This window comes from Vidua chalybeata, chromosome 1 (genome assembly GCF_026979565.1).
Source record: "Vidua chalybeata isolate OUT-0048 chromosome 1, bVidCha1 merged haplotype, whole genome shotgun sequence".
Classification (NCBI taxonomy): domain Eukaryota; kingdom Metazoa; phylum Chordata; class Aves; order Passeriformes; family Viduidae; genus Vidua; species Vidua chalybeata.
Window position 1 is genome coordinate 124084431 of NC_071530.1, and position 288358 is coordinate 124372788.

The following is a 288358-nucleotide window of genomic DNA, read 5'->3' on the forward strand; positions in this document are numbered from 1 at the left end:
GGCAGGGCCTCTCAGGAGGGTGGATTGGCCTTGCATCCCGATACACCTGTTCTCATCCCCTCTGCCTGCACCTCGGCAGGGAGCCATCACGGCGGCTGCCCCACCTCAGCTCACATGCTGATGTCTGGGCATGGGGATGTTTCTCTCCCCAGACTCACTCACCTCATTACTGTCTCAAAAGAGAAAGCTAGCCTTATGCCCATGCTCCAGGTGATGCTTCACTCAAAGATGCTCTTCACTGACTTCAAGGAAGCTTGAGAAGCATAATTGTGAGTTACCTGTTCCAGGGAAGCACACACAGAGTGAGAGCATCACAGTTAGTGATGGCACACAGTGTGTGCTCTGCAGCTGCAAATAGCCCCACACAAGGAAGAACAACGGTGACAATGCCCTGCTTTTCCCACCCACCCATACACACACCATGAAACACATCTACAAGTAGTGTCCTCCAAATTGCAAGTTGAAAATTTGCCCAGTGCCCTGTCTGTCTGGAAGCAGTGTGGGAGTCTGGTATCTCTGAAAGCTCTTAACAGTAAAGCTGGTGATTCCCTGGGAGAGGCAAATGAGCTTCCAGCTGGACAGTGAGATGAGAAGGTAAAGGTGGAGCATCCCTCTCTTTGTGCCAAGGTCTTGGATACTGGCTCCTCTAGCCCAGCAACTGCTTCCAGGCCTAGGAGGTGTACAAGCAGGTCCCATCACTGCCCTGTTTCTAGCGATGTTTCAATTAACCTCTACCACATTTGTTTAGTGGCTGCCAGTTATGTCACTGGCTTTCCTCTTGCCAGGGATAGAGAATTCTTAAAATTAGTGTAGGGAATTCTTAGAATGTGTCCATCCATTTTCATGTAATGACCATATCAGATCCCATCCTGCACACTTTATCAAGGCAATCAAGCTCACATCTTCCCAGTGACTCTTACCATAGTGCATCAGGGAAGTAGTTACTGACTTCTGTACACATTTATCCTGTTCTGGGATTTCCAGAGCCCTTTGAGAGTGTAAGCAGGTCCAGCTGCCATTTCCCAAGGTTAAGAAAAGTTTGAGATGACCAAGGTTAGGTTTGGAGACAGTAAACAGTAAAAAAGGTACTAAAATGCAGAAACAATCAGAATAAAACTATTGTATAGGATATCTGTGTACCCTTGCAGGAGGCAAAAATAATCTGAGCAGCTGTTTTACTGAAATGGTCTAGGAAATCCCTTGCAATGGTCTCTCTTCTTGTTATATCTTTGGAATGAAATATGTTAAAATGAATTTGTGCATGTTTTACAGGTAGCAACAGCAGAGCCCTCAACACCAATAGGCTTTTTTCATGCAAGACATAAAACATTTGACATGGAATGTACTATTAACACCAGACCGAGGGGGGGAGAAGCATCCAAGGACTGATTTCCATTTCAAACTGCATTCTGGCACTTTGTACTCCAGCACCATTGGTGGATCAATATTTAATGCCCAGAGATTCTGGCTCTGCAGGAGTCATGTCAGGGGACCTCTCGAGCCAATCTGCTTGGGTAGAGGAGTGATAATTATTCATGGGCTCCTGCCTCTTGCTCCTTCTCTTGCACAGCCCCACTCTGCTGACTCAGTGCCTTATTCAGTCTTCTCTCCCTCTCTCCACTGCTGTAGCTGGACCCTTTGCCTTCACCGCCTCTGAGAGCTGCACATCCCAGCATGGCTAAAACAGCAATGGGTAAGAAAACGCCTCTCTTTTCCTTCAGCCAGTACTACAGCCACTGTCTCCTAGGTCTGCTACCTACACTGGGTGTTCTTCTCGCTCTCCCAAAAGTTTAGGGGGAAAAAAAATCAGGAGAACACTGAACATATTTTTAATTTCATTGATCAGAGAAAAAAGGAGAGGGTGGGTGGGACATGGGGTGTTTTAGTATCCTAACCAGAGATCGGATTAATTATATACCGATGGGCGAGGTCGGCACAAGAGCACAGCACAATTTTTAAACGGTTTTCATTATTTTAAAGGTGAATAGATATTTTATATATATACATATATATACACACACATATATATTATACAGATATAGATAGATATTACATATGTATATGTGTGTATATGTATATATATATATATAAAAGAAAGAAAGAAAATAAAAACAAAAACGAACGGTAAAGTTATCCCTGTCGTCAGTATGCCTCCACCCATCCCCGCCGGCCGGAGTCAGCGCTCCCCTCTGCTTCTGAAACCGCGTGGGGAGAAGAAAAGAGGAATCGGGGAGAGGCACCGCCGCCCGAAAGGGGCTCGGCGCGGGTCGGGGGCTGCGGGCGGGGCCGGGCCGGGCCCGCGGTGCCGGGCCGGGGGGGCTGCGGCGGGGCGGACCCTGCCGGGCGCGCACTGCGGCCGGCCGCGCCCAGCCCAGCCCGGCACGGCGCGGGGCTGCGGGAGGGGGCGAGAAGGAGCCGCCGCTCGGCGTTGCCCCGGCGCTGGCCGCACCTGCAGTCTGCCGGGGGGGGGCGGGGGCTGGCTGAAGTAGGTCACCGCATCACGGAGAGCTGGTCTGCGCTAGCAGTGCCCGCCCTGCTCTCTCTCCCGGGGGGCAGCTGCCGGGGCTGTTGTTACCTCGCGTTTTCCAGCGGCAGGGAGAGCATCCCCCCTCCCCCGCAGGAGCCGCGCCCTGCCGCCGCGGCGCGCCGCCGGCGCCGCCCCAGCCCACCCCGCCGGGCCCGGGAGCGGCCGGGCGGGGCGCGGCTCCTCCGCCAGCCCCGGCCCCGGGGGGCTCCCGGGTCTTGGGGAGCGCATTGCCCTCGGGGTCCTGCTGGTCCTGCTGGTCCCGGCAGGAGCGAAGGGCGGTAGCCCCGCACTGGCCCCTTTGTTCGAGGGAGGCTGCTGGGTAGGGTGGGCGAAAAAAAATCCCAGTGAGGGTGTGGAAGAAGGAGAGGGAGAACAGTCTTGGGGTCGGGCTGCTGGAAGCGTCCAGTCCCTAACGCTCCTTAGGGATGGTTTTTGTTGGTTTGGGGGTTTTGGGGATTTTTTCCTTTCTTTCTTTTTGAAGAGGAAAGAGGCTGGACCTGCATTTGACGCATTCAAATTCAAGTTTTCACAATCATTCACCATTAATGTCATGCACCCGCAAATCCCACAAAATAAGGATGAAGTGCTCCTAACACAATTAGTGTCCTCCCCAAGAAGCAAATCCTGTTCACATTTTTATTTGTGCAGATTCTTGTTATCACTCTTCATCGCACTGCACGAAGTTACACCAAACCCTCCTGGCACCGGCTAAAACCGATGCATTACACCAAAGCATTTATCTGAATGCTGATGTTCCGCTCCCAAGGAACAATTGGTGTGGATTGAAAGCATTCTAACCCGGCTGTGGCACCCTGGGGAACAAGGCATGAGACAGCTGTAGATGCAAACAGAGGAGGGAAGTGAGGGGTATGGGAGCCTGGCCAGCCCTGCAGTGCCGAGCACGCCGTCCTCTCGCCACTGCAGCAATCCGGTAATCAGTATTGATAATTTGTAGTCGGTCGGGGACTTAGCGCTGCAGAAGGCCTGTTAGGAATTCTCTCACAAGGGAAGGAAGGGCTCCTCAGCCTGGTGTTAATGATCTCTCATCGCACAAGCACAAAGATTTCTGCGGCAAGAGTGATGCCAGGAATCATTAGGTTTACCCAGAGACAGAGGGACTGTGTGGCGCCAGTTTGTCCCTCGTTAACGAGCCACCTATACCAGCTATAAAAAGCCCTGCAGCCACCCAGCTCCAGTTCCCAAGAATACTAATTACAACAATATTCAATTAGAAAATTAAAGTTATTTTATTAAAAGCATCTTCCATCTTTAAACTCACAAAGCTTAAAGGATTCTCCTCACCATTTCTTTGAACTATATTCTTCCTTGTTATAGTTACAAAGAGACAAAATTTGTATCTAGACAGCCTATTAGAATAAACCACTTTGTTTCAAGAATTACAACAAAGCAACAAATTTTATTTTCATGCGGAAAAATAGATGGATTCTCAGTAATGCACATTTCCAGTTAGGGCTAAATGAGCTACATTTGTTCTGTACTCAAACTTTACCCAGTAGAACACTGAAAGAACTACAGAGTACCTGATTTTTTTCCTGTTGAGCACCAGATTTTGCAAACTGGCAATAAAGGCTAGGTCCTCCTACCATTGGAGCCAGCAAAACATTTCTAATCAGCTTAACCCAGCCCACTGTTATGTTTCTGGCACTGGTCCAGCAAGGCACTTAATCAGATGTCTGAGCATGTGAATAGTCCTACTGGCTTTGGACAGAACTCTTCACATAACTTAGATTAGGCAGATGCTAAATACCTTGAACAAGCCTGTGTTTATATATTCTGCCATAGAAAGCAAAATTAAGCCTAATTTTATATTAAGCTATGTAAAATAAAAGGTTTTCAGGGAAAGTTCCTTTTATTTATGTAGGAGTTTCAACAGCTGCAAGAACTTCTGAAGATCATTACACTCCGAATGCCCACAACATTCTTCTTTCTGGTTAGTTTACATGGTATATGAATGATGCATGCCACACAAGCATCGTTCTTTGAGGGGTTTTTTTAAGTGTGTCTTTTATTGAATTTCCATGTAACATGACTGTACAGAAATTCTGGGGGCTTTTAAACTTCATCCTCCCCCTGACACCATCTTCCACATGAATTATGTATTGGGTAGAGGGACTCCTTCATGCCTTAAGCTCACAAGCAAACAGGATGTGTGTTACTTTGCCCTGATTTATGACCCTAAATCAGAGTCACTACAGACAATTAGGCCACATATCTGGTTTGATAAACTTACTTAGTTTAAGGTACATAGATGGCAGTGTGAAGGTGAAGCAGTTTGTGATGCCACTGGAACTAAAAATGTGTTTGAAACCATTATTTCATTTTTTCCTTGTGGGGTTTTATTTAAAGAACATTTATTGTCTATCTTCAGACAGCCATCATACAGAAAATCTCAGTCCTGATTATGGTTCTGGTTTGTTTTATAGGAAGCTGTTTAACAGAAATACATGGGGTATGTGGTAATAGTGTGTTACAGAAGTGTTTTCATGTCAACTCCTTTTGAGATAGCCAGGAACACTGTAAGGTGATAAATGGGTGGGATTATGAGGATACAAGAATTGAGGCAGCCCCATGCTCCCTCTTTGTCAGATAAAACATATCTGAGTGAGACTGATTAAACCATTGTAGAAGTGCTTCAGAGTTGCTCTTCTACTTTGTCATTCGCATTTTAGTTATAAACTCACACCTCTATTCTTAGCTTGATGGATGCAAGGCCACTGCTAAGTTTTTCTGTTAGCTGAGTACTACATTGTTGTTTTATCTGGTATGTAACATACATATGAAGTCATAAATAAGTGTATGGTTGTTGAGTGTAACTGATTCTATTATTTTAATAAGTAGCCTTTTTTTACTGCAAAGAGACAAGAGTTCTGCCTCTGATCTGCCCCTACACTTAAAACAATGGCTTGATTGTCAACAATTGCACATGAGTAGTCATCTGAATATCAATGGCAATGGCAAGCTTCAAGTTAAACTATATATGGCTAAGTGCCAGGCTGAATTTGGACTGAACACACTTCTTTCCATATTATTTAGTTTTTAGCTGAAGGTTTTAAACTTCCCCTTTAAAAATAAATAAACACACATCAGCTCTGAATTATTTCCAACTGTCACAAAATTACATGCCTGTAAATAGGAAGTTACTTTAAGAGAAGAATGAACATAGGCAAGAATCAGAAAGTTATTTATTGTATCATAATGTTGGCAGAAATGTGATTTGTCTGATACCACTATTCCAAATTTTTTTAAGAACTAGGAGAAGAAATCACAGAATATGCTGAGTTGGAAGAGACCCATCAGGGTCACTGAGTCCAACTCCTGGCCCTGCACAGCACCATCCCCAAGAGTCACACCATGTGCCTGAGAGCATTGTCCAAACATTTCTTGAACTCTTGTCAGGCTGGTGCTGTGACCACTTCCCTGTGGAGCCTGTTCCAGTGCCCAACAACCCTCTAGGTGAAAAAAACTTTTCCTAATATAATTTTGATGTGATAACGAAACTAAAGTGATAACATTTCAGTTAGTTTATTTGTTCTGTGAACTTCTATTACTGAGCTAATATAAAAATGTTGGTAAGTAAAATTCACTAAAGAACTGAAGTTAACACCTATTCACATTCTTTTCTTGGTTTTTAAAGATTTGATTACTCTTCCTGCTATTGAGAATTAAGACAGGAATATTTTTAAAAACAGTCCATATGGCTAAGGATTTATATTGCCTCATAGCAGTTCTTTACTTACCCTGAGATGTACAGGAAGGAGAGATGGAATGTCATCTATTCCAATTTCTTATAGAAGATATCCCATAACACACTGAGGAAATAAAAATAAACTTCAGCAGCTTGAACACTTCCAAAATGTTCTCTCAACTCCACCTCCATTAGCATCACCTCTTTGTCCCAGGTATAAGCTCTAGTTAGGCTAAAAACTTCCCTGTTTACTAATGTAATCCTGTAATTCATTCACATAGATTTTGTGAATTTGAATTTTCTTTATTATTTAAGACTGGAATTTTTTTACTATTGGTATTTGTTCAGCAATAGTACATTTCTCTAGATCACACTTGGCACACCTATTTTTGACTATATATAGTGTGTAATCTTATGGTTAGATTTATCTCAGGTGACATTTATATTATTTTCTTTAGAAAAGAACTCTCCATTTTCAAATTAATAGCATTAATTTGGGAAAAAAAAAAAAAAAAACAACCTCATTACAAAAGAGAGATGAGGCACTCACATCCAGCAATGTATTTAGATAGTGTTTTAGCCTTCAAAGACTATACAGTATTAACTAATTAATTCTCCTAATTGCTTGCAGTGAGAAGCCAGCATTATTTTGTAGTCTAAAACACAGAGAGCAGAAGGCTTCCATGACAGATCAGTCTGGGCAATACTTGACTCTTGCAGCATTTTCATGTAGGTCTAATTTAACTACCTGACTATTTCACAGACAAAAGAGGCAAAGAGATGCTCAGCTCTCCTGAAAAATAACAAACCTTAGGAGTCCTAAAGTAGGCATCCAAAAATGGTGTCACACCACATAATTGATAGTATAGTTGGAAAATAGTTCGAAAATTGACTCACTAAAAACTTTGCTGAAGCTGGTACAGCAAAAAAAGCTGAACATAAGGGACTGAGGGCGGCATCTGGCCCTGTGGCCAGTGGGCAAAGAGAGGGAGTGTAAATTTGCTTTTCAGCTTAGGGTATCAGGCTTCAAAACCCTTACTCTTGGCACTCTCAGTAGTTCCGCCCAAGAGGACGAGTAAATGGTACGTCATGAAGCAGCAGTGCTTGCTTACCTCTGCAGTAACTACCTTCAAAAAATCCGCTGTCAGTTCTCCATATGAGTCACCTTTATAAACAAAAAAACTATTGCCATCCTCGGGTGGCATGTAGAGAACATGCCTTCTTCAGCATTTATCCATAAAATGGATGGTAGATGAACCAACTTTGCAAATGAGTCTTGCTTCACTGGAGCCAATATAGTACAGTACAGCCACTGGCCTCAGCACAACCAGCTGGTCTATAGCCTATGGGGATGCAGAAACTGGCAGCTGTTTTGAAGGAATGGCTGCTATTCACAATTCTTTCTAGGCTACACACAACCCTCATACTATTCTATGGATACAGTCTGAGGTGGTGTTGGTTTTCATTCAGTCTAAAAGTACTATTGATCCCACTTGGAAGGGTGGGTCCCCACGGGGAGTCTCAGCCAGCACTTCTACCATGGACAGGTATCTCAGTCCTGCAAGGTGCTGGGTACTCATGACTGCAGTGCAGACAGTACCCATTCCTCTGGTTGCTCAGAACTTTTCAAAAATGGACAAAAATACCTTTGGAGACCTCAATCCACGTGTACCTGCATTCTGAGTCAAAAAAAAAAAAAAAAAAAGACAGATGTGTAAATGCTGGCTTCCTGGGAACTAAATACTTATGACATCATGTGTCTGACAAATACCAGCATACAAAGCTGATCTTAAATGATTTCATTTTCTCTTCCACTTATGTTTTTATTTTTCTTGTCTTCTAATACATAATTTAACCAGTGAAGTAAATTTAAGCTATTTCTGCCAGGATATGCAGTTAAATTGGTGCACAGCATCTGCACAAAACATTAGGCTTTGCTGAATATATTCAGAAATGTTATTTTTCCAAGTTATAGCTTCAAATCCAAGCAGTTCATAAATAAATTATGATTTATGCATTCATTCTAATGCACAAAACCTATCACTGTTGTAGCAGTTATTGTGTGAAGTTGTGATCCTTCACAGACACAACCACAAAACAGGATTGTTAGGAGTTTTTCATCAATTTTGCCTCAAGCAGTAGTTTAGTTTGGAGAGGTGACTGAGGATAGGGGCAGTAAATCACTTGTGGTGAGATACAGGCATGGCTGTACCTCCCCAGCACACAGGGAGAGGTCAGCACCTCTGGCTATGGTTAAGGTCTGCCCAGAGCAAATGTACTCATAATTCAGGGACCCAGAGGAAAATGCCAGGAGGAATGGTGAGACTTCAGCTCTCCCTTGGACTCTTCACACACAGCCTTAGAGAAGCCCTGGCTCAGTCTCTCCCATTGTGTTGGGTGGAGAAAAAGATGTGGCAATGGGTGCACTCCTGCCCCTGAGCCAAACAGCTGGTGGTTGGCCTCCAGGTGTGGTGCTGGGATGTGGTGGCTCTTGTCCCTGTGTGTCCTCCTTCCTCACAGAATGCCAGAGCCACCGAGCTGTGTATTCTTTCCACTCCCATGGGAAAGAGTGGAAAGAGCATGTCCATCATGCTAGAGAGAGGACAGGAGAGCACACAGGAGGGCAGATGACTTACACCTAGGAGATGGGGATCCCAGGAGCATGGCTGGATTTTGCATGATATGGCAAAATAGAAACAGTTGCAGAAGCAGCAAATAGGACCTGAGCTCCTTTGGGTGACAGGATGCTTTGTCTTGAATGGAAATTTTGAAAGTTTGACCTCAGCACTGGCGTTTCCCAGTCAAAGATGTCACTGTAGGCAGTTGCTCCAATGGGCAGGAGTAAGACAGCCACAGCTACATTTTAAAACTGTGGCTTGCTCCTCTGTTTATGAAGAACCTTGTGCTAGCTATGTGTGCCACATGCTCCCAGAAAACAGGCTACACAGATTTCTTCAGAGGACTGGCTGTGAGCTGGAGGAACATGCAATTCCCAATGTTAGTGGCTTAAACATTTCAAGTCTGAGCTATTCTTGCTTATCCAAAGTTTAGCACCCTACAATGCACACCAATTTAAAGAGCACAAATTATGGCTTTCTGTATTCTCATGACCTCTCCTCAGCTGTGTAGGAATTTCTAGGATCCAGATTCTTGATTTAGAAACCTGAGTTTTCTTCAGCATAATTTTAGGCACCTAGTTCCTTTATTGGATTTGTAGGCTAATCATTTTATGACCTGACTTCCTCCTCTTTAAGATGGGGATAATTGGGTACTTACCTCAGAGCTGGGATGTGAGCTTATGTTCCGTACTGCGCAAAAATGTGTAACCATGCTCTGATGTTATAGAAGTGCCAAAATCCATACTGATCAGATTAAGAAGCAGAGCAACTTACCTGCTAAAGCTGTTATTAGCATTCTGTGCTATTGAGGTACTTTTTTATAATCCTTAGGGAATTTCTTAGGTAAAGAAAAAATAATGATGCGTGTATTTCATGCTACTGAAGGCACAGAGTTCTACAAATTTAGAATTTACCCTAAGCTAAGGTACACTCTACCTGAAGGTAAATAAAGTATCTTCTAATGCTTAAGGCTTTTACATTTAAGTATATTCACTAATCTCTAAGTAGCTATACCTTTTGATCTTGATGCTATTTTTGATGCTTTCAAAATTGCTGAAAATACTAATTGTCCTTTTGGACTAAGATTTCTGATATATACATGTTCAAATTCATCCTCTGGTTTCCAGTAGGATGACTCTGGATGTCATTTCATTGGTAGAGCTCCCTGAAGTGACTAATATCACCATGGTTATTATTTTTGCTTTTTCAAAAGGTTGTGGAGACCACAGACACGTCAAAGATGCACAAAAATTTTAGCAACATTGCTATATGAAGGTGTAGAAAAAATTACCTTTTTTTGGTTTACTAGTATTTTTTGTACTGCAAATCCTCCAGTTACCTGAATGGAGTGGTAAGAAAAGTTGCATGTACCTAGGAAATCTTAAAACAAATGCATGAATCAATATCCATAATTTTTCAAAGACATTTTTGGAAGTGAAATTCACTTCTGTAACTCATTTTATTAGTCTGTTAACTATTTTGATATATTTGTTGCTTACTTTATTAATGTGAAAAGAAAGGGTAGGTTATGTCACTCAAGTCATATTTATATCACTTAATAGACCTTCTTTGTCTCCAGGTGCTGGTGTTTATTACATAGATGTAATACAAAAAGCTGTTTCTAAGCTGATATTTTTTCTATGTGCTCAGATATTTTTTGATGCTGTCGGGACTGCAGTTAGGGGGCTTTCAATATTATATGCTGTAAGAAGGAATGAAGCCCTGATTCCTGATTTAGAAACCTAAATGTTTAATGTTTGTCAACAAACCACTTGTTCTCAAGGCAAATAACTTCTTGCTGGGAAATGGTGTTTTAAATCTAAATACCATAATTTTCCAAGTAAAATTTCAATAATGACTTCTTAAGAAAAGTAATAGTACAGTATTTATTTTAAGCTGCATTGACAATTCAAGTTACTCTTTTTTTTTTTTTTTTTTTTTGCAGTGAAATCTTAAGAAGGGAAATATCTTACTTAGGGAACCATACTGCATTTAATTAACAGTGTAAAGTATTTCATCTTCTTGTTGTGAGGCCTGAAAAACAGGAATAAACATGACAGAAGTACTTTGAAGTCCTCTGCAAAATTATCAGTTTGCATCATTTGCCAGTGCTGTTCTAGAGGTCTCATCTCTGTTGGCATCCTGGTTTCTGCACAAAGATGCAACGGGTCTGTCAAGGGTAAAAATTGCAATAAGAACAAATACTGAACCCATGCAGCAAAATGAAGGCATTTAGATAAGCAAACTGGTAATCTACAATATGAAGGTTGTAAAATAATATTTAGTACACTTCTACGTAGTTATACAAACAAAATTTTAAAATTTTAAAAGATTAAAAAAAAAAAAAGGATCGTGGAAACAGAATATTGTATCAGATGGACCCCAGTCTGTCCCTGAACTGTGACTATTATTTTTATAGCTTTTTAATGTAATTTGTATATAGGGGAAAGTCTGAGATAGCAGTTAGGAAAATTTCTATTTGATAAAACTCTGAATGTTCTTGTGAACAATCTACCATCCTAATCAATTTCCCATCTACTCCATCCCCATGACCTACTGATTTCCCGTCTGATCCATTTCCTTGGCACCCTTTCCCTGTTTTTCTCAACCTAGTTTCATTATCCAGTCAGTCAAGTTTTTCCCTCATTCTTGATCCAGTTTCAGTCATCCTATTCCCTGACTGACTTTTCCTGCTTGGTTTTCCTTCTTTTTGTTTTTGTTTTTTTTTTTTTTAATTTGTCTGCTCTTGGCAATTACTTCCATGATGCAGATTCAGCTCTCGTCTCTTCACACAGCCGCTTCATTCTTGTAGTCCTTCACACTCCTGTGAGGTCGGAAGGGGAGGAATTGAGACCACAGGATAGTTGTTTCCTCTTTTATGTTCCAGTTTCCAGTGCTTCTCTGGTCCATAACATCACTCTCAGCCCATGTGGAATCAGAATCCAGCACAGAGTGGCTTGAGAAACTGGCTGTAAAGCTTGGATTTGTGTCTCTCAGACAAGGCTGAAGGCTGAAATCTGATGTTTCACTGACTTTTTCCATGGCCAGGCCTGGACAAATTTTTCATATGAAGAATGATTCACTGGCACAAAGCACTAGAACCTTTCAAACAAGTGCAGTAACCACTTGCTTAGCTTACCCACACACATCTATTTTTCCCTAGTCATCATCACAGAAATAGTGAAATGTTTTTAGATAAAACCTTCTCCAAAATTCAGGAAGAAGCAGCCTTCCAGCCAAGAAAACTGTAGACCAAGTTGTAGTTTAACAATGTGATGTTCAGTGGAAGGACATATTTTCTAATGCAGTGGGAGGAACAAAGTGGCACAAGGTGGGAAATAGCAATGGCTGACAGTGTTGCACATTTAAGTGGCTAAGATGTGCAAAGGCCAGGAACATCAACCTTGACAGAATTAGATACTAAACCAGTAAAAGTCTGTGGGTGAAGTAGACTCATGTTGATTTACATCTGATGAACCTATTTTCCCCCTTTAAAACTCCCACAACATTAACTTAGGAGGAAATATCTCCTTTGTTATTTTTAAAAAATCATGTAAGAGCCAGCTACACTAAAAAAAACAGGAGAATTTTATTATTCAGAAAGAGAAACTTCTTTTTATACTGGAAAAAGAACTTGATCTTATAATGAAAAAGACAGAATAGGCTGTTACAAATTGACATTTGGGGATATCTAACTCCTGCTACTTTTAGAACATATTAAAAATTCTGTGGACAATCCAGTTCTGGAAGTTTGATAAGTCTGTTGTAAAGGACAAGCTGAACAACAAAGAAGTTCTGATTTGCCATTAATGGCAGATTGTTGATGCTGGTGCACAGTGCCCTGAAAATCTCTCTATTGCAGGATCCTTTTTTTTTATTCTAAATGAGACAAACCCCTTACACCAACAATCAGTGGAGCATCTCTGCAGGGATCAGCTCCACATGTGATTAATTTAATAGCAGAGCAGTGTCTCTGAATTCATCAAGATTTTCTTTTAAGTGGAGGCTGGTATTGCAGAAAAAATAGAGACAGAGACAGCTGCAGAGAGAGAGATAGACTGAGAGAACAAAGGTACTCTAGAAATTTTCGGTAATATTTTGGCATGAGAAAAATATCACTAAATTGAAAAACAGTAAAAAAGAAGGAAGGAGAAGAGAAAGTTGAAAAAGACAGGTGGGTCATGAAAGATTTAATTGGGAGCAGTCACATTCCCGAAAGTTCATATAAATTGCTATAGCATAGACATTTATGCAATAATTTTACATCTTCAAAAATCAAAGTGCTTATATTATACAAATCTGAGCAAAGCTACTTAAAACACAGGTCACTTCACTTCAAGCAGTAGTTTTTGTTCTAGTTTTATTGTAGCATCAATTGTAATAAAAATATCCCACCAACAAATGTTCCCTTTCAGCCAATTTAATCAATTCTGAATAATATACTAATTTCTTTGCACCATCGGTATGGTTTCCAAGAAGAGGCATCATTCTTTATCTTTCTTTTTTTTTTTTTTTCTTGTTGATTTTATACATCTTTTGGTTAGCATACTCAATAATATTTATAATCTATGCCCACCCATGATAGAGTTTATATGCTGTTGAGAGGTATCATTTTTTTCATTATGGAAGCAATCAGATGTTTGCATGTATGCATAAAGTCATGGCAGGATACAATAGTAGAAGTATAAATCTGGTAATTAGTAGTAATAACTGCATAGATTGTTTAGGCAAAGGTCACATAGAAAACTCTGAAAGCCACAGAGTGACAGATGTATGTCATATGGAATGGTTTGTTTCTGTCATTTCATGAATTTGAGCACCTCATATAGTGTGCTCACTACCTTAAGCCACCTATTTGCCCAGTTATCCCCCACCTTCCTGATATCCCACCCCTGGACTTTCACATGTTCCTCCATGCCACTCTTAAATTGGGGGATCCCAGACTGGATGTAGAACCTCAGGTGCAGTTCCACAGCACCAAACACCTTCAATCAAAGGTGAACCCAACCCCTCCTGCTGATTCATGTACACCTCTGCTTCTTCTCTCTGTCTTCCAAACCTGGACATTTAAAAGAAAGATTGAAGAAAAAAAGAAAAAAAAAAAAAAAAAAAAAAAAAAAAAAAAAAAAAAAAAAAAAAAAACCACCCCAAACTCTCCCTTGTGAGACTTTTGGAGCCAACATACACATGATGAATTTACTTCTGCAAACTTATTTTTTTAAAAAAGTCACTTCCACAGTATCCATTCCTATTTTGGTTCTTGCACTTCATCCTTCAACATTGACAGTTATGGGTTTAGGAACCCATCATCTGAAACCTCACTTGGTCATTTGTACTTTTTTTGGACTGTGGAGAAGACTAACAGAAAATTATCTTAGCCCTTTCAATGTTGTAAAAATAGATTTCCACACTAGCCCCATCTTCTAGATTTGGTGACCTGCCAAAAGATACTTCTCCTAGTCATTCTGCTGCCCACTTGTTAGCAGAAAACACCAAGTGAAAAGATGAATTTTACAGAATCTGCTTTCTATTAACATGGTTGGTGAGGGAATTGCTGTCATTTTTGCTTACTCTGTGCAGTGCTTTCAAAGTCCTTCAAAACCTGAAGACATTATTTTTTGAATCAAAGGATTTCTCCAAAGATAAACATGCCTTTGATAGGCTTCCTACATAGGGAGACTGTTTTAAATTAGGTATGACATTTCTCTAAACCCAGAAATTTCATCCTTTGTAATATCTCATAATTAAATACAGCCTCTTATGCCCAAATATACTCCACTGAGTAGACTTAAAATTGTATAAAAACATTTACATTCTGATAGGGTTTCCATTATCACACCTCCTTGGGGTGGATTTAAAGCAAAATCTTCCAGTTACGTGTTATGTCAACAGGCAAAATCTAATATCAAACAGTTTTATATGCAAACTCAGAAATTATTTACTAGGAGCTTATTTTGTTCTGGCATTCAAATTTAAAATACTACTGTTAATTAACACAATTATAATGTGTGTCCCATTGTATAATTGCAAGGATTGGGATTCTTCCTTTGTAAGGAATCTACTTTCATATGTCATTTGCAATTGTGTGCAGAAAGCCAACTGTATAAAGAAAATGCCTTTGCTCAAACTGATGAGACATTCTTATTTTAAAATGTCCCACAAAATTAAAATTCCATTCAAAACCCAGAAGTAAATTGGATTTTCCAGACTGCTTCCTTTCATTGTCTTTTGCATTTTGACATTTCGTCGGTAGTCATGGCAGCCAGTAAGAATGATTGTGTAGCATAAAGATGCAGTTACACATATTTGGTTTTGGGTTAAGTACATTAAATACATAGGAATTGCTCAAAATCTACCAATAAACTTAAACAAATCAAGTTTTATATATATATACTTACATATACACACATATATACTTTTTTATGTATAGACATATATAAGCTAACTAATTAATGATTCTATATGTTTTGTTTTCTGACCCTATAAAATGTGTTTTCTAGCCTATATGGAATTATTAGTTTTTAAAGATACTATCCACAGCACTCACAGTAGTATATTTTCTCTTAAATAGATTCTTCTGATATTTGTGGTGTGAAAATAACTGCAATAGGTTTTGCACTCAGTGCAATGACTCAACAAGTAAGGAACACATTTAATTACTGGAATGCAAAGACTGAGAGTTCAACCCTACAAGAAATCGTAATTGCACTTATATCATATCATATCATATAAACAAAAATTTCTACTTAGCAGATTGCCCTGATTCTTTTTTTTTTCTTTTTTTCTAGAGAAAAAAAAAATTTAAAAAAGTACATTGCAATTTATTTGACTTATTGTTCTGAGCCTCAAGACACAACTAAATAATATTTTGGCCTTCATCAGTTCAAAACAAAATTTTGAAAATACTGGAAGACATTAAAGTTATCTGCACTTTGGAATGGCACAGGTTAATGATGTGTTTAAAAAATGTATATGAGTTATAAAAAATATCACATTTTATATCAGAGCTACAGTTCTGTTAAAACCATGTGCATGTCTGAGCCAGAAAAATGGCAAGAACCAGCCTGTCTGATAATGGAAACTGTCACTGTAGTAATCTATCTCTGGTCCCTTGATTGAGGTACTCCACAACAGCTGAATGATGAAAACAGAAAAAGTTGCATTCCTTACCCATTCTTTCCTAATTGCTTGCTTTTCCTGAACCATTTTGAGCGATTCCTTTCCTTGATGGTGTGTCAATGGCTTGCTTTCAAAACATGGGGGTATTTCTGCTAAAATTTGCTTTCTGGAGAAGCTCAGTATGAACAATTGTCTGTAATCTCAGCACGGAGGTGAGGAGAGGGAATTCATCATGTAATACCAGGTACAAGTCCAGAGAGGATCTGTGTCCGGATGAGAAGAAACAGTAGCAGAACTCTGATTTCCATCGCGAAGATCGGCAATATGCAAGGTTATGTCATTAGTCTCCAAGCATGATAAAAAAATAGACAGCTTGGAGTAAAATGACAGTGTCAAGTGTCAGTGGGTGGTGCACGGCCAGGTGATGCATGACCAGGAAGTATTTGTCGAGCTGACATAAAGGGATAAGGGTGATGCAAATTTAAGTCAGCAGAAGCCTCTGAAAACATCACAAGGAAAAACTAAATAAATGCCTCTGTTCCAAATACACATGGATGACAGTGAGATTCAGATAAATAAAATACTGGCAGCCAGCTCTCTCACACCCTGTTCTAGTAACCCAGTCTTACTGTGCTGGAACAGAACCCGTAGCGTGATTCATACCTTGGGAAGATGCTGTTTTATCATAGTAGGTTGCGTGACTAAACCACTGCCATTCTATTTCATTATATTTGATTTGCATCCTCCCTCAAGAGGCTGTTTCACCAGACAGCACCTGTATTGCCTGCAGCACTTGCAAAGAGGTGTCACTTATACAGAATTCAGGAGAGGTCTGTTCCCCAAGAAGTTTTCCTACAGAGTAGGTCTGTGACTCAAGGCATTTCTTTTTTCATATCTGTGACATTTTATCCCCCAACATCCGTTGCCTCTCCTTCTCACACCATAAGCTCTTTGGCAAAGGGTGTTTTCATCTGACAAATTTTTACAGAAAGTAGCACAGATCTCAGCAGGGCCCCCACATACTCCCACAAAGCAATGAAAAGATGACCTTAAGAGCATACTGGGAGGCAGCTGCCATCTCTGATAGCCTAGTCCTGGGTGTTCTGCTGGTTTCTCTGCTTGAGACGCCAGAGGAAACTGGAGTGCTTAACACAAGGACTCGAAATTTCACTTCCCACCAGTGCTCGGTTCTGCACCAAGCTGCAGACACGCTGCTGCTGTGGTGGCGAAGCCTGCATGCTGCTGAGGGAAAGTGGGCTGCTTGCAGGCTTGGCAGCTTCCAATCTGTACCTCACTCCCCCCCACCCCATACTTTAGAAAGACACTGAAGAAGTTCCAGCTCCTTTGCACGTCCTTCCCTGGTGCTTCAGCCAGCGTGGCCCCAGAACCAAGCCAAGCACCAGAGGAAACAGCTGGGCTCAGGGAGCTCCTGAGCACTACCTGTCCACTTCTGAGGGAAGGATCAGCAATCTGGGGTTGTCCTATTGCAGGGAGGTCCTGAAGTAAACTCAACTATGCTGATGTTAGGGAAGGCAAGTACAGTTGGTAGCCCCCATCACAGGAATGCTGGGACAAAATAACTTGCATACAGCAAGACTGGCATGTTGAGAAGAGTCTTGGAAATCCTTCTACTTCCCTGGCCTTCAGATATGTGCATTAGGACTCCTGAAAACACTGCTTTTTAGCCTGCATGTAGATGGACGTCCTGGTTCAGTGGTGCCTACCAGGAGGGATCTTCAAATCCATGTTAATGGAAACTTTGGAGTGAAATATCTGGCTTTTTAAGCCATTTTATATGTAACCTGTCTCAGAAGTGTAAAAGAGATTAATGTCTCTGTCTTGGTGAAAGGGTTTGTCACAACCCTTCAGGCATATAATACAAAAGAAATACATTACACACCATGAGTACTAAATAATGGCAGGCAAATCCACGCATTCAAAAACTCCAGAGATAGAGGTTTTGTTTCTTAAATCATTCATGTAAGACTCTAAGTGATAGATCAGAAGAGAGGGATTTTTCTTGAGAACAGGAAAATTAGTGATAGAATCAAGCCCAGAACAATGCATGGAGAATCCTTGCTACTTCTCTAGCAGGAATCCTCAGCTAAAAGTAAAACAGATTTTTCTGTAAGGCATGACAGAGCCAAACTTGCTACAATGCCAATCAAAAGAAGCTGTTTGCCCCAGGTGTAGGTATGTAACAAAACCAACAACAGTTCTTGAGCAGGTGAGGTGACCTTTTTGCTTCCAATGAATACAGGAGACAGTGGATAGCAGAGTGGTTCCTGGCTGGGGCTGCCTTAAAAATGTTCAGATTTTGATGTTTGCATGACTTTCACACTTACATGATAATCAGAAATTATCTGTGTCTCTGGCAGCCTCTTAAGAAGGTAGGTGTAAGATCAGCATCTTAAACATCAGTATCCTGCCAAATCATCTGAATAACAGGGTTTGAACTTCTGACTGCACAGAAATTAAACAGTCATGTTCAGTTAACCAGCAGGAAATAAAGCTGTCTTAGGACTACTGTGGCCTTTAAATTCATTCTTCACTCTTCATCCTCCCCATTGTTTTCAGAGTCTGTTTTAGTAACTTATATCCTTTCCTACACAGAAAGCTCTGTGGGAAGAAAAGAGAAAACTGAGGGAAGACAGATGGGATGTAGAGGTACAGAGGGAAATATGGTGAAGAGATGCCTTATAAAGGCAAAGCAGACTTTAAAGAAGGCTGTGTTTTCCCCTTGTGGAAAAAAAAGAAAAATCTCTGGACTTTTTGTTTTGAAGTTATCTTAAGTTCAAAGAAATTTCAAGAGGGCCACAGTCCTCTATATTACTGCAGGCTCCTTGGCCTTCCCCTCAGTCCCAGAGGACTTTCGGAACTGAACTGCCAAGGGCTTCTTCATGCCAGCATGATGCATGGGCTCTGCAAAGGGGTGGCTCAGAAGAGAGTGCAGCATCTGGCTCTGCCACTGCCATGGACCAGTTTCTGCAGAGTTGAAGAAGGAGGAGCTAGGCCATGGCTTTCTTGTCTTGTCTTCCCATGTTTCTGCCAGCACACAGTGTGATGAGGCTGTGGGGCCCTGAGTGCACAAACAGGCTCTGAACAGGCACATGTCTGCTGTATTCCTTCCACATTAGAAGGAAATATGTGTGTTTTCATTTCAGTGACTAGAAAGCACAATGTGACTGCAACAAAGCATCTGCATCAGTGTTTGTTTTGAGTAATCATGTTAAAGTTGTTTTTTTAAAATTCAAAAAACCCCCTTCCATCAAAATCTCATTTTGGAAATGGGTGTGCATTAGCTCAACAAAGTCCCATTAACTCATGTCACAGATTACTGTAGTAGTTAGGGTTCAGTGAATGGGTTTTGTCATTGTTTCAGCAGTGAAAATTACATAAATTGAAATAATACAAAATAGTAACTTTACATCTTAACATTCTGACATCATAAAGCGAGCAAAGACGTTTGACTCTACCCACGCACAGTAAGTAACAACCAAGGACATGGTACCTGAAGTAGTCCAAAAAGCCAGTCATGAGCAGTGATAGATTAGGTTGTAAAATTAGGAGCAATTTTTAATGAGACTTGTGCCACTCTCCAACCTGCATGTTTGCATACATTTGTATCCCTGCACTAGAGGTTCAAGAAAACCATTACTGGACAGTCTTTCCATAAGCAAACAGCTTCTTGTGTATCCACAGGATGGGTTTTCCAGCCAGATCCTGTGCTGTAACCTAAATTATGCTGTGGAAATGCTATGCCAGGCCTTGCACTCGATGACAGGGCTCATTGGTACAATCTGACACAGTCTTAATAAGAAGCTGAAGGTCAGATCTGTTGCTTGCATTAGGTTTTTTTTGTGTATTTGAAGAACTGATGCTACAGTGATCCCTGCCTTCACAGCCACTCTGTGCTTTGATTCCCTCCCAAACCATTATAAAGACTTTTGTTAAAAGGATCTCATGTTGGAGAGAATAAAATGTATTATATTTATGTCAAAACCCAGGAACATTAATGAGAGTTACAGAAATCAATGCCTAAAACTATTTTATTCAAACTCCCAGTTGCCACAAAGGCAGATTAGAGCTGTCCCAAGTTCTCCCTATCTTGTTTTCTGGGCATATTGTAGGAAATTCTAGAGTCACAGTTGACAGAGAAACTCACTGGTTAGTTCTTTTTTTTCCTTGTTTTCTGTTTCTTGTTACTTTTTCATAGTACCTGCTTATTCTATTTCCTAGATATAGAAATATCAAAAAAATCAGGGACAGGGGAGATAACCAAAACTCTATTCTTATCTCTATCTTAAGCTGCATTGCAGTATATTAAGAGTGCAATTTTAAGGACTTGGTCCCCAAAGAATGGCCCCAGGTGAGTGGGAGTCCTGTGCCACCTTTCTCTGTAGTGAAGCAGGTGAGCACTGTAGGGCATTAAAGCTGTAAAGCAACTTTATTTTTGTTGGGGAAACTGGAAAAGCACACATATACATAAGGTTGTGAGATGGACCTAATATTCTAATGGGCAGTGTTTTGCATTCAGAGACTAACAAAATGAGCCCCACCTATGTGAACCACCAAAATGAGATGTCACTCATGGCTGAGCATAAGAGATGGATAGATACATTTAGTGCAGCAGCTTTTGTTTTCATTCTCTCCATCACTGGTGACTCCATAAGCTTATAAACATCCTTAGGCTTCCTGACAGTGAAGATTTGCTGGTCTTAAGACAACCTAATTTGTTTAACTTAAGACATCTGAATGGGACCATCGTTCTCTGGTGGTGCTAATCTTTCACTTGACTAATTAATAAGCTTTAATGATTTCTGCAAGGTAGCTCTCTTAAATAATGGCCAGCATTAATTAAAGTGAATTCCAGGCTAATAGATCTCAGACATGCTAAAAACTAAATGATACCTAGAATCTGTACTGCTCGTGCTCCATCTTGAGTTTTAATTCTCCCAGTCCTATCTGCTTGTCCCAGTACTAGCCACCATTTTAGCAGCACTCATCATGTAACTTTCTTCAAATACCCCACCAGCTATGGGGAAACAACACAGCTGGGATTGTATAATGTCATCTTGTTTGGCAGAAAAGGACGCAGCACATTACTAAAATGGATTTGTAAAACTAAAATTGTAAATTACTGTCAACAGAGTGTGGCTGTTGGTGTTCACAAAATTATATGACTTCAAGCATTGCCTTGACAAACCAAAAGCTCTAGGACCCCAGAGGGAGCATTACCAAAACGACATTTGTAACAAACCACATTGTCAATAAGATCCATCTGAAATCCCTATGAAGGATGGGTATGATAGGTCTTCCCTATCTGTGTTTCATGCTTAATCTTACATCTTAATGCTTCAATGTCTGCCAGAGCAGAAAACTAAGCAGAATTTCAGTTCAGTCTCAGAAATGCAACTGTCACATAGGTTCCTGCAAAGGGAGCACAGGACTGAGATGTGTTATGGGTTGCACACTCTGACCATGGGCAATGTGCCAGTTTCCTTTTCCTTCCAGGTATGCAGAACTTCAAGAACTAGTTGGCAAGTGGTACTTGAAATGTCAAAATACAATAACGTTACAAATCAATGTACGTGATGGATACATATTAATGTATGTGATTAATATTTATACATATCAATGTGTGCATAAAATACATTTCTTATATGCAGACCAGACTCAGTAAGGCAAAAATAATCAACACATTTGCCTACATCAGATGTTAATTATAAGTAACATTAACACTTTTCTCTCTCCCTTCATGTGTTAAAAATAGTCTTGCTTATGAATAATGGTCTCTGCTGTGACACAGCAATCTGTCTGAGCTGTGCTTTGCCAAGGAATAAAATGTGACCCAAATTGCCCATGGCCTGTCAGTCAGGACAGATTTTCATTTTACAGTGTAAACTGTAAAAAATTCCTTATAGCTATTGGATAACAGATGAGAACAGACAGGAAGGGTTTAGTAGTGCTTTCCTTAACCTTCCTATTTCTCCCAGCAGTAAATGTAAATAAGTGGTTGCTGACTTCTAATGGCAGCCATAGCACTCCACCTTAGCAGCTTCATTCATTGGGCAAGTGAGCTGCAGCACTGGCAATGGATGCGGCACTTTTCTGTCATTAGCAGAACCATATAGGAGAGATCTGAATAAACATATTATTGGAGATCAGTATAGCATTCTGAAAGAGGATTATCAAAACACCCCAGCTGACCACACTTTGGTTCACACATCAAAGCAATCTTGGAGCACAGACAAGTTTAGTTGATAGGTATAGAAACTGGAAGGTGTGTGTTAGCAGTACGTCTACTGTGCCCCAGGCTCTAATAGTTGTTCAGACCATGGGGCCAGACTAGCCTCAAAAAAAGATCTCCAAAATTATACAACATGGGCATGAAATCCTTAGAATTGTTTCCCTCTGGAGGTCCAGTCCTGCTGTCCTTCCCTTCTTGCTCATGCAATTGTAGAACTGAAGCCCTTAAAGGGCTCCTGAAGATCTTACCCAGATGAGCAAGTAGAGCCTGAAAAGAAAAAGCATGGATGTTCACCCAACAGAGGGAGAAGTTTCACAGTTTCTAAATACAGCTGCTGAAAATAACTCCAGAAGTTTGAGAAAAGGGTGAGGTTGGCTTAAAACAATAATATTAAGGTACCTTTGGGACCTTTTCAGAAAAAAAACCCATGCATTCTTGATTTTTGAAGCCATCTGACTTAATTCTTTTCTGAAGCTATCAAACATTTAGGGGCATTTGATAGTATTTCTAAGGTTTTCTCTGCAGCTCTGAATATGAGGAGGTTCTGGAACAATACTTCTTAAAAAGTAGATGAGGTTCTGGAACAATCACACAGTTTCAGAATTTAAGACCTATGAATACTAGTATATTCACAGCAAAACTATAAGAAATGCTAATGCTGAATTGTCTTCTGGTTTTAGCAAAAATCAGTGTTCTTAATGCATATAAACATTTAGATCTTGCTGCATATAACTAAAAGATTCTGTTGCCGTCTTTTATCAACATTGTTCTTGCCTAGCAATTTCCCTATCAAAGCTTTTGTAGTATTATGATCACCATTATTTACTCCCCTTCATTTAACTTGCATTAATGGGAGGATATGTAGCCTACATGACTGCACAAGGAGGGATATAATTAGCAAGCCAGTGGAAACACATTTGGAAAATAAACTTTGTTGCAATCGCTGCTGGTCTTCAGGGGTTTTGAAAAGCTCCACTATGAGGCAGGTAATTTTTGTGCCTCTTTCAGGTTACACAAGAGGTCCTGTGCAGATTGCACAAATGCTCTGCCCTTGGTTGTGTGGTCTATGTGTGCTGCTTTCTTAACAGAAAACCTTCTTGAGATAACAGGCTTCCATTGCTAAAACACTAACCCTTGGGATTTAGGAAAGTGCAGTTACCTCCCTGTCTAATCTGTGTGACATGGGCCAGCCACTTTAATCAGACTACCAACTGGGCTAACATTACTGCTTTAAGCTTTTTCAATATGTTTTAAGGAAATATTTAAGCGAAGGAGAGCTGAACAAAGCAGGGCTTCTGCTCAGAGCTGAGCCTGATCAAGGGGGACAGATCATCACAATGTTGATGCTGGACACCAGAGGAGGTGTGTGTCTCTTCAGGTCCTTTGGCACCCTCAGCCCTTAAGTCTGCAACAGGAAGAGCAGTGTTTGCCACCATGGAAGGTTGTTTGGTTCCCAGGGCTGCAAAAGCCTCCAGAACCTCTGTGACTATTCAAGCCAAGATCTAGCTATGGTTGAAGAAATCTCTAGGGCAAGTGCAGACTAAATCAATACCACAAAAAAACAAAAAGTAATTCTTGTGAAGGATGAAAAGTCATCCTAATTCTGCCAGTGGCCAGAATTAACTAAGACAATTATTTTGCCTGCATATTTTCAGTACAGCTATTGCACTGAAGGAAAGAGAGCAGGGTATGTTCTTATATTTCTCCTGCTGTGTTTTGCAGATGGCAAGATGGGGGAAAAAAAAAATTAAAAAAACACCTTTCTCTAATCATTTAAAATGCTGTTAGGAAGCAAAATATGTTCAATATCAAGCAAAGATAAAAAGTATTAACAAAGGCCCCAAAAGGCAAGATTCCTAGGATGCTGCTTTGCATGCCTTTTTCTACAAAGATAGAAAGGTATACATTTTAGCAGTGATTCAGCAGATCTTGTACAAGATTCTGCTTGTATCATCAATGGCCACGTCTTTAACACACTTTAGCCCAGTGTCTGTTTTCTCTATGTTTAGCAACCTGCCAGGGTTTGATGTGCAGCCACTCCAGAACCTTGCTGCTGCTGGGAAGAATGCAATTCCAGTGGTAGGGGTAGCTGGCTAGGCAAGCCGTCCTCAGGGGAAGGTCTGGAAAAGCACACCTGTGTGCTTGTTGGATGGAGGTCTAAGTGAACAATTTGTTATGTTTATCATTATTCATAATTCAACATATATCAGATGGACAAGATTTTTCTCTTCAGAAGATTTTTGAGGTATTCCTCGCAAGTTTTCAAACCAAAATCGTGTCAAGACCAAGCTTCTGTGACAGCCTAAGTTCACTGAAAGCTAAGTCTTCAGTACCCTTTACCAATGGTTTCTGAATAGCTATATCTCCTTTAGGTGAGTTATTCAAGGTACATGATTAGAGACCCTTGTGCAAAGCTTAATTAAATTAACTAATCCTCTACTGGCAGCTGGAAATTTTTTCTTGAACTGTGGATTATTCAAATACCACCATACTGAGAAGCACCCAAAGGCTCTCAAGCCCTCATCAATCTCAGGTTTCTTTCTGAGTAGGAAAAGCAAAATCAAAAGCCAAAAGAGAATCCGTGAGAAAGGCTGATTGAGAATTTCATTTGTATCCACAGTTTGAAGATCAAAGGACCATCAACAACAAGGGCTAATTTGGTCTAATCTGTTAAATCTTTGAGTCCCACATATTTTAAGCCATGTTTTCACATGCTGGCAGCAAATGAGTGTCTGCCTCTGTAGATATGATTTTGATAATAGCAGGGATTTGTGTGTGCCAAGATGAATTTTGAAGCACCCTGCCTTAACATCCATGTGTTATGGGCTGTGGGCAGTGGGAAGGGTATTGCCCCAGGACCCAGGAGAGCCAGCTCTAGTCTGGGCTCTGTCAATGGCTTGCCAAGTGACCATGTACAAGACTGTTTTCTTACTTACAAACAATTAGGAAGGGTGAGCAGAGCACACTGCATCATGATTATGTATTACTTTGATCATTTTTAGACCAGTGCTTCCTCAGTTCATGACTGGATCCTACAGGCATTATAAAGTCAGCAAAGATAGCACCATAAAGGTAAATTACAAGGGCATTAATGGCATCAGATAATATAGACTAGACCTGAATATGAAAGCCACATATTTTAGCCAGTTAGTGGGGAAGGAGAAGCTTTGTTTCAGGTAGTTAAGCATATTAAGGACATTATGGAAATGATTTGATAAATGTATCCTCATTTCTGGTTTTATTTTTAATTTTCTGGATGACATTTTCACTTGTAAAGTAATGTCTTTAGCCTATGGCGATATATGGCCAGCTTTTCATAGCTGTTCTCAATTGCACTTGGATACGTCAGAGAAACTTTAAGAGCTTCATGTCTCTCCACCTGCCAGGGGAGAGTGGAGTCATGGCACTCTTCCAATGCTAAATGCATTTCCTGGTAGCCAGATTCACTTTCTATAAACCAGAGAGGACTGCCTGCATTATGCCCAAGGCTGAGGTCATGTAGAAGACCAGAAGCCAGTTCTGAGGATCTCATTTGTGATTTGATAAAGGTTCAATGTTTAGAAGAAATAGCTGAAAGTAAATATTCTGGAGAAATCTGCCAGGGAGTAGACTTTCTGGTCCCCAGCCACTCATCTCAGCTCAAGATTCACAGAGGAAGGAACTGGGGAAGTGAAGCATGCTAACAAGATCTCTCCTTTTAGCTTACAAGGAAAAGATGAAGGAGCTGTCCATGCTCTCGCTGATCTGCTCCTGTTTTTACCCGGAACCTCGCAACATGAACATCTATAAATATGATGGTGAGTGATGTTTACTGGAAATCATCCTGCATGTCATAAAATGTGCTAGTGCTGGGAAACAACTCAGTTCTCCTTGTCCATAGTGTTAGTTAATGAATATTTTGCTGATTTAATAATTTAATTGCTGGTTTGGGCTGTTACTTTCTATGGAGTGCACAGTACCCATGATGCTGGATATTGTTCTGGATAGGAGCTATCTAAACTTTTTCTCATACTGAGCTGTTCTTTGCGTACTCCCCATTTGAGAATTACAGCTCTTCATAGCTGGCATAATTCCCAAGAAAATAAAGAAAATATGAAAGCATGCCTAAAAAATTAACCAGCTTGGGCATTGCTTGCAGGGGGTGTGAAATGGCACAGAACCCAAATAAGCTTCCAAAATTGCTGTAAATTTTTATCTTTATGAGATTAAGGTATCATTAAGCAATTACAGATAAAATGAAATGTACTCCTGAGAACAGTTTTCAGCCCGTAATCTGCCATTGCATTTAAAATGCCCAAGGCAAAGATGCTAAATCATTTGTTTGTGCTTCTGATCCTACTCTGGTATCAGTGCTGCTTCTCTCCTCAATACTGCTGGTGTATTGAAGGACTTACAATTTCCCACCTTATTGTGCAGATATGGAAGTGAAACAAATCAACAAACGTGCCTCAGGCCAGGCCTTTGAACTGATCCTAAAGCCACCATCTCCAGTCTCAGAAGCACCACGAACTTTAGCTTCTCCAAAGAAGAAAGAACTCTCTCTTGAGGAGATCCAGAAAAAGCTGGAGGCTGCAGAGGAGAGGAGAAAGGTATCTTTCCTTAAAAAAAATTAATTAAAAAATTAAAAAAGTAATTAGGCATGATTTAGTGTACAGTACAGCAGTCAAGTTTCTTGTCTGTGTGCTTTCCATTGCCATCACTGACTCATGGTGTCTGCATAGACAAAAATCATCAATATGTTTAAAGAAATGAATGAGTTCATTGTCTTTCAACAGCTTGCAAACAAGCCTCACTGGTTTCAATGCTGGGGAGGCGTGCATCACAAAATAGACATAGCTTCAGACAGGGGCCAAGTGGGCTCAAATGCATTTGTTTACAGTGTGAACATAATGAATGGTTCATTCAGGGCATCTGTAGCAGTTGCTCAAAACAGTGAAGTTATTGTGTCTGAGTTTAAGAGATAGGTGCACGTGCTTTCTGCACTACCAGATCTTGACTCCTCATAGTGTCCATGGAAATTATTCACAGGATCTGCATAAGGCAGCTAAGATGTCTTATTTATGCAATATAGAGGAACACCCTGAAGAGAGTGAGTTTGGGATCAGTCACACATGCTTGAATGAAGACAGTAGCATAGCACAGATGCTAAGTGGCATTTCTAGCAGTTTCAGTAGTGATGGAAATTGGCTTTCTAGGGTTTTCCACAGACTAAGTCTTCCCCTCTTTATGATCCCACTCATAATGGTAAAGCTCTGTTTCATAATCACGAAGTTTGTCACATAGCATTTGGAAGAGTTGTTACAACTTTTCACAAAGGTTGGCACAAAGACTGGCACAAAGGCAGCTGGAAGCATCCTTTCTTTTTACTTTTTACGAAGAGAAAAAGACAAACTCCAGATCAGATAAGTCAGAGGATGACAATGAGACACTCACCATAACCAGCTTGAATTGCCAGTCTGGAAATCATCAGTGTTCTATATATGCCCAGCATTTGTGCTGTGTTGCACAATTTCAGAAGAATCATGACTGGCTGCAATGACCACAGAAAAATTAAAATTGGTAATATATTGTCCTGGTTAATTCATGTTTCTTTTTGATGGCACACAAAAGGAGAGCCACTGAAGCTTTAGGATCTTAGGGCTTTCTGTGTCCTTCACCCAGGAGATCAATGTTATTTTGTGGCAAATCAGCTTGCACAGTTGCTATTGCACAGGCATTAGAAACCCCTTCTACCTGCCCATGGAGTCCCTGGTAGAGGGTTTCTGAAAATGAAACAAGCTTATATGTCTCTTAAGTCTTTATCTTTTAAACAGTGTGATTTCTTGCTAAAACTGTGATTTCTTGCTGTTAACAGAACTTTTGCTGAGGTCGTCAAAAATGTATACAGAAGTTCAGGTACAGCATCTTTGCCACAGATAGCATGTGGATCAGATCCAGGAAAAATAATTCCATTCTCTTTCATTCCTGTCAGGCCAGATCAGGGTCACTGCCAAGAACCTCAAGGGAATGGTTACTCTGGTGTGTGGTTTGTTATGTGTCTGCTGAAGTCAGTAGATCTGGATTACTGACAGGTCTCTAAAACCTGGCATTTAGTTTGAATTTGCAGTGAAAACTGACTATTCTGGACCTCAATAATTTGAACAATTAATCTAGATAACTGCAGTGTTGCTACTTTTGTCATTTTTGCTGGCTTGCTAACAATGACGCTGTGGTTCTAGCACACACTCATTAGCACTATCGCTTCTTTCAAACAAATATTTCTGCCAGAGCATTCATTTCAGTAAGAGGACATGACTGTATATCAAAGGAATTTCCATTTGCACTAGCACCTGCTGAGAGGGGTGAGCTCTCACTCAGCCAAGTTACAATAATCCCCAAAAACTCAGTCTGTGAAGTTCCTCTGTGCTGAGTACAAATGCTTGAGTAAAGATACAGACACAGAATGAAATAAAAGCAATAAAAGGACTGATATTATGCATATACTTGGTGGAAAATACAAATTGAATGTTTCAGAGATTTCATTCCATTGATTTCATTACTGTTCATTTCTTCCTAAAGAAAAACTCATCATGCAATAGATTGGTAATCAGTGATAGCAGCACAGACACCTGCCCTTCCTTCCCCTTGATACTATATTCATTTTGAATGAACATATAACTGAGTTATTTTAATAGACAAGATCCTCCACATTAGCATTGCAGCAGAAATTGCCGGGAAAGGAACAAAGAACAGAGCAAAATGTTTCTTTACATCACTGTTAAAATCCCTGGTGTTCTCACATCTTAACTATTGACTTCATTTTTGCCCCAAAAAAAGCATAGTGCAGAGAAGAATAAAAAAGCAATTAGAGGAACAGAAAGTCTTCCATAAGAAGATAAATTAAACAGTCCACTTTTGAGCTTGGAAAGAGACTACAGATGAGAGATAAAATCGAAATCTACAAAGTCATGAATGGTAATGAGAAGATGAATAGGAACAATTATATTCTGTTTCACACAATCCACAGGGAACAAAACATTCAAGGGAATTATCAGACAGCAATTTCGAAAAGGAATCATGTTTTCATGTATTGTTTATTCAAGGTATATTTGTTATCACAGACTGTTTAGAAGTTATTAAAATATTATTTAGTTAAAAAATATAATAGCAAAATTGATAGAGCACTACCTTGTAGGAAATTATTATGTGAATGGAACTTGTGACTCAGAAAATATGGAACTTGCTGACTGATGAAAGCTAGAGAGATTTGCCCAACTTCATCTAGAGTTTCCCTCATCATCTTCTTCCACTTTCTGCTGCTAGACAAACCAGGCAGACTTTTTCTAAAAGCCGGCATGGCTGTTATTACCATATTTTTCAATCTATGTACAAAGCTGTCAGGCATGGCCATTCTAGATCCTGTCCTTCCAGCACAATTCTAACTCAAATCAAGTATAACTAATGGATGAGAAGTGCCTTCTTGGAAAACAAGTTGCTAATGAATTTTATGCTGCTTAGGAGTTAGGTTCTGCTCTGTTAATTAGGCAGTGTTCATTAATAAATTTTCAAACTCATGAGACCATCTAGAGCAATACATGCACTTCAGCAGTCTCCTGCTTAGGCTTTTTCCAGTTTGTCATTCTTGTTTTTTTCCTTGTAAGCTTTTACAGGACTCCTTTCCGTTTCTTCCCTTTTTTCTCTATCTCACCTGACAGTCATGACCATTTGGGCTAGTTACAGATTTGTCCTTTCCACTTACAGAATCCTCTTTACAGCATGTCACTATTATATTTTTCTTTTTGGCATATGTGTGCTATATTTTCCTACCTTGGTGGATAATCAGCAAAACCTTTTCATCCTTCTCAGTTAAGAAATTAGTGCACTGTGACCTTGTATGCAGCAGAAGTTTTTCTTACAGAATATTTCACATTTATCAGTTTTTACCCATTGGCCTTGAATGTTCAGCTGTTATTATTAGTGGTGTACAGACTTCAAAATGCATATGTCAAATTATTTATTTTTATTGCCTATATTCAACTTACTTAGTAGCATTAAAAAAAAGAAACACTAAAGGGATGTGCAGTTCTTCTAGACTTTGGATTATAGAAGAGAAAATTGTATGTAATTAAATCCTTTTAACGGCTTTGTATTGGGATGAAACTGAATCAAGCTTATCCCTAGAGCTTAGTGTAGCAAAGAATGCAGGAAAACAGTCTTTTTTTTTTTTTTTTTTTCATGCTGTTGGATATAGACTTACAGCTTCCTGGGTTTTTAATGCTGTTGGAATGAAATGCCACAAGACAAGCCTGCTGTGCAGACTGGTCTGGGCCAGGCTCACTGTGCTCCCCACAGCAGCAGCCAGCCCAGGGCACCTCTGCCAGCATCAGGACCACACTCAGTGCTGGGCTTCAGCATCCAACACACTGCCCCTTTGAGCCAGCCCCACAGCCTGCCCAGAGGCAGCTCTTGATACTCTTAATCCATCTCTGCTCTGGCCATCCATGCTTTACTGCTCTGTACAGGAGGCTGATGGGGGAAAGGCTTTGCTAGGGCAGGGAAGGCGGCAGAGCTAGGGGACAGATATTCCTCCCTGGATATTGCATGGCACCTACAGAACTGCTGCTCCAGATGACAGACAGAGAAGGGAGCACTCCTTCCCTGTCAGAAGTTGAGCTTTCTTCTTCTACCTCATTTCTGTTACCCTTTCCCACCAAATTGTAAGGTGAGAAGGATGGGCATGAGGATAGGCAGTGCCCAAGACATAAGTCTCCTGCCTTGCCCATCCATTGATCTCCCTTTCTAGTGCTGCTGGCCCTCAGCTGTGCTTCTGTGGAGAAGTAACACAGCATGGAGCATTTTTCCATGTAAAGGTTCCAGTAATAGGTGTAATCAGCACCAGAAACAGATGTTTCTGTCACCATAGTGTGTCTATACACAGTGGTTACTGTAAGTAACCACTGGCCAAGTAACCACTGTCCTAAGTAACCAAAACTCCAAGAAACTTCACAGTTCCTCATCCAAAACCACATGTTAGCCTATGGAATATGGGCCTGTAGGAAGATGTTTCCTACCAACAAGGAGAGAATTTGGTGTTAGGCACCATGGTCTGTCTCAGAGCAAATAGAGCCGTGAGCATACATCCCAATGCTGGCAAACATTCTCTCCCCACTCTGCCATGGGCTCTGCCACTAATGAACAACCATAAGACAATTTGACATTGATCTTCATTAACTTCATAATGCCAGGCCTCCAACTGCAGCAGACCATGAGGGCAGAGGCTGAGGTGGTACTTCTTACATGCCCCCAACACACCTTGTTCACCCCCACAGGTCATAACCATGAGAGCAGCAGTTTTGTGCCAGTTGAGGAAGAGAAAGTGAGTTTTCTTGAATCACAACATGGATGAGCTCTTTTTTTTATACTTCACATCCCAAAGGTTGTACAAAAATAAATTTTAAAAAGAAAAATTTCACCAAAATTTAAGCAAAATTTTTCATCATCTAGCCTCACTAGAAGCAGAGCTTCACCCATAGTTACAGATCACATGTCTCTGACTCTCCTGCCAAGTAGGCATTTCTGAAAGAAGTCTAATTTGAGACCATTCCCATGTTTTTACATGGAAAAATTCCAGCCTCGGTTCCTTCCCCTGAAAACATCAGTACTTCAAGTCACCATACCAAGGCATCACCTTGGCATTTACATTGCAGTAGAAGCCTTTCCTCCTGTCTTCATAATCTGCTCCATTAATACTATCTCTTAGATACACAGTGTATTGAAGAACACCAACATTATTGCAGCTTCTTCTGAACAACTGCATTGTAAAAAAAAAAAAAAGTCAGTGAACAAACGTGTTTTGAAAGAGGAGCACTCATGACTGGTGGTGTGTCTCAGACACCCTAGTAACTAAGGGTACTAGTATCTGAGGTTGAATGCATTCAAGCTGAAATTTCCAGCTTAAAAGCAGTTGTGTGAACTCATTTCTTGTTTAAGAGCAATGAAGGATTAATTTTATGTCCATGTCAATTACTTTGATATTTGGATATATCTGTCAAACAAAGATAGATAGATGTGAGAAAATAAAGCAGCTCTTACTCAGATAAGGAGAATTTTCTTCATGTGAGTAATAATTAAACAATGTATTTCCAAAGCCAATTTCCATAACTAATTTTGCTCATGAAGTGAGTGTTTAGTAGTCTGCATCTATTTCCAGACATCTAGGTACCAGATGTAGATTTCCTTTTGAACCACTCATCTCTGAAAACTGAAGATGCACATGATCCCTTAAAAATATGACATGAACATCATAGGAGTTTGCCTGCATTTTTAGCACATCAGTATGTTTCTTGAAGCAAAGGTATCTGTACCAGGACTATTTTCCAATATTTTTATTCCTCCGTATTTAATTATTAACAAATAAATATTTTTGTTTCTCCACATTATTTTGTGGCCTTTTAGTACCTTAAGGGGGCTTGTAAAATGGAGGGAAAGTGATTTTTTCCAAGCACAGATAGTGATAGAACAAGGAAGAATGGTTTTAAAGTAAAAGAGGGGCGATTTAGATTAGATGGTAGGAGAAAGTTTTTTAATATGTGGGCGGTGAGGCAGTGACACAGGGTTGCTCAGAGAAGCTGTGGGTGCCCCATCCCTCAAAGTGCCCCAGATCAGGTTGGATGGGGCAGTGCACAACTTGGTCTAGTGGAAGATGTACCTCCCTATGGCAGGGGGGTAGAACTGGATGATCTTTAAAGTCCATTCCAGTCCAAGACAGTCTATGATGCTTTGATTCTATGATGTAACATTAGATGCTGCAGCTGGAGCTGCATTGGTTATGCCTTGTTATATTTAAGAAGTCTTCTGACTATTCCCCCTTGAATATTGCTTTTTGTTTTCTCCACAGTTTCATATTTTTCTCTCCTTATTAATCTTCTTTATCTTTCATCCTGTTTACAGCCTTTTTTTTTCATTTTCTCACCACATCTGTTTAAGAAACACCATAAGCAGTATACAACTGTGTTAGAACTATTGAAAATTTGAAAACATCCTTTCCAGCACTTCAAACAGTGTTGAAAATAAACTTGAAATAAAAACCTCCTATGTATGTTGGAATCCTGCATCACTGTGGAACTGTGTGAGTCCAAACACAGCCATTTAAAAGCCAAGACAAACAACAAAGGGAGTCTATTAATCCCAGCTCCCCTGGGTATCCGTGGTCATTCATTTACCCATTTCTGGATGTGTAGTAGACTTTGAACAGACAGGGTGGCCAAGTTCTTTTGCCAAATGGGTTGGAAACAGAAAATCATTTGACAATCCAGTACAAATACATAGCAGGCGCCTTCCAGAATTGTCGTAAGGGGATTTCAGAATGGTCTGAGCACCAGGGAAACAGGCAGACTGACAGCTGGGGTACAATGCCATTAGAGAAGAGACATCAGTCTAAATGAGATTCTACCCTGTGGATGTTTTGTGGCAGGGAGGGGAGTTCCTTTATTTTTAGCCAGTCCTGGGTACCAGTGATTTTCCTGTCTCAAAATTCATCACAATATGCCATTAAAGACATATTGTAAAGGGAAATCACATTAGGGGTATGCAGTCAGTTCCTGAGGCCTGGTTCAGCTTTCAAGCAGTCTTTTTCTGGTGCCAACGCAATTTGCATCCAGTAAATACTGAATTAGAGTATAAGGATTTTCTTCATCATCCTGAATTATAGGACAAATTACTTTTGAATGTACTGTCTGCCAGCACAGCATTCAGAAATGTGTGTACTTTGACATGGAGCTCTAATTTTTCACTGTTCTCCAGGATTTATGATAAAATGTCTTTCCAGAAGGCAAAGAATTTGAATGGAAGAAAACAAATCTTGAAAAATGGGCAAGTGCCTCAAAATCTCAAAGGCATTTTGCTACCTCCATTGAAAGCAAATGCTCTTTTAAAAAATGCTTCTTATATGCATAGTCCAAGTCTTACTTTTTATTAGTGCATGGCTATGTTCTTGAAAATTGTTTTCCAAATCTGAAAAGGTCTGATTTTATAACACATTATATATGCATATATAAACACCATGAAATGTTAGCCTTTCAGATGAACAAGTCAATTCTGAAATGTTTCGTGGGAAAGGACATTACAATTAGTCTGATGGTGTCTTTTCTATTCAAACTCACAACAGAAATAGAAATGTATTCTCAGATTATCTATTATTTTTAGATCATTTAAGCAAAGTGTTTGCAAAATTCATATCAGCAAACAAAATTTAATGATCATAATTTTTCCAAAAATAGATGACAGATTGATGTTGAGTAGTAAGTTAAACAGAAAATGCAGAATAACTTCACAAGCAATAATCAAACTGGGCCACTTAGGTTTGTCCACAAGTGGGAAAGAGAGATGAAAATATTTAATTATTTCAGTTTTACATTGTATCAGATCTCTTAAAATAACTTCGTTACATAGTAAAATAACCTACAGTTAAGAACTGTTAAATGCTAAGTATCTAAAATCAAACATTTTGTTTCAAAATAAACTACTTTTATTATATTATTATTTAAAATTTTGATATTTTTACTAAATTTTTGGGGCTTTTATGATTTTTAATTGCTCTACAAATTTCCTTCTTCGCCCAGCTGTACTTATCTTTGGCTCATCCTTCTTCCATATTCCACCAGTGAAATTCCCTCTACTTTTGGCTGCATCTAACTGAGGGGCTTTGTTCCCACTTGCAACATCTTTCATCTGGCACAACAGAGTCAAAGACATGAAAAATGCTTGTTCTATTACTCTGTTCAGCATATGCTGTAAATGAGAGAAGAGCAAGGAAGAGTCTCAGGGAGGTACTGGCCTTTCCAGGACTCCTAACAGCTCCAGAGATCAGTTTGAGAAATGAGCCTGTACCTACAACCAGGCCAGAGGTGAAACTCATTAAATTATAAGGATGCTTGGAAGTGGCTCTCTCCTATGATCCCAAGCAGGCCATTACAGCCTTTCAAAGCCAGATGTGTTTTACTCCAACGTCTTGCTGCAAGATGTTCTGGCCTTAGCAGCCTTTTCTAGTATCTGCTTTATTTGCCCTGTCAGTGCATTTGGTTTTATGCATATCTTACTTCCATTAAAATATTTGTTTTCTCCTAGTTGAGTCTTGCTCATATAAAAGAATTGCAGCCTTTTTCAGTCCCTTTAAAGCCACATGATTGAATTTAAAAGATTTCATTACCACTAATTGTAATTAATGGTTAAAACCCTTAATTTAGACCATAAACTAACTCATTTTTATGGATCACAATGGGAACAGTGCCTTGGGATCAGCACTGAAATACGCATTTAGCCTCCCAGTGCCCTATTTCATTCTCTATTTTTCTGTTTCTTCTCATGCTGCCTCTCATTTATTTTATCCAGAAGTGTATGATGTTGTTCATTGTTTCCAGCTAACTGTCTCTTCAACTAGACTTGCCTGAAGAATGGGCCCAATGCTGCAAGTTTTTTGGCTTCTTTCCTAGGATTAGTGGTTTCCTGTTAGAAATTTGATTTAATATGAATAACAAAGCTTATGCTTCTGAGAAGTGAGTTTACAAGGAAAAACACAATATTAAGCATAGACTGCATCTGTTTCATTCCTACTCGCAGTTTTCATCTTCCTTGAAAAACTTTTAACTAAAAATTTTTGCTATTGTCTATGCAGTAAAACACTTCTTTCCCCTTCCGAATCAGTTAGATTAATCCAAATATGAATGTAATGGGAAAAAATATTGTCTGAATTGGTGCTGCCTGTCTTTCATGTCAATAAACAGTTATTAACTATTCAAGCACATTAAAGAAGAGTAGAGCCTGGGTGAAAATTGCACTTGTCCTGCATCAGCAATCTCCCTTTAACTCTGTACATTTCTTCAACCCCAGGTCCCTATCTCTAAAGATAAAAGGCCTATGGCTAAGAGACTGCAGCTGTCAGAGGTTGAGCAACCACTGCAGTAATCCAGGCGAGCCAGGGCAGCAGCACATCAGCATTTCTTGTTAACAGAAGTGCTTTGGACATTTCTGTGCTGCTGTCTCAGGCATGTACCCCACATTTAGCCAGTGTTTCTAAACCTGTGGTTTCGAGGCTAATCCGGTTCAGTCACAAAGTGACCTTTCTAAAAAAAGGCAGCAAGCTTTACACAGGTTCCACACTCAGGGAACTGTTGCCCTGTGGCAAGGCACTGTGCTCCCTGGCAACATGGCAACATGCTTTACTCCTCACAAATATTTGTTCTCAGCCTGTGTCTCTGTTTCCAGTCCCAGGAGGCCCAGGTGCTGAAACATCTGGCAGAGAAGAGAGAACATGAGCGAGAAGTGCTTCAAAAAGCTTTGGAGGAGAACAATAACTTCAGCAAAATGGCAGAGGAAAAGCTGATACTGAAAATGGAACAGATCAAAGAAAACCGTGAAGCTAATCTAGCTGCTCTTATTGAACGCCTCCAAGAGAAGGTAACCACACCATCACTCCTCACCTTAGACTAGAGAGGAAAAGCTAGTCAATATTTTGCAGAGATGTTGTGCATAGTCCTTATCTCAGTTGCTACACTTGAGCTACTGAGAGACTGAGAGATGCTCCTTAGTCTTCGTGGCCCTTTGCTGGACTGTCTCTAGAGAAAGGTTGGTTTTCTAGCTTTTAAGAAGTTCTGTGAACAAATGAAAGGTCACTTGTGTTTAGATTTCAGCTTCTAAGAAAAGTCCCTGATCAAATCAAACAACTGTCCTATGTCTGTAATTCTTGGTTTCTCAAAGGAGAAAGATGAAAAATTATGAGGAAAAAATCTTTCATATACAGCAAAAGAGGTCTGTCTTTCCACAAGTCTTCAAGGAAGAGAGTAAATTTTCCTATGGAGATCTTCAGTATAGCCAGGGACTCACAAACCCTAGATGCAGGATGAAGTATGCCCTTCTCCAACAAAAACCTTCACACAAGGGAGAGAAACATGTAAATAAAGTTTTAGAAGCATTAAGAAAAAAATTAATTAGTTCTGCTTGAGTGATCACTTGTTTCCCTCAATAATGAACTTCCTAATATATTAGTAATTTGGCTAAAGAAAATAGCTCTCAGAGGTTTTCAAGGAGATCTTCATAAGCACCTCTACATCTTTGATGGAGACAAAAGTATTTGAAAGTAGGAAAGAAACAACAGAATCCAAAGGATGATGTTACAAGGAACTACACAAACAGGATAATTCTTGAGTTTAAGAACCATATCCAGATTGCTTGACATTTTTGCATTAGCTTCATTTGCAGGCACATACGCAGACCTTATGAAAATGAAGGGAAAAGCAAATTAGTTATCCTTGAGGTCCAAGAGGAAGTGGGAAGGACAGCTGATGCATCTCTGTCCTAGGTTAATGTTAACAGACTGTTAAAACCTGTTTCCACCGAAATGTGGTGGTATATATGCATGAAACCCAAGAAAGACTTCTGAGGAAAGATGACAGTAACTTACTGGAAACATTTGCGCTGACCAGTAATGAAAAAATACAATTTTGACAACACTAAAACATCAAAAACAAACATAAGTGAATCCTTAATATACAGAAAAAGAAGTGAGATATCTGGTCCCAAGTCTTCTAAAGTTACACAGATCTGTGGGTGCCCCAAGGTATTGGTGTCTAGAAGCTACTGCAGAAATAACTTCTGTATACTGCAGTTAATAGGAGCACCAAGCAACAAATCCCTTATAAAATCTAGCATTCAGTATTACAGATCTTTCAAGGACTGATTTACAGGTTAAGTTAGTGCAATAGATGGTATTTTTCATCATAGCCAGAGAAAGAATCAAGAGGACAGGTAGCTTCAGTGTTCAAACCAAGGAGATGTTTGAGATGTTCAGATTGACTTGTTGAGACTAAATTTTTGGATCTTTATTACAGTTCCTAAATGCTACAGATAACAGAGTAACTAACAAACAATGTGCAGGCAATTAATTGCTGACTCATCCTTCCCTATATTTAGTTTAATATCCAGGAATTCAAAGGGCAAATGTGAGCATGTGGCACATTTTATGCTGCAAGCAGCACCTCTCTATGTGGCGCTTTTAAATGAAACTCTGTGAGGTGCTGAGGATTATAAGGCCATATCAGATAAAAGACTGAGCCTCCAGAACAGGAATAGAAAGTAAATACAAAACGTGCCTCAGGCTGGTCTGGTGGATGACACCTCTCCTGTGTTGCTTCTTTTAAAGATGGTTGTGCTGTGAAACAAGTTTTGCACAAGCATCAGATGCATGACCTGAACAGGTTGTCAGCATGAAGCTCCCTGGGCAGGTGGAATGAGAAAAAGATTTAATTTTTCCCTTCTTGATGTTTTCCAGGAGAGGCATGCTGCAGAGGTCCGTAGAAACAAGGAGCTCCAGGTGGAACTGTCTGGCTGAAAACAGCAATGGTGGATGTGACCCATCCCCACCATTAGTAAACTCCCCCTGCCTATATTATTATGGATCATGCGATATAAGTATGGGAAATGTATGACGTGGTTTAAAAAAAAAGATAAAAATCAAGAACTCAATAAAAAACTTTAAAAAGAAACAAAAAAAAATAAAAACAAAAACAATGCGGTCTCTTTGCAGAATGATTTGCTTGATGTTTAAAAAACTTGGATCTTATTTTGTAAATACTTACATTTTTGTTAAAAAATACAATTATTGCATTATGCAAGTTATTTCATAATCTTACATGTCCTGTAACAGGCTTCTGATGTTGTCTATTTCCACTCAGTTGAATTTGCTGGGTCTGTTCATTTGAAGCACCTCATGTCTAATTCCATTCCCTGCGACTTCTCGTTCCAACCCACCATGAGGTCAGTAGTAGTTCTATGGTGCTAGAGGCCAGTCATTGCCTAATAACCTAGACTGCTTTGCCATCTATAAGCTTTCTTGAAACAGTGACTAGATCACAGGTATTGTGACTTCACGTTCAGCTGTCCAAGACAAAAGGCTCTTAAAATGGTTTTTCAAATGCAACTTATGCTGCAGGACTCTGTACTGTGCTGTACAACTGAGGTTGAATTGCCACGTAGAGTGTTTGTTGCTTCTGCTTTTTGAGATGAGAGGCAACAGAATGAAATCAAACAAGAACAGTTTGAGACAAATTTAAGAGGCACGTTGTAACTGTCAAGCTATGACAAGTTTTGGATGATGCCAAACAGCCATACAAATGCTAATTGTAAAGTGAGCTTAATTCACCACTTGAAAATTTATTGATGGAGCGACTAATAAATAGCATCAAGTGGCTTTATCTGTAGGTGCCATGATCTGTGATACTTATCTGATGCTACCACATCAGTACATTACGTAATAGTACAAGAGGCTACCGAATATTTCACCTGGAACCCATGAGCCAGTTGTTACTGTTTTTTTATGACACTGCTGACTTCCATTCATCATGACCTTTACTCTTCAGTGTTAGCCAACCCTACCTAGTGTCAGACATCTAGGACTAAGAGGGCTGAAGCAGGAGGAATGACTAGACAGGGTGCTTGTGCCAAGTACAATACCACCAAACCTAACACATCATCCCCAAAATAGCTGCAGTTTTGAAGTTGTCCCTACCCCCCTGGAGGTTGCTGCCTGCATATTCTACTCTTCATTAGTGCTATTTTCCTGTATGTCATTGTGAGCAAGCTGTGATTAATAAAGAATTGGGGTTCTGTGAACTGAAAAAGGGCTTGTTTCTTCTCTCGCTCCATTACGCCTCTGGCAGATGCCCATGTAAGGGGAAAACCTAATGTAGTCATAAAAGCATGAAAATGAGACTTAAACAATTATTAATAAACCAAGCCTACTTCTCTGCTAATATGGGACTAATCCCTGCTATGCATTTTCCAGTGCTTAGGCTGTCTGTTTTTAAAGATTACCATATAAACTAAGCCTGTAAATGTGACCTCTAGCACTGAGTTTATTATATTATACACGTACACATGCACTCCTTAATCCTGACTCAACACTGGGGGAAAAATGGAATTTCGAAAAGTAAATAATCTATCTCTGGGTACATACATCAATAACTACAACAAGATTGTGGATGCTAACACACTGGTTTTCAGGGTAGAAAACATTAATTTATAGGATTTATTGAAGAACAAAATCTTTTTGGTTTCTGCTGAGCTCCAGAGCTGAGATGTAAAATTAAATCAGACCCCATTTGGAATTGGACAATGATAAAGAATTACCTCTAGGATTAGTAGAAAATTAAACTAATTATTTGAAGTCATCAAAGTCACATCATTTACTTGCTCTTTCAGAGAGTTGGACTTTATGCTCCAGGTCTGCAACAGTCAGCTTTTTTATTTTAGCAGACTATTTTGTTTGGGAGCCAAAAAATGGCCTGTAGTCAAAAGGCAGCAGAAGTTGAACATGGAGAAAGGCTGTAAGCTCAACTCTGTGTGCAGTGAACTCAGTACCACAGAATGAAATGAGTATTCCAACTTGTTACAGCAGCTGAGTCTTCTTGCCTAAATTACTTATCTTTCTCATTACCAGAAGTAAGCCTGGCATGGAAGCCAGATAGCAGACATTGAGTCTGGAAGGCATGAACTTCAATGGTGCCAAGCTCGTAAAGTTTGTATCTTGCTTTAAGCCCCAGTAAAAAAAAGGACATTATTGTAATGAAACTTAAGGTCCAGGATCTTAGCTTGAGGGCTCATGGATTCTGTTTTCATTTCCCAATGGCAAGCCACTTACAGTTTTCCCTGTCCATTGATTTAACAAATTCTGGAAGTACTTCAAGCCCTTTTCCTGTTTGTCTTCCTGGCTATGGTTGCTCAGAGAACAAGCCAAGAACAAATCTGGTGCTGAGCCAAGGAGGGCAACCTGCATCACTTCCATGGGGTTCAACTCTCTTCCTCCATGAAAAAGGGTGTCCATACCCAGAGTGCCAACTGGGATGGTCTCCAGCACGCTCTCACCCACTGCAGAACTGGACTTTGCCTGGTAAGTGCTTCTCAACAGGTACCAAGGCTGCACCAGGGAAAGGAGTGAAGAACCAGGCAGTGGGAGCACTGCTGCCCCACGTCACAAACCATGCTCTGCTCCTGCTCACTTGGCTCTTTGAACAGTGGAGGGTCTGCAGTTCAATTTATTAATGCATAGCTATGCTTTGAAAGCCTGTTTGTAAATATACTGCTGATTTAATCTCTAATAGCAAAAAGAAATATCTGGAGACCTGCAGCATAGCCATTTCCTTCTTTTCTCCTGTTTCCTTACATTTCCTTACATTTTGCATCAGTTCAGCCTTTCTAGCTCCTCCCTGCTTGTGCTAGCAAAAGTGTATTGTTGCCATGGGTCTCTCTTCATGTGTAGCTACAGATAAAGGATCTTCTTGAAAAGTAATAAAATATAAGTATAAAGGACCTGGTTTTTAAAGTATTGCCATTTTGGTAAGACAGAGATTTTTTAATTCAATGGCAACCAGATGGTTCAGGGCTTTTAGATCAAAAAAATTAGGCAGCTTCTTTGATTAACTGTAGATGCCCAAGTCCATGCCATGAGCTGTGAGTAGCTGCTGCTGAACTGCAGAACATTTTCCATAGGCTGCCTGAAACCCCCCACCGGACGGGAGGGAGGCTGGAGCACTGGCACTGCACCACACAGATGTTTCCTCCTTTCACTGGGCTGTATGATGGCTCAGAAGCAGGGCAGCACATCCAGAGAGGCACTTCTGGCCTCTGACCTCTGCAGGTCCAAGGACTGCCACTCCAGGCATGGGTAGGGTTCGATTTCCTCTTGGTTAACTCATCGGTTGTGTCAAAGCTGGCACAAGGCAACAGCCTGAGTAATCAAACAGCAATGGCTCAAACCTGTCACACTTCTCGTGGTCCTACTCAAGCCACAAAATTTATGCACAAACCAATTCATAGAATCCTAGAATCATTTAGGTTGGAAGAGACATTTAAGATCATTGGGTCCTGGCATCATTAACCTGGCACTGCCAACTCCACCACTAAACCACGTCCCTAAGTGTTGTGTCTACACATCTCTTAAATACCTTCAGAGATGGCAACTCAGCCACTTCTGTTCCAGTGCTTGATAACCCTGTTGGTGAAGAATTTTTTCCTAATATCAGAATCACAGAATCACAGAATCATTTATGTAGGAAAAGACCATTTAATCTAACCTATGACCAAACATCACCATGTCAACTAGACCATGGCACTAAGTCCATGTCCAGTCTTTCCTTAAACACATCCAGGGATGGTGACTCCATCACATCCCTGGGTAGTCCATTCCAATATCTAATTACCCTTTCTGTGAAGAATTCCTTTCTAATGTCCAATCTGAACCTCCCTTGGCACAACTTTAGGCCATTTCCTCTTGTGCAGTCACTTTTTACCTGGAAGAAGAGACCAACCCTGCTACAACCTCCCAGTATTCCCAGAGTCAGGAGGCTTGGATGTATAGTTTAAATCCACCACCAGTTCAGAACTTGAAAACAATGCCTTTTCTTTCCCCTTTGTTAACATGCCTCTTGTCACATGGAGGGTTTTTTGTTGCTTTGTTTTTGAATGACTGGAAGAAAATCCTAACCCTTCTATAGCCAAATAGCAATGTCTGCCCATTCCCTCTCTCCAGAATCCCCAAACATGTGACTGATGTACAGCAGCATTGTACACACACTCAGAGCTGCCTGCCTGACTGCTATCCAGCAGCCCTGTCAGGGAGATGGGCTCTGTGATCAGCACAGGAAAGAGTTTTAGTCCCAGCACCTAAATTATGCAGAGAAGAGAAGTACTTCTCTCCCCTCTCCCAGAAGGAGCGAGACATTAGGGCAGCATGAACATCTTTCTCATCCCACTGTTGCCAGATCCCATCATGTCAAATCAAACCCTCCCATCAGGTTTTGATGGAGAGAAGCAAGGACTGCACAGGAACAGGCAGGCCCCACATCCATTTTGCACCACATGCCCTACTCTGAGCATGTTCCAATGGGGGGAAGAGGAGACATGCACTCAGCAGAAGGGATATTACCAGAGTGATATTGGGATAATTTTAGGCAACTTTACCAGTGCCTCAGGGCTGGTAACACAGTGATGTTGGTGCAATACTGCCATGCAGTGGTCAGAGTTTACAAGGGGGAGTATCTCTAAACACACCAGGGATTGATTGCAAGGATTTCCTCTGAAGAATATCCATTCCATCTGCTGTGCAGTTTACACTTTACATAAGGGTCTTTATGTAAGGTAGATGGTGGTTTTGAAATCTGAAGCCTGAGTCCAGACATTTTCAGGTTTAACTCCTCTGTAACAGGAGTGACATGACCATCAGTAACCATAAGTCCAAAGAAAGGACTGATATTTTTGTGTGGAACATGGAGCAGCCAGAATTACAATTATTGCAACACCACCATCAGAAGCACTCCTGACAATGATAATTCCTGCATTACTGAAACTTCAACTATGTCTAGAAAGCAACATAGTGCACAGCAGCCAGCTCAGAAGACTGAGAAAATGATAAAAGTAATGTCTGGAGTACAGGGAATGGCAAAAGAAGCTACATCAGAAACCATCAGCAGATTAGGGGCTAAATGAACTGTGAAACAAATGTGACATTTGAAAAGTAGTTTCCATCTCCCAGTGAAGGAGACAGCATAGTCATCCTTGAAGCTGTGTCCCTTGAAAAACACTGAACTCTTTCTCCATCCCCACACCACTTCTTGGAAATAGGGCACAAGACAGAGGAATCTAAAATCCAGCCTACATTATATATGTGTGTGTGTGTTATCCATAGCTCGGTGAGCAATAGGAACCAGAATATACTTGGATTATGCCATGGATTGGGGGGTTCTCCAATGTACAGTAAAATGCCTGTGCTCTAGCCATTCATAATTCCAGTGCTATGCTGAAGCTCTGATGCCATCTGATCTTTTAGTTTTCCTTCAGGAAAATTCCTGAAGATTCCTTTTACTATTCAAAGACCATGGAATGCATATAATTGATCATTTATTTACTTAGAGAAACATTTGCCTGCTTCAAGTCTACAATATAATGTCATGCTGCCCTTCTTTTGGATGGCAGTAAATAGCTGCTGGAAAATGTCTTCCTGATGTAACACTTTGGCTTCGGTGAAATGGGTCACAGAAAAGGGAGCTCCTGGGCAACTCTTGAAGAAGGAGACATGAAAGGCATTATCCCAGATACAGCCCAGACAAGTGTGATATAAGGAAACAGCCAAGCTACAACTTAAATTTCTTTTAGCTATTGTAGTTGCAATGGATTTTTAAATAAACTTTGAAAAATAGGTTCATCCTATCAAAATACATTTTTGAAACATTAGCTCTTAAAAGACACAGGTTTCCAAGAAGTCGTTTAGCTAATAATTTCTACATATTCAAAAAAGTTGGCAAATATCCCCATGTACAACTGCTTCTAGCCAGAAGATGGCAATCTCTTAATATTTAATAGACAACTACAGATGGTAAATTTTATTTTGAAGAGCCTTTCAACCTCTGCAGAATCCTGAAATCCTGCTATGTGAAGTCTGATGTTCTATATTTACCCTAAAATATGGGCTTGGATTTATATAAAACATAAAAGATAACACTTTTCTCTTGGGCAAATTTCATTGCTTTTGCTACATTTCCTTAGAAATACAGCATTGGGCAGACATTTAAAAGAAACTGAAGGATAAGGTAGCCATATGAATAAACAGGTAAATATTATGTGTTCCTTAGTCTGGAGCTTAGAGGCTGATTCCTGCTCCTAGCAAGTCTGAACCAGCTCTCCCAAGTGCTGGACGGAAGCAGGAAAACCTCACTGCTCTTCAGATGGATTTCATGTAGGCCAGAAAAGGGTGATGCTCAAGGCATAAGAAACTGGAACATCCCTTCCTGCACTGTGTTTTACACTTAGATGTTTGCAAATGATGGAGTGCAGTGGTATATGAAGAGCTGTCCATGAACTGGTTGCACAGATTGCATGTTTTCCTGACACAGGTATTAGCCTGGGAGCAGCACTGGATGAGCACACATCTTCTGTCTCCAGGGACGAGTTTGGAGGCAGCACAGCTGATTGCAAAACACAGGCTGTGCTCAGATTAACAGTTTCTGTCAGACCTTGGATGTCCCCTTGAAGGGCCAGCTCAGTCTGCCTTGTGCCATGCTCCTAGGACACCCTACCAATGCTGGAGGGAGCCTGACTCACCCAGCATCTCCTTGGGTGCTTGTCCATGCAGGCACAGCCTGCAGCAGAGCTGTAGGGAAAGATGTCATCTGGGAAATACAGAGGAGGAGGCTGATGGCTGCCACTGAGAGACAGCAGCAAACTGGCAGCAGCAGCCAAGCTGGGAGAGAACAAGGGTGAAGCTGGGGGATGCAGCTTCTGCTCTGAATTTCCCCAATCCCTGGCACCTCAGGAGGGGTCCTGTGGAAAGGTCATCCATACATGGATGTCATTGTTTAATTCAGCAGGCAACTAAACACAACACAGCTGCTGGCTCGCTCCCTCCCATCAGGGTTATGTAGGAGAAAACTGGGGGGGAAAAAGTAAAATTAATGAGCTGACAGTTTTATAGGACAGAAATTGAAAGGTGATAATAATAATAATAATAAATAGTAATGCTATACCAAAAAAGGGATGCACAATGCAATTGCTCACCACCCACTGACCAATGCCCAGACAGCTCCCAATGATGTCATAAGGCATGGAATATCCCTTTAGGTGGTTGGGTCAGCTGATCCAGCTGTGTCCCCTCCCATCTCCTTGTGCCCCCCAGCCTTCTCAGTGGTGTGGTGTGAGAAGCTGAAAAGTCCTTGACTCAGAGTAAGCACTGCTCAGCAAAACATCAGTGTATTATCAACATTGTTCTCACCCTAAATCCAAAACACAGCATGGTACCAGCTACTAGGAAGAAAATTAACCCTATCCCAACTAAAATCAGGACAGCAGGGTCCCAGAGCATCCTGGGAACTGCACTCTGAACCCATCCAAGATGCTGTCCAGCACTAACACCACTGCAGGGGTGTGTGCTCTGTGCTCCTCAACTCACAGCAGGTCATCAGCACTGGGCATTATCTGCTTGTCCTCTGGCCAGCTGTTGGCTCCATATTAGAGCTGACTGTAGAAATGATGCTACTTCTGCATTTTGCAGTGCATTTTTACCCTTCTGTTTTACACAATAATCAGGTGCTTGAACTGGTTTTAATTTTTTTTTTCCCCCTATGGAAGGATTCATGATGAGTTTTTGAAAGCACGCACGCATCTCTGTTCTCTAGGGAGAGCACCTCCGCAGCTTTGATACAGCTCATCATCAAACCAAGCTGGAATTGACACCATTGAAGTTCAAGAGAATCTTCCTTATTGTTTCCCAATAGTTTTATGGTTATCAAAGGTGCATAATTTCTTATAATATTCTTCCAGAGCTCTGGAACATGCAGAGTTTACAGTCTTGGCAGGGTGTCTTTTGGCCTTTGCAAGATGCTGCTGTGCCTGGCACATCCCAGGCAGGGCTGGGGAGTCCCACATTCCTACCAGGCAGCCTGTGGTTGGGCACTGGGGTCGTTCCTGGGACACAGGGTGCTCACACCAGCTGACCTTGGTGCCATCACATGTTTAACGCTCCCAGATGCTCCAAGAGGTCCTGGCTACACAGAGTCCCTTGCACTGCCCAAGGCACCTAGCAGCACATGTGTGAGGGTGTATTCAGACAGCTCCACGCTCCTGGCCTGGGCTCAGAGCCGGCTGAGCTCAGCCAGCTTGAAAACAGGATCTTCCCCAGCCAGGCTGGGAGTCCCAGGATGCTGGGAGCAAGCACTTGGCTGCTGAAGCACAGCTACAACAGGCTCCAGCTCACCCAGAGATGCTACTGCTTACTGCTGTAAGCATGGAACCCTGTCACAGATTTTATGGAAAACTTGGATATTTTCTGTGTATTAATACTGGGAAAAAAATCCCCTCTTTTTATTTGGACCAATAAAATATAGGAACTGCTTTTTCATCACCCCATTTTTCTCCTTTCTGAGAGAAATTAGATATTTCTTAGTTTAGAGGAGAAAAATTTCCTGCACTGAAAGAGAATTGCTCCTTTCTTATGTACTGTAGCACAGGGGGACTACTATGCAGTCAGATACTGTTTGACCTACAGTCTTCCATGGATTCTCCAAGCAAAGAAAGAAAGGGAAGAGGTTTCTAAACTGAAGATATTTTCTTCCCAAGGATGTAGATCACATAGGTGTAACCTGTATATCTCCTTTTCTTTCTATCACATTTCAATAGGCTTAAAAGCAGGACAAAAGCAAGAAGTCAGCCAAGTTTATTCCAGTTTCCTGAATAACTCTGCATTTTGGAGCTCTAAAGTCCTGTGCCCAGCATAGGATGATGTGCACGTCTGAGATGTAAACAAAAATGAATGATTAAAACAGAAACATGCCATTTTCTAAGCAGCATCCTGATTTCTGTGGAAAGGGGTATTGCACTTTCTCTCCCAGCAGTGGAAATCAACCACAAATTCTTCAATATTGAATCCTGGCATGACTATACCCATAAACTTTGTCTTTCTTGGTTTGTCTAACATGGGAAAAATTATCTTTCTCCTTATTCTGCTCAGTGATTTCTTCATTATTTTAGTGTTAACAATGATTTATTTTCCTCTTGCTAGCCTTGTAGTAGAAGATATACTTGGCTGAAACCACAGAAAAGCTTTTCACAATGCATATTATCTCACTAAGAGAAAGGTTCAAAATAGGACTTTGCATCTTTGCATCACTATTAAGGCAGTATTATTCTCCAAATGACCACTATGTTCACAGTGGTCTTACAAGAAAGGAAATAGAAATACAAAATTATCTCCATTATGCTTAGGCAGACAAGAACTGACTGAAAATAGTGGTGCAATTAGATAGAGTTGCAGTTTTATTCAGCAACTAGTCTTAAAGAAAGACTATATAAAGAAAGACTATAAAATGCCTAAAGAAGTGTCAGAACAACTTCAGTTTTTCTCAGAATTAGGTAAGACTCGTGAATGTTACCATCCTGATGGGTATTTCTGAGAAAAAGCCTAGAGATGGTCATAAATAAAGCAAGAGGCTTTAAGAAGACAAAATCAAGTGGATATGTGGGTGAAAATACAAATATTCATGGTAGTCTTGGCATTGCATGGGGTAGCTGCTCACATCAACAGAGGTAACCCTGTCAGTAACTGTACATATTTTATTAAATGTAAATATGGGGAGTCCACAATGGCATTACAAATATGGCACTTTCCATAGGAAAGGTACTGGAGAAATCATTATCTACATCTCTTCATACATGTTGGCTATGATATGCCCCTAAAATCATACAATCTACAAAGCATCAACAGCTCCATATGGAATCATAAATTATTTTCACATACTTATTAAAAGCCAGCCAGATGGGTACTGGTGGTTCTGGTGAAAATGTCCTGCATACAGGCAGCTGCAAATACTCAACCACCAGTAACAGATTTTAAACTGTCTCTGGAAAGTTGCTGGAAGCAACAGATAATGTTCCTATAAATGTTATTAAATCCAAAGCCACTCAAAGCACAAATTAAAGCTTTTCTAATTTTGCCTTCTCCCTCACAGTTCAGATGACTCACATGCCACCTACCTTAGTTAAGTGGGCTTCTCTCATGACCCAAGTCTCCAGACAACTGCCCTGGGTACCCTTATGAGCTACTCATCCTCTGAGTATGGCACTGGGCTTCATTTGGTACAGCAATCACATGAGAATGAGAGAATGGGAATCCAGGAAATTCTCAAGTGCTATTGAATATTTCGGGAAAGACACTTGCCCCTTACTACAAACTGCTTAATATTTTCTGGCAAACGAGCTCTCAGAGGCCATGGTAGAGAAAAATACATAAAGGAGAAAGCAGAGAGTTTCTAAAGTACATTTTACCCCATGTTATATATTTTGTCCATCATGACATAAGATATCACAAATGCTGGTAGAAGTGTTTCATGGCAAATGCAGGTCATGCTTTGGGATTTGGAAGAGGGAATAAAGTAACAAATAACAAGGTAACACATCATTTTTGGTGTTTGGACCTCATCAATTTATGTGCACTTCTTGAAACAGTGCCCTTTGGAAACTTGTTTAAGTCACACACAAGGAATTGCACAGAATCCAGTACTTGTCAAACTGAAGTGTTCTACTTTGGGAAGAATTAACTTTGCCTCTCAAAACCAGCTGTGGATCTGCAAAATTACTTATGGATAAGTTTTTTTTCCCCTCTCTTTCTAATTAATCACAATCTGATTTACTTGGTTTACTGAAGCCAGGACCTCTTTTATGGATTCTTAAAAGGGAATGGATAACAGGGCAGACTTAGACTGGGCACTGGGAAGCATTTCGTTACCAAGAGGGTGGTCAACCATTGAAACAGACTTCACAGGGAGGTGGTCAAAACTCCAGGCTTATCAGTGTATAAGAGGCATTTGGAAAATGCCCTTAAAAACATCCCTTAACTTTTGGTGAGCCCTGAGTGATCAGGATGAGATGATCACTGTAGGTCCCTTCCAACTGAAATTGTCTATTCTATTTTATTCTGTGCTATGCCATTTAATTGGTTTGCTCGTTCATGTTTTCATCCCTGAGAGAATATTGAGTGAATTTTTGGTGGTGAAACAATATCTTGGTTTTTCTTACTCTGAAGAAAAATGGATGGTGATATAACAGCCACTATAAATACATCCTCAAAGTAAAATCTTTCAGTTATAAGTTTAAGCTTTAGTATTTTGATCACACTTCAAAAACCACAAAGTTTAAAATTAACTGTAAACTTCATTAAAAAAAAAAAAGTAGCACTTAAGAGGTATGGCTGTTCATTTATCTTTGCACGGCTAATAAAGGATCTGATGTGAATATTCCTTTATACAAACAGAAATTTGTTCCACTGTGTTAGTTAATGTTGAATCAGGCACTAAACAGGTCATTCAGAATCCCATAGCTGAGAAGTTGAGTCATTGCAAAAAGGAAATATGTAGAGTCACTTGAGTAAATAAGAAAATTCACACACCATGACCCTTCAGGCAATATCCTTTTTTAAGATACCACATCATAATTGTGCTTAAAATGGGAGGTACATTGTTGTTGATCTGTAACTGTGGCAATCATTCTTTCATTTATCACAGGTATCCAAGCAGTACCTGTATCTGATTGCAAACAGAAATAGAAGCAGTATCAGCAAATTAAATACTGTCCTTGGCTGCCTAGGAAAGAAAAAAAGAAAAAAGAAAAAAGAAAAAAGAAAAAAGAAAAAAGAAAAAAGAAAAAAAGAAAAAAGAAAAAAGAAAAAGAAAAAAAAAAAAAAAAAAAGAAAAAAAAAAAAAAAAAAAAAGAAAAAAGAAGAAAAAGTGATCTGGTTAAATACTTGTGACTTCAGGTGTGGCTCAGCTCAGGCACTGCATCTGTCCATTCTCTGACATGGATGAACTTTCTGAGTGAGCCACTTTCCTCCTACCTTCCTGTTTGCCAGGAAAAGCTCTCATGAGTTTATCAGTCCTTGTTGTGCTATTAATGAAGCCATCAGAATAGAAGGGTTGGTTCAAGGCATAAAACCAGTAGCAGACTCTACATTTCAACCAAGTACCTAAGCAGTGGCATGTGTTAAGACCATGCCTCATATAATGGATACAGGCAACACTGGGCTCATGTTGGCAGCAAAAAAAAAAAAAAAAAAAACCCAAAACAAAACAAAACAAAACAAAACAATACAAAACAAAACAAAACGAACCTGCATGGAGAAGTTTGCCTGCTTTACCATCACTCTCAGACACAAACCAACCTATCCCCAAAGCAGGAAGGCAGGCCACAGCCCCGTGCAGCCTACATAATTCTCCCTTCATGCTTAATGCTAAACATAAAGTCAAGGACAAGCTGTATATGTTATAGTCAGGCATCTGCAAAGATAATTGCAAAGATTACCTGTATCTATTTTCACCCATCCCAAAGAGGAGTTTCTTTATCAGTCCTTTTGGAGAAAGATGTAAATAATATAATGCTTATGCTCACTTGTTTTAACTCTACATGCTCCCAGTGTTCCATCACCCAGAACATTTAAGGGAACCACAAGAAACTGCTAGGAGTAGGGGAGCTCAGTAGTGATCCCACATAATTTAAGATTATTTAAGGTTCTGGCAGGATACTCCAAGTGAGCAAAGCACCATGTAGGAGCCAAATGAGAAAAGAATCTGGTTCATCCTGGTGTTGAAAGATGGCTGACCTTTGAGCAAATCCACTCATAGTTGTTATGTACCAGAGCAGATCTGAAGTAAAGACAACAACAAATGATGCCTAGTTATGACAGCTAAAACCAGAGTCCTAAAACATCTATCTGCTGAGTAGAGCCAAGCAAAGCATCAGCTCGTGCCTCTGATCACAGGCCACCAAGAAAGAGCAGCAGCATTCCTTGGCACATTCAATAGCCAGGCAACTTTCCATGGCTATTTTTGACAACTCACAGGTGGTGGCCAGCCAGTACATTCTGCAGATGGGCAGATGATCACATCTTGTTTCCAAAAAGCTTTAAGTGATTTACTCCCTTAGAGAAGTCCACAGTATTTCTAAGTTCAGACCCAAGCAGCAGCATCTCAGTACAGGGTGAGCTGATAAAAAGTGTCCAGCAGGTGATTTGTCACTTCAGCTTACTTCTCAGAAGAGAAAGCAGAGCTTACAGTGTTCTTCCCAGCTCACAGAGCCCTCAAAGTTACCTGTACACCCGGAGGAGGGTTGTGTCAAGCCCATGAAGGTGCCTTTGCCACAGGTGAAGTTTGTTTCTGAGCACAAACATGCTGTTGTGCAGTGCATTTCAGGCAAACAGTGCAAACATAAATCTATCCAAATTTGGGGGATGCTTTATGGAGAGCTGAAGTCCCTTTGAGTGGCATGCTTCTGCCAGCAGAAAATCAATTGTATGAATCTTATGCCAACTGAGAGCATCCCTTTTTAGCATTTTTAAACACGATGTCACGTAGGAAGATGCCAGAGAAGTAGTCAGAAGACAAAAGAAACTGCAAGCCAGGGTCTTGCAAGCCTCCAGTGGAAACGGTATTCATGTCAAATGACATAAGTGTCAAACATGAGTCACTGCTGCCATTTCTCCCTTCCCAGATGAGGGAAATCTATATTCTGTGGCCAAGGCAGAGCAGGACAGGATGATAGATATTAGGCAGTTTGACTCCAGTGCAAATGAGCTGTTAGGGTTTAATAGAAGTGTCTCTCTATAATGCACACTACATTTCCATAGCACCCAATGAAGGACTGGAAACTGTCTTACAGCCAGTGTGAGTTTACCAACATTTCAGTGGCAGAAAGCAATACTCTTGGAAAGCTCTCCTGAACCGCTGCCCGCATTTGGTAGCTGTGGTGACTAATACAAAGCCGTTGTTTTAAAAACAGCATTAGAACAAGAAAGCTACTTCATTTTCCTTCCTGATTGTAGGCCAAGTGCCAACAGTGACTGACAGCTTGATCTGTCAAACAAGAAAGACAGCTTGATCTGCCAAACAAGAAAAGTTTAGGTTGGGGGGGTTATTATTTAGACATGAGAAAGGTGATGCACCTTTGAAAGTGTGTACACATAAAGCATGTCTTTTCATTTTGAGAGCATGGTCTTAGATAAAGGGGCTGCTTAAACTAAGAGCAAAGTGGGCCAATCCTCAGCCACTGCAATACTGGGAGCAAAGCTCCAGCAGCTCACGAATGCCAGGAATCTGGCCTATTGTCTGCCTTTCTACCCCACTTTATTGTCTGTGAAGTTTGCCTTCAGTGTACCCAAGTTTGGTGTACTTCAGTAACTCAGTCAACAGAGGGAAGCAGATGGCAAACATTTCCTCCCAGAAGCCTGGGGTTTCTTTCTGGCATTTTAGCAAAATGAGAGGTATCACAGATGCAAACCCTCTGGCCAGCACCATTGTGCTTTACCATCAGGTTTCCTCTCTTGTCAAGGCATCACTGACTCTTAAAAGTCCAAGTGACCTGGTTTGGTTTTGGGACTAACACTGTACATGGTTTGAACCTTATCTCACTTCTTCAACAGTTTGTCCAAAAAAAAAAAAAAAATCTGTTGGGGAAAAAAACTGCTAACCCTGATCCTCCCTGCTCATCTGGACACCATAAAGGCATGCATGTTGTTAAGGTGACACCGTGTCATCCCTTGCACGTGATGTGCAGGCTGGGTTTTTGCCAAGAATATAGGAAGAAGTTCAGGGGCCAGGAGGGAGGATTTGCTGTGGTGCCTGAAAATGCTGTTATTTTTTTAGGTGTGCTTGTCTGTGAGCCTGCAGGACCCTTGGCAGTTCAGTGTGCCCGATGCTTTCCACTATTTTCTCATTTTTTAATAACACTTAATTCAAACTTATGAATAGTGACTATTTCACCAGAGCATAACTATAACCTGTCATCTGGAATAGGCATTTGCAGTAATGAAATGCTTTTGCTCAATAGAGATACTAGTACAGCTCCAGAGCAGAAAGAGATTTTCTGACACTAGATTACTTACTGTAAGAGATATCTCAGTGTTCAGTGGCACTGAATCATTATTTGTCCATTTTGACCATGTCAGGCTTTATCCCACAGGTTCCAGAGAGAAACAGCAATCTCCGACTGCAACTGTGATCTCATCCCCCTGAAGACAGCAGGGTGAAACTTCTAATTATTACCCATGGTACCAAGTCTCTGCACAGGTTTTTTGGTTGGTTTTGGTTTTTTAAAGAAATCTTCTTTCCCTTATGCCATAAATGTTAGAACTGAGCCCTGACACAGTTGCTGGCCTCAGAGGGAGAAGAAGGAAAACCCAGGAGAATCAGCCCATCGCACCCCAACATGCAGAAAGCCACAGAGATGTCAGGGCACAATACACACTATAAAGTTCTTTGCTGGAACAAAAGCACCCTCATTGCACTCTCATTCTCTTTTGAATCAACAGAGTTGTAAAACTTATTTCTATAGGCATCTATTTTCTCTCTCTCATAAAATTGTATGAAAGCGTTTCCCCAACAGCCCTGTCGCTATTGTGCAGCCCACACCCCCGCCCCAACGGCGCTCCTTCGCTCCCATGGGCCTGCCACTGAATACAGCAATCACTCTGCTGCCTCACAGCCTTCCTCCTCATGTGAAAGCCCGAGCATAAACAAAAATTGTTCCAGAGACACTAATCTGTGTTTTCTGTACACTCCCTAAGAAGAGACACAACTGACCTATTTTCCTATGTCCTCCAGAAAAATTTTCCTACCCACTCTAAGAAGATTTCGTCTTTCTCTCCTTGCAAAGTATTGCAAAACAAGTCCTAACAAGTCCTAATTGCCTTTTGTTTTTCCTCTGACATCATCATGTGAAGACCACTTGCCCAAGGATAGAAGGGCTCCTTGTTCATTCCTTGAATACATCCCTGCCATCACTCCAAGTTAGAGGTTGGCCATTTTAAGCAACTGAGCCATGTGTAGGCACAAATGCCTTGCTGAAGCATCTGGTCGTTTATTAGTGCTGCACATTTGTCACTGCTTCTGGTATCAGGCAGTAGAACTAGAGAGGCAACAGAGGGAAGCAAGCAACTAGTTAGGGGGAAAATAATCTGTGGCATTGTTTGTGCCCAGGGAAGACTGTAAGAGCACAGCTGTGTCTGCAGAAATTCAGAATATGGGGCACCTTGTGAAAAAGGAGTGATGTTTAATTGTCAGCTTCTCATCCAGGTAATTACATCCATTTCATGAACAGAGGCAATTTCAGTGAGAATAAAGGTTCAGCCTTATCTGATGGTGATCCTATCTCTTGTGCCCAAGCAACTGATACATCACACAGAGTAGGAAAGTGTCATGATGTTTCTGGCAAGTGAGGAGAATTGAGGGGAATATCCCCTCCTTTCACACATCAGACCCTAATCTCAGCCCTCACCTTTTTCCCCAGTCCCAACAAGTTTCCTTTCATGCCTTTAACTCCGCCCAAAGCTGCACTCTAAATGCCAATTTTCACATCCTAGACATTTTTATTACCGCACATTTTCCACCGAGATCCCAGCTGGCACCTCACCTTGTCCCCACCATGATCCAGTGCCACAATGTCAATCTGTGCCATCTCAACAGAGTCTTCAGCTGTGCATGCCCCATGATCACACAGAGCCCTCAAATGGGTATTTTTTCCCCCTTAAACCCATTCTTATCTAATCTGGTCCACATGGAGATCAGCTATATGTGTAACCACTCATCCCTCCCTGTTGAAGGGGTCTGAGTATCAAAGACCTGCAGCCCTACTGATAAGCCATACACATGATCATTTGAGACATCGTAAGCAAAACCACGCCTTCAAATAATTTATTCAAGACCTAGTACATTACACACAAAAGACTGTGTTAGAAATACAATGTTGAGGTTTGAAGTTAAACACCAAAAAAACACATCTAAGGGAAGTATTACTGTTGCCTACAAAACCTGTTTCATTCCAAACACTGGCTGGATTTCCTTTCTTCAGGGTGTAGTGAAGGGATCTGGTTGCTGAAATAGCTGAATGTGTTGGAGACTTCGGAGTGGAAAATACAGTCTTAGAGTTAAGGGTAAAGTGGGAACTGGATTTTTTTTTTTCTTCCATTTGTTTAAGTGCCGTAGGAAATTAGAAAAAGGCTTCCTAAATGTTCCCTGTGCTGAAACTGTGACATGGGAGGTAACTCAGACTTATGTGAAGAACTATTCACCCTCTGGGGCTTCCAGAAAATCAAGAGCAGCTGTGCTTTGAATCCAGAGCTCCTGCAGAAGTCCTGAAGAAAAAATGAACCCAGTTTGAAACAACTCTGCCAAGAAGCTCAACTATTTGATTTTCAACTTTCTGAGTCCCAGCTTCTTACCCAAAATATAGTGCTACACCTCCACAGTACAAATATCACCTAACTTTGGGGATGGGCAGATGCAGTAGTGTTGAGACTGAAAAAGCCCTGGGTTTAGGGAGTTTATTAATAAAACCCTACTCTTAAGATTTAGATGTCAAAATAAAAGGGGTCTCAACTTTTCCCTGGTGGCCCTACCCACTCACCTGGACTATGCTTCATTCTACAACTTCTGTGATTTTGAAGCAAAATCAGGCTAGGTGCTGCACAGAAGCTCAGTGTACAAAATTATCTTCATCCTCTCTCCCTGTCCCACAGGATTAGCAGCAGTGTTGCAACCATACAAATGAGTGAGGAGCAGACACTGTCGCCAAAAATTAAATCTGAGGTGGCACTAGCCCCTGGCAAAGTCTTCTCTAGCCTTTTCAGTCAGTCAGACATAGTTGTTAAGGGAACATTTTTGGGGATGTGTCAAATGCAATCTCATAAAAATCTCCTTTCTGATGGGAGTTTTAGGTTATAAAAGTTAATGCAATGCAGATAGCTCAGTTGAACAGGCTGTTTCCCAATAGACTCTGGTATAAAAAGTATTGCATTATATAAAGCTTGAATCACAGCTTTCTCAGAAACTGCTTAGTACAGACTGGGTATCTATCTCATGAAAGGCAATGAAAATAGTATGGAGAGAAGGCTGCAGTTCCTAGGAGAAGACATGGCAATAAGATGGGGATTTTGAACCTTTTTTTTTTTTTTTCCCATTAAAAAGTATACAGCCAAAATGAAAGCTAAAGAATAATTTCATTATTGCTCCCTCTTTATTTAAAAGAAGCATAAAGTCAGACTGTCTCACTAGCACATTATGAGGATATTGTTAAAAACAGTTAAAAACAAACAAACAAACAAGCAAACAAAAAACCACAGGGACTTTTCTACCCGGAAACCTGTTGTGTCACTCCTTCAGTTTTGTCCCCGGTGGCAGACCATGGGAATTCCCAGTCTTGGGCCCCTGTGGCTCTCAGCCAGCCCTGCCATTGAGGCTGTGCTTTCAGCCTGGGATGTTGCTGTGCTGCAGGGGCAGAAAATAAGCCTCCAGTCTGTTTCCTGGCAGGATGAGGTCGGGTCTGAGGGGTCCTGCAAACCTCTGTCAGCACCATGAAGAAGCAGGGAGTCTTTTTACCTCCCAGGGAGAAGAGAAAAAATTAGACAAACTTTGTCTAAACCAGCAACAACCCAAAGACTTCAAGAGTCCCATAACATATTTTGCTTTCGTTTCTTTCATGGAGTATCTTACTTATTCAGAGCTCTCACAGCTTGAAGGCTGGCTGAGGAGAGTATGTGGGATTTCAACTGTCTCCTTTGAAGCAGGCACAGATTTAACAGGTGAGGGAATGACAACCATTTAGCTTTACATCTGCAGTCACACCTCTTGGTGTGCTTGGTTAATTTGGTGCCCCAAATCCCAGAATATATTTGTAGCCACATGGTTCAAGCCCCTGGCTTCATGTGGGAACTGCACCTGCCCCCTGCTCAGCCCATACTGGTTTCTGTGGTGGGAAAGGTCTGTGCAGCTGGAACTGAAATACAGAGGGCCAGATCTTGGAAGTCTGTTGGAAGGGTTTGGCTTCAAAAGAGCTTCTCTTTCTTCTTGCTTGCAATTTACAGCACAACACTGACTAATGCACCTTCCCCTGCCCACACCAACCTAGTGGATATTTGGGTTTGGCTCACACGTATGTGCACCATTAGCATCTTTACCTATTCCAATTCTTAACAGGATAAAGTTTAATCATTCTTATTCCTGCTGCTATTTTGGGGAAGAAAAAGAGTCATTCTGTCATTGCGTGCTCCAGAAAACATGAAAGTCTCTAAGGAGCCCAGGCTTCCTGTTACCAATGCCTTAAACTTTGCCCCACCTTTGGGAAGCACAGGCAGCTAGTGGAAGAATGTCATCCACACTAACAATTGATTTTCTTATGTACAATAACGTCAGACCTTTTAAATAAAAGGCTGACCTGCCTCCTTCTAAAATAATTCATCTGTTTTATGGAGTGTTGTTCTGATTATATACAATTCCCACAAGAAGGGAAGTACCTTTAAAATAAGGACTATTCAGTACTAGTACAGGATTTCCTCTTGTTGTTGATAATTTCCTCCTAACAGAAGACGCAATGAATCCCAGAGAAATTCAAAGGGGCAATCTACAGACAGTTAGGCATCTACATTACACAGGGAACATTGTTCAATCACATTGATGTTTTCCTGATGAAGTAAAAAACAGATATACCTGCTGTGCAGCATATAAAAGAGTTCCTACAGCACACACTTCAGTTCCCTTTGCTACATTTTTAATCACTATCCAATCCCACAAACTTTCACATAACCGTCCCTGAACAGCAACAAATGACATTTTTTTCTCTTTTCTTCTTTTGCTATTGAAATTCAGACTCTGAAATTGCCTCTGCTGTTAAAGAAGGCGGGCTCGGTGACAATGAGAAGATTACCCAGTCATTATCAGCACTATCTACAGCAGATATATAACATGAAAGAAGTCCTGTGCTCTCTCTACCAGATGTCCCTTGACTCAGAAAGAGGCTCCATACTCACCTTCACTAGAAGGGCTCATTTCCCACTACTGGTCAGAACATCCACCTGCCCTACTCATGTAATTGTGAAGGAGACCTCATAAATGGCAAATCCATGCTGAGAAACACCATATCAAAACCCAGGAGCTAAGTGGCAGCGCTAACAGCTAGGTGGTAACTGCTTATGAAGGCTGAGTGGCTTGTAGAAGAGGCTGCCAGTCACTAGATGATGCTCTTATCAGTTATTCTGATGTCTCAAATTCTCTGTCAACTTGGGTCAAGCCCTATCTCATGCTTTAGTTCCCTGAGCTCCTTACACTTACTTGATGGTATTGTACAAGTGCAATCAGTAAACCACGCTATGATGCACTCTTACAGCCACTGATTGTCTGGTTTCTCCTTAGCCAGTGGGATGACCCATCAAATTCAATGAAGACTTTCACATGCATTGTTTCAGTACCTTATTGGTTTTAAATAACATGCCTCACTGTTTGTATGGTGTTCATACTGAGAAAAATTATGAATACTGAGTACTACCTTCCCCTCTCTAAATTCTCTACATACTGGCAAGCAGCTTATTTTTTCATCTGATGTCAGATATTTCCGTATCTTTGCCACAGGCAATGCAAACAATGCATCTCTTCATTCATCTGTTCACAGCTTCAATTTTCCTCTGATCCTGCAGATCAGCCTTCCTTCCTTCTCCTGCCATTCTCTTGCAGAGCTGCTTCACCAACTTTCCTACTCACAACATCCTTTTGTCTGTGAAAGCAGAGCAAAACAGAGAAATGCACGTACCTGTTTAAGCTGTTACTAATGTTTGTGCCTAGACCTTGCAGCTTACCTTGGAGAAGCCACCCGGAAAGCTCCAAGAAGTCTCTTAAGTGTAGAGAGAAAAGCGTGGTCTGCAAAGTTCTCCCTGTGCTGGGGCTGCCCCAGTGAGCAGGAGGTGTGCAGAACTGGTTCCAGCTATTCCTCATCTTCCTTACCAGCAGGTTTCACCTGAAATGAGCAGCCTTGTAAAAGACTGAAAAGGTCCAAACAATGTAATGTGGTTGGGGGGTCTACAAGAAGAGCAGAATGCCCCCCCTGCTCAGCTGTCCTGAGCACTTAGATAAGCCCCTCCTGCATTATACAGCTGTGTTACATGAATTGTTGAGATATAAAATAAAAAACAGCTGGAAGGGAACCTATGCCTAAGAACTTTGCTGGGAAGGCTTGGGCAGACTGCACACTGCACAGGTCAGAGCAAGGCAGTTTGGTCCTCCTCAGCCTTCAAGCTGCATGAATAATCAGCAGAATTTGCTAGACAAAAAATTTCACAGGAGTAGGTGGAATAAGAGAGAACAACATATAATACCCAAGCACTTCCTTAATAAAAGCCTTCACCAAATGAACATTTCAGACTCCCAAAAGACACCTTCGAGGATCTGTATCTTACAAGGCACCGGCATTTCGACTTTTATGACTGCAGACACGCTACTATATTGCAAGCATGAGTCAATGCCCACATCTTCTGGCTCCAGAAGAAAGGGACTGTTCTAATTTTTATTTATAAACTGGGCAAGAGGAGAGAGAGTAATGCGGTTACAGGCAAAGTACACAGAGACCCTGCAAGGTCAGGTAGGCTGGGTAACACATGAACATATTCATGCCTTAGTGTACTGAGTCACAATTACCACAATCCATCTCTGCATCCTTTCATGTAAAGCCTCAGAAAAGGGCTTTGTACATAATTTTTGTTGCCTTCCAGCACAAAGCCCATGGCCTCTACATTATTCACTAGAGAATTCCAGCGCTGTGTAGAGCATGTTGCAATCCAAACTGGGAGTTTCTGGCAATAAACATTTGTAAGTATGCACACAATATAAAACAGGAAGAAGGATTTCAGTTTGTCTGTGTTCACTTGGGCTTATTTGTTGCTTGGGAAAAAAAAAAAAAAAAAAAAAAAAGCCTGGCAGACTTCCCACCACTATGCAATAGTCTAGGAAGGCTCCTGTCACCTGGGGACTCACATGGTGATGTGTGAGTGAAGAGAGCAATAGGCAGGATTCATGGGGTTTTCAGCATGATCCTAATAAACTCTGTCATGCTACTAGTGTGAAGAAAGGAGCACAGAACAGAAAGTGTCTTAAGAACTACTGACAGCTTCTTTCCAAAAGCTAAAAAATGTCACTTTCATCAGCTATTCCTTTACGCCAAAGCACAGAATGGATATCCAGAGGTTTGTACCTGGTTTTGTGCAGCATTTACCAGCCTTTTAAATTTATTCTGCACTCCAAGCCAGCTTCCTTAATAAAGAAGGATAGTATTAGCTTATATGAAGTACCACATCATCTTACATCCTACACAAAGCTTTAGCCTGAGGATTTCCAGATGAACACATTTCATCCAAAGCAATTGAAGATCGTTGGGGAGTCACGGGATCAAGATACGTATGCATTTCCTTTCTTTTCCAGCATCCCTCTGGTTAAGCTTGTGCTCCTGAATTGCTCTATTGCAATAGGGTAAACAAGTAAACATTTTGGACTCTGGAGATATCTATTGCCTAGAGAAGCAAGCTTATTTTGCCTTTCTCGGTTTCTCTTTAGAAACCTAGCATCCTGCAGGAAAGAAAAGATAGCAGAATGTCTCTGAATTGTAGTTTTTAAGAAATAACAGCATTTATCATTCTTATAGAAAATTTCCAACTACAACTGCCTCTTGAGGAAAGGAGACCAAACACTGCCATACCTGTTTCACTGCTGACAGAACAGATATGCATTAAGTGATTGCTAAGACAGATTTACAAAGTTGGCAGTAGCCCTAGACTTACAATCCTGGTGTTTCAGCTTCTTGGCTATGCATTTCCTATTTGAATTACTAGTTTTTGTGAGTTGCTAGAATCCATTCATTTCTTTCTATAATAACAATCAGTAGATTTTTGAATCCCTAAAAATTAATATAGAATTACTGCAAAAGTTGAATTAGTACTTTTCATTTATACCTTTGTCATTGGTAATAGAAAGAGAAGACAGTGGATATGGAGACAAACACCAGCAGCGAAACTTTTATTGCAGTCTGCTTCTGAAGTCCATTCAAGGGTAGGACAGTGGGACAAAAATAATTATAGGGGTCTTTCTACACAAAAGAGCCAGCTATTTAGAGGGAGGCAAAGTCATTTGAATGTCAATGAAATAACCATTAAAAGGCTGAGAAGCATTGCCATTTATTAAAAGATCTAAAGAATAGTTGCATGCACTATAGCAATCTTCTAGGTAGGAGTTGTTAATTTGCTATAAAAACCTGTTAGGGACAGGGCAGAGCATAATTAAACAGGAGACAATACACACTGTGAAAGGAAACTGGATTTGGAATTTTACAGCCTCTTATTTCAGGTTTCTACATGAAATACTATGCTCTATAATCTCTCCTTAATAACACCTATGTATTTCTAGCTCCCACAGTGTTTTGCATTTAATTTCTAGCAGTGGTCTCCTACAGCCTCAGAAGGAAGGTAAAACAAGGTTATGCACTTGAATGCTCTCCCGCTCTTTCCAGCCTCACAGCAATCCTTCTTCCGAGAAAGTCTCTCATCAATGCCACTCCTTAATTGGCCTGAGAGCCCCTCTTTAAACAAAGCTCTCGTCTCCCACAGGGCCGAGTTCTTTTTGCTATTCTGGCAGAGCTAAATCCAGACAAGGATGTGCCATTTACCAAAACAAGTGCACTATAAATTCAAATGTGCAGGGAAGAAGTAAAGTACTTCCAGAAGCTCTGCACATACAGATTTGCAGGTAGGATGGACTGCATCAGGAGAAAACCTAACTGCCTGTAATCCTGTCAGGTTTTTACTTAAAGCAAAGGTGTTAGACACTGGTGGTACCACTCAGAAACAAATACAGGATCAGTCAGAGACCTGGGGTAGATTCTGCACTAATGGACTGAATGTGATCTGAACCTTATTGTAACGCACAAAACTTCGTTCCAGAGCTATAGGACAGATAACTTCATGAGTTAGACAGAAAAGGACTTCATATTTGTAAAGATGATCACTTTTTGATGTTAATACAAGTCACTAAAAATATTCAAGTGCAGTGCAGCTTTAACCTCTTCTTTAGCAGAAACCCTGCTATCTTCACTACCTGCCCACGCACTGCCAGGCACATTGATGTGCAAAAGAAATCCTACATTTTCCTTCCCTTGACTGTTACTCCAAGGCACTGTGGCTCTTCACGTATTCAGCTAGCATAGCTACACATGCCGTAATATCTGAGAAAAGAGCAAATACAAATGCCCACAGCAGGACTAAGTAGCCATTATTCGACATCTCCTGTGACACCCACAGGCACAGAATTCTCCAGTGATATATATCAGATAAGCATGTCATTTAAAAGACTTTGTTCTTTCTCCTTTATTTAGCCACAACACAGATACAAGAGCAGGCAAACCCCTTCCAGTGGAACTCGCTTGATAAACCTGTTAAGATTAAGATTCTCATGAAATCAAGCAAAATATATGTACATGCACACACTCTCACGCACACAAGAACACAGCAGAACCCTTGAAAAATGAGGAGTGGCACTGAACTGCACCTAAAATGCAATAGAAACATCACCTAGTTAGGATGCATCTGCTAAGCAACAAGGCTGTGCACTGAACAGGTTCCCTCTGTATCATTCCACTGGCTATTTAAATACCAGCATCAACCGTTTCAGCTGAAAATTTGAAGCTGACAGAGAAGAGTCTGACCTCAGATACCCAAGAATTCAGGCTAGCAGAACAGTTATTCCACTGTAACTCAAAGCAGGATCTGGCCCTATGGAATGAAGATGCATGTGACCAGCTCTGGCTGGGAGATTACTGCAGGTGACAACTCCAATTCCCATAACTTCCCCAGCAACTGAACCCAGCACCAATACAGCGTGCAATTTGACTTTTGCACCCTCCCCACTTATATTGCTCCTTTTGATAGAAGAAATAGTGTAGTGGTTCTAAGAAGTGAGTAAATATCTACTAGGGACTAGAATAAGATTGCCAAATATATTAAACGGCTTCAGAAGAAAGAGGAATTGGGCTCTTAGATAAAGCTGGTCAAGGAGGTCCATCTGATTTGTCAACGCTTTGCTTAGAAATATAAGACTCAAATATAGTTTACAAAAAGAGTAATTCTTTATAGAACATCTCAGTGTCAAAATACTAACAAAAACACAGCTTGTAAATGCTGAGAAGAATGGTCTTGGAAAAATTAGTAACAAAACTAGGCCATGGCTAACAATAACAGGTGGTATCTCTTCATATAAAGCCAGTCTGATGTACTCAGGAAAAATGAAACATTTGAAACAAACTGTTTACAAAAGTGACTTAAATGCTCAGCAGAGATCTAACATAAGTGTTAACAAACCACTATTGTAATTTTATTTTTGGACAACTTCAGCAACTATCAAAAAAAACCCAAACAACCTGTTAATACAAAAATGTAGAAAACAAAGAAAAATCCAATGAGACAGTTTTTAGACAAACTCAGTTAAAGTGAAGCTGTACCTTTGTCCCAGTTACTAAGAACTTCAAGGGTGGCATAACCCAGCTCAGCTAGGTTTATAGGCTTTCCCACCCTTGCTAAAGAGTCAGTTCTTAGAAGGCGCCAATCTCAGTCCCCCAGGGTCTGTACGGTTTGCTGAGCGTTGCTGACTGCGTTGGTGTAGATGGGCTCAGCACGTTGGGGGACAGCAGATGAAAGGAGCCAAACGAGAAGGGGAACGCAGACAAAGATGCCATGGAGGAGAGAAGAGGAGGAGACAGTTTGGTAGTAGATGTGACCACAGGGAGCACTGGTCCGACGCTGCCATTTGGGGGCACTCTGAGTGAGGAAGTTTCAGCATGTGGGGCAGCAATTCTGGTCTGGTGATGTGGTTCTGTGGAAGATGCTGTAGTGCTGGTATTACCATGCCCATTTTGAGCCAGCAGCAACGGGTGAGGTATGTGAGGGTGATGTCCAAAGGCACTGCCCCAAGGAATGTGTCCAATGCCAGTGTGCGCACTACTCGCTGCTTCCCGTTGAGAGGCGTAGTTGTTGAGATGAGACACGAGTCGAACTCGCAGAGGATCAGAGGCATCCAGCCCCTCTATGATACTCAGGTATCGAGCAACTTCAGCCAGGCACTCTCGAAACCCTAGACTCCGATAGTCCATAGCCAAAGCATGAGCATCAAAATAACCTAAGAGAAAAGAACAGAGAGTGAAGTCTTAAGATGTTGTTTTCTAGTTATTGTCTACAAGTAGCCTCCCCACTCCACCCTCCCCTATAACCATATTTCACTTGGATGTGGTTAGTATTCCCAACCATAGACTAGCTGCCAAGCTCTTTTATTTCTTCCTTTTTTGTTTAACAAGCTTTTCTTTTATATCTGTGCTGTGATGCTGCAAGTCCCAAGACCAGTCACAAACTGCCATTTTAAACTGGAATTATTCACTGACACTGGAGGAAAGTATTTTTGTTCTTTCCATTTGCCTTCCTTGTGCAAGTTAAACCACAGCACACTGAAATTCATTAGAAACACAAGTCCTAACTTATCAGGGGAGACTTAAGCAGGCAAAGTACTTCTTTCTTAGAAGTGCCTTTCAGCATTTTTGCTAAACCTTTTCACCACTTATTTCATCCTGTATTTTTCCTAGTTCTGTTCTGACTTTCAGAAAATTGGAGAAACAAGCATTAGACATCAATAATAACTGTTTTCCAAACTGCCAAAAGCTGATTCACTTCACAGTGCTGACACGCTGCTAGAGAGACGTAGTCACTCTCCGCTAGAACAACTCTCTCCTCAGAGCTAGCACTGCAAAACCTTTCAGTGCTAGTGATGCCACAAATCTTGTGAAGTAGAGAAAGTCCCTAATTCCTGATGAAACGTAAGAGAGCTGCCGTTCAGTTTCTGCAGGCATTGCCAATGCTCGGGAATGTGCTGCTCTCGCAGCAGCCTCCCTGCAGGGATGCTGACTCTGTCACCCACAAAACTTTACCTTTCCCTCCTGCTGTATGCAGCATTTTCAGGTGATCGACAGTCATCTGCAGAATCTCTGCCTTTTCCAGCTTGGCTGATCCCTAGGAGAGAAGGGAAGGCACGAAACACTTCAGGCAGAACCAGAGACATTACCGAGGGATGACGCTCCCTCCCGGGAAGGGATGGGGGAGCACTGCGGAGGGTCAGCGGAGCTACCTGCTTCTCAAAGGCGCTGGGCACCAGCCTCCTCAGCTCGGACAGGCTGTTGTTGATGCGGTCGCGGCGGCGCTTCTCGATGATCTAGGGCAGAGAGCGGGGGTCAGCGGAGCCGTGCCGGGCTGCGGGGAGCCGCGGCCGGCCGGCGGGCACTCACCCCTCGGCGCCTCTTCCTGGCCAAGATCTGCGAGGTGGTGGAAGGAGACATGGAGCCCGCGGCCGAGCTCAGGTTCCTGCGGGGAGCAGCGGGGCACCGGTCAGCGCGGGGGGCTCGGCGGTGCCGGGGCTCCGCGGGGCGGAGGGGAGGTAGGGGGAGCGGCGCAGCCCGCCTGAGCTCACCCATTCTCGTCTGCGCTCTCCTTCTCCACCTCGACGGCCTCATCCAGCTCCTCGCTGTCCGACGAGCTGTACTCGGGGTGCGCCCGCTTCATGGCACCGACGGCGGGGCCGTGGGCGGCGGGGCGCGGGCGGCCGTCGGGGAGGCGGCGGGCGGCGGGGCGCGGCAGGAGCGCGCCCAGAGCGCGTCCCGCGCCTCGCCCGGCGCCCGTCTCTCCCATGGAGTTCCCACGCCTGGCGAGCGGGCAGGAGGCAGCGGGCAGAGGCAGGGAGGGACGGAGGGAGTGAGGGAGGGATAGATGGATGCAGGGATAGATGGATGCAGGGATGGATGGATGCAGGGATGGACGGAGGGAGGGATGCGGAGGCGGCGGGCACGGACGCAGCCGGGCAGAGCACGCCCGCCACCGCCCGCCGCCCAGCACCGCCGCGCGCGGCCCCCGCCCGCCCCCATTGGCCGCCGCCGCCGCCGCCCCAGCCAATCGCCGCCAGCCGCTGCCGGGGCCACGCCCCCGCCGCGGGGGAGGTGCGGCCGTGGGAACGCGGCGGGGGGCCCGGGGGGGGGAGGGATGGACGGACGGATGGACGGATGGATGGATGGATGGATGGATGGACGGACGGACGGACGGACGGACGGACGGACGGACGGACGGATGGATGGATGGACGGACGGACGGACGGACGGATGGATGGATGGATGGATGGATGGATGGATGGACGGATGGATGGATGGATGGATGGATGGATGGATGGATGGATGAATGGACGGACGGATGGATGGATGGATGGATGGATGGATGGATGGATGGATGGACGGACGGACGGACGGACGGACGGATGGATGGATGGATGGATGGATGGATGGATGGATGGATGGATGGAGGCACGGACGGATGGACGGATGGAGGCATGGATGGACGGATGGACGGACAGACGGACGGACGGATGGATGGATGGATGGATGGATGGATGGATGGATGGATGGATGGATGGATGGATGGATGGAGGGAGGGACGGATGGACAGATGGTGTTGCGCAGGGGTGGGAATGGGCACGTCTCCAGCTGGGGAGCCGATGTGGGTGCTGTGGGTGCTGTGCGGATGGACAGCGCAGGGCAGCACCCTCGGCGCTCACACCAGTCCTTCAGCCAGCCCCTCCTGCTGGGGTCTCCGGCAGCCTGAGCCCAGCAGAATCGTTGCACCCTGCACAGGCTGATGAAGCTTCTGAGGGCTTCCCTAAGGCAATGAGGCCCTGGGAGAGCTGAGTGAGGAGAATCACAGAATAAATGAGTTTAGAAGAGAACTCTTGTCAACTAGACAGTGGCTAGTGCCACACTAAGTGCCACATTAAGTGCCACATCCACTCTTTTCCTAAGCACCTCCAGGTATGGTTACTCCACCACCTCCCTGGCAGCCCATTCCAGGTATTACCTTTGCTGTGAAGAAATACCTCCTCACGTCCAACCTGAACTTCACCTGGCACAGCTTAAAACTGTGTCCTAATGTCCTGCCACTGGTTGCCTGGGAGGAGAGGCTGACCCCCACCTGGCTTTAAAAAAAAAAAAAAAAAAAAAAAAAAAAAAAAGTGAAAATGGTGGCTAAAGCCTGAAAGTTGGCAGTTTGTTGGCAATGCAAGGGAAATCAAGGCATCCCTCTTCCCTGTACCCTTCCAAACTGCAAATCTGCTAGCCACATCCTTTTCTTGTTTACTCCCCCCACCATGTCTTGTGGCAGTGGGCAGAAGCAGGAACAGTTTTTGAGAAGCTGAAAGCACATGGTTTTTGCTGGCAAGGAGGGAGGAATGACAGGAAAGGTCAGCACTGGATTCAGGATGTGTAGAGGTCTGGCTGGCACGCTTACTGTGAGTACATGCTGCCTTGCACTCAGCAGGGCCCTAAGCCTGAATGCTGTATTCCCCAACAAGTCCTCTTCATTCTGCCAGCTTTCTCAGGCTGAGGTACAGGCAAAATAGGACAGGTGAAATGAGGATGTACTCTTTGAGGTGGTTTCATAATAATTAAATTTTCATTTACATGGAGCCTTTCAACTCAGGCTCCCTTCTAAGTTGATTCTTCCACATTTCACAATCGGATAGACTGGAGGATGACCAAGGTGAGCATCGTGTGAGAGCAAAGAGTTGATGAACCCAGATTTTCCCATTCTATGGCTCTGGAATAATTACCTTCAGCTTCCCATTGGTTTGGGTTGCCAGCACAGGGTTGCCTCAGATTTCATGGAGTTGCCCATATATTTGCAAAGCATCTCAAGTAGGAGGGAAATGGAAGCAGGGACCAAGCTAAAAGTAGTAAAAGACCTGCAGTTAAGAAGATAGAAACAGTCCTGCAGCCACCTGTAAGCAGCTAACAGAAGATGACAGCAATCTTCTATTCCCACATTATTTTTTTTCACAAAGCTATCCTTTCTGCAGTGATTTAATTAAGTTTGTGTCAGCACTTCTATTACATCCACTTTCCCAGCCTCTATATTTTTGTTGTGAAACTTGTCTGCCTGCACCACTTGCTTTTACAGGTCAGTGAAAGGTACAGTGACATTTATGTCTTTCTGGCCTGCAGACTACACATCTGAGTTCTCCCATCCAGGCACATATATATCTTCTCCTACTGTGGAGAAAACAAACGTGGTAGAAGAAGTTCCTTGGGATTAAGAATTGATTGCTTGGGAGTAGAGGTGTGGCCACCCAGGTTCCCAGCAGCTGGATCCTGGAGCTGCCCCCATCCTCAGCTTTGTAAACCACTGGGGCCAGGCAGCCTCCAAAGAAGCTTTCTGAGCTTGTGTAGACACTGACTTCTGCAAATGACTTACAAGAATGGGCAGGTAGAGTATAGCTGTGCCTCTACACAGTGTGAGCAATTGTAGCTGGCTATCAGCAGCTGTGGGAAGATAGGAAATGTTTGCCTGTGTGTGGTTTCAATCTTCCCATCCAGCACCAGGAGAAGCAGACAGCAAAACCAGCTTTAAATTGCTCTTGTGCTTTTCTGGTGCTGGGCATGGATCCATAGCGTTGGTCTAATTGTTAACCATAGCTCAAAGGGAAATTTTATTAGCCCAAAATTACCAACACACCAAGGCAGCACTGTCATACATCTCTCTCACCAGAAGGGCAGACAGGAGAGCAGCCCATTGCTCACCAAAGCCCAAGGAAATTAAAGCAGTGCATAAGGACATGCTTTTAAATAGAATTGAATTTCAGCCCCCACTGATAGCTTTGCACCAATGAGGCTATGAACCTTAGGAGATGACAGCCTTCTCTCTTGTCCCCTACACTGTCGCTGTGCCTCCCTTTTCCCTGTTTCACACTGCAGTGCCCTCTTGCCTTCTACATGCCCACCTCCTACTGCAGCCATGCCCTGCCTCAGTCACCCCACCATCCAAATATTTAATCTCACACCCCTTCCTATCACACACACCACCACACTTGACTTGCCCCCTCTTGCCACTCCCCCCCAGTTTCCCCATTGCTTCCAAGTCTGGCAAAACTCAGTATTTCCAAATCCAGGGTCTACAGCCACATCTGGCACCCAGTGCTGGAAGCAGGAATGGCAGGACAGGGTAAAGCCCTCACACCAAAGCAGAGACTCGGGTTTGAGACATGCAGGAGCTCTTGTGGCAACTGTCCTTTGGCAGGGAGTGGTGCTAGTTTTTGTGTGCACCCCACATTTTTCTTTGTTGGATGCCCCCCTACAGTGATTTTGGTGCTACTCAAAGTGCTTGAAATGGTGTTATTTATTGCTGCTGCAGGCTTCCCTCCAGCAGAGACCTGCCACTGCTGACCCTTGCTCCAGTGTGTGTGTGCTAAATTAACTCCCATCCCCTTCCTTTAGGTTTTCTCTCCCCAGAGAGCAAGTGCTTTGAAGAGTAATCCCGTCAAGCTGTCACCCCAAGTCCCGGAAACTCGTTGTTGCTATGGTTACTGTGCCCAGTTCAACTGGTGGCTCTGGCACTCACATTGCAGCCAGGCAAAAACATCAGTGCTCCCCCCTGACCTCCCCTCCCTGCATATATCCAGCTGCGGCATCAACTCTGCAAGCAAGAGGTTGTTGCTCCAAATCTTGTTATTTTCTTTATGGAGTTTAGGCTGAGTGTTGGTTGTTGGTGCCACTGACACAGGGCAAAACTAGTTATCACAGGTCAAATGGAAGTGCTGGAGAAGTGAATGGGAGTGACAGAGGAGGGTTTTAGACTCCTTGCATGATCTGTTAGCAGTACTGGGACTATAAATGTGTTTCCTCAGGAGCTGAACTCTGACACTCCTGTCTGCACATGCCAGAGGTCCAAATAGCCAGCTCAGAAGTTAGGCTGGGGTGCTCTCTAAGCACACTGGCCCCAGCTTCTGCCATGCAGGTGCTGAGTGTCTTTGTGCTGGAGCCATTGCTGCAGCAGAAGGGCATAGACCTCACACATTCACATGCCTCTGTAGTGATAGCCAGATCATCAAGACATTCCTCTCTTCAAGCTGGCCAAGGACAGGGATAAATAATATTTACATCCGTCTTTACTGTAAGCAGAATGCTCCAGCTGCACTGCTTCTGCTGCAGGATGAGTTTCAAGTGTCATCTTTTGGAAGCAGTGTATAGCTATGAATAAGCAAGACTAGCACTGTCAGCACAGTAAGAGCAGCAGTGCAAACAGATATCTGTTCTGGAGGGCTCCAGCAGGTACTCTTTGCATTTACCTGCTCAGGCTTCAGCTCATCTCCAAAACCAGACCTGGGTTATAACTGTGCAAAAGGCTAATCTGTGAATGCATATTCAAGCTGCTGACAGGCAAAGCTACCTCATATTTCATTGGCCCTGTGATTGAGGAGGGAAGAGGCAGATTGGCTATTTTATTATCTGGCTTCCTTTCACAATAAATTTTGCCTCTCTTCTCTTTTTATGTAAGGTTCCATCTGACCTAAGGCTCTTACAGATGTCAGCTTCTTCCATAAATATCCCTTCTTCCATTTCCACAACACAGGCTGTCCTGTGGAAAGACACTACAAGACACAGGAAGACCCTACAAGAAGAATGACACCAGGTCATGTTAATTAATGGCTGTCTCATAATAGATGCAAAAGGAGGTAAACTTGACGTGGCATAGTGTAGAAAATTCTGTTTTGACTTGCAAACACCTTTGATCTTAATCATGGGAAAGTGATACCCTGTCCATACATATAACAGTGCACCTCGTGTAAAATCACACACAAAAAAAAGTCAGCAACATGTTATTGGCAGGACAGCCTCTGACAGGATTGCTAAATCCAGAGGGGACAATGGCCCCAAAATTGTGTCAACTACTGACACCATCCCACCATGGTGACAATTTCACTGTAAATGGGTAGCTTGCCTATACCAGTGATCACTCCTCGCTATCACAGTATAGTTGGCACCAAAAATCACAGAGTAAAACCAGGTTTTCCTTTTGCCAACTTTTTATAACCAAGTTCTCTGTAGTTTTCCAAAATAGTTTTGTTCTGTTCCTACAGTGCTTCTCATAAATGGACTGAGGAATAATAATGCAGAAACTTGCTCTGGTTTCACGCTGTTGAAATCTTCACAGTCCATCAAGGAACAGCCTGACTTGCTGTTTTCCTGTGCAATTTTACAACTTCAGTGTTTTAAAAGCAGTGTTCAAACCATGTTTGTGTTATACAGTGATATATGGAAGTCCCTGCTTCAAAGAGTTTACAGTCTGAGACCTACTTTGAGTTTTCTTTGCCAGTAAGACGCAGCTTTGTGAAAAATATGTGTGTACTACTCATTATTGAGAGGAGGTGGGGGATAGAGAACAACTCCCAGACCTTCTGTTTTACCATGAAAACCAAATTTTTTATAGTATGCTCTTTCAAGGGGAAAACCTGGCTTTTTGGCTAATAAAAATATTTTTTTTTCCTAGAAAAGTTTATTTGAACTGAATTTCATTGTGAAAAAATAAAAATGAAACTGGAGCATGCTCTGTAGCTGTTGGTAAGGGCAGTTTGGAATAAAGCAAATCAAAGTATTAATCCCTGACTTTTGAAGGTACCAGCTATTAAGATCAATGCACAAGTGAGTTAAATGAAAATGGTGAATACTACGTATCTGAAGTGGTGAGCACTGACTCCCAGAAGAGCATCTGCGCTCTCTCAGATGATAACTCGTATTCACCTCACACCTTTCTGCCCTAGGCTTTACTAGACAGCTGCTGACCCACGGTGATCAGCCACCTGAGCAAAAGTTAGACCTGGGGAAGCAGCCACCACAGGAGACACTCCCCAGCCACAGAGAGATGAACTGTGAGGCGATGTTTAGCATGTGTGACAAGAGTGAGAAAGTGCCAGGGATTTTCAATTGCCATAAAGTTGGTCAGGGCTTTGGCTGAGGTTTCATCATGGAGATCCTGGCAAAGTAGCTTGATTTGTCTGCTTTAGGTAATGACTAAGCTTTACTGGTTTGAATGTGAAACCTTATTCCAGACAGTCAGAGTATTTGGATATTGCAGGACACCAAAATCAAATCCTATCATCAGTTGTCTCTTCCACTACATTATGGAATACTAGGGAAAAAATAAACCACAGAAAAGAAGTGTCACTGTGATTTTGCCAGAACATAGTTAGATACTGTACCTACGATTTGACTTGAGCATTTTGACTCCAAGTTGAGGGGCCATAATTTTGAGATTCAAGCCAATTTTGAAGTGCCACGAAAGCTTTGCAACATCCTGCACTGAAATTGAGGGTATTTTCCTGTGACTTACTTTACTTCAGCCTTGTTCACGGTTCTTAAAAACAGCAGCATTCCCGAGAGTTTCAGAAAAGTCAAGACTTGTGGACCCTGCAGAGCTGACCAGTAGAGTAGTGCAAAAGCTGTACCCTGTATAGATTCACTGTTCTCTGAGTAACCTTCATTTCAGCTGCTTCTAATAATGAAAACCTATTCCAGGGGAAATGGTTTTCTTCCAAAACAGCCCCCATCTGAAAGATTTATTCCAGAAAATCTCAGTTATATGGGAAAAGACACTATCAAAGCAACATGCCAGGTCAGCTACAGCAGTTACTTTCCAGGCGTACCCAGGCCTCTCTTGATTCATACTGCTCTAGCCATGATAAAAATCCCTTGTGTTTACTTGTCAGCAAACCAAACGTCTGGGGCATGGCTCTCAATACATAACTGTGCAAGCGCTGAGATGCCAGGATGATGATGAGCTCTCTAGGAGCACCTCCACAGTCACATTAATGACGGTGCTCTAAAGCAAGTGCAAACAGTCACACGCTCTTAATGCTTAAACCACAGCAAATGTGTTTAATCCCACACAATAGCTCCGTTATACTGTGTCTTAAAGCTGTGGTCGGCCAGGGAAGTGGTGACCACTTCTCACATATATAACGTATACCAAACATATTCAGTTTGGCAGGAGGACAAGAAGCTGGAAGTGTCACACTGGAGCCTAGCCCCCTGACAGCATGAGACATGTGCTTGTAAGCTGTCTCAAGGAGGATATTTGATTGCCCTCTTTCTTCTTCTGCCTCTCTCCCAACAAAAGTAGAGTGACCTCCCCCATGACCTGGCAAGTGCTGAAATTCCCCAAACAGATTTTTCTGTTGTGCCCCAACGCTGAACAAAAGGAAACGAAGCAGCCTCGATATACTTGAAGTATGGAATGAAAATAATAGCTGGCTCTTGCTCGCCCTGCAAACGCCGATCTTTACCTCCTCCCCAGCACGGTTTGCACTGCCTCCCACGCTTATCTGCTGTACTGTCGGCAGCTATTTCAGATTTATACACTTATTTATTTATTTATGCCTTTATTTATTTATTTGGAAAAGGGCAGAGTGGGGGGCGGGCGGGGGAGGAGGGGGGGTCTATGTAATTGCAGTTTACACTGCGTTCCCACGCTACTATTGTTTGTGGCTTTGTTTCCTATTCCCATCACGTGTGCTAATTAGCTGGAGCCGCTGGCTAGCTGGGAGGCGTGTGTCTGGAGTAAAAGCAGAAAGATCACTTCCTGGAGGGATCTAGGCAATCTGAACAATTCTTTGCTTTACTTTCAGCCCTCTCCCTCCCCCCGGCTTTACTACTCAGGGAAGAGAGAAGAAGTGCTGATTGTCAAGCACTAGACACCGGAGAGGCACAGATTCTCTTCTGAAAAGGAGCGACTCAGAGATGCAGACAAAATTGGGCTGGAAAGAATATCTCATCTGTGTTTAACAAACCTGATTTTTTAATTTTATTTTTTTTTTAATCTTCAGAAATCCCCAATGTCTTTCTGTTGTGGCTAAGAAGGTAAAAGCACCATTTAAAAAAAATCCTCAGGTTATTTTAGCCTGCCCTTAGGAAGTGAGTCAGTTTTTATGGCAAGGCTAAGCTAGTTCATGCCATGGCTTGCAAAATGAAATGAGACCCAGAGAGAGAGAGGGAAGATTACCTGAGTCATGGCATTTGCTTATTAGAGCAGGCGTCAGACAGCAAGGCCAAGTCACACAGCAGCACCAAGTACCTGTGCATGGATCAGGTTTTAGACTCAACACTGGATTTGGTTTAGGGTTTTTTTTGTTTTTTTTTGTTTTGTTGTTGTTTTTTTTGTTTGTTTGTTTGTTTTTGTTTTGTTTTGTTTTGTTTTTTTAACTTCTAGATCTCTAGTTAAATCCTTCTGCCCATAGCCCTGGGGCTCTGGTGCTTTTCAAATGTTGACCACACTAGACCCCTCTCAGATCATTCAGGTAACATGAAGGTTGAAGGCACAGGGTGCTCAGGAAGAGGCAGGCCCTAACTTCTTACGAGGGAGTGCTGCCAAGCACTCACCCAGAAGCACATCACAGTCTAAATCTGTGTTTGATTCTGTTTCACCAGGCACAAGCTTGTGAAAGCAGAGGTGTGCTGCTAATGACCACAGTCAGGCTTAGTGCAAGTATGGCCTGGGCTTTCCTGTACAACTCTGGTACATTTAAAGGAAAGGCACAAAGTGCTATCAGTCTGCCTTAACATTGTGGGATTGCAGCTAGGCAAAAATTTCCATCCTCTGGGAAATTCCAATATTTCTACGCTTTTATTTTGCTTTCACCTGGGTTACAGAGAACTGAAATATCTCAAGTCTGTTTGGTTTGGGGTTTTCCTGTCCTTTCAGTGGGGAAAACAAGTCCTATGTTTCAGAAACAGTGAAATGCTTCCCTGTGAGTCAGCTCAGCTTTAAAAGGCATCTCTGTGAGAGTCCTTGGATTAATCCTTGGATGTTGTCATTTATGTTATCCCCCAACCCTGTTTGTTTTAGAAACTGAACCCTCTTTGTGGGTTACCTGTCTATGGTAGCCTCTTCAGCTCAGGGTACAGGACAATATTTTGCATTGTTGAAGGTACAGAATGAATGGCTGACCCAAAGAAATGCAGGTAATTTTTCCTGCCATGGAAAGAAAGAAGCATTTTACAGAGTTATTGTGCAAGGCTTCAGAGGTGGTGTCCTCATACCATCATGCACATCTGGCTTTCTGCTCATAATTGCTTTTGTCATTTACAAACACTTCGCATCTATGCAGTAGCTCCAATTGCTTTGGTAAGTAAATTGCAGTCTAGCCTTCAATGAGATAAAGAGCTAGAATTTAGGGAGAGGTGAGCAAGTAGCTGGTGACCCAGCCCTCTGCAGATGAGCAGGCATTTCTGGTGCTCTAGCAGGTTGGAAAGCACAGTCTGCCTTGAAGTCAGACTCACCCACTGTGAATGTGGAGAAGCTTAGAGAGGGAAAGACCTGCAGAATCCACCCTGCATCATGGCCTGCTTTACTCAGGAAACTGGTGACAAGTGAAGAAGGTGCCATATAGAAATATGGAAGGCATTCACATGTGCATCATTAACTTCATTATTTCCATTAAATAATCCCTGACTTGGCCCCAGGTTTATATCTTTGCAAATAGTCCTGAGCGATGTCCTGTCAGATCTCCCTCTTCCTGGTGGACAGCATCCCTCTCCTTTGGGATGGCTACAGTATTATTGAGGGGAACACTAGGCTTTACCTAGTTGATAGAATCTGCTGCTTTTTGCACCTGTGGTCTTCCACTGACTGTAAACATAATTTCTTATTATTTTTTCTTTTATAATGCAACTCACAAACTGCTCCAGACACTGACCTCCCAGAGAGATTGCTAATCAGACAGAATTGCACTGCAGGGAGTGTGAGTGCTCTGTTCAGATATCTTTTAAGGATATGTGAGGACCACCAACATCTTTGCACAAGTAACCTGAACCAAAGGAAAAATAATCTAGCAAAGCAACTCTGTGCACTGTAACAATTACAAGGCTTCTTCAGAACTAAATCTAGTTAATTATTTTTTAGTCCTTGCAACTCATTATTTATATTTAGAAAATAAAAAGCTCTAACTAGAACAAAAAAAAAAAAAAAAAGCCAGCCCATCAGTGAGTCATTTGAAAGTTCTCTGTTCTTTTTCCTGTTTTCTCACTGAATATGGAAAGTGTTTCATGATTTGTGTCCTGATATGCAAAGCCTATACAAGCCTGAGGGAGCTTCACTCAGACTTCATAGCCACAGTAGCCTACAACAGTCAGTTTAATGGAACAGAGCTCCAGCTAAAGGAGAGACTTCTGGGTGCACTGGTCACAGTAATTGCAAAATGTTCTGTGAGGATGCCACCCCTTCTGGAACTACAAATTCAATGACCTCATTTCAACTTTCTTTTGGTGTGTGTACTGGTACAATATACTTGGTTACACACAAAAAAAAATTAAATGGTTCTTTTCCTCAGTCAGCAGAATTAATCAAATCTTGTTTTCTCTGGAATAATTCTCTACATCCTGATTCTGGCCCAGAATCTGTACCTGCCAGTTTGCTCCATGGTGCTGCTGCCTGCACCGGGATGCTGGCATGTGGGCAGGAAGCAGAAGATGCTGCAGTGGGCAGAGGGCTTGGGCATGCTGACTATCCAGATCAAATCCTGTGGCATGGCCAACAGAGGACAACCAATCTAGGGCCCTTTTCTTCACCAGGTTTGCATAAAACCCATAGGATATCCATTAGTTTGAATCTGACATTCATCAAACGTGGTGGGATGGTAGCCAACACGCTTCAACATTATTGAGCTTGGAGTGTCTGATCAATAAATACATAAACAGCACAGGAGATAAATGAGATGGTTGGTGAAACTTGGTTGCCAAAGGAACTGCATTTAAAAAGTACCTATTCTGAGTACTAAAATGTTTCCCACTGGATTAGGAGGAAGATATTATTTCAATCCTTAGAGGTAGTAGCAGCAATGATATTGCTGTAGACATAATGGTATAAATAAACAAAATGCAGGGTTTTCTGGAAGAGTCCATATCTTTAGATCTAAGGTTTGTATATCTAGTTTACCCACTTTCTCAGTTATATTGCCTGCTCTAGTAAAAGGTACCCCCTTTTTTAACTTTGCCTCTCTAAAGGATTTGGAAGACTCTTAGACACTGAAGTATTGGGCCTCAGAGTAAGTACACAGATGAGATAGTTAATCAGTCACTCACAGATTGTTTCTGTGATAGGAGAGCTTTCATACTCTCTCTCTTGGAGAGTTCTCAGGTTTGTGATGACTGAAAATGGGAGGATGGTTTCAGTACTGCATTCACAACTACAGGAATGTAGAGTCCACCTTTAACTTGAAAATATTTGCATAAAGCATCCAGGTATTATAAAGGAAACTGATTACTTTATACCAGCTGGATTACAGCAAGCCAATATTGACTTCAGGTTTTGGTTGTCAGCAAGATTTATTTTACTCAAAGTAAATATTGACTGTGGCACCACCAAGGCCAGTATTTACTTTGGAGGAATATCAATCTTGTGGCTCAAAACTCGAAGTCGATATCATCATTGTTACACTTTCTCATAAGTAATAGGAAGGAGGGGCTTTGGCTAATGGGAAGCATATATATATATATAATTTAAGATGCAGTGAAGAAAAGAAAATATGGAAAGATGGTAAATACCTTGGACCAGTAAAAGACAGAAGCTGCTGGAAGGAACCACACAGTCAGAATATTATAACTCCCAAGGACATCGTTCCTGCAGACACTGGCTTTTGACCTCTTGAAAAGTAAACAGCAACAAATGTAAGTGGTAGCTGCCACCAGAAATAGTATAATAAATGGAACAAGAATTTCTGTTCCCAGCCTCCTTTGAACTGTCAGTTGATTTTGTCTTAATACCCTGTAAGCCCTAGAAAATACAACATGCCTGCTCTGTCATGGGATAAGTTTAGAAAGCCATTGAAATTGTGCTTATTGGAGTCTTTGTCACTTGGGTCTTTGTAAAGGAAAACAGCATCTAAACTTCAACCAAGAGGAAGACAAGGAGTCTGTTTGGATTTGAGGTCACTAACATGGAAAATGCTCTGTTTGCTTTTCACTCTTTTGGTGAAACTGTGGAGGAGGGCATTAAATCCATAATGGTTATGTTATCCATGAAATCTCTTGGCACATGCACACGCACTGTGTTCCTTGATACAACAGTGCTTTCTTAGTTTAAGTGCTACAAGAATATAAAAATAGCCATTTTCCTGCTAATGATAGAGATAGTCCTGTTAATTACAGAGACAGACAAACAGTCCTCAGGATTCCATGGGGCTGGAAGAGGTGGAGTGCTCCCCATAACAGAGCCTAGGTGTAGCAGTGTGCGGGAAGTACTAACAGGTGACCTCTGCTGTGAAGAAACAGGACAAGTCTACCAAGGACTGTGGCTGGTTTCCCAGAGGCCTCGTTCATGCCACCACATTGCTGCTGGTAGAGGATGAGTTTGATGCAGGCCAGCTAAAGTAAACTTTCTCAGCTAAGAAACCCATGGACTGACCCCTAGCCAGGGAGAGTTTGCAGCTGCTGGAGCTGAGACCTTCCTGACCTAGAGCTCAGCACCCTCCAGATGTTAATAGAGACAGAATTGGGTCTGTGGAAATCCAGCCTTGACACAGACACCTCTGCCAAGTGGTGCCAAAGACTGCCTGTCATGAGTATGTACCAGTAAAGGAAAGCCGCTTCTCTGCTTTCTACTGAACTGCTTCTCACTTGCCAGCTGCACTGGGAGGCACAAGTGGCAGGAGCTTCACTTCCCAAGCTAGAAAACGTGACAGGAGTCAGGTCTCTGCAGCAGGCCATTCACTCTCTCAGGAAAATCCTCAGCTGGTAGTTTACAGCTGGATTTGCCATCATACAAACACACAGCTATAATGTGCTTTTCAAAAGATCTACGGACTTAACAGCTGCTGTGGCAATTGCTGCAAAGATCTGAGCTGAGCTTGTTAGAAACACCAAACTCCTTGCTTCATGTGTTAGCTGTATTTGTATGTTGTAGCCCTCCAAAGTGTGGGTATCAGAGCTAAGAACACTCATACTGACTTTCCTGCGCCTGTCCACTCCCTCTGCTTAGCTGTGCTTGTGGCAATGCCAAGCATCCAATGTTGGTGAATTCCTATCTAGAAGCTTTGCTGGGGCCAGTGCTGTGCATGAGCAATGACAGCTCTTCAGAGAGCTTTCAGGACATTCAGCATAGAGGAGTTGCCCAAGTCATCCAACAGCAATGGTAGCTTAGGTCACTTGCAGTAACTGACTCTATATATTTGACATCAATAAATGTCAGCCTGCTGAGAAATGACTTAAAGACGTTAAGTTAGTGGATGTTCACAAGATGATAGTGGGGTAACGTGATCATCTATTGCCTTTGACCAGGTAGCAAATTGCTATTTTATTAATTTTTCTTCTTCCTGTATGTTTGTGGTTTGGTTTAGGAGATTGAAGAAACTTTGGCTTTGGAATTTTACATTTTTGAAATGAATAGATGTGAATTTTGTCCCTCAATTCACATGAAAATAATTCAGTCCTGACCCGTGCAAATGCTAAGAGAAATACAATGGGCTTGGAATAAGATACTTCCCCTGCATGACTGCCTCAGAATATTGTAGGAGGGAACTCCAGAAAGTAATGAACAGCAGTCATTGCGTATGGCATCCACAAGACATAGGGTTGTGCAGTTGCTACACAGAGGCATGTGGTCCCCAGGATGAAAAACTGTCACACACTAAAGTTCATCTGAAAGCAGCTCGTTTTGTGAAAGCATTTGCTCTCATAATGGTAAGAGGCTGAGTTTCGGCTCAGATAGTTCCTTGTATGTGTGTGTGTGTTTGTCTTGATTTGCTATAACTTTGATACATTTCACTTTTTTTTATGTGAACTTCTTTCTTTCATAGTAAGTTACTGTTTCCAAGGGTGGGGCACAGCCAACCCCTTCCCGAATGTCAGGCCTTCAGCTTCAGTCATAAAATAAACGTGGGCTCTTCCAGTGGGCTGACGTGAGCGGCAACCAGGCCATAATTAGGTCCCTCAGGAAGGTTTAACATGAAGAGGAGATGAGGTTTGTGGTTTGACCAAGGCAAGAAGCCGAGGGAGGAAATGAAGGAGGACCCAGGAGGTGCTCTCCTTCACTCTTACCTCCCATGTGAAGAAGGTCATAATGATGCATTTTTGAAAAGATATTTATTTCTGTTCCTGCTACTCAAAATTATTGCATTCCCTGCATTTGTGCAGTTTCTTTGGTTTCTTTGGCTTCAGTGAAATTCCTTCCCTTGCTAAGATTCATAATATTTTTTATAACTGGCCATGCAAGAGGTCTGGAACACTGTTGGACTTTTTGGAAAATAACTACTGTTTGTGTGGTCTAATAAATGGTCCCAGAGGGTTCAACATGAAATAGCCAGGGTCTACAGGAAAGAAAACTATGTGGAAAACTCATGCAGCCTCACTAATCTGCAAGGAACAAAACAAAGTTGTACCCTGGGGTAAGAACCAGTAGCAACTCACTTAATTGCTACCATGTCAGCGTGTGAAACTACTACCTCTGCACAAGCTAATGCAAACCTGATGAGGTCAGATTTCTGATTGAGACCAACTAAATATCACTTCAAACGAGCAGATAATCCCTGCGACAGATCTGCAGGGCAGCCAGGGCTGTTTGTTATCTGAGCCTGGTGAGGCGGCCAGTGAGGAGGACATGGACAGCCCAGAGAGGTCACCTTTAATGTGCAATGGGTATAAATAGTGGCTGCTGCCTCTGAATCCATGTCCCTCCCTCATCCACCTCACTTATCCTTCCCATGGAGAGGCAATTCAGCCAGAGGGTGATGAGAGCAGAAGGAGAAGCTCCTTTGATTAGACCACAAATGACAGCCTGCATTTCAGTCCCATTTCTTTCCTTCCCCTAAGGTGTGCTTGAATGAGGGCTCTTGGTTTCCCAAGTCCAGTAATCTCCACTGTGACCACATGAGGTGAAAATGTAAATGCCAGGGAGGAGGCCACATGCTGATCTGCTGCCCTGGATTTGGGATCAGAAAGTTGTAACTCAAAATCCTGCTTTGTCCTAGCTGCACGGCAGTGATGCCGTGGTTGACTTGATGCCTGTGTCCCCTTCATCATGAGACAACATTCCCATGGTGGCCCTCCCACAGATCTCTGCCCCAGACCAGGCCGTGTGATGGCCTCACACCCCTTAGCTTGGATTATGAGAGCAGCTCATGAGCTGCTCCAAGAGCTAAGTCCTGCTCCCAGTGCTCTGGCTGCTCAGAGCTTTGCTCACAGTATGTCCCCAGACATGCTTACGCTGTCCAGCCCTGCGGCTCCTGGCCAGGCACACAGGAACGCTGCAGTAAAGCCAGGAATAAAACCACTGCCAGAAAGACATCCTGTCAGTCCTGCACCTGCCCTAACCACTAGATTGCACTTCTGTTGCTTCACCCCTTACACAAGATTTCTTCTTTTTTGGTATTTTCAGTGGGACAGTCTCCAGTTTCCAGTGGATTTTGGACATGGTAAACAGACAGGGCTGCTGTTTGCTTCTTTTAGGTGTACATGAACACTTTCATATACAAATTCCTGTTGTCTTTTCTTTGAAAGGAATCAAAATTCAGAAGCATTGAAAGTTTTCTTCTAATGCTTTCAATGCTCCTGTAAATCTTTCCTCCTTTATTTAAAGCTACACGAAATTGAACATAGCAGTGATGCGGTATCTGCCATGTCATGCACTGCAGTCACTGAAGGACAGCTCCCATGGATGCCTGGTGGTGCACCAGGCACCTTTTGGCACGTGGCAGAGGTGTCCTCATTCATCACCAGCAGACATGCTATGGAGACACTGGGTAGGTTCACCAAGGAGAGGCAGTGCCATGGCATTGCCCAAGCATGCATTCTGCATGCACCATTATGTTTTAAAGAGAACTGTTACTGTTTTATCTGAAAATACTGATATATTTCACTACTAGCTTTCATACAATGAAACTGTTTTTGAAAGAAGTACCAGGCAAATTGTTAGGAGGAAAGGGGCAATGAAAGAGGAGTGAGCATCTGTCTGAGACTGATCAGAGGAGCTTTAAGTAGGTTAGTGCAACAGTACCCAGCTTCTTTTTCAGGTCCCTCAGGGTCCTGACTCCACATCCAAAACATGACCCCTTGTTTGGGTGGCATGTGCAGATGGAAGAAGAGGGACATTTATCTTCTGTGACTAGACAACACCCTGAACAATTTATAGGCAAATAGGTAATGAGGACCACAGGCCATTGTGCTGTTGCCAGCAGCAGAAGAGCTGGCTCACACCTACAGCTACTCTGTAAATAGCCTTTGGAGGTCAAGGGGGGATCAACAGCTCATGGAGTGTGCAATTGCAGATGTCATGGAATCACAGAATCATGGAATCACAGAATGATTTGGGTAGGAAGAGACCTTAAAGACCATTTAGTTTCATCCTCACTGCCATGGATAGGGACCTTTTCACTAGACCAAGTTTCTCAAATCTCCATCCAATATGGCCATGAACACTTCTGGGGATGGGCCATCCACAACTTCTCTGGACAACCTGTTCTGGTGCCTCACCATCCTAAATAAGCTGTTTCATTGGTAACCTCCTCCCCACCAAACACTTTCCTCCATCAGCAGCCCACCAGCTCTGACAGATTCACCATCCCATTTCTGCCCATCCAGGAAACAACATCCTGCCCTGAAACCTTATAATGCACACTCACTAATCTCACTCACCCAGCGAGCTGGTGCCGATAACAGAGTTGACATCAAAGGGCAGAATCCCCTGATTTGCACTGCCTGGCCATAAATTAACTGAACTCTACCCCCAGCACCCCATCCCTATGACCTCTGAGGTGCTATATTTACCAGGGCACTCTGTGTGCTAAGTCAATGTGGAAATCGGGTTAGTCATACTTTCCTGGAAGTGTGATCTTGCCCTGCTTGGCTGCAACCTGTGAGCTTCCCCAGCACCACAAGCACTTTCAAAACTGAATGCTTTTCCAGTGGAAAGCCTTCCTGCTCTATTGTGAAGCAGGACTGAAATGATTTGCATTGGGAGCCAGCAGGAATTCAGGTTGAAAAAAAAAAAAAGAAAAGAAAGGGGTGTGCTGAGGTGGCCGTATCAATGTGTTTCACACGGAGGTTTGCTTTCAGCTCAGAAAGGGATCAGTGGTTATGTGAGATAGCAGAGTCCTGCAGAGAAGTCAAAGTTGTGGATTGTTCCCTAGCTGAACTGCTACATCTCTCATGAAAACTGGAGCAGCCTCAGCACAAAATGCAATTGTCGATACTTAACATGTCGTGAGAATGCAAAGAGAAATTATATTGGAAGCAGGCAGTAAAAAAGGAGAAAATTTATCTCTTCCAGGTAAATGAACAGACAGGATCTCATGCAGACACAATAAATTCAACTTATCTGAAGGACAGCATATGCTATTTTTTGATATTCCAGTTAGGTGGGTCTTCTCTGAAGTTAAAAGGGTTGGGGGACTCCTGATACTAAGAAGACTCCAAACTGAATTCACAGAAAAGTTGGCAACTTCATAATCTAGGAAAAGTTCACAACTATTTATCTAACAGCAATTTTATTATAATTATGTTTTAGAGTACATTTATTAAAACATCAAAATAAACTGAAGCACTTCTCTCTCCAAAATCCCATTTGGGAAAGAGTTCTGCTTTGAGGAATAGCTGTTACTCAAAGGCTCCACAGAAAGCTGCTGATGGCCAGAGTTTCTGGATTTACACTGATTCAGTCCTGATAGCACTGGAATTTCAAAGGTGATATATTTGTGCTGTAAGCCTTGATCATCCTCTGCAGAACTGCAAATGGACCCTGTGTTGCCTCCTGCCCTGCCATGCTGCATCAGCACCTTCTCACCCAAAGGCCAAGACCTGTCAAGATGGCTGAGGCTCAAATGCATCTGTAGCTCTGATTTCCCACCTCATTTAATGGTTACCTCTCATAAAATCCATAAAAAAGGCTCATAAAGCCATGGAGACTTTTCAGACTATAAAACTTGCACAGAGTAAAAGCCTCTGTTTTTTATAGTCTCTGTTGTTTTGTGCATTTTGTACAACAAAATGTCTTCTGCAATAATCTGCTGCCAAGTAGCAGATCCTTCTACAGAAATAATCAAGGAGGTTTTTGAGTAACTGAACACGATTTTCTAGTCCTATAGGGTCTTCTTGAAGTAGTAATGTCTTCACTCCTGAGAGTCCAAGGCTCAGCTGGGAGACTGCAACAAGAAACTGTCTATGTGCAAGAAGAAAGATCTTCACACGGTTAGTGCTAGCTGGATGAGAGGCCTGGCTGTGGGCCAAAGAGTGGGGCACCTGCTCCCCAGGGCTCTCCCACATGTTGTGTCAGCTTCACCAGAAAGTTGGGTCAATCTCCTCCAGCAAGGTTAGCCCTGGAAAAATGACAAGATCAAGCAGTGATTTGGTCAGCGAGAGCACAGCTGCACCCATGGCAGCTACTGCAGATTAAAGATAGAGAGGTGGGGGACACTGCCCCACACATCTTTCCAAGTCTCATAAGTGTAATAGAGTATGAATATCAAAGCGACATGAATCTGGGCTCCACTATCTTCAAACAACTTCTGGAAAAATCCTTACACTCTTTACAAAATTGAACAAACTATAAACAACCACAACATTGAGTGTGTGTATTGTATATTTACTTTAAAAATACCGTAGCAGTCAGTGCTGTAAGGAACTCTGGATAGGTAGTAAGAAACCCTGTGGGGATGAGGCTTGCAAGCAGTCAGGGCTCAAAGATCCCCTCACACTGAGTAACGCAGACATCTCTTACAGAAGGAGACATAAAGATATGTCCATCTTCATGTGTCTTCCCCTGACCTTGGCTGGCCTGTGAGCAAGGGGACTGAGAAAAAGATGCACTGGAGAGGATATTTTCCTCGTGGAGTCAGCCAGGCTCTGCCTTGAGATTAAATATCCTGTGAACCAAAGCAGTGTCAGAGCCTGTCAGGTAGCAGGTTGTCTGTGAACTGGGAGTAGCAAACCCCTGTTGTAAAACTCTGAGCTTACTCTACCTGAACTATGTCTATACTCTTAAATAAACAGACCAGGGCTCATGAGGCTAAGTGCCACAACACAGCTTTTGTACACACAGCTGAACTTTCTTTCCCCTCAAAAGAGAGTGGCCTTATCTCTTCTGCAATTTGGAGACTGGACTAAAACCATGCTGGAGAGCAACCAGACAACCTGGCTAATAATGGAAGACTGGCCAAGCCTGGCCAGCCACCCTGGAATGCTGGTGCCAAAGGACACATGCTGTGAACCAGATTCCCAAGGCTGGTCTGGCTGCAGCTGATACAGCTGAAGCAGTTGCCTTTCAAGGTGTTCATCATCCCTCCATCCCACACACCTCAGCAATTCTGCCACCATAGCTGAGGGAATTAATTACTCAGGCCAGGTCAGCCAACCTGGAGGAGTTTGAATGGTTTTGGTAGTAGGTTCTTTGAGGACCTGGGTCTATCAGAGAGATGGAAATTAAGGACTGGTTTTGCTCTCAGCTATGATGTCAGTAAATGTGAAATGACCTGAAGCCAGGGACGTTTCCCTCCCGTTGATATGCAGGCAGAGGATGTGTAGGGGCCTTTTTGTACCCTTCATGCTGAGCACAAGCCATTCATTGCTTGTTTCAGTCTGCAGCTCACTGTGACAAAATGTGACAGTGCCAGGGGTCTGCCCTTACTGGGAAAATTTTACTAGTGGAGAGGGTAGGCCTCTGGTCTGGTCTACAAACACCTGGGAAAAGCAGGAGAAAAATATCTCTGTTTTTTATACAGCAGGGACCTCATTACAACTCATAGCACACCTGTACATTTTTCCCAGTTCTAGACAACTTCATGGGCTTGGCCAAAGCCTCTCCCTGCTCTCTGCCAGTTGCTCTGGTTCTCAGCCAAGCTGCACTGATCAGCCTCACAGCAAGTCTCTGAGACTTCAAGTGCAGTAAAATGTAGGTCAGATCCTGCCCTGTAGCTGGAGGCAAGCTGCCCTCTGGATCTTTGGAGTCTGTGGAGCCCCAGCTCCTATATCAGGCATTGTCTCACCCTTTGACTTGAGTTTTATTTGTGAGAATTAGCCTGGAGGCTGAGAAATTAGAAATGGACTGGCCAGTGTTTGTGAGTAGAGCTGGGCAGAGAAGGGATTATGCAAAGGAGGAGACACTGGAAAATAAAATTAAAATACTGTACTGAAAAGTTGGTTTCATAATAAAAATAACAATTTTTTTTTTTTTTAATGTGGTCTGTGGATAGGAGCCGTTATGGTCATTTTTTGACCTCTGCTCATCCAGCCCTCGGGGAGACGTGCAAACACAGGCGATTAAAGGGAGAGCAAGGAGGCTGTTCCTCAGCAGAGCAGTCTCGGCAGAGGGTTCCTCTTGCGGGCGATGGAAGAGTGGCTGGCTGGGGAGGAGGGGCGGGGGGCAGAGGGGCGGCTGTCGATGCCGAGGTGCGATGGCCCCGCCGAAGACCACGCATTGTGCGCGGCAGGGCGAGCCGGCGCTTTGGTGCCAGCCAAGAAAACAAATGCCTTCCCGCTGTCTCCTGGAAATGCTTCCACCGCTCCTGCTGAGCGCGTTCATTTCAAAGCCCGCTGACTTTTTGCCCTTTCTAATAGGGCTTAAAATGTTTCAGTTTTCCAGGCTCCCCCCCGCCCCGGCCCTCGGCTCGGAGGCTCTAATGCCGCAGGTTCGTGGGATGCCAGGGGAGTGTATGGCCAATCAAAAGGATTAGGGGGCGGTTGGTATCTGAGGGGGACGGTGGTCTTAAGATTCTTCCCCACAGTGGCAGTGAAACGCTATAAACCTGCAAATCTTCAAAAGTATCGCTTAAAGCCAGCAAAATCCCCTCTGGAGCCTGGTCGCTCCAGCTGCGGGGCTGCCATCCCGCCTTTCCCATCCCGGCCTCTCCCCTTTTTCCAGGAGTTTCTCGGCTCCCCCGCCGGCGCTGCCCGGGGCCCGGCCCGCAGCTGCCCGCCCTCCCCGGCCGCCCTCCCGCCGCCGGCCGTGTGTGTGTTTAGGAGGTGCCGTTTCCCACAGCTCTGATCTAATGCAGCTGTAATTCAATCTCCGTGTGACCGGCACTCTGCCGGCGCTCTCCCACCCGCCGGCAGGCTCCTCTCTCCCAGGCTGTGTGTGTGTGTTACACATTTACACTGTCAATCTGACGGGCTCCCCTCAAACAACCCCTCTGTATAGATTTACAATGTCAATCAGGCGGGCTGCGGGGGCTGTCGGCGGCAACCGCTCCCCCCCGCCGCCTCCGCTGCCCCCGCAGCACGGTCACCCTATACCTGCCACTCAGCCCCGGCAAAAGGACTTTTGTTTAATGGCATTTGTGTGCGGCCACAAAGAGCAAAGGCAGCTGAGGCAGATAAGGCTGAGAACCTGAAACAGATGTAAAAGAGATCAGATCGAGTTTTCTGCGGATCCTCAGCTCCTGTAGAGATTTATGACCCCTTTTAACCCCATTTTAAATAGGTTAAACCAGGCTTGTTTTATATGGACGAAATGAGACCGGCACTTGTATAGAAATTTACCCAGAGGCATGGATCAGCCCCCCAGTTTTGCTCCAGTCCTTATCACTAGGCCACTGCATTGCTCATCGTTTGAAAACTTTTCTGTGATCTCATTTTAACTCACATCCTCAGAAAGATCACAAAGCTGCCAGTTGACCTTTAGCCCCTGAAGAGTCCTAATTTTGGGTTGGCAACTTCCAGCTCAACAAGCGAGGCAAGGCAGGCGGACAATAGTGGCGGCTGAGGACGGGGAGCACGGCACAACAATAAGCTGTCCTTGGAAGTGCTGGGCTGCGATTGTCATCCCAGACACAATCATGGGAGACTCGGTTGGGATCGCTTTCTTTTGGCAGACAGCTTTGAACTCTGCTCTTCCCTTCCTGTTTCTCTGTTAATTATAAGTTTCTGCTTCTTCCCAATGACAGATGAATCCACCAGAGGTGAGAAAAACCAAAGGGACAAATTCTGCTCAGCTGGAGCTGCTGAGCCTCCACTGGCTCACACCCGCTTACTCCAGATTTACACTACAGGGCCTGACTTGAGAGGAGAACATAGCTTAGTAGGTCAGCCAGTGGTTTGTACAAAATGCATAAACCAGTCTTCCTTGGAGAAAGGCTGGCAAAGCACCGTGGCACTCACTACAGATAACAGTGAAGCTTTAAAGCTCATTTGCTGCTGCAGAACTGCCCTCTTCCTCTCCTCACAGGCACCAACAGCACCAGTTTCTAGAACATCCTGGGAGTCATTTCTTGAGGGCTCCTGCACCACCCAATGGAAGTGGTGGCAGCTCTACAGCCCCTTTACAGCTCCAATGTCATTGCCTTTACCTGTGAGGTGACTTCATGATTTATTTTTTTTTTTAAACAAGAGTGTCACTGATACCAGGAAGGCTTTTTTGCAGAAGTTTTTTTTGCAACAAAGACTTTCCCACTGTTCTCCTAAAATGGAGACTCACAACAAAGCAGCCCTAGAAACACTACCATAAGAAGAACCATGTCAATTATTTCCATTTCATGGGCATTTCTGACTCATCACAATTTTCTATTGCGCTGAGCTTTTGAAGCCAGCTGTAAGAGGTGGAACATATTTCATTTTTGTCATGCAGGGGTTCTTCTGAAATCCTGCATTTTCTATGGTTGGGGATGGAGGTGAAAGGGGGAAGTTCCCTAACAGTGACACAGAGAGTGTTCCAACTTGTGGCTGTGCCTCCACTCTCCCACGCATGCACCTGTGTCCCCAAACCTCTAACAACAGCGTCAGAACTAAAAACAGCTTTGCTGTGCTCAAAGGAAAATAAGAAATGCGACCATCCAGTCTGGGGGGGAATGAGAGAAAGCTTCTAACTAGAGGTCTCAAATCAGTATTCATCAGGCACAAGCTTACAGAAAAGGGCTCCTGACAAGAAGAAAAAAACACACAGATAAAAACCAGACATGTCATAAAACAGAAAGAAGGCCTCTAAATTTTCCAGCTTTTAGGGCGGGTATTTTCTGCTGAACTCCTACCCAGCCCCCAACTCACACCCATGCAAATGACCACAGATGTCAGGTTTTTTTCCCCCACAATTTACACATACATGAGAACATTCAACTTGCACCAAGGGGTGCAAGAAAACCAAGTGTTTGCCACAGCTGCTGGTGTTGAGGGTTCATGTCCATCAGCAAACACCCAGGGCTGCGGAGAGGATGCTCCACACGTGGGCAGCTGCCCCTGCACCTCAAAGCCCAGAGTCTGGCAGATGCTGTGGGGCTGGGGCTCAGACCAAATCCTGGCCTCTCCTATCCCCGTGTTGCTGGAGGAGTTGAAGTTCCTCTGCCTTTGGGCAGACAACATCTCAGGGCCAAGGGCAAGAGGGTACAAGGCTTCTTGCTTCTTCAGCAGGAGGCCAGGTAGAGTTTAGCCTAACTTCCAACCTTTTCCTCAGCCTGCAAATTAACTCCATCACCTTAAATCCACAAACTGAGCAAAGAGAGTTGGTTTTATTTAAAGGTAACATTAAAAGCCTATGAAAATGTTAAAACCCCATATAATTATCCTATTTTATTTTATTTTATTTTCAGTCCCATGGAATTAATTAAAAAAACTGCCCAGCCTGAGAATTCGATTCCTTCTACCTGATATGGGGACGCAAAGGAATCTCTCTTGAGAAAGGTCTCCAGAGTCCTTAATCACCATTTAGGGGCCCTGCTCTTTGAAGGGCCATAGAGGAACAAAGTGGTTTGGGGATTAGTGAATGGCTTTTATTTCTTCCCTAATGATGAGCAAAGTGCAACGAATGCCTAGGGCAGATGATAAATTGAGGCAGAAAACGTTGCACGAGTGCCTTTTGCTAAGCTAGAGGATCAGTGTCAACAATATAAAAAAATGCCTCTGTTTGCTCATAAGAAATAATGTTTGAATCGTTAAACAGTCGAGACGGCATTGGCCATATTTAACCGCCTGGTACCTGCAGCCCCTTTGCAAACAGCCCCTTTGAAGTGACTTCAAAGGGTCTGTGCACATAAGGAGAGGCTGCAGTATCAGTCACTCCATTGGTACTCACGGGACTGAGGAGCAGAGCACAACAGAGAAGAGCTGACGCTGCCCAACAGCCTCATTCAGGACTGGGAGTCAAAAGGAAGGCCATCCAAGAGCCCCTGAGAATATTTTACTCCAAAGAAGAGAAAGAAAAAAAATCAGCATGTTCCCTTTGACACTGTCCTGCAAGCCACTTTGAGCTGGGGTTTCCTTCAGTCATGAGGAAAAAAAAAGGCCAAACAACAAAAACTTAATTCTAGGGGGACAAAAATTAAATATAGTTATAAACGTGCTCTGCAGCACGTTTCTGTGGTGAGGGTCAGGAATCCAGGATGGAACCAATGTCCCCAGAAGTCACTGGAGACACTCCCTGGTTTTGAGAAGTGCCAAGTCAGGCCTGAGTCAAAGTTAGAAGGCAGCACAAGTCAGAAGGCTCTGCTGGCAAAAGGGGTACAGAAGCTGACTTAACAGAAAACAACCAAATCTGCAAAACAGACTGTATTTTTTTTCCTTTTGTAAGGCTGAGACACAGCTCTATCTCAGAGTGCAGACAGGAATTAACTGACCCAATGAGACATATGGCAGGATTTGTGGAAGCACCTTTTCTTCTTTTTATAGATAATTTTCCTTTCCTTGCACAAACATCACATGAGTTGTAGAACTCACTCTGTGCTGTCCAGATAGACAAAGATGGCATCACAATGTTACAGCTCCTTGTTTTTTAACCTGGGGGAATGATACAAGATCCTTGGGTACATTTGGAGCTCAGATCACCTTCTTTGGAAACTAGTGAGATATTGACAGCAGGGTAATTTTGTGTGTTCATTTTACCTCTCTGTTCATTAAAGAGGAAGCCTATGAGGATCAGATGTTGAGAAGTGCCTTGTTTTTATGTCTGGGGTTATATGTTCCCGTGATATATGAGGCCCTTCTCCTATTTGTTATGGCCGTTATAAGATTCAAAAGCACTTTCTGAGGAAAGACAGAATATAAATACATGCTACATGGTTTCATTTTGCAAGATAATCTTAGTAAGTGACCCTCACCAGGGATGTGTAAATGTTCTTCCTTTTTTAAATGTCTAAAATCAGTTTTTACATTTAGAGGATTTCATAAGGAACTTGGGGATGCTAAGGAATCAGGCAAAACCCTTGGAATTTCTGAGATAATTAGTATTTTTAAACGATGAAACAGCATGAAGAAGAGTGCTATGTGTTTATCTCCATTGAGAAAAATTAATTACCTGCTACTACAGAAAAGCAACTTGGTTAGCAACTTAGATACTTGCAAGGAATGAAAATAGTAGTGCCAGGGCAAGTGCTACCCAATTAGCAATTGGCACAGAATGAAAATATGTTGTACTGGAGAATGCAGACTAGCAACATGCTTTACTGCACATTACCTGAATATATAAAATAAATGCTGAGTTAGCATTAGTGTCTTCATTAAAATACCTATAATGTGTAGGTGAGCTAAATGGATAAGGTGGGAAAATTACTGAGGAATTGTAAATATAAGGAGCTGGAGAACTTGTGCTTGCCTCTCATATATGAAACTAAAAAAATCTGGGAGCAGTAGCTCATTGTTAAGATTGGAATCAGAAGCAAATACTTCAAGTAAGCCAAGAAAGCATAGAGATTAGGAAAATACTGTGGTCAAGCAAGTTATGTAAGGATGGATGGTATATAGACTTCCTGAGCAGAGAAATTCAGGAGCTGGTTTTTGCACATGCCAAGAATGTGACACTGCCAGCCTTTACATCAGTGTGAAGGAAAAGTGGAAACATGTATCAGTGGTTCAAAAGGGCTTCTAGGAAAAAAATACAAATGGGTTCAAGAAACTATTCAGGCAAACTGCCATGGCTGGAGGCAGAGAAGGGAGGAAGTGAAAAGGAAGGGTTCATGGTGAAAAGCAGTGCCACAGCTCATGATGCCCTTAGGTCACAGGCAGGCCAGGCATGGAGGCTTGATTCCCAGGAACCAATGCCACCATGGACACCTCACAGGCCAAAATCAGTGGATGTTTGCCTTAGTCAGGAGCAAACTGAGGTCATCTGCCCCTGCTGCACAGGTAAAGATTGATGGTGAGCTAGAGACAGCTTCGGCTGTCTTAGGAAAAGAGATCCTTCTGCAAGGTAAGAGTTAATCCTGGAAGCATGTCTGTGATCCTGGTAACTGCAAACATGTTGTGAACAGAAAGAAAGCTAAACACATAAAAAGATCCATAAAGAAAACACAATCAGTAGTAGGAAGTGGAGACAGGGGTGAGGGCAGGAGGTTCAGTGTGGCCAAGTAAAGATGCAAGAGATTAGGATGAGCAATAAGCAAAGGCCTTCCAACTATAAACAAGCTGGAGAAAGAGGACTCTGAGAAAGCTGTACAAATAAGCAGCAGTGATTTTAAGAAGATATTTAGAGGAGGAAAAATAAATCTTGAATAGAGTCCTTCAGAGAGTGCTTGACAGGAGCACTGTCATGTGGCATCAGCATTCAGAGAAGGGCACGCTGTCCCCAGCACACCTCCTCTGCCAACACTGTCTGATGAGCGAGGACATACACTGCCATCCCTAGAGAGCAGACTGAGGCTTGGATCTCATCTGTGCAGGTGCTGGAGGTTGTGGGAGTTCTAAGGAATTTTTTATATTTTATTAATATTTTGAAATTCTTTTACACTGGATTGATGAACAAGTAAAGAGACCATTATCTAGGATATGAAGCATTAATCTGTCAGCTACCAGGGTTTCATAGACATTTTTTCAGCCCTCCCAGTCATCATATTTTATATATTTACATTAGAAAACATGAAGAGAAAATCCTGATAATTTGAATCGTCTCATAGCCTAAATTGCTGCAGAGAGGAAAAAAAAAAAAACAAACCCAAAAGAAAATAAAAAAGGAGAAAGATACTTTTCCATTATTTCCTTTCAGAAGAAAATTAAATACCACATGGTCATAAAGCCCTGAATTGAGAGCAACAAGAAGTCCCTTTTCCCAAAGATTTTACAATCCTTTGGAAAGGATAAAAAAAATGGGTTTGTGTGTAGAGGGGATAAATGGTCTTTTCATATCCATAAACGCTTTCTTTTTGCATGAGTCACAGTGGGTTTGAGTAAGTCCTTTAAAATGCCTCACATTTTAGCTCTGGGAATGGACATCCTCTGTCAAAAATCAAGTTTCTTAAGGCCACTTGAAGGATCTGTATGGGCTAGGGAAACTCAGAGCTGCTTCCACCACTGCAGACACCATGCCAGTCACTGATTGTGGCTGTGCTGGTGACCCTGCAGCCAACACCATCTCGGGAGCTCCAACATGTGCACCTAAGCCTGCTTGGACCACTGCACAGTGGTGTGAGCAGGGATGCACGAGCACATCTATGGAGGGGGAGACTAACTGGTACTAGCAACCAGTTTTGGGGTCTTTAAGTGGGTTTTTTCTTTGTGTTTTTGTCTAGAAAACATCCCTAAGGAGGGTGACGGTGGTTCCTGTCAGGGAGATCTGTTGTGCCAGCACTTAAACAGGACCTCTTCAGGATGCTCGCACTTAAGCCCTGCCGTTCCACATTTTTGGAGCCTTTTCCAGTCCTTTTACCTAAGCCTGAATGCTTGCAATTGTTTCCTCAGTGTTCCAGGATTGGAATCAGTTCAGGTGCCTGGGTGGAGATCTCCTCTGGGCCATGGCATTGTTGCACGAGCAGCTGTGTTTGCTGGGACACCCAGCAGAGCTGCCCAGAGCTGTGCCAATGCTGCTGTCAGGGCTCTGTGTGGACAAATCCAGACTAAAGGGCTTGGGAACAGGAAGGAAAACAAAAGTGATGTCAGGTTTTGTAACCCTCCTGGATGACTTTTCACAGACAAAAAATTCAGACAAAATTATTTCTCCATCTGTCTTTCTGGAAGAGGCAGGGGAAAGGTGTGGGAAGAGCCCCCAGGAACATGGATATCTGCTACAGCTCGTGTTGCAGGGCTTCTGGACCACATGTTTACCTTTTATCACTACAAGCCATGCCTGAGACATGGATAAGGCCTCACAGGAAACCTGCTCTGAGTGCCTTTCCTCCTATGAATGGAGTTGCTCAGAATTGTTCTGGGAAGAGGGAGGGATGTTCAAGCAGAAACTTTGGAAGATGGCACTTTGAACGATGAAGGTAATTCCCTTACCCGGTGGAAGAGCTTTCCACCTCCCTTTTGGCCTCTTCCATTGCTGAATAAGAATCACTACAGCTTCTGACAGTTTGCAAATGGCAAACCAGGCCTCAAAGCTGAAAAAGACTATCCCTGGGGATTTTATTGAACTACATATTAAAATAAATTATACAATCAGTACAGTAGTGCTGCATTGCCTGTTTGATATAAAAATCAGCTTTGTCCCATCTATTTGCCTCCCAGTGCACTTTGAATACTTCTAATGGGAGATTTCCAGCATGGAAATGACTGGGAGAGGCTGTCCTGTCACTCAGCTTTTCTTTCTTTGCAGCCACCAGGCTATGTCTGGATTTGTGCCTGACACCTTAGTGCCATGCCTGCCACATATTCACATCCATTAATGAGCCTCTCTCCTACTCTGAATGCTACTTGTCACACGGGGAAGGTGAATCTGTTAAAAGGTGAGCCACGAAGCAGTCAAGACCAAGCAGAAGAAGCCACAGAGGCTCCCTTAACAAGCAATGGCCACATGAGGCAGCCAATAGAAGGGAGTTTTCAGCAATTATAATGAAAAATCATAGCCACGACACCAGTCAGATCTGAATTTCTCTTTTTATCTCACTACAGTGCTCTGAAGCCAAGACATCACCTAATTTAGCTAAATCCATCGTTACCCTGCCATTGGGTCCTGGCGAGGAGCTGCAGGTACCCTGCAGGATTCAGTGCAGCCAAGAGAAACCTCTGAGGGTGCATTTTTGCTCCATTCAATCAGACTGATTTGCTGCCAGGCCAACATGCATGTGACACACTTAAAACGCCTTCAACCTGCATGCCCTTAGAGGACAGTTCCTGAGTTTATGAAGATATGGCACAGCTCAATCCTGCTGGCATTTAATTGCCAGCACTCTCTGTAGCAGGTACCAGAGTCATCATTCCCACCTGCCTGGCTAACCCCAAAACAAGCACTGGGGCTGCTCATCCCACAGGGCATCCCACCAGGAAACGTCTGCCCCAAGGAAGCAAATTGCAGTTCAAAATAGTGGCTCGTGGCCATGACTGATAAGGAGCACTGCCCCATTTTCCTCTCCTGGAAAAGAAACTGTTCATCCTCCAGACCTGTCAGCAGGGTCAGATAAGACAAATTACTTTAGAAAAATAAGTGTCAGATAAATTATTTCAGAAACTGAATATGAGTAATACCATTTTGAGAACAGACTTGGCAAAAATGTGAGAAGAGGAAAAGTAGTAGTGAGGCCAGAACACCATCAGGTTTAGGAGTAACTCAGCATGCCTTGGGCGTCTGATGGATCCTCAGCAGCACATGGCCAAACACACTTAATAATTTTTAGGGAACGCATTTAAAGCAGGACCACATTTAAAGAGGCACAGGACACTGTGCCTCTTTTTTAACCTCAGTCACCAGATGCAGATTTCCTTCCACAAGGGCTCAAGGATATCTGTCACCCTTCACAAAGAAAACAACAGTAGATGCTATATGACCTTTCTTCTGGGAGCAGCATGTACTTCCCACATACACCCTTACATCTGCTCCAGCCTGTATGTCAGAGCAGCTGATGGGAGAGCACGGGAAGGAAACAGAGAGCCAGGAGAGACCATGGAAGGCAGGTCAGGACCAAGAGGAACCTTCACCTTCTTTGACACTAGCATCAGCTCTCTCTTATCTGCCTTAGCAGCAGCCCCTCATTGTTCATGCTTATAAACCTCCTTCAAATGAGCCAAAGCTGAAGCTTGAGGTAAAAAGCAGCAGGCAGACTTCAGCTTATGTTAGACTATTGCAATCCACAGTGGTGGTGGTGAGGGTGGCAGGGGCTGTGGTGCAGGGCTGCCTGAGTCTGGGTGCAGTGAGATCCTGCCAGAGCAGAGCTGATGCAAATGCCACAGCTGAAGCCAAGAAGGGTGACAGGAGCTGGTGAAGCAGCTGAAAAATCTCTTGGGGTAGCTGTCTCCACTGTTGTAGTCTAGAGGCAGCAGTGAGAGTTGTTCTGGTGTCTGTAGAGGGGAAAAGAGAAAGACAGGAAGATGAGAAGAGGATCAGCCACATTGAGGAGTGGGAAGGAGAAAGGAGCTCTGCATGAGCCATATGACTGCTGAATTTTTTTCACTTTCTCCCAGCTCTTGGCATAGATAAGAGAAATCCTTTTCCAGACCCTGCCAAGTTGACATGCCAATCAAGCTCTTTTCCATCCACATGCTGATATGTGCAATTAAAAGTTTCAGAAAGATCCAGTTAAACTTGATGTAAACCACAGACTCATATTTTCTACCAGCCTCCCACAAAGCCTTTCAAACCTAACCTAAGCTCAACATTGCCAACTCTCCTGCAATGTTTCTTGATAATGTCTTGTGATAACAGATATTTTTCCTAAAGCCCCAGCTCCCAAATGGAAATCATTACACGAGAATCTCAGCTTTCATTAAAAAGTAGGTTTCTATCCCTCGGGGCCATGAAAGAAAGCTCAAAGCTGTGAATCAAGAAAATCATGCTGGCTTAGAAAACAGAAGGCAAACCAAAAGAAGCCAAGGATAACTACTGGGACCATAGGTCAACTCAGCTCCTGGACCAAGACAGCTGGGGCAGTCTCTGCAGGGCCATGACCCCACTCTCAGGTAAACTGCCCTATAGCACCATGCACTGCAAAATAAAGCTGCATAAACTTGTCTTTAGTAGTTGCTGGGTGATAGGACACCTTCATTATGCCTTACTTTGGAGTGCACAGATGTAAAAAGAGATTCAGCAACTGACTTCCGTACACAGGCAAAGACCCACGTCATATATCTGGCCTGCTGGTGTAGACACAGTCACACCAACATAAAACCCAGATGAATCCATCATCCTCACCAGCATCCCACTACAGAGATTGGTCAATTAAAATGAAGCTACAAAAATAGCCCAAAGATTCTTAATTTTCTGATCACACTATTCAGAATACAAAAACAACAAAAAAAAAGTGCTCACATTTTGCCTCCTGGCTTTTCTAACTAAACTCCTCCCCAAGTACAAAAAAGGAGACAAAAAGAAGCTATTTACTCCTCACTCTAATATGAAAATACTTTCAAAAGGAGAAGAAAGAACAGAATCTGAACCTTTTGCTTGGCATTTCTATCACTCTTATATATAAAGATTTCACTTAGGTGCATGCCTAAACAGTTGTATTTTAATTTTTATAGCATAAGGATCTGATTCTCCACACAGAAAGAGCTGGTTGTTCCCAGCTCTTTCTGCCAGTGAAGGACAGTGTTTCTTAGAGCAAGCAGATCACTGGCTTTTCTGCCAAGATGCAGCAAAACACAGAGGTAGGTGCTACACTCCTGCCTGCTCCAGTCTTCTTCAGGGCTGAAGTGAACTGCTGTAGAAAAGGAGCAGCAAAAGAAGTTTCGGATTCCTCAGAAAGGCAAAATGTTTTGTGACCTTTGTAACAGCACTGCAGAAATCCAGCTGTCTCATGAGCAAGCAGCAGACACAGCAGCATTAGTAAGCTGTGCACTCAGGGGCTCAGCCCAATGGTTTGCTTAGAGAGGAAATTGCTCGCGTAAAGGTTTTTAAAGCTCAGCTCACACGTGCGCACCCTGCCCAGAAAAAAATACTCTGAGCTTTTTCTCTTAACACTTCTCATTTTCTAACTAAGATAATTGAATGACTCAGTGAGCATGCCTGGCATTAAAATCTTGGGGGAGGGAAAAGCAGAGGTAGCAAGCTCTAAATCCTCTGCCAAATCCCCTTTTCATAATTTATAGTCTGTCACCAGTTTATCACTGAAAACTGTCCCTCTTTTTCTCATTCTCCAGGCTCCTTTCCCAGTGGACAGTCCATGCCAGCTGTCTCGGCAGCAGGAACGTCCTTTTTTTCCCAAGCCTCGACCTGTGGGAAAATCTTCATTGGCCAGTAATTGATTCCACCCTGCCAGCTCCATTACTTTAGTCTACAGTCAAACTGCCAGCAAGCTGGAGACAGGCAGCCTCAGCCCTCCCCTGCTCCCGCTATTGAACCCGCTCCTGCCCGGCCCGTTGGCTACCGGGCTCTGAGCTGATGTGTCAGCCCGCCCTGCAATTAGCACTAATCTGAAAATTGGCCTTTGCTAGCAAAGCCAAGCACCTGACAGCTAATTGTTGATGTCAGATTGATGTGCATTTAATATGGAAAGGTTATTTATCAAAGAGTACTTTTTTTTTTTTTTCTGTTGGTCTTATTTTGTCCCTGTATTGCCACAGGCGCTTACAGCCCACAGACCAATAAAGATCTTATACTTCATTTAACTTAAGGAGCCTTCTAAATACCCTTTTCAAACTCTCGGCGTAGGGCAGTGCAGTACTCATCTATTTATAATGTTTATAAAGAAATCACTGCTAAGCAAGCAATTATTGTTTTTAGTCTCTTTTTTTGGAATCAAAATATTGGGGGGTGAAGAAAGGTTGATAACAGAATAGCAACTGCCAGCCAGCCCTGGGATTAAAAATGAAGTTTTGACTCATCCCCAGAGTCTTGCCAGGCTTTTCTTACACCAGGCTACTTCAATGTTTACAGTATTATTTCTGATTTCCATGGCTGCATGTGTTATAGGAAACACACAGGGGAAAATACAGGTCCTGTTGATTTTAACAGAGGTCTTGCCACTCATGAGAACAGAGCAGGGACTTCCCTGGTGCTTTTGTGGAGACAAAAGGACCTGATCCTTCATGTCCTCATCCTGGCATCAGATGGCAGAAGGTGAAGCTGCAGGTACATGGAAACCCCCTCACACTGCAGTGAAGTTGGCTGACATCTATCTATCTATCTATCTATCTATCTATCCATCCAAGTATTGCAAAATGGGCTCTCTTGATGATGAAAGCTGTAGTTAAGTGTTTTCCACAAGTGTCAAGCAATGGCTAGACTAAAAACAGGCTGCAATACAAGCATTACTATTGGGAGCATCTCTCTGATGCTGCACAGGTTGCCATCCAGCACCTCCATAAATAGCCTAAAAAAGCAAATACACCAGATATTCGAACAAAATCACATTTTTTCACAGTGGACACACACATTTTAGGTCCTGATAAAGGCCTGCTAAAAACCAATAATGTTCTGCAGATGCTTAGAGGAAACTAATATATCCTGTGGAGCTTTGGATGTCAGCAAAGATACAAGCAGTGCATGTAAGGCTCTGTCATAGAATGTACAGTAGAGAAAAAAAGCTGATGGTTTTAAATGGAGCAAGAGAGAAGACAGTCTCCAGCAGGAAAAACTATGAAAAGTGGTAAATCAGAGGGGACACAAACACAACAACAGTTTGATATAAATCATATTCTGATTAAATTAAAAGTAAAAGTGAAATTAAAAGTACCAGTGTGAGGTGTGTGAATCAATTGCTCATATTCATTCCACAGGTGGAGGAAAACATTGCTCATATATATTGAACATATCTCCTTTTGAATGAAGGTGGTCAAGTACGTTACAGAATCTTCTGACCTCTAACTCTCTATCTCTAAACTGACTGTCTTTTAAAATATAAAAGTATATAAATTATATTCTTCCACTAACTTCACACAGAAAAACTTAAGTGGAAAGTACCCTACCATGCAGGATCCAGGATCTGGAGAAGGACCTTCTACCACAAAACCAAAAAACTTTCAAAAGAAAAAATTTAATTAATTAACACTTCATCGTTCATTAGGCATTGTCTGCATAACAACATCAGTGCTAAGGTAATGAACGGAGCAATGTGAACAGATGAAGTGGAGGCAACCAACTTAACTGGGGCTGGGTGCTGGGGCAGGCAGAAGCTGCTCCCAGTACCCAGCATCCAGCAGAGCTGGCCAAGTCCTGCACGTCCTGGTGGTCCTCAGACAGATGGACATTGCACCAAACTCTCGTCACCATCAGGCTGCCACTTCACCAGGCCTGCTGCGCTCTGCTGAGACCAGAGACCACCCCCCTTGCTCTGAGGAGCCCTGGGCACGGTGATCCTGCCGGGCAGAAACCCCAGGCCAGTGCGGAAGGGAAGGAAAAGCGGCCCGTGGGCAGGGCTGTGTGTGCCAGCGGCAGAGCTGCGTGCAGGGCAAGGGGCTGCTGGCAAAGGATGGGTGCATCCTGCACACACCCACCATGGCACGTCCTCCTGCTGGAAAAACACTGACTCCAGACACGAAACCCCCCTCCTGGCCCTTGCAGCCACTATGGGAACTAAGCAAATGCTTCATTTCAAATACATGCTTCAACCCCCTGGGCTGGTCCTTGGTCAGGCTTTAAAGATGTGTTGGGAAGTTTTGGCAGCGTTGCTTTCAACTTGGCCAGCAAGGAGATGTTGAAAGTTACACGACTGCATCCACACTGGAGTTCTGAAATGTGTTAATTAAGACATTCTGTTACCAACCCTTTCCTTCCTACGCAAGACAAAACCCACTGGGTGCTAAACGTGCCTGAAATGATTCGTATGTTTTAATGCTTTCCTGAATACGGATCAATTTTAACACTTTTTGTAACGCCTGTATCCTAGCCAAGAGAAAGCCGATGACTCCAGTCTGAGTCAAGCACACGTTTAACACCCTCTGCTGAATAGGTCCAAGAAGAGGAAAGAGTTCAAGAAGCCAGGGCAGGATAGCAGCTGGGTGGATGCTTGTCTGAGCTGTTCGTAAAGACTTCCAGTAACAAAAGCTGCACAAGTTCCCTCTGGCAATTTATCCTGCTGCTTCAGTTTCCTTATTGATAGAAATTATTTTATGAAGTCTAATGCAATGCTCTCCTACTGCAATTTAAACCATCACTTTTCATTCCTGTCTTCCATGGACACAGCAAACACTGCTCTTCACAGCTGATGTGTACTTACTTGAAGCCCTCCGTATTTTCATTAGTCCAAACAATGCTGATTTGTCAGTGTTTCCTCAGAAATATATCCCAGGTCCCTGAGTACTGCTTCCCTCTGTATTCTCAAGAACTAACCTTTTTGCAGTGCTAAAACTGAAACTGGAACTGTTGCCCCAGTGGAGGCCACACAAGTGGGAGCAGAGGGGAAGGATGAGGTTGTAGGTCCTACCAAGCCATTCTCCTATTACATGTCCCAGTGGGACACTTGCCTTCCCCACCACAACATGACAAGGCTGAACTGTTCCCCTCTGCAATGCCATTTTGCACAACTATCGCCTCTCACTTCATCACTTCACAAGTCAGAAAAGCCACTGGGACCAGATGCTTCCCCACCACTCCTTTGTGCACCAAGGGTTTGGGCAGGATTCCTTCAAATCTTGCTATTCCCCAGGGGCAGGCTCTTCTCACTTATCCTTCCTCAATTCAGACATCTCTCCACACATCATCTCCCATCACAGAGTCCTCCATCTCCCCTGAGAAAATTAAATTCCCACCCAGAAGTCCCCCTGGCACCCTCCAGACTGCTCTGTGCTTTCCCTCCTGGCAAGGCAGGATGGAGCTGACACAGAAATTACATGTGTGCAGTGTGACAGACCCACTAAAATGTCCTGTGTGGGGACAAGCATCCCTGATGCTATGGAGGGGTCCTTGGGAAGGGCCAGTTTCGAGAGGACATCGATCCCTCTGTTGAACCAGAGCAGAAGCTCCCACTGTATTGGAGAACCTCCTCCTCCTGCAGAGCTGAGGGACAGCCAGCAGCCTCAGGATCTGAGGTGCACATGCCAAGAACTGATCATGGAGTCTGATTCCATTCCCCTCACCTTTGAATAGAAGGAAGCCAAGAGCCCTGCTCCCTGCTCTCCCGCTGCTTGGTTGGCAAACTTGGGCACCTCTGGGGTACCTGCAGGTGAGTTTCCTTCTAAGTCCTCCATGACGAATCCCAAAGGATGGCTCTGGTGGGAGACTGCCCAAGTACCATTCTTGTATGCAATTTACATAATATAAATATTATTTGGACACCCATCAGCACATGTTCTCATATGGAGTACAAGAGCTGCTAGTTAAGCAAGAGTTTCAGGGAAAAAAAAGGGGTAAAATTTCATTACATTGTTTTCTCTTACTTAAGTATTAATATCACTAGAAAATACATATCCCTGTTATCTGGAACAAGGGTTTACTTCTTAGGATATAAAAGCGTCTTTCTATCAGATTGGAACATGTGTGTCTTGATCAGCTTGTATCTTGAGATACTTAAAAAAAGGAAAAAAATGCAATTTTAGCATTAGCTAAAATAAGGAAAAGATCTCAGCCTGTCCAACCAAAACAATGACCTGATGCAGAAGTCAAGTCTATCAGGTAATGCTCAAGGGAACATTTTAAATAAGGAAAAAAGAGTGGAAGTGGGAAAAAAATATCATCATTGTATTCTTATGCAGTAATGTTCCTCCACTAGCATTAACAGCTTATCTCCCCATCTAAGCACTTCTCGATAACAGACTGGGTTTTATGTTGAGTACAGGCTGTACCAAGTCACTAAAACCATTCTATTGTTAAAGATTATATAAAATGGTCAATCAAAGTGTCACTTCTTCCTGCCCGTCCCCCAGGCTGCTGCTGCAATAATGCCATGTAAAAGCCAAGCGTGAAGGGGGAGCAAAGCACCAGGAGAGGGAGAAAATGGCACATTGCAGAGCCAGCAGGCACATGGGACACCCCACCACCACAGAGGGTTGCACTGCAGTGTCACCTAAGCAAAAACGTCCAAATAAAACTTGTTTAGCGAATTTGTCCTAGCAAAAAACTATTTGTGTTTAGCAGTCTGTGCACCTGCAGGGCTGCTGAGCATCCTTCCATGCTTTGTCTGGTACAACTGGTCCCAGCACACAGAGGCATGGGAGATGAAGCCAGAATAAGCTCAGGGGAAGTCCACTTTTCTAGCATTTTAAATGAGATTTCTAGATATCTAGAGATTTTATGCTGTATCCGTGGCACAGAAATAAGCTGTGTCAGATTAAACCAATAGAAAACCATGACATTTGGTAACTGAATTAAAAAAGCTGCTTGTTTTGGTGGTGATGGTGGTGGTTATGGTTTGTGGTTTTTTCCTGCTAGTAGGTTTTCATACCTATTACAGTGGGAATTTGAAAGGGCTTTCTGAGAAGGCCTAAACTGGTAAAAGGTGGAAGTTTAGAGCCCAATGACCAGTGTTCATGTGGGATGGGAAACAGCTCCTCTAAGCTTCAACAATCCCACCAGGCATGATGAGCAGCAGGGCTTTGGGGACAAAGTCCTTCTATGCATGAGGGCAAAGTTATCCCTTACACTGAAAGAACAATCAATCTCTAGCATAAAACAGTATGATAGACCTCCATCACACCTGCCCTCAGTCATCTCTGTTTCTCAGCACCAGCATGACACAAAGCAGTTCCATCTCACCCTCAATGCTCATATTCCTGGGAAAACTGAGTAGGCAGGAGAGCTGCATTCATTTGTACAGGCTTGAAATAAGCCTTTGTTAAGTATTTGCTTAACATACAAATGCCTTTCACATTTCAAGATAGACAAATCAAGCTTACATTCTAATTAAGGAAGGGATCAGATGAAGTCTTCCCTCCAGCAGAGATTTTCCAAAATTTTTGCCTGGATTCAGCTGTATATTCTAAGCACATGGATTGACAGGGATGGGAGATGGGTAACAGAGGGCTTGTGCTATTTGTGATTTTGCTAGATAGTACATAAGGAAAGGGAACCAAAAAATATTTCCCACTTCTCAAATGCCCAAGAGCTAATTGAGACTAAATAGAGTTTGTATCAACAAGAGCAGCAAACCACCAGCATATCTCATTTTCATCTGCTATCCATGGGGGTCCGTCATGAGAGCTTTAAAGGAAATCTGCTTCTCACTGCACCAGGGCATACATTCTCTCATACACAGCTTGCAGGCACACAAAGGCATGGCCGTATCATGTGCTGGCAAGTAATGGAGAAGTTGAGCAAACATACCTGAAATAGCTCACATACTTAGAGATGCCAAATAGGCTCCTTACACCATTCCCAGAAGGGCTTTTTTTGCCCAGCTCTGCATCCCCCAGCCACTCAAACAACAGTTGCTCCCGTAGGTATGCTCTCTCACACAGTCATCAATTACAAGGTGACAACTTGAAGAACAATCATTTGTCACTGCAAGCTAAAACAAGCAGCCCTGTTCCTTTGTGCCCAGTTCTGATGAGGAGTTTCCCCAGGTCCAGGCTTGCTCCAGGGCCATGTGAGCTCTTGCCCCACTGTCAGGTCCTCTTGCCTCTCCTGTTTCTTTCCTTCCAGCCTGCTCTCCCAGACTATGGCACAGAGTAAAGCTTTCTGTCCTCTTTTCTGCCTCTTCCCCTGATCCAGCTGTGCCACCCATCCTCCCAGGTGCTCAGGACTCTGAAATAGGTGAAACAGAACTGCAGACACCCCAATCAACATGATTGCTGTGTGTTGTGAGCTTAATCCTGCTACTGCCCCATGGCAAAAGCACCCAAAACTGAAAGCTAGTGCGTTCACAAGGAGCTGGTTGATCAATAAAGGAGACTGAGGACCAAACCTGCTTTGCAGAAGAACCAGGATGGTTTAGGAAGCAGAGAAACTACCTGAGCAATGCAGAGAGGGTATCTGAGAAATGGTAGGGATGGCTCAGCTAAGGGTGGGGAAGGTAGTCTGGAAATGCCAAATGAAAAAGAGAAGCTGGGCTGCCATGAAGAAGCTTACTGGCAAAGAAATCTAAGCGATGAGACAGGGAGCAGATGCTCCTTTGCTTTAGGTGTTTAAACGGCACGACTGCAGCGGGATTTGTGCCAGGGAACCTCTTCTCCATACCCAGCGTCCTGCCCGCCACTGGGGCGACCATCACAGCCCCCTCTGGAGACAATAAGACTCCATTCCCCTGGGACGGGGGCTTCCCTGCATGGCCTGGGGGCCACAGCATATGGGAGTCACCGGGTTTGGCTTTGCAGTTCAATTAAATAAAGAGAAAAGCATGAAAAAATGCCAGGTTCCCTCGCTGGGGAGGCCATGGAGGGGGACGGTGTTCCCGGTAGCTGCCGAATCGCTCACGGGGTGAAGGCCCCGCTGCTGTCAGCACAACCCAGCAATTACGATTAATGGGCTGTGGCAATCGGATCCCAGCACTAAGGGAGACAGCAGGTCCCACCATTTGCATGCAGTAAATTATTCAGGCTGTCAGCTGTTCGGATGTGGCTCGTAAGGCTGCGGTTAAACGCTGGCCACATGGCTAATCTGAGGTGTGCCGGCCAGCCCCGCTCTGGGCCGGGGCAGGCAGGACAGCTGTGCCACCGGCACAGCCCTGCAAGCCCCAGCCACACCCGGCTGTCGCAGCCTGCACATGGCTAGCAGCGTGTCCTTCCGGCAGCAAAAAGCACCAGGACAAGCTCAACAGTGTCTCACTTAGCTTAAATTTCAAGGGATTGTGAACCTGGGAGTATGGGGAAAGTTGGATGCCAGAGAGCCAGCTTCAGTGACCAAGCCTACATGAGCCTCCAGACATGGACGTGTTTTTCAGGAATTAAATGAATGGCTGGACTCAGAATTGGAGTATTCCTATACTGAAAACACAGCATCATAAACCCAGGGCTTGCCAGTTAAACCTGATTTTTACAGAGCCAAAGGTAGTGCTCTAGAAGGACCTTGATTCAGATGAGTACCCAGTGAGTACCCACAGGCCATGCTGGATGTCCACTGCCAACATCCCCTTCTGCCTACCTGGCTGTGAGAAGTGTGTTTTAATGTACACACCCTCATGCAAAAAAATAATTAATTCAGAATAACCTTTTAGTTGGAAAGCCTGAACTCTCCTAAACTCGAGTACTTTTTTCCTGGAGCACAGGATGAAGAATAGTAAACATGAGACAGAAGGGAAAGGGCTATTTGTAAAGTAATGTGAAAAGAAAAAAACATCCCAGGCAGTTGTCTACCCATGCATAGATGCAGTTCTTCATCCCTGTTTTCCCACGAAGAGAAGGGATGCCAAGGGACCTGACACAAACACAACACCAAACTCAGAAGGATGAAGTTGTTTCTTCATTAGCACCTCAGTGTGGACAACTGCAGCAAATTCCTGTCATTTACATTCAAATGAGACCTGCTTCACGCAGGGGCCTGCCCACACTCACAGCCTGAGAGGGGCTGTGTTCCGTCTCAGGAGCTTGAAGTGGCTCAGAGCTGTCCCATGTGGCTCAGTACCCCAGGAGCACCTGTACCCTTGCTAAGCACCATCCCCCACAGCAGACAAACTGGGCTGCAGTTCTGGCAGCTCTCTTGGGAGTACTTGGCTTTCTCAAACATGCAGGCCTTTTAGTGGAAAGGAAACATTTGATTAAGAAATATAAATAGTGAGAGTTTTCTAAGGAAAACTAAAAAAAAACCCAAACCATCATAGATCATTCCTCAGATTTTGAGAGTCTGAAATTTAAAACTGAAGAGAAACAGAAAAGAGATGGCAAATAGTAATATTCTGTGTGAGCACAGTAGCATAAATTGGTAGGAGGGGCATGATAATGACAGCAAAACTGAATCTTAGGGGCATGAGGTCACTTTGCTAAATAACTACCTACTTCAGAATGTTGGGGCACATCAAGGTGCCCAAGTCAGCCTGATCTCTTGAGTTCACATGTATTTGAAAATATCTAGGTATATCCCATTCAGTTTGACTGTATTTAGGACAAGTAATTAAGAGTGTGATTGTCAGACAGTCAGGCTATTTCAGATCTACAAAGACTTAAAATTCATTCAAGTGCTCAAAAGTATGCACTGATTAGTCCTATCACAACCAAAGGACCGTGTAGCAGCATAGAAATTTAGGCAGCAGTATGGGTTTTCACACATCAGAGCCATATTTTTATCCTCATTGAGATCCAAAGTACTTATGCATCTATACACTAGCAGTAAAACAACAGAGTGATCCTTTATGACAGTATGACCATAATCTGACTTGACAAATGCAGTTGTCAGCATCCCTTAAAGTAAATTATAACTACACCCCCTTGACTAAATCCTGAGCCCTTTCAAATAACAAAACAAAGAGCTCTCTCCCAAGAGTTGTGTTCTCTGCATTGTATTTTCTGACATGCTTTCCCACCATCAACTTTTCATCCTGTCGAACTGATTCCATTGTAAGCGGCAGAGGGCAGGGAGGATAACTCCCATTTACTTCACACTGGTGAAGTGTGGGCTTGCCTAGAGGAAAGGCAGTAGAGAGGGCACATCCCTGGCAGGGCTGACCACCAAGTCCCCTGTCCTGCCAAACTGGGCAATATGTTTGTACAACTGTGCTTTTCTATAAGGAGCAGGTAAGCTGGGACTAAGGACTGGGCAAAGGGCCTCCCTAGCTGCCCACCTTCAGGGCTCACAAGGTGCTACGGTGGTTTGCACCAAGGTGCCTGCTGCCCTTCCAGCCTGCTGCCCTCACTGCTACCAGCAAACAAGGCACCCAAAATAATGTTAGAGACACTGAAATCAAACCTTTCACAGGAGGGGCTCAGCTGAGCTCTGGGTCTTCCCAATGCAGACAAGAGATGCAGTAAGGTCCTGCCAGAGGCACTGTTGCAGAGGGTCAGCAGCAGGCTTTTGTCTTTCTGTGTAAATGGAAGAAAGAAGCCTTTTATGGCCTATTTTCTCCCCTCAGTACACATGTACATTTGTACTCTTTACTGTGCACTATACACCTCTCAGGCTTGCACAAGCTCCTACTCTGCCCAGTTTCACTCATATGAGACTTAATCCTGCTCCAGGAAGACCTCCTGCCCTTTCAAAACCTCTCAATAAATGTGGAACAGTAAGAGCACTTCTTTGTCATGAATACAGGGCCTCTTGGTCTGTGGGTCCCATCTTGGCCCGGTTTTGCCCTCCAGCAAGAGGGAAATGGTAATGATGCTCTCAGGGAAGCTTGGCTGCTTTATCACCAGAAGACTTCCCATGCAATGCTATATGCCTGCAGGGAGGGTGGATAGACCCCAAGATGAGCAGGAATTTTGTTTGCTTTTTTTTTTTCACATTGTTCTCTGTAATTTCTTTATCCTGATGCTTTGGGTTTCACCCATAGGAATTCTTTAGGTGAACCCTGCTTTCTGCATCAACATTAGATCTCAGCCCAGCCTGTGTGGTTACAGTTTTAAGGGGAGATGAAACTGGGGTCCTGTTCACATGCATGGCCTGCTGCACCAAGGGAATGGCTGAACCTCACAAACCCTAACCCTGATTCTGGGGGTGCATCCTGCCCGTAACCTGTGCCTGGTAGTCTCACTCATGGACATCCTCTTGCCCCAGTGTCCAGTAGTGCTCTTCTCCTGGAGATGGAAAGGCAATGGCCCCAGCTTGTACCAGATGCCCTCTCTCCCTCCATCTCCTCACCCCTGTCCCCTATAAGCACATCTTCCAAAACAAGCCACCATAATGATGAACAAGACTTAAACTGAACAAACAGCAGGGTCAAAATTGTTTGGGAACTTGCCTGGGAGTGAATTTCTTGGGTGGGAAGTAGCAGAGTAGCTGTGCAAGAGCAGCAACTTCTCCAAATGGCTTAGCAGGACCCAGGAAAGATGTGTCCATGGCCTTAGCACACTGCATCTGTGTCAAGGTACCCAATATTGACCTTGGAAATCATCTTAGGTATGGGCCTCTCCTGCTCCCATGCTTCCAGTGTGCAGCTTTCAGCAAAAGGACAAAAAAATCTGGAGGACTATCAGATTTATCGAGTGATGCTTTAGCCCTTGCTGTACACATCAGCCACTCTTATTGCTGCCAGGAGACACAGTGAGAGGTTTTGTCAGACCATCCATTTTCCAACACGGCCAACTGATTGTGCGAACAGCAGGAGCAACAAAAGCACTGGGCCATCCTGCCTGCATGAGCCCTTGCCCAGCTGGCAGAGGAGCACAGCTCCTGTCCACAGGGTACAAGCAGGAGTCAGCAGAAATCCTTCCTCCTGGTCCCAGCAGCTGAGGACAAACAAGACAGCCTGGTGTGCCTAGTCACTGCTGCCTCTCTCCCATCCAGGATCTCAGATGGGCAGTATCCATACTCAGAGAGGAAATCTTCACCACATCACCTAAACACAGTTCAGAGCAGAGATCTCAAAGGCATAGAGTGCAGCCACCTGGATGTGCCTAACTGCAAGGCTGAGCCCTGATCAAAGGCAGGAAGTATTCAAGCAGCTGGCTTGATCCCACACACCATCTCAGGCCTCCTTAGATGACTGGGGATCAATGGTGCCCACAGACGTGTGACCCTGGGGGGCAAATGTTTACAGCTGCAAGGCAGCTTCTGCTCACTGCTGCTTCCAGAGCCTCACCAGATAGAAAATAGCAGGTGTATTAAGTTCCAAAATAAGATTATAACATGCTGTAAATTAAGGTACGATGAGCTCTTTGTGTTCAGTCAAATAAGGAACGATGCATGGAAAACACCAGGGGCTCACACTCATCTCCGAGTGATCATTCACAGGATGCACAACAATACAATTTCACACACAGAAATCAGAGAATGTCTCTGAAATGTAAGATCTGCTCTTCCCGGGTGTATTTTTTTTCTTTTTCAGTAAAGATTTCCAATGTGCTGAAACCACTTATAATAATCATTGGGAAAAAAAGAGTCTCTGGGAAATTATTGGCGTGAACTTTTAGATCTCTAAATTAAGGCCAGCCTAATTTTCCAATTAGGCAGCTTGATAGGCAAGATGACATGTGCAGAGTAGAAGGGCAGGCTCTAAACGGCATTTTTATGAACATTTCTCATGCCTGCAGGAGCTTTTCTATACCCAACAGCTGAGGAGTGCACTTTCCCATGCCGTCAGGGGTGAGGAGGTTACGACTCCAGCATTGTGCCCCTTGTTTTTCACACAAGAACCCGGCGCGCCGCAGCGCTTGAAAGGGTCCGGCGCCCGGAGCCCCCCCAGCGCGCTGCCGGCTCCGCGCTGCCCCAGCCCCGCGCCCACCGCCCGGGCAGGCGGCTCGCTTTAACCCGCCGCTGGGGCGGGCGGCTGGCAGCGCTAATTGGGACGGGGAGGACCTTTTTCAGAGTCGTTCAGTCGGTAAATGAAACTTCAGCTCCCCGGCGATGCAGCGTGTGCAAAGATGCCACAGCCCGAGGTGCAAAGGGCACGGCAAAGATTTTGAGCTGACGCTGCTCTTTCACAGCTCGAGCTGCCTGTCTGTGCTGGCTCCCGGCCGCGCTTTCCACTGCCTGCCCGGCCGAGGGAAGCCCCCGCTCCGGGGCTGCACATCCTCCCTAAGCATGCTGAAGAACCAAACAGCACTGTGAATTTAGCACTGATCTTCTAAAGGTGAATTTAGCAGTGATCTTCTAGGGCAAACTAGACCAGTGCATGAGACCCTCAGGCACTTAGGGCAAAGCCTGGCCCCCAAGAGGTAATGAAATCACACATCAGCACCTGCTCTTAGGTGAACCTGAGCAAACCATGCCTAGCCTATTCAAACTTCCTTCTCTGGGTCAAGTAATTCAACAGCTAGACCTATGCTAGCCTGCCACAGGCCAGCGTGGCTCATGCAAGGGCTTTGGCAGACAGGCCAGGCAGGGGGTAGCCAGTGACTACCAGGAGAGGACATTTACATACAGGAGTCCAGCACCATCACCCCTCCTTGAAGGACAGCTGCTTGTGCCAGCCACACTGACAGCACTGCCCGTTACCTTGGCGTGGCTGGCACCAAACTTTGAGCTGGGATGGACATCCTTTCCACACTGTACAAGAGGCTGGACCAATGGAAATGTGTTTCACTGAGCTTATTCTCAGTTTGCCCATGCATACAGTAGGAATAAAGAAGGAGGAACAATACCTTTGTTGGAAGTGGGAGAGGGCAGTAGCCACAGTCTCCCTTAGACTGCAGGGAAGGCCATGACAACCAAAGAGCAAACCAGCCTCAAGGATACACAGAAGGTACTGATTTCCACCTTCCCTACTTCTGGAAAACCTCAATGCCCTGTTGTCTTTTGACAACTGCATCCCAAAGAGAAGACTGTACCCTCCTAGCTCAGCAGAAAACCATCTCTAGGTCAGGCCATTCAGGATCTCCAAGCTTTCAAAAAGTTAGAGAAACGTAAAGAAGCGGTTCAACCAGAGTGGCCAAGTAAGATGATAACAGAATCAGATGAAAACAGAATGGCACAGGTTGAAAGGGACTTGTGGAGGTAATCTGGTCCATTCCTCCCTGCTCAAACAGGGCCCCGCCGTCCTTGTTGCCCAGGACCATGTCCAGACTTTTTTTTCACTATTTCCACAGACGGAGACTCCACAACCTCTCTGGACAACCTGTGCCAGTGCTAAGTCACTGTCACAGTGTAAAACTGTTTCCTGATGTTCAGAGGGAACGTCCTGCGTTTCAGTGTGTATCCATGACCTCTGGTTTTGGGATTGGGCACCACTGGTGTCCTCTTTTGGACCTTTTTTGAAGATAGGAGGGATATTTTCATTCCTCTAATGCTCAGGCACCTCTCCCAGTTACCTTGACCATCCAAAGATGTCCAACATGGTGCTCAGATTCTCATTTGTGAGGCAGGTCAGGACATATATGAACTCTCTTCTCTGAGGTGTTTGTATGTTTTGGTAATTGGCATATCAGACTGTGGCCTTCAATTAGTTTTGGGGTTTATTTGTATTCAGTGGAGTGAATCTTCATTTTGAGAAGAATTGAACAACTCCTCTCCCTGGGAAAGAAGTCCTTAAATTTCTTCCCCATGCTACTGGACTGAGACAGTGAAATAATACTTCAGTTCCCATTATGTGTCATGTCTTAAATACAAACCAGGTTGAGAAGTTGTTCAAAGATTCAACCAGAGGAGCTGCTGTTGTGTGAAAGACATTAACAGAGCTGGTATTTCAGTACTCCTTTGACTTCTCATTAGACAGGAGAAAAAAGATCCAGTATACTACTTTGAAAATCAACATCTTAAAGCAATTTATATATGCCATCACTTTCAGAAGTTAACCCAAAGCTACAGAGTAACTACAGAATCGATTCCAAGGATGCCTTGGATCCCTTAACCCAGTTGGGAAGTGTAACTTTTGGCTGCTCCTGACACACAGCCTGCTGCAGACAGAAGTTAACAAATGGCAGATTTCCTCGTTAGAGCCACCATGCAGTGAGTGCATCAGGGTGCTTAACTCTAATTGAATGAGGCATAACCGAGAAGGCAACAAGAACGCTTAGAGGTGTTTAAGATCTTACTCACGTTATTCTAATGCAGTCATACCAGGGATAATATTTATTTTGGGTTATGGCCAGATGACAATGTAATAGCCCCATTTGGGCAGTCTAGACCTTTCATATGCGATAAACGCTTCCCCAGAATGTATAATGTACTAAAAAATGCATATAGAGTGCATGCTTGTATCTAGCAGAAATGCTCTCTAGCCAAAACAGAAGACTGGAATAGCTTTCCCAGCACATGGGATTAACACTGCCAGAAAAAGAATAAAAAGCTTGAACAATAATTTGCCTGATTTATAAATGTGAGAGTATCAAGAAATGAGGAGGAACCCAAACTTTCCAGAATGCCCTAAAGGAAAGTAAAATGTGAAGTACTCTTTTCTTTAGAAACAAGCTCACTGCCAAAGCTTTGGTGGCAAGATGGTAATTTATTTTCAATAGGCAGGGCTGATTTCTTCAGTTTCCCTTTTTCCCCATCTCATCACTTAAAGGCTTGGAATATGAAAGGGCAGACAAGCCTGGGAGGATTTACCAGGTCTTCTTATAGCACATCAGTCATCAAAGGAACATTGAACATTGATCATTTTTCTTCCAACTCCACATCATGATATTTTGCTTTCCAAGTATGTATAAAGTGTTTAGTGTTCTGTTCATAAAATAAAAGGCAGGATTCTAGGACAACTTCTTAAAGCCTTCAAAACAGGATCATAATAAACACGAAGGAGAAACTATTGGTTCAGCTCAAACCCAAGCTAGCTTTGATTCAGTTTTTATCAAAGTTAACTTTGCTTTTAACCACATCTGTAAACTCAGAAAACACTACAGACATTCAGGCACATGAGTGGAGTGAGAAGTGGAAGTGGGTTAGGGTGAAGCTAGGGTCTAGAAAAGGTAAGTGTCCTCCTAGCAGAATGTGTGGAAATACTCCTTGCTTGTGGAGAAGGGAAGATTTGGGCCTGCCCACCACAATCACCCATAGAGTTCCCAACCAAGTGAGGAGGCAAGGCCAGGATGGCAGCAGCCTCCTCCTCCCTCTGCTGAAGATGCATTTCATGCTGCTCTCTGAGCATTCAGCGTTACAATTCCAAGTGCAAATTTTACATGAAGCATGAATTACAACTACTTGATGTGAATCTGTCATGCTCATCCAAACCTAAATGACACATTTGTCAACTAAGAGATGTGGGCAGCATGCAAAGCAGAATATGATAGAGGAAAACAAAAACTCAGTATCTGCTAATGAAGTGGGGTTTGTGTTGTTACCTGAAAATTTTCAGAGAAAAGAAAACCATTCAACACTTTCAAAACTCAAGACTATTACAGGAAAAATAACCCAAATGTCTGAAAAGCAGATGATGAAACAAATGTCTTCTCAGCTGCATAATCAAAAAAAGGTGAGAGAAGAAATCTGTACAATTTTAGTAATGAACTTTGCTCATCTGGTCTGTGCTTCAGAGTAGGACAAAATTACAAAATATAGAAGAAAACGCAGCATGGCACGTAGAGAAGTTCCTGATTTTGGCAGTCAGACGAACACAGTTGTAGAACTTGGTTTATACTGCCCTTGGGATTTTCAACAAAATGATGCATTTCCATTTACAGCTGGAATCTTGATATGTGTAAGTAGCATTCATTTGGTTCACATTAGTCGTACATGTAGTATATATCGTGATAAGAGTATTCCAGGAGGTGGTTGGGCTGGGCACAGGGCCACAGGAGCTTCTGTAGTGGCTTTAACATGTTCTTCATGTTATTCTCTTACCTGAAGTAAGAATGACCTCCAAACAAAAATTCAGACTAATACCACTGCCCAAACCAAGACACATGCAAGGCCACTCAGGGATCTGCAGCATGTGGACAAGGAGATTTCACTGTGCATGGCTCTTGTACATACATTTGTGCACATTTGACAGCAGAAAATGCAGACAGGAACAAAAAGGAATGTGGCCATGAAGAAAAAAGGGAACTCCTGGGAATAGGAAGCAACCAGCAGTGAAGAGTCCACATTTATTTTTCTTTATGGATAGCCCTAGAAATACCTGCTTGCATTATCAATTTCTACTCTGATAAAAGATCAGAGTAAAAAATAAGAATAGTCTTATTGACACAGGTCATGCAACTGTGCCATTGAGGCTGTTCAGTAATGAATGCTGGTGGCTTCTTACTCTGTGTTAAGGACATGTAGTCTCCACATATTCCTGGTATAAGCAGGTATTACAGCTATGAAATGCAAATTGCAGCAGCCCACCACAAAGACATTTCAGAATTCACTGCTCTGTCTTTGCAACTCTGCCTTTGTGAGTTGTGCAGAACTGAGGCAATGTGCAATGGGCACAGGCTACCCCAAACAGGGACTCCTCCAACGAACTGGGACAACAACTGCTTCACCAAAGGCCACAAAGACTAGCAGCAGCCTAAAACCATTGGAGGTTCAATCCTGCAATTTGTGTGACTGGGTCAGTTTATGTCAGCCCTTGGGTTTCCAAATAGAACACTAAGCTGGACTTGAAGCAGTGACCACTACAGCCTCCAAAAGCTATTTCTCTAAAGGTAATCCAGAAGGTTTGATAAAATCATTGTTACCCTACTGTGAAATAACTCTTATTCTGCCCCAAAACATCAACACATTTCCTCCCAAATTACTTTTATTGAAGGTTGATCAAGTATGTAGGATGAGTTACATTCAACAGACAGGATTTCTTTGACATTTTAAATCCCTCCTGGCTTCTTAAAAGGCCTTCTTTTCCTAACTCTAGTGATAGCATAACTCTTTACCTGGAGGCTAACACTCAATAAAATTCATGTTCAAAATCCCCTAATTAAGATCACTGAGATGAATGAGCAAATTAAAGAAACAAAATAAGCTCACATTGCTTGTTTCCTCTCTCTTGCTTGGATCCATATTGATTTCAGAAACGAAATTTTCAGTTTGCAAAACAATAAAAGGATCTGCTGAAACATGCCCATTCCTTCAGAATGGTTATACATTTACTGTGTAATTCCTCCTAGTATTTTGGTAAATAAATACCTTATATTAAAAATACTCTTCTTGACAGATCATGCATGAGATGTATCTTGGAAACTTCCCATATCAGTTGACGTCAGGCATTGGAACAGACTGTCCAGACAAGTGGTGAAATCATTACCTCCGGAAGTGTTCAAAAAATTTGTAGATGTGGCACTTAAGAACATGGTTTAGTGGTGAAGATGGCACTGTTGGGTTAACAGTTGGATGCAATGATCATGGAGATCTTTTTCAACCTTAATAATTCTGTGATTCTGCCTGCATTGTACCTCTTGTTTCAGTATTATGAGAGGGCAAAGGTAGGAAATTAGTTTTCTTCTATTTATTTGGTCAAAGATTTTCTTTTAACCTGAGGTATGAGAAGCAATCAAACCACTGTGCACATGGCTGTAGTTCCAGGTAAAAAGGCACTTCAGCTTTCCTTTTGCTTTTCTTTTTATATATTAAAAAAATTTCAAAAACCTTTAAAAAAGAAATTACAATGGTTAACCTATAAACAGGTTAAAGCTTTTGTATACTGTTATAAACAAATTTTGTTGGACCATATGAAGACTTGCAGAGCTTGGGTGGCAACCTGACCCCCCAGCCAGCTGTGATCTAACAGAATTGCTCCCCATTTCTGCACTGATGCCATCTTATTTAAGCACCTCTCAGATGAAGGCAAAGAAAGGGATGTGTGAGCTGTGGCAACCTGGAACTGTCTCTCTGGTACCCTGCTTCTTTAGGGATCCCTTACCTCCTCTTCCCTCATGGGACTGAGACATCAGTTATGAGAGGCAGAAGGAGCTACACCATCCTTCAGTGGCTCCATCACTGCTCACGTGGCCTGCTCCAGCAGAAAGATGAGGTGTCTGTGGATTTGGGTAATACATGCTTAAGCCAGTGTATGTTTTGCTGAATTTTGTGCAATCTGCTGAATAACATATATACAAAAGAAACGCATTGTCACTGGACAGTCACTGCAGACAAACAAGCTATACCATCTTAACAAATCTAATTTCATTCCAACATTTGGGAAAAATATTTTAAGATTAAACAGGCTTTCTTTTGCAATTCAGTGGTAGGAATGGCAAATTTCACTTTCACTCAGCACACCTGCTAGGCACTATCAAGATCACAAATGACTGCGCAGAATTCAGGCTTGGTAATATCGGAAATCAAAAGAAGAGCTCTTTGTTAACAAAATCACCAAAAATATATAGGAAATACCATAGCATAATTCTTTGGTTGTGTGTTCAAACACCCACTATATTTATCTCAAATATATTTACAGAAAACTAAGACCTACACTTGGCCAACTTCATTGAAACAGCTTCTTTCCATTTTTATGAACCACCAGTGAAAATTTACTCACATGCATTGGAAATGGGAGCTCTGATTAAAGCAAAGAATAATCTCTAGTTCCTCATGCAGATGGAGATAAAAGCTTGATGTACTGTAACAGATAGTAAACCCAGTATCAGAAGCAAAAGAGCCTGCACTGCAACTTGGAAATCAGAAACCCTTGATGTTGTTCTGTATGAAACACCATCCTAAAAGCAGCACCATGACAGCAAGCTTTGGACTTCCTCCATAGAAAATCACCATTCCTTTGGGATACTATGATGGACTCTGAAATTCTTTATACAAGAATATGAACACATTCAGTTAACCTTCAGAAACTCAGTTAACCTTCACCTTTAAATCTAAAGGCAAAGAGCTAAATAGATGAGTGAATACAAATGGAGCAAGAATTAGGTACAATGTGCCTACTGCATTTTATTGATCTCATTTTTTTCACGTGACTAAGTGGACAGAAAATTTTCATTTATTTCCTGAGGAAGCATTTAATTTATGTAATAAGTTTTAGAGCACAAAGTGCATCTCTTTGCAGTAAGTTTACTCCTTTTGCTTTGCTTGCTTGCTCTCTGCAAGTCCCAAAAGCACTGCATCAGCTTCCAGCAATGTTGTGTCACTGGCTGCCCCCAAAAACCTGGACGTCAGTTCAAGATCCAGCAGTCTCAGGCGTACCCGGGTTCCTCTCTGATATTTTCTGTGAAGAAAAGGGGAGAGGGGGAAGAAGGTAAGTTTTGTTAAACACTGGTCTTGCATTTCCTAAGGCTCTCTCCTCTCTGCAGATCTAAGCAGCAGTCCCACAGAAAACCAAGCACTGCAATGAAGTCCAATCCTGTTGTAATGTCATCAGCTCTAAACCTGCTGGGACACACTCCGTACCACCACAGAGCCAGTCTCTGCTGATACAACCCTGCCCATCAAAGAACAGACGCCACCAGATCCCACTGTGGGAATGCAGACTCTACAAAAAAGCAGTTTATTATATGGGAAACTGCTTGTATCTTCCATCATAATATTTTACTGTATCATCTGCTATCATGCCAATAATTATCTGCAGGACAACGTATCATCAAAGGGGAGGAAAAGTCGTCATTACATCACTGGTGACATTGCTATTATCAAGAAGTACAATGCCAGCTAACTATGGTTTATATTTCCAACTCTAGGCCTCAGGCAAGGAACCCTTCTTGTCTTATCCTCTCATCCAAAGAGTGGGCATCATCTGCAAGGTTTTTATTACATACAATTAAAAAGAAACCCCACAACTATTGTAATGAAACATTCTGCCTACAGGCTTGGGTTTTATTACTTTATGCTCTCTTTTTTTCTTTCCTTTTCCTTTTAAGTCAGAAGATGTGAGTGTTCAATGTGTTTTTAAAACAGACCCTCTGTTAAGATGGCAATGCTAAATTAGTGAAGATTTTTAAAATACAAGCAGGTTTTATAATGCACCTGGAGAGCTATTGATGGAAGTCCAGGAATTGAGAGAATTGAGAACTATTTTTCTTTTGAAAGTTCAAGTTGCACGTTCTTTTTCCCTAGTCAAAGCATAAAGAGCTGAAGATGCAGCAAGCTTGACTACCTTGAGCAAAAGCAAGAGATAGTTTGAAACATTCTCCAGTTATCAATGGAAAAAACATGTAATAGGGATGTCTGGTTGTACCATTTCCATCTCTGCATCCACGGCTGCAGTGAAGAGTATGGCACAGCTACCAAAGATAGAACACAGCTTTTGTTTGGTTGTTACCTAAATAGCTGGAAGGGATCAATTCTGTCTTTTTCTCTGTGAAATATATGCATTTCAAAACAGAACAGTTTCACAACTGATGAGAATTATTTACAAAACCTAACATGCAGCATTTCAGTGTTGCTGAAATCAAGACAATGCATAAGACCTTAAAGTGGATGGTATCTTCCAGGATTCGTTAGGCTCATTAAGAAGAGAGGTCCCCAAAAAAGTTTTGGGATAAGAAGAAGAATGAAGAGGAAAGGTCCTCATTGAAGCATCTTAAATGAAGATCAGCTGACTAATAGTTTTAGCCATTTGGGTATATGGGAGAAATTTCCAGAAAATTCTGTAGCATGAACCAAACCTTCACCTTACTGACAGCTGCTGGCTAGATGGGTTGCCTTTGCCTCTAACCATGAAGTTATCCTGATCTCTAACAATATCTTCAGCATAAAATATCAGACTATACTGCCTTTATCAGGGGGGGGGGCAGGATTAGGTTTTGAGAAAGGGCAAAATAAGAGGGAGAGAAGGAAATCTGAGAGGGAGAAATGGTCTCTGGAAACAGAAAAGAAGGAGCAGATATCTTTTAATGAGAAAATAGGAGGCTTGGAAAACCAGAAAAGAATAGATAAATGTGACAAAAATGTGACAAAAAAAGCACTGAAAACATAGGCAAATTGCATAGAAATCTAGGAAACTATACTATATACAGTAGAGCCAAGAAAAGGAAAACATCGCTGATAAGACTGCATAAAACTATTAAAACCTGACACTAAACTCAGATCTTTGAACTACAGCACTCTGTGCTGCTTTAAAAGAATCTTAATGTATTTTAAATCTAAAAAAACTTAAGACTAACACTAGTGGTGCTGTAACAAATTTTTCAAGACCAGTCATCCCTCTGCCTTTTTCTTCTCTCTTTCCTCCTACAGGAAAAGCAGCTCACTGGTAACCTACAGCAGGAAGCTGTTGAGAACACTACCTTCAGGGTCCAACACATTCCTACAGAGATTGAACTGAATGAGGTTTAAATTGAATTAGAAGTCCTTTCTCTATCTGACAGCCCACAGTGGGAGAGATAATGAGCTCCATCTTTGTAACTGAAATACAAAATATTACTTTCATCACGCATCAGTTCCTTTTGGGCAGGTTGCTTGACTACCGTGATGTTCTACAAGTGAATACATGAAATTATTTTTTTTCTAATCAAGCCTTTAAAAGTACTATTTATAACCAGGGAAGTCCATATGGAAAATCTGTGAAGAAACTGTACTTCTCATCATTGATGCATCTAATTTTATAGAAAACAAACAAATAAATAAATAATCTTAAGCACAACTGCCCCAATTTTAGTTCTGCTCACTGTACAGTCTGCAGAGAACTTTGCTCTGATTTCCGGACATGACTTTAGCATATATTTGTAATGCAAATTCCAAGCAATTGTATTTTTGTAAGAAGAATCACAATCTTCAATGCTGCTTCAGTAACTGGAAGAGATTCCAGATACTTTAATCATACTTAATTATTAAAGAATCTTTTCCAGTTACAGCACATCTGCTTACAAAAAGATCACAATGAACATTTCTTTGAGGAGCTGACACAACTGCCAATTTATATGAATATAAACATTTGGGTTTGCGACAGATGTTCCCTACAGCTAAAACACTTCAAGAGTATGTGGATGACGTAGAAAAAACAGCAACATGAACACAACATGCAGTGATGGTCTATCCGACACATTTTAGAGCAAGAGGAAATGATAAGCTGCTCTATGTATAGCAATCATATTCTATCCACAAAGGTATTTATCCTTGAAACAGATAAAACTATCCTATGGTTAAAGCAGAAGCCTGAAGCAGGACCCAGAAACAAAGCAAGCATTTTATTATTTTCAGGAATAGTGGCCTAGGAGACACAGGACACCAGTGTAAAAGGAAAGAAACCATCTACTTACTCCACTTTGCAAAAGGACTCACTTTATTTTTAAGTAACAATGCTGGTTTTCAAGATCATCTTATCCAATGACCATCAGCAGGCACCACTGACCTTCACCCAACCCCCAAGCACTATGTTTCTCAAATATTCATGTGTTTTCCTCATACCACTTCCTATTACCAGGTAAAAGTATTAAATTCACTGAGAAGTAGACAAAGGTGTTTAGTTACATTCATAAATGAAGGTATAAGAATTTCTTTAGAACTTAAAAAAATTATTTTGCAAGTAGACTCAGAGCTTGATCCACTTCCACAGAATTTATTTATGATAGCTATGAATTTTAACCCTTTGGGAACCCCAATTTTGAATGGAAGGACCCCACCTAACACCCACATTCAGAGATGGGAATCCAGCGGCTGCTGTTGCTGAGCCATGACCCCTTCTCAAGCCAGTGTCCAGAGCACCCACTAAGGCACCATCAGAAACCTTTGCCTGAACTTCAGCCAAGGAACAAGGTGTCCCAAAAAGCTTTCTTGGTTTTAGATGTGTACCTGTAGGCTTCTTTCCAACTCTTCTGGAGTGGGCAAAGCACTAGGTACAAGGTGCACCTTCCCTCAAACATCCACTTCCAGAAGATGACATTTAGTTAGGTTAGAGACAACCCAAATAACTGCTTCAGTGCTCTTTGTTATTTATGAACTGTCATGAAGAAGAACTAGAAAAGATTCAAAATTAAAATCCTTTTTCTTATTTGAACCATAAGTCTGTGCAACCACATATCACCAATATAACACAAAATATAAGAGCACAGAGAAAGCATACAGCACGGCCTTGCTAATGGTGTTGAAGAAATTTCAAAAACTAATATAAAAATTAAAGTTTATGTGCTATTACTACATTAAAAATAGGGCCTATTATCTTTGCATGCAAATATCAAGCTACTGTGTCTTAACTTACAAAAAGTAGGTCTTCTCTTAGCTAATCATATGAGTAGAACAGTGAGCACTTTCAGAGTCAAGCAACTTGGAAGCTTCCTTCTGACTGTCTATATCACTTTTATTGCAATTTGCTCTCTATGCTGATCCTTTCACTTTTGCACCGAAGCTTTAAATCTCTTAAAATCCTAATGGTAAATTAAAGGGTTTAGCCAAAACTCCCCAAACTCTTCAGTCAAGATTTTAAACTTGTAATTTTAAAGTAATTTTACTATGTGAAATATATATGAAGAAACAAAAACCCCCAATATTTTTACATAATAAAACTGGAGGGAGAGGATATGGAATGACATATTTCAGCTCCTGCTAATTAAGAATGCTGCAGGGAGAAATATTTTTTTAACTTAAAAGTCATTCCAGGTTACAGCAAAAAGGTATACAAATGGAGCTGCCTTGGAAAGCGATGAGCATGTTAAAACAAGGAGGCTATAACTAAAAGTTATATTATATTTATACCTAATTATACCAATTTCAGCCAAGAAAATGGGACAGTTGTTTTGCAGGTGTACAATTTCACATGCAAAGGAAGCATCCTTATTACTAAATGGCATTAAGAACTTTATTCAAACTCTAAATTATAGTTGTAGACATTAAAACACTTTGTTAAACTATCCAGTATTTAAAACTGCATATGATCACAAATTAGCAAGCAGTCCTATTTCTATTAAAACTACTCAAGTTATTAGTTTAAAATTGAGGGCAACAAAGCTTCTATTCTTGGAAACACTGCTATGAAAATAACAATGCAATTACAGAAATGGTTGAGTCTCACTGGGTCTTGGCTGGTATTTCCCACTCATTTCAAAAGTGCATTCACAGATACCTTCTATTTCATACTATAAAAATACAGGACTGATATTTTGAGACAATTAGAATATTTTGCCTCATATATCCTCTATTTTGTTAAGGATTTTCAGTCTCCATTGCCTTCTTTTGGAACCATAACCTGTGCAACACAAAGATGAATGAACTTGCTAGGGCTGCATATGACCATTCTCATCCACTGTCCATTCTTCCATGCCCTCTGTCCCACCCCTCCGGAATGTACATTTCTGATAGGAGCAGGAAGGCAACTCTTAAACCTGGGGTTTAATTCCTACACTGAGGGTGTAACTTAGAGAATTCAACTTGATTTTTTTACACTTTTTGCATCATTGTTTTTTAATATCCCCCAGCACAGTCTAGTGATGGCTTTCTGCAATGAAAGGAATCCCTGGATTATCTTCCATACAAAATCAATTAATATAAATCACTCCAAAGACATGGTTAGAGTTGAGCCACAGTACTCTCAGTGAATGCCATCAGAAGTCTTGATGCCTTTCATTTTCGCACTGAGAATTTCGAAGTGTGTTTTTCAGATCCATTATTCAAGAGGTTTTGTTTCAGTGCCTTAATACAGTACAGAACAGTTTACAAAATTCAAAACCTTGTCACTTTCTCTTTTCTTTTTTGTTATGTGAAAGACACCACATTATCAACCTCAGAAAAAATACAAGAGCAGTGAAGGTAGTGAAATAAATTGACCATCACTTTCTCTCCAGAGTTTGTGTTCACGATTCTTACCACCTTTCAAATCCACTCAAAATCATCCTGTAGCTCCTCATTAGTAATTCTGAAATGATAAAGCATCCCCAGAAGCAAACCCACCTCTAACTAACTGCAGCCAGCAGCAAAGCAGTGCAGCTGGTGTGGAACAAAGCTGTGTGTGGAACAATCCATTTTGTTTCTAGAAAGTGTTTCGAAGCATTCCCAGATGCTGCCTGAGCCCACTCTGGTCTCAACTTTATCAACAAAGGGATGCCCTACAGCTGGCTTAAGGAGCACAATTCTTGTGAACTGTGTACAAGAGTTTTGTACAGGTCACCACCCTCTGATGCCCCACAGTGAAGGAGCTCTGTGAAAGCACACTTCCCAGAAACTTCTCCCTCATTGCCAGTATACACACAATTCTTGTTCAGAGAAAATATGGATGAAAAAAGCAGACTGCTGTCAAGCTGAAGGCAGCGCATTTCTCCATAAAAATCTACATCTCATAAAGTGGCTTTGCAGCAAGGCACACATTGCACATGTAGTGATAGGGATGGCAATCCTGCATCCAGCAGGTCCAGACAGCAGTCATAACACACCCTTCCCCTCTGAATGAGCTCCGAAGCAATGCTGGGGCAAAAAGGCCAAACCCCAGTTTTGTACATAGCAGTGATGGAAGAAGTGGCAGCAGAAAGGTACCGTGAATTTTGCACAGAATAAAACATGGACGGTGGAAGAGATACCGGGAGAGCAGTGTCGTGGGGTAGTATCCTGCTGACTGCCTTTCTTTAAAGGCTGTTAAAGAGAGGACAAAGAACATGCATAAAAATGAATAACCATGTAAAGATCTTGATCTGTTATTAAAAAGATTGAGGTGTCTATACTGGTATTAAAAGATGCTTACATCTGTCTGGGAAAAGCATACAATAATTAGGAAAGTGAAGTCCAACTAATGCAGAAGAGAATGACAATTTCCTATGAATTAATAGGAAAAAACTCCAAGCCCTGAGACTTTTCAGCCATTGATGGCTTCAGCTGAAGAGATGTCAAAACAGACGTGCTAGTTCAGTTCAGGATAACCTGCTGAAATGTCATGTCTCATGATACAGTGAAGTCCTAAGAGATGACCTGACGGTCCCTTTTGGCTTAAATTTTATTCATCCATTATTTATTACCACAGCATCCAGTAATTCAAATAAGGGATGGATGCTCAAAATAGGATTTTCAAAGCATCTCTGTTCTCTGCAATCAAACAATCCACAAAATGCTCCAAGGTTGCTGGCTAAATTCTGTCAGAAAATGCAATCTCACTTCTTGTGACTCATCAGCCCATTACCACTTCAGCTGTATTTGTTTCCTACTCCATTTGTTTTCCTCTTTACTTGAACAAAGAAGGCAAACACGCTGTCATTTCTTCTGCTATTCCTGTTTGTGACACCTGCTTAATAATTTTTCAGAGTATTTTTGCTCCTTCTGCCAAATCCATGCTTCTACAAGGAAACAGGCTATACTCTGCTAGACAGAAGCAGAGATCTAGATTACTCTGCCTTTCATATTCTTGGAAGCATTTAGCAGAATGCTTTAAGAGTGTGTGAAATGATCAACTTAAGCAACAGTCATTGTTACCTACTCTTTTGGAACAACAGTGCATTAGCAGATCCTATGGCAAACATCCTTAAAACAAGGAGGTTTTATGCACCTGAGGAAGTCCAAAGCTAAACCCTACTTTACACTGACCACCGTCTAAAGCAGAAACTGGAAATGAATACACAATGAGTTTGGGCATAATAACTAGATGCTGATGTGAAAAACATCCTGAAGCACTTCAATATTCCCCCTGGATAACTGGAGCTTACAAAAGTGCTAATGTCACTGCATGTATGGACACTTGGGGGGAAAAAACTACTAAACAGGTTGGTACGAGCAGCAGAGTTTGAGAGTCCACTCCATTGTTAGGGGGTAAAATAATATCTCTAGTTATGCTTATGGGACTGTTCAAAGCCATTGGTCAAGCCTTGGCAGCTTCATTCAAGTGCAGGGATGTTGTCACCCTAGTCAACTGTGCCTTCACAGTTGGCTATTGAGATGCCAGATAGCTGAGTCAAATTGGCACAGACATGGGTGAATGAAACATGTACATTTTCATTCCTATTGCTAAAAGAAGGCAAACACGTTGGTGCTAAAAGAAGGTAAATGCAAAGGCTGACAAGAATTGTTTTTTTGTCACAGAAAAGCATCAAACGAGCCACTGTGAAGACACTGTCAAGCTCTGCTATTACCATGATATCAACAATCAATGGCATTTGTGTCTGTGACAGCAAAAGAATACAGCCAAAGGTGTCAAATATTTCAATCTAATTCTGTTCTGGTCTGGACATTCAGAGTCTCGGTAGAGTTTCTTACTTGTAAATCACTTCTTAAAAGTAACACGCTTGTCCTCAATTCAAACAAAACTCAAAGTAGCCAATATTTAATTACTAGAACAAGCAAAAAAAAATCTTGCTGTAACTTTTTCTACAGTATCTGCAAGAATCAATTTGTATTCACTAAAACTTCTGGTACAGGATCGTTCCCTTTTTTAGGGAAGTAATCCACAGAATAATCTGTATTTTCAAATGTACTTCATATCACATCAAAGATGAATGCTGTAACCTTTTCTCCATGGCACAGAGAGGTAGGGTTTGACAAATGAAACTTGCAAGAGGTGGCTCCTGTCATCTAAGAACTTGTATCAGATATAGTCATGTCATCACACAGTAATTTATGTCAGTTGCTTTCTCAGTCTATAATGTAAAGCATTTCCTTTAACTTAAGAGGAAAATGAAAGAAAAAAGAAATGAGTCTTTACCAAATTTTTGTATTTTTTCCACTGTTTAAACACTCAAATTAACTATTTTGATTAAAATATTGCTTTGTAACTTACAAAATGTTAAAAAAAAAAGACTATATACTTAAATATATATACAAAATCAGCCAATGATTTTAAAAAACACTAAAAAACCCCATAGCCCTTTATGCTTGCAGAGACCAGAAGCCAAACAAACTGCTTAAAAGATGAAAGATAAAGGTACCCAAGTGGAAAAAAAATCCCAAGAAACCAAACTCATGTGAAGTATGCTCTAGCTCACATTCTTCTATCCATCTTTCCACAAGTAATCACTACTGTAATTCCTACGCCTTCTCTTTCCCATGCTGAGATCTTGGCTCAGTCAGATACTTCTCATGCACGTAGTCCTAAACCTTCAGCCCTCCACAGTTCAAATTCACTTTCCACATACTGTCTTCATTTCCTTCATAGATGTGGTCTCAATCTTACTCCCTTTCTACACATACTCCATTTCCTACATCATAACTTCTCTGGCCTTCCACTGTCTCCCTGAGATCTCAGACCAGGCATTTCCAGGCTTCTTTTTCTATTCCACAAAAATCTATTAGACATATTTTTTTGCCCCCTCTTACTTACTGCCTCCTCACTCATCCTAGTCCCAGCCCATTTATCCAGCCAGCCTCACTTTCTTTGCAGTTTCTTACACCATCAGAACTTTCTCTCTCACCAGTACCAACTAAGTTCAGTTGTCTTCCTTTTCTGGCAGTGCTTCTCAGTTTTCTCACTCAGCTGATTCCAATCCCCTCGCACAAGCCACCCTGGCAATTCTCTTATAAGGGATTAAAAATAGTACATTTTGATAATTCAGACATGGTTCTTATCAAAATACAAATCAGACTCCCCCTTACTACCTGGGTAATGATACTAACTAGGGAACAATGACAATTAATTTAAAAACCTGCCCAGCTTTGGTGCTCAACCCTCAAGCTTTTTACAGTTTGGAGTGGCTGTCATACAGGAGAATCCTCAGTAAACCAGGATAATTCACATACTGTCAGCAGGTTTTTGCAGACACATCATCTAAGCCTGCTCTGATGCTCCCAGCTGCACTGATGGAAAGTACTGTACAGGGCCTTTCTTTGCATTTAAACCTCATCATAGCCATAAATTGGATTTGTTTCTTTCTTGGGAGAGCTGGATGCTGAAGACATGTAGGGACAGCTAAAATGGCTGTTCCAGGGCAGTGAGTGCTGGTAACCATGTTAATGTCAGGGCTGGCATACAAAGACAGACACAAAATTGAGCTGCTGAAAGCTGAAGCAGATGCCAGAATTCTCAGTTGCAAGTGAATGCAACAGGAGAGATGCAAAAGGTGCTAAAGATGAAGGAAGGGCACTAATGGAAGTTGGGCACTAATGGTTTGGGGTCTCAGAGGAAGAATGGGCAGGGAGAGAGGGGTCAGGAGGATACAGAGGTTGAGGAGTACAACTTTGGAGAATGTGGGTGAGGTCTGTAGAGAGAGTTGATGGGCTTGAGAGAAAAGGATGAAGAACTGGATGGGACTCTAAGACAAGAGGAGCAGGAGGTACCACATGGCTCCTCTTTATCAATCAGCTAAGGCCAAGGGAGGACTGCTCCTTCCCAAAGGACTGCTGAAAAGTACCAGCCTCTTCCCTGAACCTCCTTGTTCCCTAGTTTTTCCCCAACTCTCCTTGTGGCTGTTGGTGCCTGCAGAAAGCACTGTCTATTACATCTGCCCTCTGGATTGCTCAGTCATTCTTACTGCTCACTGTGGCAAAAATCTGGTCATATTTATGTAACAGTTGGTCTGTAAGATGCAGCATATGCAGATTGCTCAGACAACTGCAAGACACACAACTAAAGATTTTAGCTAAAATGTCTGACAGTATGGTTGAAAAAGCTAAAAGAGGATAAAATGGGATCTGGCAGAGAAAAAGTCCCACTGTAACAACAGATTATAAACCTAACTATTTCCAGTGCTCTTAAAGCATCTTGAAGCATCACCGGATGTGCACATCTGGAACAAATGCCTGCATTTCTACACCAGAGAACATTACCCAACATTTTAAGGTATATCAAATAATATTCCTTGACATTTCAATTTCTTGTTAGCATCCACTTATTTGAATGCCTCAAGAACAATCTCAGCTACTTACATTAAAAGTGAGCAATACGGACTAACACTGAACAGACTTTTTGATGAAAAAGAGTTCATGGTGCTCCTGTAAAAGGAACATTTTCAGATTTGGTCAGGAACATTTCTTTGTAAGCTAACACTTGCGTTATTCATTCCACTGGCTTTCACAGTTAATAAAAGTCTATTCAGAGACAACATGAAAATCCTGTTGGGGAATGGTGCCTTAAAAATGCTACCAGTTTGACACTGTCAGTTTGATTTTCCAGATTTGGCAAGTAGGAGTGCAAAGCATGGGGAAGGTTCACTTCTCTGCAGAATGCCATGCACTTACCTTTGAGAGGAGCAAATATTTCATGGTCCACTTTCTGCCAAAAAACCCTAACATATTAATAGATCTTAATCAGAGTTTGGAGAGGGACAGTGTTCAAATGTGTTTTGGATTTTTAAAATATGTCCTTAATGAAATCGTGAAATGGATGAGGAAAACATATAAAGAATATCCATGAAGAACCTCATGGGTATAGGCAAGGCATTACCAGTGAGAAAGGTCACCTAGGAGGCCACTCACCTGCTGCACACAACAATGTCAGGAGTGAGCTCAGATTGCCAAGGGCAGCTTTTAGAAATGCTAAATGGAGGGGAAAACAATCCAAAAGAGCATGAAACAAGGTATTACCAGACTATTAAGATACTAGAAATTACAAAGGTTCACCTAGTGCTATAATGCTTGAGGTTAAGGAAATATGGACTATCACTGAACATAACTACCATAAGGAAATTTTCAGAAAATTTAGTTTTGGAGGCAATAAAGAAGAAATGAACAGCTGGATAAATCAAAAGAAACATGTAGGCAAAAATGGCAGTTGCAAGTTGGACGTACACAAGGAGGAGCCTCCAGGAAAAGCCGCTGGGTACCACATCCGAACATGTCCTGGCCTCCTAACACCAAAGATACCAAAATAGCAAAAAAGTAGGTGAGATCATGATAGCAGATCTGCATTCAGTATGGAGAATACACCTAGAAATGAACTAGCAACAACTGTTGTGACACTGTACAAGGACAAGAGTCATCTTCCCAATCTACTCCTTTGCCTTATGCCTTCCTCTATAACCACTTTATTGTCTTCTGCTCAATAGAGAACCAATGCTAAGTTCTTATTAAACACAACACACACACATGGACTGAGAAAAAATACCAAATAAGGCTGTGGGTTTTTTTCCCTAGATGTGGAAAGATGAAAGAACTACAGAAACATAAATTATTACAACTTTCTCCACAATGAGAAAATTAGAGCTAGATAAAGGTACTTAGGGGAAAAAAGAAAAAAATATAGATTCTGTCAGTAGAGGAAACAACTGAGAAATAAAAGAATTAGTGATTATTATACAGACTTAGGTAACTTTCCCCTCTACAGTCCCACTTCCAAATTAGTCCTAGAAGCAGCTTCTTCGAGGAATTTTTCACCTATAAGCTCTTTTTGGACCCCATTTGATCCAACTTAAAACTGTGCAATCTTTCAACTGCATCTACATACGTAGACCTATCACATCAGAGATTTATTATGGGAGTACAAAACTGTCAACCAAAAGAGTCAAAGTCATGACAAAATGTGTGCATATTTGAAGGAGATAAAAATAACATTATATGAACAAAAGGAACTTAATCTAGTCCCCCAGGTCTGTGTTCCTCATGCTTGGTACTATCAACAACAGAAGAGAAGGATTCAGAGCTTTAGGTAGACAATGTCACCAACTGTGCCCAAAGAAGCACCATTATCTCTGCCAGACTTTAGCACAAGAAACAATTTGAATCCTCTTTTATATACAAACTTAATGCACACAAAGACAAACAGTTAATGCTATTAGTTTCCAATGTTACTTAGAAATTAATTTAAACATTCTAAGCTGTTTTCTTAGACCCTTTATTCAGAAACTCCAGAACAGATGTCCTAAAAATAATTTAGCAGAAACCCTGTATCATATCAGATCTTCATAACACTAAGAAATGAAGAGCTGAAAGTACAACTGCTCTCTCTCCATGGTCAGAGTACTCTCATTAGCTCACCACATGCGGCTGCTAAGACTTGTACTCAAGGCAGCAGAGCTACTGCAGATGCCTGGGACAAATCCTGTGACCATCCAAACTATGCTGACCATACCTTGTGTGACTGCTTGCCAAGGAGAGGGTGTTATTAGCCAGGCTTGGCTCAAACAATTCACTGCCCACAAAGCTACTTTAATGTACTGTCTCTACTGGGGTAAAAAACACAGTAATCCAACAATACATTACGATACTTTCCCATCACTGCAGCAGTTCCCACCACAGGCAACACTTTGTCTCCAACAAAGAAGCCTCACATTCTGTGCCTGCAAAAAACCCCTATCCATACTGTAGGGATGCCAAGAGGAACATCTGTGTGCTCAGAAGGACACAAAATTGGCTTTTTGTGTGTGTGTGTGTGTGTGTGCCTGGGTGAAAGAGATGGGGGCAGGGAGAAGTCAGACAATAGCTTGTGTGACTGCATGGTAAGGAAATGTTCTTTCATTCCCTTCCTCCTTCTTTTAATTTATTTTTTAATCTGAACAAGGGTGTCAACAGCCCCAACAGTTATCAGCTACTTCCCCAAGCCCAGTGAAAAGGGTTAAGTTTCTCCCACATGACTAGTTTTAGCCTGAATTTATTTCTACCAGAAATAATTTCTTTAGGCATTAAACACCTACATTCACATTTCATCAAATAATATGAGGATTCTGGGTCCTTTTATCATAAATTATTATGACTGTAATAATGAAATCGATGAAATGCTGAACTACAGATAGTAAAATGTCTCCTACATGAGGGATGCATTTGTGGGCTTTGATTATTAACAAACTGAAGCTTAAAAAGGAGGAAAAAATAATTGTACAAAAAAAGTACAAATACTACTGGCTTTCTGAATACTGGGTCAGTCACCTGGAGAGCAGCACAAGAGAATCTAAACCACAAACTTGCACTACCATGAAATTAATGCTGTAAAGCAATGAAAACCAGTCCAGTGGAGCAAATTATTATAAAAAGCCCCTCTTCAGAGGGCAAAGACCATCACTTACCAGTAAGCATTTTTATTCTGTTTTTATAAGACCTACTTAATCTAAAATTTAAACAATCCAACAATTCTTTGCTAATGGATTGTCCTGACCCAGTCTCATTTAAATATGTTCAAGTTCCTGGCTACATTCAAAAGTCAGAAGAAACTGTAAGGTTTTTTTCCTGGAGCTGTGCCGGCTAATGTCACATTCTCATTTTCTTCCTGCCCATTCTCCAGCTACTCTGTTCCAACATGAGTGGTACCATCTAATCATCTGACAGAGACCATTAACTCAAATTGCTTCAAGCCTCAGCTTTAATGCCAGTACCTCCAAAACTGTGAGCATGAGGCCAGGGAATCAATTAGCAGCGACTTATCTATTTCCCCAAATATTTGTAACTCTTTAACCAAGGGTCTGAAATTACATCTCCATCCTTCTGAAGGGGAAAATGGAGCCAGGAGATGCAAATCTGAAATAAAACTCAGCCTTTCAGTCTTCCTCTCAAACACTCACCTTGCTAAGAACATGCTTCAGCAAAATAGGCAGGTTTCTACATACCTGTTGCACATCAGAAAAAGAATTTTCAGGTAACAGTATGCACTGTTATCTTAGTGTGCCTTCTCCAGAGGGAAAACTGAGTTACAGGAGCTCCTAGACTCCTGTCCACAAAGCAAGGGAATAAAACAGTTCTGTCATCTGGAGAGGTGTCCACAGCATTTTACTCTGGATTTGGAAACACCAGTCTAGAACTTTAGGAAGCTCAATGAAGAGAGGAATGACTCAGCTGTGCAGAGTTCAGGTCTGGCAGGGCTCCCTGGGTGTGGAATTAGTCCAAACACCTCTGACAGACTCTTGACTACCCAACCACACAGATCTGAACTGCTTCTCTATGATGCCAGACCTGATACAGCTGCACTAGACTCCCATGGTCAGGGGCTCCAAAGGGCACAGTGAAAGTGGCTTTTCAGAGAGTCAGCTCAGGACAAGGAGAACTTTTCAGCTCTTGTTTAACCCCGATCCTGCAAAATCAAGAATGATTACACATTTTTGCACTGAGCTCCACTGTCCAGAAGGTTCTAGTCACCCAGGTCTAATAACACCTGAATGGGAAGAGTCAGCTCTACGTCAGCCAGTATGTCCTGCTGGAGCTTGGGATGCGAACGGCTACAGCACAGCACTGCAAAAAACCAGCCCACACCTGGAAGGGCTTGAGGTGAGTGAGTTCCAGCATCTGTATGGAACCACTTGGGTGTCCTTCCTAAAACATCCTGTGACAGCCATGAGATCCTGGCAAATGGAATGAACTGGATATCTCCATCTCTATCACCTTGGAAAAGAGGTGACTGCAAAGAATGATGTTCAAACTAGGACTCATTTATATAAAACACAACTAAATATTTGACTAAAATTGGAGCATTTACTTGAGCTTACGATGCATGAAAGAAAAATGTTTCACCTGTTCTATGCATGAATAAAATTTATCAGAAAATAAAAACAATTGCTTAATACAGAATCTGTGTATGAACAGACAATATTTTTAATTCTTATTTTGCATTTTTCAGTGGAAGTAATAAGTGCTCATAAAAACAAGATGAAAATGTAAGTCAATTGCAAGAAACGAATTCAATTTCTAGAGAATTTTCCTTTCCCCCCTCATAGTTATTGCTAAATCCTCCCAGTTCCAGAGCATGATTGTGTTAGGTATTGTACAAATGTGTACAGACAGCAAATCTTGAAATATGTGCAAACTAGTGCTTGAATTCTGTAAGAGCTGTGGTCCATGTCACTGACATGGATAAACTTACTGATTTCTGTGGGATTACACGTACAGCTCTGCAATGTGCCTGCACAAGTGGCTGCTGAACTGGGGCTAAAAAACCAAAACAAAACTAATCCCCCAAACCCAAATAAAATAATGATGAACAAATGAACAAAATAAGGAGGCAACATCTCTCACTGGCTGGACTTTTTTTCAGAGCAGTAAGTCTTTTCAATGAATGTAATACATTTCCATTCTACTCTTTGTATTTTCCTCCAAACTTTAGACACTTTAACTGAAACTCCCCATATAACTTCCTTTGCCACCTCCCTTCTCCTTATCAGCATTTATTTGATTTTAAAAATGGCAGCAAAAGTTTCTCTAGTTGGCATTGTGGGATATAAGCACTCAGTGAGAATTTTTTTCCTAGCCAATGCTCATACCAGCTCCTAGAAGACCAAGCACCTTGGTCGATATCCCACATCCCTGAACTGGAAAATGGAAGCTGTTAAGATACTCTCTCAATTTCTCTCTGTTACCTGCAACTGCTGTACATTCTCTATGTTCTACACACAGCCCTTGATAATGCAAGCACTATTCAAGTCTCCTCCCCGTTTTTCTCTGCAAAAGATTCCAATGAACATTTATGTTTATATTCTTAAAAATTAATGAAAATATATTTCAATAATCCAAAGATTTCAAAAATTTATAAAATTCACTATGCCTTTTTATAGATGCAGGAAACTGTTTTACAGCAAACTAATCATGTCTGGTACATTCACCTTTAGTTTCTGACAAGTAAGAATGAGTTTTGTATTTTAATAGGTTTTGATGATGTTCTGGAATAGTAAACTACATACATTCTGCCAGTGAATTACTGCAGACTTAAGAGTGAACATGAACCAGAGTGGAAATAATTGTAAAGAAGCCCAGAACATCCACCCATCACCCTTCCATCTACTTCTCCAGGTCACACGCCCTTTTTAATTTCCATTTTAAACCTTTTACTCTGATTTTCTTTCCCAAACTGACTTGAGAATCTCGCTGTCTAACCCTACCTCAAAAGACAACAAGTTTTGCCAGTGTTTCATATTGGAGGGATCTTATTAAAGCAAATGAAAACCAATGGAATATTCAAAGTTTATAAGCCTGGAATAAAATGGGAACCCAAAATGTTAGAAACTGATCTTGTACTAAAGGCAGTCCTTCTTTCAAATGCCAACTTTATACTAAAGATTCAGTAACACTAATAAAACAAAGAACAGGCTTGTCCCAACCCATTTTCAAATAAGCTCTGTCACTGAAAAGGGACTTGCTTAACATTTCCATCTATCTCAGAAGCTGGACACTGTGGTTATATTTGCTAGGGAAAGCAAGGGAGATCTCAAGACTGCTTCCGTACCTTTCACTTTGTTAATCTTTTCTTTCTCACTATCGTCCAGGAATTCCAGCCCCTGTTATTGCTTATCTACTGGTGGAACATGGTAAGACACAATTAATCATGATAACAAAATCCTATTCTTGTTTGTGAGTAAAACTAATTGTGGTACAGTATTTCTTTTCCATCACCTTAGAAGGCGCCTTGCAGCTTTCCCACAGTATCAAGTTCCCAATACATGCACACACAGAGAGCAGCCTGCTGATGACTCATTCCAGCTTAACCTACCTTTTCAAACAAACTTCTCCAAACAATGTATTATCTGCATTTTAAATGGCAGGTGAAATTCTACCACTCTCCCTATAAAAAGGACAGGGAGGTTTATTGTACTCCACAAAAGATTTAAGGAAAGTATTGACAGTCCAAGCAATTCGTAATACTCTTGGGGGTGGAAACAATCATTCTGAAAGTTTTCTCACAGAGGGAAAAGTAAAAACTACACATAAACGATTTTGCCTATTAATGTGTCAATTCCATTAAAATGTTATCAACTCTAAAAGGATTTACTTGTGCATTTTAAAATACCCTGCCTGTAGTAAATCATGTTTGAAGCCAGTGGTGTTAGTTATAACATTAATGACCACACAAAGCAGGAACAGACATTCAGTCACCCAGGTCAAATTCAGTTTCTCTTATACTTGGGAACAAGTTCATATTATGTGGGTGATGGAATGCCCGCAGAGCCCAAGCAGAGATGAGCACCAGGAGGCAGGTACAGGTTTAGGCTGCTCCAGGGCTGATCATCAGTACCTGCTCAGCCATTTATCACCTGCAGAAATTTTACCTGCAGCCAGGACACAGTGCATCAGTACCAGACATCACTCACCTCCAGAGCTGTCACCATCACTGCACCACTATGCTGATGGACCCAAACATTAAACTGAACTCCAGTGAGGCTGACACTATTTCAGCACCTCCTTTATGTAACAAGGACACTGCAGTTAAAGTGCACCCTTTCAGACCCTGTCCTGGCCACATCTCACTCTGTCCCATTTCAGCATTAACCACACTTAGGAAGTTACATGAATCCCCAGAAGAAACTTAGAAGAAAGCATGCTGGTTAAGGTGAGGTTATTCAACCCCAGTACTGATGGATGCACACAAATAACACTAAGAAAAATATGACAGTTAAAAGGCCACTATTTATTCCACACTGTAAATAAGAAGTCTTAAATGGAAATTTTTAAATACTTGATTTGACTTCCTTTTTACAAAACCTAAGCTATTTCTTTTGCCTTTCATAGGCAGAACAAATTCGATCAAAACTTGCCAGTAATATGACAATACAGGAGTAACTACTGAACCTTAAAGTGCCACTTCTTGAATAGGAATAATTTTAATTTATGAAATGTACTTTTTATAATATATAAATAAAACTTAAGGTATAAATACACAAAAAATGTAATATCTAAAAAGTCAGCTTTATTTAACATAGGATAGCTTTATTTAACATAGCAACTTGCCACACTTAACACCCAATAAAACAGCAAATAAATTCAAGATTGATGGTTTTGCTTCACTAACTGCAGTAAAAATTAGTAAAAGAAGACACAGAAGTTTTAGAGTTCAGTTAGCTTTGCAATTACTGTTGGCGGGGAACTCAAAGTCCCTGGCAGGGGACTTAGTTTTGTCTGCACATTGGATTCTCTGTCCCAAGAGCAATTTTTGTGGGCAAGAGACACAGTAGCATCATTTCTGAATGGCAGTGGGGGACCAGCCACTGCAGAGCTGGGGAAATGGTAAGACAGCAGCTGCCATAACCTTGGTGCAACAGAGACAGCAAAGTGGCTCTGGGAAGTCCAAGGGCTCCCTTTTGCCACCTGAACAGTTAATGCCTCACACTCATGTTGTGTAATGATACAGAGAACAGATTTAGCTCCAAATAATTATTTCAGTGTGTTTTTTTCTAGCTTTATCAGGCATAATTTGAATGTTGCAGCCTCACTTAGAAAACCAAATTAGTTTTGCTGGAAGGACTGGGGAAGAGACCAAGGAAGGATATACTGAATGTGTCTGGAATACTGTCATCATAGCCTGGATGTCAAATACATGCTTATCCATCTTTGCGATGTAAAAAGAACAATTCATAACGCTTCTATCATTTGACAGTGCAGTACAAGCACCACTCTGATTACAGCTACATTTAAAGTTCATACATAACATAATTATCAAGGTAACAATGGATTACAAATGTTGTACAGAACTAATATTTTGTAGAAATTTGTACAAAGTAAAGTTAAAAAAAAACAACATAAAAATGAGGACTAGTGAAATTAAAGAACTTAATATTTTAACAGCTGGGATTTATCCTTAGATGATTCTGTGGATGTTACAAAATAAAAAGTTTCACAGCAAACTGCTTTGCATGATAATTGCACAGGTTGTGCAGTAATATACAGGTTAGCTGTTTGATATCAAACACACGTAACGAAACTGTATCCTCAAAAATAATTTTCAGAGTAGCAGTGTATTAGCCTGGAAAATGCCATCCTCCAACACATGGGAGTGAGACTGCTCTAACTCAAGCTGCTAGAGTGTGTCATACTAAGTAATGGGGGAAAAAATAAGTTAGTAACTCTTCAGCATTTTCAAGACTTATTTTCTGATTTTGATATCTAAAGAGCTTCTATGCAATGACTAACCAACACTTTCAATGATAACAATATACCTTCTTAAAAGAGTTTCCCTTTCAGCAGTCAACTGGTTTGTGCATGTGTGCACACACAAGTATTAAAGGAGTGATAGATTTTAATTAAACTACAATGTGTGTGTAGGCTCATACCAGATACTGCTATTTGTGATATTGGATGCTCACATCTTTTTGGGTTTTTTTCCCCTAACATTTTCAAACTTTAACAGAAAACAACCCAGGTACAAAACTGTGAATAGTGTTCATACTCCAGTAAGAAGCATAGATGAAAAAAAAGGAAACTAGAGGGCCAGAAGTTGAGAAACCACAAGAAAAGTTTATTTCTTGTTAAATAACACAAACCTTTGGTGAGCCAGAAGATATTTACTCAAGTTGCAGTTTAGCAAAGCCTGACAGCAAATTGTTTTAGAGATAAGGTCATATGATTGACCACCTCAGCTTTTTCCAACAACTATCGAGCAAATGGAAAGGAATGAGAGCTGACTGAAACGCAAAAATCAAAGTGAGGTGGCAGAATCAATCCCAGGTAACAGTCATATCAATAATTCAGCCAAATGCTCCCCCATCTCACTCCTACTTATTTCATGGTCATTTACAAAAGAAGTTGAGCAAATTACTTTGAGATTGTATTTAGGAGCATTTCTCATTCATCTGGATCACTTGCAAGGTAACACAAACTCTTAGAAAAAAGACAGTATTTTACAAACAGCACAAAGAAATATTTATTTCAGGAATTTTGAAATGCTTGCTGCACTTACTATATTGAAATGCTGGATTTTCTATTGTACTTGCCTCAAAGTGTCTCAAAAGCAAGTCTTCTTTAATTACCAGCTACTTTCTAAATACTTGACCAAAATCAGAGAAATTAAAGGTGGGATGAGACATCAAGCCTTATCTTTTACATCAAAGGAAGTAGCACAATGAAAAATCATCTAACTTGCTTTTAATAATCTTCTCTGAAGGAAAGGTTTCTTACAACTGGCCCTGGGTAAACCCTCTGAAAGTTTCACCATCCTAACAGCTGAACTTGTTTACTAAATATCTAAGCTAATTGTCTAAACCAAGCCAATTTTTTTTGTTCTTCCTCCAGCCAAGATCAAAAGATATGACTGAATCATCTTCTATACTAGAAATAGGATTTGAATCCATGCACTAATTATCTTCATATTGAAATGATTAAAAAAGAAATCTTGAAATAAACTCCATTTAATACTTTGTTAATTCTGGTATTTATGACACGAAGGAAAGCTGAAAGAAAGTTAAGATGGCAAAAAAAATTTTCAAAAGCTAAAGACAAAAGTAAAAAAAGTTTCTCCAACATTCACAATTCAGCCCCTTAGGTAAACATTCAAGTTTAATTCAACACCAGTGGTTTTACGGCTATAGAAGTATAGCATAGAGCAGAAAGAAGAGCCTACCTCTTCTAAATCCCAGTTCACTTTTCTCTTCTTCCCCTGGGAAGATCAGCACTACTACTAGCTGTTACTATTGGCACCCCATGCAAACTACCATCTGACACTAAAAATGGTACTTGATTCTCTAATCATATGACTGACAACTGGCACAGTGATCAAAGGACTGTGAAATGCAAATCATTCTCTTTCTGACCAGGAGAAATAAAACAAGTCTAGATATCACTGTTCCTTCCTGGCTACTGTCAATCCTTCCTCACTGGGCTGTAGGACATGAGTTTCTGCTGTCAATGCTCCAGTTGCCTTTGGTCTGAGAGAAGAAGCAGTAGACACTGAAGACACCCATGTATGTGTCCAAATGTCTGCTAGCTCAGTCTGCATGGACTATCAAGCAAGTAGCATGAGGTACCTCCCTGATGAAGGTCACCCCTGTCAAATGTCAAGGTATTGTCCAGAAGCTGGACAGGATAACACTACATTAAAAAGTCAGTATAGATTCAGAAATGCTTGACACTTTCTCCAGCACAGAAAGAAAAATAAACAACTAGGAAGGGAAAATGACAGTGGATGATTTTATTCCAAGTATTCAAAATCTCACAGAATCCAGCAGGATAAGTAACAGGAGATATAGACCACGGGGTATGAGACAAGCTTACTTAGGGAGCACCACAATCACTTCTGCCTGTATGGTACAAACAGATGAATATATTTAACAATTGCTTGCTAATAATGAACTGCCCTTAAGAGTTGCTTTGCTATGGGAACAACCACCCCACATCAAAAGAATCTCATTTGTAAATCAAAGGAGAAATTACACTCAATAATAATGTTTCTTTGAATTGGCACCTAAAAATAGTATTGGACAAACTTAACTTTTGGTCTGAAGACTTTTGAAGGGAGAAGTGATTTTCATTATAACCAAAAAACAAAAAGAAAACACTTTCACTCAACATACTGCAAATACCATAGGAAAGAACAGAAACTAAATTTAACTATGTGGTGTGAGGAGGTGGGTGTGAAAAAGAGGAAGACTACTTCTTACGCATACTTCAAAACCTCTCAGCAACATCAAAGGAAAAGCATGCCACACTCTTCCAAAAGGTGTTTGTTTACACTCCAAGAACAGCTTATGGTGCGTAGGACTCCCAGTCCCATAGAGGAACGTGCTCCCGTCAACACTGAGGTCCTCTCACGCTTTCCTATTTACTCCTCAAAGACCTCTTTTATTTCACCAGCCCCATATGAAAGCTTGCTTGCTAGATACTCAAGAGGTGCACAGTGCTGCACCATTGATGCCTGCTTTGCCCACTCAACAGAATATTAAACATCGCCTTGCTTGCTCTCTCTCCACTGCTTTCCTTTTTCCAGAAGCACTTTGGTGCTCTCTGCAGAATTTTGCTACTCCATTCATTGTCCACGAAGTCTGAAGTAGCTTAGTCGTGGGCTTTATGTCACTTACCAATGATGGCATGGCTTTATGTCACACACAGCACTTTCAGGCTTTTCACTAATCCCCATTCTTCTTTTCATCTAAGCCTTATGTTACTTGAGAATTTGACAGGAGGAAGTTTCATATGGACAAGGCCTTCTAAAATGAAGCTGCCACTGGCTGTTGATACCCAGATGAAATACAGCAGAGTAGAGCTTTCATCTGTCAAAGGCTGCACCAACAGTAATCCAAGCCTCAGTCTTTTTCTCTAAGTGCAGAAGTAAGAGCTCAAGGTTCAAACTCATTTGAGTCTTTAAACCCCACAGAAGTACCCTCAACAAATAGCCAAGTGCTACAAGCCAGTATAGACATGCATGAACTCCCATTTTACCTGTTTATGAAAATCACAAAAATATTTTTAAACTTTTTTGAACAGACACTAATTCTACTAATTAATTAAAGGAGGTAGAGCTACCAGGTTTTAAATTCAGTATAAAACTTCAACTCAGTCAGTTAAATTTAAGCTATATAAACATTTCTGCTTTAGAAGAAATCAAGTCACATGGTGACTTCTGTCACCAGTCTAAACCCATAAAATGCAGAAGAAAAAAAATGGTAGGTAGTAACTTCAATGTATTAAATTACTTCCATTAATTGTACACACTTCCTAATGAAATCACATGGTTTCGCAGCCCTAAGCGATATAGCTTAGAGATGAAAAGCCAGGCCATACCCTTCTTGTTTTGAAGTCTCTCCACTCCTATGAGCTGTTCCTAGTAGGAAACACCCTTCCTCCAGCTGTAAGGGCAGCCGAGCAGCTGCCTGAATAACCAATGCCAACTCCACATATTAATACATAAAAGCAGCTGCCTGCCTATGCAGCTGAAGAAAAAGTGCTGGAGGCACAGGCCAGTATCTAATACTGGCTCTGATTGCAAAGGCAGCTGCTTGGTTCATACAGCTGCAGGAAGAGTGCTAGGTATAAAAGTAAGAGGAGAAATGGAAGATGAAATGGCTCAAGCTGTGTAATCATAATTCCCAGAATTTATAATAGATACTTGCATCCTCAATCTCTGATCCTTAGCTGCCCATTTGTGAACTGAGGTAAATATGGGATAAATACGCCTCTCTGTTCATAGGATCCTGAAAAATTACATCCATTTGTGAATGTGAAGCATATTAATATAGTGATACCCTACCAATGCCAAGAAGAAATAGGGAATTCCATCTTTTCTGTGAACTATTCAAAGCATGGCATAGCTGTTCATTACACAAATACCATTCCTTCTATGCATTAAACAAGATAAAGGACTTAGAAAAATTTAAGATGAAAATGAAGCACTCCTCCGTTCCTGGTGGCTGGTCAGATTTTGAAAACAGCTATAAGGATCTCTTTGACTGCTTTTTGAGCATGCTTGTGCATGAGAAAAAGTGCATAACACATACAAATTTGAGAACTGTGCCCTGTTTCTCTGCTCTGACTCGGTACGCAGATGTAGCAGTCTGTATTTACTGCATAACATAAATACTGTATGCAGCTTTTACTGCTTTAGGAAAAAGCAATCTCCATCAATATCCTGCAGCTGATGACAAACAGTGGACAAGTTATATCTTCAACCTAGTAGAGAAATTGCATGCAATTACTAGCACAAGGGGCTTTCCAATCCCTTTCGTTGTTGAAAGTACAACTACAGGGCTAACAGAACTGACCAGACTCTGAGCTGGAAAGGAAGAGAGGGCACAGAACTGGAAAATAGATGGAGGCATCTCAGAATCACAGGATCTATGCTGGACTTCAGTATATGAGGCACAAGAATCAGAAATGGAGGGGAATCTGAGAGCAGAAGACAGGATAAGAAACTTAGCCCAGCACAGTTTTCTTCTCTTGTGCCACTTCTTAACTTTGGGTCTCATCTCCAGAGTGAGACCAGGGGGATGCTCCTGGGTTAGAAAACTCTGACTCAGGCACAAAGGACCTCTGTGAGAACCAGCCCAGGGCTGGCACAACTGCTAAGTTTCCATGCAGTCAGGTACCTCTGACTCAGGCTCACAGTGTAATTCACAGTACCAATACCATGTCCCCCACAGCTCTCCAGAACACCTCAAAACTTCATTTAGCTTAAGCTGAGATGGCCCACCTTTCTATGATTCTGGCTTAGTTTCTGAACAAATGTCCAGGAATCCATTTGGAAATTGACATCTCTTCTCAACCAATCATATACAATTACTGGCTGGGCAATGGCATAAATGCAACTTAACAGCTTCCAGGGCTGCTGGCAGAATACAGCAACTGACTTACTAGAAACTGGGCCTTTCAAATGTTTCCATAAGAGTACTGATACACAGTGGAAACTGTCTATCTTCAAATCATCAGAAATATTCCATGTCTTCTTGGATTATTCCACACAGCACTATTAAGAAAATAAATAAAGACGTTTTTTAGATAAAGAAGTCCTACACTTTTCTTCACATTATTAAAGAAGACAAAGAGAAAAAAACATAAAGAAAATGAAATCTTGTAATATTACTAACTACCTCTCAATTTTTCTAGGCTTTTGGAGAAGTTTAAAGATCATATACCGAAAATTACACACCAAGAATATGAACAAAACTTCTTTAGAGATACTTTGTATCCCAGCCTTGGTCACCTGTAACACATTCATCCTCAACTTTACTGCCAAGTCACTATGAACAACTGAGCATTGTAGGCTGCTGCTGCAGCAACCCATGGCTGTGTGATGACTGATCACATAAAGTACGTCAGGTCCTGCTGTTCATCTGCTCAAAGGAGTCTCCTCAGGTCAAGTCCCACAAGGTGATGGGTTTTTCCCAATGTTGACAGCCCAGTGTAATACCTCAGAGATAAGCCCTTGCTGAAAGATGCCATATTTCATAGGAAACATTTATATTCATACTTGCCTACCTCCTGCTCAGTAATACTGCTACTGCAGATAAACCAGCAGTAACATAAACAGCTGTAGAAAACATCAGCCAGCAGATAACACATCATGCTCATGAGTAATGACTGCCCAAATACAATCCATTCCACTGAGAAGCCCTCCCCATCACAATCTCACAGGAGATTGAGACCACGAAGAACTATCGCATGGCATAACCAGCACATGGCGTAACCAAAGAAGCTCAGGTGGCCTTTGTGGTTTCAATCTCCTCCATCCTTCTTTTGGCTCTCCCTCAAACTGAGGATAAACTCTATATATTGCATAAAATGTGCATTTAAATAATTGGTACCACATGCATACCTGCAATGCACTGCTTTAATACCAAATCAATTTTTCGTATCAACTCTGGTATCAGATTGAGTGAATTTATGAGGACAGCCAGTGCTGCTGGCTGTGTTTTTGTGTTTCAGAACTGAAGCACACAGTAAACAAACCACTCTCACTTCTCATTATAGGCCAAATTATACATAAAATTTGGGTTGATAATTAGTGCTTCCTACTCAATTCCCTGTCATTCACACAACACACTTAATGAAAGGGAACACATCAGTGTGTGACATGCCACATTTTTATCAATACTCTATATAAAAAGGTAAAATTAATTCCCTTATTATCTTCCACTACTCTATTAGACAAAAACTCCCTTGACTTCTCTCTTGTAAATGAAAGATTTTTGTAATTTCTTCCCAAAAGGGGAATGGCATTTTCTTCTTTCTGGAATACATCTGTTGCATTGAATGCTAAAATACACTGAAATAAAAACTGAGGAGATCAAATAAACACTTCCAAAATATTTCCAGAGCCAAAGATTTAGAGCAGAAAATGAACGGCAAACTACACAAGCTGAAAGACAACATCAATAGGGGCAGCAGGTCGAGGAAGGGGATTCTGCCTCTCTATTCTGCTTCCTTGAGACCCCAGCTGGAGTATGGCATCTAGCTCTGGGGTTTCCAGCACAAGAGATATGGACCTGCCAGACCAGGACCAGGGGAGGAGCATGGAAATACCAGAGGGCTGTAACACTCCTACAAAGAAAGGCTCTGAGAGTTGGGGCTGTTAGCCTGGAGAAGAGAAGGCTCCAGGGGAGACCTCATTACAGCTTTCAACATATAAAGGGGGCTTATTGGAAACATGGGGACAGACTTTGTAGCTATAGGAAAAGAGCCAAAGGTTTTAAACTGAAAGAGAGGAGGTTTAGGATGAACATAAGGAAGACATACTTATGATGACAGTGGTGGAACACTGGAACAGGTTGTCCAGAGTTGTGGATCCAAGACAGTGCTTTGAGCAGCAACCTGGTCTAGTGGAACCTGTCCCTGCCCACAGGAAGGGGGTGCGAACTACATAGTCTTTAAGGTCCCTTCAAACCCAAACCATTCTGTGATTCTATGATTCTTCTAACTGAACACCAGTCTCCTAATGTGAGTCAAAACACACCAGTTCTATGAAAAGGATGACTTCTCCCATTCACCCAGAACACTGGTGAATGATACAGGGATTTTTAGCACATTTTAGGGTTTTCTCTAGTTTAGTTAGATTTAGAGAAATAATGGCTAGAATATCCTGCTGATGGGTACTCTCCTGCTCTCCCAAAGACTCTCCATTTGATTACCATCAGACAGGTAGTGAAGTATTGTCTCTATGGTAACATGGACAACATGAAGGCTGATGGGGAACTGGAAGATGTACAGGATAAGGAAGAAATAAGAACAACACTCTTCTGCCTATCTCTGAAACAACAGCTGTCAGCAAATTACACAATCCTAGGTAGCAAAATCTCATGTAACAAACACTCCCAGGCTCACTGCAGAGGGGCCAATCCCCAACAGCCCAGTACACAGCAATATGCACTCTGTGGAGAACAGTCTTAAGCTGCTGCTCCTCCATTCATAGCATAATTACTGCGCTGCTTCATACAGGTTGTTTTCATTATAGTCTACAAGTGGCAACTCTAGCTTGTACACAGGCAGGGAGAATAATCTTTCTCCATTTTCTTTTCCTTGGTACTGTGTGTTTCTACAGATCTCAGGAGGAGTTGAATACTCAACTAAGCTTTTTTCTTTTCTGAAAGAAGTTTTAATAGGAACCTTTCCCTACAAACAAGTCTAAAATAGAAAAAACCCACTAACAATTACAATACACAATGGACAATATCTACTGGGTTTATAGCAAAATCTGTATTTTTAAAGAAAGGCATGGTATTCTGTATAAATTTGTATCCAAAATATAAGAAAACACCTGTTTACAGGACCATATACAGGATACATAACACCAATATCTTGGTATTAAGAAATATTTGTTGTATTTGTTAAAACACCAGTCAATGTTTAGCAACTGACTGAGGGATGATGAAATAACTGCATACTGTTATGCACAATGTTACACATATTAAAGTATTAACCCTTCTAGCTTATTCTTAAAAACCTTAAGTAAGCCAAAAAAGAATGTAAACACTAATGAAGAAGGCAGTGTTGAGTTCTTCTTCTTGCTGACATCCTCCATTACATCACAGTTCTGCAAATTGGCACAATCAGAGGTAGATGCTTCACTTAACTCCAAGCTGCTCCACAGTCTGACCGTGTCTGACTGCCAGAAAACAGATGCTGCAAAGCCATAGCAACATTTATGCCATTTATCAGAAGAGTCCTTTGCAATTATGATGTGAATCAATGAATTTCAGCCAGGAAGAATAATGTCTCCTGGTTAAAACACAGACATTATAAATTCAGTTACTTCCTACTCCTGCCAAAAATGTCCATATTTGTGAGCATCTTACAGTTTCCACACTGTAATTTTTTTTCCCCATAAAATGGGAATAATAGTTTACTATAGCACTGGGAGATTGAAAAACATGTTTCATTAATATTTACAACATTCCTCTTGAGAACTGCAGAGTTAGCGACAGAAATTAGTAATTTGACATGACGAGTTGTACAGAGATACATCTTACTGACAGCTATTTGTACAGCCTAGGATATGCAACAGGCTGTTTCTCCTACAATGTTATCAACCCCTCATATGAGCCTAAGATCACAAATATGAAAAGCTACTTTATTCCATCAAGGAATCAAACAGGCAAGGTGATATGATTCCTATACCATAAAGCCTACAAACTTTTAATGAAAAGTTAATTGAGCTTTAAATAGCAGGAAGGAGGACAAGTAAAAATGAAAAACAGGCCACAAAGTTCCACAGGATGTACTTTAAAAAGTACACATCATGTTAATTCAGAACAATCTAAAAAAAAATTAATACAGACTGAGGTTCATTGGGATTATCTATACCACAAGGTAGTTGCAAATAATATGGTAGAAAAAAAAAAAAACTATTTCTAAGACCAGTCAATAAAAAGTAAGAAAAAAGTATAAGAAAATTTGTTCTGCAGTCAGCATAGCTGGGCATATGTCTTTAGGATTCCTATAAATGTGTATTCATGTATTTCTGTACCACAGTCTCTGCTGGTCTAATGCAACCTAAATATTCAGCAACTCACCCCATAAACCAGTGAGCTCCTCTTAGGCCCTGGCTCCTTAGCTTTTCTCCTGGTGGGAAAAAGCCCTTACAGAAGCACCACTCTCAGGAGGTTCAGCCCAGTGGAAGCAGTGGCTGCAGGCTGTGTCTCATACCAGGCTGGGAAACCCAGTGGCTGCTGCCATGTTTCGTCTCCTGTGTCGCTGCTCCCACCACAGGCCACACAGTTACACATTTCAGTGAAAAGGCTTTTAACCTTTAAATGCAGTTTGTTTTCTTACAGAAAGCTTACAAAGGAGGGAATGCTGATCCATTTCATGCATTAAAAGCTATTTGGAAAAGAGCTGCGTTTTCAGGAAGTATTTCTGGGTGCGATGGAGTCACAATTTACAGCGAGACACTGCCAGTCCCTAGGGAAAGCAGGAGAGATCCAAGGCTTTTATCTATAACAAACTTGCTCAGCTTGGCTTGTGCTCACAGTGCACTGGTGAGGAGGGCTGGCTCTCCTAGCACAACGGCACTTGTGTCTTCCCAAGGCTCCTCAAGTTCCCACCAAGCTCTTACTCCACGGGAGAGAACAGCAGCGTACTTGTTTGCTTCAACATATTTTTTTATTAGAGAAGAAACGTTGTTTTCAGGGGATATCTCAAAAATAATTACGTAGAACAAAAGCATCTCTTCACTTTAGGATTACTACCTAAGAAAACTTTAAATTTTAGCAGTGTAATAGCCTATATAAAAAAATTGTTCATAATATTTTGGACGTCATCCTTCACCAGCCCCCCTGCCATGTCTTCTCCAATTCCAACACATGTTCGTGTCTCTGCTTGAGATAATTTTTGATAGCAGGCAAACTAATTAAACATTCTTTAGAAGCCACAGGGCTGAAGTCACTATGTGGTGACTAAACATTGCAGCTGTCAGGAGAGGCAAAGTGGGTTCCCATCCTAATCCCACGCTGACCTCGGAGCCGAGCCTGAGAACCTGTCAGAAAGGTGCTCTCACAGCACAAGACAGCAAGCAGCAGCTGCTTATGCTCAGCAGGCTGCAGCCAGTCTTTTTTTAACCCTTCTTTTTTTTCACTTTTTTCTCCCTTTTACTTTTTCACTGTCACTCTGGATATGCACTTGCACATGCACATCCCTGCTCCTGGTGAGAAGGAGTTGCCTGTGAGCTCAGTTTCTGACATGCATAAGACCAGACTAAGATGAAACCCAATGTCTTCTAGTCAAACTGTGGGCAAAAATCCAGCACTCACCTTGTGCATGGGACAAGAAGCATCAAAGATACATTTTAAGGTATTTCCCAATCCAATTAAATTCTAGGTATTGGAGAATGTTAATTCTTTTATGCAATTAGCAATAGTATTAAGCTTTTTTTCCCTTGAAAAACAAAGAACACTAATTTGAAAAGTATACCAATAATACAAGCAGAATTTTTAAATCATGCTAAATTAGTCACTGAAGCATAAATATGTGGCAGAATATCTCACATATCTTTAATCTGAAGGAGTGATTTTTTTAAAAATACAAGGCAGAGAGAAGACAGGGAGAAAACAATCCTTTTAAAATATTGTAAATATTTAATGCAGATGTAATACTAATTCACAATGAAAAACTTGACAAACAATAGATCTAAGAGAGCTGGAAAACCTGAACCACAGAATTAGGCATTTGCTCAAATAAACAAACCTCAGCAATTCAGCTAGGTAAAATTACTAAATTGACTTGAGGACAGCTGTGTTCTGCCTGAAGATCAATAAAGGAGGTGGCTATCAGTGATGATAAGACTGGTCACCACACATTTATCTCTCTTCATGGCACCTGAGAGGAGCCTAATTTTCTAAGAATGCAAATGTGATGACTGTTTATGGACAGCTAATTCTAAAAGCAAGAGACTGAAAGAAGACTGAAGAGACTGAAAAAGGACATTTTTTTGGTAGAAGTTACTAAAATAAAGAATAACTCAGCAGCTCGGTATTACTCAGCACTACCTCATCAATTTTGCTTCCAGTTCACTGCACAGTCTAGTTCTTGTGAGATATCCAAGTTATCTAGTTCTGTCAGGTATCCAAAATCTTCCTTTGGTACCATGAGCCCATCCTTTCATCACCAGTTAAACAACTTATCCATTTTCCTCCAGTTCAGTCATAGAATCAAGAAATGGTTTGGGTTGGAAGGGACCAGAAAGATCATCTAGTTCCAAAACCCCTTGCTGTGAGCAGGGACATCTTTCACTAGACTGCTCAAAGCCCCATCCAATCTGGCCTTGAACACTTCCAGGGACAGGTCATCCACAGCTTCCCCGGACACCTGTTCCAGTGCCTCACCACCCTCACAGCAAAGAATTTCTTCCTAATATCTAATCTAAATCTACCCTCCTTGAGCTTAAAGCCATTACCCTTTGTCCTACTAATGTCCCTTGTAAAACATCCCTCTCCAGCCTTCCTGTAGCCCCCCTTAAGTACTGCAAAGTGCTATATGGTCTCCTTGGAACTTGCTCTTTGGGCTGAACAATCCCAATTCTCTCAGTCTGTCTTCACAGAAGAGGTGCTCCAGCACTCTGATCATATTCATAACTCTCCTTTAGACCCTCTCCAACAAGTCCATGAAAGCTTGAATATATAAGGCAACAATGAACAAGCTCAACTGTTTTTAATTCAACTTCTGCAAATTAAACCCATGTATTTCCTGGTTCTGTACTAGTGGGGCATCTTCTAACTGAAGACTCAATATTGGTTTCAGTGAAGAAACACTTGATTATGGATAGTGAAGTCCCAACTGCACTAAAGTCTCACACAAAACTTAAAGAACTACCTTGTGATATCCAAGACCAAGATATTGAAAAAAATGTTATGACTGATACTGGTCTGAGCTCAGAAACAAATACATTTAAACTAGCCAAGCAGGGTTACTGCTTTTTTCTAAGGTCATTTTCAAACACTCTGCTTTCTTACTGTTTCTCAAAGGTACATGACAAATGTACCTTAGATGACAAAATGGTCAGACCTCCTCCTCCAAGTGCTGGGAACTGAAAAGAGCACTTGAATTCCACCAGTGCCTGTGAACAGCTTTTTCCTGCTAATTTCTGGGAATACATCAAACTTCCCAAAGACTCAGACTTCTCAACTGTCAGAGAATAGGAGCAAAGTGAGTAATGGGTGTTTAGTGACTGCATCATTACTCTTCCAGGCATTAAGCCACCCTTGAGGAATCAACAGCTATAAGTTCCTTGGCAAAACAGGTAACCAGAAGTTCATCAAATCTCTCCTGTGATCAGCAAACTGACTTATTAAACACTGTATTAGAAGATATTAATTCCTTGGACTTAGAGGTATTTCAAGACACAGAGCTTGGATATATAGATCTTCTAGTGGGCAGATATCTATTATTTAAAGGTAGTCATCACACGGAAGCTCATGGAATTATTTATTCCCTAAGCAAAACTTAAGTTCTCAAGACACAGGCTCTGAAAAGCATGCCTGCTTACACGAGAACCACCCTGCAGCACACCTCTGTGTTTCAATGCAAGCTGCATTCCTTTAGCTGGGGCTCCTTCTAGGAAACATACTTAACAAATGAGATACAAATTCAAATCTGTAAAAACAAAATTCCATATGAAACTTTACCCCTGTGGAAAAGAAAGAGAAACAAGAGTGGACTGCCTGTGACAGATGTTAGCTATTCCTCCCACAATATTACTGGATTGTGCACACGTACATGGTGATTGGTGCAGGAGATGGGGACCTGACAAAATAAAACTCCACTGACTCTAACCTACAGAGGGATGTGAGCAAAACTCTGCTTTTAAACTTCACTGTTAAACTTCCAAGTGCCGTTGTTATCATTATCTATCATACAGAACTAATGCTCCAAGTGACTAATACCTCAAGACAACAGGTTTATGGACTATGAGCAGCTGAGCCTGGATGCACTGACTGTACAACATAAGGCTCAATGCTATGAACAGCCCACAAAATACCTATTAAAACTGCGAGAGAAGTTTTAGGCTTGATAACATCACTGTTACTTTTAGGTAACAATTTTTTCTTGCACAAGTGAGAATCCTGAATAAATGTACAAACTGTTTTCAGCCAGGGATTTTTAACAGGCTCGTTATTATCGGAATTAAAATATGTTTTTCTCATGAGTCAATGTTTTTACTGTAAAACCGTAACTTTTTTTTTCTTAGAAGTTATCTGATTTATTAAAAAGAATATTATAGAAAGATTTTATACTTCTCTCAGAACACATCACATAGTTTACTATATAATAAATGCTTTCTGCTATGATTAAAGTTGGCTACAAAGCAACTTTCTGCAAAACGCCTAAAAGCTGTACTTTCAAATCAAGAAAAGAGGAGTACCAGAACAGGAGATAGTCTGTTAGGGAAATGGCTGATTGATAAAATGGGGTGTGTACTATATTGCCAGCTGCTCCAGGTGTTTGCCTTCAGAGGGAGGCTGTGCCACTACCCACAAAATTATAATCATTTGCCAACGAATACCTGACAGGAGCCAAATTCAAGTCTGGGTTAAACACAAGCATTCTTACGAGCGGCACTTCTGTGATCATATCCTTCTATCAGCTGCAGAATGCAAGAAGCTAAAATAAACTACTCAGGGAGAAGCTAGCCACACTGCTGGACTGCATTTGCAAGCATTAACCATCAATTTGTCCAGTCAGAAAGTTTTGAGTACATTTAATATTTTAAAGGGAGAAAAAATAATTGATTTGAGGAGGGGGAGAACACAGTATCTGCAGTGGGTCTTTTCAAAATTAAACCTTCTCAAACTCCATTTTCTATTCATTATGTTGATTGGCTAATTACATTTTAACCCTCTTCCTCCTCAAACAATAGCAGCTCCTTATTTCATTTTCACATAGAAACAGAGCCACGTTCTTGCTCTCTATCTGCTGGCTCTGCAGGAGCAGTTGACCATGACTTCCAGAATATTCTCATTGCTGATAAGGAAGCAAGGAAGAGCAAGAAACAAGATGTAAAGGCTTTAACCTACACCCCTTACTATTAATATTTGATGAAGTTGTGTCTGTAATGAAATGAAAGCAGACATAACAGAACCAGGAATAATCCCAGAATTAATCAGACAGACAACATGAAGGTGATGACCTGGACTTTATGACTTGAAATAATCCACTGGTTTAATCATATTTATTTCTTCTGAGTAAATTTACTCCAAACTGGGTATCTGTTAAGAATGCTATTTAATTGACTATAATAATAATTGTGATTATCGTTGATTTATATTACTGATATAACATTACTGACCTCACAGGTTATGTATTGGCACACCCTGGAGGCTTTCTACTTGATCCAAGTGTTAATTTAACAGTAGTCTTCAAAATAATCCCACACACGGAGCCCACCACGAGAGCTGCTAGCCAATCTCTTACTGACGGTTCCTAATAACCGCTACACTAAGTTATTTTTAGAAGCGAATAGCAAATTAAAAATTGTAGTTATATATTTGCATTCTTGCATGTTTATGAGAGACAAACATACTCCAGCACACAAGCAATCAGAGAGTTTTAAAAGATGGACTCATAGACAGGCTGGCTGGGCTAAAGGAGCAGACAGTGATTAAACAAGGTGGTTTCATCTATCCAACAACCTCTGATGTGCAGCATGATCAAACTTCCTGTGGAGTCAATGGGACTACTCCAAAGAAACAGCTTCTCTGGCTTCCCTAAACATTTCTGTATCACACAACATTGCTCAAGCTGTGGATAGGAGTGGCCTAGGTGGCAAGAAGAAGGTTACTTTTAAAGCACACTAGCAATGACTGCCAGCATTCCACTTAGGTTCTTTCAAGTTTTCACACATCTCATTTCTCACTCACTGGATTTGCCTTGAATTTCCTTTTCCTCTTCCTTAGCCCAGGGCACTAGTAACCTTGTAATAATGGGGAAGTCTGTCCAAATGGTGTTCCAAGAGCCACTCCAGCTTCTACAAGGGAAGGAGAGGCAGTCTTTAGATGCACTTCTGCTTCCTTTTTCAGTGGGAAAACTAAGAGAGACTGTGTAACTCTGATTAGATGGACTGGTGTGAGGCTGAAAGCAGCCATACTACTGACCTGTACCACTTCAAAACAGTTTACTTGAATTTGCAAAGGGTTTCACAAGGTCTCTTCCAAGGAGACCATAAAAAAACCCACCCCACACAGAATACCATGCTAAGCTGTCAAGGAATAAGAAAGATAATGATCACATCAATGAGTGGAAAAGATAAAATCAAGCATAAAGTGGTTCATTTTCTCAGTAAAGGGAAATCTTCAGTCAAGTCTTACTGAAATGTAATACTTCAATCTGTGTACAAACTCCCTCCTCTTAAAATCAGTAAGAAGCTTAAACTCCTTACTTTAATAAAAATACTGCTGGTCAGAAGGAGCTCCATAAGCTCCTCACAGAGTATATATAATGATAAGGATATAAAGGATATAATGACAAATGAAATTCGTAACAGGTAAATGTGAAGCAGGTCACGTTGAGAGAAAAATATCTAAACTTGATGTGCATACTTAAATACTTTCTCTTGCTCAGAAAGAGTATCGTGGGGTTACAAGAGACAATTTTAAAGAAAACATTTGCTTCAGACTCTGCTGCAGTCAAAACCCAAATTAACTATTTGGCTTTACCCAAGAAAAAGAAAAGCAAACTGAAAATATTTTATGCTGCTGCACAAAATAATGGCTTCAGAAGTGTCCCCTTTATTGACCCTCTTGCCTGTGAAAGGATATAGTTAAACTTCCAAGTGTGGAGAGAACAGTGAAAAAAATATCTGTGACTATTCAGCCTCAAAAAGAAAGGACTGAACGGTGTGACCAGTAGCCTCTGACCCTTGGTAAACTTCAATTTTGTGTGAGAAACAGGAATGTATTTGAATCTTGAGTCACGGAAAGCTCCAAGTGGGTAAAATGGTTCATTGTTTCTTCTAATGCAGGAATAAGCAGGCATTAAATAAAACTGGCATAATAAGCTAAGAAAAAAAAAACTTCATTTATCACACAGGCTGTGATACTCTGCCCTAAGTTATTTCAGGTGCTGAAACAGTTGACAGAAGTTCAAGGAGTGTTTTACTGGGGCAGGGGAGATCAGTGAGGGGCTATTAACCATGAGAACACTACCTCTTGCTCTGGAAGCCCCTCCAGCTGGAAGCTGAACAAAAGCACTGCACTGTTATTGCCATGTCTATAAACTTTCCCCAGGCACTGGCTACTGCTGGAGACTGGGTACTGCAAGAGGTATTGCTGTCTTACCCAAAATAGCTGTTTTTATGTTGCTGTTTCTGCCACAAGAAGCCACAGGCAATCACAATGAGAGGCTTTGAGGGTAGGCAATCAGCTCCCAGGCAGGCTGGAGGGAGCAAATGCAACAGCCCAGCTGGGCAGTTCTTCTTTTTCTCTCAATTCCTTGTTCTGCATCCACTCAAAACACCTTAAAAACCCCAATTATTTTCAAATAGCCCCAGACACGAGTTAAATAGTTGTGATTAAAGGCAACTTTAAAGGTAGTTTTAAAAGCTACCCTTAAACAAAAAATATTCAAAGGCCACGAATCTCATCACTTACCTGGAAGAAAAATTCAGTAATTGAAAAAGGAAAACACAGACACACTGGAAACTTTCTGTTGTTCAAACAAAAATGAAAAGCTTCTAAAAATCACTTGTATAAAAATACTGATGTAATAATTAAATATAAATCTAAACTGAAAGGAATTCAGCAAAAAGTTGTTCTTTCTTCTCAACAGGAATGCAACCTTTAATTGGTTAAAATTTTTAAAAATAATTTAAAATCTGTATACATGTACAGCCTCTTTCATCTGAAGTAATAAAAACCTGAAGAAGTGACTGAAAATATACGATGAACAAACTGTTATTTCTTTCATATACCTATTAAAATGCATGCAACTGTCTCAGCACTTGTTTTAACACAATTTAATCAAAACCAAGAGATCCTACATTAAGAAGGTAAATTTTCACTGAACAGGTGTAGATAAGTATTTGTCCAGAGCTAACCCTTTATTCTGAGGGAAACCCTCCATACCATACTTCATTCGTTGTAAACTCACTGTGACTGACATTCACCTGATGTGGCAGGAGGTCACACACAGCATCAGTACTTCAGTACTTTAATGAATTAAAACATTCTCACAGAGCAGTGTGAACAGCCAAAAGTGTCCTTTGACCAGTGACTCTCTGTCCCAGCTTGAGGATATCGCAGATACGCCTGGCAGCTATAGGACTCCTCCCAACAAAATGAAGGCAGGCCAACGCCACCTTCCCAACCCATTTTCATGGCATCTACAGACCTGTCCCACCAGCAGGCCTGAGAAATCCTCTTGACAAAATGAAAATCATCTTGTCAAAAGGACAGAATTGCTGGTTTCTCAACTGGAGATGGAGAGGAAGGATGGAGTAAGGAGCTGAATGGACCACCATCACGAGAAGGATGAAAAAAAGTCATCATGGATCAAAATAATAACACTAATCAAAAATACCCTTTATATTTATCCAGATAAGTTATTCCTTATTATCTTCTTCTTCTTGGGAAGGGGGGAGATGTAGACATATATGATTTTCTTTCTTTATACATAGCTTTTTAACTACAGTAACAGCAAGACTTTACTCTGCAGAATCACTGTCTACCATTCGATGCCATCTCTGCCTATGTCCAACACTTTGCAACTGTACCTTTTGATTGTCAATAGCTTTTCTCAGACCCCTTCTCCAACTTGTCAACTTAATTTTGAAGTCCAAGGCCATATTACAGTTTAAAGGAATCAGAAACTGCATTAGCAGCCACTCTCAGCTGGACATCTCCTCCACATTTCACGAGCACAGTCAGGATTTCATCACCCTGGTCAATAAGGAAAATACTGGCAGCTACCATTAACAAAGTCAGCATCCTATGGAAGCAAACTCACAGAATCTTTTCATTCAGACAATGAACTATTCATTGATATTCATGCACTATGGTTTTAACTTGAGTTTTGCATGCGTTGTATAGCTCCTGCCGTCCTAGTTTGCTATTAGAAGGCCAGGGAGATGGCACAAAAACATTTATTGATGTCAAGCTTCTGACATTGACTTTTTCCCTTCTGTACACAAAAAGTGTTTACATTAAACATTGAGAGTCTGAGTGAAACACATACTATATACCTAATTTTCAAATAATTTAGCTATGAAGTTTTTCACTGTAAATTTTCATTATACACTCCAATTGGTATTTTCTCATCGTAGGTCTTCATTGATCCTAAGCAGTTCTTTCATAAAGCAACTGCTCTCAGATAACTGGTTCAAATTGTTATTTTTACAAGTCTAAATACAAATTTACATAGATCTGCTACATTCCTCAGAATAAAACACACATGGCTAACAGTTTACAGAAATATCTTTAAGTACTAACTTTGCTCCTCCATTTTTATTTAAAATAATTGCACAAAGATTTGAAAAAGCAGATCAGATCATTGACTGTCCAAATATTTCTCCTAGAAAACATATGCAGAAAATGTAAACACACAACTTCTGCCATAAAATTAACTTGAAAGTAGCTGCATGTACCCAAGACCCAAGTCTGGTCAGAAGCAAGCATATCCATGCTCAAGGATGCTGTAGGAAGGGATAAACCACATCTTCACTAGGCAGGGAAGAGACACTTGCCATGGTATGCAACTGAGTGCCCACACAAGAAGACCTGGCTGTCCCAGAGTTATCATGCAGGTGGGTAAACCCCTCAATTCCTTAAACACCAAACACATACTGGAAAATCTTCCCTAGGACTCAGAATTCTTTGCTATCTGAGCTTCCTGTAAATTGAAAGAGATCATCTTTTTCAAGCAAAAGGTGACCCTTCTTCATGCAGTAAGACCTAAGCAGGTGATGTTCTTCACAAAAATGGTCCTTCTCATCTCAAGCAGCCAGGGCTGTGATTGAATGCTATGGGAACAGCTCCTATTTTTTGCTTTGCAAGGTGGACTATCACTGCTAGAAAGTTCTGATAGGTTCATCTGAGATGATGTATAATCCCAGGCAAAAAGTCAAACTTGTGAATAGAAAACATAACACAGGAGACAGCCTTCCAGAACCATTATCATCTTATTCAAAGTGGGTTTTTATCTGGGCAAACTGACGATTCCAATTCACAGCTGTTTTTTAGATTTCTCTCTTTACAGCAAAAACCCACTCATACAGGTCCATAATGGTACCCACCAGCCTGACACACGTGGCCAACACTGGCACTTTCACTCTGCTGTCACTCAGTAGGCGAGGGTAGAGTTAGACTCCAGAAATGTTCCAATGAGGTGCTAAAATAACAGATTATTATTATGCACATAATTGGCATGAATTAAATGACCATTCAGTTCCTCACTAATTAGCAGGACTCGCACTCTGCTGTGACCTGTAAGTCACTGATGTGATTTACTGTGTAATGCAGAGTCTGGATGTAGTCAAGTAAATCTCTACCTAGAGATCTAAAGAAACACACTAGTGTGGTTTCAATTTAATCTTGTTATCTATTGTTAAGTACTAATACCAGTAAAGACTATATTGGTACTGTGGTTTTGTATAGTGAGATTGCAAAGCATTATTGATGCCACTGTACCTAAAAGGAGATAATTCGCAGGCCTTCACAGACTGGATTTAGGTGTTTAATTTCCACCGAAATTTAGAGAGAAACTGAAGAGCTCAATTACTATTTGTACCTCCAGAAAATCCCTCAAATTTACAACACATTTTTCTTCTATTCTAACACAGGTATGGGAAATTTCAGCATTCACACAGAGATACCAAGGTGCAGTCTTACAAATTCTGGGCTTTTTTTACGTTGTAAAAAGCCTTTCTATGCACTTTAGGGACACAGCAGTTAGAGAAGTCCCTTGGAATGTGTGTCCCTATAGACACAATGTTATCAGCTCCATTCTATCCCAAATCTGTATCTTTGTATTTCTCATTGTAAGATCCAGTAACCTAGTCCTGAAATTATAAGTAGTTTTACATTTAATTTTTTAGTAACAGGTTTGGTGTTTTGTTTTAATTTGCATCATCCATCCTATGACAATATAGGATTAATTTGGCAATTTGATACTGTATTTTTCCTACCAGCACTGTAAACAGCCTATAACGCTGGGAAAGAAGTATCTATTAATAATTCTTAAAAGTAAATCACCCTCCTTCTTCAAACACATGCAGTAATTCCCAGTTTGAAAAGGAACACCAGAGGTCATCAATGTTTTAAAATCTTCTCAGCCTCAAATTTCAAATTCTCCTATTTTCCTGTTTTAAGGCAAGTATTGTACTCATTCCCTTCAGTGTGCAAAACCAGATTTGCTCTGCAGTTTTCACTCGCCTCTCCTTCAGCTGCAGGCTACTACGTGCAGCGAGTCGCTGCAAAAGCAATTTTTATTGACAGGTATCTCCCCCCTCTCCACATCCTTTCTTTTAAACTCTAAAATGGTGAAGCTGGATGGGAAAATGCTTCGCTGCTTTGTTTCAGGTCTGAGCAGTATCTTGCTTTCCCACAACAGGTAGGCAGAGGCAGAGTGTGCTGCTGAATGCAGGAGACTTCGCCAGAGGCTCAAACCACCAGTTATTGCTGCTGTCTCAGGCACTGCATATTTCTACTGACCATGGTGGCTCTCTGCCAAGCTCTAATTAAGACACTTCAGTGTGTCAGGGAGTTAACCCTCCACTGCACATACCTTCTCCAGAAGCACCAAGGTATAAGCATCTTCCTCCTAAAAATCCCTGAGCAGCTTTCCTGTTACCAGCACTGTGCAGTCTCCAAGCCCTCAACATTTTTACCTCACCAATTCCATAAATGTAGGTGAATTAATGAGGTAGTTGGCACTATAACTTTTAGCAGCATTTCTAGAAGTGAATATGCATTCCACCTGCACTAATTTGGTGTGTATTGCCATGCATATTTTCCTTCAAAGAAAAATACCTCAATTCGTCAAAGAGTAGAAATTCCTTTTAAAAAAAATAAAGCAAGAATAGCCTGTCAAAAATTCTTTACTTTCCAAACAGTTTTTCATTTTATTACTGAAGGCTGCAGATCAGCAGCAATGTTCTTATAAGGAAAATGAGGAAATCTGAAGAATCCAGAACTGCATTTTTATTTTACAAGAGAAGAAACATAAACACATTTTCTGATCGACCAGTACTATCTATTGGTCTCACACAAAGAACAACTGCCACTGGACTGAATGAGGGGAAGCTGTGACAATAGTCAGAGGGGGTAAAAGGAAACCCATGCCGAGGCTGTCTGCATCTATACTTTATTGTTCAAAAACCCTGTTTAAGCACTGCATCCTGTCTGTACATAGAAATCTTCCCTAATGAAAAGCAATATAAGTCACAATGTGACTGACAGAATAACTTAATTTTATTCTAGTAACTAGGGAAAAAAAAAACATCTGAACTTGAATATGGGAAATGTCCACATGCAATAAAACCAACAGGAAAAAGCAAACTGTGTCAACTTCTAGAGAGTTATAAAACCAGAAAATATAGTTGACTAGCCAGCTGCCCTCAGACTGCAGAGTATAAAAGACATTTGTAATGGAGCCTTTGATTACTTTGCAGAAATAAATCTTGAATTTTACAAAGTCTAAACAAGGTAATTAGTAAGCTAATCCCACTCCTTTGTTCTTATTATTAGCCCCAGCCCTTTGTTCTGTGCATTAGCCCCAGTGGCAGGAAAACCAGAGCTGTCTTCCAAAGCCATTATTGTGTACAAGTTTTCCCTTTTTGAAATTAAGTTCTTTGCTTTAGACAGTATGTTAACAAATAAAATATCTCATCCTCCCTAAAGTTGTGTTTCTCTAAAGCAACACTGAGTTCTTCATTTCAACACATCCAGAACCCTACACAGGTTACATGAACATGCTCAGAAGTTTTCTCATTATTAGACAATTCTGCTCATCACCTAGTGGCTTTAAGAATTGAAGGGTTTTTTTATTTAGTAAGAATAATTTCAAATGCTTTGTGCTAGTTCAGTTTTCTGTTGAAATAAATGCACTTTTTAAAAACATGAAGAAAATTTTTGTAAGGAAAATGATTAACATTCAGCTGGATGGAGTTTACAGAACCACAAAGCCTTTCCTACAGGCTTGTATGAAGACAAATCCTGGAACGAGCAGTGGTGGCAGGAAAGCCTTCATCTATGGGTACTGTACATTCCTATGCTTCTCTACCATATTTTCTGTATAGCTTTAACCCACAAGTGTCATATATGGGAAAAGGGCTGTCCCACTTGGTACTATCAGAATATTACTTCCCCTATTCAAAGGGTCTGCCCTCAAATATATTTTTAGAAAGGTCATTTCAGCTTCCATAGAGTTCTTTTGAACTCACAGGGGCAATGTGTGCCAAGCATGATGGATTTTTTACACATTGGTTATGATATCCTGAGGCCCTTTGTTGAAACAAGCCAACTAATTTCTCATAGAAAGTTTTTTTCTTTTTAATCACATTTTATTCTCCTTCTAAGAAAGGTACACAAAATTAAGGCCATTTATGTAAATTGGTATAAATTATAAAAAGGCATATATATGTATATACAGATGTAAAAATATATACATATATATGCATGTATAAATATATGTAAGTTGCATATATATGCATCATACTCAAGGCTGACTTTACCAGTAAGTGTAAGAACTTCAGGAAGAACCTCAGGGCCCACACTGAAGTCATTCTCCACCAAGTGCAGGCCAGAATGTTGAGTACATGTGCAGGTAATTTTGCATATTGCATGTGCAGGTAATCAGTCTTCAGTGCACATCCAAGAACTCTGTATTTCTACTCTATTATTTTTTCTAAAACTATAAGAATTTTGTCTATGATGTCCTGTTTGCTGAAATATCAGATTAAACCATGTATACTATGCAAGACTTCCCTTGATTACACTGATGTTACTATCTTATTGCTCTGAACTACTGAGCACATAATAATTCCTATATCTAAGTTTTCAACTTTTCTTTCATTATACAGCACCATCTTCCAAACATACAAGAATGCTGAAGAGTGGTTAATGCCTATTTCAGTGAGTTGGGTGACATAACTAAAGACAAGTCAACTAAGCCTCTCTGGAAAGTATATTCTTATAACTCCTTTTGAATTACATAAAGAGCTGAGAATTATAGCTGAGACATCACAGGATGCACATGACATCAAAACTGGAGCACCCAAATTAAAAGTTTGATCAAGTTTTACTTATTAGGTAAAACAGAGAAAAAGACAGTTTAACCAGGAAGTTTCTTGATCTCTGCTAACTATCCTCATTTCAAATTCATCCTGACTTTTCATATTTGAAGAGGAACAGGTTTTCTCAGTTATAGAATTAAAGTATTTCAAGGAGTGTAAGGCATTTACAGACCTCTGCAGGATAAATCTTAGGTCTCATTTATCTCCTCTACAGATAATACAACTGAAGAGAGCACTGATTTAGACAACTGAGTCCTTTCGATTACGTCATTCCTCGGTATTCCCTTTACATTGAAAAATAACAGCAGGTACTGAAAAGGAAATAGTCTATTTTGAATATTCATTTTTAAGCAGAGAATTGGGCAAGCGGTTTAGAAGACAAAGCTACATAAGTGAAAAACAACAAATTCTTACAACTATTTAGTATTTTAATGAACTTAATACATCTACCAGGGAATGCACAAATAGAACTTCCTATATATTTGGAAAAAAACTGTGTTGATGCAGAGGCAGCAAAGAGACTGTATATAGTCCTGGTATACACTAGAAATGTTACTAAAAAAACGTATTCTTTCCTACAGCAGTAAGTATTGAAGACCCACAGAATCAAATAATTGTGAAGATGCAATTTAACTGTCTTTTGCTGGCAGATGGACTCAGTCTTTCCTTACTGTCCTCTGCCTGAAAAACATGGTAATGCCAACACATTTCTACAAACACTTGAAATACTTTTGATTTGCACATTTTAACCTTGCTTTTTTTCATAACAAACACAGTCCATTCCCCTAGAGGCCTATAAGGAGTAGAAGAAGGTAGAAATCAAGTAAAAGTCAACTGACAAAAAAAGAAAGAAAAAACTATATACATAACAGATGCCTGCACAAGGCATTTTGAGAAATCCATAATACAAACAGGTTCCCTTGAATCTGAGCAGACCACATTTTCTTCCTGCCTGATCCATGAATGAAGAACCAGCTCTCTGATCTCTAACAGTGGATATACCTTTAAAGGAGAACATTTCACTCTTTTGGCAATTACAGTTCTCCCATAATGTTAGAAGATCATATATTGGAAGATTACATCCATATCTCTGTATCTACATATTTATATCATAATATGTAACACCTACTCTCCGTTTCATGGCAGTCCACACTGCAAGAGCACTTCACAATAATTGACTCCTAAGGAGCAGCACTGGGATGCAAATGCAAGGAGAAGCAGATAACCATTCATCCCTGCAAGTGATCCCTCAAAGGAGGGATTTATCAGCTGGCTGCACTTCCCTCCTGCCCTGCACCCAGGGCTGCCCAGCACTGACTGTGCTCCCAGCCTTGATACGCCACGAAAGTCACCCAGGACCTTGTAACCCTCTCTCCTAATTTCTATAGTTGTTATCTGTCCCAGCACTGAAAGTGGTGCAAGACAGAAAAGCAATCTGTTTTAATAATTCTGTATGCTATGTAGAGAACTCTTTCTCTCAGTAGAAAGGGAGAGAGCAGAGGGGGATGAGAAAGAGGATGTGTCAGACTAATTTACATGCAAATACTATGCCCTCAGTTCCAAAGCACATTAAAAGAAAAAACCATTTCCTAAAATAATTTATGGCCAGGACTGTTTTATCACCCTTGTACACTTACTACTAAATTTTGAAATGCTGACTTATTGATAATGAGGGTCTGTTATCTGGAAATCCTGGCAACTCCTCCAGTGGGGACCAGAACCACTGTAAGCTGCTTGCAAAACAATAAATGTGGCTGTCTGCAGAACTGTTTTGTACAACAGGATGACAGAAGTATTTGGATGTTTCTCCTGATCTAAAACCCTTAAATAATAACTGGTTCTAGAGCCCAGTAAAGCCTGCAGCTATGGGAAAAATCTGATGCATAAGGGAGCAGAAATACCCAAGCAACTGCACTCAGACTTATTTCTGCCTTCTTGGATAAAGTATCCACCTTGTTGACCTGTCAGTCTTGCTTAATCCACCTTCTATTTTCAGTTAATATCATTAAAGTTCAGCGTTTGAGAGCCTGAAGGGAGAGGCGAGCACTCCATCCCCTTTTTCCACGGGGCGGTAACCAGATGTCAATGGCTGCAGCTGTGACTACATAATTACCTGTTTGCATGAACGCGGACCGCAGTTTAGATTTAATAGGTCAGACGACAATGCAGCAAAACGCATTTAGCCCACGATTACCCCTTTTCAAACATTCTCTCGCTCGCAACTTCGACCCTGGGAACATTGCGGGCACAGACTCGGGTCAATAAGAAACATTGGCCGGCACAATGGGGCTGGCCTCAAACAGCGCTGTTGACAGACACCGGCACAAAGGCGGTGAATAGAGTCCCCCTCAGTTCTCACACAGAGCGAAGAATGACTCAGTGTACTGCCGCTTTAGTGCTCTGTTTGTACAGTGTATACAGCTTTTGTCCCCCGCCACTGTTCCACGCTCAATGGGGGCTAAAGAGCCGAGGAAGTGAAGGCGGAAGAATGGCTCGGCGCTCACCCCGGCAGCCAGCGGTGGCTCGCCCTGCGCTGCATGGCTGCGGCGGGGAGCCTGGAGATGCCGGTCACGCGGCTCCCACCGCTCCGCTGCCAGCGCTCGCCGCGCTCCTGACCCCGGACAGGCCTGCGTGACATGGCGCTGCTCTGGAGACAGCCTGGCACTTCCAACTCGTGTATTTTATCTCCTTCAGAAACACAGGAGCGTGCCCACCCGCACCCAATTCAAGGCTCCCACTCCGACCAAGACGAAAAACTGAGCGTGGGATTTGGAATTACAGAAGCTCTCTGTCCCTTCAAAAGGTACATCAAAGACGGTCATAATGGAGTTGTAATTTTAAATCCTCACCGCAAAGGCTTAACAGAACTGAGACATGGAACAAGACAACCACAGCTGCACGTCTGTATTTCACACACATATGTAAATAATGGGTCAGGGAAAATTTAACATATCCGTGATATTGCATGTGCACCTCTATTATTAGTTATCTATTAGCAGAAAAAAAAAATCACTTCATGTAGATTATTGCTACTCTTCAAATAACAATTTTTGTCAACTTTCCCTTTATGGAAATGGCACTTCTATTATTTACATTACCATGCTTGTGAGCATGTTTAAGAAACCAAATTAGTCCTCTAGCACAACATCAGAAGTGTTACCTTCACTTGCTTCCTATCACAGAATCATCAAATGGCCTGGGTTGGAAGGGACCTTAAAGATTATCTAGTTCCAAACCCACTGAAGTGAGCAGGGACACCATTCACTATACAATATGCAAAATGTGCAGACCTTTTTCTATGGAGTGAAATCTTTGCTTGCAAAGAGTATTAAGGTTTTTGAATTATTAGCATGAAGCTAATAAGAGATTTAGCAATTGCTCTTTAACTCATGCAGACCATACAACAGATAAAGTCATACATAATGAAGTCAAAGAGAAAGAACTGTTTAGTATGTTTTAAGACTGTGCATTGGTTTAACAAAAAAAAAGGAAAAAAGAGAAGAAGAAAAAAATTGTATCCTAAAATAAATAAATCCCTGGATTTCCATGAACAGAACACAAAGAATATTGTTCATTTTATCACTAATAGCAAAGACAGTAACAGCATGTTCTCTACTGCTCTTTCAATTTCAGTTTTTAAGCTCAAAATACTAGAATGTTACTATGTTGAGCAGCTACAGAAGAAAGCTCCAGAATACCAAAAAAAACCCAAAAAAAGTGTTTAATGCCAGAAAAAAGAATTGAACCCACAAATTTAAAGTTTCCTTATGTGTGAGCTAGTCAGAAAGATTTTGGGAGTCTTGAAGTTTTGACTTTTATTCTTGGCAAACAAGTTGAGAGCAAGTAATCTTAAAGACACGTGAAAAGACTTCATCCTCAGATACTTTATTTTAGAACAGAACAAGAATTCCTAGTATTTATACCTACAGAGGGCCTTATTTAAATAAGGCAGGCCAGCCTGCTCTGCACACTAGATGTAAGACATATGACTGCACTTGAATATCCTGGCACTATGTAAAAGCGCTGATGCCAAAGTATGCCTGCAATCTTATCGAGGATCAGATCAATGATGTTACTGAACAGTTTATAATTCACTTTAAAGGAGGAAAATCCTCACCTTTAACTAATATTAGGGTCCTTAAATATCTCTCCACAGGCATATTCATAGATCTAAAGGCTGATGAACAAAGCCAGAAGAAGAACATCTAGCATGATTATTTTTTCTTATAATGAATGGAAAATTCTCAGAGAAAGCCCTTTCAGATTTGATCTATGATGTGAAGAAAATGGAGACAAACTCAACTCCACCAATTCTAAATGGTAAGAAATGAGGAGCAGACCAAGAGCGTGCGGGTCAGGATTAAACCGACAGCAGGGACAAGTGACATTATAGCCTACTACAGGTCACCTGATCAGGAAGACCAAGCAGATGCAACATTCACAATCTCTGACCCTCACGGGGGACTTCAACCACCCCAATACCTGCTGGAGGGACAGCACAGCAGGGCATAAACAATCCAGGACGCTCCTGCAATGTGTTGATGGTAATGTCCATCTTCAGTGACAGAGGAGCCAAAGAGCAGAGGTCATAGAATCATGGAATAGCTTGGGTTGGAAGGGACCTTAAAGATCAGCTAGTTCCAGCCCCTTGCCATAGGCAAGGACACCTTCACCTAGACCAGGTTGCTCAGAGGCCCATCCAATCTGTCCTTGGACGCTTCCAGTCACAGAGCATACACAGCTTTCCTGGGCAACCTCAGTTGTGCCTCACCACCTCAGTGCCTTACCATCTTCACAATTGTCATGGTTTGACATGGAAGTGAATTTTTTCCAGGAAGTTGGGTCAAACCAATCAGTGGTCAGGTTTGGATATTGGCACCTGGAGTGACCACTGAAAGTATGGACACGCCTCTGAGAACACAGGGGGTTAAAAGCAAGAACTCCCAGGGGAACTGTCTCTTTTAGTTCCGGTCGTCAGAGAGTGCAGACTCCCCCCTGCCCAGCCTTAGGCTGGGTGGGGGAGGGGAAGCCACGCGGCCTTGTCCAGGTAGGCCGAGGGGCTGAGGGTCTGGAACCCAGCCAGCTCCTGTGGACGGAAGGGTGGAGAGAAGTGGAGATGCCTTTGTCGTCCCCCCCCGCTCCAAGAGGGAAAGAGACAGAGAGCCTGGCGGCACCTGGAAATTTGCTGGCAGAGGAGAAGGAGAAGGGGGGGGATGATGTCCAGCGTGGGAGACGGAACGCCGGACTGAGATATCAGCCGTCCAGGGAGTCTGAACTTTTAACCCTTTCCAGGAAATGAGAGCTTTTTAAAGGTATTACTCCTCCTTGATTTGTAGTGGAAGAGAGATAGTCCGGGACCTGAAATGTTAGAAGAAGAAATATTTAGGTGGGAGGAGATGATGAAGTAGCTTTTGGCTGGACTTTTCTTGTTAACCATGGACTGAACCAAAATCTCCTGCAATAGAGACTGCATTTTAGGGGGATGCAGTGGTGACCCAAGGAGACCTGTTTCAGCTTCGAACAGCACAAGAATGGCAAGAAACGAAGGAAGCTGAAGAGGGAATGGTGATACCCTCTGTCTTCGGGAAGAAGATGAGTCCTGTTTTTGGACTCCTCGGCCCCAGGGGAAAATGGTGGGGACTGTAGTCCCAGGATGAGAAGCTGAACTGTTGTATCTTTGAGTCTGTGGCAAAGCATCCTTAAAGGAGCCCTATGAGCAGTCTGTCCATGCACAGTGGTGAGAGCACTGTGACATGGAAAGGAGAGTGTCACACTGGCAGATTTTTTTTTTTTTTTCCGGGCGGTTGCCATGTGTGACAGGGAAACACAGGGTGGCAGCTGTGTTTCCTGGGGGGTCTGTGGTGCAAGAGAGACTTCTCTCTCCCTTGATAGTTTAAGTATGGACTACCTGAAGGGTGGTAATTTGATCAGGAATCCCGGGTGATGTTTCATGGCTGAGTGTTTTTGGAAATTGGGAGGAGGAGGGGTGTTTTAAAGGGTCTTCATCCTAGATTTGGTTTATGTGTTTTCTATATTAGTAGTAGTTTAATAAAGTTTTTTTTCCTTTGTTATTAAGCTTGGGCCTGCTCTGATCTGTTCCTGATAACATCTCACAGCATTTATTTAGGGAAGGTGCATTTTCATGGGGACGCTGGCATTGCGCCAGTGCCCAACCATGACAACAATACAGATTTTTTTTCCTGATATCTAATCTAAATCTACTCTCTTTCAATTTGAACATATTCCACGTTGTTGTGTCACTACATACTCTTGAAAATAGTCTTGCCCCATCTTTCCTGTAAGTTCCCTTCAGGCACCAGAAGACTGCAATTCGGTCACCCTGAAGCCTTCTCTTTTCCAGGCTGAACAATCCCAGTCATTCCCAAGGTGCTGTGCCGGTCCTTGTTCTCACCAACAAGGAGGGGCTTGTGGGGAATATGAAGGTCAAGGGCAGCCCGAGCAGCAGTGACCATAAAATGGTGGAGTTCAAGGTCCTTAGGGCAGTGGGAAGAGTTCACAGCAAGCTCACTACCCTGGACTTCAGGAGAGCAGACTTTGGCCTGTTCAGGGACCTGCTTGAAAAAAACATGGAATAAACCCCTAGGGGGAAGTGAAGCTCAAGAAAGCTGGTTAATACTCAAGGATCACTAGGAGGAATTTAGGCAAAAACACCAGAAGGCCTAAGTGCATGACCAAGGAGCTCCTGGACAAACTCAAACACAAAAAGGAAGCTTACAGCGGGTGAAAGCAGTGGGACTGAGTGTACCCTCAGCAAGTTTTCCAATGAAACCAAGCCGTGCGGTGCAGTCAACACACTGGATGCCATCCAGGGGGACCTTGACAGGCTTGAGAGATGAGCTCATGTGAACAACACAAAGGCCAACAAGGCCAAGTGCAAGGTCCTGCACATGGGTCAGGGCAATTCCAAGCACAAGTACAAGCTGGGCAGAAAATGGATTGAGAGCAGCCCTGAGGAGGGAGTATTGGTGGACAAGACACTCAACATGACGCAGCAGTGTGCACCTGCAGCCCAGAAAGCCAGCTGTGCTCTGGGCTGCATCAAAAGCAGTGTGACCAGCAGGTCAAGGGAGCTGATTCTGCCCCTCTACTCTGCCCTCCTGAGACTCCCACGTGGAGTACTGCACACAGCTCTTGGGCGCAAAACACAAGAAGGATGTAGACCTGTTGGACTGAGACCAGAGGAAGGTCACAGAAATAATCACAGGATGGTGAAATACTGGACCAGGTTGCCCAGAGAAGCTATGGATGCCCCATCCCTTCAAGGCCCAGCTGGATGGGGCTCTGAGCAACCTGGTCTAGGGAAAGGTGTCCCTGCTCATGGTGGGTGGGTTGAAACTACATAATCTTTAATGATCCTTCCAACACAAACCATTACAAATAAATCCCCTCAAACTTCCTTTCTTCATTTTTGTTTTTTTTAAGCCTAAATCACTGCTTAGCACGTTAGACTAATCTACTCTTGCCATATATTCCTTTCCACTCACTTACTATAATTTAGTTTTGGCTAAGTGCACCACTGGTATGTACTCCAGGCCTAAGCTAAGCACACTCTTAATAAATCTCGCAGAAGCAGACAAGTATTTCACACACCTCCACATTACAGCAATGCCTTATTCAAGTCAAAGTCCCAGAAAAGGATATTGTATTTGCTGCCACGCATCAGTGCTGCTCTGCATCCCCTCCCAGGCTGGCAGCAGCAGCAGCTCTGCCTCCTGCCAAGCAGAGGATCACAGCTTGTTTACTGAGCTGTGTCTGGAGGAAGCAGAGCGCGTTTCAGTCTCGTCTCCAGCAGCTCTGTCAAGCCAGCTGCCAAGAACACTCTTGAAAGGCTTCAGGAGAAACAGTATCTCGTACTTAGGTGGTAATGGACTGGTCCAGCACCAGCGACCCAAAGATGAGTAAGGTGGCAGGCACTACTTAAGTCTGAAAGATTAAAACACTTTTGGATAACTTCAAATATATAAAGTCATGAGAAAAGAAGTAACTGAACTCTCCAAGTGGAAGGACAGATTAGCAATCAACTTATAATTACCACTGAGATTAAGATCTCTTTGTTAATACTTGAAGTTAATGAGTACAAATTGGAGAGAAATTAAACTCGTATGCTACTTACATTTCCTTATGATGAATAGAAAAGACTTGAAAATTCTGATAGGGTTTTCACATTGTAGATTATAATTTTTTAAACATTTAAATATTTAAACTAATGCTCCATTACTTCCAGAAGATTTCAGACAGATTAAACATGCATGTTGAGCATTTCCATAAAGAAATGCTTTACACAGTTTTATAGGAATCATGAAACTAATTCAGTAAGATCTCACTGCCTTTGCAAGGCCTGCTAACTACTCTGAAAATAAAGAACATGAAGTTTCAGAGGACATGTAATTCTTCATTTCTTCTAAGATCATTAACCAAAGAAAAATTCCTTAGGCCTTTTTCCTCTTACCCTACTAATGAAAAGTCACCAAACACTAATAAATGACTGGCATTTTTAGTTGTACCCAATGGTTATTTCTCTGCCTTTAGAGTCATATCTCAGTTTCTTGGTTAAGTGGGTACATACTCACACAGTGTGACCACATTATATGTGCTTTTCCATGTGATCAGAGCCTGCCAAGTCTCAAAGCAGATTATTCAAAATATAGCTTCAGTATTTTTCAGAACAATCCCTTCAGTATTTAAATAACTGGGTGGCTGTTGTTATTTCTCACCCAAGTTAGGACTGGATTTTAAGTTCTTTAGGCAAAAAAAAAAATTTGTAAAATGCTAAGGCAGGAAAATATAAAATTTGCCTTTCTTGACAGCTATCACAGAAGGAAAAAGAGCTTTGGTATTGTATTAAAAAATGCTCCATGATTGGTTCTCATCATACTCCACATTTCAGTGTCTATAAATCATGGCTACGATCAGCAAGTTCACAAAGCAAAAGACATCTGCATCCCTGCTTGGCTGCTATCGTGCCTAAAATGCTGACAGAGCCATGGCAGCAGTGACCACACACAGACTCCAAAATCTATTAAGGCAAGTTTTAACAGCTACTGAATACTCTTAGAACACATTCCCAAACCCTCTTTTTTCTTTTTAAATATATGGGTCTTATACTGCAGTTCTTTCAGCACAACAGCAATACCTGCCTAGAATTTTAAATTCTATCTTGAAAATTCTATCTTTCTATAAGAAAAGTCAGCAAATACAACAGCAGGGACAGCGTTATCAGATGCTCCTTACTGAATAAGGGCATATACATACAACATAAGTGTTACTTTAGTACTATTGCCTCTGCTTCTTGCTCCAAAACATTTGATACAAAAATTACACTCATTTGCTATTCCTGTCCTAGCTCCACCCAAGTGCATGTGAAAAGACAAGAAGCAAGACTCTGGGTTTAGTTAGCATATTAGTGAGCAGAAAAGGAGAATAAATTAGTCTTAAACAACAGACATGTAATAAAATATTATTTATTTTTGCCTCTAAACACCACACATTTTTTAATTCAGAACTGCTGTGCTGCCTAGTAGCAGCAAAGCAGCCAAATCCTCTACACAGTTTGGCAACACTCAGCCTTAAAAGCCTTACCTTGCTTTGTAGGAATTTACCTGGTTTTGTGTTCTGGTTGGATAATGGCATCTATACAGGCTGACAAGGAGTTACAGAAAGCATCAGGGGAAGAAAAGCATCTGTCATGGGTTTGGTGTGTAGGAGTAACAGAATTAATTTTATCAGTCTTTTGGGTCTATTCCAAGCTGCAGTAAACACCCACTCCTCCCTCTGCTGAACCATCCCTCTGTACCAACTGGTGACTTCAAATAAAAATGTGTGACTAAATAAATCATCAATGGCCAGAGACAGCTTTTAAGTATCTCCAAGAACAGACTCCACAACCTCCCTGTGTAACCTGTGTCAGTGCTCAGTCACCCTCACAGTAAAAAACTCTTTCCTGATGATCAGAAGGAACCTCCTGTGTGCTGATGTGTGCCCACTGCCCCGGTCCCTTCACTGGGCACTGCTGATAAGAGCCTGGCTCTGCACTCTTTGCCCACTCACTTGAGGTAATTCTACACATTGATGAAATCCCTCTGAGCCTTCTCTTCTCCAGACTGAACAGCCCCAGCTCTCTCAGCCTTTCCTCATCAAAGAGATGCTCAAGTTCCTTCAGCATCTTAGGGGCCCTTCACTGCTCTGTCTCTTGAACTGCAGAGCCCAGAACTGGACACAGCACACCAGGTGTGGCCTCTCCAGGGCTAAGTGGAGGAGAAGGACTGCATCCTGCCACCTGCTTGTCTAATGCAGCCCAAGACACCATTCAGTTTCTTTGCCACAAAGGCTCACTGCTGCTTCATGTTTAACTTGGATGTCCACCAGGACCCCGTAGGCCTTTTCTGGCAAGCTTCTTTGTGTCCCAGTGATCCAGGTATGTACTGGTGCCCGGGGCTGTACCTTCCCCGGGGAAGCACTTTACACTTCTCTGGCTGAACTTGAGGAGGTTCCCATCACACCATTTTTCCAGCCTGTTGAGGTCACTCTGGATGGCGGCACAACAACCCTGTGTAACAACTGCTCCAGGTTTTGTAGTCTGTGCAAACTTGCTGAAGGTACATTCTCGTCCCATCACTGAGGTCATGAATGAAGATGTTAAACAGGACTGAACCCATTACTGACCCCTGGGGTACGTGGCTAGGTACTGGCCTCAAGCCTGAGTAATCATATTATATAGCAGACTGAGAGGAGCTATCAGTGAAATAATTCTATACATCTCCAGCTTTACTAATATCAACAATTTTATCAGTTACAGAAGAAGGTCAATTGCCATTTTTTTAAAAAGTTGGTTTAAATAAAAATTCCTGATCTGCCAAATTAAAAAAAAAAAAAAATGTGAACCCAAAAACTAAATAACCCAGAAAGGCATAAACCAAAAAATAAAAACAACTTAAAAATCATTATTTGTGGGAGGCCTGACTCATGCCTTCTAAGAGCTCGAGGTTGATATATATTACCTGCAGTGTTTCCCTAGATGTGTTAATTCCCTTCTCAGACTCACTTACTGAAACTATTCCAGAGGGGTGAATAATTACCACTCCATGGTTATATGATAGCATTAATTTTCCTGGGTAAGATCTTTGTTATATGAAGTCTTATAATTCACAATTGGTCCCAAACATCATTAATTCAGTTTCTCAGCCTAGAAACTAAATAGCTTCTGTCTTAGGGCAAGTCTACACCTCTCAGAGGATTGCCATGTAGAGCACACGAGCCAGTTTAGGCCAAACTTGTTTCCCAAAATGAAATCAAAGGCCACATTAGCACAGCACTGCAGCTGAACTCACTATGCTGACAAGAAGGTTTAGTGCACAGTTACACCCAACCTAATAAAAGCAATTATACTGCTACAATAACCTGGACTGTTTTTTAATCTAACCCTTACCTCTGTTACACGTACAGGTCAAACTGACCAGACTTTAAGCCATAAACATCTGCAACTTGCTCTGTGGTTTAGTCAAGTACAGTTGCCTGTACTGCTGAAAAGTACCACGTTTGTGTAACTGGCAGGAGCCTACCTCACCCACCTCACCCAGAGCCACTGATGAGTCAAATATGCTGGGGAGCATTTTAAGAGTTTTCAATAAAATCCATTATCTTCTGCATCTGGACTGGCTGAGATTCTGGGAGCCTTGTCTAGCTATTGAGAAAATTAATTACACTTTACTAGAGGTATTTAAGTGAAATTGTGTGCTAACAGCAAGGCTTTCTCAAAGGTAGGGGGGAAAATTCCTGATATGCTGCACACAGAGATTCAAGTCATTTATTTTCATCAATCTCAGAACAAAATACTAGAAACAATTTTAATTCTTCTGCCAAGTCACGAGTTTATAATTCTAGTTTCTGCAGTTCTTGACAGCTAGCACCTGGATTAGGGGAAGAGAGAACTACTCATCTCCTACAGACAACACTGAAGCCTTCCAGTGCAGTAATAAGCTTCCCAAGACTTTTTCTTCCTATCGTGTATGTGTGCACATCTACATATGAGAAAATGTGTGGCTTAAAGAGTATTTACAGACTTTGACATTGCCAAAAAAGCTCCAGGCCACCTATGGTCTGCTTTGTTCTCCCAAGACATTTTACACAGCATATTCCATCTCTCATTCATCATGATACCCTGGGAAAACAGAACTGGCAAAACTTTTTTTATCAATAAATGCTACTAGTTTTGTGAGGGTTTTTTCTTACAAAGGTCATTTGATCTCATAAATCACTGCTACTTTAAACTAATGATAGAAGCAAAAGCTAAGGATAAAAATTGATTAGCAAGCTCATGTGCACTGCTGTGGCCGTATTCCTAGGCCTATGTTGTATTTCCTACACTAAATACTGCCCAGGGTGCCTCATTAATATGGACTAGTTGTACTGCTGAAAACCAACACCTGTCCCATGGTATCATTACATTAACTAAACTCTAAAGTACCTATCTGGGATGAAAAACATAGTGTAAAAATAGTGTAGTCCGAAAAAAATGTTTACAGACTTTGGGCTCCAGGAACTTTGGAAGCACTGTCTTGTGTATTACAGAACTGCACAAAGCCAACACCTCCATTTGTGGTTGAAAATAACCACTGAAGAATGATATACAGTGGGTGGCAAAAACAGTCACAATTGTAAACTAACCAAGCAAATAATAAGCTGTGTCCATAGGGGATAAAAATGCTATAATTTCCAAAATGCATGCTGCTATAAATAAGTTAGAGGTTATTTGCTGCAGCACACAGACCAAGTTTGCAATCACAGAGCTATTCTTCGTGCCTGTTTTTAAAAAAGCAAGCTGAAATTGTTCGACAGCAGACAGAGTGGCACCATGTGCATTGTTTGGGCTCGGAGCAATGGTGAATTGCACTATATGGAAGCTTTGTAGAAAAGGCAGCTCCTGCCACCTCCTTGAAGTTAGTCCTCTTCAATATAAATAATAAGGCTTCCTTTTTAAGTTGCAAAGTTGGTATGTGGGAACAGGACAACAACATCAGTCCTGCTTACCATTTCTCCCTGGTATTTGGGCATAGTTGGAGACCGAAGGCTGACCAGAGTGCCAAAACCCAAGTTTGCTGATGACTAGTGAAAACCACCTTGGTCCACAGAGAATTTCAACATGACATTCTCATAATTTTAATTATGGAAAGAGACTGGTTTTCACAATGTGGAGACCGGCTGTCTAGTTATGTTTTCCACAAAAGATACAAACTGGAAGAGATTCAGGAAAGTGTGTGTGCACTATTCATTTTATACTTCAGCAAATGTGAACAGGTCATAATTATTTAACAATTCAAAAATTATAACATAGTCTAAGTTCGTCCTTCAAAATGCAGAGGAATTTTGCCCTCCAATAAGAAGATGCTTACCTGATAGGTAGGAGAACGTGGAAGAAGGAGCAGAAAAGTACAAAAACTGCTTTGATTTCAGACAGCCATTTAGTGTTACAAATATCAGCAACATGGTACTGATAGATCTAAACCATTTGACCTTATAGGCATCAAGGAAATCTGTCATAGAGACTTACAAATTCTCCCAAGTTGCTTACTTATGTCACTACTTTTTTTTTTAATAGGCAAGAAACACTTTCCAAACAAATGAAAAAACAAAACACAAAAAAAAATCTCAGCTGATGACAAAAGAATAAAGATAACTGTGTGGGAAAGACCAGGTAAGTGGTCATGTTGACTAAATAAGATTATAACACCAGATATTTTAATAAGTTTTGTAATTTCTGCTTTAATTATGCATAAATGAGCAAAAATTATTTTGAAAACTTTCAAAAAATGTTAGCAGAAGGAACATATCATATACTGCTGCAGTGCAGCAACCTCTAAGACATGGTAACTACTTAAAAACACACAACAGAACTGTAAATTTTAACAGTTCAGTAGTAAAGTATTGGTATAAAGCTGAGCAATAATTTTCAAGCTGAAAAAATACTAATTAATTTGCATAATGCAGAACAGAAACAACAATACAAAACTGTAATTGGTTAGAAATGTAACTACATTATATTTATATTGGAAATATATATTAACAGTCAGTATTGAAAAAAAAGAATACCGAGAACAAGCCTGGATCAGGTATAAATAGTTACCAATGGAGCACATGAATTAGGCAATGGCAGCAGAAGATGATGGTGGGAGGGAGGGAAGGGAGAAAGGAAAAGGAAAAGGAAAAGGAAAAGGAAAAGGAAAAGGAAAAGGAAAAGGGAAAAGGGAAAAGGGAAAAGGGAAAAGGGAAAAGGGAAAAGGGAAAAGGGAAAGGAAAAGCATTTTCTGCAAGAGACAGGACAAAATTTTCACAGCAGCTGTGAGGGAGCGGAGCCTGGAACCATGTGGGCTTGTCTGGGTTGTTATTCTACACTGCCAGGGGTGGAAATAAGGGATTCTTGCTTCCAGGAAGAAGGGCATGGCTTGGTCAAGAAAAATCATAGCAGGAGGGGGAAACCCTGTCATTGAGATCCTGAGTATCTCTGCAAGTAAATCACCCTTTTTTTGTACACTTTTGTTATTAATATTGCTGCTGTTAGTGTTGGTTTTCTAATCTCATTGCTATTTCCAGTAAATTGTTCTTATCTCAACACTTAATTTTCACCTTTTTCTCAACTCTATTCCCAGAGCAGGATGTGGAAAGGGAGGAAAGAGGGGGGAGCAAGCAAGAGGTATCTGATTTGGGAGAGTCTTGGGGCAAGGGAGCACTAAATTGGGGAGTGCGGTTCCTAAACCATGGCAGAGTGCTTACACATTCTCTCAATCTTCTTGTAAGAGTTTTTTTACAGTGTGAATACTAATAGACAAACCTATAAGAAAAAGATTGATCTGTTGGGAATGAAAACTACAACAAAAGGGAAGCAGGAAAAGGAAGAAACCACTGATATAATGCCAAAGAGCTAACAGCAATAATTTGAACACCTAACTAGAATGAGATAATTCTGTCAGAACTGTGTTCATTCCCTTCACATAGCAAAATTGGGAGTTAAAACAAAACCATTTCTCAGTGGACCTGCTTTTCTAAACAAGACAACATCACAGAAACCAAAAGTGGTTTTCCACACCAATCCAGCATCCTGTGCTTTTATCAGTAACTTCAACACACATCAATAATTTTTAAGAAATCACTGAGTTTCTATTGGTTGCAAGTCTCTTTTATGACCTGTTCTTTCTGCATCTGTGTAAGTTTGAAAATGATACTCACAAAAGCATCATTTATTGTATCACTTGTACTGTTGATTAGCAATTTCCTTCTTTCCTGTTGAGAATTACATATTACAGATAAGTGCTATTTTGCTGGCAACAGACAGCAAAAAGGAAGTAGATCACTGTAAAAACAAACATGTAGAACTAAACTCAGCATTACTGTAGCAAGATATGTTTTCTTTATATATTATATTAATTGCCTTTTTTTTTTTTAACAGTAATAGTTTCATCAACATTCAAAGCTTGAAAGCCAAAGGATGTGCCGGGTTGGCAGACCAGCACCACTCTAGTCAGCAACAGTACAGGACAGGGAATAAATATATTCTTTAAGGAGTAAACATGGTTAAACATGAATTTGATGCCTGTGATTCCCCTGGCAGAGCAAGAGCAAAGTTCCCTTGGGAATGGGAACTGAATGCTGAGTCTCTCAATCAGTACCGCCTTCCACCAGTTGTTTGGTCATTACATATTTTAAAGGAAAGAGTTTTAAAGTTGTTTCCAACATCTCTCTCTAAACCTTTTCACAATAATATTGCACCATTGCATACAAAACAGTCAGGGCAAGGAGGGTTCACCAAGCAAGGACTGAACCAGACACTGACATGTCCCCTTGTACAAGGGTCTCTGCCGCAGCGAGAGCAGGGTGCTTTGCGTGAGGCAGCTCATTCTGGCTGAGATGCACTCGTTCAAAAAGCATATTCACATGGCATCAAAACAGAGTAGGGAACTCCAAACTTAGCCTGCAGCTTAACACATGGTGACTCTGTTTAATACACAAACTGGAACTAAACCAACCAGTGTCTTATTGAAATCCTTTCCCATGAAGAGCATCTCTCTTCATGCACCTCTTTTTCTTCTTTTAGAAAATTGACTTTTTTAATTTTACAAGATCTTTTAAACAGTTTCTTCAATTACTTTCAACATAAATTTAAGACTGTCTTAATAAAATGAATGTGCTAGAAAACAACCAGCCTTATTCACATTACCTAATCTAAGAAACCAGATTAGTTTAAATTGGATTCCATCCTGACCTTATCTATAAAATATTTTAAAAATAGAACAAAAAGAGAAGAATTTAAAATGTTTCCCAAATAAAATTCATCCTGGCAGACATTCAAACAAAGTAAATATTTTGACACAATTTGCAGAAACAGCATTAGGTAATATTTTATGGTGCTCATTAAGCTGTCATGTTCTAAATCACAACCGGCATCAAATGATTTCTTCCCTTCTCTGCTATTTAAGTTTGGCAAATATGCACTGTATAAAAGGTGTCAAGTAAAATTGCCACAGGATATACTGGAAATCCCTGCACCAGCTGCATACTCAAGCATAAAGGAAGTGTCTTTCTGATCCTACAGCCTGATAATACTGGAGTTGCTGGAGGGTTACAGAAGTCTTTGAAAATAAAGCTTCATTACACTGGCATGGAGAGGTGCAGTTTAATCCTCTTTGGAAGCTGGTCCTGCAATCCTACATTTTAGAAAATTGCTGAAAGCCATTGTACTTTTGATGGGAATTGGTCATTAACAGTACAGGTGCAGACCATGCAAGACACAGTGTCAGCACAATCCCTTCCCATATTTTCTGCTTCTCAGGAATTCCATCTGATAATGACAGAAGCAGGTTTTAACAGCACCTTTTTGCTATGGATTAAGTTGTTGCTTATTTGGAGATGTAAGACAGACACTTTCTTCTTCAGGACTTAATTCCTCTGCATGTTAAAAGAGAGAAAAAATATACTTTCTTCCCATTCCTGAAAAGGAATCTAACTTTACTAGAGACCCTTTCTCATTTGTATAAGCTTTGGATATTTAACAGAATTGCTGTGCTGTTGGTATAAAATGCGAATTTAATAAAGCATTTAAGCCAGATTGTATCAAGAAAAGTGTTTACTAATTGTAGTATATAATTAATTAGTACAGCATACATTATGTGAGCTTTTGAAATCATAAGGGTACTAAATACTCCTGACACGGTAAATAAACCCCAAATAACAAAATTATACTGATAATTATAATGAAATACACCCTTGCCTGACCCCAGTGAGATTTTACCAACAATATATTTCATCTATAACTAAGCCAATGCATTCTTCCAATCTCAATACCATCAATGCTGATAACAAAATGCATTTTCTGCAATTCTAGGAAACAGATGTCCAAAAAAAAGGAAAACAGTCAATGAAAACCAAGCAAAAACAGCTAGAAGGTTTTTCAAATGTTTATTTAACTTAAATTTTGCATTACTGTTCTAAGGTTTCTTTTCCTTAAAGTTTGTGGTGTTTTGTTTGGGGTTTTGGTTTGGGTGCTTTGGGTTTTTTTAAAGCTGAAATTTCTTCTGGTAGAAAAATTATTTAGCTACTTCAAATTTTCCAAATGAGGGACAACTTTTCATTCCAGTTGCTTTTTTACCCAAGACAGTCTTTAGGGTGAAATCCTTTCTTATGGCCACATGGTGGTAGCACTACAGGGTCTTTCACCTGGACATTCAAAGAAATCACAACTGTTAGGAACAGGATTGAGCAGTTCAAGAGAACAAGTTTTACACTCAAGAACCTTTTGTTTCTTTTCAAGTAAACTGTAGCATTTTCAAAGAGCATAGGACATCATATAAGAAAAAGAAAACTGTATTATAATATAACGAAAATAGTTGAGTTCTGGTGAGAAAAAAAAAAACAAATGACCAAGGAAATATCAAAACACATGTCCTCAAGGGATACCTCTTTACAAAAATGGCAAAAAAATTGCTTGCTACTGCATTTTTTTGTAAATGCAGGTAAATTTTAGAAATTTAAATTCCAGAAACCCAATGAATTGGAAAAAGCTGGCAAGAATTATTTAAATTATTTGCTTTCTTATTTAATTATTTTTATTTAGTGGATTAGGTCTTCTAAATAGCATTTAAACACTTAAGTAGTCTGAGAAAAAATCAGGTTTCTAGTCTGAACTGAGGAGAATAGGGATTTGAATCAGTCACCTACATCTCAAATGAATGCTTTAAGTCCTTTAAATATAGAGTAGGAACACTACTATATCCACTGCCACTACATCCTCAATGTTGTAAATGCTGTCTCTACTATTTTGGGATCTAGCGCCTTAGTACCAAATTTAACTTCATTAAAAATACGCAGGCTATTAAATTCCATCTCTCCATTCCCATTCAAAAGCAGTGAGAAGGAAGTATAAATAAGTTTTATAGGGATCTGCTTGTTTTTATCAGTATAAAAGACAGTGAAAATATAACTGGCCAAGATCTTTTCAGCCCCAGGCTTATGCTCCCAGCATTCAGTGGACCACTGACTCTAAAGCACCTGCTCCAACACGAATTTTCCTGGGCCTCATCTTCCCCTGTACCTCTGCAACGTGCACCACAAGGAAAGGTGTAAGTTATTGAGGGTGAGATGAGAGCAAAGGAGGAGTGGACAGATGTTTGTTTGCCTGTGAGGTTTTTAAGGAAGATATCTTTCATTCCTTTCCCCCAGTTTGTCTTGCCATCTCAGTAGTCCAGACCACCATGACAAAATATTAACACCACACAAGGAAACAGCGAGTGATGGGTTCAGCATTCACCAGGTGAGTGAATCGCAGTTAGGGATTTGAAGGTAAACACAAAGGTTCTTCCCCAAACCTGGGAAGAACTGTGCAAGCAAACATGGGCCAAGGCAAAGAGGCTGCAGTGGAAGCAAGAAAGGGACATGAGAGCATGGAGCCTTGCTATGAATAATACAAGGAGGCAGTTCAGAGCCATGAGCCAAAACTGGAGAGGAGACCAACAGAGATCCATGGTGGGTGTCTGCTGTGGGCAGTGTGATCAGGAAGAGAGAGTGGATGAAGCTTCATTCAAACAACCAGAAGCCACCTCAGGATTGCAGGCCTTGATTGTCACAGGGCACTTCAAATGTCCTGATGTGTGCTCAAGTAGAAACAAACATGGAGGGGAGCAAGCAATCAGAGCGAGTGCCCTGGTGACATTTTCTCACCAGAGCTGCCAGACAACTCAAGTAGAACAGGTTTTCTGCTGGACATGTTACACACAGGCAGATAAGAACTGCTTGGGAATGTGATAGCTGATGTCTGTCTCAGCTGCAGAGACCACCAATGAGACCTTCCATGCTGAAGGAGAGTGAGAAAGGAAAGTGGCAGAAGACAGATCTAGGCTTCAGGACAGTAGATTTTGGGGTAGAGAAGGGTAGAGAAGCTGTCCTGACATAAAAAAGTACCCAGAAGACATCAAAGATCTGTAAGGACAAACTCCTCAATGCTTCCCGAGGGTCTTTACCAATGTGGAGAACGAGCAGGCCTGGCAGAAGGCTGGTGCAGCTGAACAGGGAGTTTTGGTCTGACCTCGACCACAAAACCGAACAAATGGTCAGAGATTGAGACTAATATAGAAACACTTCTCAGGCATGCAAGAATGGGATTGGGAAAGGCAAAGCTAATCTCGATTTGAAATTAGCAAGTGATACAAACAGCAACAAGGGCTTTATCACTACAGTAGCAGCAACAGACTAAGAAAATCTCTGCCTGCTGGTGGATGGGATGGGCATAAAGAACTCAGTTCAATCTGGGACATCAAACACATTTGCTCTGAAAGTCACAGACCTCTCAAAAGAAGAAGCTGGGTATAAAAATGCTCTGATAAAATATTATCGTGGACTTGCACACAAATGTGTGATTATTTCTGTTAAATCTCTTTTTGTTAAATCAACTATTGCAGAACTGATTATCACAGGAATCATAGTTAATGTTTCAAAAACAGTGATGTTGCAGATTAACAAAGATGCTCCTCCTCTCTTAGGAGAAATAGAGGGAAAAGAGATGGACTAAAATATTCTGATGTTATGAATTCAAAAAGATGGTGTTTTGCTTATGTATTAAAAAATAAGTATTAAAGCAACCTGGAGACAAATGAAATAGACAAGAGATCTTTGAATAATACATAATTATAAGGTGCCAAAGACAGTTTAGAAAGCTTATAAATGTTATTTTCGCTAGAGTTTATTGCTTTCTTATCTTTTAGCTCGCTAATTATAGTATTCCCCAGTCCAACTGTTCTAGTTTCACCACAGTTGCTCTACTTCAGGACAGAGCGAAACTTGACATCAAAATGTATATAAAATCACCTGCTAAGATACGGAATATTTGACCACATTAGCGCTGATCATCTGCTATGAAAAGTGTTATCACAAATAACGTGTAAACTCCCCAGGATATCACCTCATGCATCTATGCTTAGCAGAGAAAGCTACTGCCTAAGGACACTACTTAATATGGGATTGAAGTTCCACATCCACAAAACTCCCAAGTATTTTAATAAACAGAGCTTGACAACTATTTCCCTTTTTTTCACTGACTAAACACTGACTAAACACCCAATAACTTCCTTTGCTCATCGTAAGTTGGAATAATATAGATAGCAATAATGCAAATGTGTAAGGGAATCTGAATTCCAGACAAAGATGAGCTATGCAGATCTGTTTGTGACCGGATTTTCATTCTGCACAATACGTTAACTTCCATAGTTTAAACCCCAGAATTCATACAAACTATCCAAGGTCAGTCCAGAAGATGTTTAACTCCCTTTAGCTAAGCATTTCAGGATGTCATTCACAGATGTCAATCACCTACCGTAAGTTTATTACTTACTTTCCATCAACTTCTGGTCTTTTGCACACACAGTGAAACTTGCCACCAAAATCTATGTAAAGATCATCTTCTACAACATGGAATATTTGACCAATGGCAATTTTATCTTTGGCAGGCCCCATCTGAATTAAAGGAGAGCGTCTCAACATGGATGCAAAGGATTCTGATTTCTCTGAAGGAACCTACAGATGAATAATAAAACAGAAAAAATGTTTCACAAAACATGCTGTCTGAAGGATTTAAATTAAACTTTCAACATACAAAAAGGCTTCATTTACTGAATAGCAAGTAAAGATTTCACATGTTCATCACATTTTTAGCAAGACTTCTAAGGAAGCATCTGGTACCTTTCTCCAACTCCAGACATTTAACACATTAAAGTTTTCATTTATTCAGTCAAAGAAAAGCATAACGGCATGCATCTCCTGAAAACATCTGCCAGTTATACTACTGGTTAGGTAAGTTAATTTAAAAATGCATTCCAAATGTAGGAGATATTCCCAAAAAGAACACTGCTCATCTCCTTGTTATGTCCTCAGTGAAAACCAAACCAGAATTAGCAACCTTGCAGCTATTCATGCAAGAATTTAATAATGAATAATACTTAAGTCTTTATTTTAAAGAACAAAACCATTTTTCAAAGGCAGCAGAAGCAGAAAGCATGCACAGGATGGATCTAACATTAAAAAAAATTGAACCATCACTTCACTCTACAAAATCAAACTAAATAAACAAAATGCCAGTTTTTTCACATAGAGCTTTGGGAAAATGCAAGAACATAAACCTTCCTGCTATGCTTCATGGAGTGAAAGATCTCTGTTCTGTAACCTGAGAAAACTTACCATCACAGGCTTAATATCACATCCTGGGTGAAAATATCCAGTTATATTAAAGTGAGACTCAATCTCCCACATGCCATCTCTGATATCTTGAGGATGAACACTTTTTAAAATGGTCATCTTTGAAATGCAATTAGTAAGAAAGGCTACTTGCTTGGAACAATTGAAAAGGGAAAAGCATTTTGGGAGCAACACATATAAAAAAGTGAATCTAGGGAAATAATTTAATAGATGGCTAAATAGATTAAAAAATTAGAACCTATTAATTTTCCCCACATTTAGTATAATTAATTGATAATAATTATTTTGTGCAAGATTTCAAACTGTTTTGGAATCAGCAGAAGAACTAAACTGAATAACCAAGCAATTAAAGGTTCAGAGCTCTGCTGGCTTCAACAACACACTTTCCCATTGCTTCAAGTGCATGCTGAAATTCCATCTGCATTTTATATGAATAGAGAATAATACCATCATTTTCCACTTGTACTTTTGGAAACTTTTATTCTTAGAGAAGTCAAAACAAGAGACAGTTTTGAATTCCAGCTCTGCTGGAATACATAAACAGCACAGATTGTTCTGACAGGACAAAGCCTCGGGAATTACAAGCTAGAGATCTGACACCTGGTACATTTGCTGCTTCAGAAACAGGAATTGTTAAATGCAGCATCCCAAGGACAAGGGCTGAAAAATATGCAACATGTGCATACGTGCATACAAACCACAAAAAGAAAGCATTGGGCCATGGTAAACCACAGACAGAGCAGTAGGATCTTACATGGGAAAGCTACTATCATATAGGGTTCCAAACACAGCATTGTTTGAATTTCACTATGCATTCTAAATTCAAATACATGAAAATTAATTACACAGGATGAATTTGTAAGTGCACCAAGAAAAAGGTGCAAAATGCTAGAAACAGTAAGAGGACATATTTAAATGAGATGATCCACATCACCAAATGAACTGCCTTTTCTTGCATGTAGATCATTTGAACAAAGCCTGAGCTAGCAGAGAGGATCAAGAGAACTTCTAAGTTTGGTCTGAAGGAGATTTTTCCTATATTATTTACATAGATGTCATTAGCAATGACATCTGAACACATTGAGCAACACTGAGATTTTTTTTGCTAAGCAATCAATACAATTCACAGTAAGTGAGCAATTACATTCACAAAATGGCATTCACCTCATCCATGCTGCCCTCATACAATGGCACACTCAGGAGGGCTCTCTACACTAAAAAAATCTCACAGCACTTCATGAAGATGAATACACTAATATCTTATGGGTTTCCTGTTTTCATCACCTAAAAATGGTCTATTCTACTTAATAACATCTCTCTTCTTTTTTCCCCAGCAAGAATAAATACAGATGTAAAATTCTCCCATATGCAAACTTGCCTGTGAAATAATCTCTGTATACAACAGACAAATGCTGTCTTTACACAGTGACAGATGTGCTCATTGCTTACTAGAAACAAATTAAAGTGTATATATATGATAATGTACAGAGATTTTTTTTTTTTTGCCATTCTTCATTGTGGACAAGAAGCTACTGTAAATCTGTTAGAATTCTATCACAGGTCTACAAGTCTGCAGCATTCTCTATTCTGCATCCTGGAGAGGAACTTCTCAGGAGCACAAATAGCTGATTTATGTATAAAATAATCCTCAAGAGATGCCATTAGTTACTGCCATCAAGGACTATTTTGTGGACATTCTAGATATACAGTGAGATAAAATGCAGTATTTTTTCTCATTTTCTGCATAGCCTACAGCAGATATCATTAAAGAGTAATTTATCTCAAGCATTTAAAGAGATTTAATGACATTTTGAGTGCTTTCCCCGACAACTTCTAAATGTCCTTAACTGGATTCTCCACAGTGGCATTACAGAAAAACAGTAAAACTGTACAGTAACAGGGCAACGCACTTTATTAAGCTCTCTACTTTTCTGATTGTCAAGGAGTGTTGACCATGGAGCTCTGATAGATGATGCACTGATAACACGTCAAGTCGCAAAAAACTGGAGATTACAAAATTCAGAAGCACAAATGGTACATTCTTTTCAAGTACCTGAAGTATAAAGGCTTTTTTTTTACCCTCCTCCTTCTTAAATGCTAAATTTGTTTGATTTTCCTTCTAATTTCTGAATTTTAAAGTGATTTTTGTACATATTTGGATACCAATCACTTTCAGTGTGCATAGTTCAATGAAAAAGCAGCAGCTCTTTCAGCACAGAACTCTCCAAGATGATACATATTAACCACAGAGTGGTAAAAGTCATAGACTAAAACCCCAGTAGAATCCAAACAAAAGAAGTAACTCCAATGGAGGAATGCAACATACTATTTGTGGAGCATAGCCTATGACTATACAAGCAGGGTGGCCCTATCCCACCCACTGAGCAAAATATCTGAAAACCCAGGCTATGTGCTTTATATCTGCTTGCAAAGGCAAGTAGAATGCACACTGGAATGTGAGAGATACGGATAAGAAGAGATGGGAGATTGGTAATTTGATTGCTACAATTAAGGGGTGAATGACATATTAGCACCAAGCAGCATGCAAAGAACACAACCTTCTCTAACTATCAAACTGGTTTTCCTCAGCACTGTCATCCCTAGCTAGACAGACCTTTCTGTCTAAAATTAATTACACAAAACAACAAAATGGAAAAATGAACTTGCAGTACTAAGTTAGTGCGAATCCTCAATAGGCCCCAAAAGCTTGGATATCCAAAATGGGACTGGAAAAGGCCTTGAGCAACCTCAACTAAGTTTATCCTGCTTGGAACAAGGGGTTTGAACAGATCCTGAGATCACATTCAACATGTACTATTTTACTTGGGAAAGGTGACTGGAGGCTGCTATAAAGAATATTAAAACCCAATATATTAATCTACCCACTGAACAAGCACATATTGATAAGGCACTTATTTCAACAAGCAACCTAAAAAATTCTACTATCTACTAGCCCAGCAAACCTTAATTTTCCATACCTTATAACTATTGGAACTGTGCACTGTGGCTTAGATATAAACCTAAATCCCAGGATTTTTTTAAGTGTTGAAGGCATTACTAGGGTAACAGGTCATAGAGATTCATGCAGTTTATTTACCAAATTTCTCTCTTTTACTGCTTTTTACTTGAATGCAACAAGCTGTATTTAAGTCAGAACTCCATTATGCACGAGAGTATCACCTTAAAGACAGCAGGACCAACTCAGACACTTTACCACAACATCTGACATCCAACAGTTAATGGCCTTCCATCCAGAAGCAGCTCAAGAAGCATTGTTAACTTGAGAACTCTCCTGAATTTATCAAAGAATAACAATCAAGCTTAGTTTTCACCAACACAGTTTCCTTGACACTGAGGTTATCCCAAGAAACAGCACTGAGGAGCTATTTCACAACAACACTCATGAGGAGCACCAAGTGGACTGACACGACTACAGTGACTGAAATTTCAACATATAAGCATACAAGCAATTACAACTCAAAGTGTTTTCTCTAGGTGCAGCCTTCTTTTTATACATTAAGCTATTTGTTCTAATGCTGATGAGTCCTTGAGAAGCTCCATGTATCTTACTCTCCTCTCAGAATATAACCACTCAAACTTTAGGCATCATGCCTTTAACTCATCTCAGGGATGAACAGCTCTCAGTCTCCCCTTGACCAAATAAGTTCATGTAACTTCTCTACCTTAAACTTTGAATATGCTCACAACCTTGTGCCTAGCAGTAATCAGTGATTCTTAGAGCTTTCCCAAAGAAAAAACTCCACTTCCTGTATTAGTAGGAAAGAAAAGTTTAGGGGAAAAGATTTTTAAAGTATAAGAGCTGACATAACATTTATTATTTGCTTTAAAAATACAGCCTCTAGCACGTGCCTAAGCTACATTTCTTAAAAAACCAACTAAGCTTTGAATATTCAGGCTCATTCCACTGCACAGGCATTATCTACCCAGACAGCATTCCCACTAAACCTGCACAGCCCTCCCTCCACACCTCGAGTAGTCACAGACATTTTATCTCCTCGTCTAAACTAATTCTGCACTGGGCAAAATATCCTACACTGCCCACCTTGGGTCTCTACCACCTGTACTTCTACCCCAGGGACAAGGTGACACATAACTGGTTTTCTTTCCTTCCTTCAAATTCTTTAAACCCTGTCCCACAGTTTAGATACATCCTGAAATGCAGAAAACACCATCAGTAACCACCTCAGTATACAGCACTAACTACAGTATTATACAACCTACTCCTTGGGGGAAGATTTGTGCCTACCATTATATTTTCAAACAACACAAACTATAGTTCTGCAGGCCAGGGGTTCACCTACTTGTTTATTATCAACAGATACAAGAATAAAGACGAACAAAACCTGATAAATACTTGCACTTGCAATATACATTACATGACTTGCTTGTATTCTGTAGTACATGGAAGAACAGAGAGGCTGTGGATGCCCCATTCCTGGAAGTGCTTAAGGCCAGGTTGGACGGGGCTCTGAGAAACTTGGTCTAGTGGAAGGTGTCCTTGACCATGGAAGGAGGGTTGAAACTAGATGAGCCTTAAGGTTCCTTCCAACTCAGGTCATCCTATGATTCTATGAAATCAGACATCTAAGATGAAATATAACTCAGGAGCATCTTTTGGACTTGAATGTGAACAGTAATGTGAAGACAGGAACCATCTCTTCTCCGTCTCTATTCTAGTATTTGACAACCACTGAAAAAAAGTACCAAATTACTTGTTATTCTCTTATTTGCCACTGGCATTCATCTTGTGCAGTACTAAGGAAGACAATCTGCAAATTGCTCATTAATATATGCCACTCATATACATAAACAACACATACAATAGACACCAGCATGACACCATTGATTCAAAAATGTATAAGGCTATTTTAGAATTTTTTTTAAGCCAAATGCTTAATTCTGCAATATGTACCAAGGAAAACTTTAAAATACTATTATTTAAAAACTCCAAATATTTATAGATAAAACAGAGAGGTAAAACTATGAACAAGTAGAAAATAGGAAGATCAGATTAGGCAGAGCTGTATAAGAATAAACAAGGACACAGAATTTACCTAGCGTACACATAATTAAATATAAAAGCCACAAAATTCACCTACTAATGCTCATAAATAACAGCACATCATCCCACTTACAGCACAGGCACAATTATAACCAAAGACAGCATGAACACAGAGTCTATTCTTTAAAGTCCACTGTCTGTTTTACATTTATCTTCCCAAGAATACAGCTCTTTTTCCTCCCCAATGAGTGGCCTGAGGTTTTGTTCCATTAAAAGAAAAATCAAAAAACTGAAGTTTATGCTGTTTCCCCACAGATTCAATTTACAACCCAGAGTGGGAAACCACAAAGGCAGGGAAGACCTCTTCAGTTTCCTTTAAACAAGAGACTTTTCCACTTTATTCTGTACAAAAAGATTAAAGTGAAGGACTGATTTAAACTTCTTGTTAACAAAAGGTTTCGAAGACTAAATACTGAACAAAGCTTAAACAAAAGCAAGATTGGTGTTATTTAATAAAACTACTGAAGGAAAACAGTCCAAACAGAAAGCATAAAACAAGGATTTGTGATTCAAAGCAGTAATTTAGGGAAAAATCTAAGATTAATAACTGCAGAGTCACGAAGAAGAGCTTTGAAAGCAGTCAAGGAGAAAACTGGAAGCTTCCTTGCTAGATATTTACTAGATATACAGATACATATATATATATATATACAAGATATTTATAAAAAGCTTCATATTAATAACTTCCTTTGCAACAGTTGTTATAAGGCCACACCATCTAGCATGTTTTGAATTCTACAAGGGAATTATTTTAGTTATAAGGATTCTAGTCTAATATTAATTATTTAATATCTACACGCCAGTAAAAGAAATAACAGTGTAACTAAGAGTTCCAGCAGACACTATATTCCTTCATTTCTTCTCAGTCTGAGTAATGACTTGAATCGTACCATCAATGGTAGAAAACTCCTAATTCTATAGTTTTCAAATAAACACAGATAGTATTTTTACTCAACTTTTTAAAGTCAAGTTTTGAAAAAAGTAGGAAAGGGGAGAAGAAAACAGAACCACTTTTTAATACAATGTGGTACTACAAAAATGATATTCAAGAAGAACACAGTAAGCACCGGATTTTCCTCCAAAACTGTAGCATTTGGAGAGAAAAAAATCTTTCAGATTTTATGATTGGAAAAAGCAAGGGAAACAGCTCTGTTTTGCCTATAAGAGGATGAGGTAAATTGACTGCTATGTATTCATTCTTTATTAAATTTTTATTAACTTTCAAAAACTTTGCATACTTCAGTTTTTAATTGTCCAGAGTTATTTCTTCTAATTTTAAAACTGCTAGTACCCCTAAAGAATGACCAGAAAGCATAGCAAACTTCTGCTGTTTCAATCAAAAGAGGAACATCCATACACTTTCATCAGCACAGTGAAGAAATATGGTTTTATTTTAAAATGCAAACCACACAAAAGTTGTCAGCTAAAGAGGTTGGAAGAAGCTGAAATGAGGCATTGATGAGGAGCAGTAATTAAGTGCTTTGGCAAACCATCACTTCAACGTCCCTCCAGATATTAAGATTTTTGGTGGATTTTAGATTTTATTGTCAAAGCCTAATAGCATTTTGCAAAAACTCCCTCATGAAAGCCCTTGTTTTTGTTCATACTTCAGGATTAGGCTTTAAGGAGCACAAAACTCCACTCTCACTGCTAACTTGAAGGTAGAATCTCGTAGTGCCTGCTGCATATGTGTGCTGGAAGTCTCAAAGTCCCAGCATACCTGTGAGCATACTGAACTGAACTCTCTGGAGGAGAGCACCCTCTCCCCTGTGGGGTATCTCAGACAGCATGATCTACTCCATAAGCCTTCTTTGCAGCTTGGACAGAACAATCTGACAGTATTTTAAATCTTAGTTGTAAACCAGTGAACTTAGAGCTGCTCGTGCCACTCCATTTGAAATCAGCTAAGCTATAAGCACTGGAATATGAAGAATATCCTACTTAGTTATCAATTTAGACCTAAATAAACTACAATAACACTAATAAAAAGCCTCTAGGAAATCCCATTTAGATAGTTACATCGACTGGATATCCAACTGCCCTCAAAAGGCTGAAAACACCAAAGGTAACACTGGAACAGGAACTTGGATGGATGTTGCTGTCTTACACATATTACGACTGATATTTTTTTCACAGAACGGTTTGGGCTGGAAGGGACCTTAAAGGCCACCTAGTCCTAATGCCCTCTGCCAGGGGCAGGGACATCTGTCACTGGACCCAGCTGCTCAGAGCCCCATCCAACCTGGCCTTGAACACTTCCAGGGAAGGGGCATCCACAGCTTCCTATTCCAATGCCTCAGCACCCCCAGCATTCTTCCTTTGGTTCAACCTAGATCGACCCTCCTCCAGTTTTAAACCACTGCCCCCATCACTACAGGCCCTACTAATAAAGACTGAGAGAGACTTTTTACTTTATGTTAAAAGTACACAGAAAGGTCTTCCCAGAGCCTTCTCTTCTCCAGGCTGGACAACCTCAACTCTCCCAACCTGTCTTCTTCACAGCAGCAGTACTCCAGCCCTGCAATCATTTTTGTGGCCTCCTCTGGACTTTCCATATCTGTCATATACTGGGGACCCCGTGACTGGATGGAGTACTCCACGTGGGGTCTCACAAAAGCAAAGGGTATTTATCAATTTTTAAGTCCACAAATTTACCTGAAAGGCACATTTGCTAGGGTAAATGCAAAAGTCTCTGGCTGAAATTCAGTGCATTATGTCAGTCAAAGTCAGCCTAGATGGCCCCAGTGATCATCTCTAGCCTAAAAATCAATAGTCTAAGCTTCAGTTACATAAGTACACATTGTACTTTCAACAGTACAAATACCATGCAAGCCATAAAACCTGGCACATAACTCCTAAAGAAAAAATGTAAGAACAGTACTGCTTCACTGACTTCCACCTAGGAAGAACTGTAACTAATTAAGAAAGAGGCTACTGCACAAAAATATCTACAGGAGTATTTTGAAATTCATGTAATGCAGGAATAAATTATTTTCACTGAAGACTATCTTCATTTTGTCCCAGTTACAATTCCTGTTTACCAACCTTTCTCATCCTGAAAAGAAAAACTATGGAGAGTACTAAACTTCACTTTTACCAAGAACAGGATTATTCATATTTAGTAGCATTGTCCAAAGGAAAGCAAACACAGTTATAGGAAGTTATAAGGGTTGTCATACTTGGCAAAGACCACTGGAAGATTTTGCCTGGCTACAGACACAAATGTTAAGCCAACTTCCCATAGTGAAATTATACATTTCTAAAAAGTGTTTAAAATCATATTATGATTGCAGATTAGGAAAGGATTACACTTCAATTTTAAAAACAACAGAAGTTTCACCATACACTACTGGATATAAATTTATGTTAATTAACAACCTTCCATCAAGCTCCATATTTTGGTACTCACTGCAATGCTGACTGATGAACACAGCATATTACAAACCTAGTTTAATTTTTGCACACCAAATAACTTCTAATTAAAAATATCTCAGCTGTGCAGAGAACACATGATATGCTTGAATGTATATATTTGTATAATGTTCATAATAATGAACAATGTAATACTGTGAACTAAACACATTTTTAAAAGAGATGCAAATAACAATTAACCAAATACATATAGTACTAAAACAATAAAATACCATGGTGAAAACTACCTTGTCTCTCACAATTACACTTTTCAAGAAGGATCATGTAGACCTCAAAAGAATAAAAAAAAAGATCACAGTAATAGGATTTGGGTGCTGTGCCTAATATTCAACAGGTTTTCCTGAACTGTACTTTTAGTATCAAAACTACTTTGTTGCCTAGAAATCTCCATTGTTAAAGCTATTTGCAGCTTTTTCTCTATTTGAAGATGGGATGGATGCTTCTTAACCTTATCACTGAGATGCAGTATACAAACTGTCCTTCAGCTCATGAAAGAGCATAATTATTCAGCATACTTTGTAAATGTATTTAACTTACCAGTGCCTTACTACATGCTACTAACTCAAGTGTAGCAGTACTGTTCACAAAACAATTGTCAATTTTTTCAAATAACAGACTCATTTCATATGTCTTACAACAAATAGCGTGCTACCAGAGTAAATGCAAATTAAGGTGATTTTTTTTAGTCAATTATGGCTATCCCTGCCCATTATCAGAAAAGTCAAAGGTTTACACTATTGTGTTTGAGTCTAGGTGTTTTGGTATTATAAACAGTGACACACATGACTAAAATTTAAAGACATACTTTTTTTTTCCTGTGACTTTATGTAACTGAGCATGTGCTTAGGAGGAATAGCATAAAACATTAGAGGATATCTGGGGAGGGGAAGGTCAGCCCAGCTGTATCACAAAAATTAATCATCTGCTACTTCTAGACCCTTTTTTGAAACTTTTTCATCAATCAGCTGCCCATTTAAAACCAGAAAGTCATATTGCTAACACACTATAATGCTACCCAAACCAGCAAGGCTTACCCAACAAGTCTTATAAATGTACAATCTGCTGCACTGGTTGACTCAATACCAGCTTCTTTGTGTTTGTAGTAAAAGGAAGGTTTTCCATTTATCTTCACATTTTGACTGGATACACAGCAAAGAAACTGCAAAACAAGACTTTCATAAAGAATTTCAAATGCAGCTTTGAAAATATGCTGTTCACTAGCCAGGTGGATCATTTACTAAACAACGCTGAGCTAAGATTTTATTTCACAACACAAAATAGCACAGAATTTGGTCACAATAAAGCAGCTTGTTTTTCTTGAAATTAAATAACTTGTATATAGAATTTAAAACATGAAGTATTTATCCATATATTTCTTTCAAGGGTAACTTTATAGCAAACAAATAGAACATTAGCATCTAAATCACAGAAAGTGGGTGAACCTACTGCAATGGATTATGTAAAAAAAAAAATCTAACCAGATGAGCACACACAGTCCTGAGAACAGCCCATGGTGTTTTGAGCCCAGTATCTGCCTTTCTCCATTTATCACTACCCTACTCTTCCAGGCACTTCTTTTTTTTCCAGGTTTCTGGGGGCAGAATGCAGTTTCAATAGTCATAATAGGAGAAAAACTGGGCTCTCCCACAGCAGCAGAGGATGTAAATATCCTGTTGATAATAGTAACCACTAGAAAGGATTTCAGTTCCTATTTAACTGTCACATTATGGTTACATGCACCTTCTTCTCACATGCAGTCAATCAAGCCTAGACAGCTGTCATGCACTTCCTTTTCTCCATTATAATGGCAGTCCCAAGACAGTTCAGTTTTGGGGATTTCACTCTGACACCAGTCATCAAGGGCATATCACCTACCACTCATGGACCTCCAGCAATGCCAAAGCAACCAACTCGCCAACCCAGAGCTATCTGAAGGAGCGAGTTCCAGAGACAGCTCCTCCAGAGGTGTGATCTTCATCTTCCTCAAGTCAACCAAGGACTAAGGGCCCAGGGTCTTCCCGCATGAATTTGTGTCCCCAAGTACACGGTTGTGATAGGCAGCAGTGACAGTGTCACTGTACTATAATTAAGTCCTCCAAAGGGCAGCATGCATCATTCCTCTGTTGTCCAACACCAGAAATCCTGTCTACTCCATTTCAGAGAGTGTTGCTCCAACACCATGTGAGTTTTACAAAATCCTGTCATGCAAGCACTTCTGTCACATGCAAAGCAGGTCATCTGACAGACCCAGCTGTGCATTCAGCTGGGACAAACCCAAGTCAGAACAGACAAGTTTTGGAGCCTCAGCCAGAGCATTCACAAGACAGAACTACTTTTGCATAGAGGTCAAAAGAAGGACAAACAGGTTCATTCCTACTTTAATACAAACCAGCATTTCAAGCAGATCCAGCTGAGAGGATGCTGACAAGGTTATGACACAGTCCTTATTTAGCACGAACCTGAAAGCACCAGGATGTGTTCACAGCACAGCACGAGCACACATAACCCAAGTTTCTCAAACACAGAATTACAATCTGGCAAAGCAAAGCAAGAGAAACTTCCAGGTAAAGACTACTCATTCCAGATCCCACAAACCCCACAACTGGCAAGTCCCCCTCTCAGTTAGTCAGCAGTTTCCAGCACCTGAATGCTGGCCAGAAGATAATCCACCTAAAACAGTGACCTCTGCACTTGGCATATAGGTTTTATAAAATGCTGTTATGTTTGTAATCAAACAAAGAAATGTTATTTACTAGCACTAGCAAACCACTCCAGTCACACAAAGATTACGGACATACTAAGAAATATTACACTATGAAAATCACAAGTGAAAATTGCACTAAATATTAATCAGCATTTTTGCTCTCAAATAACTGCAATTTCAGGAAAATCACCTTGTAAATGCTAACTTAGGTGGGAAGACAGATTGAGAGAAATATTTCCCTTCAATTATTAGATGAAAATAATTTAATTGTTTTTTTACTATTTGATTTCAAAACATCCAATGTCACATATTTTTTTAACCTGAGGATGCCCAGATACTGCACAAGCAAGACAACTACACATTCTTTATAAAGATACCCATGTAGCTTTCTGAAATGTAGCACATTCCTTTTAAACTGTCACTTTTGTGTTTTAGTTTTTAATTCTCCCCTAAAACATAAACAGATGAAACATCTCTTTGTATGACCTATGAAAATATTTTTTCATTTTCTTTCTTAATGAATACTGATATTTTATTTTTTAAATAGTGACATTTAAATACACAGACACCTTCCTCAAATTTACTAATCCTTTCAGCGAAGAACCCATGGCTAAGTTAATTTAAAAACATGTATGTGCCTTGAAGAATAATTTCTAATCTCTCTTTCTGAAATTAGATCTTATAATGTACTGATACCAATCCAATCCCTTCTATCTGAACTTTACACAAAATCAGTTACGTTTCTTCTTAACATATGCTCTCCCTTCAACCACGGTATTCAAGGAATTAAATAGGAAATCCCTCAAACGGGCTGCTGTTGCTGCATCTGGAAACAAGCAGTGCCCTCTGCTGTGCCGAGCGGGGATGTTCACCCAGCCCCGGCGCAGCATCCCTGCCCGGCTGGGCCCAGCAGCCTGGCCGAGCAAGGTGCTGCAGAGCCTTCCTTCTGAGCAAGGACAACTTTCTGCTCGTGTCACCAGTCCCTGACACGCACCTGATGGTTGTACTCTGCTACTCTCACATGAAAACGTCCCAACAGAGCAGCTTTGTCACACTGCGACACATAGAGCGAATTAGCAGCAAAGTTCACTTTATGACAGTCCATTTCTACCTAAAAGAACACTTCACAAACTTCACCACTAACATTTGAAACATTTTTAGACTACTTAGTTCACAGTGAAGAAAAAAATGTCCATTTATTCTTAATTAGTGATGTTATTCTTACATTTTCTTCAAACTTTGGTAACTGAGCTAAAAACACAGTTCAAAAAACATTTCTCTACCTGTATCAAAAACCATCTCATCCTTCCTAAAGACAAGGTTTCCTATTTTACTAGGCAAGCAGCTTTAAATCATTAATGAAGGTAACACTTAAAGTATTTGGTCCTTCTGAAAGATTTCGTTAAGCAATTCCATAGAGAAAAAAAAGAACTTTAAACCTGTCTTTTTTAATTTGTTGTTTATAATGCAAAACTTAAATATAAAAGTGCAGAAGACAAACACAGCAAAAAGTGAGTTGCCTGCTGTAGACAAATGTCATGGGCTTACCAAGTTGCTACCTTTTCAACAATTTTAATCAACATTTAGGTGCCTTGTCTGTAAGTTTCACTATTAACAAAACAGTAACAACAGAACTGTAAACTCAAGGTGAAAGCTAAAACAGAAACCTGAACCCCTATAAAATTACCAACACAGAAGACACACCACCAGGTAGTTCTGAGGTAAGGTCATTGCTGAGAAAAAAAAAGAGCTACATAGGAAAGATACCATCCCCATGCTTTTTGAATCATCTGAAGACAAACACATGTCAACATGACCATTTATCAAGTTTATCTATATTTGCCTAAACTAAGCCACCGCCACCCAAATATCAGCCAGTTGATCTAGTTTCAAAATTGAAGGAAAAGGCTGACATAGGAAACCCGTACAGGAACTGTTATCAAGCCTCTTCCAAAAAGAAAGAGAAACACAAAGAATCCAAACACCAGCTCTGGCTCTTACAGAATGAAGCACAGCAAAAGACAAGCAGCACTTATCGGCTGCAATAAGGATCACAAGTTTTCCTCCAACTGTAGCTCAGGTAAGGGATGAGCAAGACCACATTCCTCCTCCTTCAAAGAGCAGATCCTGCAGTTGCTGGGACCCCAGGAAGGCACTGCAGATAGAGCCACCATAGCCTCTCCAGAGGGAAGTGTGTGCTTCTCTTAGAAGGATCTTATCAAAATATCTTCTAAACATTTGAGTTTTACCATCAGCATCCAGTACATCATGGATCATCCAATGCATCCACCATAAGTATTACCCAGCTTTACAAAAGTAGCATCAGGGTTGCTCACATCTACAGAAAGTTTATTTACCAAGTGACATACTTTCTAGCAATCAAACATCAGCTAAAAGTGGAGATAATGGGATTTCAAGAAAACTACACAAAATGAACAGATTACACTGCAGTCAGATCCCTTTCATTTCCCTCTTGTTTCATGCCACCTTCCACTGCCAACTCATTCTCACCAAAACCCACTCCCTCTTCAGTAAATTACTCAAAGAGCAATCAATCAGTGGATAAACATTAATCACACTCAAACTCACTGAGCACTACCTGGGCTGTGAACAGCATGAAAGTAGACTCATGATAATCTTCACCTCATTATTATGCTTTCAACATCAGTAGGCATTGCAAAGCAAGCTACTTTCCTTCCTCTGGTTCAAGTGAAAAAGTAGCTCAGCAAAGTGTACAGAAATTCAGAGTTGTGGTCCAGATATTCATTTTAAAACCCTAGTTTGATTTCCAGTAATGCATTATTTGTATTTGTGTATGCAATTCACATGTTGTGAATAAAATGTAACATTTGTGTTAGTTAAGAAGCTTTAAAGGCTTGATAACAATTCATTTACAGATAGAAAGAGATTATATAGTTAGAAAATGTTTCCAGCTACTCACTTCAACAGAAAAACAAAAAGGGAAAAAATTTAAATCCCCAAATCCCCAGAGTAGCATTCAGTATCTGCTACAGCTACATCAAGTGATTCTGTTCTTAAACTCTTCTGTGGACATCTCCTTGGACACCACCTGAGCCCCTGGGTTAGGCAAACCTTTGATCTTTGCACAGCCAGCCTTGCTAGTGTGGATTTTCAATGGAAAACAGAATGTTATAAATTGTGCAGTAACTTGGGATATCAGGTCTTGGATTCAGTGACAGGCATTTCCAGTTCTACACCTGCAGTACCAAATAAGTCCTTGTCATAATAATTCACAGCCTTAATCTCCATATCCTACCGAACACATTTCAAATAATCTCAGACACGGGTGTAGTCAAATAGAACTGAAAAAAGTTACAAAAAGATGACTGTCAAGGATAAACACCAGCATGGAATCACTTCCACCTGAGGAATAAGCAGAGGTTAAGGGTTTTCAGTTTGGAAGAGATATTCTGGAATATGTCAGGACACACACAGGGCTTTTTCCTGTTTACCTACCTGTCTGCTAACAGGCACTGTCACAATCTGTGGGAAAAATCAGCATGACAAAACTCAGTGCATTGCTAGAGAAAGTGATGGTTATTCACAAAATCTCTATGTTTATTTTACCACTCCGTCTTTCCCAAGTTCCATCCACTCACATTCCCATACCTCTGGATTCCCAACAAGCATCTGGGGAAAACTCATTTGGGTACAACACGAAGGATGAAGGCTGCCAGCTGTCAAGGCCTCACCACACCTCTGACATTATTCCTGTTTGGCAATGATGAACTAGATTTTGCACAAATCTTTTACAGCCTTCAGAAGTCAACAGCTGTTGACAGGGTGGTCCTTTGCTCCAGAATTCTACTTACTGCAGCCTCAATAAACAGCAGACTGCTGCTCATTGTCACTCTCTCCATGACTGATTCTTGGTGGAGTAACAGGAAAACAAATGGCACATAAGATATGGGATACAATTCTGTAACCCTCCTTGTGCACTTCAGGAGCAGGGTCTGCTCCTGATGAATCATTCATGCTGCAGCTTACCAGAGTAAGCTCTTGTTTGGCCTTGCCAAACACACCATCCTAATTTTACAGCCAAGGACAGCTTCTCAGAGAACTGTGGGTTTTCACAATAACATGCAGCACCCTTTCAACCGTTGTCCTGGTAATTCTTAAGCTGGCTTCACACACATACAATTCTACAGGTGTTTCATTCATAAAAGCCTTTATATTTCCACTAAAAGTCTCTGGAATACTGGTTTAACAGGTCTTTGATCTAACCCAATAAAATCATTAAGAGATTTTCCACATCCTCCCTGCCAGCCTGTAAAAAGCCAGAACAAAGCTTTGCCCATGCAGCAGTACCTTGCATTCTATGCAACCAAAACTGCTTGCATGCTTTCTACATTACATTTTTGTAGGAGCATCTGAAAAAGAAATATGAGCTGTCCACGTTTCTGCGGGCTATTTATTAGGGTGAAGTGGTGAGAAGAGAGAATCAGAGTTGTTAAGGTTGGAAAGGACCTCTGGACATAATCGAGGCCAACCCTCCTGCCAAGGCAGGGTCACCTGGAGCACATCACACTGGAATGTGCAGGTTTCTGGGTTTCGAGTGTCTCCAGAGAGGGAGACTCCACAACCTTCCCGGGCAGCCTGTTCCAGTGCTCTGCCACCCTCAGTGCAAAAAGTTCTTCCTCGTGTTGAGGTGAAACTCCCTGTACTTCAGTTTATGGCCACTGCTCCCCATCCTGTCACTCTGGCACCATCCTGCTGGCAGCTGCTTTTGAGGTATTTATATGTATTGATAAGATCCCCTCTCAGTCTTCTCTCCTCCAGACTGAACAGGCCCAGCTCCCGCAGCCTCCCCTCGTTAAGAGAGATGCTCCAGACCTCTCCTCATCTTTCTAGCCTTCCGCTGCTCCCTCTCCAGCAGCTCCTCGTCTCTTTTGTACTGACGAGACCAGAACTGGACACAGCACTCCAGATGTGGCCGCATTAGGGCCGAGGACGCTGCCCTGGCTCGATCCCCTCGCGTCCTCACCTGCCGGGGACCGGAGCCGGTGCCGCTGCCCGGGCGCTGCTCCGTTCGCTGCAGGGGAGTCTCGGCGGCTCCCGGCGCGGCCCCGCTGGCCCTGCGGACCGCGGGCAGCAGCACCCGCCATGGCCGAGCCGCGCGGCCCCGCAGCGCCGCCGCCATCACTGACCGGGGGTGGTGCCTCCGCCCCGTGCGCAGGCGCAGCGCGCGGCGCTGAGGCGGGCGGCGCCATCTTGGGTGAGGGACGGCGGGCGCCGTGCTGCCCCCGGGCGACAGCAGCGGGACAGGGGGGACAGAGCTGAAGCTGCGCCAGGGAACGGGCGGGTTGGACATCTGGGGGAATTTCTTCACGGAAAAGGTTATTACACTTTGCAATGCCCAGGGAGGGGGTGCAGTCACCGTCCCTGGAGGTGTTTAAGGAACGACTGGACGTGACACTTCGTTGAATAACCTGAGTTGGACAGAACCCACAAGGATCACGGAGTTCAACACCTGATCCTGCACAGGACACCCCAAGAATCACACCATGTACCTGAGAGCATTGTCCAAACACTTCTTGAAGTCTGTCAAGCTTGGTGCTGTGACCACTTCCTTGGGGAGCCTGTTCCAGTGCTCAGCCACTCTCTGCATGAAAAACCTTCTAATACCCAGCCCGAACATTCCCTGACACAACCTTCTGCCATCCCCTCTGGAGCCCCACTTAGTGCCATGGTCTACTTGACAAGGTCCTGTTTGGTCATAGGTTGGACTCCCTCTCAGAGGTATTTTCCAGCCTAATTGATTCTGTGATAACTACACCAGCCCTGAAAGCAAAGCTTCAGTGGTCACAGCAGCCCCAAAGCCACCTGCACACGAGGAAAAGAAGCTGTGGGCAGAGGAAGATGCAGCAAAAGCTCCTGGAGTGCAATAATGTGTTACAATAAAAGGACTGCCATGTGGCCTTAAAAAAAAAAGGCTTTCCTTCAGAAAACAGAAAGCTCAACTCTGGACTAGATGACCTTTCTCTTTGTCATTTAGATAAATAAATAAAAGACCCATCCAATAAGGATCATGTTCCAGAAGAACCTGCCCTACATGGTACTGACCCAAAAGAGGAAGAGCTCCATTCTCTCTAAACCATTCAATTCTCTGTTCCTTTGTTAAGTTGGACCTATCAGAGGCTGAGGGAATATGTCAACCTGTTTTCTAACTTTATGTAGTGGCAGAGCACTAGAACATGCCGCTGAAGAAGGTCCTGGATTCTCACTCTCTGGAGACATTCAAAACCCACCTGGGCACAGTCCTGTACAACCTGCTCCAGAGGTGACCCTGCCTCAAAAGGGAGTTTGGACTAGATGAATTCCAGAGATCCCTTACAACCCTAACAGTGCTGTGATTTGTAATTTTATGTAAGCCACTAGAAGGCAACCTAGGCTCACTCTTCTCTAGAAATGCCAAGCTCAGCCATGCAGAGTCCCAGCAGTACAGTAGTATGTATCAGCACTGCTCTGAACCAAACTTAAAGGACTGCTTCAATTAGAAATAAAATTTCCTTACTTATTTACATTATCTCCCATGTTCACAGGACAATACATTCCTCACATATGCTTTTATTAAGCTTCTCACATTGTAATTAAGCACACATTCTACATCTGACATGCTAGCAAGGTTGTCAGGAGCCAACTTTTTTTTCCTCCAGACACCTGTGGCAGTTGAAGTTTCATGGATTTCACATAAATGTAGCAAAACTTGTTTCCAGTTCTAAGCATGGTGATAAAATGTTCTAACCATGTGGCAGAAACACATAAAACACAACAAATTTGAGGAGTACAGCAGACAAAACATGATGTAGGAGGACACATCTTTTAGGAAAGCTAAGCTGAGCAATGACACTGTGCACCTCTCAAAACAGACTTCTGGGGCAGGGGTGTTGCTTGAGGTACAGACCTTAAATACATAAAATAAGAGTAAGATGGTGTAGCAGATGTTTTCAGGGTTCAGCCTACAAGAGAAACAACATTAGGATATAGGAGCAATTCTCTTGATGACTGAAAAAGAACCACTTCTGGGGTCAGGCTTATTCTTCTACTCCATGCTTTGTCAGTGTGAATATGACACTACCACATGTGAATGAATCTATTTGTGACTGGTCCAGTGTTCAGATGAGTGTTATCTTACCACAGTGACATCCTGTACAAAAAAAACAAGGCTGAAAATGCTATGGTGACTGAACCAAACCAGCACTGAGGCATCTTGCTTCCATCTGCGTTGGTCAGAAGTTTCTGAGGTGGACAATGCATGGACAGATGGGTAAGTTTTACATGTTCTATTATCTATCCACACCTGCTGTATGAGGAACACGCTCAAAAGACAGTACATTCCTACTCATGTGTGATCCTGCTGTAACTTGTGTAAAGCCTGCTGAAACTGAAGTCCTTTCTTTAGCTGGGAGTGATCCTTTCTCCTTGTCCAGTCTCCTAGTCCAGTGTCCCTTGCAGGCAACACTCAACTGAAACAATCACAAGGGAGCGAAGTTACAACCTTCAGTTTGGCAGCAGCAGTAGATTCATAAGGATTAAGTTGCGCAGTAATTACAGATTGAAAAGAAAATATGTATCCACAGTATCTGTACAATATAATTAACTTCTCAAAAGAGTTTCTTTCATTGCTATATTTTAAAGGTTGTCTTCAAATTACAGGTAAGTCCTTTAAATGCTTGAAAGGCATAGAAATTCCCCTTCCCACACAAAACCCCAAACAATGTATTTTAGTTTCAAAAATATTTTGAACCCACAAACAAGCTTGGTATCAGTTAATCAGGTAAAATAACTACGTGCTAAATAAAAGCACATCTGCTGGAAAGAGTGCAGAGACTGTTACAAGTGTGCTTGGTTTTTCCTTGCAGCATCTGGCAGTGGGTAGCACAACAGAGGCAGAAATCTCAGTGGGTCTCTTCCTCTGTCTGTTCTGCAATAGTTTCTGTGGCACTAGCATTGGCAGCAGAGTTGAGAACTTCTCCAAAGTCTCCTCCAGCAGGTTTGCTTCCTCCAACTTTAGACTAGAACACAGAGAGAGCCCCAACAAAGCACAATAGTTAGTTGGCATGTCAAACATGCTTAACTGTACAAAACCAGTACATCTGGTTTAACAACTCTTTTCAACAAAGCAGCTTTTCCAGGTCTAGGAGACCTCCACAATATTCTTAAAATAAATCTGTACGTATCTGGCAGAAAACACTCACCAGCAGATGAATCTCCCTTTGACTTTGAGATACATGAAGCAGCCCTTAGTCCAGGGCTGATTCCAGAGTCCAAAGGTTGACACACCCTCAGTTACAAACGGATAAAGGTATGAAGCCTTTCAAACCATGCTTATTTAAGAGATTCAGAGTTAAAACTCGCTACTTTATTTCTCAAGAAAGAACTTTGGACAGTTTTGAGTCTGAAGAGCAAATCCTGAGATCTTCAGAGGAGCAGAGCAACTATGTTATTTCTAATGTAACACGTTTGCCTTTTCACTCCCTTCCGCAGCATATGCTCTGTGGGACTGCAGGGGTGGAAATGCCAATTAGTTGCAAGAGAAGGCCCAGTTCCCCTTGCTATCACTTGCATGCTTCTCATCCAGCCCAGTGTGCCCAGGAGAAGTAAAATCTGGTTCTGATTACACAGATTAGTTATTTTCTAAGTGAGTTTTTAGCTGGAGAAGTTATTAATGGTGGTTTCTGGCACTTGAGGCTTTCAGGAGTGAAGTTAAAATTAAGGTGCAAAGGCCTTTTGTCTTTTATGCCAGAAATGAGAGATGTATCCCAAGGTATTCTCCTGTGTAGGACACTAGTCCCGAGAAAGGCATTAAATAAAAGCCTAGATAATTTTGGATACCTAGCATTAGATATTAATTATTTTGCATACCTAATACTAGCTGTTTGTGCAGGTCAGCTGGCTATACTTTCTTCTAAAGGCATCCTCCTGTATGAGGTACAGGCAGCCCATTACTTTATTTGCAAATCATTAGGCAGAGAAACTATTTCCACCGGACTTAAAAAGATGTTCCTCTAAGCACCTCTTTAACAGTTTACCAGTAACTAAAAAATAGGCTGCCCAGAATCCACTTGAGTCTTTTCTCTACATCCACAGTTGCACAATCATCAAAGTGTTTTAGAAATTCTTACCTTGAAGTTTTCAACCTTTTCCTCAAAGGATTTGAAAGTAGGAGAATTTCTACAAAAATAAAAAAAAAGGAACCACAGTATTAAACCCACATCTAATTAACATATGAACATCACAAAACAAGCAAGTTCCTTTTTCCCAACAGTAACATGAGATTTGTTTGGGGCTCTTTCCCTTTTTTAAAGGTAGCCTCAAAATAGTTTACATCTGAATCCCCCCAAGTACTACAAAAATAAAATTCAAACATACTCAAATTGTAGGCTCACTTTCATCTTTGTCAACTAAACATTGCCAGGTCCAGCGATAGGATCCTTCCTATCAACATGGAAGGGAGAACTAGCAGGTATTTTAGGTTTAGCTTATTATTCGCAGTCATTTCAAACACGTTTCTGGCTTAAAGCATTTGTTCAGAAAATCTTAGTCATCACTTCTGGTTAGCCTAATTCATTATTGCTGAAGAGAGCTCATCAGAGTTTTTCACTTTTTATAGGAAAACTAGTTCAGTTTACTTTGCTACATGTTCAATAAATAAAACATGGTTCACAGTGGCATTTTCTGCTAACATGTTAAATTTAAGTGAGACTCTTCCTTGCCTTTAAGTGCCAAAGGCAGCCATAATTACAAATAATAAGTTCTGCATACAAAAAGCAGGACAGCTTGGGATTTCCAGTGCTGAGGGCTGGTGTATAATTCATTAGGGTCAGAAGAGTGGCTTAATGCTCCAAGTAGCTGTCACTGCCACGTGCAAATTTGTACAACACTTTGTACACTTTTTCTGCCTTTACGTAGGATGGAAAATGCTTGCCTTCAGTGGACCAGGACTAAGGATTACCCAAAAATGTATTATATAAATATTGAAGACAAGGGTGTTTTTCAAAAGACGCCTACAGCTTCCCTTCTTCCTTTGCTTGGCATTTGTGTAGGTCACCCACACTTAGCTGCGCTCTCTTCCCTTGGGAAAGCACGCAGTGACACATGCATCAAACCAGACTCTCAGGATACAGAGGGACATAGTGCCAAGCAAGCGGAGAGAAAAGGCAAGCACCCCAGATCACCAAGAGACTTTTTGTGAAACCACAGGGTTTTTTTACTCACTTTCATTTTCAGAAACATATGCCAAGCTACTGCCTTTTAAACTTGGAATCCCTTAATAGCATTACCTCTAATAGACAGGGAAAAGCTGTTATAGTTTTCCAAATAGTAGGGAAATGTCACTTTCCAGATGTTTGTTAACCACCTCCGTTAACCAGAAATAAAACAAATTTTATCCTATATGTTAGTACAAGAAATCCACTACAAACCTGGGTGGGTTTTTTTTGGTTTTTTATAAAACTATGTTAGCTGACTTAAATTCAATCTGACTTGATTCCACACATGAAAATAAGTAAACCAAACAGCTGGATTATGCATACATTACCTCATAATAGGCATACTAATTGAATGTTGTATGGAGCGTATACTAAATGCCAGCATTAAGAGAAAAGAAAGTCACACGTTAGTTTAAGTATTACATTGAGAAGAAATTGGCTTAGAGAGCTGACTTCTGTAAACAATCTCTGGTAAACAGCCAAACAGTCTTACACAGTCTTAGTAACTACTTGGGTTTGCTTTCTTAAATTGCTTAGCCATGCACACACACATACACAAGTACATCAAAGCAAAAGCTGCAGCAACCTTTTTCTCTTTTGGAAAGATTCAAGTGCCATGCTTGTTAGTACTTGTTCTGCTTAGCTGCAACAGTCTGTCTGCTCCTTAAGCTTCTCAAGCAACAGGAGTCATGCTGCATTTACAGTTTTGGCAATAGCAGTAGCAAACACTTGAGAATCTTATTTATCAGCTAATCTTCCTACTGAAAAAATTATCTCTATATCCAGAAGGCTTCCATTTACATCCAGTACAAGTTTTTTATACTCATCGATACAAATTATCTACTCATTAATCAACAAAAGCAGTCACATCAGTCAGTATTCAAGGTGAGGTTTATGCTGGGAGCAGGATAAAGTCCTAGTCCTGTGTTCTGCAATTCACGGAGGATTTCTATAACCTGCCAGTGTTGTTATACAGTTATTGTTTGTCTAGCAAGAAAACACATCTACCCCTAGAAGGTAATTGAATATAGATGAAGGAGCTCCTGAATAGCCTCAACACCACTACCACACATTTAATTTAGTTCCCTACAGGAAATCCCTGTTTACTGCAGATACAAACAAGCCTTACACATTAAATAATTCTTACCAAATACCACAACAGTAACTTAGAACTATTACAAATGATGATCTCAGTTTTTCATAACTATATATGGAACGTTGAAATTTGTCTGGGCTTTATGATGTCTTTCAAGAGAATACTTTCCAGGCAGTTGCTGGGGGAGGAGAGGAGGGAAGGGAAACAGCTCTCATAAAATGTACCACCAAACTTACAATTAGCATCTCAGCACTATCAATGGAAGATACATTCATAGAAGAAAAAAAGTTCTATGTTTATTGCAGAAAAAGTTTTAAGAGATTCTTTATGAAGCCTTATAAGTAAAATACCATGATAGAAAAAAAGGTTGGGATCCCTTAAGGCAAATGCACAACTATAGGTTGATTTGTAGTTACAGCATACTGGGAATCAAATACACAAGGCCAGATGTTTTCCTGACACTTCAGTAATGCACAGCTATGTTTCATCTATTTCCCCAACCCCATTTCTCCTGTGGTTCATTCTTATGGATGGTCTGGCTTCCAGAGGCTTTTCCAGATCACAGACAAGCTGATTGTCTTCTGGACTGTAATATATATTCTTCACTGTAATATGGATTACTACAAGTTCTGGGCTTGCTACATGGCAGGTTTTATTATAGAGCTACACTGATACTAACTAGTTTCAGTCAATGCTCAGCCAATTTCCCTCATGCTGCAAGAAGTTTCTCCCTGCAAGAAGTTTAAGGCTAAAGAGGATTAAATACATATATTTACAAACTGTAGAATTGTAGAATAGCTCACACCGAAAAACAACAACCTCTAGTGTATCACAGATGTTTTAACATTTTAGTTACAAGTTTACGAAAGTTTAGTTTCATCTCAGACATCATTTAATAGAAGAACTATTCACGTATTTATGAAAAATTTACTTGCTGATGGACAATACAGTTCTGTATACCCTCAGTATCCAGTTTGCAAAATAACACCATAAGATATTACATAGTTTTATCATATAATGATCTGGTTTGCAGGAGAACTGAATTAGATAAATGCAGTTGATTTTTTTAAACATAAACCACCTATTCTTCAGGTAATGCAAAAGGCACAATTAAGCCTTGAACAGCTTTATGAAGAAGAGAACTTTTATTTCTTTCCCAAATGACAGAATGCCACACTAAAGCACTCACTCAACTAGGCCATCAACCTGGGCAGTTTGAAAGACAAGCCCTCTTTGCAATGTTTGAAAGCAAACCCCTAGCTTAAAAAAGACAATAAATAAAAAAGGCACAGTAAGCTGCTCTCCAGTCTTCCATGTATTTGGTATTGTATTAAAGCTTTCTTATCCTCTACACAATAATTTTTTGAAGCTACTCCATTGCCCCACATTTTAAAAAGGCACAAGGAGGTATGCCAGAGTCCCAGTCTAGAAAATATAGCTTAACATATACAGTAGCTAGTTACTTTGTAGTTAAATTTCCAGCTGATATGCTGATATGTTATGGTATTTAGGAATCCATGATCATAGATTAGACTTCTAAAGCAAGCAAAGAAAGTTATTCTGCAATCTCAGACAGAGGCAAAGATGGACTTTGCTCCATTATAGGGATGCAGTGCAAGAAGAGCAAAGTCATGACTGCTCAGAAGCTACATCTTGGTACTACTGCTTTGCACAGAATACTGATGTTGCCTACAGAAGGAAGGTTAGCTCATCAAAACTTCAACAAATTCTTACAAAGAGAATAAAGGTATTAAGGGAAACCTAAGATGGAAGAGCGTTCATTTTCATCATAACAAAGAGCAGAGGAAACAAATACAAAAAGGAAGCAAAAATACACTGACATTGCACTACCAGTCCTCCCTTACTCTCCATTTCAGTAGTTTCCAAAATCACAGCTCCAGGAGCTGCCTCACTCCCTTTTGCAACTCCCTATTAAATCACTTTGCAGTGCCCAAATAAAGACCTGTGTGATGTTTGCTGCATGGAATATGTAGAAATAGTCCAACATGGAAGAAAACACACCACTATAGCTGAGAAGTCCCTCAACCAAAACAATACAAGGGAAGGTGAAGCCACAATGAAGCCAGTGTAAGAGTTTAAGAACAAAAATGCACATGCGTATTCAGTGTAAGTTCAAATAAGTATCAGGCCCATCAACTCTCACTTCCAGGGAAGAATTTAGGCATCTAAACCTTTCTGAAGCTCAGACTTGCCCTTGAGTAGTCATATAACCCTCAGACCTGAATTCACTGGCTGAATTCCAGATGAATTTGGTTCTCATGAAAAACATCTTTAATATTTTGTTTCAAGTGCAACTAAGATCTTCAACAGCACTAATTCTTCACACTTTCATTTTGTTTTCTAAACACAGTTACCCCTGAATTTATAACAATACCTTGCATTTCCGTCAAGTGTGCATCTCCCTGAGAAGCACACCAAAAGTGCAGACTTCTCTGATACTGTTACATTCTTTCTCAGAGGCCTGGTTTCTGATAGAGTACTCAACACCCACGAGCCACTAACTGGAGTAATCAGGACACTCTTAAGGTATTCCTGAAGTAGAAGACAGCTCTGAGTCTGTGCTTGTCCTTGTCCAGTGCAATAGTCCAATACTAATTGGGGAACACCGCAGCCTTATGGTAGAAAAGTGACTCCTGTTAAGTGAGCAGCTGAGCTCTGCATCCAGAAGGAACAGAGAAGTCTTCCAGGTTCCCACTGTCTCACTGATGCTGAACAGGACATATTTGAGACTGGCTGCTATTCTTATACCTGATCAAACTGAGCTCACTTCAGAGTCTGAGTTCTCATAGCCTCTGCCCGTCTCCTCCCCTGGGACAACAGCTCCCAGTTAGTACTCTAGGAGCCAAATCCCAACATCTTTATAGAGATCCTACTGCTGTCTTTAGCTACTTAGTGGGGGAGTACAGAAAAGATTAAGTCAGACTCAGGTGTGCATAGATGAGCTGAGAGGCAATGGACAGAAGTTGTTACACAGGAATTTTAACTGCTGAACACACTGAGTATTTGCTTAGATGTAATGTAATGGTAATGTAAGGTAATGTAGATGAAGTAACTAAAATACTGGCACTGCTGAAGTAATCAACTCAAGGACTGTTTCACTGAACAAACTATGAACAAAGAATGTATAAACTACATTTAGACTCTAGTAATTCAGTTAGAACCACAATGCTACACAGCCATTGTAATAGACACAAAAAGGGGAAAATCTCTACTCTGCTACAGCACAAACACTGCACAGACAAAGAAGGAGGAATCCTGCATGCCATTGACCTCAACACCATATTCTGTCTCCTGATAAAAAACCTTGCAGAATCATTTGGTGGGTTTCTTTCTAACAAGGAAGAGAGACTAATTAATTATGTATACTCAAGATTTCATGTTCTGAGATAGTTACCATGTGAACATGAAGAAACATCTTCCCTGACATTAAAAGGGCTTCAGTTTTACCCTTACTAACACTGAAGAAAAGAATAAATTACCTTTTGCAGACAAAATGTAAATCAAAAACTTTAATGGAGACAGTCTGACTACATGCTTAGTTTGAGAAGCAATTCTTGTGCCCACCTTACCTAAAGGAATGTGAAAATGCCTGTAGTCTGCACAATGCCAGAGTAAGCAGTAAAGAGAGAAATGAAGTTCTGATAAATCTAAAGAAAAATCTGTAACTGTGTAGCTGTACTCAAAGCATTTTCTCACTAGACTTCAAAAAGCAAGAAGTTAATGGCAGCACTTTAAAATGGCTGATTTTATTACACTGCTGCCAAAGCAGCAATATTCTGTGAGAATGTGTGAATTTTTATTTGCCCAATAACTGAAAAATAAGTTTAAAAACAATAAATTACCTGTGGAGATGAATAATTGTATAGGTTCCAGTAGTAAGAATTATATAATCAAGGAATTGTAAGCTAAGCATCTTGACTGTATTGCATCCAGCAGGATTTTTGCAAGCAGCTCAGAATAGTTCTAAAAATGACTTGGCAGACTTACCTAATGTGTATGAAGGGCTGTGTCATTTGGCACAAAGTCAAAATACGTTGCATGCCAAGAATAGTTAAGAATTAAAAAGTGCCAATAGTCTCTTAAAAATGTAATAAAATCAAGCCACTTCTATAAGGCAGAACAGCTTAGAAAGAAATAAAACACACCTGGAAGGAATCGACACACAAAACAAAAACAAACAAAAACGACTAAAAATAGCAGAACAACAAAACACAAACAGTTAAAGATATTAGTTGTTTAAATATAATATTCCACAAGCTGAGAAAGAGAGCAGAAATGACAGTGCTATGTGTATCCCACAGAGGCAGGCAGACAGTGCCACCTGCAATCACACCAGAAAAGTAAGAGCAGCAGTGGAGGTAGCAGCACACATCACTTCTCTTCCCTACATAAAACACACACCACAGAACTCCTCAGCATCAGTGGGGACATTCAAGCAGATTCTGCAGCGAGTCTCTTACCTCCCCTAAAACAGTTGCTGAAGGCTCTTGATAGATTAGCTATTAGAAGCACTAGGTATATTAACAGCATAAATTTATTGCAGCGATCATCTGCTTAAGTAAAAAATGCAATTACTTGGGAAAAGGTAAATAAACCTACCTGACATCTTCAAATTTCTTGGTTATGACTGAACCAACAGAAGAAAAAGCAGCAGAAGCCTTCTGACCAGCCTGAGACAGGGTTTCTGATGTTCTCTTGTATCTGTTCAGAAAAACATTTAGTTTTTAGTTATTTTAATAAGACACATAAGGAAACTTTTAGTGTGTGTCTATTTGTATTAAATGCAGAGGTACACTTCAGCTTTGGGGTCAAATGGAAAGCCTGCTTAAGATATTATTTTGAGCCTTTGCAGTCCCTTCTGGTTTATAGCATCTCTGCCAGCTCTGACCAGATGCAGTTCACCAACATGCACCTACTACCCCACCCCTAGAACAGATGCTATCTGCTGTTTGTAGGATTTATTAAAATACAAAATAAACTCTCACAGAAAACACCCCAATCAAGGAAAAAAAAAACTCAAAAAAAACCAAAATAAAACAAAACACAAATAAACATAACTATGCACACACACCGAAAAAGGTCTATTTTCTGTGCAAAGTATCTAAATTCTTGTACCACACAGTTCTGTCAATAAAATTCACCATAAAAAGTTTGAGGTACATCTTGTGACATTCTGTGGTTATTAATTGCAGAAGGCAGCTTGCTCTAGACCTTAAGCTAACAATTGTGTTTGGCAAGAACAGTAACTGTGACTTCATACTCTTGCTGTATGGGCTCAGTTTACAACAATTTTTCAGGGTGGAAAAGAAGGTATTTTGTTGGATTTAGGACACCTTGGTATCTCAGACCTATCAGACCAAAATAAGTGTGCTAGAATAGCCCATATTTTGGTCAATCATTCCTCTTTCACATGAGATATGGCTTGCAGTGTTCTTCTTTTTGAAAAGTCTATGTTGACTTACCCAGAGAAGTTTTAATACAACTTAACTTTGTTGTATTTCACAAGAACAGACTGTTTAGACATGACACAAGATCTATACAGTTTTCAATTCAACAGTCTAAACAATCATCATGAGCTGGTACATACGCTGTGGTTGATGTAACATCTTGCCAGCTTTTGGTAATGTTCTGCTTTAGTTCCTGTAGTGAGTTAATTCCCAGCTTTCTCTTGATTTCTGCTAGATGCTTCTCTTTGGCAGCTAGCACTTGTGAGAGCGTCTGGATTTCCTCTTCCACCTGTGGCATGAGAGTTGTTAACACGTGGTTAGCAGTTAACAAGGAATACACCCAACCATTTAACTATGTATTTCTTTAAAGCATCTACTAGACATCAGTAATGGGAGGGCTAACAGAGGTTTTTAACATTGCCTCACAGTCATTCCTAAATACGAAAAGGGAAATCTAACAGACACTACAAAAGCTAGTGAGAAAGTAATCTACCGGCAGCTACCTCTGTTACTGGAATATGTACAAGGAAGTTGGTAACTAAAAGACTGCACAGTTAGAAATTATTACCTATGATATGTAAAGGTTGAAGATTAGTCAAACGTGGGACAATTGCCAAGCCTGTATTCTATTCTATATCAGAAGATATCCCAATGTGTGACCAGTATCAGTAAGCTCAGAGTATGTCTGATCCACACACACATTTTGTCTCCTTGCTTCAACAGAAAGGTCCTTTTGTGGCTTAAGCCAGCACCTGTAGACTGGATCCAGCCACGGGAGCGACTTCCCCAGAGCATGTGTGGAAATGGTGTCAGACTGAGCAGTCAAAACCCACACAAACACACAACACACAGCACCTGCTCTGTAACTAGAAAACTATATTGTTTGTATACTTCCTTCTTTACTCAGATGGTCACTTAAGCCACTCCTGGAAACATGACCAGAGATGTCAGCACAGTTCTACAATACCATTCTGTGAGCTTTATAGAAGTGACAGAAGCACTAAGGTAATATGTATAAAGGCAAGGGCATCCCTCCAATCTTACATCCTCATCCAGGCAAGATCACCCTAGTTTAGAGCAGCAGGCTGCCCACTCATTTAAGCTCTTTACAGGAGTGCAGCTCCTTACTGTACTCCTTACAGTATCTTCAATGCATCTCTGTTTTGGACATCTGTCTGAAGTCCAGCATGACATATCCTAGCAGGACCAGCCCACCCTCACTTATCTTTGGCATGAAATGGTACTCAGGACTGCCAAATATATGAATGTATTAAATGTGCTTAATTTAAAGCTAACCTTTGTTTGCTAACCTTAGGCTTAAATTAGTGTCTTCCATAAGGGTCCTAAAGTCCCATACAGCTACTAAAGAAAAAAGACTGGCTGCTTAATAAGGCATGACTTTGGCATGTATCAGGCTTGAATATTTGCCTGTCTGTTCTTCAAAGAATGCTACTTTTTCTCACTCTTAAAAATATTCTGTTATGGACAAGAACACTAACATGGTTAGACATCAGCAATACAGCACATATACAGATACTACTACAAAGCATTCTTCCTGAAAGAAACAGCTTTAGCTACTCCACACCAGTTGAGACAATACTTGGGTTTTGACTTCCAACCATGTTCTCTTTGCTGATTTACCCCCTTCTCACTCGAGGGAAAAAAAAAAAAGGGTTAGGTATTTATGCATCTTAGTTTAAAATCTATACATTCAGCACTTCCAGCTTAATTCCCCATCACTAGAACTAGCTGTTCTTTTCTCCTTGACACCCTTCCTTCCTATCTGTGCAGTACACAAGAGTGCCAGCTTTAGACACTCACAGAATAACTGTGCAAAGCATTAACTGTATGTTCAAAGATAACATTATCCCAGATTTTCATTATCAAAAGAAGTTTAAGAGCTATTTGCAAAAGAATTACCTTGGCAAGCTCTTTTCTTAGCTCATCCCGTTCTTCTTCTGAGAGTGTTTCTGCCATACTGATTGTAGCAGCAGCATCCTCTCCAACCTCAGGTATAGAGTCACTCCTCAGCAGCCCTTGAGATGAATAAAGCATTAAAAGTCAGATTATCACAAGTCTGCCAAACAGCAGCTAACATTAGCACACAGCTCTTTTGTGCCAGTACACAAAAAAAAAACTGATGAGAGGACACCAAAATCATGCTCCCCAAATACAGAAAGGAAACCAAAGGCATTTTATATTTCATTCTATCAAGCTCTATTAAAGCTCAATATAATGGCAACTACTGCTATAATAGGAGACTGGAAACCTGTTGAGAACAACACATCCCACTACTCTGTGAGAGAAACCAAGACACAGAACGCTACGTCCCAACCAGTGTTTCCTACACAACCCTGCTCAGGAGTCTGTGCACACTCTGGTCTCTCATTCATCTGGCACAGAAACTCTGGAAGTGCTGGAGATGCTCAAGGCCAGTGCAGAGGCTCCCTCCCTTACTACTCTCTACATCAGATTTTAAAGTGTCCATTCTGAGCACACTGGGTGCAGCCACAAGCCAGGTTAAAAACAGTGAAGAAAACTACTGCACTGCAAGTATGAACTCTGTACCCTGCTTGATCTCTCTGTCCCTAGTAACTGGGACCACAGTGCCAAGAAGGTTGCAGATATCATGGAACTGGAAGTAAGCTGCTGGTTTGCACCTGGACCTTAAGACAGATGGCAAGCCCAGGGACAGAGCTTGGGAACAAAAGGCTGTTGCTTCAAAGCAGGAGAGTACTGAGAAGGGACTGATACAAACTGCTGCCTCTTCCTCTTCCAAACCCAGAAACCAAAACTCTGCCAAATTCCTATATAAACAACAAACATCCCCATGGTTTTCCTCAACTATTGCTTTCACAGCTTCAGGGCAAGGAAGGAGGATGATATTATTTGTATTACTACGATGCAATAACTTTAATGATTCGGTTTTTTACTCCTTAGTGCTTGCAGTAAGACCATTTTAAACACCTTTTATGCAACAAAATTTCCAGCAAAAGAGTTCCCATTTTGAGTCTTTGTAGCTGACACTTCAACATAAAGTTTGCCAAAATCAAGGAATTCTGTCCTAATTACAGAGACTAGCTTGCAGGGAGACTGCGTGCTGGAGTGGTTGTGGATTCCCAGAAGTAATTCTCTATTCAAGACATAAAACAGCCTTATAGATAATAAAAAAAAAGAAGCCAAATAAAAATCTTAAAAGAGGAAAGAGATCAGGATTGTCTGTTAATAAGGAGCGAAGAAGAGTGTGTGTATGTATACATATATACGTGTGTGTGTGTGTATAGATTTATGCATGTGTGTGTGTATATGTACAAAAATATATCATTTATTTAAGTTGAAGATGCATTAAGTAACATTTCCTATTAATTACTATAGAAATTAACCATCTAACCAATAAAATTCCATTCTCATTTCAGGAGCTTCTGGTGGCACTCCATACACTTTGGGAATCAAAAACTCATTAATCACCACTATGATTTTGCTGTGAGGTTTCATATCAAACAGCTACATCACGATCAACTGAAAAATCAGGGGAAAAAAAGATTCTGTGAGTCTGTAATTAGTTGTATGCATTCTATGAAACACGGTCCTAGCAGCTGAAAAAAAAAGAAACCTTGTTCTTGGATCAAATTACTCAACTCAGGTAAAAGTCAACTCCACAAATTCTTTCCAAAACGGTATGTTGTCTGCCCGTATCTGTGTCCAGAACACTTGTCCTCTAGAAGCACACTGCTATATGGATAGGACTTTTGTGAATGCTGTTACTACCAAGTGCACTGAGAAGGAAGCCTACAGGAAGAAAATTAAACCTAATTCTGCATTTATTCATGAGATCTGTGCCACGTTTTCCCAGAGATTTACAAGTGTCTTCTACACAAACATAATGTAGGTCCTATGGGTTTCCCAATACACTAATTTCTGTCAAAAATCTAGGGCAGTAAGAACTTCAAAGTCTAATGGCCAAACCAAAGCATAGCACTATGGCACCAAAAACAAAGGATTATGTCTCACAATCAGATAACTTTTGTTTTATGCATCAACATATTTCCCTAACAGTAAGAATACCACACCTTTTTGTTAAATTGCTATTTAACGTATTAATTACATAAACCTACCCTGAAGCAAAACAATTTGAACTGTGCTTCTCCTCCACACCCTACACCCCCTCAGTATGTTCTACTGTGACTCCTGACCTTGCTCTCACCTGCAGCCCTTCAGGGACCACTTGCTTGCCACCACAAAGCCATTTCAGAAAGTTTGCAAGTACCAAAATCACCCTGACTCCAAGAGCATTAGCAAAACCAGCTGAAAGTCTGTTCAATCTGATTATGAGAAGTCATCTGGATTAAATCACCGAAAATAGATCAAGTGAATCCACCAGTAAGAAAACATGCCAGACTGTCTCCTGCAGCAACAGCTTCTATTTGGAGAACGTAGCTTCTCTTTGGAAAACTCATTTTTAAGACTGTTCTGCTTCTTGCCTACCAAACAGAATTTAAGGCACAATGCAAGAAGCAAGGGAACAATCCCTCTCTCCTCCCCTTCACATTCCTGGAGTTTTTAGGGAAACAGGAAATCACTGCTATTCAGAGTCCTCCATAGCTCACCCTGCACAACTGACCATGCCTTCCTCTTCTTGCCTTCTGAGCCCCTTCCATTTATTACTTTTTTGAGCTCCACATTAAGTATACTAACACTTTCCCATCAATCTTCATTCTGGCAGCTCCGCTCTCTCTCCTGTCACTGCTCACCCCTCTGTTCCTTTTGCTCCCATTCCTCAGTTCAATACCTGCAGGACACAGGGATCATCCATTCTATGGGCAAGGCTGCACTGGGCCATCTGACCAAGGAGCAGTTTTCTACAAAGCTAACAACCTGCAGACCTCCACAATGGTGTGGCTACAATCCAAATGTATCCCATAAACTAGGGCTGACAGCCAGTAAGATCCTGGCATTGAAAAAACTTCATAAGGAAACCTGCACAGCCCACCTTAGATCTTTCTATGGGGCAAGAAACCAGGAAATCAGCAATCAGCCAACAGATGGAAATGCTTTGGCTCAAACTACTACTGAGAGAGTATTTCTCACTTGTGATCTTTTTTTGCCAACAGAACTGTTGCTATTATTATGTTATATTGCTATGTAAAATTATTATTACGACTTTCAACTTGTTACCTTTCATTATGTTAGTTCTCTTGCATCATTAGATTGTGAAGGACTTAAAATTCAGTCATTTGGTACTCTGTTATAACCAAGTTTAACTGAACATTTCATGTCTCTCAAACAGAATAAAAATCTGTTTGGGGGAAAAAATCATAAAGACTTAGATAGTATTGAGAAAACATACCTAGCTTTAAGATCAGTTTTTATGTCTGTATTTCCAAGATTAACATATTTCCCCAGCAGTTTATTAGATCTACTTAAATGAACCAAATAAAGACATGAGCAAGTTAGTTGATTAGGACTCCATGGTTCACATTCAGGGAAATGGCATTTAAATCCCTATTATTCTGCCAGGGTAGGCAAAGCATAATTCAATTAACACTCAGTTTTTCTGATTTGTGGTTTGCTTTGGCCAGTTTCAATTCAAGTTCATGCTCCATTTTGACCAGATTCCCTACGTCCCCAGTCTGAATTCAGAGATCAGCAGCAAACAGGAGCCATTTTAAGACGTACTTTTCATTTTGGTTGAGCAGCCTCAGGGTGGGGGTGGGTTAACCTCCACAAAGCTTTTTTTTACACCAAGTTGTTCTGCACGCAACACTCAGAATGAGCATTGTGGTTATCACTTGTCACTTTGCCATTGTGGTTGGCAAAGCTAAAGAAAAAAGGTGCGTGTTACAGTTCAGGAGAACAAGCTGTTGCAAAGGTATAAAACCACTCTAACATTTGAGTAACACACAGTACTCCAGAGCATATTAACTATGCAGTATATAAGAAAGATCAGATTTAAGTGCTTCCCATTTATCTCAGTGAAGAAGCCAAAGAGAGACATATTTCTTCAACCTGGGGGAGAAAATTCTTGGGCTTCTCCCAAATGCTAATTAGATATTCATTCAAAGTGAATGAAAAAGAAAATAAAGCCCAGAAAAGGCTGGTGGTAATGGTGATGCATCATCACCTGACACAGAGAGTTGCTTCCCCTCTCCTTTAGAAGAGCTGGGAGATGAAGTAATTGCAGAAGTGAATGCTGACCACTGTTTCCCAGTAGCCCCTGGCTCATCAAGTTCACTGAGAGGGTTGTCATAGTTCACACAGAGGTTCCCCATGGGATGCATGTTTGTTTAAAATTTTAAGTAACAAGCCCATTACGATAAAATTAACACCTGTGTAACTTTGCTTTGCCACACCTGAAGTAGGTCTAAGCTTTCTATATTTAAAATTACTTTGGAAGATTACATCTGGCAACAAGGAGTGGAAAGGAATGACGACAGTAAAACCAGACTAGGATGTGTTGAAAAGCACAGCTATAGTTGCTCTGTACAACAGGCTACCAGCAAGAAACTCATTGGGTTAAGCACTAAATGGATGCCACTGCAGCACAGCACAGGGCAGTCCCAGTGCAGTATCTGCAGGTGGAAGGTTTGCAGCATTTTAAATGCTAGGTGGAATGGAGTAAAGGTTTTAGAGGGCATTTTTGTTAATCAGTGAGATTTTCAATATTGAGGCAAAAGCAGATTTTAGTCTATCCAGAGCTCTGAAGTCTTACTAAAAATGCAATTTCTACCTCCTCCCCCAAAAAAATCTAATAGTCAAACTAGGCAAATTATTCCAATCTAGCAGAAGTTTTGTTCCTAATTGTTTTTGCCACTTCATTTTCCCTCAAACTGCCTTTCTGCTGAATAAATAACAAATAATGTAAAGGTGGTAAATGTATGAGATATTATCTACATGACATACTGAAGCTAACACACTAGTAGAATTAACAGGAGGCCAACTTTTATAGATTTTTAATTTGAGAAGTTTTATAGGTATTAATTGCTACACATTTCATGTAGAGATTTTAAGGAAGGAAGAGAAGGAAGTTACCAGATTTTGCCAGTGTAGGTGATCCAGGTGGAGAAAGGTTTATGCCAGGCGACAAGTAAAGATAATTTCTGTTCACTCCAGCATTGAAATCGAAGGGTGATTTGTAATCCTCATACAGATCCATGCCAGACAGTTCAGCGTGCGCAGCCATCCTCTTCTTCCACTGAAGCATTCATCTTCGCTTTCTGGGGTGACCCAGACATCAGGATTCAGAAACCCTCCATTTCTGCACATGACACTCACTGTGCCTCCTCAGAGAATTCAGCTCTGCTATATATGATAGAGCTGTCTAGCAAGTGATTTCTTAGCCATCCTGTAGCTGCTGCTGTTTACATGGCACAAAGTTAAGTTCCTGTAAATTTATAACTGAGGCAGAACTTAAACAGACCGTTCCTTTAACAAACATTCACAGTGCACCACTCATGGCTTCTGGAAGAGCCTTGGTCCTCTACAGAACTGCATCAACTATGTTCAATCGTTTAAATAAAAAAAGGTCAGCTGACTGCAGCTACACCAGGATATCCTTAATCTTCTAGGACACAAAAGGATTACCAGCCGTAATCTATCCTATATACCATCTGTGTTGGACTTTTTCCTCTGATTAATGGAAAATTCTGTGTGCATAGCTATTTCTCCAGCTGTTTCCATCAGTGTAATAACCACTAGTGAGAACTCAGTCTCTGTTGCCCAGGTTTCACACCATAGTGCAAGTTCAGAATAGGAGAGAGCAGCACTCCTCTCTGAAAGCTGGGCTATAAACACCTCCTAGGTTTATTGATGAACATTCTAATGTGCATTATGATTTTTGCTCATGAGGCTAAACGTATCTGGGTCTGAGGGGGTTTTGTTCGGGGGAGGGGGTTGTTAAATATTTATGAAGTACACTGTCCTATGTCCTTGGTGCTTCAACCAGCATTGTTTAGAGCAGCCAGTAACAGCAGAAATGCATTGCCTGGAACGTATTTATGTTTTGACACATACACCATAAAGAAAGATCAACTTACATAAGCCATCTGACTTCATGCCAGGCCTTTACGGTTCAACTCTGGGAAGCAGAAATGCTTCTTACCTAAAAGAGGCACTCAGCACAGTTTTGCAGCACTTCACTACATTGTTTTATTTTTATTTCAAGGTCAGCTTCTTTTACTGAAAACACAAGATTGCTAGCAATGTAGATCATCTTTAGAGCTGAGCAACAATTTCCTCCCAAACCCCACATCTTCACCTGGGATCCTCACTGCAGCCTGCACACAGAGGAGCATAATCAAATGTAAGTTAATCTTTTCCTGCACAGTAAGGACAGAGCTGATTAGGCATTACTGATCAGGCAATATTCCAGAGAAGTGAAGGAGCCTTGCAGCATTCCAACATCAAGTCCAAGCAAAGTAATTCCTGGGCATATGAGAAGAAAAGACACCCCCCTTCTGGAATTTTAACTTCCCATTTCCACTGCAGTCAGTCAGTTGCCACAGGAACAGACCTTCCAGCTAATTAAAAAGCAGATCCTTTAGGCTAAAGACCTACATTCACTTCTGGTGCAGAGTACCTGCAGGTTCATAACAATGAGAGTGCTGGAGCCTGAAATACAGGTCTCTGCTATTTTCCAAACCCACTGAAAAGAAAATAGAATGCCCCCCTGCATTTCTGACACATGGCTGTGCCATCTGCCAGAAATACTGCAAAGTTCATCTGGCAAAGGTCAAAGCTTTGGTCACATATTGTAGTTAAAGCATCCAGAGGCAGCAGAGAACTGTAACACAGCTACAGTAATAATATACTCTATTAACCAAGTTTGTTAACATGAACAGCTACAGATTGTGCTTCACAGCTTTCCCCTGTATAACTCAGCAGTCAGGGGCTGCCTTCTGAGCAAAAGGCTCAGGCAGTAGTTGTGCTAACTGGGCTAGGTAAAATGACAAGTTATCCGATGCGGCACACAAAGAGCTGGGTATTTTCTACCATCACTCTCCCAACGCAGAGAGAAGGGGAGGCTTACATCCTAGGACTTTTTCCTAACCCTAGATAATAATTCACTTTAACACTGGTCAGTGCTAGCTGGCTACAACTGCAAGTAGCTGTTATAGGAAAAAGAACCCCTTATGAAAATCTGTTGATCCCTGCTAACAATCAAGAACACCATTTCCTAGGCATTTCCTGGAGCAAACATTACATTCCTGTTTTTACAGGAAATTCCCTACATTCAGATTTACCCATCACCAACCATTCCAAAAAATCTGGTACTCTTCCTATATCTTTATAGTGCACAAGTTGGTTTCATGTCCCTAGAGACATCTGGATTGCCAGTCTCAACCACTGACCTGGCCTGCCACCCCTACTGACAGAAATCTGTACTGGCCAAACTCTTCAACACCTCTTCAGAGTAGTCAGAGACATACAGGATGTGGCACACTGCTGGAACATATATGTGGCTTACAGGGAAGATTTGCTGAATTACAAATCTGAGCCGCCACCTGAGAGACTGAATTCTGCTTTTGTTCCTCCTTATGCATAGCCTGAGCACAAGCCCAAAAGTCACCCAAGACAATCTCTAGTTTTTAGAAATATTACAGATATATTACTGTTCTAAGGTCATTGCCAAGAGAGGGACACCATGCAAGTGCTCCCTACTTCAAGTTCCTCTCTTTGCTCAATTATAGTGGCCATACAGATGGGTTGCTACAGCACCTACCAAACACATCACCTAAACACATCAGCCTCCTGCTTTCTTACCTGCTGCAGTTTACAGGAGTGTTGCTCCTCTCTTTTACCAGGTACAAATCCCATCTGGTGATGAAGGAAGCTGTTTTCTTCCTCATCACTTAGGGAAATTTGATGGTCTTCAAACTGAAGTATAAGTCAATCTCTCTGTAGAGAGAAAGGACTGCAGTCCACCCTTCTAAATCTCCTGTAGGACAACTTCTAGGCTGTCATTCCTAACTCATCCACTTCAGGGAAGACAATCCCTAGTTTTAAGAGATCCCCTGCCAGCCATAACAATCATTTTATCTGCTTCTTCCCCAGAGTTCCTTAGCACATCCAGGGATTCACGGCAGAGCAAGGCAGCACTCCCCCACACTGCCTAAAGCCAGTCTAGAGAAGATAGGTTCTGCTCACTGTGGTGCATTTGGAGGAGGAATGAATCACTCTCCAAGAGATTTTCCAAATTCAAGTGATGGCCTAAGGAAACAAAGCAGGATAGTGATGACAGACAGCAGCTGCACAGAACAAAAAAGCAAGGTTTTTCTCTGCAGTGTGAAGTTTTCTGACCAGTTTAGCAGCTCTTACAGTCACAGCAATCAAGATTTCTGTACACTATGAAAACAGGCACATTATGAGGCCTTTCTAAAGGGCCCTCCCATGACTAAAATATCCTGCTGGATGGGGTTTCCTCTCCTTCACAATGATTCAGAGAACTTGCAGCTGGCTGGAGGTGGAACTGAGGTTGTACAGCCATACCCTAATAGATGGATGCTGCCTTCCCAGGGCAAGACACACACATTTCAGTGTTGAAGCATAAAATTAGGCTTCTGTTACATGGCTTAGAGTAATTAACTGTGCATCCTCAAGTATCTCTGTTCTTTGCCCTGCATTGCAAATTCAGTTTTACTGTGTACCTTGGTTGTTACTGCAGATACCACCTGCAAGGTCTTGATACCTGCAAAGCAGATACCTGCAAAGATCTTGAAGTCTAAGGAAGGAGCTGTTCCAGAGCGAAGTAGCAGTGGTTTTTTGCTTACTATGCAAGGGATTAAACCCGAAGATTTTGCTGTTCCAGAACAAGCATTCATTTGCCCTTAACACCTCAGGATAACTTAGAGGTTAGTACTTAAGTAATCTATGGCATTTTAGAAGCTGGTGTCTGAGAGACTGGCACAAAGGTAGATATCTTCTGTCAAGGATGCTTGAACCAATCACTGACAAGTTCAACTGAATGTCCAAAGTGTCTCAGGAAGGCTTGGCAAGCCTCAGCAAAGCACTACCATCACAATTCCTACCATAAACGATGTTGTAATCTCCTATGTTAAGGTTACAGAGTGTACTTAAAGCTTTCCCAGGTAGCTATTTAGCATTAACAATCAGTAAAGATTGTGCACCTCATGAACCATAAGGAAGGGAACTCCCTCCACACCTAGAAAAGCTGTTAAGTTTGAGCTAACACTTTTCATCAGATATTTGCCTGCTTAGTCTCAGGCATGATTCTTTCTTCAGCTAGCACCTACTACCCAGGTCTGCAACTTTTAACATTTAAGCAATGCAATGTAGTATTGAAGCACTTCTACCTTGATGGCAGCTGAGCAAGGATAGGAATTTATGGTAGCCTTGTGGAGAAACTGCTTTTCCCACATATAGGTCTAGCAGAACAACAGTTTCTTTATACATGGAAACCTTATATCCCTCCTTCCCTACAGAAAGTAGGATGAAGTTTCCTCAGGAAGTATGAATGAGTACCACCTCTGGGCTTCGAAGAAACTGAGCTATGTATTCAGTAGTGTTTAATACAACAGTTAAACCCAGGAAAGACTACCACTCATGCCTCAGGACTGGAGGAATGCAGAAGCTACCCTAAGACATGATCTAAACAATATTTTGGACAAAGCTATCCAAATAACCAATCCACAAGATCTACTCTGATAGAGTGGATCAGAGAGTTACATAGGCACCTTCACCACATTGAACATCCTGTGTTTGTGTCCTGATTATACCTGGAGCTGCCAAACTTGTGCACCACAGCTCATACTTTTGGCAAGGCTGTCATGACTCCAGCACTTAATCAAGCAAGCAAAAGAAACCGAGGGAAAATGATGGGAAGACTGTGTTCACAAAGAGGGGGAAGAGGTGCAAGAAGTACTTGCTCTTTGGGGGCATAGCAAAAAGATTCAGCCTCTTCTTTCAAGGTTGCCTGTGGAGATTCAATTGCCTTCTCAGCCTATACTTGGTCTGAATTTCAACTTCTGCAGTCTGCTAAGAGGCAAGATTGATAAGAGGCCTTCAAGTAAGTGTGTCTGGGGCAAAGATTTCCAGCCAGGTGGTGTTCCACCACCCCCATCTTTCCGAGGAGATCCCAATCAGGCAGCAACAGTCAGGGTTCCTCTCCCCACTCCAACAGAGTTTTATATGGCATAAGCCATTTTAAGAGCCATAAAGCTATTTAAGCATCTTAAACCAATCTAGATTCTGTAGCATAAATTTGATCTTCTAAGTCTTACCAGTTTACAGAACAAGTAAAGCCTTTCAGCACCTGATCTGAGACCTTAAAACTGCATTAAGAGAAAAAGATGCTGTGAAGTAAGAGGACAGAAACCCAAAGACTAAACAAGCCTGAAATTTGTACATCAGTGCTCCTATTTTCACATTGTGCTCTCTCCCCTTCTTTTATCAGCAGACACTTCTTTCAGTCCCCTGAGATTTGTGCATTACATGAATGGAGCTGCACAGCTACAGCAATTCCTGAACAGTACCAGCACAGGCTTCTGCAGCCCCGTTATTAATGGTCAGCAGGGGTTAAGTATCTGCTGAAGGGGTTACATATCTGCTGTCTTCTAGCAGGGTACAACTCAACACCATATTAATCTCAGTACTTCAGCCTCCTCCACATGCTTTCTCTGGACAAGCTCTGCCTGATACAACTACATCATTCAGTACAGTTCTTTGTACAGAAATATCTTCTCCAGCACTTTCTTTAGCCTAAGTGCTGCCTTCACTTACTCTATTAAAACAAACAAAAAAATCCAAAGAAAAAACCACCACCAATAACCACCACCTCGTCAAAGATGTATCTCCCTGGAACACAAACATTTCCAAATGTTACAGGTAGGGATCACAGGGTTGCCAATATTGCTCTTCTCTTAAACCAAAGTCTCAGCCCACAGTATTTCAGACAGCTGACGCATGTCTTGGCGAAGGCAGCAGCTCTCGTCTCTCCTCTCAATCCAATTATAAACTCAGACTAATTTCCTGAGCTCTTGTGAGGGAGTAGATCCACGCTCCAGCATATTTTGTGACTAGACAAGCTGACACTACAGTAAAACACTTAACCCATTCACATCAGACAATATTCTCTATATTTGCACATATTCTCTACTACCTTGCAAGTGTTTCAGCATTTAGAAGATTAGGCAGAAATCCCAGATTTATGACAAAGTTGTGTATCTCAAACAGTGCTCAAAGCTCACATTTTTCAGCTCCAACAGTAACAGGTGAAAAGCTTTCTGATCTATGGAAAAGGACGAGGCCAAAACCAGTGTACCACCACAGAACCAGTGATCAGAGTTTGCACTGACTTTGGAGAAGTCAGATCAAACCCTGCAAACACAGAGGAACAATTCTAAGTGAGATTAACAGAGTCAAAACACTGTCAGGTAGATTTCAGAGGAATGTGTTTAGTTACTTCACTTCAGCCACTTATCCCAGTTATGCTGCCGTTCTCTATAGACTCCCATCCCTCAGGCAAGAGATTGATCCTGTCAAAAATGTAAAAAAACAGTGCTGAGCTCCAGCTAAATGATAGCTGGAAAAGATTAGGAACACTGCAGTGCAGAAATGGGATTGTCTCAAGCAAAGTTTCAGTGTGTAATCTTGCAATCTAATTAAAAGTTTTATTTGAGTGACTCTGGAGTGACTCCCAGCCTCCCTCAGAAGACAAGACTGCTTTTCTGCACTCTTAAAGCAAACCTCCCTCTTTTAACACAGCATCCCAGAGCCTCCACTTCTGAAAAGCAGCTCCAGAAAAGTCCACCATCACGACCCTATGTTACCAGGTCCCACCATGAAATTGGCACTGAGGTTTTAAGAACAAAGCAAATTAAATTACACATTAAGCTGAATTACGTATAATGATATTTAAAAACAAAAACACCAAAAAAATCACCCTCTGTAGTCTTAGCAGTACCTTAATAATACCGACAAAATCTTCATTGCTTGTGGTACTCAGTAGCTCCCACCATGTAATTACCAAGTTGATGCCTGGATTTGATGTAGCACAGAAATTCCATCATTTACTATCAAGGGCAGAAGTACAGAAGCAGCCAAGCAGCACACAATTTGATGCAAGGAACACGGGTTTAGGGTAAGTACTTCACAAAATCTATTCTTGAAGATATTCAAAACCCATCTGGACATGATCATCAAGGTGGACATGGATATCAAGGACCAGTAGTCTTTAATATCTTTATTGATGACACAGATAGTGGCATCAACTGCACATTCAGCAAGTTTGTAGATGATACAAAGCTGCACTGTGTAGGTGACAGAACAGAAGGACAAGGTGCCATCCAGAAGGACCTGGAGAAACTCAAAAAGTGGGCCCATGAGAACCTCATCAAATTCAGCAGGTTCAAGTGCAAGGTGCTGCACCTGAGTCAGGACAATCCCAGATACGAGTACAGGCTGGGAGAAGTCCTTGAGAGCAGCCCTGCAGAGAAGGATTTGGGTGGATAAAAAGCTGGACATGAGCCACCAGTGTGTGCTTACAGCCCAGACAGCCAAACACATCCTGGGCTGCATTGAAAGCCGAGTGACCAGCAGGTCAAAGGAGGATTCTCCACCTCTACACTGCCCTTGAGAGACACGAAGTAAAGCACAGCATCCAGCTCTGAAGTTCTCAGCAAAGAAGGGCACTGACCTGCTAGAGCTGATCCAGAGAAAGGTCACAAAGATGATCTCTCTATGAGAGATCCTACAAAGAGGAAGTTAGGGTTGTTCAGCCTATAGAGGACTCCAGGGAGGCCTCATTGTGGCCTTCCAGTACCTAAAGAGGACTTGTAAAAGAGGAAGAACAACTTTTTACTTTGTAGGTAGATAGTGACAGGACAAGGGGGAACAGTTTCAGACTAAAAGAGGAGAAATTTACACTAGACATTAGTAAGAAATTATTTTCTCAGAGGGTTTTTTTCAGTCAGGCACTGGAACAGGTTGCCCAGAAGTGGTAGATACCCCATCCCTGGAAGTGTTTGAGACAAGGTTAGATGGGCCCTGAGCAACCTGATGTAATTAGTGGGTGGCATCCCTGCCCATGCCTGGGGGTTGAACTGATGAGCACTAAGGTCCCTTCCAACTCAAATCATTCTGTGATTTGGTCCTGGGCAACCAGCTCCAGGTGGCCCTGCCCTAATAGAGGGGTTGAACCTCCAGAGGTCCTTCCCATCTTAACTATCCTGTGACTAACACAATGGCTGTAATAGGTCACAGGCTGCTCCTTCATATTATCCAAGGATCCTCCAGGGACCTCTCTTCTTCAGGAACACAAGGGGTCCTGGCACCCTGCCTTAGGGCAGGTCTGTGGCCCACCCTTCATCTTGTGAAGCAGATTTACAAATACCTACCTGCTGACAGAATAAAGTACCATTTTCTCCCACACTTTCTAAACTGAGATATGGACAGAGACTTCATGGCAGACTTTTCACTTTTGCACATCTACCCAGTGTACAGGAATATTATGATGGCTGACAAGCAAAGCAAAACCATTTGCAGCAGCAGAGACTATGCTGGTTTCTGTTATGAGACTGCAGGAGAAAGGTAGCTGACAGATTCTGGGAGGGGAAAAAAGTTTCCTGTATTTTCATAAAAGGAACAGGCTTACATTTCGCTCACTAAATGAATGAGCAAGCAACTTTTTGGGCCTGACATGTGACTCCAGATGCAGAAGCAGCTCTTGGCAAGTACAAAAGCCATCTACTTCCCCCTGACACCCCTTCTCCAGGAGGGAAGTGAATGTATGCCTCTGCAGCAGGAAGAGTTCACTCTTGTACAGAAAGAAAAAGTTGCAGTAGACAAACTACTGGTGTCACTGAGCTAATGCTGCCTTTCAGCAGGAGCCTCTCCTTGTTTTACCCTTTTATCAGTTGTACAGAACCCAAGGAAAACTAGGCTCAAGTTAAGTCTTTGAATTCCCTTCTCAGACTCCTCAATTTATTTTTTATTTTTCATCCACTCCAGTGCAGTTTCCTTTACTCCTCCACTCCTCTTTCTACTGCATGCTCTCAGGGTCCCCTAGCAAAGTTCCTCAGCCCAAAAAAAGCTGATACAAAAGCTTCCAAACACATGTCAGTTCATCTAGAAATGTCAGCTTGCCCTTCAGAAGCACTGGGAGAGTCACTTCTGCGCTCAGGACACAGTAATTTTTAGCACAACCACACAAATCTCCTCAAAATAGTCAGAGCACAGTAATCTCCACATGAGCTTCCACAAAGGATGCACACGTAACACCAAAAGGAGTGACATTTTCTAGAAGTACTGCTAATTTTACCACACATAAGTTACTGTTGCATGGTTAAGGTGCACTCCTGCTGTATCCTGGCACCTTATTCTGCTATCCAGGATAAAGATCAGCTTTTTGCTTAGCAATAATGACAAACTACCAGATTTTTTTCCCTTCTCAGGACTTGACTAAGTAAGTTCACGATTTTGACTTGTACTGTCAAACAAGTGCAATTACATAAAACTTAAAGTACAATTTCTCAAAGGCAAGCAACTGCAAGTAGCAAGCTGTAGAGAAATCTTATTAACATTTCTACTCTTGGCTTATCTGACAGCATAGTATGAAATATCTGTGAAACTGTAAAACTCTGCCTAGTCAGCAGCAAAGTGCATTAGTACCATAAATTCAGAGACATATATGCCTCAGAAATGTTTCAGGTCATAGGAACCTGCTCCTGATCCCTCTTCTCCAACCAGTCATTTCACATCTTTAGGCCAATAATGGGTTTTGCTACAAACCCTTCAGAGAACCAGCCTGTTCATGAGGTACCTAAAAGCTGACAATAGACACTGAGCCACTTACAGCTTTTCCAAGCAGGTAAGCCCATAATGAAGACAAGCCCTTATTATTCATCTACATTTCTCACACTGCAGTGTTTCAGTGCACCCTCCTAAACTTAAGAAAGTAAGACCTAACAAAGCAGTGCTAATGGCACACTAACAGATTGCTGGTATAAAGTACTTGTGCAGCAGCTCACTATTACTGGGAATCTCTCACTTGAAAACCCAGAATAAGTTGTGTTGTTTTCCCTGCAGCATCAAAGAAGACACATTACCTATTCCTTTATAGATCAGCACTTTACCATACACCCATTCAACTGTGCAGTGTTTGAAGTGTCCTGTTCCAGATGGAGTATGGCTGCTGCTTGCCCATACTGCTAAATTCCACATCCAGCTGGAAGGCACCAATTCCTACAATGCATCCGAACGGATTTGGAGCAATAGCTATCACTTCTTAAAGGACCTTGGACACATCCTGCCAGGCCTGCAAATTGTACAAACTCAGGATGTGAGCTTCTGCACTGCTCTTAATCTCATTTAACAGATAAGAGGGAGAATCCTACCACTGTGCATGCAGCAACCAGCAGCAATTCACTAACAAACCAACTGCACTGACCAGCTTTTTTTTTCTAATATAATGCAGATAATGCATCTACCTTTAGATTATTATGACCACTGAAGCTGCCATTATATTAATATGTACTCTGAGATTTTATCCGATTGATATGTCCTTGACTGACTTTTAATGCTGCTTGAGCTGACTAAATCCTGTTAAGAGACATTTGCCCCTACTCCAAGTCATACTAGGTCAGTAAATTAAATGAAACTGTTAGCATAGAGAGATACTGCTGTCATATAAATCAACAGACAGTCATAAAACACTAATCACTCCAAAAGCTCAAGGTGGCAAAGATAAGGGTCAAGCAAGTTTGTTCAGTGATGATTCCACAAAAAGATATAAAGCTTTAAAGGATATCCAAGTCCTAGAAGACTTGAGCATACCTGCTTCCATCAGATCAGACTTTGGACATGAGATGCTATTTTTTAATGCTGGGTGACATTACAGGCAAGCTGTATATCCTTTTTAACAACCTATGCAGGTTCAGATCATGAAAGTACTAATCTCTCAAGATCTCCAAGCAATATTAATATATTTATGCACCATCTAGTTGTGTTCCAGTCTATTCCATACAAAGGACAGTTTTCCTAAATATCAGCATGTTTACATAAGTGTACAGGCTCCTCATTTATATTTCACAGCGAAGTAAGTAGAATGAGTTTAACCGTTCATTTTACTGAAATAAATTATACTGGACATAACTGGAAAGACCTATCTAATGCACACAAAGTCAGGCAGGCATTTTTCCTGATTCTGGTGCAGTTGATGTGATGAAAACTATACGGGCAGGTGCAGGTTTAAAGAACCAAAGTTTGAAGGATATTGAGCTTCATCTCTAAAAGTAGACAGGAAATGAAAGAAAGGAAGGGGAGGGGGTGACTGGGTTTTTTTTTTTTTAGTTTTATGTGGGTTTGGTTGTTTGTGGGTTTTTTATGTTGGGATTTGTGGTTGGGTTTTTTTTTTTTTTTTTTTCTGGTAAAGAAAGCACGCCTCCACTGATTTTAGTGACCAGCTACTCCAGAACTGCCCTGTTCCACAAGTTGCCTCTTCCCAGTATTTGACCTGAAACAGAACATCAGTGCAAACTCCAAGAATAAAGCTTTATACTGCGATGTGAAATCTGAGTTTAGCATCACTCCCTATTGCACAAGCTAATCTACCACATAGCTCATTTCACAACTGTAAATGTCAAACAAAAAAATACATGTATTCATAGCCATTCTGAGTACTGGTCATGCCCTAGTTTAATGGCTCCATTGTGTTTAACAGATTAGTCTGGTAAACTTTTCAATTTTTATGGTTAAGGACTGCTCTAGCTGGTACCCAGGTTATCGTTACATCAGATTTGGCCCATCACAGCTCGACCATCAGCGCAAAAAAACACCCAGAATAACTCAGAGCTTAAATAGCTATGAATAATGCAATCCACATTTTTTCATTCTGGTAAAAACTTGACCAGGATATTGAAGAGGTGCAAGTCGAAACGCTGCCTTGCATACTGCTAGTCCTCACCTCAGCTGTTAATCAACAATGTGCCCCGTTACAGGGAGCTGTGATACACCATTATTACTAAGAAGCCATCACATCCCTCAGAAATGCTGCTGGCACCACCTTGCATGACAAGGAAACAAGGCCTCTCCAGTAATATTACCTTGGAACAGGAAGACTACTTGGCACTTGTCTATCCTTAATTCATCAGTTTTCCCGTCTAAAAATATTAAAAAGTATTCTCAACTCCTCTTGACAAAACACAGAGGTCTTGCTTTGACTTTTGTATCCCTCTTCTCACATTTTCACTTTCTCAAAAGTTACTTTTGAATAGGAAAATACTCTTCATAGGGGATTGGCGGGAAGTTCATTTCTGGGATTCACCAAGGTGAAGACTGGTTTTGAATTGTAAGTAAGAAACAAAAGCATACTAAAGAAAAACTCCATATATCAGTGTGCTAACACAGAATGAAAGTCTGTACATTCACTCCAGTAAAGCTCTCCCTTTTGCCATTTATCCCAAAAACACTTCCCCACCACAGAGGAAGTACTCAGCACGTCACTCTGCCGATTCCATTGACACTCAAGTTGTTTTCCTTCTTATGCAATCTCCAAAAAATCTGTCATGCCAAAAAACCTGCACAGTGACAGGCATGGAAGCCAATCGAAACCACTCAGCTTCAAAGCAGCAACTCCAAGAGGTTTCACTTGCTACTGTTCAGAAACGTGCAGAAACTAATTAGCCCTGCTCACTGCTGCTCATGAACCATAGTGCTCATGTTCATATGCAATTCACACACGAAGGTGTGTGAAAAGGTGTGTGTAAAGCAGGATGCCCCAAATACCCTTCAAGGGTGGTGTAAGTTTCCCAGTTAAAGATTTGGACAGTATCTGTGTTTTACCATAGAATGGTTTGGGTTGGAAGGGAGCTCCTTAAACTAGATCAGATTGCTCAGACATCTTAAACTAGATCAGGTTGCTCAGAGCCCCATCCAGTGTTTCCATTGGACCACTAAAAATCTCCAGTGTTTTGAGGAATCAAGCATCCACCACGTCTCTGGGCAACCTGTTCCAGTGTTTCATCACCCTCATTATAAAAAATTTCTCTCTATCTAATCTGAAGCTACCCTCCTTCAGCTTAAAACCACCACCCCTTGTCCTATCACAACAGGTGCTGCTAAAAAATCTGTCATCATCTTTCTTATAAGCCCCCTTTAACTACTGAAAGGGTGCAGTAAGATTTCCCTGAAACCTTCTTTTCTCCATGCTGAACAAGCTCATTTCTCCCAGCCTTTCCTCATATAATAGGTGTTCCATCCCTCCAATGATTTTTATGGCCCTCCTTTGAACCTGCTTCAACAGGTCCAACAGATCCTGTTCTAGAGACTACAGAACTAGACATAATACTCCACGTGGGTTCCCATGGGATCCAAGAAGAGGGGCAGAATCACCTCCCTTGACCAGCTGGCTGCTGTTGCTTTTGATAAGGCCCAGGATGTGTTATGGCTTTCTGGGCTGCAAGTGCACACCGTTGACTCATGTCCAGCTCTTCATACACCAGCACCAGCCTAAGTCCCTCTCTGCAGTGCTGCTCTCAATCCCTTCATTCCCCAGCCTGTACTGATATACTGCAGGTTGCCTTAACCCAGAATCATTTACAGGAACAAATTACACACTTAAGAGTGTGAACAACCTGCAGCTCAGAAGTTGGTGTTTTAAGCAATGCACCCAGAGGGGTGCATTAGGCAGACGGCTCACCCACCATTGCAGCCGCACTATGAGAGCACCAACCACCTTCCCTGCAGGATTGCTGGACTGTTAAAACCAAGTCCTCAAAACCACATTTGAACCTGAAGGATCCTCACTATATATACACCAGCAAAATCATGAAACTCCTGCTTCTTTACAGAAGTGCTCTGTATTGTCCAACCAACCCAATCAGTGGGCAGTGCATGCAGCCCAGCACACAGAGGCCACGTCCTGCAATACATGCAGCACCTCTCTGGCCCTTGTTACGCACCTGGTGAGCTGCTGGCTTTTTCCTTCTTTGATATTAAACAGAATTAAACAAGTTTATATTGAATGTCAGCACTGCTGGAAATGAATAATCAAGGATGTATTTGCAGTAGACTGATTTCTTTGGGAAAAGTCAACTGTTGAAGACACCACAGTCCAAAACCAAATTCTTCCCCCTACACTAATCAGAGATTCATCCAGAAAAACAAAAACAAATAAGTTAACTGAGTATTTAAAGATTAAACTGAAGGGCAGGAAAGCAAAATTTGTGTGCATCTAAAAATCAAGACTATATTAAAAAAGAGACATTCAGTCACTGCATTTCACTTTTCCCAAGAAGCATACTACTACCTGTTTAGTGTCCGCACTAGTTCTGCTACATCAAGTGTTAACAAGATCGATATATAAAGCTCAAGTAGCAGTTCACAAAGTACAGACAGGTGTCTCTGTTGTACCTCATAATTTACATGAAGTGCACTAAGAAATTCAAATGTATTTTAGGGAGGCTAGTATTTAAGACTGATTGCTGTAAACAGTTTTTAAAATGGTAGCAGCAACTGTTTATTCCTTCATCAGAGTTTTCAGGCAAGGAGGTTTCGAGTGGGTATCTAAAACACATCTTTACTGCAGTTAATGACTGCTTTATTGGAGAAAATAACAGTAATGTTTCAGAGTCTTCCCCTCCTTCCAAATTACTGCACTTAAATCATATGACAGTAGCAGCCAGCTAGAAGTGCAGTAGAGTTTTTGGCAGTTAAAGTACATAAACAACAACTTCCATAACTCACACGATCCCCCAACAAGCTAGGGGCTGAGGTCCCCACACACCCTGAACCAGGAGCTGGTGGAAAAAGATACTGTGCAAGGATCCAGCTGTGGCCTGAGCCCTGGAAGAAGTAGGGAGCCAGACCCACAATGTGCTCAGTCTTGCTCAACAAGATCAGGGATGAACACCTGCATGGCAAACAGCAGCATAGCACCAGGTTGCCATTTCAGACAATGGCAAGCTGGGGTTGAGACCTTCTTTAGATGTCCAGACAATTCTCTTTGGGGTCCTCTCCAGGAACTTCTCTTCCCTGCTCCTTCAAGTGTCTCCAGAGGTGGTGACAGACCACATGGCAATGCTCTGAACACAGCAGGTGGACTCATCCATGACATACTTGGGATACCAGAGCTGCACAGCACCTATAGAGTCTGCCCAGGCAACAGACAAAAAGGCTTGTCACAACTCAGAGCACAAGAAGGTAAAACATACCTGCTATGCAGGCACCAGAGCAGTCTTAAGAGAAAGACAAGAAGTCATTTCAGGTCTTTCTTTTTACTCAAGAACAAACTCCCTGTAGAAAAAAAAAAAAAAAAAAACAAAACACCAGTTTTGGAACACAACATTTGCAAGTAGCCTGCTGAGGAGACAAAACAGAGCATGAATGGTGCTTTTAAGAGCTCATAGCTCAAAGCAAAGCACATTGCAGTAAAACAGCCTGTTTTCCTTCTGCCAAGACAGTGACATCTGGCAACAGGAAAGTCAATATTTAAATCAGGCTCCATTCCCATCCCATGCCTAGGCTGGTACTACTTCTGATGCTCCTCATCCCTGAATGCACGTCAGCTGCTCAGCAAAGCCTCTTCAGGGACTGCCTGGTGCAGATTTTTTTGGTGCTATGGAAACAGCCTGCACAGCGGCGTGTGATCTGCTCGCACACACCGAGGCCTGTGTGTGTGCAGGCACAGAACTAACCTCTGCCAGCAGTACTCAAAGCAACTCTGAGCAGTCAGCAGGTTAAAAACAGTGATTGATCTGGGGCCTTTCTGCTCTGCCTTCACCCTGCTTTTCAAGACTCCTCAGATGTAGGCATAACACTTTTGAGATGTGCTGAAGGGATTTCTCTTCTGCATAACAGTAAAGGAGAAATCAGACACTAAAGAGAAAGGTGCACTCTAGTCAGTGGGAGCTGTGCCCATTTCACAACCCCAACCCTTCTTTTTAGTAAGAAGTACTGGTTCCTACTTAAAGGACAGCTTCTTTAAATATGCTTATAGACAAGTCCTTGTACAGCCCCATTCCTGGGAACCTGTGTGAGGAAAAGCAAGGGACATGTCAGGACTCTGATGTACTCCTGCAGGGACTACAGGGTATCAGAAGATGCGAGTTCATGGCCTTCTTCAAAGGCAGCCTGTCCTGGCAGCAGCTGCAAATATATGTTATTCCCAGGGACTGGACTGCTGTAGAACACTGCAATGAACATCAGACAGAGACGACTAGAGTAGAAGCATAAGGGGAGTTTCTTTCAAATTCTGCTATCCTGATCAAATTAATCAAGACTTTCTAATGTCATTATGTGATACACATTTAGGCAGAGAACAGACAAAGAGACATGAGTAAGATCACTTCTTGCTCATCTGGGGATCCCTGCTAGTAGTTTAATTAAAACACTTTAGGCAAAAAGTAAACAATGCAAAACAGTCACAAGCAACATTCCCAATGCTCACAACTGAAATACACAGCTTTGCCAGGCTAAGGAGCAGTTAAAAAACATTACTTACAAAGCTTTGTTTTCAACCTTTTTGAGTTTCTTCTCATGAACCAACATCACTGCTATACATGGAGTCCAATCCTAGCAAAGCACAGGAGGAGCACCTGTCTGAAAACACCAACTCCAGCCCAGGTTGCCTCCCTTGGCACATCTTTTCATCCCAGGGATTAGGGGGATGAAGCACCACTTCCCTCTAGCTGCTAGACAAGGGAAAGCTAAACAGCAAAAATACCTGTTCTTCTGCCTCTGCTTGTCTAACCCACCACCCCCAGCAAACTGCAGGTGCTCCCCAGCCTCTTCATTACTCCACAGTACAATACAGGCATTGCTAGTGACAGGACATAAGCTTTGAGCCAAGCTTGCAAGGCCCCAGGACTAGAGACTTGTCAGGCTTGCTCTGTCTCTACCCTTTGCCTGAGGGTTTGTTTTACTTAGTGCATCTCAGAGTAGAGACACGGAATGTGAGAATATAGGCATGCTACAAGTAAGGGAGCACAGGGTTGACAATGGAGATCTCATGGCTGTAAGAAAGTCATCGGTCACCAGTGGAGACGTGCAGTTGGACAAAACTATTCTAGAGATAACAGACAACAAAGGAATAATATAATATATAAAAGGCACTTTATATAATAGATTTGATGAAACATGGAGCTTGCAAAGCCATGAAAGAAACAGCAGATGTGTAAAAAGCAAACATAACAGAAGGATTCCAGTGGATCCTACAGTGGGGAAGAAACCACTACTATTCTAGTCCTCCCAGAAAAGGAGTCACAATATGACAACTTGCTCTAATACCCTTGCCACCACCAAAATGATACTACCAGCCTCAGCAGCCAGGGGGAGGATGAATAAACCACCAATAAAAAGGTGCAGAAACTAAGTTCATATGTTAGCTTTATTATTACTAAGACTTCATGTGCTTAATAGTCTTTTTCTAAACTAATTATTGAATTAGACTGCTAAAATTTCAATCACACTAACAATAAACAGGTTTTCCTTCCATGTACACACACAAAGTGTGCTTTCTCTTTATCTATGAAGTTTTTAAGCACAGTACACATTTGTTGTTCTGCTGGGAGGCTACAAGCAGGAGAGGGGTCATTCAGAACCTGTCACTCCGAACCACATGTGTCACAGCATGTACCTACAGACCTCAGTTCTGCAGAAAGGGAGCATTCCAGGCTTGGCCAAGGCAGCATTTGCTGGGCCAGTCCACTGTCAGTCAGCATCCAAGGACACTTACTGCTCTGCTCTCGCACTCTGGAATAGAGAAGTCAGCTAGCAAAACAGGAAAGCTGCCTCTTTCAGCAACAGCATTCACACCACAGCAGTAGCGCTGGTTTCTCTCTAGATAGCATCAATCCACCCCTTTCTGCTCACAAGCAAGTAACAGCACAATGAGCATTTTTCCACACACCAGCATTTGCTGTGGTGCTTCCCCTACCCCATCCAGGGACAAATGGCTGCAGACTCCTGCAGCTGTACTTATACTTGCACTAGCAGAAAATCCCTACAGCCATCTATAACTCTGCCAGAAATAAGTGTTTTCATAGCAGGGCAAGGATACTCCAGACCAGTTAGCCTGACTCATGGTATAATTCTGCTAAACAGCCAAAGCCAACACACAGCTATATATTCTTTCACTTCTGCTCCCTTAACCAGAGGCAGAGGATAAGGAGGAAGACAAGTAAGAGGAAATGGCAAAGTGACACTGAACCTTCAGGAGAGATCCAAATTAGAAAGTTATGGGTAGCTGGTCTGTTACTGCAGCCCTTTTCAAAAGGGAAGACTTGCAGTAGAAAGCCTGTTCTCCAATACAAGGTTTTTCAGTGAAGGTTCCCTGGCTAACACACCCAAACACGAGCAATTTTGAAGACACTCTCCACCTTTAACAGGAAAGAAAGCTGTGCCTCTGGAGACTTAAACTGAAGCTGACACAGAGTGACTGTGTTGGCTGAACAAGAGCATTTCAATTTAGTGCTTAATCTCACTTAATGCTTGCTTTCCCTTTCAGTCATGCTTTGTTTGACATTTTTCTGCTTACTCACTGCAGGATATTAAAAGAACAAGGGTAAACACCTCCCTTCCTCCATACAGGAAATCTCAAATCAGAAGTGCCCATATTACAAAGACTCCAGTGAAGGAAACAGTGGGGTCATCATTCTCCTACCTGGAGGGGAGCATCTTGCAAAAGCATAAAAACCCCACACCCATCAGGTGTCTGCTGCATGGCTCAGGAAATGACACTGTTGTTCTCTCCTATTAAATTAAGGAGGAGGTTGGATTATTTTCTTTTGAAAATTAGTCAAAAAACATTGGCTTTCAAGAACACTTCCTGCACTGTATCTGCTGCCATGGAAACATCACTTTTTGAAGAGATATAGCACATATCCTCCCCTACCTGCAGCAATGTCCAGCACCCTCAGGAATCAGCAATCCACAAACAGCTCACTGATTTTACATGGCAAATCTAGTCCCTTGTTTTCCTGCAAGACTTTTCTATACTGGCTAAGGGATTTCCTGCCAAAAAAACTGCCAGGACATCTTCCTGTTAAAGGAGCAAACAGTTGTGAAGAAACAGGACAAAGCCTTCGCAGCCTTTACACCACTAAGGTCAGCCAAAGCAGATTTTGGGATATCCTTACCCAGCAGGGTCAGTGCATGGCAGAAAGCATCAGAAGCCCCAACATCCACTTCCTCTATCACCCAGCTCCTCCTGGGACTATACTGACACCTGGCTCACAAAGCAGAAGTTGTTAGTCAAAGGCTGCTGTATTCAGCAGCTGTAGAAGACAAGGGGGAAAAATGTACATACAAGATAGACAGGAGCATGAATAGAGATACAAATGACATAAAAATGAATAGAGATAACATTCCCAAGGCAGAGTAGTGCAGTATGTGGTTACTGAGAGCCCCTGCAGATGGAAGGGGCTGTGCTCTGCAGCTTCCAAGCACAGTTCATAGCAGCTCAACAGCACTCGTGCCCGGGTCAGGAGAGGTGTTAACATATGGCAGCCATGAAAACCAGCTGTTCCCACTTTACCCACAAAGCATCCAGATCAAGCAGAGCAAGGCACTTGCTCAGCCTCCACCAGCACGTTCTTAAACCAAAGCCAAGCTGCACTGCTTTATTCTAGGCCAGAAATGTCAGTCTGAGCCTCCCATTGCTTTGGTGGGCATTCGCAGTGGGAGAAAGGGGGAACTCGTGGGCTGCTTCAAAGTGTGGGAAACTGGAATAAAAAGGAATTGCATCAGGTTCATGTCAGATTTTAAAAGCCCCGAGCAGTTACAGCTTGGCCTCATTGGAGGATCAAAGGACATAGATCCTTAGCTAAGCTTTCCCTGCACCAAAAGGTCTGAGAGTAGACCTTACTCTGCCGGAGTGAAGGACTGTATTGACTGCTTGGGACAGCGTTCCTTGTAGGGAACAGGGAAAAGGATCCATGCACACCACAAGCAACAGATTCTTTCCACAGTTGGAGCACTGGGTGGGCCCCCTTCTCCATATCCTACTGAAGTGGGTATATGAATGAAGAGTTCAAGTCACCCTCCAATGCTCAAGCACTGCAGAAGGCAGGAACAGCTGACACTGCTCCAGCCTCCAGCTGCCCACCCAACAGTTGTGCATCAGCTGCTCCAGTGTCCCTCCAACACAGCACACTGATCCCCCACATTTCTGTACCTCATTCATGCACTGGTTGAGAGAGGATGACAGCAATGCCATCAAATAACTCTGTAATGCCACCCCACCAAGTCAGGACCCTCAGCCTGAGTCAGAATAAGGTTTTCCCCACCAATACAGTTTTCCTTGCAAAAGAAATTAAAGCCTGCTGCTGTTCAATGGGCCTACTCATTTAAGCCTTCCGATATTTCTGTCATCTTCAAGTCACTGCTACAGACACTCAGCTCAGAGAATCATTCTTTCTTTGCAGTTCCTACAACAGCTGTCCACTTGTATTTACTTACAAGTGTTTGATTTCACAATTGCACATTAAGTGAAAAAAAAATCATACAGTACTGCAAGTACCTAGTGATAAGAAAACAAACAAAGCAGTAGGAAAAGGTGCAGCTTTGTCCAATGGATAATGGGGGAAACCTTGTCCTACTGCCAGCAACAAGTTCTTTCTGCACGAAAAAGAATATTAAAGTCCATTCTGTCAGCCCCAAAAGTGCAAGTCAAGGCTCCAGGAAAAGATAGCCTTACATAGTCTCTCAAGAAATCACATGTAGTGTTTTGGGACTCCTTTTAAGTACCACGAAAGCCTGAGGATTTTGAAAGACACCAGATTACGTAAGTGAAGTGTTGCTGAAGCATAAGAGGAACCCCTGAACACAACATTGGAGACGGAGCATTACCAGATAACTGTGCTGTGGTGCATGTGTTTGTGAGACTGCTCAGTGGCACAATTTCCTCACTCAGAACACTGCTTCCACTGTAGGGGCAGCTTCATCCTTATTTTTCCACTGGTAAACTGTATCAGCACCAACAGTAACAGCAGCAAGTCAGAGAGAGACTCTTTTTGCAAGCAAAATCAGGTGTGGTTGTGGTTTGGTTAGTGCGTTTTGTTTTCTTTTGGCAGAGGGGGAGTAGGGAGGAAGAGGGGACAGCAGCATCTTTGTGAAAGCAGAACTGCAGTTATTAATCTATTCAGCAACTAAGCCCATACAGTGAATCAGATTTTTGTTCATGACAAGTTAAAGCAAAGCAACAGAAGAAGGAACTCCTCATCTCAGGGTAATATTATATCCATTTGGCTTGAGCTGACACTACTGCTTTGGTGCCTTTAATCACAGAGCAAGAGACTCAGAGTGCTTGGAGACCGATTTCCAGAGCTGTTGGAGTGCACTGAGAATCACATGGAGCCATCCAGCCAGTCCAAATATCCTTCAATGAAAACATTTCAAGTGAAAAGTTGCTCAGTGATTCTGATGCTGCTGGTGGTAGGCTAGGAACAACATTTTAAGGACTGCTACCAAACCTGACTGCTCAAGAGAGAGGAGAGACTTAAGCACGTTCTACACCTGGAGCATTAGCTTTGTCTAGTTTGGCTGCAGTCTTAACCATAACCTAGATATTCTTCCTACCTCTAAACTACAGCTATCTGAGAAAGCTGTCACCATAATAACAAAGAGTGCAACCTCTGACTCGCAATTTTAAACAAATTAATTTCTGTTTGGAAGCAGTAATCCAGAATGTTTATGCTGGCACCAGAGACAGGACCTGATGGCTTGGACTTTAACCATATATGTTGGCTTTAGTGAGTAATAATATTTTATCATTAAGCAGATTCCAATGCAAGCACTCCAGTTTGCCAAGAAAGGTGGTCTTTGAAGTCTAATAGTCAGGGTATTAGAAGCCTTTAATTAACTGGCACAAGTGTGTTGACTATTCTAGATTTTCCCACTGTACCTGCAGATTTCCACCTCACCATGAAGAGAAAACAGCATAATTACTCCAAAAATAAGGCAGAGGAAGAAGGTGTTGCACCACGTTTGCTCTGTAACAGTCCCTTACATCACACTAGGTACACTATTCTGATAAACATCCTGAGGTGCAACACCCTCTTTGTACAAAGCAATTTATAACAGAAATGAGTGCAATAGCCAAACAAGCCTCTGGTAAGTGTCAGGACTGTCACTAACGTTTTTCAAAAGATCATGTTATTTTACTCTCTTTTCCTATCAGAAGTTGTTCAAGACCCTGCAATTGCAATAAAGATCTTTACCTTTTTTATAGGAGAGCCTCAAGAACTTTGAGACAAATACTGAAATCAGTATTTAATCAGTATTTAATGCTCCTGCAGTTGGAATTAAAATTCTGAAGGGACTGACAGTTGTGCTATTTTCTGGCACAACTCTGTTTGTTGGTACCCAAGAATAGGGTTTGGGGGTTGTTTTCTTTCTTTTTTTGGGGGGGGGTGTTTGTCGGGGTTTTTTTGTTTGTTTGTTTTGTTTTTAATTTATACTTATATTGAAGATAGACACAGGACTTCAGAATGGTTGAAGGAACCTCCCTGAGGTGATTCAGCCCCTCACCAGATTACCTTCTGGTCAGGCAGAGACAGCCTGACCTTTTCTGTAAGCACAGAGAAACTCAGAAGGGATTGTTAATTGTACAGATGTACTACACAATCCTCAAAACACTTAACTGGGAGCAAATCAAGGCTGGTGCCTGCTCAGCTGGCAGACCACAGAGCTTGACTGTGGCAGAATAAGGGGTACATTCCCAGCAGCTCCTGCACCTCCAACATCCCACGGGCCACAAGTGTCGGCTTCCTGCCATCCCAAGCAGGAAAACCCTGAATGAAATCAGCCCAAGGGCATAGACACGAGCTGAGCCAAGCACCCCTGCTAGTTCACTGCAGCTAACTTAGTGACCTCGGCCTGCCCTACCTCGTCCACGGGAGAGCAGCTGGCGTGTCATTTAGTACCACACCATATAAAAGGCTCCAACTATTCATGAATGGGCTGGATAAATGTAATACACCTCTGTGGGATAAGCTTATACAGCAAGAGAAGGTGCTTTGCTCGCATTCATGTCAGCTTTCATCAGGGCACCAACTACTATGTTGGGTAAGCAGACCCAAGGTTTTTGGGTCTCAATAAACCATGAAGTTTTAGGAAGTGTTGCAGCCACGGCAGCCAGGACACCAGTCTTCTCAGGCAAAATGCACACCAGTGAAACACCACAGAGCCACAGAGGCGCCAGCCCTGCTGCCGCTCAGGGGCCGAGGGACAGCTGCCCAGAGAGAGCCGCCAGCTGTGGAGCAACGCCGCGCTGGGGAGAATTAAAAGGGAACAAACCCTGCGAACAGCGCTGGTCAATCGAAAGTTGCACACTCGTATAATGGAAGAGCTTTACTGCAGGGTGAAAGTAGAAAGTTTATTCTGCCCGCGAGGCGCCGCGGGAAGGCCGGGATGCGCTGCCCGTGCATCCGCGGCTGGGGGGGCCCGGCAGCCGCCCCGTGCTCCGCCGCCCGGCCCCCGTTCCGCATTTCCCGAGCCGACGGCCGGCGCAGCCTTGCCCAGGCCGCGGGCAGCGCCTTCCGCACCGCCCCGGCCCCAGCGCTGCCCGGCCCGGCAGGGCTGAGCTGGGCAGGGCAGGTCGGGGCCGAACAGCGAAGCGCTGCGAGAGCCGCCGCCGTCCCCGCCGCGCCAGCGCCGCCAGCCGCCCGGGGGGCAGCGGCAGCGCCCACCCCCCGCCCTACCTTGGTCCCTCGGGGGCTCCATGGCGGCCCCGCGCCCGGCCCGGTGCCCGTCGCGGCTGCCCCGGCTCGGCCCGGCTCGACGCCCGCCCCCGCCCGGGTGGCAGCGGAGGCACCGCCCGTGCCCGCGGGGCGGGGCCGCCGCCCGTCACTCAGCGGCGCGTCCCGCCCAGGTGAACGAGCGCCGCCCGCCCCGCCCCGCCCCGCCCCGCGCAGGTGAGCGCGGCACGGCCCGCGCAGTGAGCCGCCCCCGAGGCAGCCCCTCGGTCACACCCTCACCGGCTGTACCCTGGCTGCACCTGCGCTGCTGCACCTCGGCGTGTGCTGGCTGACGCCGCGTGGCACCGGCTCGGTGCGGAGAGGCGCAGCCAGCCCGCTGCCCGCAGCTGGTGCGACGGGCAGGAGGGAGCTACCACCGAAGGCATCCAGTTCTCCGAATCGGTTCGGTTGGATAAGATCTCTGGGGTCACTGAGTCCAACCTATGACCAAACACCAGCTTGTCAACTAGACCATAGCACTAAGTGCCAAATCCAATCTTTGCTTAAACACCTCCAGGGACGGTGACTCCATCACCTCCCTGAGCAGCCCATTCCCACATCTAATCCCCCTTTCAGTGAAAAAGTTCTTCCTGATGTCCAACCTAAACCACCCCGAGCATAGCTTAACTGTGTCATTTTGTCCTGTTGCTGATTGCCTAGCACAAGAGGCAGATTTCCACAACCTCCTTTCAGGTGGTTGTAGAGAGTGATCAGATCACCCCTGAGCCTCCCTTTCTCCAGCCCGAACAACCCCAGCTTCCTCAGCCATTCCTCACAAGACTTGTGCTCCAGACTCTTCGCCAGCTTTTGTCCTTCTCTGGACATGCTTCAGCACCTTTGTGTGGCTGTGGAATCTTCCTTCTGGTTGTATATCAAAATATACCCACCCACACAAATTGTGCAGCATTACGGAAGTTAAACTGTGATTTTATTCTCATTTTAGTGATTGCCCTGCAAGACTCACTAGCATTTACACTAGGCAAGCTAATGCTGTGGCTGCCTTAAAGAGACTTCAGCAGCTGAAGAGAAAACCAACAACTGTTCTAGCTGCAATCCTAGCTGCAATCACAGCTATTTCTATTAAAATATCATTAAATGCAGAGAAGTTTTCATTATGCATTTTGACCAGCAGCCTGTCTTACTGAGAATATTAAGGTGCCAAATAAATCTTTGCTTCACCCTTTTCAAATCCCTGGCCTTGACATCTATGGATTTGATTGTTTGGAAAGATCAATGTTTGTGCAGAATGAACGGCAAGGCCTCCATGGCAGGGCTGTGTGAATAGCCAAATTGTCCCCAGTGTTCAGCATGCACAGTCACATGCTAAAGCAGAGCACAATAGAGAGTCATGAGGTGCCAACTCAGAATGTCCTTGCTTTGGATAACAAACAGCGGCAGCAAATCCAGGTAGTTTTCGATCCATAAGGCAGCTGAGGAATGTGAGCTTTTGCTAGGAAAAAGGAAAGCATGTTTATATTCTAGGATATGCATAGTTGTAGCAGGAGGTTGTTAGAGTGATGCCATGAAAATAGGAAGTCAATCAGAACATATCCTGCATGTTTATATTTTTTCCCAGATATATGACTCAACACAAATTCATCCCACATATCTCAGATATGTTTTATGACAGTTTCAAAAAATAAATTCAAATAGATATTTGAGAGGGTTCATCTGCTTCTATTAAAAAAAACAAACAAACAGATTTTTTCCCCCACAGTACTCCACTTGAAGTCCCAAGCTTTCCCACTGACCAGCTGATATATGATACATTGTCTGCTATCACAGTGGAAGAGTATCAGTAGCAATAAAATTTGCCCTCCTTTGCAGGTACTTTTCACTACCAGCAGGCCTGGCAGCTCTGAAGTGCCTGTCAAGAACCAACTTGCAGAGCAGTGAAGTTGTGAGCATCTCACTGCCTCTTGTAGGGGAAGGGACATTTCACCAGCACATCCATAAAAGTTAGAGCTAGCCATCAGGAAAGGACTACTACCTGGAAAGCTGATTCAGAAACCTCTGGTAGTGACACTCCCACCATCCCACCTGAGTCTGAATAGAGTAGAGCACTGCTGATTCACTCACCACCCACCCAGCTGAGGACACCCTGTCGAATGCAGCCTGAATGCAGTTTTGCTCCCAGTTTGCTGAACTCAGTGTCTAAGCTTAGAAATAGCCCCTTCCCAGTCCTGCTGGATACTGTACTGTTCAATTTCTCCAGCAGCTGTGGCCCTCTCAAAGTAGCAATGGGGCTACATGTGATACCAGGTCCCAAGCAGGTCCCTAGCTGTCCTGCCCAGAAAAATTTTAGATGCAAGAGACGCAGTCAAAACCCACTATCTCCAAATAGAATGATGAATACACCATTGCCTTTTTACACATTGCCCTGACTAGCAAGGAGATGGAATTGTAACAAGCATCTATTACTCAAACTGAAGCCTGTTAAAAGTTGCCTACAGGCTCCAATTATGATCACAGAACATAAACACATGAACTGAGAAGAAAAGACTGCACCTGTCCTGAAAGTCCCATTGTGTCTATGAAAAAGGACAGAAGTGTAGGACAATGGGACTGGGGGTGTACTGAGCTCAGTGCCTGCAACTTCTTGTTTCCTTCAATCAGTTATAAAAAATAAAAACAAACATATGCATGTACAGCAACCTGGTCTAGTGGAAGGTGTCCTTGTCCACTTTAGTGGGTTTGGAACTAGATGATCTTTAAGGTCCTTTCAAACCCAAGCCATGCTATAAAAGGCAAGCCTATTAGAACTTTGAATCACCTAAATACAGGACTTGAAAATACTTTGTCCTGAGTGATATCGGGCCTGTCCTGTGTAAGGGATGTTTATTGCCAGGGAATATGAGTAGAGCAACAAACACAGAAACACCTGACATTATGGCTGCATGTCACATTTAATTTCCCACTCATGACCCTGGAGCCTTCCCAGCGCTGTGCCATACTGATAGGCTTGGTCTCCCACTGTGGAGTCAGAGCCCAGTTTTAAAATACATTCCCTCTAGATCAGCTGTTTTTTGAAAATAACTGGCAAGGCAGTCAGAAGTGAACAAAGGCCAAGTGTCAAAGAATTAATACTGCCAGAGTGAATGTATATTGAAGAATATACATTTAAGACTAATTTATTTCCATTTTGTTTCAAAATGCAGTAAAAGGGCACCATTGGCTTGACTTCTTTCAAAGCCTGGAATGATTTTATTAAGCAAAACCTCTGTTCAACTGCTTCTTTTAGGCAGAGAATTAAGCCCTTATCTCCCATAAATGTGTTCCAGGCTCAGGAGGAAGTATTCTGCCACGGGATCATGTAGCAGAACCCCCAATGTTCATGTTTAGGATCATGTTCGGAACCTCCAATGGAAATGGTTCCAGTGCATATAAAAGAAGTTTACAGGACCAAAAGAGTGTGACATTCAATTTTAGTGAGAGAAGAGCCTTATTGCTCAACTGTGTTTTACTAAGGACATTTATAAATATTCATTGTGACGAAGCTAAGCACACCATTCTCTGGCTCACCTCATGGCCCCTTCCTCATAACCTCTGGTTTGGGCACTCTCTTGCAAAGTAAAAAATTTAAAGCCCCCTTAGCAGAGGAACCACTAGTATAACAGGTAAATAAAAACTGCAACAAATCTGTATTTACCATATGCCAGGTGAAAAGCACTGGGATATTAGGGGAAGGAAAACAGACAAGCAAGCACACTCCCTCCCTCTACATTATTGCCTGATGCACCAAGCATAACCCTGAAAGCACTTAACTGGATCAAAGTCCTGGCAGCCAAAGAGGGACATACATTGGATCAGAAATACTATGCAATATATCCCTCCTGAGGAAGCATTAAAAGTCCCTAAAATCAGATCTGCCTATGCCAAATCAGCTGTACAATCAAAAGGAGACACTGAACGTGTAAGAGCCTTTTTAGGCTGGTATCATCTGACTCACAAGTCAAAGAGTTTACAGTTTTTCATGATGTATTTCTTGCTAAAACTCTTCTGTGGAAAATAAATTAGTCATACCTATTAGTGTCTGCAGGTCAAGATCATACCATGTACCCACTGGGATAGATAAGCAGATGCCTAGTGGGATTCTAAAATCCCATAGGCTCCCACCTCACCACAAGCAAAGTGCAGCATGTTGCTGAAAATATCTGTGGGTTCCTTTCCACCTCTTTAAATGCCTGAGTGTCTCCAAGTCCAAGGCCACTTTTGAAACCAATCCTGAACTGGTTAAATGCTGAACATCCTGCACTTCTAACCATTTGAGTGAGAACACATTGAGGCCAGGGCTGTTGGAGATGCCTCCAAAAGAACTTGGAGGCCTTCAGCTGAGTAGACCACCACAGAGAAGCCTCCAGGAGCATTGCATAGTGGTCAGCTAGCTGTGAGACTGTTATTTGTCCTGGGTCAAATCCCAAAATCCTTACAGGAACTAAACCTTCCATCAAAGGACCAAGCTTCAACTGCCTACATGAGCTTGTTTCCTGTAACTAATCTGACTGGGTGCATGCAAAAGACTGTTAACAGGGAGTTTGCACCTCCCCTATAGCAGCTTTTGGCACCCACTGTGTACAGCTGCAGCAGATGCGGGGTAAAAGGGCTTGGGGTGGGAAGTAAACATTTTAAATAAATAAATAAGTAAATAATTCTAATCCCATGTTAAATCTGCTGCAGGGGCACTAGAGGGAGGGCTAGAGCACCGCATGAGTTTGGAATGTGCATGTCTCTTGGTTATTTCATTATTTTCCAACAAAGGAAGAGTACCTATATGTTTATTTTAATTAAGTGCCCAAATCTCCAAACAAATCATATTTTGCATGAGATACATACAAGAAATTGAGCATAGATGTGCACAAAGATGCATGAATGCTGTAAATGTATATATAGGAATACCTCGTATTTCTTTCCCCCATCTCCCCACCCCTGCTACTTTCACTTGTGAGCAGAAGAAATGTTTCTAACTTCTCATTACCTATTTATCCTGTACCACAACTGTCTTTGATAGCATTTACTCAATTATAGCTCCAGGAATGATGTGATAAAGTGTTCCCAAGCCTTCTAGCTGTTTCCAGTTATGACATAAATATATTGATTGGTGAGCACAGTCTTTTCACCATGTGTCATCATCTACAGCAAGCTTTATTGCTGTAGTAAATATACTGTAGATAAAGCCTTAGCTAACCTAAATCCATGTCAATTAACTGCTGCTAATTAGTCACAATATTATTCTATTTCAGAAAATAGATTAAATGGAACATTTTAACATTCTAAAAATGATACTGGGAATAAAATGAGGTCATGTCTTCAGTAACTCATTACTAAATTATTTTTAAGGCTGCAGTGTTGTACAGTTACTACATGATAATTAAGAACCAGAGAATCTAGGCTTAAATTGTAGTTAACTTTCAGTATGCTCTTGTGAGATGACTATGTACTACCAGGTCTACTTTATTACTGGTAAACTAAAACACAAGTATTATTTAATATTTTTTAGAAGCAGACAAAAAAAAAAAGAAAAGCAGAACTGGGGCCAGAAGAAATATGTAGGAGTGCAATTACAAGGTTACAAGGGAGAAAAAAAAGCAATGATCCAATTAACTAAAATTGCTGCAAATTGTTTATGTATTTTACAGGCAGAAGACTAATGTGAAAACCTGCTTGCTTGCATAACAGAAGCTGTAGGACGCCAGCCTTTTGAATTCCCTGAGACATTTTTTCCTTATCCATTTTACAAACAAGAAGTCAAGGCTCATAGTTCCTTGATAATGTAACATCTAGCCTGTTGAAGAGACAAAATCTGTGTTTCAGGCTTCTAAGTATATAGCTGTTTTCATTGAAAAGGCATACCACTGAGCTAGACAATGTAAAGTGAAAATAAGAGCAACAAATTAGACTATAAATACTGAGATTAAACTTTCATTCATCTCATTAATATTTTACTAGTAACACTGTCTACTCCCTGCTGCCATTATTATAGCGACTAGGCAGTTCCATCACAGTCTCACTTAGAAATGTTTCCAGTAAGAGATGCACAAATCAGATATAGCTCATATAAGTTAGTCTTTCCTCCAGACTGTTGTGAAGCCAACTATGCTACATGTCTTAACATAGTTCTTACCTGATCTTATAAAGCTCGCTTTGAAACTGCTTGCAAAAATCATGCCTTGAAATTTCCCCAAAGAAGGCAGACCATAATTCCAATTTCAGTCACAACAAAACAGATAAAGCAAGTCTCCTCCCTTCTTTTCCCACAACATATCTGTTTAAACGCAGCACAGATTTTATCCAGTTTTTCAGAGAGCTTAAACCTCCACCAGAACTTTTCAAAAATGGTGTGGCTGTCAGCAGCATGGAGGCACAGGTGTGGTTCTGTGAAGTCAGGCACCAGTCAGCCCCCAGCCCAAGCAGGTTCCAGTTTTCATTTTTTCCTTTCAAAGAGAAAATTGCTGTACTAATTTCATTTGCAATAGCCTTATTCATTTGCAATAAGTTTTGTGTCTGAATTATACATTGGTGCATATGCTAAATGCAAGCATGAAGGCATTCTTGTTTGTCCATGCATTCACTGAGCTTTGTGCATGTAAGCAGTGATAAAGCCACACTGCTGCCTGATGGCAAGCAGTGCATGTGCAGTTACCTGCCCACTAACCCAAAGGAGAATTTATGCCTCTTAAAGTAGTACCCTGCCCTCCTACAGCACTAGCTGGGCCACATATAGATGTTTATGCCTTCATTCCAAATTTGTATCTCTCAGCTCCTTCTTGACCTCAGGTTGTCCTCAGTTCATGCTTTGAGACCTTCAGTCTCAGTCCTCACTGCAGCAGCAGCAGCTCTCCAGATCAATAGATAGACATGAACTGGGTGAATAACTGTGAAGCTCCTGTGTCTGAGCAATTCCCCCTACTCTCCCAAAACTGTATTTTTTCATTACACATTCTTCATTCCCATTACTGCGCTAAATAAATAGTCTCAGTTTCTCATATGAATCTGACTAATAGTTAGACTTCGTTTCAGCACAGATTCTGTTTCCTTCGTGGCAGCAGAGGCTGTTGATTGTGTACTTGGCAAGACAGCTTTCCTTTGTTACTTTGGAGGAAAGTCATTCCAGGCATGGCGATGTGCCTACCTCACTGCAGGGCAGGACCCCACAAAGCAACCCAGAATTTTGGTCACAGCCTTGTGCTTTTAAATTTCCTACAGGTGGGTCCATTGAACTCTTGGCTCAAAGCAGGGAGGTGCTACACATAATGGCACTCACTTTGCACTGCAGTAAGAGGTGCTACAAGGGCAAACTCCTAATCCATTCTGTAAAGCCCTGGGAGATTGCAAAACACAGCAGGAGGTCTGAGGAAACAGCTGATTGCCTGCTCTTCCTTCTTCTGCTGAAAGCATTTGTATGTACTCCCTTTCACTCAAAACCAGAAATCAATGCATGACAGCCCCCCTACACTCACAGACATCTCTAGGTGCTGTAGCTCAAAGGCATAGAAGAGTGTGTAAGTTCAAAAGCTGTAAGGCAGCATGTCCTGCAATTCACAGGTTCATGATAATTAATCATTTAATCGAGGTATTCAGAAGAGTTTTATGAGCAATATGTTGGTTTGCTGAAGGAAACAAGCATGTGAAGGGTTTTGTTGCTCAACCTGGAGCCAGACCCTGCTTTTCTGAGTGAAATACTAATATTGCTGGCTGTTGTCTCAGAACACTGAAATCTCTATTTTTATTTCTCTTGTGAAAATTGTACATAATGGTATCTTCGGTGTGCATTTGACTTAATGTATTATCTACTGCTGTCAACATAAAACAGCCTATGACAAGGCCCATAGTTTCTTTTGCAGTTCTTATATGGTTTATCCTTAGGGTTAATAAAATAAATCATTATGCGGCTCTGTGTCTCCAGCCAATTTCAGCATTAAGAGGAAATATCAGAGATAACACAGCTAATTCTCTTCTGTGTACCAAGACACAGTCAGAGTCAACTCACTGGTGTGCAGTTTTCACTGTTATCAAAACAGAAAATGAAAGGGGAGTTTAGCATGAACCCTGAAGAAATTCAAGGCATGCTGCACATTCTTTTTCCTTATTGAGTAAAGCAGTAAAAAAGAGGTTTGTCTAATGGTGAAAAAGTAATTAACATCTGAAGATGTATCCTGCTCCTGTGAGGAAGCTTGATATTTTGCAGAGTATTTCTTTCAAACTAGTTTCCAAGTGCCTTGCAGCATTAAATATATTAGCTGAAGAACTAAATAATAAATAAGGGTGGGGGAAGACAGAGCTTTTAGAAAAGCTTTAAGTGGTCATTTCTTTCATATTTAAAGAGGATGTACACTACTTCTGCTCAGCCCTGCCCACTGCCCCCCTCAAAAATAAACCAAAGCAACAATCCTCTTTAATTGGCTGATGATAAGTACTCCACCTATTTACACACTCCATCTTTCTGCACAAACGGGCACACAATAAGAGAAGGTGTGGATATTTAGGAAGTCAGTTTCCACATGGATGATTTTCTTGGTTTTTACTTGCTTTAGCTGCATGACTCTTCCAGCAACCCATTTCTGTGGCAGCTGCCACCTCATTGCCATTGCGCTGTCTCTCTGTCCTCAGACAACATTTGGAAGGTGCCTGTAAATATTTATCAAGCCAGGGAAAACTCCAGCACCCTCCATGTGATGTTTATGAGCTTCCCCCAGAGCATCTCCAGGTGCTGTGCAATGTATTTTTACAGGGGCTCTAGTTCAGCAGTCTGGTCTGCTGACAGTGAATTCCCTTCTTGCTTCTCCATACATTGCTTGCAGCTTCCCAGCCAGCAAGCCCCATGGATCCCTCACCCCCATCAAAACAGCAGGAAAGGAGAGACCAGCAGACCAAAGAGCAAAAACAGCCCTTAAGACAGCAGCTGGAGGAAGACATTCCTAGGAGGCATTGCCAGAGACAAAAAAAAGACAAAGCTCCAACAGCTTTCCTTTCTCATGAAGCTTCTTACATGGCTTGTCTTTATTTACTTTGTCTTTTCTTCTTTATAGTTAACAGAAATACTAAAATGATTGGGCAGGAATGTATCCTTTCACAGCCTTAATGAATGTGTGTGTGCTGAGCATGTAAGCAGTGGTAAGTGGCCAGACTCCAGCCTCCTTATTGCCACTGTTGAAGACAAGATAAAGTCTCCAAAATCATGAAAATGGTTTTTAAAATGGCATTTGATATAATTCCAGTTCTTTTAACTTTCTTTTCCCATCAAGAACCTTAGAGGGAGCTTGATGCCCTCAGACTCACCTTTCTGCCTTCAGGGCAGCTCTAATGACACAGTGCTGTCTTCATCTAGGTCATGTGCAAACTGGGGTCAAAACAGCTTAGTTAATGCTACTTCAAAAAGAAAAGAAGAAAAATGGACGTGAATCCATACATAATCAAGAACTGGGAGACAGTGAAACTCAGGCAAAAACCCCCAAATATTATGTTTACATCAAGTGGCTATGCTTCAGAAGGGGATTTGCCCAGGGTCCTGGCAAGGAGACTCCATTTTTCCATCCCTGTTTAGAAATATAATTTTCTCCACCTTCTCCTACTCTCTTTGACAGATGTCAGTCAAAACTGCATCTCATTAGTATTAATTAAAATTTTCACAAGTCTTTAGCAGGCTAATTGTTGAGTGACTTCACAATAAAAGAAGAAAGCAAGTGTATTTTAATTTTAAGAATACATTTGGGAGATTAGAACACAGGTTTAGATAGAGGAAGACCTTCTTAACATACTGCTTGCTCTTTGAAGGCAGTATGAAAACCAGGGGTGGGGTTATCCCTGTAAATAAAATAATCCATTTAGAGGAACTGGTCCATCCCTGGTGAAAAGTCACACAAAAATTATGTCCCACTACTAAGCACATCTACCACTTTGGGGGGACCATGCTGTAAATGTGGCTTTAATGTCTACTAAATGTCTATTAATGTCTATTAGGCTTCAAGTAGAAGGGCAGCCTGGCAGCTTCCCTTGCCAGGAACAGCTCTGCACACCTCTGCACACCAGTGCTGGGTCTGGACCCAGCAGCACCAGACAAAGTGCATGTCGAGCAAGCTCTCCTTCCTCATTCTTCTATACAAATACTGATGCCTCTGAAAAGAGAAAAAGTCTGATTAATGTGGTTGCTTTCATTTTATTAATTTCATGCAATGTGCAGGCATAAATATGTGTGGTGATAAGAAGCAGTAATGGAGAGGGCAACAGGCACATTGAGAGCCAGAGAGGGAACATGTGGACCAATTATAGTATTAAATACACAAACTTTTCAGTGCTTGTCATATTACTTAAATATTTGGAGGTGAGCAGTCACATGTTGGAGATGGAGCATATGTTAGGTCTAAAGAAAGGGAAGATTAGAGACTATGCAGAATCAGACAGGGAAATCCTGACCCAGAGGTTAATTCTGATGTTTCATAGGACTCCTCACTGGTGGAGTAACTTCCCAGTGTCTGCCTTGGGAAGAGGAGACTGCCTGCCTGCTTGTGCAGGCCAGAGATTCCCTGCTGAACCAGCAGGAATATGATATCACTTATCTGTTTCTGAGGATGGAAAGAGACATTTACAGGGACCAGATCCCACCAGAGACCAGCAGTGTTTGAAGCAACCACTGTCAGATAATTTGGACTTGAAGTGACTGAATGTTCAGGGCTCTTCTAGACATAGCAGTGAACATACTGTTGGTGAATGGGAGATCAAGAAAACCAGGGACATTTTTCCCCATCTTCAACAAATTGCAAAGATCTAACAACAGACCCCCAAAGAAGCTCTTTCTCAGCAGCAGCTGGTACAACCTGAAGCCTGGATGCTGCTGGTCAGTGTTCAGGACCTCCAGGGATCCTATATCTGTGTAAGCCAAGATCAGTATTTGGAACATACTGGTTTTTCCATGGGGCAGGAGGGAACTGCAAAGTTTTAGCTGTAAAGTAATACAGCTCAGGAGTATTTCAGGAATAAACATTTGAAAAGTTACGTGAAATGATGAATGCAAGAGTGCTCAGTCATTCAGCTCTGAGCACTTACTGAGTTAGGCCTGTATTTCTATATGCAAAGCCTAAAAACCTGACTATGTTTATTTATTGATCTAGCAGTTTTCATTCCATTAATTGGTAAATTGCTGTGTGAAATGAGCAGCTTGAACTTTTCTGAACTCCCACATTGGTTGCTCTAAGCAAGATCCAAGTATGGTGAAGAGGCTTGTCACTGCTGCAGTCTCACATAGAGAATATGTGAAGGGGAAAAAAAAGGCAAAACTATGTGTGGAAGGAATTTTTCACAATTAGGAAACGTTGAAATAGACCGTTGGCCTTGAATTTGCCAGAATGGAGAATCAAATGGATTTAGTAAAAGGCAAATAATTCACAATAATAGTGTCCCATGTTTCCATCTTCACCCAGAACAGATGTTTTTCTAGCGCCTAGCAGGAAATAATGGTCCTGAAGCAAGAAAAAAGGGAGAGAGGAAAGCAAAGCTCTTATAGGTAAAGCTGATGTAGATACTGCTCTGGCTTGCAGGTGGATGCTTCTCTCCAAAACTCTCAGAGCTAATCTGGCTAAGAGTTCACTTTGACTAACTCATGAGGAATCCCAAGGAAACCAGCTCTTGATTAAATTCAGGGGGATAATCTCATGCTTTGAACTTGACCTATTCTATTCTGGGTGTCCTGCATTCCTCACTCTGGGTTACAGGAAGATAAAGTTCCTTCTTCAAGCTCTTGGAAAGAGGATTGACACGGGATGAAGGCAAATCTCATGGAAAGGCTCCAGGGACCAAATGTCACACCACCAGCTCTTCAGTTGAAGAGAGCTAAAAGGAGAGGGCATCCTTGGCAAATGATTACTAAGGAGTAACAATTTGTTCAAGCCACTGAAAGTATTTCTGACTGCAGGAATCCCTCTCTTTACTTGACCTGAATACACATGTATTCCTTTGAATATTTTATGCTGTTCTGGCTTGTAGCATGCATTCCACTACTGTGCCCTGAATGTTGTTTTCCTATGTCATTTGGAACAGTCTCAAGAAAGAAAAGATAAGAAAAATGGTTTTAAAGGAAAGAAAAATTGGCAAAATGGCCATATCCATCTGAGGCAATAGATGGGGTGGTAAAAAATATGTCTGTAGGGCAAAATTCTGCTCCGATCACTCTCGTGCCCACCAGAGACAGTTCTAATTTAAAGCACTGAGGATCATGCACTATGGAGCTGCACTTTGTTAATTTATTATCCCTCGCCTTAATCTGGTGTATAAATCATGACAACAGGCAAGTGTGTAGAAACAGCTGTAGATTGCTACACAGCTGTAGATCACTATATATCTGTCCTAGCAGGTAAGCAGAGTTGATCAGGAGGTTCAAATATGAAAGAAATTTTACATGTCAGTTTAAAAAGTTCCCACATTTTCTATGTTAAAATATCACATCAGCCCACTAGCAGTCTTTCAGAGAAAAGGTAGAAACAAAATTGAGAGAGAGGAAGTTTGATAAATAAACTATTTTAAGTATCTATTCTCTAAGAATTTATCAGGATGAGATAAAGGAACTGGTTCAGAATTTTTGGCCAGCCACTTTGTAAGTGATAACACTGAGTCAAAAAGAGAAAGCATATTTTGTTTGATTGGTTTTGGTTTTAATAAATCTATGCTGCATTGGTATGCAGAGTGATTAAGCTTTCCCTTTGCCATTCAACACACAAATGGCCAGAAACTAGCATTTTCATAATGAGTTTCATTTCTTTCTGGATTAGGTTTCTGCCATGTATCAGTTGGCTCACCCCTCTAGGAGCATGAAACATTTACATTTAGGCAATGTGAATTACCCTTGAGTTGTTCCCTATTTAGGTACTGTCTGTGAGGATTCATACTTTTCATGTCTTGAACAGGAGTTTGCTTTACCTCTGATTTCAAGCAAAGTGTATCTGCAGACATGGCAAACTGGCCCAGAGATCACGTGAGGATCTCAGAAAAGTGTGCAAAACCTGTTCTTCTAGATGCCTGCTGGCAGATACTGGAACTGTGGGATGATAAGGCAACGTGTAAATAAGTTACTGGGTCTTCAGATAGAATTATCCTGTAAGAAAACACTGCCTTGCCTGGGAACTGTTCCTGGATATTTCCTGCAATATGTGAGGAATCAAAAGAAAACACTGAGAGCAGCAGAATCATCTTTGTGCAAGTACAAAATAAACGTAGAGTTTCTTTCCGTTTATGTAGGGTGTAGGCTGTGTCCACCTGTAGGAGGATATATCAGCTACCCACATGGTGTCCAGGGTGCACAAACTATCATGCATATTTAAAAGGCTTTCCTCCTCCTTAGGGGAAGATGAAAACAGGAGCTCCTGCAACACAGTGTGCACAAAGGAAGTATTTCACAGAGGTACAATCAATAAATGATGAATTGCTCTGGGCATATCTCAGCCATAGCAACTGTGCTCATCTGATGGGAAGGCTTTGCTTCACATCAGTGAAAGCAGCAGGGACAAAGTGCATGGGAGCCATGCAGGAAGGCTGGGGGGAGCAATGTAGGAGAGAGCAAAATAAGTAGAGAATGGGAAATGTTCAAGAACGTTTGCCAATGATGATGACAACGATGATAATAATAATAATAACTAATAATAGTAAAGGTAAAAGAACCTGCTTACACATAAGGCTTACTAACTGTTCTAGGGCAGGTGTGATAGTGAGTAGAGAGCAGTATAAATTGTCAAATGTATCTAAAAAATGTGGTTTATTTCTGGGCTTTGGGCACTACTGGTATAATACATCCAAAGCCATTTCTTTGTCTCGGTCAATGTGCTAAAAATCCCAGGCTTAAGGGTTTGAAAAATCACTTTTTCGCTACTAAAATCTCAGTCCATTACTATTAATTTAATCATCTGCTTGTGTGTAGCTGTTGCAGACATTCCTTTATATCCCCAAAATGACTTCCTAACTATTCACCTTCAGTTGATGGGCAGGTAATAAACACCTCACAGGTCACTGACTGATTTAACTAGGTTCTAGGTTAAAAAATTACAAGACTGCATTGCCAGTAAATCTTCACCCTGCAGTCCCTTGTGCAGATGTTTGGAGCAAGAGTAGCATCCAGTGGTCAAAATGTTAATTACATTATATTGAGGGCATTGCATGCTGGAAGTATCTTAACAGCTCCAGCCTTCTTACAGCAAAAAAGCAGGTGAGCAGAAGCCTTGAAAATTCAGGGTCGTGCTTACATTGCACAGAGGAAACCTATGCAGAGTAACACATCTGTCTTTCTACAAGGTTGGTGTGTGTTTTTCCTGTTCATGCCAAATGAGATCTACTGACCTTTAAGTTTGTAAATTCTGAGGAATGGATGGATGGATGGATGGATGGATGGATGGATGGATGGATGGATGGATGGATGGATGGATGATGGATGGATAGATGGATGGATGGATGGATGTTGCTGCACATGGATACTGGGCACCAGGTCATGTTCTAAGGAAAGAAGGAGGAAGGTACTGCGACCTTGGTCTTGTGTCTGTGGAATGAAGCCTTGAGCACAGGACACTGCAGAGCAGCTGTGTTGCAGTGCTGTGACAAGGACCTCAGGCACCATGCACAGCTGAGGGCAGCACACCTCTGTCCTGGAGATAGGATGCCAGCACTGCAGCGGGGAATAGGTGGGGTTTGACTCATAATCAAGAGAGATAGGAGAGGGGATGCCCTTAGGAGAGGGCAGCATCTACCTGATAATTGGTGAGGGCAGGTGGTTGGAGCTGTGGAGGTGGAATCTGCCTTCCTCCTCCACAAACCTCTTTATCTTCACCTGGCCTGGGGAATGAGAAATAGGGCCAAAAGGTGAGTCACACACTGAGAGGACAGGCCTTGTTTGGGCTTTGTGGACTACAAGAAAAATGTGACCTCAGATAAAGGCTCTGCATGTGCCCAAGGGCATGGAGAAAGGAGGTGAGTTTCTTGTTGTCAGTCAGGAGGAGAAGCTTCATTAATCACACTGCAAGGGAGCTGCCACGTGTTCACGGGGGAGGGCTGGGTTTAGTCCTCCTGCAGGTACCAGCCTGAGAACAGGGACGTGCTATCCAAAAGGAAAACAAGGCTGTTGGAAACTACTAGACTACTAGACTAGGATGTCAGAAATTTAGCAAGTGATAACTTAGGTTTGACATCTAGGGCTAATTTTTTCCCCCCGAACTGCAAAAAATGATAAAAATTAAAATAAATTAATAAATAACAAATAAATAAGAAGCTGGTTTTATAAAGTTGACCGTTCATGTCCTTGTGCCGTGTCAGCATCACAGATGAAGGATCCCAGGAGCAAACCTGGATGCAGCTTTATAGGTGTGCACAGAGCTCTGCCTTTCCTGGACAAAGCGCTCTGGTCTCCCCAGCACCAAGGGACTTGTTTTGCTGCGTTTCTGTGGCCTTTCAGTGCACCATTACTCTGTGACCTTGAGGCAGTAAAACTTGTCTGGGGCAGTTAATGATTCTCCCTGCTCTCATGCAAACATTAGCCAAGTTAGAGGAGAGCCAGCTGCCTGGGCTGCCTTACTTTCTTTTCTTTCCTCCTTTACTAACAGCAGATATGTTGCAGCTCTAATGCAGAACCACACTTTCCCAAAGTGCTGGAGAGAGGAGTTCTCCTTCACTGTCTTTCCTGCTGTGTGTGTCTCCCCACAAAAATACTGTGAAAAGGTCGGATACTGACGCATACACAGGGAGAGTTCACCCCAAGGGCAAGAATGTTACTTAATTCCAGGCTGCCTTGCATGCCTGGGTGGATGTATTTTCAAAATTATTTCCTTCAGGTTCACACTATCTGATGTGAAATGGAGCACCCCATTAGAAAAACCTTTTACAGAACAGCTTCTCACTGCTTTCCTAGGAATGCCTTGTGGATTTTCCAACATGTATGTGCTTGGTGCAGTGATGTCTCTGTGTTATGATGAGCTCTGCATGCTGCAGGATCGCTCAGCAAGTCTTGTTGGACTACATGGCAGGGGCAACTTCACATCATTTTATGGGACAAATTGAAGGGTTCTCCTCTCCCCACCCCACCTGACTGCTCAGGTAGGCTCTGACAGTTTCATGGTACCAGCAGATGGCTGTGGGCATGGCAGCTCTACATGCTGTGATGGTGTTAGGGTGCTAAATGCCACTGCTCCTGTCTCAAGATCTCTCTGGTATTTTCTCCAAGGGAGAATGAATGTCATCAAGCAGGTAGATGTTGAGTACAGGATCACGTGGGTCTCCCACACATGGGCTTGTTCTCACACTGTGGGAGCCCAAAGCACCATAACCTCCTCTCTGATGCATGGTAACCAAACCAGCCTTTCTGCACTCACCCTGAGACAAGAGTACACCATCCTTTCCTGCAGAAAGCAATGAAGCCTTCTACGGCCTCACAGAGCAAAACTTGTTTAACTCTCCTCCCTGAAGACAAGACTGAAAGAGCCTGGGAAGATGAGCTGTACACAGCAGGTATTAACAAGAATATTAAGAAAACAGACCAATATCTGTTTTGGGTCATAATTTGCACTGCATCCTGCACAGCACATAGGAAAGCAAAAGAGAGAAGTGTTCCTTGGCTAGGATATGAACATTTGATGAATTTCCAGAGGTTTTGGTACTCCTGAAAACCTGGCCATGTGGGACACATTGTATGGGGTGCATACACCTCAGTGCTGCACCACATTTGATTGTGTTAGGAACTATCAGTGTGGCCTGTTGTGCTTTTGGTGGCATGTGGATATTAAGTGCTGGGGTACAAGGCCAAGGGAGGTTCATAATCCATACAAAGGCTGTCCTGAAAATGCTTTGTGAATTCTCCATGAGAAACACAAAGTGTTCATAGAAATACTTCTATTCATAAACAGAATGCAATTAAAGTATCCCTAAAGTGCGTGTACTAAAAAAAGCAAACAGCAGTAAATATGATAACATGTACACTGTGGAGATGTTTAAATTACTGAAAAAAGTACTGAATAAAAGGGATTTACACTGAAACCATGTAAGTTTGGGAGAGGGCTCACAGTCACAGTGGGCACATTTTCTCTTTGAGACTGCGCAGAGATTTCTTGTGCCAGGAGCAGCATGGCTCTGAGGGATAGCAAGAGTCAGCTCATTCCAGGTTGTTTAGTTTCTGTGGTAACAGTGCTAAAAATCTGATCACATCCCATTCTGGAAAGCCATGTCCCAAGGATGCTGCACATAGATGTAAGACCCTAGATGCAGTGATTCCTTTCCAGATATTCCTCTCAGGTTTCACAGTATGCTGATACAGGAAAGCACCCTGGCAGGAGGATCTGGTATCTAATGGGCTGCACATTGGCTGTGGGCTGCTTTGCATTTTATTGATTCTTGGCAGAGGCTGTACTGGTTCTTGGCTAGAGGACTAGAAGTCTAATTAGCAGCATAAACAAGGCAGGTCTCAGGGATCATCTGGGTGAGAGCTGCTTGCAAAGATAGGCAATGGGGTGCCAGGTGTTTGGACTCTGCAAGCCTGCTTGCCTGTTAGACACCATACTCTGAGCCAGCACAGAAGTGCACCTGTGAACCCCCATCAGAACCTGGCAGTGCCAGTGCCAGAGCTCCTCACTGGGGCCTCCTGCCACTGCACTCAGCCAAGGGCAGCACGGGCATCTCTACCCAGCTAGCAAAAAGGAGACCTGACTGGCAATGAGGAGAGCACCCTGCTACAGCCTTCTCTGAATCTGAAATACATTTTATCTCCCTTGTGGGCATGATCAGACTCCTCATCCAGTTACCAGTCCTGTTTTGCAAGCAGTTACAGAGTCAGAGGGGTTTGTGGCTTTGCTTTGCAATGTGCTTGTTCCTTGTACTTTGCTTGTTACCAGAATAAGAGCAGCAGTAAATGTAATGTTACAAAGAACGGCCCCACTATCAAAAGTCTCTTAGCACAATAATATTTTCATAGAAAGCAAAATAACGTGCTAAGATTTGTGAAGCTAATAAATTAACCCAGGCTTTCTACACTGATTTCCTACAGTAATTCCCAGCACAGCGAAACAGCACAATTCACAGCTCTTTTGTCTGTAAACACATCCCAAGGCCATTTGACTAGAATGAGGTGTGGGCATGCAGGCTGATCTGTTTAGTGCTTCCCAGCTGTGCCCTCCTCCTTTCTGTCCTTGAGCTTCTCAGCTATGTCTGAGATAAACTGTGGTTTCACTCTGGGTTCTCATGCAGAAGTCCTGCTACAGGGAAGCAAGGACTGGTTTTATCTTACAACCTCTGCGAGCCCTTTCTCCAGACTCATCTTAGGCACCTGCAGATGTAACCAGAGTAACCTGGGACTGCAAAGTGATGCAGGAAAACACCTGCAGTCGAACCAAATATTGCAGTTTATAGATGTAATACAAGTGTTTTGACTTTCTCCAATGTAAAATTATTCCCGAACCGCAGAGCAATAACATCGCCTGTCAGGTCTTCAATTCCACTTATGTCAGAACGCAGTTTGAACATACCTCTGCCCCTGAAATGCAGAATTCTTTGGTTCAAACAAAGCAGGTTTAAAGGTAAGCCCCAAGGCCTGCAGGTGGGGCAGTAGAACCATTGCATAATAGCATCAGACCTTCCTAATACCTTCAAATTCCTGCATATCCTAAATACAGCTGGGAAACAGAACCCCCCACCCATACAGCTGGAAGAGTAGCTGCAGTTTGATGAGAAATATGGTCAACTAATACTAAAGAAAGAAGAGCCAGAGGAGAAACACTAGCTGGTAATATTAAAAATACTTTCCCGATATAGATACTTTATGTAAAAAAACTAAAAGTAACATTTTATTTCTCCAAAGTTTAAATTTGTCCCTAAAGTAGTCCTGGCAATGCAGTGCAAAAGTTCTGTTGTTGCTTGTGATTCAAAACAAAGTGTAGTTGTTCAAAAGCTTTGAACCAGCCCAGGATTTATAATACTTGTAAAGCTGGTTCAACTAGACTGGCAGAAGGTCAAGGTCCTGCTTTTAGGACTCAAATTTGACTGTTACCCTGCACAAAGACGTTCTTCCTTCAAGAAAGACTCTGTGGTGCAGACTAAGGCTGGTGCTTTGGCTTTTACAGGGAGACAGTTTGTGACTGTGTGTTCTGTTAAATGTACCTGGGAGGATTTCATACCCTTCCATATTCCAGGTCACCTGTCCCTCAGGGAAAAGAAATTAAGGGGGCAGGGAACTTAATGGCAGAGACTGATAAAATCATTGTTGATGCAGAAAATAAAAGCAGATAATAACTGTCTCTTAGAACACAAAAAATCACAAGGCATGAAACAAAATAGCTAAGGCACCTTACACCACTGAGTTGTAAAGCTTCTTGTCACAGGACACCAGGAGTCTGGAAAGCTGCTATAAGTTGAGAGACCAATTGGACCAAAAAAGAAGAAAAAGCCATCAAATACTGTTTAATATTAACCACCCCTTCTATCTAAGGTGCTCCCAAGCTGCAAATGGCTGTAGACCAGAAAAATACTTTATGTAATATCTCGTTTTTATCCCTGGGTTTTTATTCTACCTTCTGCACCTGCTGTTGTTCAGTGCTTTGCCTCATGTAAAGAAGGGATTGAAATGAGGATCAAAAGATCAAACCTTTAAAATGTTAGAATTGCAGAGCTTGAACACAAGCATCCTCAACAGTAGCTGTTGCTCTCTCTCAGTAAGCAGCAGAGAAATAACCCCCTGCACTGGCCACTGTTATCAGTTTCCTCTTCTAGGATGTCCAGCTCTAAAAACATTAAATGTCCTATTCTCATCTCATTCTACCCAAAAAAAGGAAAAGCTGAATCATGGCAATGTATGGTGGATGCCAAACACTGGGAAATCTTTTATTTCCGTTCTCTTTTTTATTTTCTAATTCACTGGAATAGCCTAATTTCCTGAAATATGCAGCTATGTCTCCCAATAATTTAAATCCTTTAGTTGTGGTTTGGGCTTTTTTAGAAGAGAGAGTAAAGACCAGTGCTAATTGTCTGCACTCTTTCCCACTCCCCAGCTCTCCCTTGTTGCTGTATTCATGGAGATCAGGAGTTGAGAAGGAAGGAAAGGAAGGATGGCATATTCTCCACAGTCATTCACAGCCTGGGAGCCTCCCCACCATGGGAGTGCCACATGTGCAGAGAGCATTTCCCAGCTCATCCCCTCGGCAAGGGCAGATGTTGAAGCTGGCAGAAAAGCAGACCAAAGGGCAGTTTTTCTAGCTATTGGAGCAGGGTTTTTTCCTCCCCTCATGTTCCTGCAGAGATGGAACACAGCCCCACCACAACCTCCCTGTCTCAGGGACCTGCTCCCTAGCGTGGCTCAGGCAGTGCCTAAGCAGGATGTAGCTCAAGGCAGAATTTGGCTCAGGATCTGTTTTTGTCCCTGCTCCTTTTCAAGAATATAATCTGTTAAATTAAATCAAACATCTTCTCCTGAATAAACAAACCACCACATACTTTCCTTTTCTTCCAAACATACCTTTTAATTACAAGAGCAGAGCACTTGGCAACTCCAGCTAAAGACGGCCCCCTGAGCAAACAAACAAGCAAGTAAATAAAAGAGCTCCTCAGAAGGCTCAGAAGAGGCTCTCCTCAAAAGAGCCTCAGAAGGCTATCTTTATAGAAAGGACTACTTTTTAACCTAATTTTGAAATTAAGTTTATGTTTAAAGTACCAAAATAGCAGAACAGAGAATAATGAATATTCTGAGGTTAGCAGTACCACACTCAAAAATTGAAATGTATAACAAAAATGTAGGAGGGGAGGAACTTCACAGGATCTGATGAAGTACACCACACAAGCCCCCAGTCTTTGAAATACCACCAGATCAATAGCTGCATGAGAAGAACACCAGAGTTGCTTGAAAAGGCTGGGATTTTTCCAGGTTCATCCTTCCCTGGGTTTCTTTTTGTTGGGTTTTGTTGGTTTGGGGGGGGGGGGGGCGGTTAGGGTTAGTGTGTTGGGTTTTTTCCAAGAAATCCCAGATTTAGATACAGATTTTTTTTTTTTTTTTTTGCTTTAAGTAACTCTTACAAGTCAATGAGACTTGCTTTCCATTTTTGAAATTCTATAGAAAGTGTTCCAATGACAAGTGTTTTCTTTAAAGCTTCCAGGAATTATTTGGTTGTAAGGAATTTAAAACTTTCCTTTACAATTTTTTAAAGAATAGAAATCTTCATATTTGAGAGTCTGAAAATGTGAAGTTTCAGCCACTAGAGTTAAAAATTTTGAATAAAGACACAATATCTCATTCTATTCCTTAAAATCCACGTACTGATTTTCAGAGCAATGAGTTTGGCATTTTAACCATATTTTATTTGAATTTAAAATTAAGTTATTTGCAAATTCTATTTGAAAATAACTTTACACTTTCCCAACAGAGGACTCTAATAAAAATAATAAAAATTAGAAGACTGTTTCACAAAATGATGAAGGAAAACTTACAATTTAAATCTTTGTTGCAGAATCTATGATGTAACTATTCCAATATGTATTCCTAAGCACTGAATTCTTTTCAAAGGTAATAGAAACTCAGTCGCTCTGCTGTTATAGGGAAAAACATTTTCCTTCTTTAGAGAACAATATTCTCAGCTTTTTCATCAGACCTTGTTTGGAAAGCCTTTTAGCAGTTTAAGCTCAATCCTGCACACTACCAACTCAGCCAGGCTCAGTCCCTTTTGGAAAAATAAACCAAATCATCACTGACTCCAGCTGCCATCATTTCCCAAACTACTTACTGGGGGAAAAGTCTTAAAATTATGGCAGGGGGTTCCAGTTACATTGTTTTTCATTAACTGTTAAAATTAAATTCTTTATGTTTATGGGTAAGACTTTTTGTTTTGTAAAACAGGTGAAAGCAGCCAAAGAGGTGCTGATGCGCTCATGATAACAGATGCAGTAGTAGAGGAGGAGAAAAAGGAAATTATTTTGGGATGTTCCAAAATGCTAGAGCAGAATTGGTACAGCAAACCACAAGATGAACCAAAACATAACACAAGCTGGTTTAAAGCTCGAAACAGTGCTTTAAAATGCTGGGGTCTGTGTGAAAGAGAAACAAGGAGGAAACAGCAGAGAAGCTCTTTTTGAAATACTTCCAATAAAGGTGATTCTCTAATTTTGCCTGCCATACATAAGGAAATATTTAATGACTTAATTAACCCACCCTTCCCATGAAATCTATCACACTGCTAAATTTCCACAGCCACCTATGAAGCATTCCAGAGGTCCCAGGGGTGGTGGCAGTGGGGCTGGGGAGCCCTGGGACCTTGTCCAGCCCTGCCAGACCAGGCAGGGGCAGGCAGCCAGAGACAACACGGGAGACCGGGCAGGAAAGAGGAGTGAAAGTCCTGCAGGGAGCGGGGGCAGCAGGGAGAAAGGAGAAGGAAATTAAGCAAATCCAAAAGCATAAATAATTTACATGGGTTGATATATTTACCGGGGGGTAGTGCAGGCACCACACTGCAGTTGATGGCGCTCCAATTCCTTGTTTACACTTCCACTCACCTTAGGCTGACAGTAGGCATTTGCTTTTATTACAGCACTTGAAATAACTGGAAGAATAAGCAACCTAGTGCTTCAGAAATAATCCTTCTCTCCCCCAGATATTGTCCCTATTATGTTTCCACAGTAATAGAGCCAAAAAGGACCAAAAGTCTGTTGGCCCTACACCTCCCTGGAGGCTCCCAGAACAAGGAAAGGAAAGGAAAGATCCAGTGGGTGCCAGCTGGAGCCACTGTCTCCAGGTCAGATGGGGAGGAACCACCTGCTGACCTATCATGTACTCATCAGGACTGGAAAACAGAAGTCAAAAATTTCAAGAGGAACAGCAAAATAATTTTAAAATCCCAGAGAAGATGAAGGGAAAAAAGCCATTCACAGCTCTGCCTGACCCTGTCAGCCACACTGGGCTTCCCAATGTGCTGGGGCCCAGGACCCCACATCAGCCCCCAGGCTGTCAGCTGCTGCCCCAGGAGCCCTGCAGCCCCCCACAGCCCTGCCCTCCTTGGCCCTGGTCCCACCGAGCCATGCCCATGTCCCAGCCTGTCCCCATCCCCAGGGATGTGCCCCCAGTGCGTGGCTCCCAGCTGGGGTGAGTGGTGGATTATGAGGTTACCCAGTGATGGTGACTGTTTCCACCGTTTTCCTCTGGGATGTGAGGAAATCTGCCATCCCAGCAGCACCAAAGTGACCAAGACAAATGGGGGCTTTGGCCAAGTCCTTCAGGACTATCTGAAATTCAAGGGCTGAGCATCTGTCTTGCTTCTTCCCCTGCCTCCTGTTGTTCCCAGTGTTTTCCTTTCTCTCTGAACCCCTTGTCCCCTGGATAACATCTGTCCTCTGGTGAAAACAAAGCTAAAAGGTCTGTCCCTTCTGGGTCTGTTTTTTCTTCATGGAAACAGAATTGCACTTCAGCTACAGCAATGGAGCCCTTGAGGTTTTTTACTCATTTCCTCCTTATGTATCCTAAAGGAATGTTCATTCTTATCATTAACCATCCTGAAGGCCATGCCAAATAAGGTTTTCATTTTTTTTGTAGCTTGGAAGAAATGCTATCTGATTTTGTTCCAATAAAAGTGCTAGTAAGTACTTCAGATGATCCATTCTTGCTGCTTGTTTGCAGGCTTCTTAATAACAAGTTGGAGATACATAATGATGGTTGTCACCCTAGGAATAACTGGGCTCTCCTCTCCTTATTCTCAGTTCACTGTAAATACATTCAGCTGTAGCAGGATCATGTTTCCACTTTGGACACTGTATCCCATTTATTCCATCAAAGTTAAGCCAGCAGAGCATTCTGCTGAGGGATTTGGGAGATACCATATTGAAGTCTGACAGAAGGTGAAAGAGCAGGGATATCCAAGAGAGCACAAACACCTTCCCAAAGGAGTGACTGGGCACCTCAGAAGAGGCTACTAAAGGAATGTAAGAAGAATGCTGCTCTGTTCTATCTCTTCTTCCTTGTTTGAATTGTTCCCCTCTTTCATCAGCAATATCTCTACTCCAAATATTTTTCTTCTTAACAACAGCCTTTCCATGGGCATTTTTTCCCCAAAAACCACAGTATGCTGTCTTTGACAGCAAAAGCCCTTAATTTCTCCGGGCAGGATTAGGAAAGATGTAGCTTAAATTATCAGAAGTGCTATTTCAGTAGCACAGCTAATACTGGTTTCCCTGTTCAAATACACTACAAGATAACTTTCATTATGCCTTTAAATAAACACAGTTTTCATAGATGCAAGTATGTAAACAAATTTGTGTCTGTTCTTGTTTTACACTTTCAGCCATGGCTATGCTGACACAGTGCTGCTGATCATTTCATGTCACATTTATCATGGCCTTGCTACTCTATCCCATTAATGATTTCTTTAAAATTTCCTGTTTCCCAGGAGAATGCAGAGACTGACTCTCTAGCCTTCCCTGCAGTGTAAAGTGAAGTTCTTTCCCTCCCATGTTCGTGTGCTCTAAAGCAAACTTTTGCAATACTTAAAGCAAAGGTCTCAGGAACAGACCGCAGCCTCCTCACCAGCCGTAATTACTCCCTGAAGCAGATCACATCCTGCACAATTACAAAGATGATACAACTGAAGACCACACCTGGTGAGTACAAAGGAGCCTCAGTTAAGAATGAACAAGCAATGGAAAGGTGGGGGGTGTCTTTTATGACATCCAGAGCTGGAGGGAATGTGCACAATTCTGCCAGAGGGCTTCCAGCTGTACCTTTAGGACTGACTTAAATGCTTTCCCTTTGTGTATCTATAGACATTACAGATACAGTCCCTTTGGTGCCCAAGCTCTAAAAAGTGCCAGTAACTCCACAGCAAACTGCAGGGTGTAGTGGAGACATGGTTTTCATCAGTGCCTGCTGCCCAGCTTCCTCAGCAGCTTGGTAGTGTGCGGTTTCCACTGTAGCTGATGTCACAACACAGCTAAAGCTTCACCATGCTCTGTCTTAGGCAGCTTTGTAAGTTTCATGCTCTCAAGCACATTTCAATCTGCTTTGCCCTTCCCATTTCACTGTGCTCCTTTTCAAAGTGGTGCTTGTGGATAGAGAAGCCTTGAAAAGGATGAACCCAGAGCAGCAAGTTCCCTGCAGAAATCAGAGGCAAAGGCTAAAGAAAAGGTAATCTATACCCTATATCTCATTAAGTCACAGTGCATTCATATTTCAGGAAGACTGTTTTTGAAGTGGCAAGCAGTTTAAAAGTAGACCTGCTCAGCCACAGGACTTCCAAGCAACAAGAGATGTAGTTGAATTTGAGCTGTACACGCTGTGAAAAGTTCCCCACCACTTCTAATTTTCTGAAGCTGGATAAATCCTCTCAGAACTCTGTGTTTGCAGAGACTTTTGGCTTTGCACAATGATTTAACTGTATTTGCCCTGTAAGTTTTATCTTCTGTTTGCTTGTGCAATATTTTAATGGCTTTGACTTTGTGACTTTCAGGCATCTAAAGTGCTATAGCAGATGGGAACAATAACATTTTCATTGGAACACATTGCCAATCTGGGTTTTAATTCAGACGTTTCCAGCTGCTGATCTGTGGTCCAGTGACTGAAATGTATGTCCAAAACATTTTCTTTTAATTTTTTTTCCTTGGGCAAAAACAAGAAGACAAATCCTACACTTTCATTTTGTGTCCATCTTTGGCCTTTGAGAGCCAACGTACAGCCACAATAATGTCCCTTTAGAAACGTAGCTCCTGTGTAAGGGCACGCTAAGGGCCACCAGTGTGCCTGGTTCCTAAAGGATGTGAACACTCAAGCTTTGAAATCTGCCTCTTTGCTTGCAGAGCAACGAGCCATGCAGTATCATTGATATAAAGCTCCCCAGCCTAAGTCCTGAAGCCTGCAAAGATATTGTACTGAAGGGAAGAGCTGCAAAAACCAGACGAGCAAATTGCGCTTCATCTCTTTGTGCTTAACCTGGGTACCAGTAAACATCTTTTTCTTTTTCTTTTTTTTAAGCTGCTAGCTAATACTCTCACACAAGCAGATAACTTGGTAAATTTTTCTCAGGTGATAGTAAATCATGTTTTGCATTTATTGATTATTTTTTTAGGTTGTTTTTTTGTTTTTTTTGTTTTTTTTCTTTTGGCAAACAGTTGCTTTATAGCAACTCATCTTTTTCGCACAGGTTAGCATTTCATAAATATAGAAGTGCAGAGATTCCCCTCTAAAACTAAAATTCTACCTGAAAGAAAACAGTTTAAAATTATTCAACTGAAGGCAAAAGCAAGTTTGAGACTAAAACTAAAGTAACAACTGGAAATAAATTAATCAGCATGGTCAGCATATTCTTCAGCATTTTTGTACAAGTAACACAGCTGTAGTAAACCTGGCCCTGGCATTCATCAGATTCTTGTTGCTTTGTCCCATATTTTGTGGCAGTATCTGCTAGTAATGTATTAACAAAAATCACCTTCCCAAGGCATGGAAACACTTTTTTTAGCTCCTGACGTTATAAAGGTATCTTGAATCAATAGAGCTGGCCATTTACTGCAAGAATCGGAAATACTGTGGGAGGTAATTGCTTCACAGCAAATTACTTCACATAATTTGATAGTCACTAGGTCTCATGCATTATTCTTGCTGTTAATCCATTGTGATTTATTATCCATTTCTACTCCATTTATCATCACTTTACTGTTCAAGGTTTTTCCTGATCTTTGCTTCTCAGAGCCCAGTCTCACATTTCATTGCTGGCAGTTCAAATAAAAAATAAAATAGATTAAACACTTGAAATGCAGTGCCCAACAAATATGTTTCACTTGTACTGTGTCTGGAGGGTGTCCTGGACAGTGCAATCTTTCAATTTTTCATTTCTTGTGGTAAGTCAAAAAGAGTATGCCAACAAGACTCCCCTTTTTGGAGTAACAATGATTAGATTTCACTTGACTTCCAAATCTAGCTACAAATACGCAGCACTTTGTCTTTTCATTGTGCTGCTGACATTTATTGAGAGTGTGTTGGAATGTTTTGAAAATATACAGTTATCCATTGCTGGTGTTTTCCATGCTTCTTGGGGTTTAAGGGTTGTCAGATTCAACCCGTTTTGGATAGTAGATAAAGACAGTGCTGGCTGATCTGCATTCCCTTCACTCTGTTTTAACATTTTCATTCTGTTAGTATTTCTCTAGGATTACTCTGCTCGAGGGAGGCTGGACCAGATGACCCACTGTGGTCCCTTCCAACCTCATCCATTATGTGATTCTGTGATTCTCAAGTGAGAGATGTGGCTGAGAGCCTGAGGTGAGGAGTGGGACAAGTGGCAACAGAGCAGTTCCCTGCAGATTTTCCAGAGCTATAAGTGGGCTCTATGCATACCCATGGGGACCAGGCAAGACAGCCTCAAAATGTCTCTTTGCTTGGAGCTGTCTGTCCAGAATTCCAGCACAATATTTTCCCAATTGTCAGTGCTGCATGTGAAAAAAGACTTTGTCAAAACAGGGAGGAGACAGGGCTTCTCTGTGCCAAGATAGCAAGGATCAGCAGCAGAACCTGGAATAATGTTCTTTGCCCCAAAGCCTACAGTGCTTGTGTTGGATTGTTTTATGGGCAGTAAGGCAGGGGGTGCAGGTGACAGCTCAGACCTAAGTAACCTCTGATGAGGCTCCTCCTGTTTGCCTCTAAATAAAACTGAAATATTTGGAGCTGAGCTACATGAAGGCTAAGAACAGAAGGAGGTAGCATTTCCACCAGGTTGGACTAAATGACCCTCAAAGCTGTAGGATTATGCTCTTCATCACTACCAAAGCACAAGCAGGACTCCAGCCTATGAGTGACTTGAGTAGTGAGGATCATTTACTGTCCTGGATGGTCATATGATAGTTGGACTGCTCTCAGTCAATGCTCTCCTGTAAAGTTACAGGAGGACAAGGCATCTTCTCTCTTGGTCCTGCAGCGTGACAGGTTTGTCAGACTGATGCTTCACTCCCTTTCTGGTGAGCACAGTTCTCCTTGTGCTATACACAGGCTCCTGGCCTGTGTTTAGAAATCCAAGGCCATTAAAGATGCCCAGGAATATAGGTAACACTGGAGGCATTTGTTTTGACAGAAATCCTTTCTGCCTAAATGAGACCTTTGTTTCAGCCAAGAGTTCAACAGAAGGCTTGCCTGTGCTTTGCACGCTTGACATTTTTTGCGGCTTAAGCCCATTTTACATGGTAGCAATACATCATCAGGAAAGTACTGTGCTTTTTTGCTTGACCTTCTGTAGTTCCTGTTCCCATTTTTAGAAGCCACTTCAAATGTTGCTGTTGGTCATGTTCCATTTATATTCAATCTGCTCCTCATGTCACTGTTGTCACTCATACTGCTAACTATGGAACTGAGAATTAACATTTGTTTTCAACGAAAGAGCATTTTCAGTCTCCTTACCTATCACTTATTAATTGGAATTTCAGCATTACTTGCAACACACAAGGGTTTTTTTTTGGGTCTTCACTCATTACATGGTACATGCAAGTTGCAACAGACTGCTCAAACAGGGATTTTCCTATAATGAAGCCAGTAATAATTTGTGACCTCTGTGGATTTTGGGTAAATCATATCTCTTTCTGGTAAAACTGTGACGTAACAATCACCAATAATGATGGAGTTGCATCCACAACCTCAGATGTCCCTGTGGTTTTGCTTTCTATCCCTTTTTAAAGCAAATGGTGTCACAGCCATGACATCAGCACTTTCTTTAGGATGGGCAGAATTTCTTCTCTCCTTCTCCTCTCATTCCTAAGCCAGCAATGTGAAGCTGATGGAAGAACTCTTTATCTAGGCCTGCCTGGCAAGAGCTGGTCTTGTCACCACTTCTTGTCTGCAGGCTTGGTACAGCTGCCCATTTTCCTGAGGGATGAGGGTCTAAGGTGACAGTTTCATTACTTAGAGACCTCCAACTGACAGGCAAGTCTGTCCCTAAATATAGCATTTTGTATCCTCTGCTACAGTCATTCTTTTGCCATAAATGTACCATTAAGCAGGGTGTTAAAAATGGGTTCAATTTATGTTAAAAACAGGAGATTCATTTCTGCACATACCAGAGGTCTTTATGGAGCAGCAAACACTATCACTGTCCTTGTGGACACCATCTGAGTGGTCAGTGGGTATCCATAGAGGACCCTGTAGAAAATAGGACCTCCACCAACTATATTCAAACAGATCTGCTTCCTCAGGGCTCATTTATATCAAAGAACTTTTTTTAAATGTGTGTGTCCTGGCTCCTTCTCCAACCCCCCTTTTATTTGTCTGCCTTCCAGGTGGTGAGCAGGCTTGGGCAGTTGTGCTGCTGGTATAGGAGTCCATCCCACTCCCAGAAGACAAGAGATTGTTACTAAGCACTCTTCCCTGTTGGACTTTCGGGGGGATCAGTAAAGCACAAAGTTGAAAGTCACTATGGCAATGTCTGACCATAGGAATTTGACCCACCTGGCTTTTACAGCTCTAACTACATTAATACAATTAAGGAAGGAAAGGTCTGGAAATAGCTGCCTTGGAGACATCTGTGGGGAAAAGGACATCTGGTCTGGAGACAGACTATCCTGAGCAAGACCCAGGCAAAACTTCCCAGGCTCAAGCTCTCTGAAAGTTATTATATCATGTGGGCATGACTTATAGTTTTCTTTGAAACATCAGGGGTTTTCCCAAGATAACCTACTCATGGCCAAATGGCAAGGGGTGTTACCCTGAAAGTGAACAGGCAGTGATATTCCTTTAGAGCATGTTGTATTTTGGCTGAATTATGTCAGTAACAGTTTGCTGAGGCTGAAACTAAAATACATTTTGCTGGGGCTTGTCAAGAGAGCTTATACCCAGCATATGGCTTGCACAGTCACCCCTGAAACAGCCTGAGCCACGTGAATATTTAACATGCATAGCTTTGGCCTGTATGTTTGAACAAAGCTTTAACTTTCTTTATGTTTTCTGAGTGCCAAGACCTTGGCAGTTCTGCAGAGCAGTAACTTGGCACAGCAAATGAAAGTACACCTACGGAATGCCCCTGCTGATGACTGGTGTTGTGAGCAATCATGAGTCATTTCTGTAGTGCTCTGGGAGGTCAACCAGAGGGTGCCACTGGAGAAGCACTGAACTGCAGCTCCTGGGCAAACCCCGTGCTCTTTGGCGTGACACTTTTCTCGTAAGTCTTTGCAAGTCGCCCTGCAAGGCCCTTCAGGTATCATCTCCTCCAAGGCTCTGACTTATCCATATCACACACATGGAGTGATGCACAGGTGGGCACTGTACACCAAGTCCTTACAGAAAGGCAGGGGGGATAAAGGTGATGCCCCATACTGGCAAGGAGCTGCACTGAGTTCCAGTGCAGTGACCACAAAACCTGAATGCATTTGTGTTGACCTACATGTCAGCTACAGAGGTCACCCACCTCAGAGGTTCAGCCTAAATTGGAGTCTGTCAGATCAGGACGCTCCAGATTTCCCATATGGGACAAGATCTTATCTCAGGCATTCAAAGGAATGTGGTACAGGCATGAGCAAGACAAAGTATGTTTGCAGTACAGTTTTGGTATGGCATAGTTCCCCTCACCATCTCTAGTTCTGGATAAATGCTCCCAGGGGTGCTCAAAGAATTTGTTGGGTATTTGTTTTGTAAGCACAGAAGACTTTGACCAGAGAGACCACAGTGTGAGCATATTACAGACACCTCCATAAAGGAGTGAGTGAATCTGTAGCAAGAAGTGCGTGTCCCGTGGCAGTAACACTGGCTGGGCTGTCAGTGACGGGGTTGGCAGCAGGCTGGCAGGCACTGTGCCACCTTGGCAGGCGTGAGGACAACAGAGCAGGCAGGAAAACATTCTGCAAGGGCTGTCCCAACTGGTCCCTTGATGCCTTGACCACTTGCTTGGCAGACTGTGCTCAAGCTGCAGCCCCTGAAATTCCCTGACAGCCCACCCAAAATGGTGCAATACCAGCCTTGTCACCTGCTTTCAAAAGCTGGCTCTGCAGAAATGCAGGATCAGGCTTTGCAGGGCCTAAGGCTGGGAAGTAGCCAAAGACAGTCCCTGGTGGGAGGCAGGGACTTTTGAGGGGATGTAGCATGGCTGATTGTGGACCCCAAAGGATCCTGCTTTGTTTGTCTCCAAGACTTTAACTTGTCATCCTAATGCAACCCATCCTGAACTGTATTTCCAATGTGTGCTCGCAGCCCCAGATGGGAGTGCCCAGCCTAGGGGTGACACAGCTCCACGTGGATCCCATGGGAATTATCCAGCATCACATGTTGGGATGGAGGACAGAGGCATGGGGCAAACACTTGGATTGGAGCAGCAGGAGTAGGAAGGGTCCACATCCCACAGCCAAGTGCCCTTCTGCTGTTTTCTTTGCTTGTGCACAGTGCCCTTGGGAACATGCATCCACAGCTCTGCTGGTGCTTGTACAACAACAAGGGGCAAGCCAGACCTGTCTCCCATGCTGGACAGGGAATGGGCAGAGCCAGTGGAGGGAGCTGCTAAGCAGGCACAAGCCTCAGTATGTGTGGCAGATGCAGAGGAATCAAATGGTGTTAAACTTCTGTAAACACACTCAGAGCTCGTCATCTAGGGAACTAGGTGGCTGGTGCCAACACCAAGCAGTAACACAGCCCAAACCTGTACAGCAGCTATCTCTCAGGAAAACAACATTTTGGGGTTCAGTTATCAATGCTGGAGTTTTTAAGCAAGGAAAGAACTGCAGTGTTTGATAACCATGGAGGAGGCATGAGCTACAGGGATTACAGGTGATACAGTTTATTGCTCACTGGACCATTTTCTGCTTCTCAGTGCACAGAACTGAGGTAAGTTTGAGGGGGCAAGTTTTACAGCTGTTCCAAGATGACCTCGTTGTGAGGTTCTCCTCTAATGCTCAGGAAACACACCCTCAGGTCCTTACCATGCTTTTAGTGGGTTCTATTTCTTGTGAGGTAACAAGGTTATTCCTGTGTGAGAGCCCAGCTTCCTGCCTGTGCCATGAAGTTGTATTACACAGCAGGTGTGTTGAGGCACCTGAAAATAGTGACCTCCAAGTGATATTAAAGGTCAAGACCCTGTAAAATGCCAGAAAGCTTAGCCTCAAAGATACTGCAGCAGGAGGATCATGGGGGTGCTTTAAACAGGCTGAGGCCAGTCCTTTTCTATTACAGCAACCACATCATCTAAGTCCCTGCACAAATTCAGCAAGCTTACTCCTAATTTGCTAGATTTCTTTCTCACCCTTCTGTTGTAAAAGACCATTGTAAAATATGTTAAATGCCATGCACCCTAACAGATCAACCCAAACAAACTCAGTCTTCCACAGGAAATTCTGTGTATCTCCCATGGTTTGCTGAAAGTAATGTTTAGGACTACACCTCCAGCATCCTGCCTGCCCAGGGAATGTGTCATCTGTGAGGAGCTGCAGGAGGATCATTGTCATAGAAAGATTCCCTGTTGGCTGTGCTCCAAGGCTTTAAAACTGAGATCTTTTAGATCAGTGACACTGTAGGAATACACACTTTGCTTCAGAAGTACTTGTCAGAGTGCTCAGATGACCCTGTAACCACAGTGCAGCTTCTCACACTTTGCTGCTTTGATATTTTCTGCTCACTGACCACAGTCCTGGGCCAGACTGTCTGATTGCATATCCAATATTCAATCAGGAGCCACCATTTTCAGAGCTAAGATGTTGATCAGAGGTGGGTTGGTTCACCAGACATGTCACTTCCCAGGGACATGGGACCCTTCTCCATCTGCAATCCCGTGCATGAAGGGCCAGGTACAACGAAACAGCAGATGCAGCAGGAGCTGGCTGTCCAAACACGCTGCTATTATATGACTGTTTTGTTTCAGTCAACCAATACTCAATGGCACTATGGGTTTATTTCTAGCATGAGGAGAAGATTATACAAGTAAGGTTATTCTTGGTTGTGCAGTCCTGTTTGTTTACAGGGAAGTGCACGCGTGCCTATGTCCCCAAAACAACCTGGAAATGAACAGCACACAGTTGTGCTGCTCACTCTCTTCAAGACAGCTTTTCCTCTCAGCTCTGCTTGCCCAAATTTTCTGTCTCCAGGAGATCTGTCCCAGGACAACTCTCTCCATTACTTTTCCTTATTTTTTCCTGGCTTCCAGCCTCTAATATGCTTTCAGCAGCCAATGTGCTTTCCTCAGCATTCGCAACTCATTCCATCAGGCCAGGTTTTAGCTCCTGATACACTTACATGCAATGTATTATGTAAGTTCCTACCATTTTGAGCTGTCATGGCTTTCATAAGCTGTTTTTCTCTTTCCATTTGACTTGGAGAAATCCTACATAGATTACTCACTGTTCTTAACAAGGTCTCTGCCTTTTTCCTATAGAAGGTTATTTGATTTCAAATTTAAATAATCTCTACTAGAGCAGTAAGATAGGCTTTGAATCATTTTTGTGAATGGTAATTAAAGGACAGTACTCATGAGAAATTTTACAACAGAAAATTATTTGAAACAAGCAGAAGTTTGTATTGCTACACACTAATTATTCTGTACTTTCCCCTGTGTTGTGAAAATGCAGTGAGTTCAAAGGGGTTTCAGTTCAGAAACTTCAGGTGCACTGAAATTATGTTCATTGCAACCTGCTCCACCTCCATAGCTCTGTTTATGTGAGGAAATTCCTAATTTCAGGAGCTGCTTCCATTTCCTTACCTATTTACCCTGCTGCAAACACCTACAGTGTTTCTTCAGAGTATGTTGTGGTGTAGCTCTGCCTTGGCAGTGGAGAGCAGCTCAGCCTAACACCGACGTGCCCAAGTCTGAGAAATCGGGTTCTGCACTGCGACGCCTGCAGGAGGGACACCCTCTGTTCTGGGCAAGCCCTGCACACCCACAGGGTGGGTTCCCAACAAAGGCTCTCCCTCTCCATCTCACTGAGCGTGATTCTTCACACAGGAAACAATAGCTGGGACACAGAGGGCAGGACCTGCCAGACTGGCAACAGGAGCGCTCGGAGACACAAATCCCCTGCACACCCCTGATCCCCTGAGCTAGGGAGGCATTCAGTTATGTAGCATATTAACAGTGCTAATCATGGTCGTGGACAATCATAGCCAGGTATCCAAGAAATGCCTGCCTGAACTGATGCAGGGTAGTTGGGATTTGCCAGAAATCTGCTCTCTCACGTGCAGCTGTGTTACCAGGTTTTCAGGAGAGTTCAAAGTATGAGTGATTATGCCCCTAAGGAGATGTGAAGCAGACACACATTGAACTTTTAAAGGTGTTTTTCTTACAAATCAATGAAGTGCTGATTCTCACTTTTATTTCCAGAACCATATGACTTGTTTTCATTATGTGTCAGCTGCCTGATAATATTGGATTTGCATTTTACAGAGATTTTTTTTTTTTCATATGATTTCCAGAGAGGAAACTGAATGCTGGTGAAGGTGAGAACTAGCTGTAGGCCAGTGGTAAATGGGAAGCAGAAAAACATTTCAGTCCAAGCAACCTGCAGTGACCTGAGAGAAGGGCTCTGTCTGCACAACAAGTAATGCAGCGTTACAGGAAGGAATAGCAGAATGAAACAGCTCATGCTGAAAGCCTGACTTCTTCTACATTGCGTGCCTTTTAGGAGGGTTACTCAAGACCAGCTCATCTGGTCCAGTAGACTGAACATGCATCTGTGGTTCAGACACATCAAGTGTGCTCCTGGAGAATCTCACAGCTTAATTTAATCTGAAAGGCTCTAGCTTACAGACTCCAAGCATGCAATGCCAGATGCAGTAGGTGAGGACAACTGGACAATCTGCTTCAAACGCACATCCCTTAACTAAAACACTAATGTTGGCAAGGAAAAGGACTGCTTGAAATAGATTAAATTTAGACTAGAAGAGAAGTTTTCCCTCTGTGATATGTAGGAACAAAGAAGCTGCAGGTTCACAATAAATTGCAGCTGACAAAAAACCCCAGCAAATAAGTATGCAGTTTCTTCTTCTTTCTGCATCCCTCTCCTTCTTCCCTGGTACACCACAAAGGAAGCTGGGGTGCTTAGCTCTGCATTCTGTATGCAGAAGAAAGAAACTGGCTATCTAGAAATTAGATATTGCAATACAACCCTATAGGATCTAATAATAAGCATTTTTAGTTTAAATTAACTATTACTCACCTCATAATTTAAACAGGGGAGATCCACATTTTGCCCTCAGTAGAATGCATAGTGGAGCAAATTTTTTTTTTAATATTTAAATGAACTACATTCATTAAATTAGTTTTCTTCTCAGTCATTCTATTTACTTTTATTTGCTATCAAAAGTTGCATTATGGTTTCAACTCAGTTCTTCCCTGGAGGCCATAGCCACAATAATATTGTTTGATGTAAATAGGCTGTGGTGACTGAATTTTTTACTCCAGTAAGCATATTGCTTGGAACATGCTACTCACTCCTATGCTCCAAAAAACTGTGAAGGGATGACTCATAGCTAACAACTGTTACTGATCTCATTTCCCGTACTCAAACTCCACAGTTTATGTACAGTTCTGTGCCTCTATGTACAGTGTGAATGTGTCTCCAGTCTTGCCTTAATCAGCCTTAGGAACAAAGAGGGGAGTTTCTCGCCTTTCTTTTAGTGGACTGTTGCTCATCTCACTCATTTAATGTCCATTTACAGGAACATAATGGAAGTTAAAAGTTCAGTTTATCCCACAGCAACTGCATGGGGTATTTTTAGAACTACTTTCTAAGCATTTTTAGGGTAGATGGCCAGGTGAACTTGCACCAGCCTAGACTTTAAGGAGCTATTTATATTATGCATTACCCACTCTGAACTGCTTGTCTGTGCATAAAGATCTCTGCATGTGACATACTTCCTTCCTGGTTGTAAAAGAATACTGTTGTGGTCTTCCACTGCTAAAATCAGCCACAAAGATTTTTATGCTGCAATAATCCTTCTCTGCTCGTGTTTATTTTAGTGGTCCTCCCGTGGCCTCCTCCCATGGCTTTTGCATGTGTGCAGCACTGCTGCGGGGTCACTGCGGTGGAAGCCAGGGCACGGTGCCAGTGTCAGCACAAATGCTGATACAAATGCAAGTGCACTCTTCTGCCTCAGGGATGAGCATCCTGGAGCTCATCATCTCCCTTTTCCTATGTTTCTGCTTTGAGTTTGCCCTTGGAGCCACCCAGAGCACCTCAGCAAAGAGGTGGTGCAGGGAGCTGCATGATCCCCACTGCAGGCGCTGGAATTTTTGAGAGAAGTAGCAAAGAGACTGGCCAAGAAAGATTGTAACTGAGCTAATAACCCCAATAACCCAAAGCTACAAAGATGACTCAGGAACCTGAATGGGAGACTACTTATGGTTGAGCCCACACTAAACAGTGGGCTGGATTTATTTATGTGAGTCACACACACTAATTCTCACCTCAAGGCTTTCATTTGGCACCAGTTCTTGCTCCATTGTCATCCTTTAGCTAAGCAGTTGTTTTGTAGCAAGAGTTCAGTACAGTCTTTACCAAAAGCTTTCCTTATCTAAGTATAAGAGAGGGTGAACAGGTTCTCTTAGAATAAGACAATTAGCCAGTGCCCCTTATACCACATTGTTCACCATATGAGCAAGGCCAGCCAGTATGAGAAAGAAATGAAAATTCATGCATTTTTTTAGGCAAGCTGCATTAATATTATTAAATCCATTACAGGACTAAGTAGGCTTTAATAGAAAGTACCAGTTTTTACCAGTGAAGTCCATGGTTTTGTACAGGAGGGAAGTTATCAAAATATAGTTTCAACAAGCTATTCCATCCAAGCAATCTCATGAGAAGGTCACAGACATTAATCATGCAATGACATTTGTCATTTCATAGGATCACAGAACATTTTGGGTTAGAAGTGAGATTTAAAGGTCATCTAGTCCAACCCCTCCTACAATGTTCAGGGAAATCTTCAACCAGACCAGGTTGCTCAGAGCCCCATCCAGTCTGGCCTTGAATATTTCCAGGGATGGGTCATCCATAACTTCTCTGGGCAACCTGTTCCAGTGTCTCACCACTTGCATTACCAAAAAAAAAAAAAAAAAAAAAAAAAAAAAAAAAAAAAAAAAAAAAAAAAAAATCTCCCTTATATTTGGTCTAAATCTACTGCCTTTTATTTTAAAATCATTACCCTTGTCCTGTCACAACAGGCCATGCTAAAAAGTCTGTCCCCATCTTCCTTATAAGCTTCCTTTAACTACTGAAAGGCTGCAATGAGGTCTCCCTGGAGTTGTGTCCGAGCTGAAAAATCTCAACTCTCCCAGCCTTTCCTCATAGGAAAGTTGTTCAAGCCTTCCAGACATTTTTGTGACCCTCCTCTAGACTTGCTCCAACAAGCCCACAGAGTTTTTGTGCAGAGGACCCCACAGCTGGATGCAGCACTAGAGGTGGGGTCCCACAAGACTGCAGTATAGGGGCACAACCACCTCCCTTGACCTGCTGGCCGGGGTTCTTTGGAGGCAGGCCAGGACATGGCTGGCTTTCTGGGCTGCGAGTGCACACTGTTGGCTCACATCCAGCTTTTCATCCACCAGCACCAGCACATTCTTCTCAGCAGGGCTGCCCTCAATCTGTTCATCCCCCAGCCTGTATTGACACCAGGGGCTGTCCTGGCCCAAATTCAGTCTTGTACTTGGCCTGGTTTTCTCTTATCAGTTTCACATGGGCCCACTCCTCAAGCTCATTCAGGTCCCTCTGGATGACTCCTGGCTCTCAGGTGTGTCCATCTAGTGCATAACTCATTACTCTAGCTCCAAGAGTTGACCCACCCCCCTAGGTTTGTAAGTAGCAGCTGGCACTTCCACGTTTCCACACAGCAGGGGTCACACGTGTCAGATTATGCTGTGTGCTGGCCCCCTGGTACTCATGCAGGTTTGCAGAAAAATGGTGCCATCGCTGCCTGCCACACCGAGCCTTCACCAGGAACATCTCACCACATCTGTCTTCTGCTTCAGGATCAACTTGGCAGTGAAACATGCAGAAAGTTGTCAGAAAGGGAACACAGACAGAATATTTCAGAGGAAGGAGAAAGCAGAAAAGGCCATGCTGTATTGTATTCTGCAATAGTCCCAAGTTGGCATTGAGTCCAAGCTCATCTTCTGTCCATGCTGATCAAGACAAACTTATTACTTATACAGAAGCTAACACAGGCCCAGCTCAGGGGCAAAAGCTAAATGCATACCCATTTCAACAGCATCCTAGGCTGGGAATGCTGTTTGTAACTGTATTAGTAAATTAAATGTGCCAGGAACTGGAGGAGAGGGAGAGGGAGAGGGAGAGGGAAACCTAAAAAGACCTAATGCACTAAAAAACGTGCTGCCAGCAATATTTAAAAGATTAAAGAGAACTGGCATGAAGTTCAGGCTTTAGACAAATACTTGTAGAGGCTGTGGTGAGAGCTCATTGCAGGAAATGGAACAGGGGAAGCTGCACTTTAAAGATTCAAGATGCTATTAGAAGAAACTTCCCTGTCTCGTGATGTTTATTAAATATCCAATTTTAGACTAGTGACAAGGTCAGACATTAGTACCCAGGTCCTATGTTAATATTTAATATTATTGACCCCCATTCTCATGTTTCAGGGGAACATGCTGGAAACTGTGGCAAAAATTACATGGGGATGTGGTACATTAATATGGGGAAAGACCAGCTGTAGCACAAATTTCTTTGTTGCCTGAAACTAAATTCCTTTTTTTTTTTTCATCTGCAGCTTTGTAGGACCTGTAGAGTATGACAAATGTTTATTCTCAGTGCAGCATTTTGCTGCACATACAGAAAGGCTGTGGCTGTTTCTCGATGCTCCCTGGCTGCTGCTTCTGTGGCGGTGCCATTCAGTGCAAACAAAGAGAGGAGCAGGGGGAACATTCATTTCAGTCAGCACCACCAGTTTACAGCATCAACTTTTTTCTCCTGAGCTACAATATCCCAATGCCAAACATGGACGTAAATGTTAAACTGTTCTATAGCCAAAAAAGAGAATGTTATCTGGTAGCACAGCTCCATTTACCAATGAACTAATGAATACAGAATTACAGATATCTGATTACTGTTAGATAGATGTGATAGTGGCAATACATTATACACATAATCTCTCCCATGCTACTGCCATTTACTGAAGTTAGTCTCAAAATGTGGATACTAAATGACTGATCTCTGCATCTGCTGATGGTTAAAATCCAAGCCTTTTGAAAACATGTAAAAGAGAGTTCAATGTCTATGTTTAAAGGGGAGAAGCACACTTGAAGATCATGGACACCAGCTGGGGAGAAGTGGATAGTTTGTGAGTCAAGATCTCTGTCAGCCACATCTGAAAAAAACTATGAAGATGAGAGCTTCAAGAAATTACAGAGATGAGAAAAAATAATCATTACAGTATTCATGTAGTTTTACAGATTCTAACCTCAGAAAGGCAGAACAAAGAAGAATAAGTAGTGAACTTTAGCATGACAAAATGATCTTGGAGGTTCCATGTGTTATCAGTGATCTGCAATAGGTCATTCACAATAGCTGAGGTGCCAACATCTGCCAAGTAACAAATTTTGTAGATAGGCAGACCTCAGATAGGACTGATTTCTAAATGAGCTGGGACACCTGCATGAATCACAGGACGAGGAGAAGCTGGAAAAGCTAACTTGAACAAATTCCAGAACTGTAATAAAATAATGTGCAACTATTCAGCTTTGTTTCCAAAACAACATCCTCTCTCTGCAGGACAGATGCCTTACACACAGGTTAGAGACACTTCTAGGGTGAGACTGTTCCTTTTTAGTGTTTATTTTGTACAGGACTGAGGGAGGTTATGCTCTATATTTGAAGCCCCAAATTATTATTATGAGATAGCACACAACAGAGGGGAGGACATTTTCCCTGCATGCCTTCAGCATTTCTCACTATACTTGGATGTGAAGTCACCATTCTCAGGAGAGGAAGTTTTTCAGGCATATAGTTTTTTTGCATAATACTGTTAATAATTATACTAATTATTTATTATTATATAATAACATTTAAAATTATATTATCGTTATTATATATGTTAATTTTATATGATAATTATACTATTACACTATTAATTTTTTGTAATACTACTGAGAATAATACTAATGAGAACAAATATAACAAGAACAAAGAAGCAAAAATAGCTTTTCTCTCATCTATGCTGATTCATTCCATCTTCATTGCTCTACACAGAGGAACAGTGTTACCTGAGCCCTGTATCCTTATTCTCCCTTCTGCCTTCCAAACCATGGAGCAGGTTGAAGTCAGCTCTTATAAAATGCAAATGGAACTTAGGGAAATGCTGCTGTTCCTACTGCAGCTCCCCTGCAGGTCCAGGCAGATGCAATGAGATCCCAACCAGTAGTCAGAGCACTTAGAGCTTGTCCTGATTTCTTGAGCGCCGGGTCATCAACACCAGCACAGAGGAGCAGATGTGGGGTCCCAGTGGCATGTCACTAACCAGAAGATGCTGCTCATCTGGGAGCATCTCCAGTCTCCAGCTTCTGGAGGAAATCTTGGTGGCTGTTTCCAGGATCGTTCAGACATAAACAGCAGCTATTCTGGGATCAGCAATTCCCTGGCTTAGCAGAGCAGCTGCCTGCATCCCAGCAGTGGGCTCCCGTGCCCACGTGTGGGTCAGAGCCACAGGCTTCCCCACTCTTGGACACAAGCATGCACCTCTGCTCTACCTTGGAAATCCCTGCTGCTTTAGAAAATACTCAGTTCTGCCGTCTCCAGCCTATGATTTTACATCACCGCCCTCTTTTTACTTTTCTACCAGTTACCTTGAAAGTAGCTGATAAGATGGAAATCGCAGCTTCAGCTGAATCACGGAATCTTTTAGTCTTTGTCTTCACTTCATAGAGTGTGAAACATGGTATCAAAAAAGCAAATAAGCTCAAAAGGTCTTTACATTTTCCAGAGCCTGAGAGAGTGCAGAGCTGGGTCTAGCTAGATACACGTGTGTGCATGAGCACCATTTACAGGCAAAGAGCCCCCACCCGGCTTTGAAGAAGGGCCATTGTCACCCCTGAAGGGCTGCGGGGCGCTCCGCGACTCGCCCGCTCTCCAGGGCTGCCTGCTCCCTGCAGAACTGCAGCTCCTGATTCCTTCTCACTCAGGTGAGTGCTGATAACACCTCGTGGGGAATTGCAAGTTAAACACACGTAAGAGAAAAAGACAAAGCCTACCGCTGATAGCTGATAAAATCGCCACAAACACTTAACCGGGCTAACCTTATCTTGCTATCTTAAATTAGCAGAGTTCAATCTAATTAAGTGCTCACATGGAAGAAACCCAAGTTGTGGTGTGACTAGTCAGCCTGAAGGCTCTTCTAACCGCAGCACTGATAGGGCTCCGCTCTTATGGGGTCTGAGAGAAGGTACAATTCATGCTCCAAATGGTTTGCAAGCTAAAGCCCGATCTCCTCTCAGAAAGGTGGGCGGGCACTCATTTTATAGATGCGGTTTGCATCTTGAAAAATTAATATCTGATGGGTTGTTTCAACCCTTAAAGCAAGATCGACGTATGCTTGTGCCTTTTTTGCTGTTATCAGCTGCATTAACTATGCCAGGGCTATTGCCTAATACACTTACACTGATAAGTTTTATTACACGTAAACCAGAAATTCCTAAAGAAGATAAGACCTCGGGAATCAAACTGCATTGAGGTTTATACCTTGATTTATTTATTTTTACCCTGAGGTTTATCAGCAGCAGAGTAGTTGATAAATTGCTGTTGTGAATTTGTCAGATATGCTCAAGAACCAGTAAAAATTGCAAAGCTGTGACCCAGTAAATTCAATAGCTGACAATACCCAGGAGAGCATTGTCTCTAGCTTTTGCATCTGCTGATATTACTTCCCACTCCATATAGCTGGATGCCCCCTTATATCCAGATGGTGTTTTATGAACATCTGCAGCACAGCCTGGAAGTCACACAGCTGGATCTCACTGGAAATTGGGAGCACCATCACCATGCTCCAGTCAATAGATTTATACCTGCACAGATGGACATAGCAAGCCTGTTGTATGCAGCCATTCTGTGGTGTCAGTGAAGCTACCTGTCCCTTACTACTTTTCATCTAAAATTTAACTGACCCCTCTTGAACACAATGTGCACCTCGTTACTTGTGTCCAGGTCTGAAGATGGCATAGATAAATTAGATAATTAGAGAATTAGCATCAACTGTAAGACAGTGTGTCCCGAGTAGGCCAGTGTATGTGAGATGCAGTCTGTGCTGTGAGGTCGTGCGCAGGGCAGCAGCAGAGCTCAGCTGACAGATTGCTGGCCCTTGCTGTCAGCTCCATGCAGAGCACAAGCCCTGGGGAGCCTGGGAACTCAGCTGGAAGGACAGCAAGCTGGGGAGGAGAAAAAGCTCTTATATTGTGCTCTGTTTGCCTGGGAGGGAAGACCTGCAAATGAAATATCAAGCGGCTCCTTCATTCCTTCGTTTGAACAAATCTGAAAAAGAAGGATCAAAAAATGGCTTGGATAGCAGATACAGCCTCCCACACTGGCTCATCTCATCTACTAAGGGAGGGAGGAGTGGAGGAGCACAAACAAGCATCTGGTCTTCCTGATTGTCATCTGACCCATGAATTTTAAACCCTGTGAAATTCAGAGGTGGGAGGGTTTCTCCCAGGGAGCTGTACGGCATTCCTGAGAACAAAGAACAGCTCGACACCCAAAGTGGCTCACCTGCAGAATTTCTCAGCTATTCATTCCTGAAGGAGGCCTGAACATGACACTTTCTGCACCTTTTCTCCACCATTTGGGATGCCACAGCCCAGAGGCTCAAAGCCCTCTCCCTCAAGTCCAGCTTATAAATCCCCTTCCTACCCACCCTGCCATGACTGGCTGCTGTCCTGCTGCCATGCCTTGTGTGCTGTCAGAGAGGATTTTGGTACCTGTGGGCTGCTGAAGATCCTCAGGGCTCTGAGCACCTCCTGCACTCAAAGGCAGCAGTGTTGCTGCAAGGTCAGGCGCACACACAGCCACACGCAGCCCTACAGAAGTGGGTTTCAGCCAGGGAAAACAAGCTGCTGGAGTGTCCACTGCACGTCTCCAGTGGGCTTCAGCACCCACACTGAGCTGCAGAAAAGAGGGAAGGGGACAGGTGAAGGATGCAACAGACAGAGGTAGTGATGCCTGGCCACAGTTAGAGCTGAGTTTTAGATTTACGACACCATGATTAAAACAAACAGCTATTTCAATACATTGAAATCCATTACCATCCATTTTCAAACACAATGAAACCGAAGTTGTTGGCCACAGTCATAAGTTGGGCCACAGTCTTGACAGATTACAATTAAGCATTCTGTCGAGAGGAAAGGCACAACCCAGAAGCTCTTTGGCCCTTGGCCTTGACACATGGCTGGTGAGCACAGACCTGGGGCTCCTGGGCAGGGCTTCCAGCTCATTGCATGTTATGTGACAGGCTGCCTTCAGCCATGTGCTCTGTCTCCCCATTGCCCTCCATCCTCTGACATCACAGGGACCTGGAGATCCCCAGTACTTCCAACAGCTGCCCATTTATCATGGATGAGCACTGTTACTGTGATGAGAAACTCTCGTTGCTTATCAGACATGTGAAGCTGAGGAGGATCATGCCCTGGCAAAGTGGTAAATGTGTTAGAAGGAAAGAGATGGAGACCCAGCCAGAGGATATGTAACAGTGTGCTGCAGACCAGCTGCTTTGTTTGGCAAATGATAACTGGGATAAACCCTTAGAAACTGTAGCATCACAGAGAAGATCCAAGGGGGAGTCAGAACCTAGATAAATCAGGCTTACATTAAGCAGACTGACCTCCAAACACAGGCAAATTAAACTCTTGCAAAGAGCTGGGGACTACCTATGCCAGTTTCAGAAAGCCAGATACTTTTGGCAGATGTAGCCTGACTCTGGTTCCAGAAACAAGAGCAGTAATACTTAGTGGTGTGTGTAATGCTGCAAAGCCTGAACTGATTCCAATGATTAATTATTTCCTCTCCCATCACCAAAAGAGTGACAAAAATTATCAGCCCAGAACACACAGGTAGGTAACTCTGAGTGTAGCATTACTGACAAGTAGGAAACAAAACCAAACCCAACAATCATACTACAGGCAAAGAAGAAATAAAAGCCTAGTAGGAGAATGTCATGTACTATAAGTGGATTCAACAGAAACTGGAGATCTACAGTCTAACTCCAGTCATGCTACTGGAGTTTTCTTTGAAAAGGTGTTGCAATTAGATGTAAAATCAAGTGGGTTGCTCCTTTGTCCTCCCCTGTGGCAGATAAGCAATCAAAATAAACACATTTATATGAGTAATCTGTTAATCTTCTGCATAAGTAACATTTCACCATGCAAGTTATATTTGGCTTAGTGTTCCTTGAGCATTGAGAAGCTTAGCAAAGGAGTTCAGTCCTTATCCTATGAGCACAACCACAAAATCCAATCCATGTTTGCACATCCTAAGGTTACCCAGGAGACAGGGATAAGGGTCATCTTTGGTCTCTCTCTGCACAAAATAGAGCTCTCCAGTCCACCTGAATCTCTGTTTGGTGGTAGAAGGGAGTAGGTGAAGAGAGCCTGGCACTGGTTTAGAGGCAGACAAAAGATACACAATCACTTTTATTTAGGTTAGCAGGAATATTCATGAGGGTCTCTTTCTTTCAAAGCCAAGAAGCTCCTTAGTTTGTTCTTTCAGCATTCTAAGTCTGGAGTGGCAGATCCCTGCACAGCTGCTGGTTAGAGGAGGCTGAAGGCTGGCTCAAGGAAATCACATGCCCTTAAGGGCTCTGTGCTGGCTCAGGGAGGCAGAGCTTTCCTGGGGAAAGGTAAGCAGAACCCTTTCAGAAATGCTGCCAAACCTGAAAGCTCAGGGGATACTTTACAGAGCATACCTGCCAGGCACAAGGTGCTGCTCACGAGTTTGGAAGGTGAATGAAGAAGGTGGTCCTGCTGGGATGTGGAGGTATCTGCCCCCAACAGCCTTCCCAAGGGATTTCTGTGAACTGTACACCTTGCAACTGTGGACCTCCCTGGCTCTTGGCAAGACCTTTCCTACAGGTGCACAGGTTCTGAAACAAAGAACTTTAAAACTAACAGCAAAAAGCTGCTAGACAAATATTCCTAATAAAAATTTTGAGTCAAAATTTGGAACATATCAAGAATTTATTCACCATAGTCATGTTCAAAGAAACAACAATTTTCTGACATTTATATAAACGATAACATCCAAGATCTTTTTTTTTGGACACTCCCAAAAGTTCACCCAGTTTATTGCATCATGGTATAGGTGTTTTGTTTCTTTTAACTACTACCAGGACACTTCATCTATCTTTGTTTAATGGATAACTCGAGTTTTATCCAGCTAAACAGTGCTTTGTTAAATTTGCTGTCTTGCCTAGACAATTACTATTGATTAAGTTTTCTGGGGTGTACAAGCCTACAGAGTGGCTCCCTCACTGCACCTGCAATGTATTAATCAAGTTTTCTGCAGTGTACAGACCTTTAACTACTTAATTTCCTCATGATATCTTTCTTGTTCTATAACACCTAATTTATCTCTACTTATATGATATCAAACAATTCTTTATTCAAGTTTGTTCTTCATCTATTGATTAAGTTCTGTAAGGGGTAGGTGTCCATAGGGCTCCTTTCTGCAGGTGCAATGAGCTAATTTCTTAGAGTTTTCTACTGACACTCAACCGACACATATCTAAATCAAAACCAGCAAAGTAAACCATTCAAACATTCCTTAAATAATTAAACATAATTCATTACAAAATTTTTAAAGAATCACAAAACTCCTGGCTAACTAAGATATAACTTGCTGTCAGTTCCTTCTGGATACCGGACTTCACCAGGAAAGAAAAGGTCACTAGTTGACTCTGAGGCCATCCAGAAACACAAAGGTCTTATTTGGAAGCACATTTCTCCTCCCTGGCCCTCACACCCTGTTGGTCATTTTTGAACTTTGTCTTGGAGGGCCCTGGTTTTGCAAGGTAAGCTGCAAAGCCCTGGAAGGTAAAGGAGCTACCAGAATATAGAAGTGCTCTGACATGTGCTCCCTCAAATGGTGAGCTTTTAATTCTGGAAGACGAATTTGGTAAGTGAAGCTGGTAAAGAAGCTGGGGATAAAAAGTCAAAGAGTTTTCCCCTATAAACCACATTGTGTGATAGTAAAGTCATTGCCTCAGGTGTTATCCATAAAGGAGGAGATGAAATCTGATAGTCATGGTGTCCCAGTATGAAGCTAAAAGAGCCATCCAGAGTAAGGCTAATAGCAATGCTCACTGCTGGGGACAGGGACGAGGCACAGACCGACCCTTGGCTGAAAGCACTTGGTGTATCCTATCCCACACAGCCTGCACAGCACACACACCCTTTCTGAGAGGAACGATCTCACACAGAAAGCACCAAGCTGAAAAAGGAAAAGCATAGTGGCTTCGAGAATTCATCTCCTGAGTTACATGTGATGCCTCTGAAAGGCTGAATGAGCTTTAATCAGCTGTTTGGTGAATCTGTTCTCCCCTGAGGGCACACTCAGTGGGGTGGCTCTGGCAATTTGGGGCCGCTATCCTCCCTTCCTCGGCTGAGGACCTTATCACCAGCATCTCAGTAGGGAGTGGGTCTTTCTCTGAAGAAAGAAGACTTGGCTTTGATAGTATGGTCTCAACTAATCTTCCTCTGTCAGGCAACAGTTTTTAAACAGCTGCCTTCTTAAATAGCTTTTTTCTCTTTCACAGAGATTATTATTATATGTGATATATTCACATTAAAATAGATCACATTCATTATATTTGATATATTATAATATGATAGTATTATCATTGTTTTAAATACTTGTACAGGAAGACAGATTATTTTCTAAAAGTCAGAATCTGATACCAAGTTTATCAAAAAGATGTAGTCAAAAGCTTGTCAGATACTATACATCTGGCACTGATTAATAAATGTTATTTGGAGCTACCAAAGGTAATTGGTGATAAAAGTAATCTTTATTCCAGTTTTATAAATGAGGTAACTGAGGCATGGAAAAAATAAGTGCCTTGTTCAGGGTTGTAAGGAAAGCCTTGGCCATGGCTAGGAGCAGCTTACTAACCTCCAGTCCCAAGCCTTTTAGCTGTGTGTCTTCACTACTCTTTCCTGACAAAAACCTCCACCTCCATTGCAGATGAGAAAACTCTGTGAGAACAACTTCAGGAGGTTTCTTGTAAGCAGCAAATTATTGAATATTGCTTTTCCAGTGGATTTGCATCCTGAAAGCTCAAATTCTCATCCTTAGCAGACTCCCATGATACCAACACCTTCCCTCACAGCTCCCCCAACACCTGCTTGTCTCCTGGGGCCCAGCCACAGCCCCAGCATCGCTGCTGCTGTAGGACAG

General features: G+C 41.8%; 3 protein-coding genes and 3 long non-coding RNA genes across 13 annotated transcripts; 3 read left to right on the forward strand and 3 right to left on the reverse strand.

Annotated features, from left to right (window-relative positions):
- The first annotated feature begins 1468 nt into the window (after positions 1–1468).
- STMN2 (stathmin 2) lies at positions 1469–39873 on the forward strand. Its single transcript, XM_053964203.1, has 5 exons — positions 1469–1693; positions 25922–26017; positions 26637–26809; positions 36462–36653; positions 38524–39873. Exons 1-5 carry the CDS (start codon positions 1675–1677, stop codon positions 38581–38583), a joined length of 540 nt encoding a protein of 179 aa, XP_053820178.1. The 5' UTR covers positions 1469–1674; the 3' UTR covers positions 38584–39873.
- A 4254-nt stretch (positions 39874–44127) lies between these two features.
- Positions 44128–45813, reverse strand: LOC128796468 (uncharacterized). 2 transcript variants are annotated; one of them, XR_008433818.1, is made up of 4 exons: positions 45767–45813; positions 45551–45671; positions 45345–45412; positions 44128–44304 (listed from the first exon to the last, which is right to left on the reverse strand). It is a non-coding gene; the product is annotated as an uncharacterized LOC128796468 (long non-coding RNA). The 2 variants fall into 2 exon arrangements; XR_008433817.1 differs by lacking the exons at positions 45551–45671; positions 45767–45813 and having other exon boundaries at positions 45345–45529.
- A 64-nt stretch (positions 45814–45877) lies between these two features.
- On the forward strand, positions 45878–47574 carry LOC128798405 (uncharacterized). Of its 2 annotated transcripts, XR_008434416.1 has the most exons (3): positions 45878–45962; positions 46415–46530; positions 47415–47574. It is a non-coding gene; the product is annotated as an uncharacterized LOC128798405 (long non-coding RNA). The 2 variants fall into 2 exon arrangements; XR_008434415.1 differs by lacking the exon at positions 46415–46530.
- Positions 47575–63685: 16111 nt separating this feature from the next.
- HEY1 (hes related family bHLH transcription factor with YRPW motif 1) lies at positions 63686–66465 on the reverse strand. Its single transcript, XM_053944452.1, has 5 exons — positions 66089–66465; positions 65907–65982; positions 65750–65833; positions 65553–65634; positions 63686–64753 (listed from the first exon to the last, which is right to left on the reverse strand). The coding sequence occupies exons 1-5, from the start codon at positions 66304–66306 to the stop codon at positions 64170–64172; spliced, it is 1044 nt and encodes a 347-aa protein (XP_053800427.1). The 5' UTR covers positions 66307–66465; the 3' UTR covers positions 63686–64169.
- A 50951-nt stretch (positions 66466–117416) lies between these two features.
- On the reverse strand, positions 117417–241126 carry TPD52 (tumor protein D52). Of its 6 annotated transcripts, none has more exons than XM_053941599.1 (8): positions 241022–241126; positions 212292–212407; positions 210512–210660; positions 209524–209625; positions 208494–208520; positions 204137–204178; positions 202722–202770; positions 200148–201611 (listed from the first exon to the last, which is right to left on the reverse strand). In XM_053941599.1, exons 1-8 carry the CDS (start codon positions 241041–241043, stop codon positions 201495–201497), a joined length of 624 nt encoding a protein of 207 aa, XP_053797574.1. In that variant the 5' UTR covers positions 241044–241126; the 3' UTR covers positions 200148–201494. The 6 variants fall into 6 exon arrangements, with proteins under 6 accessions (XP_053797592.1, XP_053797574.1, XP_053797547.1 ...); XM_053941572.1 differs by lacking the exon at positions 241022–241126 and adding an exon at positions 217401–217650; XM_053941617.1 differs by lacking the exons at positions 200148–201611; positions 204137–204178; positions 208494–208520; positions 241022–241126 and adding exons at positions 117417–117715; positions 181497–181678; positions 217401–217566.
- Positions 241127–266010: 24884 nt separating this feature from the next.
- LOC128798321 (uncharacterized) lies at positions 266011–270389 on the forward strand. The gene is made up of 5 exons (XR_008434382.1): positions 266011–266156; positions 266479–266593; positions 266825–266961; positions 268161–268283; positions 270284–270389. It is a non-coding gene; the product is annotated as an uncharacterized LOC128798321 (long non-coding RNA).
- Positions 270390–288358: the final 17969 nt, after the last annotated feature.

Excerpts from the sequence above, each read along its gene's own strand:
- STMN2 (XM_053964203.1), top strand. Across the intron at positions 26,018-26,636 it reads GAACATCTATAAATATGATG|ATATGGAAGTGAAACAAATC; the intron begins GTGAGTGATGTT and ends CTTATTGTGCAG. Across the intron at positions 26,810-36,461 it reads CTGCAGAGGAGAGGAGAAAG|TCCCAGGAGGCCCAGGTGCT; the intron begins GTATCTTTCCTT and ends CTCTGTTTCCAG.
- HEY1 (XM_053944452.1), bottom strand. The coding sequence starts at position 66,306 with ATGGGAGAGACGGGCGCCGGGCGAGGCGCGGGACGCGCTCTGGGCGCG. Across the intron at positions 65,834-65,906 it reads CCAGGAAGAGGCGCCGAGGG|ATCATCGAGAAGCGCCGCCG; the intron begins GTGAGTGCCCGC and ends TCTCTGCCCTAG. Across the intron at positions 65,635-65,749 it reads CCAGCGCCTTTGAGAAGCAG|GGATCAGCCAAGCTGGAAAA; the intron begins GTAGCTCCGCTG and ends CTTCTCTCCTAG.
- TPD52 (XM_053941617.1), bottom strand. The coding sequence starts at position 217,551 with ATGGCTGCGCACGCTGAACTGTCTGGCATGGATCTGTATGAGGATTAC. Across the intron at positions 209,626-210,511 it reads GATGTTACATCAACCACAGC|ATACAAGAGAACATCAGAAA; the intron begins GTATGTACCAGC and ends TTTTCTGAACAG. Across the intron at positions 117,716-181,496 it reads AGACCAGAAGTTGATGGAAA|AAAATATCAGAGAGGAACCC; the intron begins GTAAGTAATAAA and ends TTTTCTTCACAG.